At 39.2% G+C, this 210,038-nt stretch overlaps 2 protein-coding genes across 3 annotated transcripts; one reads left to right on the top strand and one right to left on the bottom strand.

Moving 5' to 3' along the window:
• Nucleotides 1-9,026: 9,026 nt before the first annotated feature.
• Nucleotides 9,027-98,264, bottom strand: LOC126203644 (uncharacterized). The gene is made up of 2 exons (XM_049938022.1): nt 98,117-98,264; nt 9,027-9,991 (listed from the first exon to the last, which is right to left on the bottom strand). Exons 1-2 carry the CDS (start codon nt 98,226-98,228, stop codon nt 9,114-9,116), a joined length of 990 nt encoding a protein of 329 aa, XP_049793979.1. The 5' UTR covers nt 98,229-98,264; the 3' UTR covers nt 9,027-9,113.
• Nucleotides 98,265-98,376: 112 nt separating this feature from the next.
• Nucleotides 98,377-181,660, top strand: LOC126203128 (biogenesis of lysosome-related organelles complex 1 subunit 2). Of its 2 annotated transcripts, none has more exons than XM_049937375.1 (5): nt 98,377-98,577; nt 98,654-98,784; nt 98,945-99,056; nt 115,338-115,470; nt 181,602-181,660. In XM_049937375.1, exons 1-5 carry the CDS (start codon nt 98,529-98,531, stop codon nt 181,621-181,623), a joined length of 447 nt encoding a protein of 148 aa, XP_049793332.1. In that variant the 5' UTR covers nt 98,377-98,528; the 3' UTR covers nt 181,624-181,660. The 2 variants fall into 2 exon arrangements, with proteins under 2 accessions (XP_049793332.1, XP_049793333.1); XM_049937376.1 differs by lacking the exon at nt 181,602-181,660 and adding an exon at nt 143,553-145,992 and having other exon boundaries at nt 98,378-98,577.
• Nucleotides 181,661-210,038: the final 28,378 nt, after the last annotated feature.

Here is a 210,038-nt window from a genome sequence, read left to right as displayed (position 1 = left end):
GGCAGGCAGCCAGCATGGTGAAATCAACATTTCATTCACAGTGCGTACTTTAATGCTGTGATGTGATGTCTTGTTCAGTAGCTAAGGTTGGCAACTGGCTGGTGAAAACATTCGGTAGTGGCCTGAAATAATCGGACTTCTGCTGTTCCCAGAAAAGACCCAGGTTAAATTGTGTGTCTAATTGTATCCTTTTAGTCTAACATTTTTCCTGATTCCATCTCTGAAGAGATTCATTGTATGAGTTCATATTTACTTCAGAATGCAACATTGCTGGTTGCTGTCTACTCGTTTCATTCATTACAGAAGTCTCGTTTCATTCATTACAGAAGTATAATAGCTGCTTATTTCATGTTACTTGGACTTTGTTAAATATTCTCTCAAGGATAAAATTAAAATTACACTTTATTGACACATCAGTGCTGACCAGTTTCAGCTCTAGAGGCCATTTTCAGGTCATACTCAGAAGAAATTGTGCATATAGAGCAGTTCTTCAAATGGACGATATTAAAATTTAACCAAAAGCTTTCAAATACAGCAGCTACTATAATCAAATTGATCAACTTAGAATTGTGGAACCTTAAATGTTGTTTCCAAGAACATCAATACTAGGTCCGCTCCTGTTAACCAACATAAGTGGTCATCCAAAGACTTAAAATTATGTTTTCTTTTTCATAAGGGCACTAAGCAAAACTCCAAACTCAAATATATATAAGACAACAGCATGTAATCTGTCTGTCTAAACAATAACCACATTTCAAAATCTTTTAAAATATTAATTGGTCAGTTATAATGTAATTTTTTTTGTTGGCAACTACTCACCTTTAGTAATATCAGCCACAGTTTTCAATCTTTGCAGTTGGTATATAATGCTAATTAAGACAGAAGCAAGTTGAGGGATGGATGGTTACAGTTATTAACTGAGTGAAGCATAACGATTTTTGAGGTAGTACAACAGCACAAGGCACAAATCATAAATTAAAGAGTTCCATTTGGCAGGTCCTAAAACTAATCTTCTGAATTAATACTTTTGCTAAGGTTAAGTGAAGCACAGATGCACCTGAAGGAATTATCTGAATGGGGCGGAAATTGGTAATTGTGATGTACATGTGCAGGTGAACAAATGGTTACAGTTTCAGAAAAAATGGATGATTTATACAAGAAAAACAGCACAAATTGAGCAAGTCAATAACGCATTTATCTTCCTCTGGCTCCTATGCAGGCATTTATTCTGCTTGGTATTGATTGATAGTTGTTAGATATCCAGAGGGGATATTGTGTCAAATTCTAACCAATTGCCATGTTAGATTGCCAAAATCCTTAGCTGGTCGGAGAGCCCTACCCGTAATGCTCCAAACATTCTCAATTGGGGAGAAATGTGGTAACTTTGCTGGCCAAGGTAGGTTTTGGCAAGAATGAATACAAATGGCAGAAACTCCCGCCATGTTCGGGCCAGCACTGTCTTGCTGAAATGTAAGCAAGCCCAGGATGGCTTGTCGTAAAGGGCAACAAAACAGGAGGGAAAGGGGGGGGGGGGGGATAGAATATTGTCACTGTGCTGCAGTGGTGCCGTGGACCAAAGGGGTCCTGCTAGGAAAAGAAATGGTACCGCCAGACCTTCACTCCCGGTATACGATATTGCAGTGCTTGTGTTATTGACGTATGGGAGTTTGGGTCTGGCCATGAGTTGCGCATGGATAGCCAAATGGTAAGGCAACCACTCGCGATATATGGGAAATCTGGGTTTGAGTCCTGGTCCAGAACAAATTTTCATTGTTGTCTCTTCATTCTACAATTGATGGTTGTCCATAATTGTAATAGTGAATGCATTTGATGTCGGGCCATATGGCAGATGACAGTCAGATATGTATCCCACTGTTGTCTGGAGCATCTCCAGATATATCTTCAGCCTGGAATCTTATTCAATGGTGTAGAATGTCTTCAGTGCCAAGTCCTGCTTCAAACTGAGCCGCGATGACCAGAAAAGGGGTGTCTGAAGACGCCCTGGGCAGTAGTGGGATGCCAACCTGACTGTTGCCTGCCATATGGCCCAGCATTAGGGAGTGATGGTTTGGGGAACTGTTTCTTTTCATAGCAGGGTCACTTCAGTTGTCATCTGCAGCACCATTACAGCACAGTGATACATCAACAATATTCTATGCCCGGTTTGTTGCCCTTCATGGCAAGCCATCCTTGGCTTACATTTCAGCAAGATATTGCTCACCTGCACACAGCGAGAGTTTCTACTGCTTCTCTCCATGCTTGCAAAATCCCATCTTGGCTAACAAAGTATTTCTCCCCAGTTAGTACATTATGAGCAGGGTCCTCCAATCAGGTCAGGATTTTGATCATCTGACTCACCAGATGGACAGAATTCGACACCATATTTCTCAAGGTGACATGCAACAACTTTTATCAATCAATGTGAAGCAAAATAACTACTTGCATAAGGGTCAGAGGTTATTGACCTGCTGAATTTTTGAAGCTCATTCTCTTCAGTAAATCGTCCAATTTTTTGAAAGTATGATCATTTGTGTTTGATTTCCGTCCCATTCAGATAATTCCTTCGTGGTGCATCTTTATCCCCCCCTCCCTACCCCCTTTGGAGTGTAACTACGAGGGTGGTTTGAAAAGTTCTCGGAATCACCACAAGAGGTCAGCACTAGAGCAACGAGTTGTTCAAGTGATATTCATTGGACTGTTGCCTGTAAACACATGCCATGTCAGTGCTCTTGGAAGAGAGCTGTAGTGGTGACGTGGCTCTGGGGGGGGGGGGGGGGGGGGAGGGGGGGGGGGACCGAGATTCAAGCAGTGATTAAGTACTTTGTAAAGAAAGGTATGTAAGCATAGGACAGTCATGCCGATTTCCAGAATACACTGGGGAACTCTGCTCCTTCATATTCAACTGTTGCTAAGTGGACAAATAAATTTAAATTTGGTCGGAAGAGCGCAGATTATGATCTGCGTAGTGGTCGGCCAAGATGTGTCACTACTCCAGAAATAGCTGCGAAAGTGCACATGGAGGATTGCCGATTGAAAGCATATGAAATTGCTCATGCTTGCCAGAGGTCATCTGAAAGGGTATATCACGTTTTAACTGGAGAATTAAAAATGATAGTTATCTGCAAGATGGGTGCCGCGACTCTTGACGCTGGATCAAAAACGCGTAAGAATGGACATACCAGAACAATGTTTGGCCCGTCTTAATAGAAATGAACAAGATTTTTTGTGCCGGTTTGTGAGCACAGATGAAAATTGGGTGCACTACTATACCCCAGAGACAAAGCAGTGGAAACATGCTGATTCTCCCCACAAAAGAAAGCAAAGACAGTTCCTTCAGCAGGAAAGGTCATGGATCAGTGTTCTGGGATGCGAAGGGGATTCTGTTTGTAGATTACACTGGGCAAACAATTACTGGAGAATAGTGTACTAACCTCTTGGACAAACTGCAACAAATTACGCGAAAAAAGGTCAGGTTTAGCAAGGAAGAAACATCTTCCATCAAGACAATGTGCATACGTGCCATGGCTATGGCAAAATTACACAAACTAAGGTATGAATTGTTGCCACACCCACCTTGTTCACCTGATATGGCTCCGTCAGACTTCCATTTCTTCCCAAAACTGAAAATTTTTTCTTGGTGGACGAAGATTCACTTCAAACGAAGAATTTATAGCCGGGGTTGACAACTATTTTGCAGGCCTGGAAGAAACTCCTTTTCGAGATGGAATCGAGGCACTGGAGCATCGTTGGACCAAGTGCATTAATCTACAAGGAGACTACATTGAAAAATAAAAAAAGGTTTCAGTGATATAAGTACTTTTTTTTTCTATTCAGTTTTGAGAACTTTTCAAGCCACCCTCATACTACTAAAGGTGTGGACTAGCCCAGTATAGAGAGGGGCCAGAATGTAGTGCTAGTTTTCTTAATCTTTTATTAAGAGAAATGCCAGGAATTCTTACCATCAAAGTATATCAAGGGGATGAAAATTAGCTCACTAAATGGACAAGCTGGGAGTGTCACTCAACATCTACAGAGTTTTTGCACACTGCTAGAACTGGGTGCATCATGACAGCCTACTTCTTTGCCTTCAGAACACCCAACTGATGGCAGGGATGCAGAAGCAGTGTCTCTGGGGTGTTGTGCTGGGTCAAGGGAACATTGGTTCATTTCCCCCCCCCCCCCCCACACTTTTCCCTTTATTCATGTTAAATGCTTAAAGATCAGAAAGGCCTGCTGCTTGCAATCTGCAGTGATTCTGAGAATTGTGCAGCCAGTTGAATGGGGAGGGGGGAGGTTGTTTTTGGAATGTGAGAGTTTTTCAGCTTTGCATTTATTTAGATTCCACATGACAAAGTAGTACATAAACAGTTTCCTATATAAAATTTAACTTATCATTGTAATCCTGTATAAAGTTAAGATTTTGATGCCAAAGTTGCTCTGTTATTTTCTGCAGTTGTAGTGGGACTCTGTAGGAATTTATAATGAAGAGAATAAAGCTGTGGGTCACTGATGACAAAGTATTTTCTCATTCTGTACAGTTCCTAGCTGCATAAATCACTTTGTAAATAGTGTGAGCATCCCAGCACAAACCATTTACAACGAATAAGTCAGAGTGACGATTAGTGGATATTATAGAGTGGCAGGTCTACCCAAGTGCTCACTTGCAATTTCAGTTTTCTGCTCACCCTTCTATTTGTAGGCACTAGCAGAAATGTGTATGGTACAGTCTGAACAGGTGAAACTGTCCCATGACAAACATTTTAGACTTTGAACTCCAAAGACTCATAGCATACAAACAAAAGTAACTTTTTGTTACCAGAGGAAGACATTAATAGCTGTCAACTAAATGAAACAGTGTGCATAAAATCGCTAAAAGTTCTCCTGAGTCAAATTAAAATGGACGAATTATAACTCACAAGCTCAGTTCAGCATGTTTTGCACTTAAAAGTATCTGTTGAGAAGATGGGAACTAGTGTATACAGGGTGAAAAGTATTTAAACCGACAAACTCTGGGAGGTTGTAGGGGACCTCAAAACAAATATTTTTCCCTAATGTCATTTTTTCCTATGAGGAGTATTTAAACCGGTAGAGGAAGATTTCTCTGGTTGCAAATTAATTAAACCAAAAAACACTTTTCCATTTTTTTTTATGACCAAGAGACAACACATTAACACAACCCAATTTCAATTACAGTAGATTTTAAAAAATGCCTCCATTGACACATAAACAAAGGTTACACCTTCGGATCTTGTTCTGTATGACACGGGCAAAAACCCCAGGAGTATTCTGAATTGTTCCTGTTGCAGCTACTATCCGGGCAACCAGATCCTCTTCTGATGCAACAGGAGTTGCGTAAACAAGGTTGCACATCTCTCCCAACACAAGAAAAGTCCAGCGGGGACATATCTGGTGATCGAGCAGGCCACGGTACAGGACGACCTCTGCCACTCCACGTTTCTGGGAACCGTCAGTCCAGGAATCGACGCTTATGATGACTGAAATGTGCTGGCGCCCCGTCATGTTGGAACCACATGCGTTGTCTTGTAGGGAGTGGGACGTCTTACAGAAATTCTGGCAATGCTCTGGCGAGAAAATTGTAATGGTGCCTGCCATTTAATGTCCTAGGTAGCAGATACGGCCCAATTAAACAGTCCCCAACAACACCGACCCACATATTAACGAAGAACCGCACTTGATGAGTGCTAGTAACTGTGGCATGTGGTTTATCCTCAATCCAAACATGCGAATTGTGCATGTTGAAGACTCCATCATGCCCGAACGTTTCTTCATCGGTAAACAACACAGAGGATGGTAATGTAGGATGCATTTCACACTGTTCCAGGTACCACTGCGAAAACTGTGCTCTGGGTGGATAATCAACTGGTTCCAGGTTGTGGACATGCTGTAAGTGAAGTGGACGTAACAATTGCTGTCGAAGGACTGTTCTTACATTTGTCCCCATGTTATGTGCAATTGCACGAGTGCTGATTGAAGGAGCCCGCTCCACATGCTACAAGACAGCTTCCTCAGATTGCAGCGTTCTTACCGTGCGACGGCGTCCCTGCCCAGTTAATTTGCTAAATGACCTGCTCTCACACAGACATTGGTACACAGCAGCAAAGGTCGTATGATGCAGGATACGGTGATTAGAATAGTGTTGATAAACCCGCTGTGCTGCTTGTCCATTGTGGTGCGCTATGTAGTACGCACCAACCGTATCGGCGTACTCACTCCAGGTGTATTGCTCCATTAGTAAATAGAGACAATGCACTACTAAACTGGTGGACAGCAGTTGTCTACAACTGAAGAGTGTAATACGCCCTCTAAAAACTGATGACAGTAATACGGCCTCTAACAACTGAAGAGCGTAATACGGCCTCCACCAGTTTAAATAATCTTCATAGGAAAAAATGACATTAGGGAAAAATATTTGTTTTGGTGTACCCTACAACCTCCCAGAGTTTGTCAGTTTAAATACTTTTCACCCTGTACTACATATTACTCTTTATTGTTACAATCTTCTAAACTATAAGTCAAATAATGCATTTATTCAGGAAAAGCAATCTATTAGAACAGTGATAACAAATAACTGCATTTCTTGCACAAGCAGTTTTACGGATCATGGAACTCTTACCACTCACTTTCCCCTCTTTGTCTGGTTGAAGAACTGCATCATAGTTCAAATATGGTCGACATGCTGCCAGCAGACTTAACACAAGAAATTGTAAATCACTGCAGATTCCAAAGAAAATTAAAATTTAATTTATTGACTACTCTTACAAGATTGCCTACGTCAAGAACTGAAGATTCCTGTTAACTACATGTGTGCCGATGCCCACTGTAAGCAGGCCTCTGCATAATTATCCTGTAGATAATTATTGCCTTTTGGTAATTATTGGAACCTTTGAGTATTCACTCTGCAGTATTCAATAAATGGGAGAAGAGTAGTGTAACAGAGAATGCACCAAAGTAGTAGCTAAGATGGTCATGTTTGAGAGGTTAAGCATTAGCTCAGTTAGGTAAGGATAGGGCAGATAATTGACAGCCTGCTCTCTGCTTGTGTGTGAATGCTTCACAGAAAATCTAATTCAGCCTGAATGGGGCATATATAATATAAGTTAAGACTGTTAAGAGATGCAGTGCATCATTCTATCTGCTCCGCTTGATTGCAGCATTCTTTCTTATATTTTTCCTAAGATGATTTAAGCGGGATTAGTCTTCAAGAACTGACTTCAATTGCTGCTGTCAGTTTCAATAAAAAAATCCAAGTATGTGACTGCATCATCATATTACAACTGTTGGCCTCTGTTGTACTGACTTAAACTTTGGTCACTGTTACAACACGATGGTGCAGCATACCTGAAAACATAGTTATTCTGGAACATCTTTATACATATCTCAACATTTTTTGATTGCTGTGCTCATTATGCGCACATTCACGTGCTTGGTCCTCTTACACTGACTTGTGCCCATCTCCTCTACTGTTTCGCTAGTGAACTCAGTCTTGCATTACCACTAGTACTCTTCCTTGATGTTTCTCCTGGTTAGATTCATCTCAGAATCTTTGTTAGTTGTACATTTCTCTGTTAGAGCTATATCCCTGCTCTCCTTTATTTGTTTTGTTAATTAGCTCTTGAGACACATTGCCTACATACTGGATACTGATTACATACACTTTCCTGGTAGACAAAACTTGGTGCAGGCACATAATATGAGCCTCCCAAATAATATTAGGGAGGTTGTTGAACGTACCACCGACTGATCACCCTCACTCTGTATGATACTGTGGCAGGGCTTTGAACTTAATGTAGGACACTGATGCACAATCTGACAGTCATGTATGAAACTTTCCTGGCAGATTAAAACTGTGTGCCCGACCGAGACTCAAACTCGGGACCTTTGCCTTTCGCGGACAAGTGCTCTACCATCTGAGCTACCGAAGCACGACTCACGCCCGGTCTCACAGCTTTACTTATGCCAGTATCTCGTCTCCTACCTTCCAAACTTTACAGAAGCTCTCCTGCGAACCGGGAGAGCTTCTGTAAAGTTTGGAAGGTAGGAGACGAGATACTGGCAGAAGTAAAGCTGTGAGACCAGGCGTGAGTCGATCGTGCTTCGGTAGCTCAGATGGTAGAGCACTTGCCCATGAAAGGCAAAGGTCCCGAGTTCGAGTCTCGGTCGGGCACACAGTTTTAATCTGCCAGGAAAGTTTCATATCAGCGCACACTCCGCTGCAGAGTGAAAATCTCATTCTGACAGTCATGTACTTTACCACCACTCCCTTTCTTGCCTTCCTGTTGTCAATGGTGAAAATTTATTGCTCATACAAGTTTCATACTAGCTGATGGTCATGTGTGCATGAGGTGTGCTGGATTTTGTGTGAATGAATGATATGCCTTTCTCTTTTTCCGACGAAAGCTTGTGTGTAACTCTCTCTCAATTAGGCCTGCCTGCAACTTAGCATGTCATCTTTACTGTAAGCAGTGACCTTATTGTTTCCTGCATTGTTGATATCTGTAGATGATTATCGCAATCCTACTGTGCATTAGTAACTTTGTCTGTGAATTCAGTTCCTGTGTCGTAGTCACATTGATAAAAACAGACTGTGAGCAACAATAGTTTAGTCCGAAATAAGTCCGCATTGTAAGTACATACAACAGCACCTGAAAGAGACAACTGAGGCAAAATATTGTGCAAAAATGGGAATACAAACTTAACTGAACACACAGTACACCATTAAAAAATTAAACACATCCGTAATAACATGAAATATTTCTGTTGATGAGTACATCATTATGCAATATCTCTCTCCCATTCTACAATAAAAATAAATTAATGCAGAGATAATTTCTTCTGATAAGTGTTTATTAATTTCAGAAACATATGTGCTCAACTCATTAAGTAAAAATTTTCTTTACAGCAAGTCTTCAGCTGTTCATTTGTATTTTCAATTTCTTTCTTTGTAAAAAAATCACTAACCTTCTTAAATTCAGTTTATAGTGTAACAGATTTTATTTTGCAGTTTTTCAGTTTAAGTGAAATATCTAGCAAAAAGGCGAGAGTGCTTTTTAGTAGAATCCTAAAGTTAGCCACAATTTTCCTGCTAATTTTGTTTATGGACTGTCTTCTTCACCGACCCAACTGACATGCCTTGTTGCTTCTGGTTCATCGTTGACTTTTGTTTTGTCCGTTTTGTCTTCTTCTGTTTCAGATGCTCTTGTTTCACTTACTGTCATTTCGATTATCCCTGTCCCACTTATTCTCATTTCACTTATTGCTGTTTCACTTCTTGCTCTTTCAGTTATCCCTGTTTCACTAATTCTTATGTCACTTACTTCTATTTCACTTAATGATTTACATGTACAAACCATTGGTGTAACACGCATTTTTGGTGGTGGCTGTTTCTTTTCTCTGCATTTGCATTTTGTCGGTATTGGCAGCCGTCGAAGCATTTCACGTAAAATTGCATGTGGAGGATACTTTGCAGCACTCTGCATGACAGATTCCATCAATGCACTTAAAGCAGCATCTGGAGCATATGTCGGAATTTTACGTACCAGTTCAAGAATCATTCCCTCTGGAACACTGTCAGAGAGCCAAAGTGTCTTTAGGAGGGAATAAATAATTGATTCTGGAATAGTGTCAATGAGTGGCAGAGACTCCAACAGTGTCCTCAGGACTTCTTCCACTGGAGTCTCTGGTAATGGAAGGGAATTGATGAGATCATACAGAACTGCAACTGCTGGATGACTTTCTGGTGGTAATTCTTCAACTTTTTCCACAGCTAGTGCAGCAGTAATTATTTTTGGATACATCTCTGTCACAGCTTCAACTGCTCTCCTGCATACAGGGTCTTCATCATGTTCACAGTTATATTTTAAAAATGTCTGTCGACATTTGAAGATTATCACTTCATTAACTGTGATTTCAAGTTGGTCCCAGATATCATAAGGATCAAGCCTCACATTGTATCCTAATTCTTCCAGTTTTGCTATATAAGAAAAATGAACAGTTATTAATAGGTGTTTTAGGATTATAAAAAAAATTTGAAATGTTCTACCTAGAAATTTATTATAAATTTGCTCAAGACATTGATTCTCTATGAGGTTCCTTATCTAATCAACTATAACATATCTGACACATTTTCATTGTTGGTATTTGTTGATACAGAAAATATGGGACCATTAAAGTATGGGGATCACAAATACACTCCAATTCAAACCAACATTGATAATGACATCACAATCGGAAGCACCTTCTATGTATACATCTATATGCTGCAAACAACCATGAGGTGCATGGCAGAGGGTACATCACATTGTACCAGTTATTATGGTTTCTTCCCGTTCCATTCATTTATGGACCATGGGAGGAATAATTGTCTGAATGCCTTTGTGTGTGTGCAGTAATTATTCCAATCTTAATCCTCACAATCCCTATGTGAGCAATACATAGGGCATTGTAGTACATTCCTAGAAAGCTGGTTCTTGAAACCTTTTTAACACACATTCCAGATAATTTGCGTATATCTTCAAGGGTCTTCCAGTTCAGTCATGCAGTATATCTGTGATACTATCCTATAGATTAAACAGACCTGTGACCATGCGTGCTGCCCTTCTCTGTATATGTTCAATATCCCCTGTCAGTCCTATTTGGTACGTGTCCCACACACTTGAGCAGTATTCCAAAACCAGTCACACGAGTGATTTATAAGCAATCTCCTTTGCAGACTGATTGCACTTCCCTCTTATTCTACCAATAAATTGAAGTCCACCACCAGCTTTACCCAAGACTGAACCTAAGTGACGATTCCATTTCATATCCCTACAAAGTGATACACCCAGGAATTTGTATGAGTTGGCTGATTCCAACAGTGCCCCATTAATATCATAGTCTCAGGATACTATTTTCTTTGTGCACTTAGCAAATTTTTACATTTTGGAACATTTAAAGCAAGTTGCCAATATTTGCACCACTCTGATATCTTATCAAGATCTGACTGAATACTTATGCAGCTTCTTTCAGGTAGTGCTTCATTGCAGATAACTGCATCATCTGCAAAAAGCTTGATGTTATTATTAATATTGTCTGTGAGATCATTGATATACAACATGAGCGGCAAGGGTTCCAACACACTTCACTGAGGCACACCCGAAGTTACTTCTACATCAGACAATGACACCCCATCCTAGGTAACATGCTGCATTCCACCTACCAAAAAGGCCTCAATCCAGTCACAAATTCCACTTGATACTGCATATTACTGTATTTTTGACAATAAGCATAGGTGTGGTACTGAGTCAAATGCTTTTGGGAAATCAAGAAATACTACATCTATCTGATCACCTTGATCCAAAGCTTTCAGTATGTTATTCGAAAAAAGTGTGAGTTGAGTTTCTCATGCTCGGATGTTTTCACAGTCAGTGCTGATTGGCATTGAGGAGTTCATTCTGTTCAAGATACCTCATTATGTTTGAGCTCAGAATATGTTCTAAGATTCTATGACAAATCAGTGTCAAGGATACTGGACTGCAGTTTTGTGGGTCACTTCTACTACCCTTCTTGTAGACAGCTGTGACCTGTGCTATCCTTTTTTTTTTTTTTTTTTTTTTTTTTTTTTTTTTTTTTTTTTTTTTGCAAAAACTGGATGCAGTTATTTGTTTGAAGGATCTACAATGGATTGTAGCTACAAGGAGGTCTAACTCAGTTCAGTCTGGGATCTGATAGGGATTCCACCGGACCATGGAACTTTATTCAATTTTAATGACAGTAATTTCACTCATCTTTTGAGTAGTACGAGAATTAAATTGGGGAAATTCTCCTGGAGTTTCTGTGGTGTCACCGCCAGACACCACACTTGCTAGGTGGTAGCTTAAATCGGCCGCGGTCCATTAGTACATGTCGGACCCGCGTGTCGCCACTGTCAGGATCGCAAACCGAGCGCCACCACAAGGCAGGTCTCAAGAGACTGACTAGCACTCGCCCCAGTTGTACGGACGACATTGCTAGCGACTACACGTACGAAGCCTTTCTCTCAATTGCCGAGAGACCGTTAGAATAGCCTTCAGCTAAGTCCATGGCTATGACCTAGCAAGGCGCCATTAACCATATCTGGAGAGAGTCTCACTTGTATTATCAAGAGTAATGTACAACAAGAAATTAAAGTTAAGTATACGAGAAGCTCCATTCTTTTCTTTATAGCTTTCATCACGTATCCTGTTTCAGACTTAACGCCAGTCGGCGTGTGTGTACGTGTGCCTTTCGGCTACCCATCACTGTGGACTGGCTGCCTTGTCAGCCCACTATAGTTTCCTTTGTAAAGGAACATTTGAAAACACTTTTGATGTTGCTTATCAACAGTCCTTTTAGTCATATTCTAAACATTGTATTCATAGTGCAATAAACAGTAAGTCATGCTCTCTCTCACCTGCTACAGCTTGCATAAGTAGTTCCCCTTGGTGTACCCAGTAATAATTAGTAAAATTAATTACAAGTACAAAAACTTTGTTTCCAAGAACATTATCTGTTCAGTTTTAATAGCCAAATGTGAAAGTTCCAGCCCACAAATAGAAATTAATTATTTTCTGTACACTTTCTGCAGTATATAAACCTTAACTGTCATAAACCATAGACCTTGGTGAGGTGAGGTGAGGTGAGGTAGCTTGCATGCCTTAACAATACAGATAATCACAATGAAGGTGCAACCACAGTGGAGAGACGAAAATAACCTATGGTTCCTGAAAAGGACAAGCAGCCGTTTTCAGTATTTGTAGAGGCAACCATATGGATGATTGACTATTTTGGTCTTGTAACATTAGCCAGTATGATCTTCCTTTGCTGGTACTGTGAATGACTGAAAGCAATGGGAAACTACGACTCTTATGTTTCCAAGGGCATGCAGACACTGTATAGTTAAATGACTATGGCATCCTCCTGGGTAAGATACCATGGAGATAAAATAACTCCCTTCGGATCTCTGGGCGAGGAGTATTGAGGAGGCCGTTGTTATCAAGAAAAACAAAACTGGCATTCTACTAGTTGGAGTGCGGAATGTTAAATCGCTTAATATAATTTTCTTGATTTTGACTCATGAATAGGGCAACCTTTGCTCTTTCCTCCAGAACCTCACCTACTCCAAAAATCCACTTCATTTGCTCTTCTCAGCTCAATGAGCCAGCTCCTAGATTTCAATCTCCACAAATACATCTGTTTATATAAAATGCACGCACCACCATCTGTACCTACACTTTGATAGTTGTCACCAAGCCCATTTCAATAAGTGTCTTCTGTACAGCCTTGCTACCCTTGGATGCTGCACCTGCAGTGGAAAAAGAGTAGTTGTCGAAATATACTGGTAACCTTACAAGAGTCTTTGACAGCAATATTCTATTCAGCTTATATCCATGTGTGTACTTTTGCTAGAAAAAGAGCAAGAGCTTGAAAGCTAGTGTGAATACTGTTTTCTGTTACATGCTTCTAGGTGCTCCCATCAGTCCACTACAGGTATATAGTTGCTCTGCTACCATTTTTATACAGATCACTTGATTGAGTAGATATACTACATAATTTAAAAAAGTAAGTTAGATATAGTGTGAATTAGTGAAGTGAAGTGGCAGGAAGAGCATGACTTCAGGTCAAGTATATAAGGAAAAAGATAGATTGTTACTTACCATAAAGCTGACACATTAAGATACAAAGACTGGCACAATTAAGACACTTACAGTTTAGTTTTGGCCACAGCCTGTGCAGGAAAAGGCTGAGGCTGAAAGCTAGTGTGGAAGTGCCTTTTAATTGTGCCTGTCTGCAACTTAATGTGCTGGCCGCAGTGGCCGTGCGGTTCAAGGCGCTACAGTCTGGAGCCGAGTGACCGCTACGGTCGCCGGTTCGAATCCTGCCTCGGGCATGGATGTGTGTGATGTCCTTAGGTTAGTTAGGTTTAATTAGTTCTGAGTTCTAGGCGACTGATGACCTCAGAAGTTAAGTCGCATAGTGCTCAGAGCCATTTGACACAACTTAATGTGTCATCTTTACGGTTTCTATGAACAAAATAGTGAAAACGTTATTGTACCAAGACAGACGTGAAGTCAACATCCTCCACAACAGTAAAAGTTCATATACCAACTAGCTCCGCAGATGATGAAGAGACTGAAAGAAAGCATGATGAGATAAAAGAAAAGAAAAAGAAAAAAATTTTGAAATAGTTAAGGGTGATGAAACTTTAATTATGGTGGAGGACCGGAATTTAACAGTAGAAAACGGAAGGAACCTGGACTGGCTGAAAGAAATGAGAGGAAGCCACCTGGTAGAATTTTGCACAGAGGGCAAATTAATCACTGCTAATACTTGGTTTAAAAATAATGAAAGAAGGCTAGTAGAGGATTTCCATTAATTGTGTGAGAGATTTTCTTTAAAATTCCTCCCCCCCCCCCCCCCCACTTGCCCCATGTGATAGTTACCCGAGTCATGTAAAAGTAAATAAAAAGAGAATTTTTTCTTTGTTTTAAACTTGATTTAAACACTTTATTAAAACCATGTTTTATTTAGAAAGCATGTTAAACAGTGTTTTTAACTACTGAAGGCACTATTTGAAACATGCTGACCCTGAACAGACACAAATGGACCATAAGGCTCCACAAAAATCATATGAACCGTTTTGATGGATCCCTAAAAAATTGATCTTCTACTGGTATATTATATACATGAAATGTCACAGAACCTTTATTTATTTTGCTGATAAAACACAACATTCATTGTACCTTTCTTTTAGCCCTACAATTATGTACGATATTGCAGTGCCTGTGTTATTCCAAATTACAATGCAATGTTCCTTCATACAGGCACTGCAGTGACTACAGCCTCAGGAAATACCTGAAATGAATTTGCAATTGCGGATATAGACAACCATCAGCTGCATAGTGGAATGACAACAATGAAATTTGTGAATGGTGGGCTCCATGTGGTTCCCAAGTCGTGCAGCGACTGTAAACCATAAAATTACCAAATATGCAGCAACTGATTGCTGCATATTTGGTAATTTTAATGAAATTTGTGCCGGACTGGGACTGAAACCTGGATTTCCCGCTTTTCATAAGCAGTCACCTTACCATTTGGCTGAGCACGATTCAGACCAAAACGTCCATATGTCATCAACAATGTGTGTACAGTCTGTACTCATACATCCATTATGTATATTCCTGTACAGGTGAGACATTTTACTTGAAATTCGCTTGCCTGGTGCCAGCGGATAAATGCGATATTGCAGTGCCTGTGTTATTCTGAATTACTATGTAATGTTCCATTCGATATGCATGCATTCATGCATAGTTGATAACGTATGAAAGTTTGGGTACTGCTGTGAGTCATGCTCGGATAGCCAAATGCTAAGGAGACTGCTTGCGATAAGCGGAAAAGCCAGGTTTGAGTCCCAGTCAAGCACCAATTTTCATTGTCATCATTCCATTATACAGCTGATGGTTGTCTATATTCACAACTGTGAGTACATTTCATGTAAAATTATGTAGCTTTTCAATTTTTTTATTTATATGATGAATAAGAGAATTCTTGTTGGTGAACTTCAGCTTAGCTTCCTTCCATAAACAATTAGCTTCTTGAAACTTCCTGGTAGTTAAAAACTGTGTGCCAGAGTGAGACTCTAACTTGGGACCTTTGCCTGGAAACATCCCCCAATCTGCAGCTAAGCCATGTCTGCACAATTCCTTTCTTCCATGAGTGGTAGTCAAGTTTCACAGGAGAGCTTCTGCAAAGTTTGGAAGGTAGGAGATGAGGTACTAATAGGAGTAAAGCAGTGAGGGTGGGTTGTGAGTTGTGCTTGGATAGCCCTGTTAGTAGAGCACTTGCTCTAAGAAAAGGTCCTGACTTTGAGTCTCGGTCCAGCACACGATTTTAATCTGCCAGGAAGTTTCATATCAGAGTACACTCTGCTGCAGAGTAAAAATTCATTCTGATTAACTTCTTGCTTGCAAATGTGTTTCAACTTGTTGGCATGACACTTAACTTACGCAATGTAAAAGTCTGATACAAATCGATGTTGAACACAATAACATCGGCTTTATACATATTGCCTGACACACAGTGATTTCAACCAGTACAGCAAACAGTCACAGAGTGAAATCTGACAATTGTGCACCACTTGTTTCAAATTGGGGAATCCCGGCATTCACATGTGTAAAGCATATAGTTCAGTTCAGGGAGGTCATACAGATTGGTGGACACATTAACATTGTCTTTTATAATAATATATATTTTCTGACTTAAAAAGCTGATGCGAGATTTTCGTTAACCCCTCCCCCCCTTCCTATTTAAACGTGGTTTAGTGAAATATTGCCCCCCCCCCCCCCTTGGCCCCGTTTTGAGCTCTCATAACTAATGGATTCCCCCTTATATACCTGGAAGAGACCTGGAGACACAGAAAGGTTTCAAACAGATGACATAATTGCAAGACTGAGAGCCAAAACCAGACTGTGAACTGCAAACCACAGGTTTATGAACTTCAGATTAAAAGTTTGGAAAGGTAGGAAATTAAGGAAATTAAATCTGGGTAAGTTGAAAGAACCAGAAATTGTTGACAGTTTCAAAGGGAGTATTAGGCAATAGACTGAAACAGATTGAAGGAACACAACAGAAGATCAGTTGGTTGCCTTGAAAGATGAAATAGGTTAAGCCCGCAGAGAACCAAATACGGTAAGGAAAAAGACAAAGCCAAATAGAAATCCTTGAATAACACATGGGATATTGAATCTAATTGAAAGAGAGAGAGAGAGAGAGAGAGAGAGAGAGAGAGAGAGAGAGAGAGAGAGAGAGAACACAAACAATGGGAAGTACAGGATGGAATAATAACAATACGGAAAGAATAAATTGCTACTCACCACATACAGGAGGTGTTAAGTTGCAAACAGGCACAACAAAAAATAATAGTAGAAATATTTAAACTTTCAAATAAAGTCACTCAGAAAGACAACTCTCACACATTCAGACACCAATATTACAAAAAGGCTAGATTGCTACTCACTGTAAAGATGACACGTTTAGTTGCAGACAGGTACGATGAAAAGTCTGTCACATACAAGCATTTGGCCAAAGCCTTCTCCAGAAAAGATAAATTCACATGAGCAAACACACCTCACACGCATACATGACCGCTACCAAGCAGCAATCTGGAATGGTATGGAGAAAGGGGAGGGATAGCAGGGTACAGGAGGGGAAGAGGAATTGGTGCTGCATGGTGGAGCATGCAGGTACTAAAGGTGGCAGGACATAGCTGATGGGTGCATTGTTGGGGGGGGGGGGGGGGCTGTGAGGGAGGAGAGGAGGGAGAAAAATAGGGAGCCAAAAGGAGAGGAACAGAGAAGAGGAAGAGATGGATGGATGTGCTGGCAGACAGCAGTGCACGATAATGGTGAAGAGAGGTAAATTGTGAGGTAGTGACAGAGCAAAGGGTATGGAAACTATTGCAACTATTCTGTTATTTGAGATCTTGCGTGAACAACATACTGTTGGAAAGAGCAAACTCTCATGTTTTACATGGTTCCAGCTAGGTAGCAGTAGTGTGCACCCACTTCAGTTCTAGTACAAATGGTGTCGAGACAACAAAAAGTGTTTTGTGCAGTGCGGGTCAGTAATAACTGTTCAGCATGACTTTCGTACTAGGTATGGTGTGGATCCTCCTACAGCACAGAGCATTAGATGGTGGCATAAACAACTCCAATAAACAGATTGTTTGTGTAAAGGCAAATCACCAGGCTGCCCCTGAGTGTCCAACACAGACATCGGTTGCATCTGCCATAGTTCCACAGAAATCTGTTCGCTGTGCAACCCAACTGCTCATCATGCCCCCGATTTCCATTGGGGTGTGTTGCATCGACGTTTACACATGAAGCCATACAAAATTCAGCTACTGCAACCTCTTTGTGAATTTTTAAATCAGAGGATTACTGAATGATGGATTGGTCACACTTGACCAGATGATTCAGCCTAACATTACTGGCCTCCAAGGTCACTAGACTTGACTATATGTGATTATTTATTGTGGGGCATTATAAAAGACTGCCTCCACTACCAACCACAATGAATGAACAGAGACATTGTTCAACACATTTCTGTTGCATTCTGGGCACATTGACCAGAGGTAGCAGTCATGTGTGCATGAGGTGTGTTTGCTTGTGTGAATGTGTGTGTATTTCTCTTTTCTGATGAAGACTTTGGCCAAAAGGTTATACTTAACAATCTCTTCATTGTACCTGTCTGCAACTCAATGTGTCATCTTTACAGTGAGTAGTAGCAATCTATCCTTTTCATAATATTTTGATATTCCAGTATGGACTTTACATTCATGCAACAACTCACACATACGTGGCTACTGTCTCCTGGCACTAAGGACAAAGTGTGGCTACATCTGACATGAACAGCAATCAGCTGTGGTGAGTGGTAAGGATAAGGAGGAGGCACGTGATGTAAAAGGGGAGCAATAGCTGCGTAGTAGTGGGAGATGATGCTAATACTATCTGTGGGAACATGCAGGGCATGTGGACAGGAGCAGTAAAGGGGAAAAAGGGGGGGGGGGGGGGTGAGAAGTAGAGAAGAGAATAGGACTTGAAGGTGCAATGGTGGGACAGGAAGCATGTGTACTATAGTGGGAGGAGGGAAGAGGATGGACAGGTAGAGAATACGGACCAATGAAGGTTGAGGCCAGGGGGGTTATGGGAACGAAGGTTACGTTGTAGGCAGAGTTCCGACGTATGGAGTTCAGAAAACGTGTTGTTGGCTGGGAGAATCCAGATTATGCAGGCTGTGAGGCAATAATTTAAGTGAAGTACATCATGTTAAATGTCACATTCAACAACTGAGTGGCCCAGCTGTCTCTTGGCCACAGTTTGGCAGTGGGCGTTCATGCACACACACAGATTGCTAGTAGTCATGGCCACATAGAATGTGGCAAAGCGGTTGGAGCGAGGTTTGTACATCACGTGGCTACTTTCACTGATGGTTCGGCCTTTGATAGGGTAGGAGACACCAGTGACAGGAATGAAGTAGGTGGTAGTGAGAGGACATATGGGTCAAGTTTGCATCTGTGTCTATCAAACGGATATGAGCCACGAGGCAAGGGGTTGGAAGCAGGGATGCAATAAAGATGAACAAGGATACTGCGTAGGTTGGGTGGGTGACATACTCCCTCACACAGTGGTTGATACCTGGTAGTCAAGGGAAGGCAGGATTCAGTTACGATTGTGGACGGGGCCGTAATCAGTTACAATTGGTTGCCTTTTACAGTTACACACTATTTATTTAAAATCGGTAATTCTAGACTCAACAATAAATAAAAAATACCACACATTATTAGTGAAGGAATAAACAAGTGTAAATAACAGTGTTTTCAGTAAGCTACAATTTAGCAAATCACCATTAAATACAGATACAACAGATAATGTTTTAAGAGCAAGCCACTGTGATCTGGGCAGAAGGCCTTACACACCAGGAATGGCAATAAACTAAGAATTGTTTAAAACTCGCTGCAACTTATAAATTACAGGTATCGAAATATAAGAGGCAAGTCGCCACAAACACAGCAAAAGGCTTCAGATTCCAGGAAGAGCAGTAAATAAGGCTTTAAGGCTTACTGCTATAATACAAATACCAAATTAGAATTTTAAAGCAAATGACCACAATCATGGCTGAAGGCCTTACACGCCAAGAATGGAAAAAATATCAAAAAATTTTTGAAACCCACTGTAAAACAGCAAATACAATAGCAGAAGTTAATTAAACAAAACAAGCAACTGATCCAGACGGTGCTCCAGTAATCGACATCTGAGAAGGTCCGGCAACAAAGACTTTTGCGAGAAATGAGATAGGCAGCTGAGAGTTGCATTCACTTCTCAAAATGGTTACTCAGACTAGTGGCAGTTTAACAAATGACTAATGATAATCTTGCTGAAGCTGCCTGATGTCTGTTAAACCAAATGCAACGATGGAACAATACGCCAAAGCCGGAGCCGGCAGTCTGTACTATGTCCAGAATACTGTGTTTAGCATGCCCAGAACGAGAAAGGAATCAGAGTAGAAGAATCACCAACCGGTCTACAATCAAGAAGGCTGTCGAAACTACATTGTAACAAGTTGAAAACAGTAAATAGTAATAAGAAGTCAAGGAAAGCTAATCAGATTTGCCTTCCTCAAGCATTCCACTCGCTGCTCTTCACCTCGGCGACACTACAAGCAGCAACACGAACCCAAGTCACTGGAGAATCGCGAGATATCAGAATGGTGGAGGTTTTGCTACTTGGATTGAAATGCACTCATCTTAAACTTGCTGGATCCGGTTTATGACAAAGTTGTGCACCCTCATGATCACAACCCTTCCATCTGGCAGTCCATGCGTGCTGCCAGTGGTCCCAACGTGTTCTCACACTGCGCGGACCTGGCTCCTCCTGAGTCCCCAACCGAACTCACACACTCACACGACCTGGCAAAACAATGCAACCCCAAAGATAGGGCCACTGTTACTACATATCGATAACTGCCACTGCTGCCACTAGCAGACAGGCAACGCTTGCAAAACTGAGTGGTGCCAGGCAACATGAGAAGAAGACAAACAACCACAACCATGCCAACTAAACGATACCGTCTGGCCTCCAACAGAGGGCGAAAACCTACAAACAGCACCAACACAAGCCGCAGAACAGCTCAGTGGTATTCTATTTCTCATTTCAGGGCAGAATGAGAAGTAGGCGAAACACTGGCAGAGAATGGGATTCAGCCACTCCTGTCCTGGGTGGTACTGAGGCACAACACGAGTGGTGCTTTTGGCTGGACTGTGGGTATATGGCAGATGGTAGGTGAATGGTGAGATAAGACACTGGAGATCTATTTCCGAATGAGGCTGGGAGGCTAATTTTGGTCTGTGAATGCTCTAGTGAGACCCTTGGCATTTTTTGAGAGATACTTCTTGTTACTACAGATGCAGCGACTATGAATAGCTAGGCTGTATTGAACAGATGACAGCTCTCGAATTTGGAGGTATTGTTGGTGGTTGGTAGATCTGATGTAGATGGATGCACTGATGTAGCCATTCTTGAGTTGGAGGTCAACATCGAGAATGGTGATTTGTTGGACTGAAGATGACCAGTGAAGTGAGTGGGGAAGAAGGTGTTGAGGTTTTGAAGGAATGTGTAGGGTGTCCTCATACCTCAGTCCAGGTCATGAAGATGTCACCAATAAATTTGAACTGGATGAGGGGGTTTGGAATTGTGGATAGTTAGAAAGGATTCCTCTACATGGCCCATTAATATGTTAGCACAGGATGGTGTCATGTGGGCCATCTTGCTCATGCATGACACCATCCTATGCTAAGTTATTCATGGGGAATCTAGAGAAATCATTCTTAACCACCCAGAATTCAAGCCCCTTGCCTGTTTGACATTACTGATGACATCTTCATGAACTGGACCAAAGGTAAGGACTCACTAGCCACATTCCTCCAGAACTTCATCACCCTCTCCTCCATTCGCTTCACCTGGTCTTGCACAACCCAACAAGCCACCTTCCTTGATGTTGATCAGCATCACCCTCTCCTCCATCCACATCAAACCTACAAACCATTAACAATACCACAACTTCACAACTGCCACGCATTACACACCAAGAAGTCCCTTCCATACTGTCTAGCTACCTGTAGTCATTGCATCTGAAATAATGAGCAGTCTCTGAAAATATCATGGACCTCACTGAAGCCAATCAAAATTACCCCATCAACCTTGTCCAGAAACAGATCTTCCATGCCTTATCTCACCAATCACCGGCCAGCCTACCCTGGCCATGAAGGAGCACTCTTATGGTGACTCAGTACCACCCAGGATTGGAGCATCTGAATCACACCCCCCTGCCAGGTTCTCAACTACCTCTCACCCTACTCTACCATTGCTCCCAATACCTTGCCTCATATCTGTGCAATAGATTCAGATGCAGAATCTGCCCCCATAAATCCTTCCACTAACACTTACTTCAGTCCTGTCACTGGCATCTCCAACCCCATCAAAGGCAGATCCATCTGTGAAAGCAGCTATATGACCTAAAACTTAGCTACAACCACAGTGCCACATTCTACATGGGCATGACTACTGACAACCTGTTTGGCCACATGAATGACCACTGCCAAACTGTTGCCAAGAGACATCTGAACCACTCAGTTGTTGAACATGCCAGCTAACATGATGTATTTCACTTTAATTACTGCTTCACAGCCTGTGCCATCTGGATTCTTCTCTCAACACCAGATTTTCTGAACTGCGTAGGTGGGATCTCTCCCTATAACATACTCTTCATTCTAGTAAACCCTTCTTCCCCCATGTCAGCTTCAACCTTCGCTAGCTCCTGTTCTCCGCCTACCTATCCCCTTAGATGTTCCCAACACAGTACACATACATACCTTGTATCCTGACAATGCACCTACAAGTCCTTTTCTCTTCTCTGCTTCTCACTCCTCCCCTGCCCCCTCCTCCCTTTCCCCCTTCCCCGTCCCTCCAGCACACCTCTCCCTGCTGCACGTAGACGCTGTATCCTGTCTCCACCACGTCCCTGAACGCTCCCACGAGGTAGCACTAATATCTTCTCCCACCCCTATCCAGCTAAACCTCTTCCTCCCCACAGCATACCTCATCCTTACCTCCACCACTCACCCCAGCAGAGAGCTACACACATCAGACACAGAAACAGACAGAGTTGCAGTCAGAGTCGGCCTTTAGTGACCGGAGACAGTAGCATATGTGTGCGAGTTGTGAGAATGTGTGAGAATTTTACTTCTGAGGAAGGATTTTGTCTGAAAACTTTAATATTTCTAGTATTTGTTTTCACTGTGCTTGTCTGTGACTCAGCACCTATATGAAAAGCAGCAATCCATCCTTTCCATATTCTTATTATTCAAAAGAGAATACAGACATCTATAAAATGAGATTGATGGGAAGTGCAAAATAGCAAAGCAGGAATGGCTAGAGAATAATACAAGCTTGTAGGAGCATGCATAACTAGGGGTCAGATAGATGCTGCTTTTAAGTAAATTAAAGAGGTCTTTGGAGAAAAGACAAACAGCTTTAAGAATATCAAGAACACAGATTGTGGCAAAGCAAGTAAGGATATTTTTACTTCCCCTCTTGTTTTGCCGTCTGCCTCCTTAAATTCGTTTCTTCAGTTTTAACTGATTGCCATTAACATACAAGAGTATAATCTGCATTTTCATAAAAGAGAAAGGTTGGCCCTCAGTTTTAAATAATATAACACCAGATCTAATTTTGTGATTAGTTTTATGTATGTAATTGATTTTCTAATTTATTTTGACTATTCCTGATTAATACTATTGTTATAGAGTGAAATCAGTAATTGTTCCATAACTTAAATTCTATTTTTGATGTATAAAAAATATAAATTCTGTACTGATTATAAACTTTTGGGAGATGAAACAATAGCATTCTTAAAGTATCTGTTTACCTCTATTTGAAAAATGGAAACCTATAAGTATAGGAGAAATACTAGTCCTCCTGGCTATTGTCAAGTACACCCGATTACAAAACTACTGGAAGAACGACCCGCTGTTTGAAAATAGAGGAATAAAGATGAGTATGGGCAGAGACAGATATTTGCTCATCTTACGTTCACTGCATTTTGCAGAAAATCCAGTCAGGAGACCTGAAACCACATGATCAACTGTATAAGGTACGCCCTATTATTTTAACAGCAGAATGTGTCAGGTGTATTATCCAGGTATGGATCTATCTTTAGATGAATCAACAATTCTTTGGAGGGGATGATTGTCATTTAGACAATTTATAAAGATCAAAAGGAATAAATACGACATCAAATTGTACATGCTAAATAATCCAGACTGTTTCGTAAATAAATGCACTTTGTAGATGGGGATGCGTGGTGATATGGGGGGAAAAGGGCATGCTGAAAAGATAATATTACATTTGTTAGAAGAGCAGCTGCATGTTGGCCATCACGTTTACAATAGCTTTGCTTTAGCTAAAGCCCTGTTGAATGCAAAACCACATTGCATCAGAACATTAAGGGTAAATAGGAGAAATACCCCTAAAGATGTGGTATGTGCAAAACTGGGGAAAGGAGACACTATTGCACGATATTGGGATGGCATAATGACTGGCAAATGGAAGGATAGACATGAGGTCTCCTATATTTCCACAGAATATCCTAATACAATGGGACGTGTGCTGAATGCATGCCAGCAAATAGTCTCGAAACCACTGCCAATTATCAAATATAATAGTTGTATGTCTAGGACCAACAGGCAGGACCAGATGTTGTCGTATTATTTATGTGAACGAAAGACTATCTGCTGGCCAAAAAAACTATTCTTCCACGTAGTTGACATGCTGATGTTCAATTCACATTCCTATATAATAAAATAATGTGTGATTATACAATACAAACAATAAAGGGAGGAGGAGGGGGAGGGGGAGGGGGAGGGGGACAGGGTATAGGAGGAGGAGGAGGAGGAGGAGGAGGAGGAGGAGGAAGCTTTTGGCCATAATTTAAAATGCCATTTCATCATTGGCTAAGTCATGATTAGATTAGATGATTTTTTAGATTAGTTTTTCGTTCCGTAGATCCATGCTGAGGAGATCCTCGTGGATGTGGAAATGTCAATTTTTTTCTTTTCTTTTTTTAAAGCTGAAATAACAATACTAATAGTATGAATATACACAATACATCATTTGTTTCTATTACAAAATTCGTCAATGGAGTAGAAGGAGTTGGCCACTAGTAAGTCTTTCAGGCTCCTTTTAAATTGATCTTTATTTGTAACTAAATTTTTTATGTTTGCTGGCAAATTATTGAAGATGAGTGTTCCTGAGTAGTGGACCCCTTTTTGAACTAAAGTAAGTGCTTTTAAATCTTTGTGCAGATCATTTTTGTTCCTGGTATTGTATGTATGAACTGAGCTGTTTGTTGGAAAAAGAGATATATTATTTAGGTCAAATTTCATTAATGAGTAAATATACTGAGAGGCAGTGGTTAGTATACCCTGTTCTTTGAAGGGGTTTCTACATGACGTCCGTGAATTTACTCCACAAATAACATGTATTACACGCTTTTGGACTCTGAAAACTTTTGTTTGACTTTAAGAGTTACCCCAAAATATTATACCATATGACATTATGGAATGAAAGTAGGCAAAGTATGCAAGCTTTTTCATTTTTATGTCGCCTATGTCTGTTAACATTCGAATTGCAAATACAGATTTGTTAAGGCGTTTCTGCAGTTCTGTGGTGTGCTCCTCCCAACTGAATTTATTATCAAGTTGTAATCCCAGGAATTTAAGACTGTCATCTTCTGCTATCTGCTCTTCTTCATACTTTATGCATATGCTGGGTGGAAACCTCTTACAGGTTCTGAATTGCATGTAGTGAGTCTTTTCAAAGTTTAATGTCAATGAGTTGGCTTTAAACCATTTATTAATATCCATGAAAATATCATTAGCAGCTCCTTCTAGAACTACACTCGACATACTATTTATTGCAATACTTGTGTCATCTGCAAACAAAACGAACTCTGCTTCTGGCAGTGTAACTGATGAGAGATCATTAATGTACACAAGAAAAAGCAATGGCCCTAAGAGAGATCCTTGTGGGACACCACATGTAATTTCTTCCCATTCTGATGATGACTGATGACTTAATTCACTAGTCCCTTGTACTGACACCCTTTGTTTCCTGTTAGCTAAGTATGACTTGAACCATTTTTCAGCACTGCCTGTGGCACCATAGAATTCTAATTTATTTAAAAGGATGTTGTGGTTCACACAATCAAATGCCTTTGACAAATCACAGAAAATACCTGCTGCTTTGTTATTTAATGAATTAAGTACATTTTCACTGTACGTGTAAATAGCCTTCTCGATATCAGAACCCTTCAGAAATCCAAACTGTGTTCTTGATAATATGTTATTTGTGGTCAGATGGTTGAGAAGCTGCCTGTACATTACTTTTTCTAAAATTTTTGAGAATGCTGGCAAAAGTGAAATCGGTCCTTAGTTTGATGGTATCTCTTTATCCCCTTTCTTGAATAGAGGCTTAACATCTGCATATTTTAGCCAGTCAGGAAATGTTCCAGTTATAATTGACTGGTTACACAAGTAACTTAGAATTGTACTAAACTCACAAGAACACGCCTTAATTAACTTTGTTGATATTTCATCGTAACCACTAGAATGCTTTGTTTTCAAAGATTTTATTATGGAACTTATTTCTTTTGGTGAAGTGAGTGACACATTCATGTAGCTGACGCTATTTGTAAAGGCTAGTTTCAGATATTCAAGGGCATTATTTACTGATACTGACAATCCCATTCTATCAGTGACGGATATAAAGTACTTGTTAAATAGATTTGCCAGACATTATATGCGAAACAGTCTTATGGGTTTGGTACTTTGACCTACCTTTAATTAAATTTTATCTTTTTGGAGATTGCAATACAGCTGTTATTGTAGATGCACCATTTTGTGTGCGCAGCAGTTTTTTCATTTTCTTGGTTCGAGTCTGTTGTATGTCGTGAGGTCTTAAAAATTCTGGCACTGAATAGAAGTAGGGATCTAATAAGAATGTCCTGGATCACATAAGCTTCTTTGAATAATGGTCTTTATGATTTGAGCAGAAATTTTTGCTTTGTTAAGGGGTATGGTTCTCTATTTATAAGTGCAAATTTTGGCATCAGTTATTGTTACTTTTTGTGTGGCAACAGCCATCTTCAGAGTAGATTGTTTGACAGCTGTCCGTGAATGACTAAATGAATTCTTTGGGGCTATCTTCCCTTGTATATATTCAGCGCTGTTTTTCTGGGGGAAAGCTGGGGGACGCGTACCCCCTAAACTTTTTCGTGGACAAAGTAATTTTTTTATGATGTTGAAAAATTGGAAGAGTGCCAAAGATTTATTTCACGGACATAAATTTTTTATTTCATTTTTTTGTGTTGGTAACTGCAATATAAACGATACCAGTGCAGTTTTTGGTGGGAAAATCGAAGTCATTGACTATTTCAAGCATTTCGAAGCTGCGGCAACCGTTCTCGACAACTGAATCGCTGGCAGCCAGTTCAACAAGCATGTAGTGCCCTCGCCTGCTAATAGTGGGCGATGGTAGTGCTAAACAGATATGCGTACGCTCAAATTGCATGCTTCATTTGAGGTGATGTAAACTGAAGTGTTCGATACCACATTGGCTTGTATGTTTGTGTGTTTCTCGATATCACCCGCTTAATTTGAGCTGTAGTAAAGTCAACTGAAGAGTCCGATACCATTTTTTGTAGTTCGACATGTCGATGACTTCATGGCTAAAAGCAGATGGGTGGTATCCCATACTTCAGTTATAACTAATTTTTGCTTCACTATATCCCAGGTCATAGTACCCTCAAACTTTTTTTTAGAAAAAAAGCACTGCATATATTCTTTATTTGTGTACATATTAGACATTGTGTAACCTTAATTTCTTAAATTTTGGTTTCTTTGACAAAGAATGGACACAGTTTTTCCACAATGAATGGGATTTTAAACAGCTGACATCTGCAAATTGGACAGCGCATTTGGTACTTAACTTATGTACAGGTAAATTGTATCTTCCATGCAGTTTGATTCTTATAAAACATGGTTAGTGTCCATTACATTGGTACTGGAAGTAAGACATGGGTTTAGACATAAATGATCCAATTCTGAAGCAAAGAAATTCAGCTGCAATATGTATCACAGCAACTGACATACAATGACAACGAATATGACAGTAGTAGTCTTGTCAAGCTCACTATTCGCCCTTTTTATTACATTCCTCACTCCTGTCACTCCGTCATCCTCCACTCTTTGGTTATGACATCTATATTAAAAAACATCCTGGCAGATTAAAACTGTGTGCCGGACCAAGACTCGAACTCCGGACCTTTGCCTTTCATGGGCGAGTGCTCTACCTGGTAGAATTGAAGCTGTGATGACGGGTCCTGAGTTGTGCTTGGGTAGCTCAGTTGGTAGAGCACTTGCTCGTGAAAGGCAAAGGTCCCGAGTTCGAGTCGTGGTCCGGCACACAGTTTTAATCTGCCAAGAAGTTTCTTATCAGCACACACTCCGCTGCAGAGTGAAAAGCTCATTCTGGAGACATCTATATTATCAGCATCTCTTCAGTATGACTGAGGTAGCGTGCATTTCTTTACGTAAGAGAGCTTAGGTACAGAAAGCTCTCCATTACTTGATCTGCTCTAGCTGTCTTGGATAGGAAAGTACCTTTCTGAAATCTCTTTATTGAGGTCAGTGCCTCTGCAGAACCTTCCAAAGCTTCACATATGTAGAAAACTGATTGTTTATCTAAGCTGTATTGGCCTCTTTTACCTTGAGATTCTTACATTTACATGCCAGTGCACAACCACAAAGCATTAGAAGTAAAAAGAATTTCAATTTCATACATTTATAGGACTCAGAATGGAGATTCACATTCTTCTTCAAATATCTGCAACACATTGCTGGTAGGAATGAAGCGGGAAACTGAAAATCCCCAAAAATTCAAAAACAAGGTAAAAGAAAATCTTATTAGTCACTTATTAGAAATTTTAACAGATGTAAATTCCACATAGGGAAGCACAGGACAACTGGGACCAGGGGATAACTAACCTGGTGTCTTCCCCACAGAATGGGTGGATATTTAATTCTTATAGTGTCACCAAAATTTGTAAAACAAATTCACAAGCATTTGTCAGGCAAAGCTAGACTGTAAGACTTTCAACTGTTTTCCTCCACAATAATGTGTTGCACTGGGAGAACTGATTAATTACCACAATAACACAGTAACTGTGTATTTCTTTTTGACTGGTTTTACATAAATACCACAAAGTATATATTTTGCTTAAGTGCTTGTTTCTGGTACTTCAGTTGGTGTTACTTCTAGCATGGGTGACTCAGCTGCCCCTTACAGGCATACGAAATGAGAAACTGGGCCATTTGCTTTGGGTAACTGAGTCATGTGGGGCGAGTTGCTCCACAAAAGGTCCAATTATATCACTTAAAATAAAATTACGGACCTACTACAATTGTTAAATGTGGATTAAAAAATAAATTTAAACATAATCCTTGTAATGAAATTAACATAACTTGTAATTAGTCTAGATCAGGAAGTGACATACAAGACAAAAAATAAAAAGAGGGTTGGATTTATTTACAGTACTGAAGACCTAGAGGGTGTTAAAATCAGAAGTGAGAGTACCTGTGGTGTAGCCATTTTCTACAACATCCCTCACTCCATATTAGAACATTCACAAAAAGTTATCAGTAGTGTTGATGTCACCTTACCTATCTTCAATAGTTGAACAACAAGAACTGGCAAATCTAATGCAAAAAATAGACTTGGCTTGTCATCAAATAATGTGCTGGATATTGTGGAGAACTACATTGAGCAAAACAAACTACAGTCATTATTCAAAATGTTCTAGTGTAAGCTGTTGCCAGCACACCAGAGGTTGCAAGAAGATCAATAACAGGCTCTGAATCAAGTGCACTTATCAGGAGAGAGGCTGAAGACAAACTTGCAAGAAACATGCCGCCAATGCTCTCTTGACTGCCAATAATTAAACTGCCGCCATGGACTGGAGGGCCCAGTCAGCCATCAGACAGTCACAGCCAGTCAGTTGCAACCAAAGTCACAGTTGCAGTCAGTCAGAGTCAGTCTCTAGCACAGTCAGTACAATGTGACCAGATTCAAGTGTATAATGGGATTTGTACTTCACCTGCAGTGAGGCTAACACGTGGACCATTACGGAAGAGCTTGTACCGCAACATGTGGACTAGCTTAAGATAAGAAGCTTCTTGTTCTTATTAATAAAGAACCCTGTTAATACATGTGTGCAGTTGTGTTGTAGAAAGAGGATACCTGCCACCAAACAACATCCTATCCTTGCTTCCCATGGCACAAGACTCTACAGTGTCAATGACAACACAAAACAAAAAACAACAGGGTGTGGAGATGTTTTTTTAAAATTAAGGATAAGGTATTCACTTTTTCATATTATTGATCAGATCAACCCACAGCTAATCTATGATTTTTTTAAACTCCATGCCACTGTGATTTAACTAAATTTATGGGAAACTGGGACAGATATATACCTGTGATAAAAACCCTTCTAAAACTATGGTTTTTGGAGCAGTTGGCATCAAAAGAAAACATAAGAGTAGTTCTTATGAATGAGAAAACACTGCAGTCGATAAAATCTTATTGTGTTTGTCATTTGATTATAAAATGATTGCAAATGCTTTGTGTGTTTAAAGAAAAGTATGTGATGTAAAACTGGATTGACAGAGAAGTGCCTACACAGATTTTTGACTGTCCAAAAGTGAACAAGGTTGAATAGAGACTACAGTATTTTTCAGTTGGTTTAGAGAAATCTTTTTAAAGTACTTTGGGCCATTGATGATGGACATGCAACCCATATCTCAAGCAAATTGATCTGGTTAACTCAGGGACTCAATGTTACTATCATGAAACTGCCACCTCATGCAACCTATATTTTACAACCCCTTGACATCTGTTGCTACAAACACTTTCCTGTAACACACCTACTGTGACATTGATAACAATAAAACCATTGAAGTAAGTGTTACTTTTCTGTGTGATTTTAAATTCTGTCAATAGGCGCAGATAACCCAAATCAAGCTAACACAGTATGTGTGGATTATAGACTGACTGGGTGTAATTACCCCAAAATATTGAGGTAACTAGACTCATGTGAAGAAATTTTTTGTGTTTGAATATTTATTCAACCCAGACATTCAGAGAAATTTTCAAACAGAGCATTCCAATGAGAAAGTTCATTTATAATAAGACCACTATAAAGATTAACTTGAATAAAAGATAAAGAACACCAGGCTTTAAAGTAAAAAGGATTAAATTTATTTGGGAGGAATATTCTGTGATCTTATAAAAGCATTCAACTCTGTAAATCATGCTCTGCTGCTTTTCAAACTCAACCGGTATGGAATAAGGGATATTGCTTTGAAATGGTTTGAATCATATCTCATGGAGAGGAAACAAAGGGCAATAATCACATCAAAAGAAGCAGATTACTTCTCAGTGTAGAAAACTGTCACAAGGTGTTCCTCAAAGCTCAATCCTTCAGCCAATTTTATTCCTGTTCTATATAAATGACTTGAACAAGTAATACTGTAAGTTTCACAAAATTTTTAAATAAGGAAAAAAAGAATCCTGACATGTCTCCTGTACATCAGACTTAAGTTCTGAAATTCTGTATGTTATGAGATGAATAAAATACATTTCACAATTGTGGCCTAGCAACCCAGTGCTTCCTTACCTCTAATATTCTTACTAAACAGATCTTGATATTGCCAGTTTATAGACAATTGAAAGTGTTCTGTGTAATGTTATGTAAATGTTTTTCCTAAAGTACTACATACAACAATTGCTGAGTAGTTTAAGAGAAGAAACATTGATTTCATTCAAAGTAGCTGTTTTTCTATTAATACACATTTACATACATCAAGTATTCTAGAAGTAGTTTCCAAATGGGGGTAGTCTCACAGTTTTGTTTATCACTACAAAATAAAGTTTCATATGTTGTTTGTTTGCAGCTACACATCTGTAGTTATGTTACACACAGAAATCCCCATGCCACAATAACAAAGCACACCACTAGATGAGCCAAAACCTAATGGCGCAGTCCACTGATACATAAAGTGGAGTGTTGTGCAGTAATTGGTCTTCTGTATTTGAAGGGTTATAATGCTGCAACAATCCATGCTAAGTTTATTGTACAGCAAAAATGCACCTGAATGTGATGCAGTGGTTAGGTTGCAAAGATGCTTCCAGTGTGATCAAGTAAGTCTGAATGACAGAGGAAAAAATGTGTTGTCTGTGTCAGAAGAAGGCCTTTCGACTGAAAGCTTACTTGTTCAGCAATCTTTGTTGTGCCTGTCTGCAACTCAATATCTCCACTATAAGGTTGGTAGCAGCATATCATTTTAATAATATTGTCAGTATTCCATCGTAGATTTTCCATTGTTTGGCAAAGAACAAAGTGGCACCATCTCTCTATGAGGAATCGGAATCAGGAGTCACAAGACAAGTGGAGTTTAGTAATCCCGCCGGATGTGCAAGTGGAAGATGTGGACACCTCGATCGTGTAATGTGATCCATGTGCAGCGAGAGACCGTGTGGTGGGAGCATTGATCATACTGCTGCCAGCTGGTCATGTGAATTTCCACAGTGAGCAAATATAAGGCTACTTGGCAGTGGTCTCTTCCTCAGTTACTGTTATTCAACTCATCTCCACCAGTAGAAGCCGACAAACAGGACTGTTTACCAGAATCAATATAAATCTATGTGCCTTATGCTATGACTTAGGAATGTAAGGTTTCCACCACCGCAAGGCTTTATGAACCTTCATTTAATATCAGATTTATTTAGTGCCTGCATAGAATACTGGTGGAGCTTGGACTTTATCAGGATCTACTTCTCTTAATTATTGTTATCGCTATATTAAGTTCCACCAAGAACTATTATTCTCTCGCATTGTTACATTCCATCCTGGATTCTCCATTGTTTGATTTTTACCTGACGACTTTTCTTCGATCCTAACCCTGTGCTATTTTCCTTTGTAACTTCTCTTGCATCGATATACTCAATGTCCATCCTTCTTTCTTTTCTTTTCTGTGTTTCTGTTGTTGCCTTACGAACCGCACTGCACGAACTACTTATGAGCCACACTGCATCAACGGACTCAGCCACGTGCAACAGATGGCGTCAAGAACACGCTGATTGTTGGTGCAGCATCTTATGTCCCACATTACTCCCGCCGATATAATTAAGCCTATACCTTCAAACTGATCACGCTCCCTGTGTTAGTTCCTGTATTTTTGTGTGTTATCTCCCGCACTTCTCCAGTGCCACACGATCTTACATCTCTAACTACGAACCCCTCCCCACCCCCCACACTTTCTCCATCCTATCCCTCTTCGCACCGACTAAATCCACCTCATCCAGTCACATCTGTCTTCCCCCTTCTCTACATTTATCCGCCCTCAAACCTGCTTCCCACAGTAATATACTTATATTTATTAATGATTAGTTTTTCTCTACTTTGACCTTGGTGACTTTTCGCCAATTTTAGTGAGCTTTACCCTTCCACTATCGACATCTTCCTCAGATTTCATCTCTTTTTTCCCATCTGTGCATTCATTTCGTACTTTTCACGCGTATTTTGGTGTATTTTTGCGTAATTTTTTGGACGTAATTCTACTTTTTTACATATTTTTTCGCATTTTTGCACCACCATGGACCCTTGCTCCTTCCAACTGCGTCAGTACAGAAAAGTTTCCTTATTCCTAGCCAGATCCCAGTCCCACATACTGTTCCTGCGTTGTTGCTTGGCTCATGAAATCTCCCCCTAATGGCCTTATCATCAAATTATCCGCCTCTGGTTGCCACCCCTCCTTCCACAATGACCTCCACCTGTTCAGATTCCGCCAATCCTTAGCCCTCACCAACATAGTCCTGCAAAACCATATCAACCAGCCCAATCCTCCTTCCAGTACCTTCTCTCCATTCGCAAAATTCTCCTGCTATGTAAGCCCAAATTCCTGGAACCCATAACACACATTGAAACTCTTGCCCTGCAGGAACTTGAGCAACATGCACAATGCTACCTCAAAAAGCTCTCCATGCTGCTCACTTTCTACTCCCGCCTTGGAGTTCCACTGTCCACCACTTCTACAACAACCTCCAAACCTCCCCTACGCCCTCTCACAGCTGACAAACCTTGTCTCGCAGACCTACTACACTTACCCCACCCTCCGAAACTCCCTCCCACCACCACACAGAACTCAAAACCTAAACAGACCCGCAACATAGTCATGAACCTTTCCTCCGGAAGCCTTAGTCCCACAGAAATATCAGTCCTTTCCAAAGGCCTCAACTTTTTCCCCACTCCCAAATTCAACCATGGAGGACTAGTTAAAGACCTTCTCTCCTTCTCCCGGTCCTTACAGTGGAAACACTTTTTCGCCACCAACCTGACCAATCAGACTCAACCAAAGACCAACATTGAACCTTGCCTAACTCAGTTCACTCCTCCATCCAACCGTGATCCACCCCCACTGCCTCCAAACCACCCTCTGTTAACTTTCCAGAATTTCTTATCCTCGAACCTTGCCTCACCATCATTCCTCAAATCCCTCAACATGCATACTAACCTTACATCTGCAGAAAGAACCGCATTCCACCATCTAAAAACTGATCCCGATCTTATAATCCTACCTGCAGACAAAGGCTCCCCCACCATAGTTTTGAACCGCAAGGATTATGTGGCAGAAGGACTCCGTCAGCTGTCAGATACTTCCACCTACAAACCATGCCACAGTGATCCCATTCCAGAAATCCAGCAGGATCTCCAGTCACTACTCAAATCCTTAGGCCCATCCCAGAACCTCTCCTCAGCATCCATTTCTCTACTTACCCCTACCACTCCCCGGACTCCCACATTCTACATGCTTCCTAAAGTCCATAAACCCAACCACCCAGGATGCCCCATTGTGGCTGGTTATTGTGCCCCCACTGAGAGAATCTATGCTCTCGTAGACCAACACCTTCAACCTATTACCTGGAACCTATCCTCCTATATAAAAGATACCAACCATTTCCTCGACCGACTCTCCACAGTTCCTCTCCCTTTACCACATAGTGCCCTGCTCGTTACTATTGATGCCAACTCCCTGTACACTAACATTCCTAATGCCCATGGCCTTACTGCTACCAAACACTACCTTTCCAGATGCCCTATGGATTCCAGACCAACAACCTCCTTCCTAGTCTCCATGACCAACTATATCCTCACCCACAATTACTTCTCCTTTGAAGGCATTACCTACAAACAAATCCACGGTACAGCTATGGGCACCCACTTGGCACCATCCTATGCTAACCTATTCATGGGCCATCTAGAGGAATCCTTCCTAAAAACCCAGTATCCTAAATCCCTCACCTGGTTCAGATTCATTGATGACATCTTTGCTATCTGGACTGAAGGTGAGGACACCTTATTCACATTCCTCCAGAACCTCAACAACTTCTCCCTCATATGCTTCACCTGGTCCTACTCAACCCAACAAGCCACCATCCTAGATGTTGACCTCCGCCTCAGAGATGGCTACATCAGTACCTCCATCCATATCAAACCTACTAACCACCAGCAATACCTCCACTTCGACAGCTGCCACCAATTTCATATCAAGAAGTCCCTTCCATACAGCCCAGCCACCCATGGTCGTCGCATCTGCAGTGACGAGCAGTCCCTCTCTAAATATACTGAGGGTCTCACTAAAGCCTTCACTGACCGTAGTTATCCTCCCATCCTAGTACAAAAACAAATCTCCCGTGCCTTATCTTTCCAGTCTCCCACCACCTCCCAAAGTCCCACAGTCCAGCCACAGAGGAGCATTCCCCTCGTAGCTCAGTACCATCCGGGACTGGAGCAACTGAATTACATTCTCCGCCAGGGTTTTGATTACCTCTCGTCATGCTCTGAAATGAGAAATGTCCTACCCACTATCCTTCCCACCCCTCCTACTGTGGTATTCTGCCGTCCACCGAACCTACACAATATACTCGTCCATCCTTACACAACCCCTGCTCCCAATCCCTTACCTCATGGCTCATACCCCTGTAATAGACCTAGATGCAAGACCTGTCCCATACATCCTCCTACCACCACTTACTCCAGTCCAGTCACTAACATTACCTATCACATCAAAGGTAGGACTACCTGTGAAACCAGTCATGTGATCTACAAGCTAAGCTGCAACCACTGTGCTGCATTCTATGTAGGCATGACAACCAACAAGCTGTCTGTCCGCATGAATGGCCACCGACAAACTGTGGACCACCCTGTAGCTGAACACGCTGCCAAACATGATACCCCTCATCTCAATGACTGCTTCACAGCCTGTGCCATATGGATCCTTCCCAACAACACCAGCTTTTCTGAATTGCGCAGGTGGGAACTTTCCTTGCAATACATCCTACGTTCCCATAACCCTCCTGGCCTCAACCTTCGTTAGTCACTGTCCTCCCCCATCCAGCCCACTCCCTGTTCCCATTACAGCGCTACACAGCCGTCATTTCACCACCACACCCAGTCTTTCAATTTCTTTTATTTTTATTTTTGTTTCTCTCCTTTCCGCTACTTGCCCTCTCCCCCCTCACCTTCTCTCCTACCCTCCATCTAAACTGCAACACTTCACTTCACTGTCTGCCACTCCCACTATACTATCCCTCCCCCTCCCTGCCGCAGCCTCCTCCTTACTCCCACCCAGTCACCACTCCCATCATGCACTGGTGCTGCTGCTCGCAGTGTAGTTTCAGCTCTCTGAGACTGCAGATGTGTGTGCAAGTTGTGCTTTTTGTGTGTGTGTGTGTGTGTGTGTGTGTGTGTGTGTGTGTGTGTGTACTGCTGACAAAGGCCTTAATGGCCAAAAGATATGACAGTGTGAATCTTTTTATTGTGCCTATCGCAGCTCAGCATCTCCGCTATATGGTGAGTAGCACCATTCCTTCTCTCGTATTGTGACAAGAAGCTTCAGTACACGTGATATTTTGATTGTAATGGGGGGTTCTAACAACACAGACAAACCTCTTGATCTAATGATGAAACATGTGGTAGTACCATTGGAACCAATATTCACTCTAAGTCACAAAATGGATATCATTATACATCCTATACCCAGGAAAGATGATGTTCATAGTTTAAATAGTAAAATTAATTCTGCAAACCTCCACCTGATACAAGCCCTGAATTTAGCAAAACAAGCGTACAAAAAAAGAATAGCTGTGAACTTTGAAATAGAGAGACTAGCCAGAAACCACTTCACAACACATGGTTTCCATCTTAACAAATGTGGCAAGGAGATTATCTGCAATAGACTGGCATTCCTGACAACTATGGGAGACAATAAGAAACCAAAAGTCAGAAACCATAAACAGATGCTTATAAGCAATTGGATCAAGACAAACAAGATGGGAAATAAAAAGAGTAATAGTGGCCATACTGTGCACGCTACGCTAGACTAATAGGTCATGAAGTCACAGAGACGAAACACAAACCCCCTGACCCCTCAAAAAGGTCAGGAACCTGAAAGGAACAATAATTTGATGGTGAACATCATCGAGACAGCCCTCCAAAATGACAATGTGACGCCTCAGCAGTGTGATGTGCATGTGGATAGTTTTCAGGACAACCTAGAACATGAGTCAGCTGCCAAGGACTACCAACAGAACCAGCACAACTGCTCAGAAGTCAACATATCTGGAATACAGCCCCCTGAGTAAACCCAAATAGGAACAGACAAGATCTTTGAATGTGCAGCCACAAAGCTTACAGATCTAAATCTAATTGTAGCTACAATTTACCATCCCCCATCCAGTAGTATTAATGATTTTCTGTTACAAATGGACTTGTTTCTATCCAAAATAAGTCAGTGGAAACAGGATGTAATTATACGTGGTGACTTTAATATAAACTTTCTCACCCACAACAGAAACAGGGAGACATTGATTAACATTAAAAAAACTTAAAATCTGCATGGCCTTGTAAACAAGCCCACTAGAATAACACCCACATCCAAGACAGCTCTAGATCAATTTTTTGCAAATAGAAATAAATTTAACCCAACACTAGAAGTATACAATGTAGGATTCAGCAACCACCAAGCTGTCATTCTAATGGTCGATGTTAGCAAAGATACCTCAAACCCAGTCCCACCTAAAGCTTTATGAAGGTTTTTCACTCAAGATAACTTGAACAAGCTAAATGCCCTCCTTAGTTAAGAAAAGTGGACAGAGATGTACGCAGCCAATGTTATCAAAGCGAAATTCAACATATTTCTTGACAAGATGATCCACCACTTTGAAGAGGCTTTTCCACAAAAACCAGTAAGAATAAATAATAATAAGGAAAACAAGACTTGGATTACACCAGCTAGAAAAATCTCTTTCAAACATAAAAGAATACTCCACATGTTACGTAAACAAAGTAGTGACTCCCCCCAACTAACAGAATACTATAAAAACTATCCATGTATCCTAAGAAGAGTGATAAGACAGGCAAAAAGGGATGCAAAATGATGAGTACATTGACAAATCCAGCAATAAAGTAAAAACAATGTGGAATATTATAAAAAGGGAAAGAGGGGAAATCAAAGCTACACACTTGAACATAGAAATCAAACTCAACAGAGAATCTATATCTAATCCCGAAGTTGGGTTGAACTCTTCCAACAAATTCTTTATGAGCATAGCTGAAAAATTGGTCAAAAATAATTCTAACATCAAATACCAACCAGCAAACCAAAAATATCTCACACGTGTAGAGTCAATTTTCATTATCAAAGTCACTGAAAATGATGTTGCAAAAGCCCTCAGAGAGTTAAAAAATTCATATTCAGCTGGAATTGATGGTATCCCAGCAGCTGTCATAAAAAATGGTGTATACACAATTGCTGAACCATTAACTCACCTGCTCTTTCCAGGCAGGTACTTTTCCTGAAGCTCTGAAACTATCTAAAGTAATTTCTGTCTTCAAAAAAGGTGATAATAAAGATATGAATAACTACAGGCATATCTCGATCTCATCCTGCTTTTCTAAAGTTTTCGAAAAAATTATGTACAAAAAACTAATTGACTTCATCAGAAAAAAAAAGATTTACTAAGTTAAGCTCAACATGGGTTCAGAAGCAACAAATCTACTGAAACTACAGTAAATGATTGCATAAATACACTATTAGATCTGTTAGATAAAAAACAACCCATAACAGGCAATATTTCTCGATCTGTCAAAGACCTTTGACACTGTTGACCACAAAATATTGCTGGAAAAAATTAAACACTGTGGTATCAGAGGAACTGCAAACAATTGGATTGCTTCATTCCTAACCATTTGGATGCAGAGTGTCAACATGAAATACACTAATAGACAAACCAACTCAATGACAGAAATCCTATCGAGTAACAAAACTGAAAAGCAAGGTTTACCACAGGGCTCAGTATTGGGACCTCTACTTTTCCTCCTGTATATTAATGACTTGAGCCTGAACGTAGATGCACACAAAACAATAATATTTGCTGATGACACAACTGTAATCCTCAAAGGGGAGAATACAGAGGCTGTGTAAAAAGCTGTGAACTTTGCCACTGAACAACTCAGCAACTGGGCTAAATCAACAGATTAACTATCAACACCAAAAAGACAGCTTTCATTAACTTTCACACAACACAAAATGCAAAATCCTCTCAGCCACTTGTCACTGTAAATAACCAGCCAATAGATACTGACACCGTTTTCAAATTCATGGGTCTGTGGGTTCAAGATAACCTGAAATGGAATACACATACAGGAAAGGTAAAGAATTAGTACTGGCTGTTATGCGTTGAGTGTACTGAAATCATGTGCTAGCCTGAAAACATTAACCAGCATGTACTATGCTTACAAGCAAGCCCACCTAAAATATGGTGTGATATTCTGGGGAAATTCTCCAACTGCCCTGAGCACATTCAAAATCCAGAAGAGAGCAATGAGGATTATTACTGGGAGCAAACCCAGAGACTCCTGCAAACCTATCTTCAGAAAGTTGGAAATCCTTACACTGCCTTGCCTATAAATTCTTGAGACTCTAAAACTTTTCAGAAACCACATAGTGCCAACTGACTCCAGAGTCGTAAAAAATAATGAAATACATAAACACAAAACCAGGAAAAACTCAAATCTGCATGTTTTACGTACAAACACTCAACTGTGTAAAAAGGGAGTTTTCCACATGGGCCTCCAACTGTTCAAAAATCTCCCCACTAACATTAAGTCCATCAAAGACAACATAAAATTAAGCAAAGCCGTGAAGTCATATTTGCTGTGTCACTGTTTTTACTCTATAAATGAATACCTAGAACAGTAATCTTGCTATTTATGTTAAATTGAAAACATTGAGCAATGGAGTGAAGTAAACTTAACCAATCTTTGCCACATAATGTATTATGATACTGTTGTTGTTGTGGTCTTCAGTCCTGAGACTGGTTTGATGCAGCTCTCCATGCTACTCTATCCTGTGCAAGCTTCTTCATCTCCCAGTACCTACTGCAACCTATATCCTTCTGTATCTGTTTAGTGTATTCATTTCTTGGTCTCCCTCTACGATTTTTAACCTCCACGCTGCCCTCCAATACTAAATTGATGTCTCAGAATATGTCCTACCAACCGATCCCTTCTTCTAGTCTAGTTGTGCCACAAACTTCTCTTCTCCCCAATCCTGTTCAATACCTCCTCATTAGTTATATGATATACCCAGCTAATCTTCAGCATTCTTCTATAGCACCACATTTCGAAAGCTTCTATTCTCTTCTTGTCCAAACTAGTTATCATCCATGTTTCACTTCCATACATGGTTACACTCCATACAAATACTTTCAGAAACGACTTCCTGACACTTAAATCTATATTCGATGTTACCAAATTTCTCTTCTTCAGAAACGCTTTCCTTGCCATTGTCAGTCTACATTTTATATCCTCTCTACTTCGACCATCATCAGTTATTTTGCTCCCCAAATAGCAAAACTCCTTTACTACTTTAAGTGTCTCATTTCCTAATCTAATTCCCTCAGCATCACCCGACTTAATTTGACTACATTCCATTATCCTCATTTTGCTTTTGTTGATGTTCATCTTATATCCTCCTTTCAAGTCACTGTCCATTCCGTTCAACTGCTCTTCCAAGTCCTTTGCTGTCTCTGACAGAATTACAATGTCATCAGTGAACCTCAAAGTTTTTATTTCTTCTCCATGGATTTTAATACCTACTCCGAACTTTTCTTTTGTTTCCTTTATTGCTTGCTCAATATACAGATTGAATAACATCGGGGAGAGGCTACAACTCTGTCTCACTCCCTTCTCAACCACTGTTTCCCTTTCATGTCCCTCGACTCTTATGACTGCCATCTGGTTTCTATACAAATTGTAAATAGCCTTTCACTCCCTGTATTTTACCCCTGCCACCTTCAGAGTTTGAAAGAGAGTATTCCAGTTAACATTGTCAAAAGCTTTCTCTAAGTCTACAAATGCTAGAAACGTAGGTTTGCCTTTCCTTAATCTAGCTTCTAAGATAAGTCGTAGGGTCAGTATTGCCTCACATGTTCCAATATTTCTACGGAATCTTCCCCGAGGTTGGCTTCTATGAGTTTTTCCACTCGTCTGTAAAGAATTCGCGTTAGTATTTTGCATCCGTGACTTATTAAACTGATTGTTCGGTAATTTTCACATCTGTCAGCACGTGCTTTCTTTGGGATTGGAATTATTATATTCTTCTTGAAGTCTGAGGGTATTTCACCTGTCTCATACATCTTGCTCACCAGATGGTAGAGTTTGGTCAGGACTGGCTCTCCCAAGGCCATCAGTAGTTCTAATGGAATGTTGTCTACTCCCGAGGCCTTGTTTCGACTCAGGTCTTTCAGTGCTATGTCAAACTATTTATGCAGCATCGTATCTCCCATTTCATCTTCATCTACATCCTCTTCCTTTTCCATAATATTGTCCTTATGTACATCGCCCTTGTATAGACTCTCTATATACTCCTTCCACCTTTCTGCTATCCCTTCTTTGCTTAGTACTGGGTTTCCATCTGAGCTCTTGATATTCATACAAGTGGTTCTCTTTTCTCCAAAGGCCTCTTTAATTTTCCAGTAGGCAGTATCTATCTTACCCCTAGTGAGATAAGCCTCTACGCCCTTGCATTTGTCCTCTAGCCATCCCTGCTTAGCCATTTTGCACTTCCTGTCGATCTCATTTTTTAGACGTTTGTATTCCTTTTTGCCTGCTTCATTTACTGCATTTTTATATTTTCTCCTTTCATCAATTAAATTCAATATTTCTTTTGTTACCCAAGGATTTCTACTAGCCCCCATCTTTTTACCTACTTGATCCTCTGCTACCTCCACTACTTCACCTTTCAAAGCTATCCATTCTTCTTCTACTGTATTTCTTTCCCCCATTCCTTCAATTGTTCCCTTATGCTCTCCCTGAAACTCTGTTCTTTCAGTTTATCCAGGTCCCATCTCCTTAAATTCCCACCTTTTTGCAGTTTCTTCAGTTTTAATCTACAGTTCATAACCAATAGGTTGTGGTCAGAGTCAGAGTCCACAATATTATGGAAATGGAAGAGGATGTAGATGAAGATGTAATGGGAGATACGATACTGCGTAAAGAGTTTGACATAGCACTGAAAGACCTGAGTCGAAACAAGGCCTCGGGAGTAGACAACATTCCATTAGAACTACTGATGGCCTTGGGAGAGCCAGTCCTGACCAAACTCTACCATCTGGTGAGCAAGATGTATGAGACAGGTGAAATACCCTCAGACTTCAAGAAGAATATAATAATTCCAATCCCAAAGAAAGCACGTGCTGACAGATGTGAAAATTACCGAACAATCAGTTTGATAAGTCACGGATGCAAAATACTAACGCGAATTCTTTACAGACGAATGGAAAAACTCATAGAAGCTGACCTCGGGGAAGATTCTGTAGAAATATTGGAACATGTGAGGCAATACTGACCCTACGACTTATCTTAGAAGCTAGATTAAGGAAAGGCAAACCTACGTTTCTAGCATTTGTAGACTTAGAGAAAGCTTTTGACAATGTTAACTGGAATACTCTCTTTCAAATTCTGAAGGTGGCAGGGGTAAAATACAGGGAGCGAAAGGCTATTTACAATTTGTATAGAAACCAGATGGCAGTTATAAGAGTTGAGGAGCATGAAAGGGAAGCAGTGGTTGGGAAAGGAGTGAGACAGGGTTGTAGCCTCTCCCCGATGTTATTCAATCTGTATATTGAGCAAGCAGTAAAGGAAACAGAAGAAAAATTCGGAGTAGGTATTAAAATTCATGAAGAAGAAGTAAAAACTTTGAGGTTCGCCGATGACATTGTAATTCTGTCAGAGACAGCAAAGGACTTGGAAGAGCAGTTGAACGGAATGGACAGTGTCTTGAAAGGAGGATATAAGATGAACATCAACAAAAGCAAAACGAGGATAATGGAATGTAGTCGAATTAAGTCGGGTGATGCTGAGGGAATTAGATTAGGAAATGAGATACTTAAAGTAGTAAAGGAGTTTTGCTATTTGGGGAGCAAAATAACTGATGATGGTCGAAGTAGAGAGGATATAAAATGTAGACTGGCAATGGCAAGGAAAGCGTTTCTCAAGAAGAGAAATTTGTTAACATCAAGTATAGATTTAAGTGTCAGGAAGTCGTTTCTGAAAGTATTTGTATGGAGTGTAGCCATGTATGGAAGTGGAACATGGACAATAACTACACTGCTGGCCACCGTAAAGGCAACACCCTGAAGGAAGCATCCGAATGAAGTGAAATTTACACCATGGGTTTGCAGCGATAAGATATGCAACTGATTAGAATTTCAGCGCAGACGCACATCACGCGTGCCTGTGGAGCCACCTCATAACGCCATTTAAGGCTTGGCGATTTCGACGAGTGTACGTTCGGCACGTGTGTTTACCTTGTGGTTGTTTCACAAGATGATCAGTTATGCCTCATAGACAACAGCGAACATCTTTTGATCAAGTATCCGAGTTCGACACAGGAAGGATAGTGGGTTACCGAGATTGTGGATTATCATACAGAGAAATCGCTAGTCGTGTTGGACGAAACCAAACAACTGTAATGCGGATATGTGACCGTTGGATGCAGGAGGGTATGACGGACCAACGTGGTCGATCGCATTCACCTCGGTGCACCACTGCACGTGCTGATAGGCAAATTGTGCGCATGGCAGTGAGGGATCGCTCAGTGACATCCCGAACCATAGCACAGCACATTGCGTCTGTAACGCATCATCCAGTGTCTGCGCGTACCATTCGACGCCGTTTACAGCAGAGTGGTCTGTCCGCAAGACGTCCATTGCTTCGTCTACCATTGACGCAGAACCACAGACGTCTCTGTCGCCAATGGTGTGATGACCGACGGATGTGGACGGCAGAATGGAATGACGTTGTCTTTACTGACGACGCACGCTTCTGTCTGCAGCACCACGATGGTCGGATTCGAGTGTGGAGACATCGTGGAGAGAGGATGCTGGACAGCTGCATTATGCACCGCCACACTGGTCTTGCACCGGGTATTATGGTATGGGGCGGTATTGGATATTACTGTCGCACGCCTCTAGTACGCATTACCGGTACTTTAAATAGCCGGCGCTACATATCCGAGGTGCTGGAGCCAGTTGTCCTTCCTTGCCTTCAGGGCTCGGCCACAGCCATATTTCAACAGGATAATGCGTGACCACATGTGGCACGCATTGTCCAAAGGTTCTTCGTCAATAACCAGATTGAATTGCTTCCCTGGCCGGCTCGCTCTCCGGATCTTTCGCCGATAAAAAACATGTGGTCCATGGTTGCTCAACGAGTGACCCAGATTACATCCCCAGCTGCCACACCAGATGATCTTTGGCAACGTGTGGAAGCTGCTTGGGCTGCTGTACCCCAGGAACACATCCAATGTCTCTTTGACTCAATGCCAAGACGTGTGGCAGTGGTGATCTCCAACAATGGCGGCTACTCTGGCTACTGATTCTGGCAGGAACCACATGTCACAGACGTCTGTACACGTAATCATCTGATGCTTGGTCAACATGTTATCTACAAAATAAATCTTGTTGTGCTACCTCTTGTCTTTCTTGGTGTTGCATTTACGGTGGCCAGCAGTGTAGTTTGGACAAGAAGAGAATAGAAGCTTTCGAAATGTGGTGCTACAGAAGAATGCTGAAGATAAGGTGGGTAGATCACGTAACTAATGAGGAGGTATTGAATAGGATTGGGGAGAAGAGAAGTTTGTGGCACAAATTGACTAGAAGAAGGGATCGGTTGGTAGGACATGTCTTGAGGCATCAAGGGATCACAAATTTAGCATTGGAGGGCACCGTGGAGGGTAAAAATCGTAGAGGGAGACCAAGAGATGAAGACACTGAGCAGATTCAGAAGGATGTAGGTTGCAGTAGGTACTGGGAGATGAAGAAGCTTGCACAGGATAGAGTAGCATGGAGAGCTGCATCAAACCAGTCTCAGGACTGAAGACCACAACAACAAACACAGTCAAATGACATTACTTTATTGTATTAGAGTTCTAATTCTAGTTATATATTAACATGAAACATAAATTTCAGTGATTCTGTGATTAAACTTTTGAACAGAGTAGAAGGAGGTGCCAACAAATAGTTCTTTAATTCGGTTATAGACTACTACATTATCTACATGACAGTTAATGTGATCTGGTTGGTTATGGAATACTTGTGTCTGTCTGCTTTCTGTAATAAGAAGGGAAACTCCCTATTGCAACACGTCAGATCTTGTGGTAAGATGGCCCAGTGGATAGCCTATCAAAACCTAAACACACATTAAGCATGAAAACAGGAAGAAGGTGTTCTCAGCTGTGAAAAAAAGAAGCAAAAGAGAAACACTGAATGGTACAAACATAATATGTTAAACATTGAGCTAATTTCAATAGCCATGACACCATGGTTATGTAGTCACAGTGTTGGAATGCTAAACGGGAGATCCTTGTTTTGTGTCTGTGTTATGGTGTAACATCTGTTTGCAACAGCGGCATGTAATGAAGGGACCTCCAGACAATTGTACCTCCTATTTGTTCTACATCTACATCCATACTGATACTCCAAAGCCATCACACAGTGCGTGGCAGAGGTTACCCTGTACCACTACCTGTCATTTCCTTTCCTGTTCCACTCGCAAGTACAGCAAGGGAAAAATGACTATCTATATGCCTCCATATGAGCTCTAATTCCTTTTATCTTATCTTCGTGGTCCTTATGCACAATGTATGTTGGTGGCAGAATTGTTCAGCAGTCAGCTTCAAATGACAGTTCTCTAAAGTTTCTCAATACTGTTTCTCGAAAAGAATGTCGCATTGCCTCCAGGGATTCCCAATTGAATTCCCAAAGCATCTCCGTAACACTTATGTGTTGTTCAAACCTACTGGTCATTAAGCTAGCAGCCTGTCTCTGAATTGCTTCAATGTCTTCCTTCAGTCTGACCTGGTAAGGATCCCAAACAATCTAGCAGTACTCAAAAATAGGTTGCACCCGTGCCCTATATGCAGTCTCCACCACTCTTTCCTAAAATTCTCCCAATAAACTGAAGTCAACCATTCGTCCTCCCTACCACAGTTTTCACATCCTAATTTTACCTCTTATCACTTTGCAACATTACATCCAGATATTTAAATGATGACTGTGCCAAGCAGGACACTAGTAATATTACGTCTGAACACTACAGGTTTGATCTTCCTACTCATCCACATTAACTTACATTTTTCCACATTGAGGGCTAGCTGCCATTGATCAAGCCAACTGGCATTTTTGTCTAAGTCATCCTGCATCTTCCTACAGTCACTCAACTTCAACACCTTACTGTACACCACTGAATCATCAGCAAACAACCGCAGATTACTACCCATCCTGTCCACCAAATCATTTACATATGTAGATAACAACAGCGATCCTGTCACACCTCCCTGGGACACTTCTGACCATACCCTTGTCTCTGATGGAACACTCACTGTCTAGGACAACATACTGAGTTCTATTATTTAAGAAGTCTTCGAGCCACTCACGTATCTGTGAACTTATTCCATATGCTCGTACCTTCATTAACAGCCTGCAAAGGGGCACCATGTCAAATGCTTTATGAGATATGGAATCTGCCTGTTGCCCTTCATCGATAGTTCTTAGTATACCATGTGAGAAAAGGGCAAGCTGAGTTTTTTATGAGCAACGCTTTCGAAAACCATGCTGATTTTTCTAAAACTATGCTGATTCGGTGCTATCACCTCGTTATTCTCAAGAAAGTATATTATATTCCAACTGAGAATATGTTCAACAATTCTCCAGCAAACAGAGGTTATGCATATTGGTCTGTAATTTTGCAGGTCTGTACTTTTACATTTCTTATATACAGGAGTCACCTGCACTTTTTTCCAGCCCCTTGGAACTTTATGTTGGGTGAGAGATTCACGATAAATGCAAGCTAGATAAGGGGTCACTGCCATAGAGCACTCTTTGTGCAATGGAACTGAGATTCCATCCATACATGGTGATTTATTTGCTTTCAAATCTTTCAGTTGTTTCCCTATGCCAGGTATGCTTATTACTATTCCATCCATATAGGAGTCTTTCCGATGGTCAACTGATGGCATGTTTGTATGATTCTCCTGTGTGAACGATTTCTTGAGTGTGGAATTTAAAACTTTGGCATTTGCTTTGCTACCTTATATGCCACACCAGACCAGTCAACAAGGGACTGAATGGAAGCTTTATACCCACTTAGTGATTTTATATACGACCAGAATTTTCTCAGGTACTCTGCCAGATCTTTTGCTAAGATGTGACAGTGGTAGTTGTTGTAAGCTTTGCGCATAGATCTTTTCACCAATGCACGAATCTCTGCTAAGCTTCACTTGTCATTTATGTAATCCCTTTTGAACTGAGAGTGCAATAGCCTCTACTTCCTCAGCATCCACTGAACTTTGTTATTAAACCAGAGTGGGTTTTTTCCATCCCTTATCCACTTACTAGGCACATAACTCTCCAGACCACAATTTACAGTCTGCTTAAACTTTGCCCATAATTCCTCTACATCCATCTTACTGGAACAAAGTGATGCCAATTCATGGTCTAAGTGAGATGTTAATAACTGACTATCTGCTCTGTCTAGTAGAAACACTCTCCTAGTCTTCTTGAGTGATTTATTAACTTTCGTAATCATAGTTGCTATAATGACATCATGAGTGCTAATCCCCATTTCTACACTGACACTGTCGATAGTGTCCATCCTATTTGTAACTACGAGGTCTAAGATATTTCCCTGCGTGTGGACTGCTGAGCTAGCTGCTCCAGACAATTTTCAGAAAATGTGTTCAAAAGTATTTCGCATGACTGTCTGTCTGTACCTCCTTGCAATGAATCCATAGACATCCCAGTCTATACTCAACAGGTTAATGTCACCTCCAACTAGTTTTTCATGATCTGGGTATTTACATGCTATTGACCATAGACTTTCTTTGAATGACTCTAGAACCATCACAGCAGAATTGCGTGGCTGGTAAACACATCCAACAATTAACTTGGTTTCACTTAAGCCTGTTATACATGAGCAGATGACTTCACTATCACACTCAGTGTCAACCTTAATACAGATAAAATTTTTGCAACAACAAAGTGCTCAGATTAAAAAGGACGTAAGACAGGGATGTAGCCTTTCATCCCTACTGTTCAATTTATACATTGAAGAAGCAATGAGGGAAATAAAAGAAAGATTCAAGAGTGGGACAGAAATTCAAGGTGAAAGGATATTCGTTGATACCATTGCTATCGTCGCTGAAAGTGAAGGGCTACAATCTAATGAGTACAGAATATGGACTGAAAGTAAATCAAAGAAAGATGAAAGTAATGAGAAGTACCAGAAACGAGAACAGTGAGAAACTTAACATTGCAATTGGGGATCGCAAAGTAAACGAAGTTAAGGAACTCTGCTACATAGAAAGCAAAATATGGTAACCTCTGAAGGATGGAGCAAGAAGTAAAAAGCAGACTAGCACTGGCGAAAAAGGCATTCCTGGTCACAAGGAGTCTGCCAGTATCAATAATAGGTCTTAACTTGAGGAGAAATTTTTAAGAATATATGTTTGGAGTACAGAATTGTATGGTAGTGAGACATGGACTGTGGGAAAACCAGAACAGAAGAGAATTGAAGCTTCTGAGATGTGGAAGCGGAATGTTGAAAATTAGGTGGATGGATAAGGTAAGATATGAGGAGGTTCTCTGTAGAATCGGCAAGGAGAGGAAAATATGGAGAACACTGACAAGAAGAAGTGACAGAATGATACAACATCTGTTAAGGCATCAGGGAATAATTTCTATGGCACTAGAGAAAGCTGTAGAGGGTAAAAACTGTTGAGGAAGACAGAGATTGGAATATATCCAGCAAATAATTGAGGGTGTAGGTTGTTACTCTGAGATGAAAAGATTGGCACAGGAGAGGAATTCGTGGCAGGCTGCATCAAACCGATTAGAAGACTGCTGACTCAATAAATAAATAAATAAATAAATAAATAAATAAAATAAAGATGATGTGACTTACCAAATGAAAGTGCTGGCAGGTCGACAGACACACAAACAAACACAAACATACACACAAAATTCAAGCTTTCGCAACAAACTGTTGCCTCATCAGGAAAGAGGGAAGGAGAGGGAAAGACGAAAGGATGTGGGTTTTAAGGGAGAGGGTAAGGAGTCATTCCAATCCCGGGAGCAGAAAGACTTACCTTAGGGGGAAAAAAGGATGGGTAACACTCGCACACACACACACACACATATCCATCCACACATATACAGACACCAAGCAGAATGTTTCCCTCTATTATAACAATAAATAAAATAAATAAGAAATGGGCATTACACACTACTACTTTCCAGAGTGAACAGTCACCTCATTCTATGGAGTCCATAACAGACACTGCTTCTGATGTTACTTTAATAACATGATGTTGCAAGCACGATTTCATTGTCCACAATGTAAAATGTTTGAATGAGTCAGTGGTGACCTCTTCGGGTGGCGAGCATCAAACTAGTATAAATTACTCTTGTAGTAACTCAATCTTCTTTAGTCTGGACTACTTTAGTAAATTACTTCTGTAGTAATATACTATTTTAGTAACTGTTGGAGAGCTCAATCTTTATTAACTTCTTTAGTTGTAAATAAAGTGGTAACGCCTTTTCACTAAAGAACTAATCCATTTCTGCACACTGCTGGCAAGTGCATACGTTCTGTCCCAGAAAGTATTGATTGTCAGCAGACATTATTGCATAATTGATGTTCATTGCTATAATTTTAGAAGCTAGAAAGGATTATTAAACTGAATTATTAAAATTGGAAAATCTAAACACTATTGTAAATCACACTGTCTACAGCTACCAGTGCCCATTGTTGATTGGTGACATGTATTAATTTAAGCGCCAGTTTGAGATACGAGCTAGCAGCAACATGGAGGTAGCCAAGAAACATTCAAAAAATGTACCAGAAAATGAAAAAGTACATAACAACTATTGAATCTAAAAAGCATAATGTCAATATACTAAAAAGGAAAAAGGATGCTTGGGAAAAAATGCACATTCATTAAACGCAGAAGCTCTTACACAAAGATCACAAGAGCAGCTTAAAGTAATCTGGAAGGACATGAAAGCGAAAGAAAAGAAAATGAAAGCTAAATGTAATCGAGAACAATTTCAAACTGGCTGTGGAGTAGGTGAGACAAAGATCGACAATATAAGCCAAATGGTTGTTGATATGATCCCACAAGTTTTCGAGGGGGTAGTTTGAGTTAATGACAATGACACATCTGAAGACAATGTGATACATTCAAGCAAATCTTGATGATGATAACTGCTCTGAAGATAGCAATGAAACTGCTGAAAAGTGGAACTTTATCCTATAGTCATGAACCTCTGCCTGCATTCTATGGTGCGAGCTTACCAGAAGATGTTCCCAGCAAAAGAGGGAGAGAACATGCAGTTGTAGTGAAGAACCGAGAGTTGTTGAAAAAAGCAGTACAAGAGGAATACAATGCAAAAATGTTATTAATATAAGGACAAAGAGAAATCATGCAAGAAGAGCATAATCTGAAAATGGAAATTATGAATAAGTTCAAGAACATAATGGAGCAAGCTTCAGGATCCTGTTCTTCAGCAAATGTGCTCAATAAATTTGGGTTTTTGTGAATGAATAAGAAAATATTCATATGTATAAAATATCTTTTATTTCCTTGGTATTTTTTCAAATGGTTAATATGTTCTTGTTTCTTGTATGGCATAATATTTGTGTTTATCATTTCAGCATCAGTACTAATTTTTGTTAATACCACACTAAAAAAAAACTATAAAATTACACGTAAATAAAGTGAGTAACTTTTTCACTGCAGTAGTGACAATCCAGTGGCTTATTGATTCATTTAAGAAGGAAAAGTCTTAACACTAACTTCTAATTTTCCTAGCAAACTAGGTACAATTTTAATTAAAATAATTAAGTAGAATGCCACGAACCTGTTACAGTGTCATAATAGGAGGAGAGGTGTACTTCTACGTTGCACATCCCAGGTGACAGATAGGAGGGTCCTCACCAGCTTGTTGGTGGACTTGAGCAAAATAAAACAGCTCTCATGGACCAAATACACATCCCATCAATCTATTTTTTACCATCCATAATTCATCCATCACCTTTCCAGATCACATCTGGAATTGTAAACCCTGCCCTTGGTCAGACACTTGACCAGTGATCAGACAATCAAGCAAATATGAGGAGTCTTCTACTGAAAGAATCCACCAGTTTGGACAGTCACAACACGATTATCCAAGCGAAGACACCATTTGGATACGGTGGGGTGTCACATAGAGGACAAAGACGAGTCGGAGTGCCTAGTGATGCACTGAATGAACAAACAAACATGCAACATATTCCACATAAGAAGATGCTAAAATTTAACAAACAGGGAAAATTTTCCCGTTTTGCAACAGTAAATATTAATTCTTTAAAGAAAGTTGGTAAATTGAAACATTTAACAGATGTCTTAGATCAACAGAACATAGTTATCATAGCCCTTCAAGAGTTACACAATACTGACCAGGACCCAATCGAAACAGGAGGATATCAACTTTATAAGGGACCACCAGGAGAAAGGGTAATAGAAAATGTTCCCCAATTCAGTGTGGGTTTCTTGGTACATAATACAATATTGGATTCCACTATGGATTTTTCATCCAATTCCTCAAGAATGGCATTGTTAACAATTAAGGTGGAAAACAAAAGATCCACACTGATAAATATTCATGCTCCAACTAATGTTAAAAATAGAATTAACAAGGATGGAACCGAAAAATTCTGGAATGAACTTGATCAACTAGTAAGGACCATACCGGATACTAACATTAAAATTCTGCTTGGAGACTGTAATGCGAAGATAGGACAAGAGAAGAAATTTCGAGGTGTGGTGGGGCGATGGCCAGTGCATAACAAGAATGGGGAACACTTAATTTAATTTTGTACTACAAATGGTGAGATTATTACCTGGAATGCTAATGAAAGAGCATCAATAGATAGTAGAACATTAAAACTACAGCAAGCGCAGAGAACCACATGGCCAACCTACAAAAAATGATCTCTCTCAATTAATGCTTCATTTCAACATTACTCCTCAGTTGTTAAACTGGAAGCAACATATGCAAGTGAAACACTATTCAAATTAAATACTCAAGCAAAAACTGACAAATTGCAGAAAGTTGATAAGTTCTGTAAAGAACATCAAGTTAATGGGCAGTGGAGACTTTTGCCCAATTCAGTAGTGTATAAAGAAAGTGTATCCATTATTGATGTGGAAAAGAAGGATTGCATTTTTTGGCCACACATCTCGCCTACCAAATATTAGAATCCTGAACCAACTTTTTGACTGCTTCTGGACAGTAAAACCAAAAACATCTGGTTTAAAGAACTACAAAGTGAACTGGATGAATTGAACATCACCAAACTCCAAATTCACACCAAATTCAACACAGAGAAGAAAAGCTACTTCTGAAGAACAAATACACATGGCTGACATTGAAACCATCAGAACAGAAGAATTATGTCATATCTGCAGAAGAACAAGCTGCCAGATCACAGCGAATGAAGAAATTTTGGGAAACGAAGAAATTGTTGACTGCTAAGACCTAAACTTAATCATTGAAGACTCTGTTGTATTATGTTTGATTTTAGTGCTCAAATGTAGGCGTAAACTGTGTAAATAAATAAATAAAGTAGAATGGACCTTCTGACAGTGTGGCCTGCAGGATCTGCTTGTGGCTGAAATGCACATTTTTCTATGTCATTCACCTCCACAGCATCAGGGTGGAACACATCTCTAACTTCTATTCCAAGGTCATGTAGAACTGCAGCAGCCGCAATAACATTCCCACACTTGTTTAATTTAAATTGCATTGTTTTAGTGAGAATTTGGAAATGTTTCATCCAAACACAGAACGCTTGCTATATTACACATCTGGTAGCAATATGGGGCTCTATTGTAGCGCCATTCAACTCCGGTGTGGGCTTGGAACATAGGTGTCATAAGATGTTTGGAGGGAGCATATGCACTATCTCCAACAAGCAACCCATCATACTGTCCATTTTCAAATTCTGCAGCAACTCTACTGTTGTTCCAAATGCTTGCATCACCCATAGAACCCGGCCAGAGGCTTACCATGTTTAAAATCTTCATATTGGCATCACAAATGATTTATGTATTGGTAGAAAAGAAATTCCTGCAATTTTTGTATACTTCTGCTTGTGCTCTAAAAGGAACAAAGTATTGGTATATGTACGCAATCTATGGTCACTATGACATTTGGGAATCCACCAGTTTAATAGAATTTGCTTTTATTCTTTGATATATTTTCTTGGTTCTGTGGCATGGACACCCACAGTGGCTTTAAGGCAATTAAACTGTTTATCACACTATTAAAAGCTCTCCCAGTAGCAGTACGATGGATATTAGTGAGATCCCCTGCTATGATTTGATAAGTACCTGTGCGAAAGATTTGCAGTCCACAAAGAAGTTGCAGCCTAGGAGACAAAGCACGGTTACTGTCAGGATTATGCTGCAGTAACGGCTCCAGCATACCAAGCAGTAACTCAAAAGATTACTTACGAAACCCAAACCGCTCTTTGAAATCACTGTCACTATACATCACGAATGGGCCTCTTCTCTCCATTACAACCCTCATTGTTGGGATGTTCACCTCTTCCTCCATCTCCATATATTCTTTTAATCCAGGTAATCAATAGAATTCGACACTTAAAACACAGAACTCAAAGATCTCACCTTACTCTCCTACTTTACTCCTGCTACTGCCCAGAAGTAAATTTTGGCCTTATTTCCCCCTTAAGTTATTAATGTAGTAGCGTACTCTTCAGTGATGCTCTCCACCAGTAATGGAGTAAATAAATTTCCTTTGGAAGTAAATGAAAAATTTACTCCTGGAGTAATTTACTCCTTCAGTTCAGTACTATCGACTGGAAGTCACCGATTTCCTTCTCTCTTAGTAACTTACTACTTTAGTTTCACTTACTCCTGGTTGGTGTTCGCCACCCTTACTCTGGTATTATTTACATCATTATTCTACTGTATCACATAACAAAAAATCCTGCTCATACATGTTGTGTGTCCCATTACCTGTCAGTTGTACTCTAATCAATGTATTCTGTTGTGATCTGAAGACAACTTGTAGATAATATGAAACAGGAAATCAATAATTTTTTTCCAATCTTCACTATAAAGGGTTTTTCTGATTCCACAGCTTTAACACAACTCATTTCTTATTTCCAAATAAGACCACATGAAACAATAAGAGAAAATAGTATAACAGGAGTAGGATTCATTATGAATAGGAAGACAGTGCTGAGAGTGAGTTACTGTGAACACGTCAATAATAGGGCTCTTCTCATCTGAATTGACAATACCTAAGGTATACATGCCAACATTGCAAGCAGAAAGGAATGATAGAGAAGATATTTGAGCATACTGAAACGCTAATTCATTATGTAACAGGACACAAAAATCTAACAGTGCTCCTCCTATGCCTCTAATCTGTCTTCTTGATATATGTTCCATAACTTGCTAAATAACTCAGAGTTTTCCACTTCCGCTTTCAGCCAGCTCTCAGTCCCAAGAACAATTTGAGTGTGAGAACTTTCCTGGAGTGCAGTAAATTCGGGAACTTTATTACAGATATTTTGACAGTTTACTGATAAAATTGTGATAGTCGAAGTGTCTTTATTCAGGATGCCATTTGACTCCTCTTGCTGCAAATTGACTATTGAGTGCTCATCAGAGCACCTCGAACTACAGCCTAGCCTAAAAATCCCTCATGTGCACTCCACAAGTACTCTGCTACAAGAGTTGCTGTTTCCTTTGTGTTTTTCGCCCCTGACCTATAAAGGGATGTCATACAAATCCCCACATTATAACACAGGTCTAAAAATATTTATCAAAGACCATCACAGAGATGATGCAGCCTTTGGCTGAGACCTTCCACTCAGCTCCAAACCAAAGGCCTCTGATCAACTCTGGGAACAATGCTGCAAATTGTGAGCTCTGCTTACACCCTGCATGCAAGACCAGCAGTTTTCATCACCTCTGCCAGCCACCTGTACGAACTGAGGATTGCCTCAGAACCCATGCGACAGGTGTCGCCGGTGCCGACATGAGCCACAACACGCAGACAACTTCACCCTGCACACTTGATAACCACTGGCAAAGCCACCTCCGCATGTCAGATGAAGTTCCCTGGGAGACATACTGAGTGCACATCGGCTTTCTTTCCAGCCTGAACACTATCTTCCTAAGGGGCTCCATAACGTGCCTAACATTTGACTCCCAATAACTAGTAAACCCCTCACCCCGCGTATCACATGTATTGCATTACGTATTGGAAGTTTTGACTCTTGAATTCCTTTGTTGTAACATAGTTCACAACTTTTTATTTGTTGTTTTCATTTCTGAGAGAGATCTATGTGGCATCTTGCCTGCTCTCACTATTCTTCATATTTACTTGCAAGGGTAATATATTTTTGCAATGTGACTCATATTCTATAACCAATGTATAGTATGACTATTGCCAAGACTGTAGGACAACAGGCGTGTCAGTTACCAGATGTTGTTGTTTGTTGTGTGGTCTTCAGTCCTGAGACTGGTTTGATGCAGCTCTCCATGCTACTCTATCCTGTGCAAGCTTCTTCATCTCCCAGTACTTACTGCAGCCTACATCCTCCCTCTACGATTTTTACCCTCCACCCTGCCCTCCAGTACTAAATTGGTGATCACTTGATGCCTCAGAACATGTCCTACCAACTGATCCCTTCTTCTAGTCAAGTTGTGCCACAAACTCCTCTTCTTCCCAATTCTATTCAATACCTCCTCATTAGTTATGTAATCTACCCATCTAATCCTCAGCGTTCTTCTGTAGAACCACATTTCGAAAGCTTCTATTCTCTTCTTGTCCAAACTATTTATCATCCATGTTTCACTTACATACATGGCTACACTCCATACAAATACTTTCAGAAACGACTTCCTGACACTTAAATCTATACTCGATGTTAACAAATTTCTCTTCTTCAGAAACGCTTTCCTTGCCATTGTCAGTCTACATTTTATATCCTCTCTACTTCGACCATCATCAGTTATTTTGCTCCCCAAATAGCAAAACTTCTTTACTACTTTAAGTGTCTCATTTCCTAATCTAATTCCTTCAGCATCACCCGACTCAATTCGACTACATTCCATTATCCTCATTTTGCTTTTGTTGATGTTCATCTTATACCCTCCTTTCAAGACACTGTCCATACCGTTCAACTGCTCTTCCAAGTCCTTTGCTGTCTCTGACAGAATTACAATGTCATCGGTGAACCTCAAAGTTTTTATTTCTTCTCCATGGATTTTAATACCTACTCCATAATTTTTCTTTTGTTTCCTTTACTACTTGCTCAATATACAGATTGAATAACATTGGGGAGTGGCTACAACCCTGTCTCACTCCTTTCCCAACCACTGCTTCCCTTTCATGCCCCTCGACTCTTATAACTGCCATCTGGTTTCTGTACAAATTGTAAATAGCCTTTCGCTCCCTGTATTTTACCCTGCCACCTTCAGAATTAGAAAGAGAGTATTCCAGTCAACATTGTCAAAAGCTTTCTCTAAGTCTACAGATGGTAGAAACATAGGTTTGACTTTCCTTAACCTTTCTTCTAAGATAAGTCGTAGGGTCAGTATTGCGTCACATGTTCCAACATTTCTATGGAATCCAAAGTGATCTTCCCCGAGGTCAGCTTCTACCAGTTTTTCCATTCGTCTGTAAAGAATTTGCGTTAGTATTTTGCATCCGTGACTTATTAAACTGATTGTTCGGTAATTTTTACATCTGTCAGCACGTGCTTTCTTTGGTATTGGAATTATTATATTCTTCTTGAAGTCTGAGGGTATTTCGTCTGTCTCACACATCTTGCTCACCAGATGGTAGAGTTTGGTCAGGACTGGCTCTCCCAAGGCTATCAGTAGTTCTAATGGAAAGTTGTCTACTCCCGAGGCCTTGTCTCGACTTTGGCCTTTCAGTGCTCTGTTGAACTCTTCACGCAGTATCATATCTCCCATTTCATCTTCATCTACATCCTTTTCCATTTCCATAATATTGTCTCCAAGAACATCGCCTCTGTATAGACCCTCTATATACTCCTTCCACCTTTCTGCCTTCCCTTCTTTGCTTAGAACTGGGTTGCCATCTGAGCTCTTGATATTCATACAAGTGGTTCTCTTCTCTCCAAAGGTCTCTTTAATTTTCCTGTAGGCAGTATCTATCTTACCCCTAGTGAGACAAGCCTCTACATCCTTACATTTGTCTTCTAGCCATCCCTGCTTAGCCATTTTGCACTTTCTGTCGATCTCATTTTTGAGACGTTTGTATTCCCTTTTGCCTGCTTCATTTACTGCATTTTTATATTTTCTCCTTTCATCAATTAAATTCAATATTTCTTCTGTTACCCAAAGATTTCTACAAGCCCTCGTCATTTTACCTACTTGATCCTCCACTGCCTTCACTATTTCATCCCTCAAATCTACCCATCCTTCTTCTACTGTATTTTTTCCCCCCATTCCTGTCAATTGTTCCCTTATGCTCTCCCTGAAACTCTCTACAACCTCTGATTCTTTCAGTTTATCCAGGTCCCATCTCCTTAAATTCCCACCTTTTTGCAGTTTCGTCAGTTTCAATCTACAAAAGATTGTGGTCAGAGTCCTCATCTGCCCCTGGAAATGTCTTACAATTTAAAACCTGGTTCCTAAATCTCCGTCTTACCATTATATAATATATCTGAAACCTGTCATTATTTCCAGGCTTCTTCCATGTATACAACCTTCTTTCATGATTCTTGAACCAAGTGTTAGTTATGATTAAGTTATACTCTGTGCAAAATTCTACCAGGCGGCTTCCTCTTTCATTTCTTAGCCCCAATCGATATTCACCTACTACGTTTCCTTCTCTTCCTTTTCCTACTGTCAAATTCCAGCCACACATGACTATTAAATTTTCGTCTCCCTTCACTACCTGAATAATTTCTTTTATCTCATCATACATTTCTTCATCATCTGCAGAGCTAATTGGCATATAAACTTGTACTACTGTTGTAGGCATGGGTTTCGTGTCTATCTTGGCCACAATAATGCATTCACTATGCTGTTTGTAGTAGCTTACCCACACTCCTATTTTCCTATTCATTATTAAAGCTACTCCTGCATTACCCCTATTTGATTTTGTATTTATAACCCTGTATTCACCTGACCAAACGTCTTGTTCCTCCTGCCACCGAACTTCACTAATTCCCACTATATCTAACTTTAACCTATCCATTTCCCTTTTTAAATTTTCTAACCTACCTGCCTGATTAAGGGATCTGACATTCCACGCTCCAATCCGCAGAATGCCAGTTTTCTTCCTCCTGATAACGACGTCCTCTTGAGTAGTCCCCACCCGGAGATCCAAATGGGGGACTGTTTTACCTCCGGAATATTTTACCCAAGAGGACGCCATCATCATTTAATCATACAGTAAAGCTGCATGCCCTCACGAAAAATGACGGCTGTAGTTTCCCCTTGCTTTCAGCCGTTCGCAGTACCACAACAGCAAGGCCGTTTTGGTTAGTGTTACAAGGCCAGATCAGTGAATCATCCAGACTGTTGCCCTGCAACTACTGAAAGGCTGCTGCCCCTCTTCAGGAACCACACGTGTGTCTGGCCTCTCAACAGATACCCCTCTGTTGTAGTTGCACCTACGGTACGGCTATCTGTATCGTTGAGGCACGCAAGCCTCCCCACCAATGGCAAGGTCCGTGGTTCATGGGAGGGGAGGGGGAGATGTACAGTTCATAAATTTATTAAAAAAGGGCCCATGGGAGATTTGGCAACCGCCTTGCCGCAGTGGATACACCGGTTCCCGTGAGATCACCGAAGTTAAGCGCTGTCGGGCGTGGTCGGCACTTGGATGGGTGACCATCCAGCCGCCACGCGCTGTTGCCATTTTTCGGGGTGCACTCAGCCTCGTGATGCCAATTGAGGAGCTACTCGACCGAATAGTAGCGGCTACGGTCAAAGAAAACCATCGTAATTACCGGGAGAGTGGTGTGCTGACCACACACTCCTCCTATCCGCATCCTCAACTGAGGATGATACGGCGGTCGGATGGTCCCGATGGGCCACTTGTGGCCTGAAGACGGAGTGCCATGGGAGATTTGAACACTGATCTCCTGCATGGCAGGCCAACGTCGTGACCACACAATCACAACACCATGGTTCTTACAGTTCGCTCCATGTTCCACATCTTGAGCTTGGACTGGTCACTGTTTCCATTTTGTTTCCTTTTTCACACATCAGTACTCCTCTTCTTGTTTTCATGCTTCATCTGTGTTCAGTTTTTGATGGGCCATCCACTGGGTCATTTTACCACTAAATCTGAGGGGGGTGCAATGGGGAGTTTCCCTTGTAAGTTTAAACTCCTTGAGGTCTTTGTGGAATTGTTTTTGGTCCTACTGTCATATTCATACTTTCCAATTTTTTTTGTGGAAAGAGAAATATTGGTGATAACAAACGACAATTATTAATATGTTAAACAATGAAAAGTCCAGATTGAAATATCAACAATTGTTGTTGTGGTCTTCAGTCCTGAGACTGGTTTGATGCTACTCTATTCTGTGCAAGCTTCTTCATCTCCCAGTACTTACTGCAACCTACATCCTTCTGAATCTGCTTAGTGTATTCATCTCTTTGTCTCCCTCTACGATTTTTACCCTCCACCCTGCCCTCCAGTACTAAATTGGTGATCCCTTGATGCCTCAGAACATGTCCTACCAACCGATCCCTTCTTCTAGTCACGTTGTGCCACAAATTCCTCTTCTCCCCAATTCTATTCAGTACCTCCTTATTAGTTGCACGATCCACCCATCTATTCTTCAGCATTCTTCTGTAGCAACACATTTTGAAAGCTTCTATTCTCTTCTTGCCTAAACTATTTATCGTCCATGTTTCACTTCCACACATGGCTACACTCCATACAAATACTTTCATAAAAAACTTCCTGACACTTAAATCTATACTCAATGTTAACAAATTTTTCTTCTTCAGAAATGCTTTCCTTGCCATTGACAGTCTACATTTTATGTCCTTTCTACTTCGACCATCATTAGTTACTTTGCTCCCCAAATAGCAAAACTCCTTTACTACTTTAAGTGTCTCATTTCGTAATCTAATTCCCTCAGCATCACCTGACTTAATTCGACTACATTCCAATATCCTCGTTTTGCTTTTGTTGATGTTCATCTTATACCCTACTTTCAAGACACTGTCCATTCCGTTCAACTGCTCTTCCAAGTCCTTAGCTGTCTCTGACAGAATTACAATGTCATCGGCGAACCTCAAAGTTTTTATTTCTTCTCCATGGATTTTAATAACTACTCCGAACTTTTGTTTCCTTTACTGCTTGCTCAATATACAGATTGAATAGCATCGGGGAGAGGCTACAACTCTGTCTCACTCCCTTCTCAACCACTGCTTCCCTTTCATGCCCCTCGACTCTTATAACTGCCATCTGGTTTCTGTACAAATTGTAAATAGCCTTTCGCTCCACGTATTTGACCCTTGCTACCCTCAGAATTTGAGAGAGAGTATTCCAGTCGACATTGTCAAAAGCTTTCTCCAAGTCTACAAATGGTAGAAATGTAGGTTTTCCTTTTCTTAATCTATTTTCTAAGATAAGTCATAGGGTCAGTATTGCCTCACATGTTCCAATATTTCTACACAATCCAAACTGATCTTCCCCAAGGTTGGCTTCAACCAGCTTTTGCATTCGTGGATTTTTTCCAGCCATGGCTTATTAAACTGATAGTTCAGTAATTTTCACATCTGTCAACACCTGCTTTCTTTGGGATTGGAATTATTATATTCTTCTTGAAGGCTGAGGGTATCTCGCCTGTCTCACACATCTTGCCTACCAAGTGGTAGAGTTTTGTCAGGACTGGCTCTCCCGAGGCTATCAGTAGTTCTAATGGAATGTTGTCTACTCCCAGAGCCTTGTTTCGACTTAGGTCTTTCATTGCCCTGTCAAATTGTTCACGCAGTATCATATCTCTCATTTCTGTACCAGTTATTAGGAATACTTCCAGATCCATTCACGTTTGGAGTGCACGAAGAATGATTGTATGGACGCCTCTGTGCATGCTGTAATTATTCTAATCTTGTCCACACAGTTTCCTTGTAAGCGATACGTAAGGGGTTGTAGTGTACTCCTAGAGTCATTATTTAAAGCCTATTCTTGAAACTATGTTAGTGGACTTCCTTGGGATAGTTTGCATCTATCTTCAAGAATCTGTCAGGTCAGTTTCTTCAGGATCTCTATGGCATTCTCCCATGGGTTAAACAAACCTGTGACCATTCGTGCTGCCCTTCTCTGTATACATTCAATATACCCTGTTATCCCTATTTAATATGGGACCCACAAAATTAACCAGTATCCGAGAATGAGTCACACGACAGATGTGCATGTCCCCAGTATTCTACCAACAAACCGAAGTCTACCACCCGTTTTATCCATGACTGAACCTATGTGGTCATTCCATTTCATATGCCTGCAATGTATTACCCCAGGTATTTGTGTGAGTTGGCCAATTTCAATTATGACTCATTGGTATTATAAAGTTTTTTGTTTTGTGGAATGCATAATTTTAGATTTCTGAACATTTAAAGCAAGTTTCCAATCTTTGCTCTACTTTGAAGGCTTATCAAGCTCTGATTGAATATTTATGCAGCTTCTTTCAGATAGTACTTCATTATAGATAACCACATCATCTTCAAAATGCACGATTTTACTATTAGTACTGTGTGGAAGGTCATTAATATACAACATGAACAGCAAGGATACCAACACACTTCCCTGGGGCACACCCAAAGTTACTTCTACATCAGAAGATGACTCTCCTTCCAAGGTATCATTCTACGTGCCCCCCTACCAAAAAGTCCACAATCCACTCACAAATTTCACTTGATACCCCATATGACTGTATTTTTGACAATAAACATTGGTGTGACACTGAGTCAAATGCTTTTTGGAAATCAGGATATACTGCACCTTCCTGATTGCCTTGATTCAAAACTTACAGTATGACATGTGAGAAAATTGTGAGCTCAGTGTCACATAATCAATGTTTTCAGAATCAGTGCCAGTTGGCATGGAGAAGGTCATTCTGTTTGAGGTACCTTAGCATTATATTTGAGTTTAGAATATGTTATAAGATTCTACAGCAAATCAGTGTCAACGATATTGGACAGTATTTTTGTGGATCATTTCTACTACCCTTCTTGTAGACAGGTGTGACGTGTGCTTTTTTCCAAGAACTAATCATGGAGTTTCCTTCGAGGGATCTAAGATATAATTATAGTAAGAAGAGGGGCTAACCCAACTGCAAATCAGTATAGAATCTGACAGGGATTCCATCAGGCCCAGGAGCTTTGTTGAATTTTAGCAATTTTGGCTGTTTCTCAAAACCACTGACACTAATACTTATTTCACTCATCTTTTCAATGGCACAAAGATTAAATTGAAACAACTCTCCTTGACTTTCCTTTGTAAAGGAACATTTGAAAACACCTATGGTCATATTCTGAACACTGTATTCACATGGATTCAACAAGCTGTTGGAAGTCCCCTGCAGAAAAACTGTGCCACGCTGACTCTGTAAGCAAAAATGTTGCCAGTGCTGGATTTTGTGCACTAACTGACCTCTCAATTATGTCCCATAATTTTTTGATGGATCCATGTTGGGCGATCTGGGTGGCCAAATCATTCACTCACACTGTCCAGAATATTCTTCAACCCAGTCATGAACAACTGTGGCCCAGTGACATGGCACACTGTCATCCCTAAAAATCGCATTGTTGTTTGGAAACATGAAGTCCATGAATGGCTGCAAATGGTCCCCAAGTAGCTGAACATACCATTTCCAGTCAATGATCAGTTCAGTTTGACCAGAGGACCAAGTCCATTTCTTGTAAATACAGCCCATACCATTATGGAGCCACCACCTGCTTGTGCAATGCGTTGTTGACACTTGGGTCCATGGCTTCATGGGATCTGTGCCAAACTTGAACCCTACCATCAGCTCTTACCAATTGAAACTGGGACTCATCTGACCTGGCAAAAGATTTCCAATCATCTAGGGTCCAACTGATATGGTCACGAGCCCAGTATGGATGCTACAGGCGATGTTATGCTGTTAGCAAATACACTCACATTGATTGTCTGATGCCGTAGCCCATTAATGTCAAATTTTGCTGCACTGTCCAACTGATATCACTGACAACTCTAAGCAAACAAGGCTGCTCTGCCATTAAGTGAAGGCTGTTGGAGACTATGTCGTCCATGGTGAGAGATAATGCATGAAATTTGGTATTCTTGGCACTCTCTTGACACTGTGGTTCTTGGAATACTGAATTCACTAATGATTTCTGAAATGGGATGTTCCACGTGTCTGGCTCCAACTACTATTCCACGTCCAAAGTCTTTTGATTCCCGTCTTGCAGCCATAATCATGTCGGAAATCTTTTCACATGAATCACCTGAGTACAAATGATAGCTCTGCCAATGCATTGCCTTATTATACCTTGTGTATGTGATACTACCGGTCCCGCATATGTGCCTATCACTATTCCATGAGTTTTGTCACTTCAGTGTACATTTTCTGCTTGTTCTAACTGTACTTTGGTAACAATTATTGCCACAACTGTTTCATGGATCACTGATACCAGTTTCAATGTGGACATCCTCAAGGAGGTCAGATCTATTGTTGCTATTAGAAACAATATATTTCCACGGTGAGTGAAGTTCTGAACTACCTGTTCTGAGTAGTTTTCAGAGAAGGCATTTGATAATGTTTGACAGGATGGCTTATCAGGCTCACCACTAGCAAAACTGTAATTACTGATAATCCTAACAGATTGTTGGATGAATAAAAAGTCTCCACCAATGATTACAATATGATTGGGGAACTTACATACAAGTGAAGTGAGGTTTTCTCTAAAGTTTTCTGTTACATCAGGAGATGCTACTCACAGCAAAGATGACATGCTGAGTTGCAGATAGACACAACAAATAGACTGTTACACACTAAGCTTTTGACCAAAGCCTTCTTCAGAAAATAAATGAAGATACACACACATTCACACAAGCAGACACACCTGAAACACAAGTGACTGTTTTCCCTGGCTGCTCTAGCCAGAGTACAACTGTTGCATTGAATGGAAACAGCAATCTGTATTGGGGCAAGGAAGGGGGAGGGATAACATGGTACAGGTGGGAGGAGACAAGCATGCTGTCTGGCAGAGCATGCAGGTACTAGAAGGCAGGAGGACAAAACAGCCAGGGGCAGCTTCGGGGGAGGTTGTGGGAGAGGGGTGAGGGATTGCAAGCAGTAAACAAAAGGAGCAGAAAGGGTGAAGGACTGGTGGGTTCAGTGGCACGGAGCGAGCACAATAAGGGTGAGGGGATGTGAATTAGTAGGAGGTTATAGGACAGGTGCTGGAAACTGTTGGATGGGGTTGTGGGAACAGTAGGTTATTGTTGATTGAGGCTGAGATAATTTCAGGAGCAGAGGATATGTTTTAAGCATAACTCTCACTGCACAGTTCAGGAAAACTGGTGATGGATGGAAGAGCCCAATGGTCCATGTAAAGAAGCAGCCAGTAAAATCAACCTTGCCGTGTTCAGCTGCATGTTGCGCCACAAGGTGGCCCACTTTCCTGTTGGCCACAGTTTGGCAGTGGCCATTCATCCTAATGGACAGCTGGTTGTGGTCATACCTATATAAAAAGCTGAGCAATGATTGAATCAGAGATGGTATATGATGAGGCTGTTCTTATGATGAAATAAGCCTGTTACAGGACTGGAATAGGAAGCACTGGGTGGGTGGATTGGACAGGTCTTGCAAGTAGGTCTTCTACAGGGATATGATCCTTGTGGCAAGGGGCTTGTATCAGGCGTGGTGCACGGATGGACTGGGCAGTGGTGGAGGTTGGGGGGGGGGGGGGGGAGGGAGGGGAGGGGGGCTGACAGAACACCACTTTAGGAAGGGTGGGAAGGCCCTTGGGTAGGATGTCCCTCATTTCAGGGAATGATGATAGATAATCAAAGCCTTGATGAAGGACATGGTTCAGTTGTTTCAGTCTGGAGTGGTATTAGGTGATGAAGGGGATGCTCCTTTCTAACTATTCCATGGGGGCAGTAGGATGATTGGGGGTATGTGGAGATATGGTGCATGGGAAAGCTGTTTGCAAACTACGTCTGGGGGATAGAGCCCGTCTGTGAAGGCCTTGGTAACACCCTCAGCATTCTGGGCAAGGGAGTTTATGTCACTGCAGATACGCTACCCCGGCTGCCCATGTGCTCTGGAACAGATTTTGACCGGTGGAAGGGATTGCTGCTGTCAAAACGCAGGTACTGTTGGTTGTGATGGGTTTAATGTGAACTCAGTTGTGGATGGAACTGCTGGAGAGTAGGCGGTCCATGTCCATGAAGGTGGCACACTGGGTTCAGGAGGACCAGGTGAAGCAGGAGGAGGAGGTGAAGGTGTTGAGTTTGTGAAGAAATAAGGATAGTGTGTCCTGGCCCTGAGTCCAGATCTTGAAGATATCATCAACGGATCTGAACCAGATCAAGGGTTTGGGGTTTTAGGAGGCTATGGTTTCCCCTAGACGGGCCCACAAACAGGTTGGCATAGGAAGGTGCTACGCGGGTGCCTATGACTGTGCTGCAGATTTGTTGGTATACCTCCTCTTCAAAAGAGAACAAGTTAGTAAGTGTATGAGGTAGTGGGTTTAGAGTCTGAAGGATGTTTGGGGAGTTAGTATTCAATAGCAGTAAGACTATGGACACGAGGGATGTCAAACTTTCTTGCTCAAGAACCAATACTGTCATTGTGGGGCAATATGTTGCACTGCATATATACCAGTCTGACTATTAACTGCTAACCTACATAAATCAGTACGACCTTGTTTTTAAATGGTGACACATAAATTAGTATCGTATTAGCCCCCAATAGGTTAGTCATAATAAATGTGTGATAAATAGGCCACTGGCTCCCAAGTTCTGGTCTTTAAAAGTCAGCACCACTTGAAAACCTGTGTGTCGACTGTTCTGTTTCAGAATGTTGCCACCCTCAGTGACCCCAAGGTTGTGACACTGTAATTGTCTAATGAAGTGTTATTGTAGTGTCTCTGTGAGTGTGTGATTAATTGATTAATAAATGCAATTGCATTTATTTTTAAATGCATTATACAACATGAGACTCAATCAGAAATATTTACTAAACGTTTTGAATGTAATTTTCCTCAACTCACTGTGTTGTACTACAATAGCCTTAATTTAATTTCTTATTCCATGCTACAAATAAGTACCACATTTGAAGATGACCGTCTCACTCTAATGCACATTCTGAAATCCATTTGCAATTGATATTATGCTACTTACCCCTCTGCTCCTGGCATAAGCAATCCACTTTACTTGGTTCATGGACGAATTCAAAAATTTCAGTTACATGGTCCAGTCACATGAATGGAACAACCAAAAATCTTCGATGTCAACGAGCTATGTTGTTGCTGTTGTGGTCTTCAGTCCTGAGATTGGTTTGATGCAGCTCTCCAAGCTACTCTATCCTGTGCAAGCTTCTTCATCTCCCAGTACCTATTGCAACCTACATCCCTCTCAATCTGCTTAGTGTATTCATCTCTTGGTCTTCCTCTACAATTTTTACCCTCCACGCTGCCCTCCAATACTAAAGTGGTGGTCCCTTGATGCCTCAGAACATGTCCTACCAACCGATCCCTTCTTCTAGTCAAGTTGTGCCATAAACTCCTCTTCTCCCCAATTCTATTCAATACCTCCTCATTAGTAATCTACCCATCTAATCTTCAGCATTCTTCTGTAGCACCATATTTCAAAAGCTTCTATTCTCTTCTTGTCCAAACTATTTATCGTACATGTTTCACTTCTATACATGGCTGCACTCCATACAAATACTTTCAGAAACGACTTCCTGACACTTAAATCCATATTTGATGTTAACAAATTTCTCTTCTTTAGAGACGTTTCCTTGCCATTGCCAGTCTACATTTTATATCCTATCTACTTCGACCATCCTCAGTTATTTTGCGCCCCAAATAGCAAAACTCCTTTACTACTTTAAGTGTCTCATTCTCTAATCTAATTCCCTCAGCATCACCCGACTTAATTCGACTACATTCCATTATCCTCGTTTTGCTTTTGATGATGTTCATCTTATACCCTACTTTCAAGACACTGTCCATTCCGTTCAACTGCTCTTCCAAGTCCTTTGCTGTCTCTGATAGAATTACAATGTCATCGGTGAACCTCAAAGTGTTTATTTATTCTCCATGGATTTTAATGCCTACTCCAAATTTTTCTTTTGTTACCTTCAGCACTTGCTTAAAATACAGATTGAATAACATTGGGGAGAGGCTAAAACCCTGTCTCACTCCCTTCCCAACCACTGCTTCCCTTTCATCTCCCTTGACTCTTATAACTGCCACCTGGTTTCTGTACAAATTGTAAATAGCCTTTCACTCCCTTTATTTTACCCCTGCCACCTTCAGAATTTGAAAGAGATTATTCCAGTCAACATTGTCAAAAGCTTTCTCTAAGTCTACAAATGCTAGAAACGTAGGTTTGTCTTTCCTTAATCTAGCTTTAAGATAAGTCGTAGGGTCAGTATTGCCTCATGTGTTCCAATATTTCTACGGAATCCAAACTGATCTTCCCCGAGGTCGGCTTTTACTAGTTTTTCCACTCGCCTGTAAAGAATTCGCATTAGTATTTTGCAGCTGTGACTTATTAAACTGATTGTTCGGTAATTTTCACATCTGTCAACACCTGCTTTCTTTGGGATATCCACCCACAAATGACAGCTGGCAACACTATCAGTGGAGGATATATAAAACATGACATGGGGATGTGTAAAAATCTGCACTCATTGTCATAACGTGGAAACAAAGCAATTTACCTGATGTCTGAAATGACACAATTATTGGCTTTCGGGCCGAGGTCGGAAGCTTCTCCCAAATGGCTAAGTTTGTAAACTGTCTGTGCGCCACCATGGTTAAAGTATACTGTGCATGGTAAAAAGTCATTATCCAAAACCAGTGCCGACTGGTGCACCAAGGGCTGTAGATGACAGGGGTGAACAACTGCTGTGGAGGTGTATATGGGTGAACATATGTGCAGCTATTGAGCAACTGTCTGCCCAATGGGCTATCAACAACCATTCAGGAAACATCGCAGTGTATGGGCTTCCACAGCATGCTCCTGGTTCATGCACCCACACTGCCTGCTATTCATTGGTGACGATGCCTTGCATCTGCATGCCAGTACCATAGCTGGACGTCCACCGAGTGTTGATAGGTGGCCTTTTCACATGAATCGCATTTTATGCTCCATCAGACAGATGGCTGTAGGTGTATACAGTGTGAAATGTCTGCAAGCAAACACTATACAATAGTTTTGGTCTGGGTAATGTTTCCATGGCATTTCTTGGATGATCTCATCATTCTAGGAGACACAATGGATCGACACAATTATGAATCTAGCCTGAGGACCACGTCCAACCCTACATGCAGTTTATTTTGTCTTGGCATGATGGCATCTGCCACCAGGAAATGCAATGTGTCACACAGCTTGCAGTGTATATGCATGGTTTGAAAAACACCAGGACAAGTTTATCATACTTACCGTACTACCCTGGCCACCAGACTTACCTCACTTAATGCTAGTCAAGAATTGGTGCAACCGTCTTGATTGGACTGTTCACGCCACAGATCCTAATCCAAGAAACCTTGCCAGCTGGCTACAGCACTGGAGTCAGTACCTTCCAGAAACTCAGTGAATCTCTTCCACTCTTCTCGCAACAGTTTGTGCCGCAAAAGGTGGTTATTCAGACTTTTGACAGGCGGTCACATTTATGTGGCTGGGTAGTGCAAAACTGAGCACATCTTAAAAATATTATTGTCCTTGTAAGTAATTTTGTTTGTTTCTGAGCAGGAAAACTACTCTCTTAACAAGCTCTGAATGTTAGTTGACCTTTTTTGGATTTGGCCATTAGTTGCTAGAGGCATATTATTATATAATAGGGCTGAGAATCACAGGCCGCATGAATACTTCATTTGGACCACATTTTGATGCCCACTGGTGTATAGGGAAGTGGCAGAACAGTGACAAATAAGGATCTAAGAGGAGTGATGGTGAAGAAAGTGAGTGTTACCTTCAATGTGGAAGACTAGATTTTGGGCAATAGGTTGTAGGTGTTGGTCAATGAGGGCCGAAATTCTTTCAGTGGGACACAACATCCATCTATAATGTGCTGTCCAGGATTGTTGGGTTTGAGGATTTTGGGGAGCATGTGAAAGGTGGGTGTGCGGGGTGTCATAGGGCTGAGGAGGCAAATGGATTCAGGGGAGGGGTTCTGGCAGGTCTGAAGGCATTAAATAGGGATTGAAATTTATGTTGAACTCCTGGGATGGGATCAATCTGGCAGAATTTATAGGTGGAACTGGCAAAATACCTTCTGCCAGGTAGTCACTGTGATGTATAGAAACAGTGGTGGAACCTTTGTCTGCAGGTAGGATGAATAGGTGAGGGCTTTTTTTTTTTTTAGGCTGTGTATGGCTGTCCTTCCTTCTGCTGAAAGGAAGGTGTTCTTGGGAAGGGACTTGGGGAAGGATAGTGAGGCCATGTGGGAGGTCAGGAATTCCTTGAAGGTGACCAGGAGGTGATCAGGTCAGGAACTCTTGGTTAGATGGTGATATGGACTGGGAGAAATAAGGTTCAGTGTTGGGATTAGGATGGCAAAGAAGTGTGTCAATTGCAGGGATTGGGAGAAGGATACTAGGTCTTTGACAAGTCTAACATAGTTAAAGTTGGATACAGGGCTGAAGGTGAGGCCTTTGGATAGGACTTAAACTTCTTTCGGAGTGAGGATTTCCATGGTTTCAGGTCTGGATTTGATAGAGTGTTGGTAGGGAGTTTTGGGGTATGTGGCAGGTTAAAAAGGTCAGCTAGGCAGGGACTGGCTGCTATCAGGGATGATGAGAAGGAACACTGGGTATGGCAGGGGTTAGACAGTAGTACACCAAGGCAGCAGCAGGCTGTCAACAGCTTGGATAACTTATAGATGTGGTGTCTGGAGTGCTCTTCCAGGTGCTGGAAACCAAGGGATTCAATTTCACAGGTGTGATGTATGCAGCACCTTCTGTTCCCTCCACTTTTCCTGGTCCTCCTCAACTGTGGGTACCTCTTTCCTTGATGCTGACCCTCCTCCTCTCTGATGGTTCCACCCACACCTCTGCTCACATTAAACCACCAACCACCAACAGTACCTTATTTTGACAGCTGCCACCCCTTCCAAACCAAAGAAATCCCATCCACATAGCCTGGCCAATTGGGGCCAGCATCTCCGCAGTGAGAAGAACTCCCTTGTTCGATATGTTAAAGGTCTCACAGGGGCCACATGAGTTTGTGTATGTGCGCATGTGTATTTATGTGTGTAGTGTTGATGAAGGCCTTAAATGGCCGAAAGCTTTAGGGTCTTTCTGTTGTGCCTATCTGTGAGTCAGCATCTCCACTATATGGTGAGTGGCAACTTTCCTTCTCATAATTGTTACAATATTATAATTATAATTTAAAAAAGACCTTGTTAAAAGAATAACAAAGCTCACAATCATTTAAAAAACTTGAACAGGCTCAGTTCATTAGTAACAATACTTCACAGTTTATGCCATTAAAAGCAGGGTTTGAAACCAGGAGTATACACCCCCCAAATACAAGTAAGAAGTTACACCAACTAGGTGTGGCTTCAAGTGGGTTCGACAAACTGAACTTTAGCAGTAAAATGAATTACAATGACTACTACCAAATGTAGTAAGAGTTCCCAAGCATGGGTGACATGTTACACAAGTGGATAATGCTCATCCAAAATACAAAAAGTATAACATGTCACACCACTGACTGTGGCTGTTGAAAAGCCCCTTAACAACATATAAGCCTTAATAAAAATCCCTTAAGCAATAAAATACACAGTCCCCCACAATATAAGCAAGGCTGGGAAGGCAAACAATTTAAATGTGACTCCCAAGTGCTACATACCACCAGAAACATTGACAATGACCCTTAAATAAATATACAATTGTCCAAAATACAAGATAAGCTGAGAACTACAGCAGGTCAAAAGGGAACAAGCAGGCAAGTTTCACAATGAGTGGGGTTAGCTAATGACTTTGGATAAAAGGATAGGATCAACAGCTCATGTTGATAAGTAAAAGGCCTTAAAACTTAACACGCTCTAGAGGTATCAATAAGGGTACAAGGTTTAAACGAGTAGTTAAAGAGCAGGTATAGTGAAGAGAAACTTTGGGCTTGCAGAACATGTTCTAAACCTCATGAGCTTACTGAATTCACCAAATACAGCAGATTAATAGTTCCCGATTAATTGGCGACACTCCGCTGTGGCACACATCAAATGATCAGTTTTACTTAACACGAGTCACCACAATGCGACTGGTAGAGGCACCAGATTGCGGGCCAACCCAGACGTCATGCGATGACGGAAGTGCCACCACAGCAGAAAGAAAACACATCTCTGCTCTGGGCCCAGGGAATAAGAATGTGTCATGTGCTGCCAAAGCTAACCTGCCAATACACATCAGAAGGTAACTGTAATCTGCACAAATAGGGCTACAGATGAGAATGCCTAAGATGTTGGAAATTTTAACTTATCATGGAAGCAATTACACATAAAAGTTACAAGCTTAACAGTCCTTAAAATTACAAGATAAATATCAGGGCCTGCTAATGCAATGACTAAGGGATACTCATCTACAAAGGGGGCTTTGCCTCTGACACAGATTACAAGTTTAACTTCGTTGAATCAATTTATAACAGAGAATACGCGTGCACTTGCACCAGTTACACTGACCAATGAACATACACACAATCTCTCGGAGGTGCATTAATATAACAGGCCCAATTCCACCTTAACACAGGCGTGGCCTTACAATATGAAGTAAAAAAATTCACTTAACACCAGTCAAGTGTGAAGGAGCTGTGACTTCCTGGATTCCAAGCCTGGTGCTATTGCCTCTGCTCCACACACGCAGTCTTCGAGGTGCTGTAAAATTTAAGCTTGTAGTGTAGGCTGGGTACTTCCCAACCAGTTTGCATGTGATGTCCACTGCTCTTGCCGCAACTTGCCACAACCAATCCTTAAGCAAGCCGGCAAGGCTTGCCTCCGACCAATTTAACCACTTGCAGCCTCTTGAGGCCCGTACTAGACAGCCAGAGTCCCCCCAAAAGCAACAACTTGCAGCCACGTGCCTTCCAGCTAAACTGTCAGTACCAGACCCACCATACCAACAACACACACCTCAAGTAAAGGTTCTAGCTTGCTACATATAATCAGATCGATATCGGCAACCCAAGTAGTTAGCAGTGCCAATGGAGTTCCATGTCAACAAAATTAAAGCTGTCGCGGCTCATTGAGGTGTGCCTGCTCATGTGAACGTACATATGAGTGTGTGTGTTTTCCTTTCTTTTCTGAAGAAGGCTTTTGGCAAAAGCTTAGCGAATAGCCTGTCTCAATCTCAATGAGTCATCTTTATCAACGGAAAATCCCAGGAAGGAATGTAATAATATCAGAGAAGGAAATTTGTCAACACACACACACACACACACACACACACACACACACACACCTGCTTGCTGCAATCTTCTCTTTTCACAATTATTCATTAAAGTAGGTATTGTGAAGTAGTTGTCAAAATACCCAACTTTTGAAGAGGTATCTGGCAGGTGTTCTTGTATAAATGCCAAATATAATTCTTACAATATACATCTGTATTCTGAAAATGCAGTCCCTGTAACTCGAATTTCCCCAGAACATGATTCTTTAGTGAAAGGAAATATGCAGAATAAACAGATTTCTTCATTTTTAAATCACCTATAGTAGTAATCATGGATACTGCAAACATAATGGAACCAAGATGCTTCATTAATTATAGATACTGGGTTTTCCAGTTGAGTTTGCGATCTATTCCTAGTCCCAAAAATTAACACTTCCTACTTCTTGTATTTGACTGTTTGAGAAACTTATTTTTAAAGCTTGTGGGGTACCGAGAGAAATGAGTAACTATGTACTAGTCTTATCAGAATTAAATTATAATCCACTTGCCTTGAAACATGTTTTCCATTAGCTACCTTTTCATTAAGGGGGCTAGTACTATTTTTTATTCCTACATGTTTACCATCTGCAGAAAGTAAAAAATTTTTAAAATCTGAAACTGGAAGACTATTTACGTGCATAAGAAAAGACAGAGGAATCAAAACCAAACCTTGTGGTACACCTTGCCTTACTGGTTTGAATTCTGAGAACTTGTTATTATGTGACTGACATGAAACTGATACACAATGCTTTGACATTTAGATAAGATAAAACTTCTATTAATAAGAAGTTGGAGTCAGAATATGCATTAATTGTACAGGCTGATAAGGGCAATACATCTGTCCTCATTTATAGGAAAGATTATACTTCTAAAACATTGCAATTTTTTGAGGACAACATCCAACAAACAGATTATGATCCCACTGAAATGTAGGCGAAGGAGATCAAAACATGTCCCACTATTTTCTGTACTGACCTTACGTCAAAAATGAAAGTGATGAATCCTAAGACACTGGCACTTTGTTGCCAAATTAACACTCATAAACCTGGTTTCCCAATATGTCTGATTATTAATGCTGTCCGTCCCTGGTAGGTGAGTGACAGTGCGACAGAATGTCATACCCAATTGCCCGGGTTCGATTCCCGGCTCGATCAGAGATTTTCTCCGCTCAGGGACTGGGAGTTGTGTTGTCCTTATCATCATCATTTCATCCCCATCGACACGCAAGTTGTCGAAGTGGCGTCAACTACAAAGACTTGCAGCAGGCGACCGGTCTACCCAATACGAGGCCCTAGTCACACGGCATTTCCATTTTATTATTAATACTATAGGGAACCCAGGTGAACATCCCTCGTACATGTTATAGTTGATAAGGAAAAAATTAGTCTATGAAGATAATTTTGCAATCTCTAATAGAAAAGAGTTCGTTCAGCTATTAGACAGTAACACTTCCCCTTCTGATTGCAGTTTGCTCTCCTTGGATATTACAAATCCGTATACAAATGTACCTTTGGACGAAACGGTCCTCAACATAAAAGAAAATTTCCTCAGACATAGGTGTCTGGGTACAGACAAGATAGTACAATTAATCACCTTACTTAGGCTGCTGATGTCCATCAATTACTTCAATTTCAAAGGTCAGTATCACAAATGATGGTCTGGCCAAGGGCATCTGTTTAGCAGGGTGTCTCACAGATATTTTTGTCAATCATTTACAGTGTAAATATTTTAATCGAACACTGATCTCTCTCAACCGGTACTATTTTATTGCTGGTACATAGATGATATTATTATTGCCTTCACTGACCCTATCTCTGACATTATGTTGCTAGCTGAGGAATTTAATGCCTTGCACAGTAAGATGGTATTCACTCACCAAGCGATGGACCCATAATAGGTTGTTTAATTGCTTATACTTGTAACTTCAGCTTATTGGGGGTATTATTGAGTTTGAAACTATCATAAACCCATGCTTAAGAGATTCTATAATCCATGCCTCCTGTTGCCATCCTTATCAGAAAGCTGAGTTTTTCGAAATCTATGATGGTCCACATTAATGAGATACAGCTCAGCCAGTCCTCCACAGAAAAAGAGTTAGCGAATTTGAAATGCATCACTGTAAATAATGCTTACAGTCCCAAAATTGTTGACAAGCTATATAAAGAAAAAAAAAAAAAACACCAATAGCTGAGCACAGAGGTCTCCCCATCTCACTGTTTTCAAGGTCCAAATTTGTGAATATCCCATTCACGGGGAAATTCTCTTAAAATCTGGCAGAACCAGGATTTGCATGTTGTTTTCACTACTGATAATAAGCCCAACATCTACATCTACGTCTATACTCTGTAAACCACGAGGAGGTGCATAGCAGAACGTATGTCCTATTGTACCAGTTACTGTGAGCCAGGGTGTGAATCAGACGTTCAAAGAAGCTACAATCCCCCTTGAAAATGTCCTCTGCAGATGGGGACAAAACACTGGCTTTTAAGATGAAATCCATTCAACTGCAGCATATAGCCTGGAACATTTTAGTAACTGTTGCTATTTTATGTCGTCATTTACCTATTTATTCTGTTTTATGTAGGGGTACCTTAATGTACTTTTGGGTTCATGTGGTTGCAATGGGTTTCTTACATGTATCTTAATTTATTTTAGATTATGTAGTTTCTGTATTTCATAAATGTGCCTTACACTGGTCTTGCATGCCACCTGGGCAGCACTTGCCACACTATACATGGTGCTTGCATTTTGATCTGTCATAGTAGTACTTGTGTGCACATCAAATAGACATTGTGCTATGTGTGGCTCATAACACGTTTATTTTGTAAGCATGGCCTTATTTTGTACTGCTATGGTGGACTCAGCTGGTGACCTCAAGTTAGTCACTGAAATTTTTCTGCCACCTTTCTATACTTTCTTGATGATTGGCGGTTTTCTCTTCTTTTAACTAGATCCACCTTGTATTTTATATGTTTTTACAATGGATGGGTTACATACCCAGTTACTGTTGCATCCATTTTCCATTTTATATGGCTTTATGATGGATGGGTTTGACATCCAGCAACTTTTACATAATCTTCTATTACTTTCAGTTTATTTTACCTGTGTAGTCATGCAGAATAAGATCAAGTCCATTCCTCTATTTGTTACTCATTGACTGGTTTCTTGTTTTTATAGACAATCTGATGATGCCCCAGAAGCGTGAAATGTGTCAGTGATATTAAACAATTTTGCAACCAAGAATGATTTTATTCAGAGATGAAAACCATGTATTTGCTCTGCCTCCTGTTACATATCATTTTACCTATGCGCTGGGATGTGGTTCTCAGAGTCAAAAGCTTTACCCGGTGCACAAAATACTCCAAATGGTAGTAATTTCTGATGTACTGAGTCTAGTATATCGTACACCAAGGTAAATATAGCCTTTCAGTTGCATACTTTTTGAAATCTAAACTGTTGGATACCATGTATGCACTAAAAGTGTTTCTTTTTGAAAAATGTTTTAAAATATTGGCAGCAATGAGATGGGCCAGTAATTCTTTGCTAACATCTTGTGAAGTGGCTTGATAACAGATATTGCCAATGTGAAAAAGACTCATTGCACACGTAACTGCATTTATTAGCTACTGATCTCAGCTGAACATTTCATTATTTTACTGTTGGTTTGATCATAACCACTTAAAACATTGGATGGTTATAGTAGAGGGAAACATTCCGCATAGGAAAAATATATCTAAAAACAAAGATGATGTGACTTACCAAATGAAAGTCCTGGCAGGTCGACAGACACCTGTCGACCTGCCAGGACTTTCATTTGGTAAGTCACATCATCTTTGTTTTTAGATATATTTTTCCCACTTAAAACATTTATTTTTATGAGAATTGACTACAGTGAAAACTATTTTTTGGAGGTGTTAGATGAAGCTGAATTTTGTCCAAATATTTTTGAAAGGCTTCTCTTTGAAATTTTATGCTGTCTGCTATGGAAATTTTCAAACTGAAAATTATGTGCTACTGGCAGAAAAAATGTATAAAATGTTTCTGCAACTTTTGGGCTTCCTTTGATCAGTTCATTGTCTGCTTTTAATGAAATTTCTTTATTTTATTCATTTGTTCCTCCTGTCTCATTTTACCTTGCTGCCAGAACTGCTTATTTTCTTTTGAAAAGTACATGCTTATTAATGCACTGATGACTTTGCTTAGAATTTTACAGTACAATTTGTGATTCAATGCTGTAATCATCTGTGTCCATTGATATCGAGTAGAGTCTTCTGTTTGTTTTGCACAGTACTATGACCCCACAGATATGTTAAATGTTACAGGATTCAAGTTAGCTTCTTATTTCTGTAGAGAAAATATGGAGAAAGGGAGAGTTGCCATATTTGTCAGAATCTGTTTTGATTTCAAGAATATTGATATTAATAAATTTTGCTCAGAGCTGCACTTAGAAGCTTGTGCAACAGAAGTAAAATTTCGTAATAAGTCCTTTATAATAGTAGGTATATACAGATCACCTTCAGGAAATTGTAACCACTTCTTAAAAAATCGGGAAGCTCTGCTCTCCTACCTCATAGTAAAAAACAAGGAAATACTGTTTGCTGGGGATTTTAATGTGGCTTTATTGAAAAGCACTGTCAGTGAACAATTATTGCAGTCAGTAACACTATCATTCAATTTAGTTCCTACTGTGAACTTTGCTACTAGGATATGTAAATGCTCTGAGACTGCTATTGATAATATCTTTGTAGACAAATCTATGGTAGCATTCATTTCACGCTGGGTGAGGAGAGCCCTACGTCATAGTGACGTAGGTTCGCGTCATCGTGACGTAATTAACCTAAATTGACTACATGAGAGCATGTATCAATCTCTGCAGTTGTATCAATAACATCGAAGGTAAATGTAAATACATGTGTAATGTGTACAATTGAAGTGACAGGAGTTGTGTGATATGCATATCCTAGCTGAATGAATGTCTGAACGAAGGAACCATAACGAAAGTATAAAAATCGTGTGTTCAAAAACGTGTGTGTTTCATGAACATAACAAATGTCTGAAGGAAGGAACCATAACGCAAAAAAAAAAAAAAAAAAAAAAAAAAAAAAAAACTTTTTTTTTAATCCGATGATTCGTGCATAAATTGTTTGGACAGAAACGTGAAATAATTAATTATTAAGCTGCAATCCAAAGAAACTGGAATTTAATTGTATTTCATGAACACAACGAATATCTGTATGAAGGAATCATAACCATAAAGAAAGTTAAGAAAAGTGTCTTCTTCTTCATGTGCCATCTCCTCTAAGAAGGTTGGCTGTCATCATGGCAATTTCTGATCTTGATTTGGCCGATCTAAGGAGTTCTGACGTTGAACAGTTGTACCAATTTTTTAGATTGTCAATCCAGGATGTCCGTCTTCTACCCCTCGTTCTCTTCCCACAAATTTTCCCTTCTAGTATTATTCGCAATATTTTGTAATTTACTCCCCTAATAACATGGCCTAAATATTGTAGCTTCCTTACTTTAATAGTTTTAATTAATTCTTTTTCCTTTCCCATTCTTCTTAGGACATCTTGATTAGTAATCCTCGACACCCAACTAATTCTAAGTATTCTTCTATATGCCCACAGTTCAAAAGCTTCTAAACTGTTCATGTCCTTCTTTTTCAATGTCCACGCTTCCATTCCGTATAATAATTTTGAGAATACATAGCATCTTAGCAACCTCATTTTTGTGTTTAAACAAATGTCTCTCGAACAGAATGCATTTTTCATCTTATTAAAGATACTTCTGGCCTGTCCTATTCTCGATTTAATTTCTTCTGAGCTTTCAATCTCCTCATTTACAATTGTTCCGAGATATTTAAATTTACGTACTTGGTCGACTCTTTCCCTATTGCTTGTAAGATTTTCTTGTTGGTGTGTTTTAGATATCACCATGAACTTAGTCTTGCTTACGTTAAGAGTCAAGCCAAATTCTTCACTTTTTTCTGCGACTTTGTCAAGAAGTAATTGTAGATCTTTGAGGTTTCCAGCTAGTAGTACAGTGTCATCAGCAAACCTAACATTGTTAATGTTTAGCCCATTCACTTTAATGCCAGCTATTTCATCTGATAGAGCTGCCTGGATTATGTCTTCTGAATACATATTAAACAATAAGGGTGAGAGAACGCAACCTTGTCTCACACCCCTCTTTATTTCTATATCATTCGATAATTCATTTTCTACCTTCACGGTTGCGGTTTGATTGTAGTAGAGGTTGTATATAATGCGGATGTCTTTCTTATCAAGTGTTTTCTTTTCTAACAATTCTATGAGATGATCATGACGAACTTTGTCAAATGCTTTATTATAATCCAGAAAGCACACATATAGTGGCTGGTTAACCTCCATACATCGTTGCGCTAATATGTTAAAAGCAAACAATGCTTCTCTTGTACCGAGGGAACTTCTAAAACCGAATTTGTGTTTCACTTATACCTTCTTCTACTTTTTTGTATATTCGTTGGTGTATAACTTTTAGAAATATCTTTAAGGTGTGACTCATTAAGCTTATTGTACGGTGATCATTACAAGTTTTGGCATTAGCCTTTTTGGGTAATGTAACAAAGGTAGATGTCAACCAATCCCTAGGAATAATTCCCGAATTATAAATATCATTAAACAATTGTACAAATATATCTATATGGTCTATTCCTATGAGTTTCAGGATGTCATTTGGTATCTTATCCGGTCCAGGGGCTTTTCCTGTCTTCGATTTGTTGATAACATGTAATATTTCTTCTTTCGATATGCTTGGTCCTCGTTCTCCAATCATGTTATCATAAAATTTTTGATCTTTTCTTGTGTCTTCAAATAGTTCTTTGACATATTCTGTCCACCTGTCCAGTTTACCTTTAACATCAGGAATTATTTTGTCATTTTTATCTAACAATAAACTTGTACTTTTCTTTTTATTAAGTCCAGCTAAATCTTTAACTTTTTTGTGTAAGTTGAAACTATCATGTCTTGTTTCATAACTCTCAATTTCAGAGCATTGTTCCTTGTACCATTCTTCTTTTGCTCGCCGTGTTTCTTTTCGTATTTCTGCATGTAATCTTTTATACTCACTTTCATCTCTATTTTTAAGTATTCTTCTTTGTTTCATCAATTGTAATATCTTCTCTGTCATCCACTTCTTTTTCATGTTGTCGTGTTTGGTCACCATTATGTTTTTACATGCATTATTTAATGTGTCTTTTATAAGTTCCCATTTGCCATCAATATCTTCTGTTTGATTATTCTTTATCCTACCTAATTCCTTATTAATCTCTTCAGAAGTCTTTTGTTTAGTCAAGGGGTCTCTTAGAATAGTTGTATTTATATAGTCCTTCTTTTGTTTCTTTTGTATGGCTTTCAGTTTCACATGGAACTTTGCTACTAAAAGGTTATGATCAGAAAATATATCAGCTCCCGGATATGTTTTCACACCATGAATAGAATTTTTGTACCTCTTGTTTATAAGTATGAAATCAATTTGATTTCTGCAAACTTCTTCATTACAGTCTCTTGGTGATTTCCAAGTATAAAGTCTTCGTTTAGGGAGTTTAAAAAATGTGTTTGTAATAGACAGATTGTTTTCCTGGCAAAATTGTGACAGCAAATCTCCTCTTTCATTTCTTGTTCCTAAACCAAAGGGTCCAATAAGATCACCTTCACTTCCTTCACCTATTTTGGCATTAAAATCTCCCATGATGATAATAATGTCTCTGCTTTTTGAGGTTCCTATTGCTTGTGTTAATTCTTCATAAAATTTTCCTATTTCTTCTTGTTCTTTGTCGGCTGTTGGAGCATAGATTTGGATTAAATTAATATTTGTTTGTTTCGTTTGTAAATGTAGACTGATTACTCTATCTGAGATTGGTAAAATGCTTTTGACAGATTTACTAGCATACTCATCTAAAATTATTCCTACCCCATTCCTGTGCTGGCTATCAGAATTTCCCGAGTAATATACTTTCATGTTGTCAATGGTCATTTCTCCTGAGTCAGGCCATCTTGTTTCACTTACACCCAAAATATTAATTTTTAGACGTTTCATTTCTTGTATAACATTATTTACTTTGCCTGGTTGGTATAATGATCTTACATTCCAAGTTGCTATTGTTGCATTATTTTTGTATTTACTTGTGCATTGTTCAAGGCTCTCCCCCCCGGAGATCCGAGTGGGGGAGTTGAAACTCCGGATAATTTAACATTGAACTCTGCCATGATGAGTTTTCCTGGGGATATCCATTGGATCTTTAATGCTGTGGTTTCCCGTTGCCTTCAGCATCCTATGCCGTTGACCACCCTTGGTGATTCTTCCGTCTTTAGGAGTGATTTCTCGCTCCAAGGACAAGAGGGTGCCCTTGCTCTACCAGCTCATCCGCCCTCTAGAAGGTCGTTGACTTAGTAGAGGGTTCTCCTTATCCCGGGAGAAACTCGGTCGCCAGAGCCTCGTTAGCATAGCAGGGGATACCACGTGCCGGTGAGGTTGACATTTGTGTGGGAGAGGCTATTGGTGATGCATCCCACAAAAGTGTCTAGTCATTTTTAAAAATCAGATTAATCGTAAGTAAATCATGTGGATAAAAACGTGAAATAGGGAGAAAGTAAAGTGTTTTGTATTTTTAGAAAAGCTAATGAATTGTACACAATTCATGTGGGCAGAAACATTAAACTGAAAAATTGTGGTGGTTCCGATGGTGGTGGAAATATTATACCATCTAGTTCCATTTAATTTTGCCTTCATGTTGTAAATCAACTAAGAAAATTTTGCTCTCTAGATATAAATGTTTGCTGCTGATCATAATGTACTGACCTTTTACAACATACGTCATTATTTTTCTTTATAAGCTGTACAGTGTGAAAAACAACGACAAGTAAGTCTCATTTATCAGCATTTTAAGCATCTGATAGCAGTGAGTACTGTGCCATTTTTAGCTACTTTTTGTATGACTTTCACTCAGTATGGAAGTAGCTACAGTAATCATGCCATACACCCACAAAATGTATGCAATGTCTATTGAGAATAAACACAGTATGCCACCATCACATATGAAACATCACATAGTACAAGAATCATTCACAAGTACTCTTTGGTCACAAACTTTCTTTAAAAGGAACTTCTTCCTTTGTGTATTGATAAACAAATGTGCAGTTACTCATAAATTTTCCTATTAGGTGTATGACTGACATTCATATGCTTCTAAGAAAATTCTTAATGCCTCGGCACATTATCACATTCGTCCATATTACAAACAATCGGAAGTTTTTTAATGGGAAAAGTGTGACTGAAGCTGAGAAGGTTCAAGGAAACTTTGGGCGTTGTGCCATTTATTTGGTTAAAGATGCAGTGGGTACCTGGTTCTTCAAGGTGACAGACATCTCAGTATTTGGATCTAGCAAGTGGACCTATCCTCTGGGTGATTCTCAGGCAAATCAACAATGGTACTTTGATACTTTTGTTTTTGGCTTTCAGATACTGTGATAAAAATGGCATTTCAACAGAAACTTAACCTTATCTCTGATTTCCTGGGTAAGTTTGTAATAAAATGATAATATATCTGCTTGCTCTGAGTACTTGGGGAAACGCCATATACCTGTACATCGAACAAACTTCCGTAACAAGTATTGTAAGTGGTGTAGAGCCAGATCTGCCATGATATAGGTATCACAAAGGCAGTACACCGTGTGAATTGCTTTAAATTTTAGTCTGGATTTTATACTTCAGAGAAACATACCGAAAGCAATGGAAAATTTAACAGTGAGTAAGAAAAGTGTGAGTGGCACACTCATAAACATTAATTCAACGCCTCGCCTCCCAGGATGCTATCTCAATAAATTATATCCCATGGTATACCTTTTCAAGCTCACATACATATCATTCTATATTCATGAAGAGGCAAAGTTAGTTCTCTTTGCTGATGATACAAGTATAGTAATCACACCTGACAAACAAGAATTAACTGATGAAATTGTCAATACTGTCTTTCAGAAAATTACTAAGTGGTTCCTTGTAAACGGACTCTCACTGAATTTTGATAAGACACAGTACATACAGTTCCGTACAGTGAATGATATGACGCCATTAATAAATATAGACCTTAATCAGAAGCATATAGCTAAGGTAGAATATTCCAAATTTTTAGGTGTGTCCATTGATGAGAGATTAAATTGGAAGAAACACATTGATGATCTGCTGAAACGTTTGAGTTCAGCTACTTATGCAATAAGGGTCATTGCAAATTTTGGTGATAAACATCTTAGTAAATTAGCTTACTACGCCTATTTTCACTCATTGCTTGCATATGGCATCATATTTTGGGGTAATTCATCACTGAGGAATAAAGTATTTATTACACAAAAGCGTGTAATCAGAATAATAGCTGGAGTCCACCCAAGATCATCCTGCAGACATTTATTTAAGGATCTAGGGATATTCACAGTAGCTTCTCAGTATATATACTCTCTTATGAAATTTGTTATTAACAACGAAACCCAATTCAAAAGTAATAGCAGTGTGCATAACTACAATACTAGGGAAAGGATGATCTTCACTATTCAAGATTAAATCTAACTTTGGCACAGAAAGGGGTGAATTATACTGGCACTAAAGTCTTTGGTCACTTACCAAATAGTATCAAAAGTCTGACAGATAACCAACAAGTATTTAAGAAGAAATTAAAAGAATTTCTGAATGACAACTCCTTCTACTCCATAGAGGAATTTTTAGATATAAATTAAGAAAAAAATATATAAAAAAATAAAAAGAATAAAAATAAAAAAAACCACAAAAAATAAAAAAGTTGCTACATTAACTTAAGTATGTTGTTAAATTAACTTAATTATGTCATGTATTGGAAAATTTGACTCGTTCCACATCATTACGAAATATCGTATTCATGATCCATGGAACTAGTATTAATCTAATCTAATCTAATCACCACTCATAAAACCTATCAAAATTAGCACTAGAATACAGGGAACTTGTTTGGCAAAATCTGTTATGTCAAACATACAAACTCTGACCTCAGCCAATTGGGAAATATGAAAGTCACATAACACGAAAACAGCGCATTTGTTGCAGGAAATACGGAACTGCCAAGACACCTAAGTGAAATTTTCATACTTTATGAGTTATGATTGGCGCTCTTGCACCTCATTTGTGTTTATGAGACAATATTTATACAGTAGACATCCAATATGATATAATGTGTAGGCCTATACAATTACGAAACACAAACTGTTTCACTGTTCCGAAACTTTATATCGTACTGTCTCATTTGTTTCGAAACAGTTGTGTGTTTCAGTTTGCCCACATCTAACACAAACAAATAGCAATGCATATCGAAAAGGCACACAACAGTCGATCGGACATCTCGTGAAACATCATGACGCGTGCCCACGTCACTATGACGTAGGGCTCTCCTCACTTAGCGTGAAATGAATGCTACCCACAAATCTAGGGAAAAGAGCCAGTCACAAAACCAATAGTAAATGGGCTATCTGATCATGACATGCACCATCTTGTGTTAAATGTTGAAACTTCTCAGGATAAAAAAAATCTATTAAATCTGAGTACAGGTAATAAATAAGTCAAAAAAATGAGAAATTCAGGAAATTGCTCAAAGACATGAACTGGATAGATGTTTACAATACATCTGACTCAGATGGAAAATACAAAGCATTCATTAATAAAGTTGCCTCCACTTTTGAAAATTGTTTTCCCCTAAAGGTAATGCAAATCATCACAAGTCAAAAAATAAACTGTGGATTACACAAAGAATAAAGATATCATGTAGGACAAAAAGGAGACTGTATGTACTATCTAGGAACAGTTCTGATGTTACAATTTAATGTATTATAAAGACTACTGCAAAATATTGAAGCAAGTAATCCAGAAATAATAGCAGCTTTATTAAGAGAAAACGATAATTACATCAGGGAACAAAATAAAAACTGTATGGGATATTGTGTAGGCAGAGACAGGTGGGGTCAAAAAGGAAGAGGAACAGATAGCTCTAAAAATAAATGAGACTTTGGTAACAAGTACATGTAATGTTGCAAACCTCTTAAACAAGTACTTCATTTCTGTTACTGAGAGCTTGGGGTTATCAGGTTCGGTGAACAGTGCAATGGAGTATCTGAGACCAGTCTTTAAAAAATTACTTTGGTAAAATGGGAATGGCACTCACGTCTCCCAAATAAGTAGCATCCATCATAAAATCCTTAAAATCTAAGTATTCCATTGGGTATGATAATATATCAACAAAGTTAATCAAAGAGTGCTCATGCGAGTTGAGTTCTATCTTAAGTTATTTGTGTAATCAATCTCTTATCAGCAGAACATTTACACAATGGCTAAAATATGCTGAAGTTAAGCCTCTTTACAAGAAGGGGGATAAAAAGATACCATCAAAATATTGACCAATTTCACTTTTGCTGACTTTCTCAAAACTATTTGAAAAGGTTGTGTTCAAGCATCTCCTTAAGCATCTGACAGCAAATAATATATTGTGCAAGTCACAGTTTGGTGCATTAAACAGGATCTGAGGGTTAATCCTAAGAAGACTGTTGTGGTACCATTTACATTGAGGCATATCCAACGCGCGAGTTGGAATCTAATGCTCTTGGATGAAACTCTACCTGTAAAGGGGATAGTGAAATATCTAGGGGTAACCTTAGATGACAAACTAACATGGACCCCTCACATTAAGAGTATCTGCTCCAAGGCAAAAAGTACTCTAGTGAGTATCAAAAGGGCTTGTGGTAAAAACTGGGGCCTAAGCCCCAGAGAGAGGCTCTGGATAACACCACAATGGCTAGACCTAGGACTTCCTATGGGGCCGTAGTGTGGTGGAAGAACAGCGGGTTGCAGCTAAGGAGCTTGCTAAGGTGCAGAGACTGATCTGCTTAGGCATAACAGGTGGAATTAGCAGCACACCAACTGCTGGGATGGAAGCCATGCTGGACATGCCTCCACTATACCTTTGGTTCAAGATGGTGGCAGCAGCTGGGACATATAGACTTAAAACTGGCAGAAACTGGATCTCATCAGGATATCCAGAATCACACACCAACATAGTGAGTGAGGTAAACATAGGAATGGCTGGGGAAATGCCTGCCGACTATATAATAACTCCCAACTGCTTCAACAAGCCTTACAATATAATAATTGGAAACAGGGAGCAGTGGGAAAAAACAGTCTGACACCGTACGGGGGACATTGTTTGGTTCACCGATGAGTCGAAATCAGACCAAGGCATTGGGGCAGGGGTGTACGGGGTTCAGCCAAGACTGGAGGGCATCATCTCTCTAGGAAAACTGGCCTCTGTATTACAAGCTGAAATTACTGCAATCAGGGAATGTGTGGAGGAGAATATGCATAGGTGCTACAATGACCGTAGCATCTACATCTATTCAGACAGCTAGGCAGCCCTGAAATCACTGGCAGCTCCTGCAGCAAGATCTAAGATTGTTGCAGAATGCCACAGGGCTCTGGTGGAGCTAGGGGGGAAGCAATAGGGTAAACCTAGTGTGGATCCCTGGCCACTAAGGGATCTGTGGCAATGAACATGCTGACAGATTGGCCAGGATGGGGGCAACGACTCCATTTATTTGAGCAGAACCTGTCCTGACAATCACCAAGGCTATGATCAAACTAGAACTATGGAACTGGCTCAGGAAACAATACGCAGAATATTGCACCGAGGTCCATAAACAACAACATGGTAAGGTAATGATGCCCAAGACATGTTTTAAAAGAAGCTCTGTAAACCTGGGATTGAACAGGAAAGAGATTTAACTCATGATTGGACTGATGATGAGCCTTGGGAATTTCAAAAAACACCTACACACAATGGGTATAATGGAAGAAGACCCTAAATGTAGGATCTGTGACGAGGGTGAAGAAACTGCATCACATCTAATATTCGAATGCATGGCACTGGCGAGCAAAAGATACAAAATCTTTGGAACAACTAGACCTGTAGAAATTGTGTATAACAAAAAACTGGTAAAGGGACTCCTTGCACTATTTAAGGACATTGGTTTGCTTTACTAGATATACAGGGAGTGATACCACACAATAAACTCGGTTTTGGTGTGGGCAGTGGCAGGTTAGAGCTAAGCTGTTTTCGCTTCCCTGTTAAAATCAAATCAAATCAAGTCACAGTTTGGCTTTCTTAAGGGTTCTGATATAGAGAAAGCTATTGACACTTACAGTGAGAATGTACTTAATTCAGTAGATAATAAATTAGAGGCTACTGACATTTTCTGTGACCTGTCAAAAGCCTTAGACTGTGTGAACCACAGCATACTCTTAAGTAAACTAGAATATTATGGTGTCATTGGCAATGCTGCGAAATGGTTACAGTCTTATCTGCCTAACAGAAAACAAAGGGTGTCATTGCAAAATACCTGCGCAGTAAGCAATCAATCTTCATCTGACTGGGAATTAATTGCATGTGGCGATCCTCAGGATTCCATCTTGGGTCCATTGCTTTTTCTTGTGTACATTAATGACCTCTCATCTGTTACACTGACAGATTATATGATTGTTTTGTTTGAAAATGATATAAACATTGCAATAAGTAACAAGTCAAGTACAGGTTTAGAAATAGCTGCTAATCAAATTTTCACTGACATTAATAAGTGGTTTAAAGCTAATTCACTGTCATTAAACTTTGAGAAGACCCACTATATGCAGTTCAGAACCTGTAAGAGATTTCCTTCCAGCTTGAGTATAACACATGAAGACATGCAAATCAAAGAGGTTGACAGTGTTAAATTTCTGCGATTACAACTCATTAATAAATTTAGTTGGGAAGGGCATACCACAGAACTGCTTAAATGCCTAAACAAGTCTGTATTTGCTGTGAGAATGATATCAGATGTAGGAGATATAAATACAAAAAAAAATTGCATACTTTGCTTACATTCATTCTAGTATTTCATACGGGATCATATTCTGGGGTAACTCATCAAACCTAGCAAATGTTTTTAGGGTGCAAAAGCATGTGATACGAAAAGCATGTGGTGCAAATTCAAGAACATCAGGTACAAACCTGTTCAAGGAACTTTGCATTCCAACCACTGCTTCTCAGTATATTTATTCCCTAATAAAATTTGTTGCATGTAATATATCTCTATTTCCAACAAATAGCTCAATACATAATATCAATACTAGGAATAAGAACAATCTACATAAAGATCTAAAATCAATTACCTTGGACCAAAAAGGGGTCCAATATTCAGGAACACACATTTTCAATAAATTGCCAGCAATCATTAAAAACTTGGTTTCAGATGAACTACAGTTTAAACAGAGTTTGAAAGACTTTTTGATAGGCAACTCCTATTCCATAGATGAATATCTTAACAGAGATTGCTAAGCCAGCTTAAGTAAAAATATCTGTTAGATTTCAGTTTTGAAAATATTTGGTCACCACAGTCAAGCTTAAGTATTTTGTGAATGATAAATTTATTAATAGTGCACAACAGTGTTTCATTCTGACAGCTTGTTAATTCTGTAAATATTAGCTGTTCTGGTTTACTGCATTGTATTAACCTATTTCAACTATCTTCTGACAAATGATCAGTATGGTAAATATTACATTCAAACATTTTATGTTTTTATGTTATACTTTCTGACATGTTCCACAGCCATGAGAATCATCTCATTTTTTGCGTCTTTGGAACAAAAACTGAATCTAATATAATGTAATATAATCTTTGCAGTCCAGGGTTTAAGTGCACTTAATCAGTGGTGACCAATTAGTTTCCTGGGAAATCAATTTTCAAAATACACACATCAAAAAAAGTTTTGCATCACCTGTACAGACAACTGGAATAGAGATCAACACGAACATCATTTTCACCCTTTTTATTGCTCATGAAAACCACACATTGCAAGTTGTACCATCATACAGCGAGATGGTACAAATTGCTGTACACACCGGGACCTCTAATACTCAGCAGCATGTCCTCTTGCATTGACGCATGCCTGTATTTGTCGTGGCATACTGTCCACAAGTTCATCAAGGCACTGTTGGTCGAGATTGTCCCACTCCTCGACGACGATTCAGCGTAGATCCCTCAGAGTGTTTGGTGGGTCACATAGTCCAGAAACAGCCCTTTTCAATCCATCCCAGGCATGTTCGATAGGGTTCATGTCTGGAGAACATACTGGCCACTGTAGTCAAGTGATGTCGTTATCCTGAAGGAAGTTATTCACAAGATGTGCATGATGGAGGTGTGAATTGTTGTCCATGAAAACGAATGCCTCACCAATAAGCTGCCGATGTGGTTCCATTATTGGCCGGAGGATGGCATTCGTGTATTGTACAGCCATTACGGTGCCTTCCATGACCACCACCAGCATACGTCAGCCCCATGTAATGCCATCCCGAAACAGCAGGGAACCTAAACCTTGCTGCACTTGCTGAACAGTGTGTCTAAGGCATTCAGCCTGACTGGGTTGCCTCCTAACACATCTCTGATGATTGTCAGATTGAAGGCATATGTGACACTCATTGGTGAAGAGAACGTGATGCCAATCCTGAGAGGTCCATTTGGCATGCTGGTGGGCCCATCTGTATCGAACTGCATGGTGTCGTGGTTGCAAAGATGGACCTCGCCATGGACGTCGGGCATGAAGTTTTGCATAATGCAGCCTATTGTGCACAATTTGAGCCGTAACACTATGTCCTGCGGCTGCATGAAAAGTATTATTCAATATACTGTCATGGTTCCTCCGAGCCATAATCCATAGATAGCGGTCATCCACTGCAGTAGTAGCCCTTGGGCAGCCTGAGAGAGGCATGTTATTGATGGTTCCTGTCTCTCTGTATCTCTTCCATGTCCAAACATCGCTTTGGTTCACTCCAAGATGCCTGGACACTTCCCTTGTTGATAGCCCTTCCTGGCACAAAGTACCAATGAGGATGCGATTGAACCGCGGTATTGACTGTCTAGGCATGGTTGAACTACAGACAACATGAGCCATGTACCTCCTTCCTGGTGGAACGGCTGGAACTAATCGGCTGTTGGACCTCCTCCATCAAATAGGCACTGCTCATGTATGGCTGTTTACATATTTGGGCGGGTTTAGTGATATCTCTGAACCATCAAAGGGACTTTGTCTGTGATACAATATCCGCAGTCAATGTCTATCTTCAGGAGTTCTGGGAACCAGGGTGATGCTAAATGTTTTTTGATGTGTGTAGCCTATGACTACGTTACAGGATACATTATATTTTTCATTTATACCAGAGGTGTCATGCACATCTTCCCAGTCTATATCTCACAAATTCTTCTTGAATTCCTCAATTCCATTTCCATTTAATATCCTTGTTGTTTCATACTGTAAGATGCAAACTACAGCATGGCCACAAGGACCCAGAGCTTATACACGCAAACAACAGTGGAGAATGTAGACACAAACAAAGAAACAATCCAGGTACTGATAGAAGCAGTTGCTGACAATAAGAATGAACATGATACGAAGGCGCATATCTGCTGCACTGCACTTATAAAGAGGAGGGCTCCAGTAGACAGCATGGCATCTGCCATGCTGTCTACCGGAGCCCTCTTCTTTATAAGAGCAGTGCAGCAGACACTTGCCCTCATATTGTGTTCATGTGGCCCACTGAAGGTGAACTCTCATGGCCAGCCCAAGGAAATGCCATTAGCGGAACATTCAAATCAAAGTGTAGTGTAATGTGGCATGTATCCAAGTATCACATACAGGATTATAGCACCCCTCCCCCCTCAGGGAAAGGGTGCTCTGCTGATGCGGGTGTTGGGGCAACAGTTGAAATAACCATGGCCTGTGCAGCAGATGCCACAGGTGATTATGGTGGCAGCAGGAGGAGATTCAAGGCTAGAACTGGTGAGTAGGGATGGAATGGTTGTGGACACATCCAATGGCCACTCCCCTGTATAGTACCATGATAGAGGACCAGCGACAAGAGTGCTGGTTGCATCTCTATGTCCAGTTCCTCAACCTGGTGGAACTGTGTCAAAGGGAAGGTGGTGGCTGCCCAGTTTGGGTACTGGTGTTATAGTGCCTGAAGGCACTGGCCCAGGTGTCAGCAGAATCACCAGTGACAACGAAATACCATAAAATGAGGTGAATCCGATCAAATATGGCAGTTTTTTAAAATTTCGTCCATTTACTGTTGTAATATTAGAATAAAAGTTTGTATGTTAATTTCACAACCATGCTAGTGATATATTCATGCATTACATTATTTTTAGTTTATAATTGCAGTTATTATTTTAAGTTAATTGTTGATCGGTTTCACCACCTCAGTTGGGGCGAATCCGATCACCATCGTATTTTGTATGCAGGAACGGAATTGGACCTCCAGTGGAGTGAAACAGATCACTATTCTTATTTTAAAAAAAATATATTGGTGTATTTGCAACAAAATTTTACAATTTCTAGACTAAACAAATTTTTACAAGGACATTAAACTTGACATTTCTGCTATAAAACCATTGCATTTACGAAATTTGACAAACAAATATTAATTTTTAGTTATTTTGTGTGATAATCAATGTGAAAAGTATTTACTCAATGTCATCATCATCTATCCCTTCAAAAATAAATTTACTTCACCTTCTGCATTCTGGAACAACTTTTTTAATAATTTGGGCTCAGTTGTATCATCAATTTTCAGAAAGAGAAAATAAACATTACCATCAAGCACTTTCTTTCTCAGAAATGTCATTAGGGATGCTGTCAACTTTACCAATAAAAAACCTGAAACTTTTTTTTCATAGGAAATTTTACTATGGTGAAATCCTTTTCTTCAAATTCATGCCAATCTTTATCCTTCTCCTTGTTCATTTCTTCACTTTCATTTGACTCATGCTGTTCTGGATAACTGCTACATAGGGACTCCCTGCTTGCAGCCCTGTCACTGTACTTTTCACTGAAGTCATTGATAACAATTCCTTTTCCTGGAGTTAATGCTAAATGCTTTGTTTGGTGCAGCTTTCCTTTTGTTTCATGAGAGAGAATCTGTTCCAACTGCATTTCGAAGGCTGCTTCCTAAGAAACTTCTGATGAGCTTGTGCCATGTGCGTTGTTATCGGTTGCTTCTAGAATCTGCGAAATGACTTTATCGGGGCAGAAAGGAAACATTCCTGCTCTTCTGAACCCAGATATTACTTTGATTTGGACATGATAGGTATATTTTCAAGGGTTTTTTCAACAACCTAGGAAATTCAGATTTTGGCACCACTCCTCTATTCTTCCTTTTCCAATAATTTAGCACATTTCTCCAAGCAAGTTTTAAAGGTCTAAAAAATGTCACATCAACTGGCTGACTCAAATGAGTGGAATTAGGTGGTAGAAGCACAAATTTAATGTCCTGTTCCTGGCACAGTTTAATAACATTATATGACAGATTACTCGAGAAATTGTCACCTATAATCACTTTAGGTCCCTCCAATTGCCAAGCATAAGGAAAGACAATTTGAACAAACCATGATTCAAACATTGTTAGGTCAAACTAACTACTTTGACTCCTATTATAACCTGCACCAGTTATGCCTCCTTCAGTCCAATTATCGTAGAGGTGTTTTGCCCTGTAAACTGTGCACGGTGGGAGGACTGAGCTGCCCGCAGCTGCTGTCTTGTGCCACACTTCATTATTACTTTTACTTATCCAAGATTGTCACAAAAGCTTGTCTCACCACAGTTTATAATTCTGGAGGGAGGGACACCACTCAAGGTCACTTCAAGGTTTTTAAAACAATCGATAACTGTTTCTCATGTAACTGCTGCCTTTGCCCTCTTCACATTTTCACTTACTCTAACAGTTAGTTCATTATTTCTTTTCAGAAAAGATTTTACCCACTCGTGCCCAGGTCGATTGTCACAAAATCCTTTTTCAATTGCCCCTGCTTGATTGAGATATGCCTGTACAATGTCCCTAACATCATTATTTCTCAAAGGAAACCACCACTTCACACAACACAATAATCATTTAACCAGGCTTTTTTCCTCACTACTGGTCAATGCTGGTTGGCTGCCTATTTTGTATTTGTACCTTTCCTTGAGTTTGTCATTTAATGTCATATATGGAACTGTGTATTGCTCTGAAGCTTTCCAGATGCTTAATTTTCCTGATTTGACAGCTTTCCCCACATTTAGAAGAAATTCTGGTTTGTAGTTAAGATTTCCATGTTGGTCCCAGAACCTTTCGGTGAAACTGTATCACTTACGATGTTCATATGCAAGCAATAACATTGTAACTTACCAGTTACACTTAAGAAGTAACAGGCACCAGCAGAAGTTTTCACACTGCTGTGTTGACTACATAGGTGTAGCACAAGAATCACACACCCACTGACAATGTGATTTTCTGGTAGCACACACTCCAATATGCCATTGTTGTTGATAGATTAGCCAAGAATTCACGACAACGGTAAGCTGCAATGTAATTGTTAAAATTCTACGCTCAGTTATCCAAATGTGGGAAAACTGGTAAATGACTGGATTGACACCACCTTGTCGGATTCACCTCATTTTACGGTATTGCGGGAAGGCCTGGCACAGGCGCAGGGGGCTGGACCCTAGAGAAGAGGCATGAGGCGGCCATATCTGTGAGGAGGGTGGGTACACACTTGCAGCAGGGATGCCCCATGAGACTGGGAAAGGCACAGAGGCAGGAGGTGAAGTTGGCGACAGGAGCTCTGCGGCCCTCACCATGGCGTGAGATGCAGCTGGTTGTGGTGCCATGTCGCCAGCCCATCACTGGTGTGCATCATACAAAGGCAGTAGCCTCAGCATCTGTGGACCATGACCAGAATCCATGTCAGTCAGTAGCTGAATACACAAGTTCAGACCGCAGAGCCAGAACGGAACTGCGAAGAGGGGCATTGGTGGGGCGACATAAGCACATTCAGGAGGGTGCGTGGTTGGTGACTATGGAGCATCTTGGCTGGACTCAGCTCCTCCACAAATATGAACCTGTATGAATTCAAGAAGTGTGTCAATGCGTGCTTGGAGGACCCTTGATTTGCAGATGAGATGTTTCACCTCAGATTGGGAATGAAAAGGAGGCATCAACAGGCAAACACCTTGACGGGCACAGAAATTTTGCAAGTTCTGGGTCACAAATTGTGGACCATTATCCATCACAAGCATATATGGCAATCCTTCAATCATCAACAACCAACAGCCAGAAAGAATTTGGGAAGGGTCCCACAAAATCATGGATGCTTTCCCACAGATGCTGCAGTGTGGGCTACAGAGAGATCATCACCCATGACACTGCCTGTTGGATAGCAGATTGTGACAAGATGCACAATGTCACCATCAAAGCAGGGCCAAAACAAATGCTGATGGGTCAATAAGTTAGTACGTGAGACCCCCAATGTCCCTGTTGTAGGAGCTGGAGCACATACTGCTACAAGGTTGCTGGGATCACAACCCTGGATGACAGTTCATTTATGGCTGAGAGACCACCACCACTTATTACTGAAAGGCACTGACAGAGAGCAAAATAGCTCTGCAAAGGACCAGAAATCAGATACCCCGTCTGGGACACCATGCTGAATGAGGTGAACAACTTGGCACAGAAGCAGATCATCAGCAACAGCAGCTGTGACCTGGGAAACCATAGGAAAAAAATCCATCCACCATATGTTGGGCCTCAATCGTGAAAACAAAGGAGTTCATCCTGATCAAAAGTACGATCCAACCGCATCAGAAGTTGGGACAGTGTATCGGTATTTGCATGTTGCACAGTAGACCAAAAATGTATTTCATAGTTGCAGTGAGACAGGAACAAGGCCCAACACTGGAGGCGATGTGTTGATTTGTCAGTCAACGAAGCAGAAGCATTAAAGAATGAAACCAAGGGCTTCAGGTCAGTAATGAGAGGGAACTTAGACCCAAAGAAGAACACAATTTTTGGGGGTGTAGATGATAGCAAGCGCTTTCATTTAACTTTGGAGTATCGCTGCTGAGCAAAGTTGAGCATTTTCGATGTGTAAGCTATTGGCCGTTCAGAACCATCCTTATATCATTGTTGTGGTTGTTGCTGCTGTTGTTGTTTGGCACATCACTGTCCAGCATGGTGTGCTGTGTCTGTATGGCTACTACGTTGTCTGCCCCCTGAGGATTGATCGATATCTGATGACCAGGAACAGGAGCCACCACAGCGATATCACATCAAGCTTCAATCTGATTGCCATCAGCACGAGATACCTTGAAAGATTGAGCATCATTTAACACTTCAGCCAAAGATTCTTTCACTGTAGTGCATGCTGACACACCTCATTGTCAGAGCCAGCTAAATGATGGTGTCACAGACCTTAAAAAGAGTATAGGAATCATATGACTGAGGTCACGGAGTTCAGCTGCCCAAGCCCACTAGTCCTGGTGGTTTTTTTTATGAGAATGATAAATCTCTACATGCACTGCAATGACAATGATAACTGATGACAACTTACACACAATGACGCAGGTTCCTGGAGTGGCGCTCACTGGCACAACAACGGGTTGATCCGAGGAGAAATCAAGAAAGGAACAAAGCCTTGCATATGTTTGTGTCAGTGACACCAGAAGCGAGAAAGTGTTAATGAAGCCACTTTTCATAAGCCTTCCAGTTTGGGGCTGCTTCGTGCTAAGGGAGAATGGGTGGTGGATACACTGACTGTGTGGAAGCCTGTATAGTCAATGTGGCCGACAAGTTCATCATAGCAAATTTAAGAACCTGCTGCTGCTTGAGGAGACATTGGAGCACTGCCTCCATCAAAACTTGGAAAAAAAAGAAAAACCAACTAAAGAGACTGAGCACGTGGAGGTGAACACCACACTCATTACCAGTTGTTTCGTACTGTAAGACACAAATGGCCACAACGAACCACAGTTTATTCTTCTTCCACATAAAAGTAAACAACAGTCGACAAGACAGACACAAACAAAGAAACAATCCAGGTACTTACACAAGCAGTTGCTGACAATAAGTAAGAACACAATACGAGGGTGAGCGACTGCTGCACTGTGCTCCTAAAGAGGAAGACTCCCGTGGACAGCACGGTGGATGCCATGCAATGTGCGCAAGTCATGTGGCCCACTGAAAGCGGTCTCTGGTGGCTGGCCCTTGTAGTTGCAGTTGGGGGAATATTCAAAGTGCTGCATGTGGTGCTGCAGTGCGTATCCAAGTATTATGAGAAGCTTATACCAATTGTAGTTTTCCAATTATTCTTATTTACGTCATAATAATGAACGTCATTAGTTGACCACAGCGCTCTGAGAGGTCATTAACCATAGAAACTACACTATGAGTTTGCAGTCTGATGCATCTATGACAATGCCATCAATAGCAGTGTTGTTGGTTCCCATAACTCTTCTTGCAAATTGTACAAGGGGAGGAACTAGACTATATGAATTAGCAAGGGACTCAAATATAACTTTAGAATAGGTATTTTAAATTAATCTCTTTAGTTAATATAACCCCATTCTGCTTAGAAGTCAACAATTTCATTAAAGCATCAAGATGTTCCATAAAAAATTCAAAATCACCAGATGAAGCCCAGTATATTGTGACTATTATTATTACTATCATTATTATTGTTGACTTCCATGAAAATATTCTACTGTAGCATGTCCTTCAAAAGGCTGATCACTGCAAAATCTATGGGTATCAGTATTTTAGTGTTTACATCCCTTCTCAATGTAAGTGGCAACTCTTCCTTTCTCCATACATTTTAGGCCCAAAATTTTCAGTTGATTTTACCTCTTTTAATAATGATAGCCTGAATTCTATATTTACCCTGAAAAAGATACTGCCTTCATACCAGTTGCTACAGGGATATGCCCATGAGTGTGTTTCCCCTTAATGAATCTGCTGTCAACTCAGTCAGTTTCCCTTTCCCATTCCTGTTGAGACACTGCCCATGTCATGTAAAACCCCACCTCTCAACAACACTGACACAAACCAAATCTTTGTTTGATTCAGCACCTGACATGAGCAGTTGATTTAAATCTATGTTGCCCATGAATACATTATATATCACTGCTTTATTAGGTCACTAAAATTAACACATTTCTTGATGTTAAAAATTACTTTTTATATCTTTCAATGTGTGATGTTTTTAACAAGTATTGGTCACAGGCTTCCTGCATAACTATGTCACAACTTAAGCTGAACCATGTTAACTAGACTCAGAGCTGTTGAACAGGAGCCTAGAAAAGGAACAACCTCAACATTTGTATGGCTTGTAGCTGAAGCTATCTTTATCAGGTCACTCTCAATACTGTAGTCATGGTTCCTGTCCATACTGTTCCCTCCTCCACACACTATTACAACATCGTCCTCCTTTCCAAAATCTTTGCAAAAAGAATTTATATTCTCCATCATTTAGCTAAATCTCGCTGTTGACTTGAAAAAATTGTGACTTGATACCTGTTTCCTAGTTCTTCCTGTAACAACAGGCCTACATCTCTTACATGACTACTACATAACAACAAGAGTTTCCCCCTTTCATGCGTTTTCTGAAATCCTTGGTTTCCTATTGAACGCCTGCTATGCCTTGCCTACATCTACATCAACTGCAGACCATTCCTCACCTAAATGAGAGAGAAGGGAAAACCAGTCTATTTTTCTGGGAGTATTGGGCATTACGTTTGCAGAAATATGTATTTTTCTCTCAAGCTGTTCTTAATTTTGGTCGCTTTTCAGTACATCATGTCACATGCATACAATATTCTCTCTCTCTCTCTCCAAACACGTATTATCATTTATAAGCTACATTCCCCTAAAATGGCTTTCGCAGATGGTATGAAGTTGGGTTTTTCTAAAACATTCGTTCAACCACAGCGTAATATCTCAGAATATTCTAATAACAGTGAACTTCAACATTTTGTAATTGTGCACCCTTTGGCGTGTAATATGGCCGCTCCGCACAATTAGCAACTCCATTGTAAACCTATTGAATCTATGCACAGAACCAGCTCTGCACGTGTCAACTACTTAATAAAAATAAAACGTTCACTGTGACAGATATAAATAACATTCCAGTGTCACCAGAATGAATAATTAGTAATTACTTATTAGGCCGTAGAGACGTTGTATCCGATGTTTCATCGTGCCCCAAGCCCAATAGGGACCAAAATGCAAAGTTACAGGCTTATCAAGTCTGCTTCTCATCCTTTCTTCCATTACGAGTGGTACACGAAGGCTTTTAGACCCCACAAAAATTTCTGTAACAACGTGACATGACAGGGGGATTCCTCAGTCCGTCAGTCGTTTGCAGAGATGTTTTTATGTACATCACAGAGTGTGAAGCAAACGGTGATCTCTGGTAAATAAAAGCACGTTGGCCCTTCCTGACGTCACCTGACGTCACTTTCCAGCTGGGCAATGGTTTGTTTATATCGTATAAAGGTAGAAGTATGTTCGTGAGAGTACGAGGAGTAGTGTTGCAGAAGTAAATAATCGAAAATCTGCGCTATTTTGAATATGACTGACGAAGGTGATAGTGAAGGTGTTACAGACTCACCCAGAAGAGGTACGATACAGTAAATAAACTTTTGCGGTGTGTGACAATAAGGAAGTAAGCCTACCTAATAAATATTGTGTTTCAGGGCCAACTTTGTCAACAAGCACAAGTAGCTTTGAAGCCCTCGACCCACACGATCCGAACTTAAGCCGCCTTGCCACAAACATGTTCCAGAAAACGGCAGATTATTTGTATGGAGAGCTGACAGCCACGTTGGTAGGTAGTGTTCTTATACACTAGGTTGTGATACATGTGACACCGATGTTCTACCGTGGATGTACTCGCCTTTACAACAGTGTTAAATTACGTGCGATGTGTTCATTATATTCCTTATACACTCGCTTAACTTGATGGTTGATTTATGTTATGTTTTTAGGATGATTATCGTTTGCTGGAAGCGATGAATCGTGCTACGATCACAAAATATGCTGACATGAAGCAGATTGCTGGAAGTGTTTCGAAGACTATGGCGGAACTGAATGAAAAACGTAAGCAGATAATGCTGTAATATATTAAGCTGTTATTGCTTGATGTCAGAGACTAATTTGCCAACTTCTCATGTGCAACACAGAAGTTTTACTATTTTTGGGTTTTGACCAGTGGTACAACACCCGTTGTTGCACGTGTTCAACATTAAATCGTTTATTGATTACATATTTTGGCTATAATCTCTCTCTCTCTTGGATGTGATAAAAGTGTAGCTGTTCTACAGTGAGAGGATTATTATGTTAAGTGTGCACTGTCGTTGTCTTGAGTCGGAAGACTCGTATGATGCAGCTCGCCATGCTAGTCTATGCTACACAAGATTCTTCACCTCTACGTAACTACTGCAACCTACATCCATTTCAGTCAGTTTACTGTAGTTGAGCCATGACGTTCATCTAGGCCCTACCATTTTTACCTCACCCTCTTGGGTGTCTGTTTGGTTGTGTTGTGTGAATGTATATATGCTTAAAAGGAAAAGAACAATAGCTTGGAAGCTAGTGTTAGGCCCCCTAATTGTCTTCTATTACTTCTTTCTGAGCACCGTGCAGGGTCATTCCATATCAAATCACCCAATAAAAAATAAATTTTACACCCACCTCGTGAGATTTTCATGAATTTTGGCTCAAATGGTTCTAATACCATCCTGACAACACCTGCAATTTTTTTTGCTGTATCTCATACAGTTTTTTTTTATAAATTTTTAAAGTTTTTATGTTTTGCGTTTTCTGAACCTTCGGAAATGGTCAATTTAATTTGTATTCAAAACTTTAAATTTGCTTATCTTAAAAACTCTTTTAGATAACATCATGAATTTTTGCAGCAAGTTTATTTATTATACATATTTGAAGATAAAAAGGATGCTATTAAAATATATTAATATTTTCTACGAAAAAAAAATATATATGTATTTTTTTCTTTTTTTTTTAACGGATGTTTTGTTTTATAAGAATTGCAATATCTAGAGTCTCAGACCTGATAGAATGCTCAAATTTGTTTTAATTTACTCTTAAACATATAGGCTACTTGATAAAACAAAAATAATGATGGTTTTTTTAACATGTTTATTAATTATAGTAGATTACATTAGAATTAACGACACTTATGTATAACCCAACTGATTGCTTGAAACATTGAATTTTTTGAGTAATTTTGTCTTTTTAATAAACATTAATGCTGATTCAAACTGTTTTTCCACTTCATCCAAGAGCTTTCAGTTCTTTTGATACAGTCTTTTTTGAAGTAATACATTCTCCCAGTGCCGCTTGATTGAGGTGCGTCAACTACACAGACTATGTGCTCCAAAGGCACTATGCAGGAATCTTCTCTTTCAGGCCAATAAAATGATGCAGCAGGTCCTGAAGGATGTAGAAATAGAATTTCTGCATCTTCTTCATCATTGAATATTGTTTTTACCAGTCCAAAGTACCAGTTACCATCATAATTTGCAGCCACATAGCTATTTATGGATGGTTCAACACGAACCCAATCAGAAGATGAATGGAAAGAAAAGACTAAGGAGGGTTTTACACTATCTGTAGTCCTAATTTCAAGGTTGTTTGTTGGAAGTGGTTTGAAGTTATGAAAACTTCTTGTTCCAGGAATGGTTCGGGTTGCTGAAAAACGTTTTTCTAGTTTTAACCATAGCAAATCAGCTTCTTTTTTGTCAATAAAGTGAAAATGAATGTTTTCAATATTTTTTTCACAAAACTTATACACATCGATTGCTGTCATTATTTGTTCTTTGTCTGAAAGCTGTAGACTGGCTTTCCTTAAAATTCTTTTAATAGTTCCTCCTAGGCCATCACAAATTGACTTCCCATGACTTGTTGCAAAAAAAGAGTGTTGGGCCTTCAAATTAGTCTCTCAAGTGTTCAGTCAATTTTTTAAAACTGTTTCTATTTTTGTACTGCCCAGCACAACCATCTGTAAAGTAGTGAACTGAGTCAATGTCAGTATGATGTAATGACAGCGACTTTGTAATTTCTTTTTGTACAAAGTTAACAAAACCAGTGTCATGTTCTTCATCATCACTAATAAAACAGTGGTTGGAAACAAAAACATTGTTTTCCTCATTTCTTAGAAAAACTCCAACTGGGTGTAGAGTACAACCACCTCTATTCCAGTGGTAACTTTGGATCTCATTTTGTATAACAAAGGAATAATTTTCACTGAAATCCATCACAATAATTGCTGTTTTGGGTGGTGGGTCTTCTTTCAATCTTTTAAAGGCTGCTGATTGGGATTTTGCTATAAACGAGTTCGGGGTGAGCTTTTCCAATGACCTAACCAATAAAGAAATGTAGTCTTAAACACTGATAGACTGTTTGATCATTTCTGCCCTGTCTGTGTTAACCCACTGACTGATTACAATTTCTTCTTCTAAATCATAATATTCACTTAGTTTTTCAGTTAAGCACTCTGTTAGTGCAGTATTTGCAGGACAGCTGTTGCAATGATGTAGCATGCAGTTTTGGTTTTCTGTGTTGCACACAAGCATCTTAATTAGGTCTTTATAAGATTCTTAAATTTTCACAGCATCCAGTAATAGTTTAACATTCTGGTGGATACTGCATACACATACAGTGTGTGTGCCTGCAGCACCAGCAAGGATACACCATTTAGGTCTCAAGAAACAAAATTTTGAAAATCCTAATTCTACCTCGGGATTCTCCTATTTGAAATAATAATAGAGTTCTCTCAAGTTACACAAAATTAGTCTTTTTTGCATGTACACATTTTCTTGAACACTTACTTTGTCTTTCGTTCCAGGTAGCACTCTGGAACTTTCATCCTTTTCATAAAAATCTGTTACAAGTCTTACTGTATTTTCAGAAAGAGTTTTACCTTTTTTTGGACCAGGAGTTTCCAAAATACCCTTTTCAGATTTTAGCTTTCTAGCTTGTCGCACCATGTACTCACTTACATTAAATTCTTTCATCACTTTATTTCGACTCCAAGAATCTGGAGCCAAGGTCAGAATCTGGATTTTTCTAGACCTCCCAACAGATGAAATCTTCTCTTTCATAAGAGAAATCATTACATCAAAATCCTTTGCTTTCTCAACCACACTTTTATCTTCTTCGTCATCATCAGAACTTGGTGCATCATATTTTAATGCTTTTGAAACCGCCTTTTTTACAGTCTTTTCAATACTGCTAACCTTCCTTTTAAAATAAGACCCTTTACTTTGTTCTGACAAGCCATGAAGCTTTATCGGTGTTAAACCTAAATAATCAAGAGCAATGTTTGTTTGTACGAGGGATTCATTTCTGGATTCCAGTGATTCTAATTCAACCATGACTTCATCATCTGTTTCACTTTCATTGACTTCAACTCTTAATTTTTCCTCACAAAAGTTACGGCATGTTGAGCAAAGCTTTTGTCCGGGTTTTATGCTAATATTTTTTGTCAGTAATTGTTTGGAAAGACCCAAGCCTACACTTCTCAACGATTTTTTGATGGGCTTTTTGTGTTTTTTTTTAGTGGGTCTACACATGTTGTTTGATACTTTTCAAAAACATTTAAAAAGTAGTAGCTGTGGTGTGAACATATATTCTTAAATTCACACAGATTAATTCCAGATCGTAAGTGGATCAAATCTTTTTCTTCCTCACTCAATTCTGATACTGGTTGTAACTTTTTTGAAGGTGTGTAGGTTGTTTGGAAACAGTCAGATTTTTTAAATAACCCTACACTACAGGTTTGAATATCTGACATACTGATTTCACTTTTGGTCTGATTACTGTTCTCGTTACTTTTATAGGATATTGGAAAAGAATCTCTGTAAACTAAGTAACAGTACTTACTGAGAGTTCGAATAAACTTAATAAAATACTATCCAAGCACTATTTAACACTGTAATAATTTTTTTACTTCAAAACACAGGAGTAACAAAACAAAATCCAAGTGTACATTGCTACTCCAATAAGACAAAAACTTATTTTCGGTGTCTAAGTCACTTGGTATTTTTTGTTTTTAAAATATAATTAATATTATTTTAAAAATTAGATAACTATTAAACAGGTTAAAAAGCCAACATAATTTTTCTTTTATCTAATAGCCTATACAATTAAGAGTATTTTAAAACAAATTTGAGCTTTCTATCAGGTCTGAGACTCTAGATATTGCAGTTTTTGTAAAACTAAACATCCATTAGGTAAAAAAAAAAAAAATAAAAAACTTGTAAATTTTTTTTCATTTGGAAGATTTTAATATATCTTTATGGTAATTTTTTTTAACATTTAGATATAATACACAAACTTATTCCAAAATTTCATACTGATATCTTGAGTATTCTTTAATATACAAATTTTTTTAGTTGTTAGGACACGTTAAGTTACAATTTCCGACTGCTGAAACAACGCCAAATCTAAAAACTTTAAAAATTTATAAAAAAAAAACTATAAGAGATAGAGCAAAAAAAATTACAAGTGCTTTCAGGATGATAAAAGAAGTAATTGTACCAAGTTTCATCAAAATCTGACATGGTTGGTGTCAAGGCCTGGGTGATTTGACATGGAATGACCCTGCACCAATCCTGTATAGGTAGGTAGATGCCTTTCCCTTATTTTACATATTTTCCATTCAGAGATTTCCACTACTGTTATAATTCCTTCTTTTAGTAATTTTGTGGCATAAATTTCTTTTATTTCTAGTTCAAATCTATGCTGCCTCATAAGTTACCCAGTGTGATCATCTAATGTTCAACATTCTCTTGTAGCACAACATTTTAAAAGCTTCTGTTCCCTTCGTGTGTGCATTTTTTATCACCCATGTTTGTTTCATACAAGGCTGGACAGTCTAGACAATTGCCTTCAAAAAGCACATCTTAATGTTTAAATTTATATTTTGTGTTATCAAGTCTTTTTTTTTTTCTTTCTTTTCAGAAATGCTTTTCCCACCATTAAAATATGCTCTGTGTAAATGTGTACCAGGCAGCTTCCCCTTTTGTTGCTTTTCCTCAGTCCATGTTCGTATATTAAAATCATCACATTAAATGTTAGTCACATCCTTAAAAAGAGTGCACAGATCACTTTGGAGCACTGTAGCTGGTGAAGAACTAATACTAGATGCTTATGTAACCATCCACTGCTGACTTAAGTCATTGCCATGAAGTGTTGTGTGTGTAAGCCAGTCAGTTGTATGGAATCAAAACAGTAAGACGGGTTGACATGGCCACGTGACAGAGCAGCAGAAGTGCACTGTCATGTTTGGACAAGCGTATGACCACACTATGACTGAAGTTATCCCCTGTGTTGATGTATCAAACTGGATCCTCCAATGTGTCTAAAAGGAAAGGCATAGCCCTTGCAGCCACATAACACCACATAAGAGTTGTGATAATATTATGTTTGTAACCATCAAGGATCTGAGACAAGTGTTAAACTCTCTGTCAGTGACAACTGGTTTGATACTCAACACGAATTTCTTCTGACAGTGAATCTATCTCAACTGCTTATGAATGAACATTGAGAAGGGAACGGTGTGCAGTGAACATTGTGAGTTGGGTACCTCACAAAAGGCCATTACACACAATGGTAAATAAAGCTGCACATCTTCAAACAGCATAGAAACAGGACAAACACTGACTCATTGGAGGCATGTAGTCATGTAGTGTTGTCTGACTTTACAATTTTGCCTTTTTAAATAATGCAAAATGTTCAGTGCATTGACAGGCCAATGAGATCCTTAAACCACAATGTGTGGAGCATATAGTTCATCCTAGAGGCAGTTCTGTGAGGTTCTCTGAATGTTTTTTACAACATGACTTAGGCCTACTCTTTCAGGTTACAGTGAGCATGAACAAGGATTTGGCATTTCAGAAGCATCCAATTCCGCTTGTCTGCTGTGACCCATGAAGTCATCAGTATGACAGATACAGCTACTTCCAGCTTATACAAAATGATGACAATGACGTCACTACAGACCAATGCCAACAAATGTGAACAAAAACAGAAATGACACAGTAACATTTCACTCCAAAAATAAAATGAAACCAATGGGACAATCATGGAAAATGGGGGGTTTAGGGCAGGACAAGCTAAATATACAACAATAAAAGAAAATCTGTACCATCCCAAAACAAATAATATATTAAAAAAATTAAATTACAGCATTTCGTTACACCAACAAAACCGCAGGAATCGAACATTTCCCTTGACCTATATGGCTCAACTGCAGCCATCGATACAAAAATACCAACATCTACGACTCTGAAAAGTGGAAACAAAACCCCTCACAGTTCAAAAACCCTAGCACCCCTATTAACTAAATCAGTTAAAACACAACCGGCCTACTACCATAAATATATAACACACAAAACTTCACAATTACTATACAGTAAAACCAAAACAAAAATTACTTACCAAAAAGGGCTGAAACTTCGTCAGATCCATACCTAATGAAAAAACAATAAAAAGAAATTCGACTTGTTTCTGCACAACAAACACCAAACAAACTAATCACACCTAACAAAAATACCAAACACATAAACAAAAAGAACCTTAATCACTCACTGAAAACAATTCCACAACTCGCATTACCGTGCCAATTACCTAAACTCAAAACCACTTTAGCATGATGACAACCAAAACTCAAATGAATCCAATACCACAAGTTAAACTCAGCACATCCACTTCCACCACTGGAGGCCACTGTCAAATACAACACATCTACAAACACACACATCTACAAACACAACCAACTCAAAAACTCCATGCCACAATGACGTCACACACCACACCATTACGTCATGGGTAAAAGCAGACTGGTGGAATCGGATGCTTCCATTGACACCCAAGGATTCTTATTTCAACATTTAGGAGGTTCTTATTTCAACATTATTGACAAAGTCCTGCCCTGTCTTCCACATCATCATGATGAATGTGCTGTGGACATTCCTGTCTTCAAAGATGACAAGAGTTGTATTCACAGGGCTGTACACATACACTTCTGGTTTGGCAAAGAATCAGGCACTCTTATCATACCTTGACTAGCTTGCTAAATCACCCAGTCTTAATCCCCATAGAAACTATCTGAGATTATTTGAAACAGCGAGTGAAACACAGTAATCAGCATCGACACAAGTTTTTAGCTCTATGGGATCTATTCATCAATACATATCTTCAGCTGGATACAGCTTAATTGAAGAAACATGTAGACTCCCTTCCTTGCTGAATTGAGGCCATTATTTAGGCGGGAGGTGATACTCTATAGTATTAGTGTGATTTCTCCTGAGGAAGACAAATATTTTGACCACTATCCTTATTTTTCCTTCTCTTCTATTTTGGCTGTCTCTTAACTATCTGTCTGCATCTAATCATAAATTCTTTCAATATCTTTATCATCTGAAGAACTAGGAGGTGTATAATCTTGTAATACTGTTGGGGCTTTTGGTTTCGTATCTGTCTGGGTTACGATAATGTGCCTGCTATCTACATCGACATAGACACTCCACAACCCGCTATAAGGTGCATATTGGAGGCTACCACATATCATTACTAGTCATTTCCTTGCCTGTTTCACTCACAAGTAGACCAGGAAAAAACGGTTGCCTATATGCTTCCATACGAGCCCTAATTTCCATACGAGCCCTAGTTGCTCTCGTCTTATATTTGTGGTCCTTATGCAAAATGTATGTTGGTGGCAGTAGAATAGATCTGCAGTTGGCATCAAATGCTGGTTCTCTAAATTTCTACAGTAGTGCCTCACAAAAAGAATGTTGACTTCTGTCCAGGGATTCTGATTTGAGTTCATAAAGCATTTTCTTAATACTTTCGTGCTGATTGAACCTACTGGTAACAAATCTAGCAGCATGCTTCTGAATTGTTTAGATATCTTCCTTTAATCGTACCTGGTGGGATCACATACTCTCGAGCAGAATTTAAGAATAGGTTGCACTAGCATTCTATAGACCGTCTCACCTATAAATGAGCTACACTTTCCCAAAAGTCTCGCAATAAAACGAAGTCAAGCATTTGCCTTCCTGACCACCAATGTGACATGCTCATTCCATTTCATACCACTTTTGTAGTGTTTCGCCTAGATATTTAATCAGTGTGACTGTGTTAAGCAACACATTGCTAATGCTGTATTCGAGCATTACCGTATACAATTGTTTTTCCTTCTCGTGCACATTAACATAAAATTCTGTCTAGGACATTTTGTATCCTCCTACAGTCATTCAAAGACAGCACGCCCCCCCCCCGCCCCCACCCCCGCTCCCTCACCATCAGCTAGCTGCAAACAGCCTAAGTTGTTGTTCATCTACATATATCATATATATTCTGCAGGCCACCACATGTTGCATGGCAGGGGATATCCTGTACCACTACTAGTCATTTCCTTTCCTGTTCCACTTGCAGATAGATCAAGGGAAAACTAACTGCCATATGCCTCCGAATGAGCCCTAATTTTACATATCTTACCTTTGTGCTTACGTGAAATGTATGTATAATGGCAGCAGTAGGATTTATCTACAGACAGCTTCAAATGCTGGTTCTCTGAATTTTCTCAGTAGTGTTCGTCAAAAAGAACATCGCCTTCCCTCCAGGGATTCCCATTCGAGTTCCTAAAGCATCTCTGTAACACTTGTGTGTTGTTCAGACCTACCAGTAACAAATTGAGCAGCCAGACTCTTTAATTACTTCAAAGTCTGACTTTAATCTGACATGGTGCAGATCCCGCACACTTGAGCAGTACTTAAGAATAGGTCGCATTAGCATCCTGTATGGGTGTTCTTTACCGATGAAGCGCACTTTCCTAAAGTTCTCCCCATAAATCAAAGTTGACTTTTCCTTCCCTGCCACAATGCTCATCTGCTTGTTGCATTTCATATCGCTTTGCCACATTATGCCCAGGTATTTAAATGATGTGACAGTTTCAAGCAGGACACTGCCTATGCTGTATCCGAACATGATGAGTGTGCTTTTCCCACTCATCCATATTAACTTACATTCTTCTACATGTTGAGCCAGCTGCCAGTCATCACACCAACTAGAAATTTTTTTCTAAGTTACCATGTATCGTCCAACAGTCACATATCTTTGACACCTTCCCATACACCACAGCTTCATCAGCATATAACCACAGATTGCTGACCACCCTATCTGCTGTATCGCTGAAGTATATAGAAAATTATAGTGGTTCTGTCTCGTGGAAACAAGTGTCCCTATCACACTTCCCTGGGGCACTCCTGATAATATCTTTGTCTCTGATGAACACTGACCATCAAGAGCTATGTAATGGGTTTTATGGCTTTAAGAAGTCTTCAAGCCACTCACATATGTGGGGAAACTATTGTGTATGCTTGTACCTTCCTAAACAGTCTGTAGTGGGGGACCATCTCAAAAGTTTTTTGGAATCTAGAAATGTGAAATTTGCCTGTTTCCTTTCATCCACATTTTGCAGCATATCATGTGAGAAAAGAACAAACTGTGTTTCACATTAGCAGTGCTTTTAAAACTATGGTAATTTGTTGACATAAACTCTCCAGTCTCTTGGAAATTTGTTATGTTTGAACTCGGAATATGTTCTAGAATTCCTGTACAAACTGATTTTAAGGATATTGGTCTATAATTTTCGAGTCAGTTCTTTTACCCTTCTTATGTACAGAAGTCAACTGTGCTTTTTTCCAGTCTTTTGGGACTTTGCCCTGGGCAAGACATTTGTGATAAATGCAAGCTAACTAAGGGGCCAGTGTCTCAGACTACTCTCTGTAAACCTGAATTGGAATTTCATCTGGACCCGATGACTTACTTGTCTTCAACTTTTTCAGTTGCTTCTCTATGCCAGGTACGCCTGTTTCAATGTCCTCCAAGAGGGAGTCTTAGTGACAGGCAAATGATGGTATGTTTGTGTGATTCCCGTGGATGAATGCTTTGTTAAATGATAAATTTAAAACTTCAGTTTTCCATTTGCTGTCTTCTGTTGCCACACCAGACTGGTTGATGAGTGACTGGTTAGATATTGTCAACCTGCTTAGTGATTCTACATACAACAACATTTTTCTTGTGTTCTCAGCAAGATCTTTTGCTAAGGTATGACAATGGAAGTTGTATGCATTATTATTGATATTGACACAAATTTCTGCTAACTTTTACCTGTCAACATTTGCAAGTTCTTCCTTGAATCAAGAGTGCAACAGTTTCTGTTTCCTCAGCATTTCCCAAATCTGATTATTAAACCATGGAGGGTCTTTTCCATCCTTAATCCTCTTACTTGGCATGTACGTCACCAGGGCAGCATTAAAATTCAATGTAAATTTTGGCCACAATTCCTTGACGTCTGTCCATTCATTGCTTAAGTGGGATGCTAACAACAGCTTAGCCACTTTTTCTAGCATAAATACACTCCTAGCTTATTGATGGACTTATTTAACTTTATTAACTGTCACTGTGGTATCTTGATCTCTAATTCCTGCCTCTACACTGACACTGTTGATCAAGTCAGACATGTTTGTGGATACAAGACCTACAATATTTCCACTGTGTGTGGGCTGTCGAACTAGTTGTTAAGGCAGTTTTTGGAAAACATGTTTAAAAGTACTTCACAAGACTGACTGTCCATACCATATGCAGTGAATCCACAGACGTCCCAGTCTGTGCTCGGGAAATTAGTCATCTACAACTAATACTGCATGCTGTTATAGCAACTTACCCACAGCCTTATTTAATTATTCCTTATTAGTATTACTTCTGCATTACCCTTATTTAACTTTGTGATGATAACCCTGTACTCACAAGACTAGATGTACTGTTCTTCCTGCTACTGCACTTGGCTAGGTCCCACTATATCTGACTTCAAGCTATCCATTTTTCTTTCTAAGTGCTCTCACTTATGTACTGGATTAATAATCTAAAATTTCATACTCTGACCTGCCAGTTTTTATTTTTACTTTTTTCCTTTTTCTCCTGCTGACAACATCCTCTTGGAGATCTGAATAGGGGACTATTTTACCTCTGGAAAATTTTACTCACATGGATGCTCTCATCATTAAGCCATACGGTAGAGCTGCATTTCATTGAGAAATATAATAGCTGTAGTTTCTTCCTAGTTTCAGGCACTGGCAGTACCATTATAATGAGGCCATGCTGGCTAATATGATGAGTCAATAATACAGATTGCTGCTCCAGTAACTACTGAAGAGGTTGCTGTCTCTCTTCAGGGACTCTGTTAGTCTGAGTTCTCCATAGATAACCCTCTGATATGGTGTCACTCATGACATCGCTGTCTGTGTAGCTGAGGCATGTGTCCACCCCACCATGGCAAGGTTCATGGTTTGTAGTATATTTCTCTGCTCTTTATACTATAATGTTCTCTTATTATTCAGTCTTGATTAAGGCAGGATGTTTCCTTTGAAATGAAAGTGGCTGGTTTCCTTACCCATCCGTGGCTCCAATCTTTAATGACCATCATCGATGAGACATAAAATATCCTCATTTTCTGTGTGTGCCGGCCGGAGTGGCCGAGCGGTTCTAGGCGCTAAAGTCTGAAACCGCGCGACCACTACGGTCGCAGGTTCGAATCCTGCCTCGGGCATGGATGTTTGTGATGTCCTTAGGTTAGTTAGGTTTAAGTAGTTCTAAGTTCTAGGGGACTGATGACCTCAGAAGTTAAGTCCCATAGTGCTCAGAGCCGTTTGCACCTTTTGTGTGTGTGTGTGTGTGTGTGTGTGTGTGTGTGTGTGTGTGTGTGTGTGTGTGTGTGTGTGTTCCTGCGTTCAGTTTCATTACACACAGCAAACTTCTGAAGATAGACATTGACTGTGGATATTGTATCACAGACGTAGTCCCTTTGATTGTTCAGAGATGTCACCAAATCGCCGAAAGATGTAAACAACCACAAACCATGCATAAGCAGCGCCTATTAGATGGAGAGGGTTTGACAGCCAATCAGTTCAAGTCATTCCACCAGGAAGGAGAAACCTGGCTCATGTTGTCTGTAGTTCAACCCTGCCTAGACAGTCAATACTGCGGTTTGATCGCATCCGCATTGTTACTTTGTGCCAGGAAGGGCTCGCAACAAGGGAAGAGTCCAGGCATTTTGGAGTGAACCAAAGCGATGTTCTTCGGACATGGAGATATAGAGGGTCAGGAACTGTCGATTACATGCCTCGCTCAGGCCGCCCAAGAGCTACTACTGCAGTGGATGACTGCTATCTACGGATTATGGCTCAGAGGAACACTGACAGAAATGCCACCATGTTGAATAATGCTTTTTGTGCAGCCACAGGGTGTTGTGTTACAACTCAAACTGTGAGCAATAGGCTGCAAGATGCAAAACTTCATTCCCGACGTCCATGGCGAGGTCCATCTTTGCAACGACGACACCATGCAATGCAATACAGATGGGCCCAACAACATGACGAATGGACCACTCAGGATTGGCATCACGTTCTCCTCACCGATGAGTGTTGCATGCGCCTTCAACCAGACAATCATCGGAGACATGTTTGGAGGTAACCCGGTCAGACACAATGTCCAGTGAGTGCAGCAAGGTGGAGGTTCCCTGCTGTGTTGGGGTGCCATTATGTTGGGCTGACATATGCCGCTGGTGGTCATGAAACACTCCATAATGACTGTAAGATACATGAATGCCATCCTCCAACTGACAGTGCAACCATATTGGTGAGGCATTCGTCTTCATGGACAACAATACACGCCCCCATCATGCACGTCTTGTGAATGACTTCCTTCAGGATAACGACATTGCTCAACTAGAGTGGCCAACATGTTCTCCATACATTAACCCTATCAAACATGTCAGGGATACATTGAAAAGGGCTGTTTATGGACGACGTGACCCACCAACCATTCTGAGCGATCTACGCCGAATCGCTGTTGAGGAGTGGGTCAATATGGACCAACAGTGCCTTGATGAACTTGTGGGTAGTATGCCACACAAATACAGGCATGCATCAATGCAAGAGGACCTGCTATTGGGTATTAGAGGTACTGATGTGTACAGCAATGTGGCTCATCACCTCTAAAGATCTCGCTGTATGGTGGTACAACATGCAATGTGTAGTTTTCATGGGCAATAAAAAAGGCGGAAATGATGTTTATGTTGATCTCTATTCCAATTTTCTGTACAGGTTCCGGAACTTTCAGAACTGAGGTGATGCAAAACTTTTTTTTGATGTATGTGTGTGTATAAAAAGTGGAGATGGCTGAAGAGATGCCCTGATTTTTTGTGCTCCTAATGTTTGGGCTGTTAAACGTTTTTATGCTTCATCCATCAGTGAGCTGTAGGCAAGTAGTAGCCCTTCATAATTTTTGTTTGTTGTCTTCATACTGCTAAAGTGTCTTCCCCAGAGTAAAGACATTGACACAGTAAAGAAACGATACAAATAATTTACAATTAATTCTCCCACTAGGAAAGTTACAGTGTTCTGGTAAGTACCAGGCTACAGGGGGCCCAGGAGAACAAGCAGCTTGTTACAGCAGCCAAAGAGGTTTGTGAGGAATACACAGCTCAGAAATGTGCTATTTTGCTACAACCCTAATTTGAATATTGCATAAGAAAGCAATTTATCATAGGAGACAGAAGGTGAGGGAAAACTAGCTGCTGATTGTGGAAGCAGTTTCCCTGCTGAGATATTCCTCTCTTCATCCATAGAGACAGAATAGTGGCATTGACACAGTTTTATTTTTAAATATTGTAGTTCCAGTGTAACACAACAGACTTTCACTCCAGCAGGAAGATACACCTTTTTGTCATGCCTATGGCATATATTTTTTAGTGTTTCTCATTTTAGTGGCAAGAATTTTATATTCTGAGAAGTAGTTAGTTTTAAATTTCTGGAAACTTTACTTCTGTTTTAGTTGAGAATGAGTTGTTTTGAAGTCTTGTCTCTTCTCAATGCTCCAGAATAAAGTTTAGTGGCTGATAGATGGTGCCAGTAAGTTAGTTTGGAAAACCAGACATGGACACCACTGAAAACAGCCGCAAACAAGGCAGAGAAAGCATTTTATGTGTTGAAATTTGCTCAGTGCCAATTGGTAGTGAGTGTGCAAAGAGCTTTCTGTGGTGTGTTTCATAAGACACCACCAGTTTACAACAGCCTAGTGAATGTTGGGGCTGACTGGGCGTGTCAGAACAGATAGTGAACCATGTGAGGGACATGGTGTTGCAAAATCCCACATCTACCTCTCCAGCTAGTGCAGAATTGAACATCCCTCGGCCAACAGTGCAAAAAATAGTTCATAAACAATTAAGAGTGAAGCCATACAAATTGTGGCTCCTGCAAGCTATAAGCCACGATGACCAACTGCGTCATGTGCAGTTCTGCATTGATATGCAGAACCGTCTTGAAAAATATGACTTTGTAAGCAATTTAACATTCAGTGATCAAGCTATTTTTCATCTTTCGGGAAAGGTTAGCCAACACCACAGGTATGTGGTGGACACAGAATCTACATGCAGCTGTTAAACATGTCTGGGAATCTGAGAAAGTTAAAGTGTTCTTTGCCATGTCCAACAGTTCTTCTTTGCTGACACAACTGCTGCAGTTCATGCCACAACTTAAAACTGATAGCAGGGATTTCATCTTTCAACAGGATTTTGTTCCTCCACATACCCATCATTATGTATGAAGATTACCAAAATGAGATGTTGCCACATCGCTGGATAGGTTGTGTTGTGCTACTTGAATGACTACCATGGTCCCTGCGCTTGATGCCTTACAATTTTTTATCATCGAGTTACATCAAGGATAGCATATATGTTGCACCTCTGCCACAGAATCTTGGAGATTTGTGACACCACATTGTTGCTGCTGTGCTTACTGCCACTCTTGATAAGCCGTGTTGGGTATGGACAGAATTGGACTGCTGAATAGAGGTGTTCTATGTGACAGAAGGCGGGCACAGAAACTTCTAGTTTTTTTCTTTTTTCTGGTTTCTTTATTTTTCTCTATTTCTCTGTATGTCTCTCCTTTACAACTACTCCCCCCACCACCACTACCACCACCACCACCACCACCACCACCACCTCTCCCCTGCACGCCGCCCAACCTGCAGTACTTCACTGTCCGCCATCCCTACCATACATCCCTTCCCCTCTCTGCCCCCTTCCTCCTCCTTTCCCCCCACACAGTCGCCACTCCCATCATGCATTGGTGCTGCTGCTCACAGTTTGGTTTCAGTTGCCTGGGACTGCAGTTTGTGTGTGTGTGTGTGTGTGTGTGTGTGTGTGTGTGTGTGTGTGTGTGTATTGTTGACAAAGGCCACTGGCCGAAAGTTTTAAATATGAAAATCTTTTTGTTGTCATCTGTGACTCAGCATCTCCACTATATGGTGAGTGGCATCTTTCCCTATCATAATATTTTTACATCCCAACCTGAATTTTCCATTGTTTGATTTAAACTTCTAATTTTGTGTTTTTATTTTTCCTGCAACTGTTTTTGTAAGTTGACTGTATTTCTCCTTGTTATCTTTTCTGTGTAATTTACATTTGGATATTATTTAAGTTGGTCCGCATCCAAGAATCTCACATGCACAAAAGGATCAACAGAATACGGCAGTAAATAAATTAAAACTATAATTTAAATAAATTAAAAATACGGGAAAAGTGAATCATTAGGAAAATGTTAGGTCCATGGAAAACTGTTGAAGGTTGGAAATTACAAAGTAATGATGAAATTTATCAGAATGTAGAAAATGCACTAGAAATAATGAGAAAAGGAAGACTGGTTTTTTGACATTATATTTATGCAAGACAGTAGAAACAACGGCCAGAGAAGTGTTTAGAGGGTAATTATTGAATATAGGAGGATTCTAAGTCAGGAGAGTGGGGAAAAATTGGTCTGAAATGGTCCAAAAACAATAAGGAAAAAATGTATTGAACGGATGACAGTGCTGGAGAAAAGGAAAGAAATGACTACGGAATTGAAATTGGCTCTTCTTCTGTAGCTGTTCCAAGCAAGAGGGGACTGGGGTGGGAGGGGAAGATAGTTCGCTCGTGCGTGACCCCCCCCCCCCCCCCCCACACACACACACACACAGATATATGGACATGTGTGTGACAAAAAGATATCCTGTATTTAATAGTGAAGTTGCTATTATTTGCCATATATTTTTTGAGTTGTAATTTACTGCTCAGAATTTTTCTTCAGTTAAATTTCCTCTTTTGGTTTTTTGTTATGTATCACTGAAAAAAAAATATTATTCAATATTTCAAATATGTGAAGAAAAGTGAAGTTGCAAGAAATTAAACTTCAATTTGTTGGGAAACTTTCCAGAAAATTCTAGAAGTGTAATATATTTTGTTACCATTGTTTGCAGATAAGAGCCTGCAGCCATACCTTGAGCAGATTGATCAAATAGAAGACAGTGTTACTAAGCTGGAACAGGCTGCCTATAAGTTAGATGCCTACTCTAAGCGACTTGAAGCAAAATTTAAAAATTTGGAAAAGAGGTATATATACATAGTATGAATATTTGTCAGACTCTTTGCTCCTTCTTGTCATTTCCATATCACTAGCAAATTATTCTGATCTGGTAGCTTTTTCTCAACAGCTATTTATTTTATCAATTAAGATTATAGTTTATTCATCAGAAGCAATTTAATACCTACAGTATATTAAAAACATCTACAGCCAGCATGCAAGGAAAAGAAAATTACCATTAAACAAAATTTTTGTCTTAGTACTTGAACTTGGCCGCTTCAAGGGCATCTTTTTGTGTTGCTGTGAGGTGGTTCTTTATTATGTATGAAGCAGTACATGAACAACATTGCAGTATGTGGTCTGCTCCTCTCCATTCTCTAGTGGTGTGAACTCTACATTGAAGCCGTACTTTTTGAACTTGACGCTATCTCGTGTGATGATTGACTGCAGTCTGTCAAGGGAACTTGAGGTCACCCAATGTTGCTTGTACTTGGAAGGAAGCTTGTGCATTGATGCCAGACACTAGTGAGGTTTCTGATCCATAGCAAGCCACTTTTGGTCTCTGTCTTCTCACAAGTGCTTTTGATGATTTTAGGAAACTATTCCTTTTTCTGAAATGTGACAGTGCCGGCTGATATCTGAATGAGGGATGGGTCTGAGTATTTTAACTGCGGCCTTTTCTCTACTGGCCACTATTTCCTTGTAGATTTCAGGTGGTACTACATAGGTAGTCAGTGCAGTTTCTCCAGTGGTGTAGTGGCATAAAACAAAATGAGACAATGTCTTGGAGGGCAACATCCACAGCGTTCACTTTGGGTGTAGCTTGTGCTGAGCATATGCAGGGTGTATCAAAAAGAATCATCCAATTTGTCATGTCTGTATTTCTGGAACTAATACACATATACAAGGGCAGTTCAATAAGTAATGCAACACATTTTTGTTCTCGGCCAATTTTGGTTGAAAAAACCGGAAATTTCTTGTGGAATATTTTCAAACATTCCCGCTTCATCTCGTATAGTTTCATTGACTTCCGACAGGTGGCAGCGCTGTACGGAGCTGTTAAAATGGCGTCTGTAATGGATGTGCGTTGCAAACAACGGGCAGTGATCGAGTTTCTTTTGGCGGAAAACCAGGGCATCTCAGATATTCATAGGCGCTTGCAGAATGTCTACGGTGATCTGGCAGTGGACAAAAGCACGGTGAGTCGTTGGGCAAAGCATATGTCATCATCGCCGCAAGGTCAAGCAAGACTGTCTGATCTCCCGCGTGTGGGCCGGCCGTGCACAGCTGTGACTCCTGCAATGGCGGAGCGTGCGAACACACTCGTTCGAGATGATCGACGGATCACCATCAAACAACTCAGTGCTCAACTTGACATCTCTGTTGGTAGTGCTGTCACAATTGTTCACCAGTTGGGATATTCAAAGGTTTGTTCCCGCTGGGTCCCTCGTTGTCTAACCGAACACCATAAAGAGCAAAGGAGAACCATCTGTGCGGAATTGCTTGCTCGTCATGTGGCTGAGGGTGACAATTTCTTGTCAAAGATTGTTACAGGCGATGAAACATGGGTTCATCACTTCGAACCTGAAACAAAACGGCAATAAATGGAGTGGCGCCACACCCACTCCCCTACCAAGAAAAAGTTTAAAGCCATACCCTCAGCCGGTAAAGTCATGGTTACAGTCTTCTGGGACGCTGAAGGGGTTATTCTGTTCGATGTCCTTCCCCATGGTCAAACGATCAACTCTGAAGTGTATTGTGCTACTCTTCAGAAATTGAAGAAATGACTTCAGCGTGTTCGTAGGCACAAAAATCAGAACGAACTTCTCCTTCTTCATGACAACGCAAGACCTCACACAAGTCTTCGCACCCGAGAGGAGCTCACAAAACTTCAGTGGACTGTTCTTCCTCATGCACCCTACAGCCCCGATCTCGCACCGTCGGATTTCCATGTGTTTGGCCCAATGAAGGACGCAATCCGTGGGACGCACTACGTGGATGATGAAGAAGTTATTGATGCAGTACGACGTTGGCTCCGACATCGACCAGTGGAATGGTACCGTGCAGGCATACAGGCCCTCATTTCAAGGTGGCGTAAGGCCGTAGCATTGAATGGAGATTACATTGAAAAATAGTGTTGTGTAGCTAAAAGATTGGGGAATAACCTGGTGTATTTCAATGCTGAATAAAACAACCCCTGTTTCAGAAAAAAAAAGTGTTGCATTACTTATTGAACTGCCCTCGTACAATGAATTTTGGGTTTTGATGAATGGAAAACTTGAAAGCTTTTTCTTCCATACCTTTTTCATAGGTGTTCAATATGCCTCCTTTGAGATGCATGGCATATACAATGCGGTATTCAAATTGTTCTCACACTGCAGCGAACAGGTCTTGAATAACAGTTTCCACAGCTGCTGTTATGCGATGTCTCAGTTCATTCATAGTTTTTTATAACAGAGGCACATAAACAGAGTCTTTTATAAACCCCTTGCAAGAAATAATCACACACAGTCAGGTCTGGTGACCTTGGAGGCCAGTAATGTAAGGCTGAATCATTTGGTCCAGTGTGACTGATCCATCATTCAGTAATTCTTTGATTTAAAAATTCCTGCACTTCCAGATGCCAGTGTGGTGGTATCCCATACTGTTGGTAAATGAAGTCTCTCAAATCAGTCTCCAACTTTGGGAAAAGAAAGTTCTCAAGCATATCGAGATATGTGCTCCCTATAACAATGTTCTTGGCAAAGAAAAATGTGCCATACACCTTTTCCCGTGAAGCTGCACAAAACACATCAAATTTGTACAACTTCATGTAGTTGTTCCATACCCCATATTCTCACATTGTGACAGTTCACCTTTCTATTTAATTGGAATGTTGCTAAATGGTAAATGTGGAAGAAAATTTTCATCCTCCATCTTGCCAAGTACAAAATTACAGAACTCCAGTAATTTTGTATGGTTTCATGTGTAAACATCGATGCAACACATGCCAGACGGACATCAGGGGCATGTTGAGCTGCATGGCAAACAGATTTCTGCGGACTCCTTCTGAAACTGGTGGATGCGTTCGTCTGTGTCTGACACTTGGGGATGGTCCGGCGATTTGCCTTTACACAAACCTGTTTCTCAGAACTGTTCATGCTATCATCTCCTGTGCTGTAGGAGGATCCACACCATACTTAGTACGAAAGTCACACTAAGCAGTTATTACTGAATTGCACTGCGCAAAACTTAGAATGCGGAACGCTTTCTGTTATCCCAACACCATTTTTATTAGAACTGAAGTGGGCACACACTGCTCTACCTAGTGGGAAACATGTAAAACTTGAGAGTTTGCTATTTCCAACAGTACGTTGTTCATGTATGTATCTTGGATAACGTGATAGTTACGATTTTTTTTTAATTGGATGATTCTTTTTTATACGCCTTGTATATTTGGCTGCAAAAGAATATCAAATGGGGACAGATGTCATCACATTTACTAGTTATGTCTTCTGGACAGTATGTCAGTTATTGTGTGATGTTATTTCAGAGATACAGTTTTTGCTTCTTGAGCTGCGCCCATTGTAAGTCAGCGTGTAGTCCAAAGTAACACCCAGTATTTAGGCATACTTCAGTATTCTGATGAGCCTTAGAGCTCAGAATGCTTTTCTTTCCTGAAGGCAGAAACCACAGATCTGTGTTTTAAATGGATTTGGTGCCAGGTGATTCTTCCTGTATTGAACAGCATTCTTCTCGAATACATCAGAGAGCTACTGTTTGGCAAATGTAATGCTGTTTGAATGGTGATGAAGCAGTTGCAATTGGTTCATATGGCAGAGACTGCTTATTTGCATCAATGTTGAACACAGATAGGATCCACACATCATAAGAGTACCAGTTTTTTGTGGTCGATACCATACAATTTTGCATGCTTACTGCTGTTATTCCCAACTGTCACGGTAATCATAATATTAATACATGAACATGAAAATTGAAGTACCAATTTTTAAACATTAATTATCCAATGAGGCCAATAAAACTTATGTAATTTGAAAGGTAATTTTCCATAGATGTGCACAAAGAAAATAAAAAAAATCTTGTGTAAGTAGCCACTAACAGTGATAAAAAGAAGAAGATGCTTTCATACTCATAACTTTGATGATACCTTCTCTATCACACATTAAAATCTCCAATATGTGAATATTGAAAACTTGAAGTGCTTACCAACTTCTGTCCTGCTTATTGATCAAGTGGTATGATAGAAATTGCACACAAAAGTAACAGCGTTTCATGAAATTGCATTCTATGGATGTTCATGTTTACCTAGTTCATTTACAGTAATACAGGAATTTCATGTGGCTACAATGCAACAACAGCTAGGTCAGAAATGTTGTCAACAGTGAAAATCAAAATATTGTAGTTATATAGTCGGTAAATAATGTTGTATATTGGCATTTTGTGTGTGTGTGTGTGTGTGTGTGTGTAAGAGTAACTTTGTGATTATTTTCCGTTATTACCAGAAAATCTGAAGTAAGTTCCTAATTTTTAATTTCTGCATTTTGAATAACTATAACTTCAGACTTCCCTTATTATATGGAAACTAGGTTTATTTAAGTCTATGTGTAGAAGGAAAATGCTAAGAGGTCGGAGTGAAAGACGAGGAACTAGGAAGACAATTTTTGATTAGAGACAGTAGTAGGAACTTGGCCATTCATAATGAAAATACATCTGTTGTATTCAGTGATCAAAATATTAATACAGGAATACTGAAAACTGAAGTACCAATTTTTAAAATTAATTATACGAGGCCAATGAAGCATATATAATTCAAAAGGTACCTTGCTGTAGAGGTGCTACTAACTTCTACACATTTACTTTTCACAAGCTGTGGTAGAAATGACATAACAAAGAAACAATGTTTCATCAAATTGCATTGTAGGGACATTCATGTTTAAGTGTAGCTGATGATTCATTTGCAGTAACACTCGCATAATGGGCAACTGCAATGCTACAAGTCCTATTTCGTTGATGTTGTCAGCAGTGGAAAATGAAATTTAGTAATGGAGCCATTGAGAGCAAGCAGCAATATTTGTTAGCATCATATTTTGAATAGCTGTGGCTTTCCTTATAATACAGAAACTATATTTGTTGTTGGCTATGCCTCAAAGAAGGACTCTAATGGATGGTACTGAAAGATGAAGAGCTGGAGAGAGAACTTTGTAAAGACAAAGTAATAGGAATAATGTGGATGTTGATAATGGTAATTCTATCATTCTCTTGCAAGATACATTAAATGTGCATTGAACATAATTCCAAATTTGAGACCTATAATCACAGTTTGATGAATTAGCTGTCCAAATTTTTTAATGCAAGTCATTTCACATTTGAGGTTACTTTACTTCATGTTGTCATAAGAAGAAAGTTTATTTGCAACCATTAACACACAATTTGTTTTTCAGCGCACTGTACCAAGGACTCGCTTCAAATGTTAAAACAATTAAAGATAAATCAAAGAATTATTTCAAGAATACTCATAGCTACAATGCAACATCTGCTGTGGGTCAGTTCTGAGGCTAAAGTTTCGGTCACAGTTGTACGTGGAGTGTATTACTTTAAGAGACAGGTTTTTTTAAATCACAGGTTGGGTCCTCTAACTCACTTGGTTGAATTTTGACCACAGGCGATATAGTAAAGCTTATTCTAAGACTAATGGTTCACGTGTTCTTTCCTGTCTTGACTAATTTTAAATAAGAAGACATCAGAGTCATTTACAGTTTTGTATTGTTTATTCACTTTAGTAACAGCAGGCTTATCCCTAATCATGATCACACTTCTTCTTTCCTTTTGTAACATCTTCAGCTCAGAACTGCATTTATACCCAAATTTTTGAATATTTGTTGCATAATCCAATCCCCCCCACGTGCAGTTTTTGCCCTTCGCAGCTTCCTTTAATGCTGAGGAAGTTATTCCCAGATGTTTTAACACATTCTATCCCTTCAGCTGGTCAGTGTTTTCCACATCTGATGTTCTCCCTTATTCCGAGGAGGACCTCCCTCATTTCTTGTGTTACTTAAGTTGTCATCGTCAGCCAGTTCGATTACTTGGTGACATGGTGTCTTTGACTTGGAGTACAACATAGGATCCCTGCAGGTTCTGCCATTTCTACCTATTTTGAGCTTCCTGCTGCCAATTCAGTCCAGCTGCCTTTCGTAAGTCTATGTCCCGCCTGTCCTGTGGTCTCCTCCTTGGTCTGTTTTAGTAATTTGTGGTCCAATCTAGCACTTGTTTTGACCACCTGCCATCTTTTCTTCCAGTGACATGACCAGCCCACTGTGATTTCAAAGTATCCACTCTTTCCATTATCTCACTGATCTTTGTTGTCCGTTTGATATCAGCTACTTTCTTTCTGTCTTTTATTTGTGTAGCTCAAAATTGATGTTTCCATTCCTTTTTGGGTCACTGCTGGTTTTCAGACAGTGAATTCATTTAATGCCATGAGTCACAGCCATAAGCTATTGTTGGCAGTATACGTTGGTCAAAAACTATTTTCTTCAGCTCAGACAACATGTTAGACTTCAAAACTAAAACTGAGGAGTGTGTTTCATAAGCTTGCCAGCTCAATTTAATATGTGAAATATTTCTGGTTTTAAGCCTCCTTTCATATTTACAAGTTGACCCAGATGGACATTTTCTGTGACCCTTTGCAGAAGTGTACTACCAACAGATATATTCCCAGTGTCAATTCTTTATCACGATCTTGGTTTTATCATAGTTCATTTTTAGACCAACTTCAGAGCAGACAAACATGAGTTTACGAACCAGTATAAAGTTCTTCTATACTATTTGCAAATAGAACAATATCAGCAACAAACCTCGGGTTATTTAATTTCTTTACCAGAATTAGTATTCCCTTTGTTATCCAATCCAGCTTAGACATTGCTTTTTCTAGGAATGCTGAAAATAGTTTTGGGATAGAGTCACCTTATTTTATCTAATTAATGTTGACATTATAAACTCCGGAAGAGCCACACTTTTATTTATGTCCAATTACTTTATTTATTTTAATTAATATTTCTAACTCCACTGCTTCTTGTTTGTTTGTTCTCTCATTCACACACATGTCCATTTTGGCAATCCGCAATAGACACTCTAAAATTAGCAGCATACTTTTCCATTATTATACCATATAAAAACTGAAACCCGAAACAGCTAAATAATATAGACATTCTCAAATACTGAAGTTGCACGTTAAAACAGAAACAATAAAGTAAATGGAGAAGACACCCAAATCTCATAAACTAATAATAAATCTAATAAATAAACTGTGTATACTATTAAAAGAAGTACAGAGTGCTTACAACACTTTCATTTGTCAAGCCTTCCTACCTCATTTGCAGTCTGCTTCTTTGTCTTTCAGACTGAACAGAGAAACCGAATTAAAGAAGCAAGTAACACAGTAGTTGACTGAAATAATATCTTGCTCCAAGAGGAGGTAATGATATAGTTTCGTAAGTTACTGGAAGGTCAAAGAAAATGATTCCATTGATGCCTTTGAAAGCCACTGTGTGTATGGCAAGTTATAGTGTTAGTGAAGCATAACTTTCTCTGTTCCAAATCCATTTTGCTGTGGAATCATAAATGTCTGTTTTGTCCTTGATCCTGCGCCAGATAAGGACTTTAAAAATGTCACTTCAAGGTGGTTTCATTCATTCATGTATGTATGTGTCATGTTACATAAATCACATTGTGAAGGAAAGATTTCAGCAATGTGAAATGAGTCACACTCTTACATTAAGAGACAGGAGTGGCCAATTGTGGCTACTTCTGTAAAGTTTACCAGAAAGTTATGACTAGTGATTATCTACTGATAATTGTGGGATATACTTCTAGATTGCTTTACTAAGTATATTAGTAGAAAAACAGCTGCTTTGGGGAAAACAATTGTCCCTTCTCTTATATTACTCAGCTGTTTTTTTGGTGTAATACTTCAGACAAAGCATTTATTTTACACTGAGCACTACAAACTACCTACATATGCTGCCAAAATCAAGATCTAACAACTGTTGTGATTGGGCAAGCTTTTGGAGCCAGTGGCTCCTTCAGGTAGAAGGGTTGAAGGGGAAGGAAGAAGGGTGAAGGAAAAAGAATGGAGAAGTCTAGGAAAAGGGGTAGATTTTAGGAAAGTCACCCAGAACAGTGGGTCAGGGGAGACTTACCGTACGGGATGAGAAGGAAAGACTGATTGTCTTGCTAATCACAGCAGACTGTGTGTGTGTGTGTGTGGGGGGGGGGGGGTTCAGCTGCCAAAATAAAGATCTGTTTAATATAAACATTTTACTTATTCAGCATTTACTTTCCTGGAAAATTATTTTTACTTCTAGTATTGTGGTTGTGAAATGCAGAATTAATCCTAATTCTTTTATTATTATTATAAATCACAAATACCATTAGGGAGCATGAGCATATACATATATTTGCATGCAAACAACCACCAATGTATTAAAAGTAGTCATTCCGCATGTATGTGGAATGACTGTTGTTCAAGAATTATGTTAAGGAAGTGGACCCAGTCTGCATCAGAATTCTGGAACCACCAACTTGCTCAAGGAGAAAAGGGTCTTAATTTTCTCCAAGTGATGACTGTTGAGGACAGGTTCTTACCTGTTTTTGCTGGTCTTCGGGCCAGGTTGACTTCATTCAAGTTTAGATAAATGGTTGTGTTAATTGTCCTCTGGTTATCTGATTATTGATTTAATCTTTACTGTGGTAGTAATCACAGAATTTTCACTTGTTGAAAGTGATTTGCTATTTAATCTGACTTTATTAGTGTGTGATAATTTGGCTTTGTAAATTGGTATTTGTCATTTACCTTATAGTAACACTCCAATGAGGAGCCATTCAGAGATAATACCCTGTCAGTAATATATACTGTAACATCTTATGTAGCATCTCATGAACAAGTTTTTCACTAAATCTTTAAAAATAGAAAATAAAAGAAGTTTTGCTCATCAAAAATAAGAACAACTGTAATAATCTTGTTACCCATCATAGAAAAGAACATAGAACAATCTGATTTTGTGAACTGGATGCTTCATCTGAAATTGACTTCCTGTGACTGCATCATTGGAAAAGGAGACAGTTTGCCAGCCAATGATGTCTGTATGGTAGTGGTGCTCCTCTGATTTGTAACATTGGTGCACAAAACCATTACAAATATGATATTTGGATTGAATTGTCTTTGTTATCTACTGCTGGTGTAAGAGAGCACAAGAGTTGTGAATTAGGGTCACTTAATGGCTGCCATGTTTCTTTATCTTTGCACAGAAGTGCCCTGTGAAGCTGTTTATGTACTCTAATGATGTGAAGTGTGCATTTGTTCACTTCTTCTTCTTTGAACTTGTGGTGCTGTCTCTTATTCCATTTCTCTTTCTACCCTTCTTCTCATTCCTTCCACTTTTCCCTCTGTGTATTTTTGTTGCAGACAATTCATATGTGGTATGTGTCCCAGCCAGGACAGTTGCCACTTTCTGATCTTTTCCAATAATCTTCTTTCCTCCCCTATTTCCTTTTCCTTCATTACTTCTTCATTTTTAAGTCTGTCAGTCCACTTCACCTTAACCATTCTTCTCCATAGCAATATTTCAAAACTTTCTCAATGACAAAAGGGTCTTAATTTTCTCCAAGTGATGATTGTTGAGGAAAGCTGCTTACCTGTTTTTGCTGGTCTGAGGGCCAGGTTGACTTCACTTGGGTTCAGATAAATGGTTGTGTTAATTGTCTGCTGGTTATCTGATCATTGATTTAATCTTTACTTTGGTGGTAGGCATAGAATTTTCACTTCTCTCTTTTTAATCACTGCTATGTAACACTACACTCCAAACATAACACTTACTGAATATTTTCCTCAGTTGCATTGGAATTCTTGTAGCTGATAGAAACTACTTCATCTTTTCAAAAGTTCTCTTTCCTGTAGATACCCTCCTCCTTATTTCTTGTACAGCTTCCATTCCAAGTCACCAAACAACACAGGTGCAGAAAAGATTTTACTTGTTCTATCTTTTCTCCATACGTTAATTGGCACCTTCTTCTTGCTCATTCTCATCATTTTTGTCTTTTCTATATTTATCTTCATTGCACACTCCTTGCTCTTTCTGGTAACACTCTTGAAAATCTACTTCAGTGCCTCTTCTGATTCTGCCAGCACTACTTGAGATCATCCATGTATTTTATAGTCTTTATCCTGTCTCCTCCAATTACAATGCCCCTTGCATCCTCTATGCCTCACTTATTGTTTCTTCCCCACATATGTTGAATAGCTGTGGTGACATTGAGCATTCTTGTCTTACAGCCCTTCCAATGCTCATCTCTTCCATCTGCTTATTCTCCACTCTGTCAGTTCCTGCTTTTTGTACATATTCTTTATTAACCTTGTATCTTTCCAGTATCTACCAACGTATTTTAAAATTCTCACCAGTATACTCAAGTTGACTCTATTGAACACTTTTTCTCAGTCGCAAAACAAATACTTTCTCCTTGTTCATTTCTTTCATTCTTTTATTAATCGCTCTCAGATAACCTATAGCATCTCTTGTTCCTTTACCATTTCTGAACCCAATATGGTCTTCCTCAGCATTTCCCCCTCCCCCCCCCCCCCCCCTCAGCATGACCCTCATTACACCCTTTAAAACATGACTGATAAAACTAAATGTGTACAGACTTTGCATTCTTTTGCATTACACTTTTTAGGTAAAAGTACTAGAATGGTCTCTAGTAGATCTTGGGGCCAAATTCCTGTGTCATAAATTTTCAGTCAATCTAGCAGCTGAATTTGGACATAAGACTTTCAGTGCCTCAGATGGTATTCCATCACAGCCTCATGCGTCCTTTCCCTAGAGCCAGTCCTAGTGGAAGAAACATTAATTTGGCTGACCAGGATCAGCATCCTACATCCTGTAGTCGTGAAAATGATTTTAGTGTTGAGGAGGAGGAGAGTAGTGTAGTGTTTAATGTCCCATAGATGACAAGGTCAGTGGAGACAGAGCACAAGCTCGGATTAGGGAAGGATGGAGGAGGAGAGTGGCCATCCCCTTTTGAAGAAATCATCATAGCATTTGCTGTAAGCAGTTTAGGGAGATCACGGAAAACTTAAACCAGGATGGCTGAATGCAGGTGTGAACCATAGTCCTCCCAAATGCATGTCCAGAGCACTAATGACTGTGATAGCCCGCTCAGTAATTTTTTACTAAGATTTCTGGCTCGAAACTAGAACAGGGCTATGACATGAGAGGATACTTTTAGGTAACCAGTGCAAGGCAATCTATTTTTAGTGCCAAAATAAAAACCTTTGATTTTATTCATGGTGGTGGTGATCATGAAACATTGCTTTAACTGTCATTGTCATTTGATGTGATTTGATTTAATGAGGGAGACAAAACAACAGTGGCCCTAGCCTTGAATTTGTTGTGCGGTATCTTCCCTGTCATTTTAGAAAAGCCAACCAGTGCCGTTAAAGAGTATTAGTAATACCTTTGTTAGGTCTCTGTTAACCACAGTTTCTTCAGGAGTTAAGGACTCAAATATTTTGGTCTCTAGTGCTTTGCATTTTTATTTTTATTTATTATTTGTTTATTTTATTTATTTATTCAATTTTTTTATTTTTTTGTTTTTTTTTCCCTCCATTAACTCCTGGGTGACCAGGGACCCACAGCACATTTACCCCCTTGCTTTCCCATAAACTCACAAGAGTTTCAGCTTTCTCCAATGTTCTTTGATATCACTTGGCTGTCTGGATGAATGTAGACACTACAATCCTCGTAATACATACTTAGATTCTCCTCTTTGTATACTCTGGTAGTAAAAATCTCCACCTGGGATACTGTATCCAGCTTTCGTAGAGAGATTACTCTCTCCCTTTGATACTGCACCCTGTATATTCTGGATCCAGCACCTTCGTCTGTTTTCAAAACGTCATTAAACCAAACTATGCCACCTGAATGGTATCATCATCCTTCCTTCCATTGCTTCCTACCTCCTACAGTTAATAGAAAGGTTTTCTCCCTCCCTCCCACTCCCACTCCTACTCACCTATTTTCTTTTAGGTTTTGACAGACAGCTCTGTAGTTTAACTCGAGATCTAAGTTAGGTGATAATTTGGTTGTGAGTTGGCAACTTACCTGACTTGACAAGCAAGTTCCGTGAAATGGAAGTTGTGGTTACAGACTGATCTGTAGAACAGCATTGCACATTCCATGGTTATATTTACACCAGTATTAGGTACAGTTCCTTCAGTTTATTGCTGTGGATCACATCATCAGTCTGCTGTGCTCTTATCGGGTACTTACAAACAGCTGTTGGATGTCCCCTTGCATTTCTGTCCCACCTTGTGGCAAGTGCTGCCACATTGTGCCTGCTCTAGACTCTTGACAGATTTTTCAACCTTCTTTGACCTATAATATTTAATTAAGTTGTTAAAAACTCACCTCCCGCAATATTAACCCTATAATTCTCTGACTGCTGCTCTGAAGATATCATAACTGGCTAGAAAGATGAAACACTACACGTGGTCTCCACTTGACTGTGTACTGGTACTCCACAAAGAGCCTGAAGCTGAGTAAAGAAAAGCCTGGGTAACAATCAAAAGACATGAGAGTCAAATCATCATAGACTGAAGGGCCAAAGAAACTGGTACACCTGCCTAATATCACGTAGGGCCCCCACAAGCACACACAAGTGCTGCAACACAGGGTCTGAAGTGGTGCTGGAGGGTACTGACACCATGAAACCTGTAGGGCTGTCCATAAATCTGTAAGAGTATGAGGGGGTGGAGATCTCTTCTGAACAGCAAGTTGAAAGGCATCCCAGGTATGCTCAATAATGTTCATATCTGGGGAGCTTGATGGCCAGCAAAAGTGTTTAAACTCAGAAGAGTGTTCCTGGAGCCACTCTGTAGCAATTCAGGATGTGTGGGGTGTTGCATTGTCCTGCTGGAATTGCCCAAGTCTGTCAGAATGCAAAGTAGACATGAATGGCTGCAGGTGATCAGACAGAATGCTTACATACATGTCAGCTGTCAGTCATATCTAGACATATCAGGGGTCCCATATCACTCCAGTTGTACATGCCCCACATCATTACACAGCCTTGACCAGCTTGAACAGCCCTATGCTGACATACAAGGTCCATGTTGTTGTCTCCATACCCATACATGTCCATCTGCTTGATGAAATTTGAAATGAGACTCATCCGACCAGTCCACATGTTTCCAGTCATCAACAGTCCAATGTTGGTGTTGACGAGCCCAAGTGAAGCATAAAGCTTTGTGTCGTGCAGTCATCAAGAGTACATGAGTGGGCCTTTGGCTCCAAAAGCCCATATCGATGATGTTTCATTGAATGGTTTGCACGCTGACACTTGTTGATGGCCCAGCATTTGAATCTGCAGCAATTTGTGGAAGGGTTCATATGTCATGTTGAACGATTCTCTTCAGTTGTTGTTGGGCCCTTCTTGCAAGATCATTTTCCAGCAACAGCGATGTCGGAGATTTGATGTTTTACTGGATTTCCTGATGTCCACGGTACACTCATGAAATGGTCATATGGGAAAATCCCCACTTCATCGCTATCTCAGAGATGCTGTGTCCCATCGCTCATGCGTTGACATTCAGACTCGCTTGAATCTTGATAACCAGCCATTGTAGCTGCAGCCTTTCAAAATTAACTACGCTCCCTGCGACTCAAGAGTTGAAATATTAAAAGTTTTGGCTGATTTTGTTGTTTAGGGGCTGGGATACGTAGTTGCCGCATTACAGGCAAAATACTGCTGAGTCTACAGTATACAATATGAATATACACATGAATCGAATGGTTGAAGGTTCCTATCACTCAGCAATTGTGAATTATGAGTGTAACATATAACTTTATAAATGAAAGATTGCAATTAAATAAAATCAGCAGGTACTATCTTAATAACTTTAAATGATGAGTATGATAGTAGAAGTGCTTTTGAGAATGTGGTATATTTCTGCAAAACACTTATTGGCGTCGATGGTCCAGCAATTAAATAAAATATAAGTTGAATAACAGGGAAACAATAGATTCCTAAAGCATGTAATTAGTTATGAACAACAGCATAGCTAGTGAGACATTCACTTCTAAACACACACTACGTCTTCTCTGCAGAAGCCATGGAAACCACACAGGAGCACAGGTCGGCACTCCGAAATGTTCCTATCCTCTGTGACGATGTGCAAACTGTTCCACTGTCCAAGTTCTTACGCCAACCGCCCATCTCTCGCGCCGTACCTCCTTGGCACTTAGCGTGACCTGAGCCATCCCTCCAGAACTGCCCTCGTGTCCTCTCTTGAAATGCTTCCATCCATTCACGAGCACTGTGATTAGCTAGAGCACATGCGCCATCTCTTCAATCCAATGTACATTCACAAACATATTTAAACACATACGAAATATTGGAGTTACATTTAAATAACTGAAATTAAATAAATATTCCTACAGCTGGGCCATAAACATGCTCTAACACACATTATTAAATACATAAACAATGAAATAAACATATATCAAAAGAAAAGAAGCAAAAGGTAGGCCAGGAGCCCAATGTCTCCATGCTTTCTAAAACACAGTGAATAATTGACCAGTTTCTTCGTGAATAGCATATATCAGATATTAACAAAGACATAGATGAATCAATATATTTAGAAGCATGCTGCTACCGTTTTTTAATGTAACTGTGGAGTACTTATGGCCTGATGCGATCGATAGTAATCGGGCACTTTGACCTCCAATAACTCATGTACTATTTAAGTTACATGCCTGTAATTCATACCAATTTAGGTTTACGCTAATAGCCTTCTAAAGACATGACGATCGACAAAATTGGATGAAGCATTTATATTTTGGAAATTCGTTGCTGGGTGTTACTTGTAGAATTTACCATTAGATACTAAACTTTAAACTGACAAAGATATTGAAAATCTGATTGCACCATCAGAATTGTCGTGCAAATAATAGTAATGTACATGTTTCTTTTTGAGGTATCGTGATTCATCTGGCTACTATTAATTTCTATACGAACTGCGAAATGTCTGCTATTATGATTTCACAAAGCCCGCCATCTTTGGCACTCCTTGGCATAGACATCTCCTTCATTGAAACAAAGCACCGTCCTCGTCACAGTGTCAACATGGAATTGATGAACCATGTGCTCCGGCCATTGTGAGGCACCACGTGGTTTGCTGCCGTTCCCTGGCTGGCCCTAGTGGCCCGTGCGGCCACGCCAACTTAGAATATTTTCAGGATGCCACAATTCGCCTTTTACCTCACACAGGCAGCAGTAAGCAGTCTAAAAGCTGTAACAGCCACTTGTCTTGTATAGGTGTTGCCAACCGCAGCACCATGTGCTGCCTGTTAGCATCAGTCTGTATTTGAATACACATGCCTGTACCATTTTCTTTGGTGCTTCAGTGTATGAAATAAAACACTTTTTTTTTTTCACTGAAACAAAACAACTTTTTCAGTGTAATTCAAACAAGCCCATTGTTTTTTACCATGGCATAGTGCAGCTGGTTATTAACATTCTACGACAAAACAGATCAGCCACTGAAACGTCTGAGCCCTTAGACTAAACACAACAAAATCTTTCCATATGCACCTCCGACATCAGCCATACACGGGAAGAATCATAACCGCATCTTCAGTGTACTTCCAAGTAAACAGACCATAATGTGGCTGCGTGAAATGTATTCACATTTGTGGATGTGAATTTCCTCCATCTGTATAATGGAACGACAGTAATGAAAATTTGTGATGGACCAGGACTCGAACCCAGATTTCCCACTTTGTGGGATCAGTTGCCTTAACATGAATGCATGTATGAGGGAACATTGCATCATACTTCTTCACAACACAGACATTGCAATTTTTATGATTTGGCTAGTCCCTCCGGACAATGACTACAATATTCTTAAACAACAGAATTGTGTATGTAGTGAGATAATTGCTCTTCACCACACAAGATGCCCCATATACAACTTTGTTGTTCAGAATCCGGAAAAACCCCTCCCCTCCTCCCACACCAATGCCACACTGCTTTCTCCACTACCCATATCTAGACATGAGCAATTCCAGGAAACTGTTGAAAGTTCTGTGTTTTCAGCCAGTCAGTGGCGACCTCCTGTAGGGTTTCATCTCCTGCCAGTATTTCTCATACTGTTATTTACAACTCTAATTTTCAGTTTTTGTGACGACAGGAAAATCATCAAAGCAGCCAACCCAGGAACTCCTGCCAAGGGAGCATACCAACTAGATGTAATGCAGGCATACCTTCTGGAAATTAAGTCACTCCTTCATCCGCCTCAATAACATGGAAATTCTATTCAAACTCGGCAGTATTTTGTGTCACTCTTGATGTATGCTAATTGTCAAAAGGGTCATAAATATATATTAAAAGTAAAGTTGTTATAAATGCAAAGGCTGGTTTCAACCCCACAGTGCATGGTCCAGTTGGGGTTGACATGCTGTTGACTTCCTGTGACTTCTGAACTGACTCATCCAGCTGGTTATAGGGAAACATACAGTTTAATGTGGACTCTAAACCACGGTGCAGCTGTGCATTTTTCATGATAACAAACATTGTCAGAGATGAAGAAATGAGAAGAGACAGATAAAAATTCCAGGACCAGAGTCCTTTGGGTTTAGTCTGGCTCTTTACCACTGAACCACCAAACTACACCCCACAGGATTACAAATCCAAATGTTCAGAGTTCGATACTCATTGGTTAAATGATTTTTAATGCTGTAAGTGTCTCAGTTGTCATGTGAAAAATGCATGTTGCAGTGGTTTTTGGAGTCCACATGAAGTTGCAGTCCCAATGTAACCCTCTGGATATGTTTACAGGTTGAAGGAAACCAAATGTAGTCGCACCTCCAATAATACTGTGCATAGTGAAAAATTGTTCTTCAAAACAATTTTTAGGTTAAGAACCTCTGCAAGGTATCAGATATATTCTTCACCATCAGATAGATTCTGTTATTTCTTTGATTGTAATGAACTCTGCTGACTTACGTACTGGTTGTTACCTATCTCGTTTCTTCACAACCGAATAATTGTGGAATCTTACGCGGTATATTGTGGTAGGACCACACTCTCACCATGTGTCTTTGAATGAGAATAATACGAGTAGTTCCAGCACAGTTTCAGCAAGACGTATTTATTAGTAGCTGCTGAAAGATTACACACTGCACATCTCGTTTGTCTAGGGGTTTTAGAAAGTTTTGTCTGAAAAATAATTACTCCAACAAGCATGGCCTGGGTTTTCTTCTTGTTTGAAATAAACACTACCGGATCCGAAATACTTTCAGCTAAAAATTATATTTATTCGTACTTTCTGTTTAGTAACTACAACATTTTCACTATGAACATTGATACTCTAAATGCATTATACTGTACTGGTCACATAAACATGTCCATCTCCCTCCAATACCGACAAAGAAGTGGCGGGAAAGCCAACATGCGCCCGGAAGTTGCAGACATTCCTGCATTCCAGATTCTTTGGTCTACTGACCTTAATAAAGTCCAAAGATACATATAAATAAATACTTATAAATATACAACATTTAACATCTCAAAAGAATCTATTATTTAACATAAACAAAAATATTCATAATTAAATAAATTAAACGCATTTTCTGGCAACATAATGAAATTACCTCAACTCTTTACTGTAGGCATCGTACTTTTCGCATGAGAAACTTTATCTCCGACAATTAATTACATTACAATAGCCCACCAGGACTTACAAGTGTACCCTGGTCCACTTGTCAGTCCGATACAGAAATTGCATCATTGTCTTGGCTTGTATAAAACTTTTTATCACAACTGTAGTAAACTGTTTATTCTTTCATCAACCATTGACTTCCTCCTTTGTCTCACAACATAAATTACATAAACACATATATCGATTTGTTGCCCAGAAATTTACTATAAAATAATACTAAAGTTAAAACATTTTCTCATATTAGAACAAACGTAGTACTAACTCCTATACATCAGTGAGGTTGCAAAAGTATTTCAATTCAACAACACTATTCTCTCATGAGCCTTGTAAATTATGTGATATCAAAATTAAGAGGCAAAATAAGCCAACATAAACAATCTGTGTTGTGTTATAAACACAGCTGAATAAAAACAGTTATCATGGTGAGCATGATGTAAAGTAAAAGCACACTTGCATATACAAGAAAATATAGTCTATTAACTATATAACATTTTTTTTATAAGCATCATGGTCTGTTTAAGTGAATGAACAAGATTTAAAAAATTATGATATTTGCTATTCTCAAACTGTGGGGGGTGGGTGACATGCCTTGTCTCCTAGCATCATCAGTAAAATAAAATCCCTCATTTATCAAGTTGACATATTTTGCAATTCATTAAATACTGTACAATTACTTAAACAAGCACATAGAAATCATGAAATCTAATCTTATAATAGAATTAAGTGACAATCAGTCTAGCTACAACATCCTTTTGCATGAGATATGTTACATGGCATAGTATGGTGACTACAATTTATTTATTTATTTTTTTCTTCTTCCAGTAAAATTCTTTCCAGATAAAGGCATGTTTGTAGGCTCAATTTGTTCTTTTCTCAATACACGGCTTCAAAGAAACAACATTCCTAAGGCCAAACAGCTTTCTAGACTTGGGATATACTAATCGGTACGCATTTGGGTGGGGGTTCTCAATAATCTCAAATGACCCAATGTAAATATCAAAGAACTTCTTGAGTTCTGCTGTTAGTAACTTCGATCATTCGTGGGATTTCACTAAGACATGGTCACCTACTCTGAATGTAGTAGCCTTTATTTTCCTATCATGTCTGTTTTTCCTAGCTTCACCTAGTTTCTTCATGGTTTTCTTTACAATCTCTTCACATTCTTTCATTGATATTAAGCTACATTGTGGAAAGTCTATTAATTCAGAAATAAGATTCGCTGGTCTCAGATGAAACATAATTTCATACGGTGAAAAACCAGTAGAGCTATGCTGCAAGCTATTCATGATGTCCTCAAAGTTGTTTACATGGTCGGACCAACTAGGGGGTTTGTGACTACAATACGTCCTACGAAGTCTCCCTATTTCTCTCATGTACCTTTCTGCTGGGTTTGAAGATGGGTTGTACACAGATATGAAGATGTGTTTTGTGTTAGTTTTTTTCCATGAATGCTTTCCAGTTTTTTGAAACAAATTGTGAACCCTTATCAGATAGTATAGCTTTAGGTTTACCTACACTCTTGAAGTAATCTCTCTCAATCTTTATAATGATCTCCTTACTTGTAGCTTTTCGAACAGAATAAAGTTTAATTAGTTTGGAAAATACATCAACCGTGATGAATATAAAACAATGGCCACCTTTACCTTTAGGTAAAGGACCATAAAAGTCTACAGCTACTAAATCTAATGGCTTATCTGGAATGATGTTCTGCATTTCTCCCTGACATGTTCTGTTGCTTACTTTTACTCTTTGACTCTTGTTGCATGTTGATATTTCGTTCCTCACCTTCTTTACCATGTTATAAAATTAGACATTTTCTTGTAACTTTTTTACACATTTCTGTATTCCACAGTGACCATAACTCTAATGGGTGTACTTTATTAACTTGTCTGCCTCACACTCTGGCCAACATAGCTTCCAATTGTCAGAGTCCACATCTGTTCTTCTAAAGAGTGTTCCCTTAAAGACCTTATAGCATTTGTCAAGTTTATCATACCCCTTTTTACCTAAACAGTCCTTAACCAATTTCCAATTAGGATTGTTATTCTGTCCCCTCCTGATGTTATTGCAAAGTGTCTTTATGAGCTTTTCATCTTGGATTCCCTTCATGTATCTTATTTTAAATTCCTTTTCTTCCTCTTGATCAAACATTTCCTGATCTTCTCCTACTGGTAACCTGGATAAAGCATCAGCTGAAACTTCCTGGCAGATTAAAACTGTGTACCCGACCGAGACTCGAACTCGGGACCTTTGCCTATTCGCGGGCAAGAGCTTCTGTAAAGTTATGAAGGTAGGAGACGAGATACTGGCAGAAGTAAAGCTGTGAGTACCAGGCGTGAGTCGTGCTTCGGTAGCTCAGATGGTAGAGCACTTGCCCGCGAAAGGCAAAGGTCCCGAGTTAAGAGTCTCGGTCAGGCACAAAGTTTTAATCTGCCAGGAAGTTTCATATCAGCGCACACTCCGCTGCAGAGTGAAAATCTATTTCTGGAAAGCATCAGCTACTACATTTTCTGACCCCTTAATATACACAATTTCGTAGTCAAACTGTTGCATGAACATTGCCCACCTGGTTAATCTACTGTGATATAGTCTACACTCCTGCAAGTAACTTAAGGTTTTGTGGTCTGAATACACTTTTATCTTGTCTCCTAACAGGTATGTTTTAAATTTTGTAAACGCCCAGTGTACTGCGAGTAATTCTTTTTCTGTGGCAGTGTAAGTTCTCTCATGTTTAAGTAACATTCTGCTGGCAAATGCAATGGTACAATGAAGATTTTTTTCCATTCACAACTTCATTCTTAATTTTATCAAATGCTTTCTGACACTCTTCAGACCAATTCCATGTAGCATTTTTTCTAAGTAAGTTGCTTAAACATGTTACATTAAGGCATTGTCCATTTATATATTTTCGATAGAATCAACAGAGTCTGTAGAAAGATTTTAATTGTTTTCGGTTTCTAGGAGATGGAAAGTTTACGATACATTTTATTTTCTCAGGATCTGCACTTATCCCTTCCTTAGTAATGACATGACCTAAAAATTTGAGTTCTGGCACGCCAAATTTACATTTTTCCAGTTTTAATGTCATACCACCTCTTCTGAGTTTCTCACACACCTTTTTCAATAACTTCAAATGATCCTCCCAACTTTGCTTTGACACTAATATATCGTCTACATAAATTGTTAATTCTGACACAACGTCTTGGCCAAGTACATAGTCTAGTGCCCTTATAAATTCGGCAACTGATGAGTTTAGTCTGAAAGGCACTACACAATACTGGTAACATCTCCCATTTTATAAGAAAGCAGTGTACTTTCTAGAACTAATTGCAAGAGGTATTTGATGAAAACCTGAAGTTAGGTCAAGGCTTGACATAATTTGGATATTTTTAAATTTGTATAACAACTCATCGATGTTCTCTGGGTGGTCAGTTTCTCTGTATAAACATTTAACTGTCTGGAATCTAGTATTAATCTGACTTGCCCATTAGGTTTATTTACAATAACTAAGGGATTATTATAAGGGCTTATACTCCTCTCAGTGATTTCACACACTTCCATATTTTGCAATTCTTTCTCCACTGCTACCCTTTTCGAGATTGGAATACTGTACGGTTTTGTAAAGAAAGGTTCATGTGGCTTCAACTGTAAAGTACATTGGTATCCAATTACTTTACCTGGTATGTTGCTAAGTACATCACTATATTCCCACAAAAATAATTTCAAATCTTGTTTTTGGTTCTCAGTTAGTTCTCTAGCTTCGGCTACTTTTTCATTTACCAACTTTTCAAACTCTATCTCATCTGTATCAAAATCTGTGACATGGCTTTCAATGTATTTACCTTCTTTTGTAAATTCAATACTGTTCACAGTCTTATTCATACAAAACACATTTGATGTAAGAAGTTTCGTAGTGATGACTTCACCATTTGGTAGAGTCATCATTAATTTCTGTCCTGCCCAATCAAATGCTGCACTTACTTTTGTTATACAAGACATTCCTAGGATAAGATCCTCTGTGAAATCAGGAATGACGAGACACCCATGTGGCCATGATACTCCTTCAATTTCAAAAGTAATAAAAGCCTGACTCCTTATTGATTTACTGTGCTTCCCAGTAGCCCCTCTTATTTTAATTCCTACCACAGGTAACTTGACATAATCCTTATTAGTTTTCAGTTTTTTACTTAATGATTCTGATATCCCAGATACTTGACTTCCTGTGTCCACTAAACACTTTCCTTTCCATGATCCTATCTGTACATCAATAAACGGACTGCTTACATCAAAGTCAAATTTTTTGTTAATATTCTCATGTAATAAGTCATCTTCAATTTCACTAAATCCATATCCCTTTCCAGTGTCCTTACCTGTATCATTACTACCAGAGTTATATGCTGTTATTACCCTAATCACATTTTCTTTGGCCTGATTACTATTCCTGAATATTTCATTAATCCAATTACATTCATTTGTGCTGTTGTGTGTCTCCTCTTTATATTTATCTCTTAACATTTGTGCAATGTGATACTTAATTCTATGCCAACATTCTGGATACAAAGTTTCACAGATATCAAGTGTTACCTTTCTGAAATTTTCACCATCCTTAATGGCACTACTGTTAACCCATAAGTTAAACAAAAATTGCTCACTATCAGACATTTCATCATCTACTGTGCTAATGCTGTTAAGATTACCTGCTGTCAATTCCTTCTCGTTTTTCTTACATATATCAAGATCAAATAACTCACTGACTAAAATTCTGGCATCCTTATCATTCAAATTGTCAACTGTGTTCATGTGTACCTCGCTAATTTCATTACTATCCTCTTTTATATTAGTAATCCCTAAAGCTTCTAACTCCTCACTTACACCAATAAAACATCTTTTTTCACTACTATCCTCAATCTTCTTTTCTTCCCAATCAACATCACAAAAATTATCCTCTGCACCCTTACCTTCAGTATGCAGATACATGTTTAAATCATCTTTACTAGGTGCTATTTTCATTCCTAGCCCACCAGACTCTTCCATAAGTTCTCTAATTCCTATTACACTTTGATCATTTGAACAACTATTTTCCAGCAAGGTGCCCCTCTCAGCCCACTCATAGAATGAATCTAAGTTTAGTTCTTCACAGTTTTCTAAGCAATCAGTGCCTTTAAATAACTTATGTTTTGTTTCTGGTTTATTTGTATGACATATATTATTTGTAACAGATACTACATTAATGGGATAACAATTCTCTTTAAAATAATTACTCATTATGTCACTGGTATCTTTCTGTTTAGTTTGACAGTTTGGGTTGGCCCTTTCCATTTGTGTATAAGTAGCTCCTACCTTGCGGACTGCCAGTGGAGCCCTATTCAGTTTTTTAACTCCTGTTCAGTTCTCCCCATACCATTATGACTATTCCACTCCTTTGGTTTATTTCCAAAGTGCCTGTTACCAAACTGATTATGACTATTTCCATATTGACCCTTGTAATGGAAATTGTGTCCTTGTGATCCCTTGAAGTTGTACTGGTGATTTCTCTGATGAGAATCACTACTTCCAAAACTGTGTGGTTCCTTTTTATCATGTTGTGTTTTTCCCCATTTTGTATGCCCTGTCTTTTGAAAATGGTTTAGACTATGGTGTGGTGGTTTACCCGTTTTCTCAATAATTCTGTCTGGTTTGTCAACATATTTCAAAAACTGATCAATTGTGTCAACTGGACCATAAGCTGACTCCCACTGTAGTTCACACGGTAGCCTCCTTTTAAGTGCATCAATTTTAGTGAGTTTATCAAAAGGTTTGCTTAGGTGAGTGAGTTTCCTTAACTGATTTCTGCAAAATTGCTTCATGCTACCAAACTCATGTTTATAAACAGGTCCATTCAAGAATTCACTTTTTATTCTTGCTTTTTCTGTCTCTGACCAGAATTTACTTAAGAACCTCTCCTCAAACTCTGCAAAAGCCATTCCCTCAATACAATAATGATTAGTCCATGACAATGCTTCACCTTCTAGAAATATTTTCACAAATTTAATTTGTGAATTATCATTCATATTTGGAAAAACGTTATCTTTGCAATGCTGCAGGAAATCTACCGGATGCATACTGCTCTCATCTGAAAAGTTTTTTACTTGAATGTTGCACCACAAAGTGCCAATATTGTTCGGCAAACTATTCGTGACCATATTGCTACTAACACTTTCAAGTTTCTTAGTGATGTCATTAAAACTACTTTCTAAACTCTTGACTTCATTTTTGTTTATCTGATTATTTACATCTATTTTTTCAGTAATAATTCCTATCTTTTGTTCAAATTTGCTTTCTACTTTAACAATTTTATCGTCTACAAGAGAAATATGATCAGATACTGTTTCTTCTACATGTTTGATATCTGAATGCACAACTTCAAACACATTACGGATTTTCTCTCTACCTGTACTAACTTCAGTTTTCAGATTTTTTACTTTTGCATGTACATTTTTAACTTTTCTCCTGACATAATTGACCTTACCTGTGATCTTAACCATATTACGACTCAAACTGGAAATTTTTGCTTCTACTTTTTGAAAGTGATCGTCATTTTTCTTTTCATACTCTTTGAACTGTTTTTCAAATCTATCACTCATGAGCTTAAGAGTCTGGTCTAACTGAGCAGCATTGTTTTGCTCCATTTGATCCAAACGAATCTCATTAGCATCGAGTCTGTCTTTAATATTTCCTAACCACTGTCCGTTTTGTCTGTTAGTGTCATCAATTGCCTTAAATTTTCCCTCCATATAATTCATTATTGTTGATAACATGTCTTTAACTTCATCCTGTCTTTCCGTACGACTTTCAACTTTGTCTACAGGATTCGGACTATTACTGTTGCATTCACTTTCGTATGATAAATTTACATCTGTACTAGCGTTGGCGACACCGTCATCAATACTTTCCTCTTTTACAATAGTCATCTTTTTACGCAGGAATAAACAAAATACAATAAATTTATCTTTTCTAAGGGATACTAAATTATCTTACTCACAGTTTACTGATTTTCTTATCTTAAAACATCTTTGTTGATTGGTGCGTGATGGAATTCACAACACTGAAACACTACACTTTTTGTTGCACAACACTTTACACTTTTTTTTCCTTCTTTCTTGACTTATTGCACCGTTATTCTTGCTCCAGTAACTGCATTCCGTTGTCTTGAAGCTATCAGCATACGACTTCCTTTGTCTTGAAGGTATCAGCAAACGACTTCCTTGAACATTTTCATCTAGGATGTACGAATTCTGTCGTTTTCTTCGCAATCTCGGTGGTGGTTTATTTCGGTAACATTTTCAATAATCCTGGATGACGCCACTATATTGTACTGGTTGTTACCTATCTCGTTTCTTCACAACCGAACAATTGTGGAATCTTACGCGGTATATTGTGGTAGGACCACACTCTCACCACGTGTCTTTGAATGAGAATAATACGAGTAGTTCCAGCACAATTTCAGCAAGACGTATTTATTAGTAGCTGCTGCTGAAAGATTACACACTGCACATCTCGTTTGTCTAGGGGTTTTCGAAGTTTTGTCTGCAAAATAATTACTCCGACAAGCATGGCCTGGGTTTTCTTCATGTTTGAAATAAACACTACCGGATCCGAAATACTTTCAGCTAAAAATTATATTTATTCGTACTTTCTGTTTAGTAACTACAACATTTTCACTATGAACATTGATACTCTAAATGCATTATACTGTACTGGTCACATAAACATGTCCATCTCCCTCCAATACCGACAAAGAAGTGGCGGGAAAGCCAACATGCCCCCGGAAGTTGCAGACATTCCTGCATTCCAGATTCTTTGGTCTACTGACCTTAATAAAGTCCAAAGATACATGTAAATAAATACTTATAAATATACAACATTTAACATCTCAAAAGAATCTATTATTTAACATAAACAAAAATATTCATAATTAAATAAATTAAACACATTTTCTGGCAACATAATGAAATTACCTCAACTCTTTACTGTGGGCATCGTACTTTTTGCATGAGAAACTTTATCTCCGACAGTTAATTACATTACACCTAGAAACCTGATTTATATAATCACTGCACTTCGATACCATGCATGTGAACTTTCAGTGGCTAAAATCTTTATTTCAACTTTGTCTTTGATTTTGATTCTTTTGGAAAAACAGCAGACTACGTTTCTCACTTCAACACGTTCTATAAAACAAGTATTCTTTGATTTTCAATATTTATTTATTTAGATTACTCTCATGATTTATGCTAAACTATCTCTCTCTCTCTGGTTGTATAATAAACAGCTGTAAGCCTCACTTCTGAGATGACAGTTATTTTGGAGAGGTAATAGTCTGTTATGCAAGAGATGCTAGGAGTTTTTTAATATCAGTCAAAATATATTCTATTGCAAGGTCTCTTGTGCCTTCCGGATTATTGCTGATGTGTCATAATTGGAATTCTCTTTAAATGCTGAAATTGAGTTTCTACATATATCCAGTTGTGATCTGAATTTTATAAATGTACATTTTTCCGGTACACAAATAGTTCTTGGTGTATGACACTTTCCAACACATCATCTCCAACAACTGAATTGGTGTAGGGAAAAAAAGAAATTTATAATAATTTTTAATGTCTCAAGAAATGGATTCAAAGAAATTCTTATTTAGTTATCTTTTACAAATATCTTCTGGCAAAATTTATCATTCTCTTGACAAGATCACAGCTGCTTTCCCCGTTCCTGAACTGATGGAGCTATTTAACGTATCTAGTGTTCTAACTGGTAATGGCACATTCAGTGATAATGGGTGGAATTATAGCAGAGAAAGTTTTGCCTCATAATGAGTTAAGAAAACTGAGAATAACAATCAGTTTGGTTTTAAGGAAGATACAGGCACCAGAGAGACAGTTCTGACATTGTACTTGATAATGAAAGCAAGAGTTAAGAAAAATAAAGATATGTTCATAGGACTTGCCAGTCTAGAAACAGTATTTGACAATGTAAAATGATGCAGGATGTTCAAAATTCTCAGGAAAATAAGAATTAACTGTTATGTATCAGAACCAAACGCGAAAAATAAGAATGGAAGACCACAAGTGAAGTGTTCGTATTAGAAAGGTTATAAGGAAGAGATGTAGTCTTCACCCCTACTATTCAAATAATACATCAAATAAGCAATGGTGAAAATAAAAGAAACGTTCTGTAGTTGGATTAAAACCAGGGCAAAAGGATATCAATTAGAAGAGTCGTTGATGACATTGCTGCTCTCAGTGCAAGTGAGGAAGAATCGTAGTACCTGTTGAATGGAATGAATAGTATAATGAGAATGCTCTATGTATTGTAAGTAAATTAGAGAAAGACAAAAGTAATAAAAAGTAGTAGAAATGAGATTAACGGTAAACTTAACTTTGTAATTGGGAACGATAAAGTGAAGGAATTCTGCCGCCTTGGAAGCAGAATAACAATGACTGATGAAGCAAGCAGGACATAAAAAAGTAGACTAGCACAGAGAGGGCACTCCTTGCCAAAAGAAGTCTAATTGTGTTTGGAGCACAGCATTGTACTGTATGGAAGTGAATCATGAACTGTGGGGGAACAGAAGAGAATCGAGGAATTTGAGATGCAGTACTGTAGAAGGATGTTCAGAAATAGATGGCTTGATAAAGAAATTCTCTTCAGTATATATGAAGAGAGCAACATGGGCGAGTACGATAGCATATCTGTTCAAGATGTCAAGGAATAATGGCAGTGTTACCTGAGGGAGCTGTGGGTGGCAGAGGATGGGGTCAGAAGGGTAAGGAAAAACAGGTTAATTGAGGGCAGTGGGTGTAAGTGCTACTCTGCAAGGAAGAGATTGGTGGAGGACAGGAATTCGTAGCAGACCACATTTAACCAGTCAGATGACTGCCCCCCCCCCTCCTCCACCCCCACAAAAAAAAGAAAAGAAAAGAAGAGAGAGAACAGCTACTGAGATCTTAAATCAATGCCTTAATATGTAATTTTTAATAGTAATATTTGAATGAACCTGTAGTAACTTATATATTTTGGTACTAAAGAAAAGACACTTTCGTTAACTTGAATGTATGTATACCATATAAAGGGGAACATTACATATTAAAATTGTTTCATTTGTAATGGAGTGATGTATCATTGATAACTGTTGTATGTGGAATTTTTAGTGTAATATTTGTTGCATGTGGTAATCTTGTGTTTCATAAGTTATCAGAATCACTGTAGATTGTGTTTGTTGGTTTCTTTTCTTCCTTGCATTTGAAAAATGTATCCTCACTAATTCTTACTTTGGGGCAAAGGTTTTGATATTTAATGTTTTTTCAGGTAATGTGGCATAACTCAAATGAATAGTGCAGCAGAGAAGTAGAAACAGCAGTGAACATTACTTGTCAGAATAACAGTTCTTGATACTTGTGCTGTTCTATTACCTACCATGATATATGGTATAATATTAATTCTGCAGTGACTGTATGGAATTATGAGTTGTGTAGAACTAATGAAGTTTGAAATTATGATTGCCCCTGTAGTAACCTTATTTGTGTGTTCTGTGTAGAATGGGGCTATCTGTTGTTGTGATGCATAAAGTACGCAAAGACATTTAGCACTGATATTCAGTATTTGTATTTATTGGAAGGAAGTTGAGATAAGTCTAATTTCTGCGGTAGATGAATATTTCTAGTCACTTTTCCCAAGTGGGCCGTTACATTTACTCACAGTAGAACACAGAAGTGAACTACAGAAAAAGGAAGAAGTGAAAAGTGAACTTTATCGACTAGCATTCCTTGCTTCTTCCCCCCTCCCCCGCGCGCGCGCGCGCGCGCGCGCGCGCACACACACACACACACACACACACACACACACACTCTCTCTCTCTCTCTCTCTCTCTCTCTCTCTCACACACTTTTTTCCTCCGAATATATGCCATTATTAAATTACTTGCATGTCTGTTTTGATTATTTCAGTTAACGGGTTTCTAGTAAGTCTTTTGTTCTGTTGCTAAGTGTTTTGTAGTAATTATCCTGTACTCTTGTTTTAATATGTCATGTGATGAGATTTTTACCTTTCCAATTTTTTTTTTAAGTAGATGTGTCATCTGAAAGAATATGCATACCTGTTGCAACTATAAAAACCACATTCTGCTTTTATTGCACATATTAAATTTTTGTTAAAAATTTTGTGATGAATTAAAGGTATGATAATGTTGCAACAAATGAGAACAATCTTATGTTACATTGTGTGATTTGTTTGTATTGTAGTATTTACCCTTCATATTTTGTATGTTTGTAACTGTCCCAATCAGTTGTTACTGACTTGGTTCCTTCTTTCTGTACATTTTATGTTTAAGTTTGAAATACGTCAGTAACATAAGAAATGAAATTAGCCTTCTCTACCATCTGTATAGCTCTTTTAAGATAGTTTCATTTTATGACAATATGCTGTTTACATGCATGGCTTAAAAACTGCTGATTTTTTGAGATAACTGAGATTTTTAATTCATTCTTACATTGATTCATCAGTTTTGTAGATACTATTACAAAGGAAAGCCATTAGAGATTTGGGGCAATTGAATATATAGTGAGTAGTATTAATCAGAAACTAATGGCAAAGGCTGTATTAAGATTGGCTGTTTTTGAACCATAATTTTGTTTCTGCTTATGCAAGCTGTTAATGGTATAATAATTGCCGAATCTTGCAAATTATCAGTTTCAGTATTTCAAATGTAAAATTTCATATACTTTTGTGAAAGTGAAGTTCATATATTTTTTTTTTTTGAAAGTGATATTTATCTTCATTGGACGTACTGGCATTACAACTATTGATTCATGACTGCCTATTAAAATTTTGTAGTGAGGTGCAGGATGTTCTTTTTCTTCAAATTGACTATTTTATATCACATAAATTTTACAGGCCTTTGTTGGTAGTGCAGGATATTTGGAACAGAGCGTGACAGATCGGCATTGTCATAGATGATGCTCTCTTAAAGATGAGTTTGATGATGAAAGCTTTGTAATAATATTGTTGCAAGTGTAAACTATTGTTAATCATACTATTTATTATTGTTTTAACATTACATATAATCATTTGGCTTTAATTATGGATTTCTTCTAAATAGACTATCAGCTTGCCTGTGATCATAAAATTGATTATTTCTTATATGAGCATAATATTTCTTAAATAGTAGCAAACATTATTTTCTTAGCTTACTAAATATATTTCAAACTTATGTTTCATTTATGTGCTGATTCTAAATTAACATTAATATCCTTACAAATGTAAATAATATATTGGCTTGTTGTGCCTGCTGAATGGTAATGGCCCCGTTAAATGGTAGCGTTCGCCTGTGTGGACCAAATAATGAAGAGTTTCTGTTGCCCTGAAAGAAAGGTTTCTCAAATAGTAAATATTTTTACTAAATAATAAAATTTCTCTTCATTTTTTTAAACAATGTGGAATCATCAGAAGTATTTCTGTTTCACATTTTATCTTGTGTACAAAATTACATGTTTACAGTAAACAAAGATATGTTAAATTATTGAAGTAATGTAAAAATCTTAAGAAATTTAATCATGTTATTCTTATGTTCAGTGAATCTGAACATCCACTGAAATTATCTACTCCTGTCATTCATTATTAAACTGTTTTCTCACCAGGTTATTTAGAATAACAGTTTTTATATTTCAATTTATCCTAAAAGTTACTCTGTTCAATTGTACTTTTGTATATGAAAGTTATAGTGAAGCAATTCATCAATTATAAACAGTTGCAAAAATAGATGAAAACACAAACAGAAAATCAATCTTTTGAATTATTTCGTGAGAAGCTGAAAAATACCAAGAGTGATTCTTCAAATTTTCATGGCATAAAGAGTATTCCATGAAGTTTCAGGATTGCATCCAGATTACATCAACTTCTTGCCAAGATATTTCATCTGAATGTCATTCACCCATCTTTAGGTGAGTGTATTGCTCCGGAGATTGCTAGTTAACATTGCTAACTTTATACCAAAAACTGGCATGGAGATGCATGCCCGAAGGCAGCCACTACATGAGCAACCTCTATTGAGTTACGTGCCGTATTCGAATACTGCTCCATTCGCGGGTCCTAAAAGACATGGTATGGATCACGAGGTGCATGCACAGCAACAAGCTGCGATGCTGATGTCAGAGTGAAACCAACCAGCACTCAGTAGTCCACAATTGCCACAGCATATTGTTAGATTTGATTTGGTTAGATTCTGTTTTCGTTCCATAGACCCAAAAAAATGAAATGATTCTCGTGGGTGTGGACATGGCAGAATGTATAAAATAAAACATTTGAATATAATATTTACTACCCTGATCATTTGTCAGGAGATTTTCGAAATAGGTGAATACAATGTGGTAAATTGGAACAGCTAATATTTACAGAATTAACACACTGTCAGAATGAAACATTGGTATGCACTATTAATAAATTTATCATACACAAAATACCTGATCTTGACTATTGTGACCAAGTGCTGTCAAAACTGAAGTCTAACAGACATTTTTACTTAAGCTGGCTTAACAGTCTGTTAAGTAGAGTAGGAGGAGTAGCGTATCAAAAGTTTTTTATCTGAAACCAAGATTTTAATGGTTGCTGGCAATTTATTGAAAATGTGTGTTCCTGACTATTGGACTTGTTTTTGGATCAAGGTAAGTGATTTTAGGTTTTTATGTAGATTGTTTTTATTCCTAGTATTGATGCTATGTATTGGTTAGAAATAGAGATATCTTACAGGCAACAAATTTCATTAAGAAATAAATATACCGAGAAGCAGTGGTTAGAATACAAAATTCTTTGAACAGGTTTCTACATGATGTTCTTGAATTTACACCACAAGCTTTCCGTATCACATACTTTTTCACCCTAAAAACATTTGCTAGGTTTGATGAATTACCCAAGAATATGATGCAGTATGACATAATAGAATGAAAATAAGCAAAGTATGCAAGTTTTTTTAATATTTATATCTCTTACTTCTGACACCGTTCTCACTGCAAATACACACTTGTTTAGGCACTTACGCAATTCTGTGGTATGCCCTTCTCAACTGAATTTATTATTGAGTTGTAATCGCAGAAATTTAACACTGTCAACCTCTTCCATCTGCATGTCTCCATATGTTAAACACATAAAAAAAACCTAAACTCCTCCCAAACAGACCATGAAGGCCAATGGTACCGATGCGCCATGTCATGCTGAGCCCAGTGGCATCACTGAATGCGGATATGGAGGGGCATGTGTCAGCACACCGCTCTCCTGGCCACATGTCAGTTTCCGAGACCAGAGCTGCTACTTCTCAATCAAGTAGCTCTTCAAGTAGCTCAAGGGCTGAGTGCACCACGGTTGCCAACAGCGCTCAGCAGACCAGCCCGACAGCATTTGACTTTGGTGATCTGACGGGAACTGGTGTTACCACTGCGGCAAGGCCATTGGCATGTTATACACGCGCTGGAAGGAAAACTCTTACAATTTCTGAACTGCATATAGTGGGTCTTTTCAAAGTTTAATGACAGTGAATTAGCTTTGAAGCATTTATTAATGTTGGTGGAAATTTGATTAGCAGCTATTTCTAAACTTGTACTTGACTTACTACTTATTGCAATGTTTGTAACATCTGCAAACAAGACAAACTTAGCATCTGGCAATGTAACAGACAAGAGGTCATATTAATGTACATGAGACAAAGCAATGGACACAAGATGGAACCTTGAGAAACACAGCATGTAATTAAATTCCAGCCGGCCGGTCAGATTGACTGCTTACTACATAGATATTCTGCAATGAAACCCTTGGTTTCCTGTTAGATAGATAAGACTCCAACCATTTCGCAGCATTGCCAGTGACACCATAATATTCTAGTTTACTGTAGTATGCTGTGATTCACACAATCAAAGGCTTTTTGACAGGTCACCGAAAATGCCAGTAGCCTCTAATTTATTATCAAATAAATTAAGTACATTCTCACTCCAAGGGTAAATAGAACCCTTAATAAATCCAAACTGTTACTTGGACAATATATTATTTGCAGTCAGATGCTTAAGGAGACACTTGAACACAACCTTTACAAATAATATTGAGAAAGCCAGCAAAAGCGAAATTGGCCTATAGTTTGATGGTATCTCTTTATCCCCCTTGTTGTAAAGAGGCTTAACTTCAGCATAATTTAGCCAGTCTGGAATTGTTCTGCTGATAAGAGATTGATTACACAAATAACTTCAGATAGAACTCAACTCGCATGAGCACTCTCTGATTAACTTCGTTGATATGTTATCATAGCCACTCAAATACTTAGATTTTAAGGATTTTATAATGGATGCTACTTCTCTGGGAGACGTGAGTGTCATTTGCATTTTACTCAGTCTATTTTTAAAGACTGGTCTCAGATACTCCGTTGCACTGTTCACTGAACCTGATAACCCCAAGCTCTCAGTAACAGAAATGAAGTACTTGTTCAAGAGGTTTGCAACATTACATGTACTTGTTACCAAAGTCTCATTTATTTTTAGAGCTATCTGTTCCTCTTCCTTTTTGGCTCCACCTATCTCTGTCTTCACCATATCCCATACAGTTTTTATTTGGTTGCATACTAAAGCTGCTTTGATTTCTATATTAATTGCTTCAATATTTTGCAGTATTCATTGTAATGCATTACAATTTTACATCAGAGCTGTTCCTAGATACTAGGCAGTCTCCTTTTTGTCCCCCATGATATCTTTATTTCTTGTGTAATCCACAGTTTATTTTTTTTTTTTACTTCTGTGTAATCTCAGTTACCTTTAGGGGAAAACACATTTAAAAAGTGGAGGTAACCTTATTAATGAATACTTTGTGTTTTCCATTTGAGTCAGAAGTATGGTAAACATCTATCCAGTTCATGTCTTTGAGCAATTTCCTGAATTTCTAATTTTTTGACTTATTTATTACCCTCCTGTACTCAGATTTAATAGTTTTTTTAATCCTGGCGAGTTTCAACATTTAACTCAAGATGCTGCATGTCATGATCAGATAGCCCATTTACTATTGGTTTTGTGATATGGCTCTTTTCCCTAGATTTGTCTACAAAGATATTATCAATAGCAGTCTCAGAGCATTTACATATCCTAGTAGCAAAGTTCAAAGTAGGAACTAAATTGAGTGAGAGTGTTACTGGCTGCAATAATTGTTCACTGACAGTGCTTTTCAATAAATCCACATTAAAATCCCCAGCAACCACTATTTCCTTGATTTTTACTATGAGATGGGACAGCAGAGCTTCCAAATTTTTTTATGAAGAAGTTAAAATTTCCTGACGGTGATCTGTATATACCTACTATTATAAAGGACTTATTATGAAACACTTCTTCTGTTGCACAAGCTTCTAAGTACTGCTCTGAGCAAAATTTATTAATATCAATATTCTTGAAATCAGAACAGTTTCTGACAAATGTGACCACTCCTCCTTCCTCCAGATTTTCTCTACAGAAGTAAGAAGCAAACTTGAATCCTGTAACCTTTAACATACGAGGGGCGTTTGAAAAGTCTGTGCAAAGTCCGAGAGATGGCACCACCAGTGCGTATCTAGGTCATTTTTAGTTATTAGCATCTTTGGAAAGAACCACACCTTTGTGTTTGGCATTCGTGCGAATCAAGGAAGTTTAGTGATAGTCAAAAAATGGATGAAAAAGAATTTCATGTGGCGATTAAACATTACTTTGAGAAAGGCAAAACGCCTCAGGAGACTAAAGAGAAGCTTGATAAACATTACGGTGACTCTGCACGTTTGATTAGAACAGTTTATAAGTGGTTTCAAAATTTTCGGAGTGGCCATATGGGCACAAGTGATGCTGAACATTCTGGACGCCCTGTGGAGGTTACGACTCCAGAAATCATTGATAAAATCCATTATATAGTGATGGATGACAGAAGAGTTAAGGTGCGTGAGATTGCTAGTGCTGTGGGCATCTCGAACGAATGCGTACATAATATTTTACATAAACATTTGGACATGAGAAAGCTATCCGCAAGATGGGTTCTGCGATTGTTGACACTTGACCAAAAGTGGAATGGTTTGAAGTGTTGCAAGGATGGTTTGCAGCTGTTCAGGAAGAATCCCCAGCACTTTAAGTGTTGTTTTGTCACTGTGGATGGAACATGGCTGGTGGGACAAAGATTTTATTCAAACAAGGAGGTGATTGCAGCAACTAATAGCTATTTTGCAGACTTGGACAATTCCTATTATTCGGAAGGGATCAACAAATTAGAACAGTGTTGACAAAGTGTATAAGTCTAAAAGGAGACTATGTTGAAAAATAAAAAAAAAGGTTTACCCCAAACACTATGTAGTTTTTATTTTTGCATGGACTTTTCAAACACCCATCGTATCTATACCAATAGTCACATGATGTTCAGGGCATTAGATTATATCAACTGGTTTGCTCAACTCTAATTCTTCAACACAAATAAGCAATTGTTAAGCTTACCCTGTGGTTATCAGATATTCTGATGCAATTAAGGATAGCCAGTTTTGTGCACTGGCTGAATTACAACTGGATGAACCTAATTTTTCTGTCAATTTTTGAGTGTGTCTAGTTTCAATCCGAGGCTGTCTGCATGAATTGTGAACATTAATATTTGCTTTCTGGCTGCTTGTTTTATCAATGTGAATCTCATTTTCACCCTGTCTCGGAACATCTTTTGTTTCTGGCCCTCCCTACCCCCCCCCCCCCCCCCAAAAAAAAAAAAAAAAAAAAAAAACTGCAGAACTGTCACTTGTAACCACTGGTACTTTACCACTTGTGACAGTGCCCCTCCCTTAGATATTTGCTATTAGCCCAGACAGTTTTCCCTTCCCTTTTCCTGTTGAGGTGAAGGCCATGTCTAGTATAGTCCCACCTGCTGATAGTCAACAGGAACCATACTGATATGAGACCCCATACCTGATCCAAGCAGCCGTTCCACCTCTAAATTAACTCGCCTAACAGAAGAGGTTAAATGAGGCCAGTCATGGCGCCACAGAACAGACAGAAGCCCAACACCAGTATGTCTTGTTGCTGAAGTTACCTTTACCAGGTCAGTCTCAATTGAATAATGTGTTGTAATCGTGTTTATGAGCACAAACAACGTTGTTTATGGCAGCATGAATTTTTATTGGTGACTTTCGATTGAGTACAGAGGTACACCATAATTATCAATGTGTTTAGAGATTTTTCAGAGTAACTTTTTTAAGTGAAAAATAATGGTTTCTTACGCAATTTCCAGTTGCACTAACCACAGCAGAGAAGTAAGTTAGGAATTAAATTTCATATATTTCCTAAAGCAATGAGACAAAATGGAAATAGGTAAATGCTTGTAAACGTGTAGATTTGTTTTCAGTTGAAAATGCTTGTGCACTCAACACATTCTACTGACTTGGGTTATGTAAGGGATTTGAAAAATAAACTGTTGAATATTCCTTCAAAACACAAGCTGAAGACTGATAATGTTCAAACTCTAAATCTACCATCCTCCAGTGCTGATTATGGTGCAGTGGACATTCTAATAATGAAAGAAATGTTTTACATAAAAATGAAGCTGCTGTAAAGATGTAAAAGACATTTTACAGGTAAATATATTACAGATTAATAAAGAGATTACTACTAGACAAAGTGCTCATCTTGAAAACAAACAAAGCTGTGAATGTGACAATGCTTGCTTAAGCCAACAATTAGAAACTATGGAAACAGAAATAAAATCTTGTACAACAGAATGCAGGTTTACAGGATTGTCTCTCTGGATGTAGACCTGAGGTACTGAAATTAAAACATGTTCGAAATGTGTTTCAAGGGTCTCTTCTGACTCGACTTACTCCAAAATCTACGATTCTGCATTGTTTATCTTATAAAGTGTTATCTTTTGTTAGGGACCTATTGAAATATCCTCTTCCTAGTGAAGTCATTATTAAAATAGGACTTGGTTTCAGATAAAGCATGACTGCCACACTTGTTCCACCAGGTTTTGTTGATTTAAGGCTTAGTGTTCTGGAAATACAATCAAAGTTATCAACAAAATTTGAAAAAGACATAGTTGTTAGCTTTGATGAAATGAAAGTAAGAATTGGTTTATGTTTTGACCAGAGGTGGTAATTTAGAGGACACACAATAATACTCAAGTAATGTTAATCAGAAGTTTGGTACAAAAATGGAAGTATCCCATTTATTATAACTTTGATACAGTTTATTCTAAAAATCTGTTGGCTGAAACAATTCATGTAATAGAAAATGTTGAATATAAAGTGAGAGTGTGTATGTGTGTGATTAGGGACCATCAAACAGAAAACTTACAGGGAGTCCAAAGGCTACATTTGATAACGAAGGATTTGAAAATCCATCAAGTCAAAGCAGTAAAGTATGGGTTATTTGTGATGTGTCTCATGCCTTAAAGTAATCTGCTTGCTGAATGTTGTCAACTAAAAACTGGTAGTTTGCTCAGAAAAGAACCATTCATTGATGTCCTTCAGAGGCTTTACAATAGCCTTTCACCATCCACAGAAAAAATAGTATAACTGATTTCATACCTGCATATGAGTTAAACATATGTGTGGCATGTGTCTACAGGCTTCAATGCAGTGTGACATGGTTCACAGTGATGTCACAGCCCACCTGCATGTGACACCTACCGTGATCTGTGACTCCATTTGTGGTCAGCAGGAACATGCGTAATGGTGGTACTATGTGCATGCACACTCAAGGAGTTAAAATTCAGATGTCAAAATTATAAAGTAACAGTGCTGGACATGTCACTGGTCATATTTTTTCTGAAGAAATTAAAGAAATCACACAATCCCATGCCTTATCCTGTTGGAAACCATCACCACAATTGGTAAGTTCTCCTTCTAGAATGCATTTCCATGAATTCCTTAATTATTGAATCCCAGAAGCACCACATCAAGGCCAAGCTTTCCATGGCAGAATAATCCATGGAACAGCCTCTGGAGGAACAATGTTCAGCTATGGCTGACTTTCAGGGCAAAAGGCAAGTGTGGTGATCATGTCCGATGTATCTAAAATGCACTGTGCATGTTGTTGGACCAATGTAAGCTTTGCCACACTGACAAGGCATTCTGTAGATTCCAGCCATTCTCAATCCCAAGTCACCTTTTGCCGAACTGAGAAGAGCGTAAGTCTTTGTAGGTAGGCAGAATATTTCTTTAACATAACACATCCTTATGATTCTGTCTAATTTTGATGAAATATTGCAAATGTATGGAAGGAATGCCCTGGATTTGCACTGTCCTTTCTCTTCTTGGTATTGTGGGTGGTTATGTCTCTTTTTCCTTAAAGCTGTGCTGATCTGATGTGATGAGTATCCATTATCTTTGAAAACTGATTCAGGTGATTCAGCTCCTTTGTAAGGCCTTCTCTATCAGACCCAAAATGTGCAAGGCTCACCAACGTTTGAAGGACACCCATAGCTTATGGTGGCTGGTGGCAGCCAGATGCCTGAAAATGCAAGTCTGTATGTGTGGGCTTACAGAAACTGGGACACCTCAATGATCCATCCACTTTCTGACTGACCAAGATATCCAGAAGTGGCAGACAGCTGCCTTTCTCCATTTGTACCTAAAAAGACTGGTGCTCCTCTCTATTCTACAAAGGATGGGGTTGCAGAGGGCTGGAACCTACAGAATACCTCGCCAGTGTATTAAAGCCTACATTAATCAAACAATGCTCATAGTGCATGAAAGATGCATTGAGCATGATTGCCACACTTGTCTTTTGCAGCCCAGTAAGTTAGCCGTAGCCGAGCATTGTATCTCTCAGGGCATTCCACGGATTATTCTGCCATGGAATCTTGGCCTTGACAAGATCCTTCTGGAAGTCAATTATTAAGGAATCAATGGGGACACATTTAGCAGAAGATCTTATTAATTGTGATGACAGCTTTCAACTGTATCCGGTGTGGGATCTGGTGATTTCTTTAATTTATTCAGAAAGAAAACATTTTATGACCAATGACATGTCCAGCACTGTTAACTTTATTAATTTTGACATCTGAATTTTAAGTCCATGTGTGTGCATTCCAACAGAGCACACGCATGTAGTATTAGCAGTACTCATGTGTCTGCGCACCACAAATGGAGCAAGAGCAGGGAGGGTGCGTAATTTGACGGGTCACTCAAGTAACGGATGCCTTTGAGCGTGCATCTCCAAGCCAGTTTTTGGTATAAAGTTAGCGATGTGAATTAGTAATCTCCAGTGCAGCACATTCACCTGTAGATGGCTATATGGTTGTCAAGTCAACGTAATACGGCTGCAATCCCAAAGCTTCATGGAATACAGAGAGTGCTTCTTTTTGTAATTTTTTAAAACCATCTACATTTGAAAAGATTTGTGTGTGAGATGAAATATAACTGATTAAGTTGTTAAATGTTTGTAGATCTAAGAGTCTTTGTGGTGATATAGCTTTGATTAAATGTTACTGTGGTTAACAAAGAAAGCCAAAAAATTGTTTTTGCATGTTACTGAAGGTCAAATTGTTTGAATGTTTTCTTTATACAAGGATCTACACCCTCATTTTCTGCTCTGGGCTGCAAATTTCTTTATCTTATTTTCCAGTTTCGATCTTTATGTCATTCCTAAGCAAAACACTGTTCATGCATTACAGGCAACCATTCGGTACAACTTTAGATGCCTCCAAGTACAAGAGGCAATGACTTAAAGCATGCTACATTAGGTATTCATCCAATAATATTAAAATTTGGGGAAATGGTTCTCAAATGTGAAATACCTGTTCATATCAATGGAGAAACTGTCATCAGGAGATAAGAAATACTGGTATGTCAATTGGTTTCAGGTTCATGGTGGTGTAATCATAGATTGCAACCAGTCAAGTGGAGATAAGAAAAAAGTAATTTCATTTCATGGTGTGTTTAGGTGTTTTATTAGACCTTTTGTTCTTTATTTTACCTAATTAAAATTTTTATGTTATACTGAAAAAATAAATATACATATCATTCACATTAAATTTGAAGCACTTGATACACACAGATGGGACTGAAAACAACTGATAGTACACACACACACACACACACACACACACACACACACACACACACACACACACACACACACACACACACAAATACTCTTAGGCACATAAAAATCTGACCTCTATCAGTTGTGTCTGATTCTCCTTACTTTCCTCCTCACTACTCCCACAGTGGTAGTCCACCACTGCTTACCCAATCTTTACCCAATTTATGCAATATGTCTGTCCCTATTGTACCCCAGCTTCTTACCCCTTACCCCATGGATCATATTCCTGTACACAAACTAGATGGAAGACCTCTCTCATACATCCTCCTGGTATCACCTACTCTATTCCTGTCACAAGCATTTCCTACATCGGAGGCAGGGCCATCTGTGAAAGCAATCATATAGTCTACTGGCCACTGTGAACATTCTGCATGATCATGACCACTAACAAGCTGCCTGTCCACACAAGTAACCAATGCTTAACTGTAGCCAAAAGACAGCTGGACAGCTCAGTTTTCGAGTTCGCTGCTCGTCGTGGTGTCTTTAACTTGGCTACTTCACAGCCTCTGTCATCTGGATTCTTCCCAACACCACCAGCTTTTCTGAACTGTGCATATGAGAACTTTCCCTGTGGCATATCCTTTGTTCCTGTAAGCCCTCTGTTTTCAATGTATGCTAGTCCCTGTCCTCCACCTGCCTCTGTGTCCTTCCCTGATCCAACTCCAGCCTCACACATGCTCTCTCTCTCTCTCTCTCTCTCTCTCTCTCTCTCTCTCTCTCTCTCTCTCTCTCTCTCTCCCCCCCCCCTCCCTCCCCCCACCCCTCTGACACACCAGCAAGCTTCTCACCTTGCCTCCCTCTCTCCTACCCCCTCCCTCCCCCAGCACAGTTCTCCCAATGCTGTGACTATCCCTGCCATAACCCTGATCCCTGCACACAACCACAGGCAACACTACAGCCTCTTGTCCCCCACCCCCACTCCTACTCTGCCTCCTCATGTATCTTCTGTACCCCCACTTGAGACTGCTACTCACTTCAGTCAGGCATGATTCTGAGTGAACAGAACAAGCATGTATCAAAACAAGATAGACAGCACATAATGTTGGAATTTAAAATGTTATGCAGACATTTTCAGTGCATTTTAAGATAAAAGTCGGGTAAGAAGCCAAACAAAATACAGTTACTGCTTAATGAGCCACCTGAGACCATAAGTCCCTTGTACAAAAATACTCAGAAAATAATGCTGAACAAACTTTGAAATTTTCTCCATGGAGTTTGGGTTCACCTTGTATACACACCACTTGTTTCGGGTGTGTATAATTCAAAGAAGTGCAGCTCACTTTTTACTATCACAAAATAGGGGAGAGAGTATCACAGATATGATAAGTAACTTAGGATGGCAGTCATTAAAATAAAGGTGTTTTTTGTTGTGGTAAGACTTTTGTTTGAAATTTCAATCACCAACTTTCTCCTCTGAATGCTTGTATATTTTGTTGCTGCCAAACTACTTGTACATAGGGAGAAATGACCATCAAACTGTGAATAGGAGAGAAATGAAGGTAATGGAGGAAGCATTCCGAGCCACCCAAGATCCAAAACCACTGGTGTGGTTTAGGTCCATTAAAGATACCCTTATGATCGGGTCTCAGGACCAAGATACTGATTCTCATTCCTCGACAGCCTCAACCTTCTTTCCTATTTACTTCATCTGGTCCTCCTCAACCCAAAGCCTGGACAATGGCCTCCATGTGAAGCCCACCAAATGTCAACAGAACTCCGTTTGATAGCTCCCATCGCTTCAAAAGTAAAAAGTTTGACCTCCAAAGAATGCTCAATATGAACTGATTAGCTATCATTTGCCCAGTAAGCTGAAGATGTTACAAAGGCCATCACAGATGGGCACTATCCAACAAATCAGGTCTGCAAACAGAGCCCCAGTGCCATAGTCACACATGCCCTGAATTCTCCAACCTTCCCCACCAATCAGCTGCAAAGGAGCACTGTTTCCAACAATTTTTTTGCTTTCTTTGCCAGGAGGTCATCTACTGTCATGTCCAAAAGTGTTGAACATCCTTCCCATAATCCTTCAGTCCTTTCACTGCTCTCAGAGAGTAGTGTTCCACTGCCCACCTAACCTACAAAATATCTTCATCCAGCACGCTCATTCAACTCGAGGCAGCAGCACGTTACGCACAGCCATGCCGTACAGGAGGAGGATTTACAGAAGATGATCTGCTGAAACGTTTGAGTTCAGCTACTTATGCAATAAGGGTCATTGCAAATTTTGGTGATAAACATCTTAGTAAATTAGCTTACTACACCTATTTTCACTCATTGCTTGCATATGGCATCATATTTTGGGGTAATTCATCACCGGGAATAAAGTATTTATTGCACAAAAGCATGTAATCAGAATAATAGCTGGAGTCCACCCAAGATCATCCTGCAGACATTTATTTAAGGATCTAGGGATACTCACGGTAGCTTCTCAGTATATATACTCTCTTATGAAATTTGTTATTAACAACCAAATCCAATTCAAAAGTAATAGCAGTGTGCATAACTACAATACTAGGAGAAAGGATGATCTTCACTATTCAAGATTAAATCTAACTTTGGCACAGAAAGGGGTGAATTATACTGCCACTAAAGTCTTTGGTCACTTACCAAATAGTATCAAAAGTCTGACAGATAACCAAAAAGTATTTAAGAAGAAATTAAAAGAATTTCTGAATGACAACTCCTTCTACTCCATAGAGGAATTTTGAGATATAAATTAAGGAAAGAAAAAAAAATTAACTTAATTATGTCATGTATTGGAAAATTTGACTCGTTCCACATCATTACGAAATATCGTATTCATGATCCATGGAACTTGTATTAATCTAATCTAATCCAAACCTACTCCCAATCCTTTACAACACGGGTCATTTACCCTTGGAAAACCCAGGTGCAATCTGTCTTATGCAACCTCTCAGTACATTGGACTTTGTCAGCAGCAGGGCTACCTGTGAAAGCTGTCATGGTGCATAACGGTGCTGTTGTTTTGACAGCCATTTATATGGGCATAACAACCTGCACAAAGTTCACATGAATTAAAGGCCACCATCAAACTATGGCCTAGAGCAAAGTAGGCAACCTCGTGTTACTGATCACAACATACTCGATTTCAATGAGAGCTTCACAAAACATGCCATCTGGACCAGTCACCCATACCAGCATCTCAGGAGTACATAGATGGAAATCATCTTGCAATACATTCTTCAGTTGTGCAGTCATTCCCTCGTTCCACAACTATCCCCACCTCTGTCGCCATGCCTGCCACTTTAGCCCACAACAGACATTGATATTTTCATTTCTGCAGTATTCTCTTCCTATTTTCTATCTCACTGTCTAACTTACTTCTCCATTTCCTGTGCCACATGCTACTCCCCCTGCCTGTTCCCTACTGTTCCCATGCAGCCTCTCCTTTACAACCCCCCCCTCCTCCTCCTCTTCCCCCTCTCCACCTCCTTTCTCACCTCACCCACTCTGCTCAGCACAACCCCTAACTATAATCATGCTGCAGCACCAGGTCAGTGTAGTCAGAGAGGAAAATGTAACCTTCCTTTTTTTATATTAAAAAATCTACTCACTAAGCAGTGGCAGGGGAACACACACACAAAAGGATATAACTATTACAAGCTTTCGGAGCCAGTGGCTACTTCTTCTGGCAGATGAGATGAAGAGGAAGGAAGAGGGGTGAAGGAAAAGGACAGGAGAGGTTTGGATGGGATGAGAAGGAAAGACATTGCTGGGGACTGCACTGTATGAGATTTGAAAACCGAGAGCTTAAAGGTGGAAGACAGGGTAATATGCAAGACAGAGATTACTGCTAAAACATTGTGCACTAGTTAATATGAGTAAAAAGCTAAGTGCATTGTATGTAACAGAGAGGAGAGGGGGGGGGTGAAAAATAGACTAGTCAGAAAATGAAAGCTGTAGGAAATTAAAATGGAAAGAAGAAAGGAGTAGTTACTGTGATAAAATGCTGAGACGGAAGGGATTAATGTAAATTAAGGCCAGAAGGGTGGCGAGAACCAAGGACATGTTGTAGTGCTAGTTCCCACCTGCAGAGTTCTGAGAAACTGGTGTCTGGGGTAGGAATCCAGATGGCGCATGTGGTGAAAGGAGCACTGAGGTCATGACTGTCATGTTACACAGTGTGCTCTGCAACAGAATGTGTGTTGTCTGTATACACCCTCTGCCTATGACCATTCATCCTGACTGATTACTAGGTCATAGTCATGTTGATGTAAAAGGCCGAACAGTGTTTACATAACAGGTGGCATACAACGTGTAGTTTCACAGGTGGCTCTCGTTTTGATAGTATATGTTTTGCCAGTTACAGAGCTGGAATAGGTGGTGGTAGGAGGAGGCATAGGGCAAGTCTTGCAGTGGGGACAGTCACAGGGGTAGGAACCATAGGGTAGGGAGATGGGTGCAGAAGGAGCATAGTGTCTGAGGGTCTGACAAGTGTGTTGCAGAGACTGGGGTGGGATGGGGGCTTGACGAAAAGCTGGCCTAGGTGTGGTGGGCAAAATCACAGACAGAATGGATCTCATTTTAGGAAGTCATGGCCTTGTTGAAATAACTGATTGATTCATTCAAGACCAGGATAATACTGGGTGACAAGTGGTGTGCTCCAAAGTTGTTTTTTGGAGGGATCAGCAGTACCAGGATTGGATGTGATGGCCCGGGAAATCTGCTTTTGAACTAGACTGTTGGGATAATTACACGCAGTGTATTGCTATAAAGAGTCTGCATCTGAACAAATTCGTTTGCCTCGAATGCCAAGGCTGTATGGGGGAGAATGTTTGACATGGAAAGGATGACAACCGTCAAAATGTAAGTACTGTTGTTTGTTAGTAGATTTGATGTGGGCAGAAGTGTGTAGCTAGTGTTTGGTTAGGATGAGATCAACATTGAGGTAAGTGGCATGAGATTCGGAATAGGACCATGTGAAATTTAATTGCGAGAAGATATTTTGAGATTTGTTTGACCAAGAAGCCACGGTGAGAACTATGTATGGAACAACGAAATGGATAAAGATTCAGAAAGGGGTCCGGCAAGGCTGCATACTGTCACCATACTTATTCAATCTGTATGCAGAACATGTTATGAGGAATGCAAGGCTAGATGAAGGAGAAACAGGAATTAAAATAGCTGGAATAAATGTAAACAACCTCAGGTATGTGGATGATACGATCCTGTTGGCAGAAAGTGAAGAAGAATTGAGAACACTCTTACTGAAGGTGAAAGACGAAAGTGAAAAGGCCGGTCTTATGCTGAATGTGAAGAAAACGAAAATTATGGCAACTACACCTACCAATTCGTGGGATATAGCAGGAGAAACCATGGAGGTAGTGACCACATTCAGTTACCTCGGTTCCCAGATCTCTGCTGATGGCGACTGCAGCCATGAAATCCGGAGATGCCTGTTGCTCGGTAGACAGGCGATTTCAAACCTTGACAAGGTTATAAAGTCCAGAGATATAACACTAGCAACAAAGATCCGTATTTTGAGGGCTATGGTCTTTCCAGTTGTGATGTATGGATGTGAGACTTGGACCATTAGAAAGGCTGAACGGCGAAGAATTGACTCCTTCGAATTGTGGTGTTGAAGGAAACTTCTTAGAGTTCCATGGACTGCAAAGAGAACCAACAGATCAATATTGGAGCAAATAAAACCAGATTTCTCCCTGGAAGGTCTAATGTTAAAACAAAAGCTGACGTACTTTGGACACAGAATGTGAAGGCATGCCTCGCTGGAAAAAACATTAATGCTGGGGAAGATTGAAGGAACTAGAAGAAGAGGATGTCAGAGGATGAGATGGATCGATGGCATCACAGAAGCAATGTGTTCCAACCTGGAAGGTCTACAGGAGAAAGTGCAAGACAGGAAAAAGTGGCGTGATTTGGTTCATGGGGTCACGAAGAGTCGGAACCGACTAAACGAATAGAGAGAGAGAGAGATTTTGAAATTCCAGGAATTTTAACAGGTCAGCCTCACCAAGAGTCCATTCGGCAAAGATGTTATCAATGTATCCAAACCAAACAAGGGGCTGAAGATTTATGGATCCCAGGAAAGCCCCCTCCCAGTGACCCATGAAAATGTTGGCATAGGAAGGAGCCATCCTGGTTCCCATGGCCGTACCCCTAATCTGTTTGTATGTATGCTCCTCAAAGGCAAAGTAATTGTTGGTAAGTATAAAGTTGATGAAGGTGAACAGGAAGGATGTCGTAGGCTTGGAATCAGCTGGGTGTTGACTGAGGAAAAGTTTAGCAGCAGATAGACCATGTACTTGGGGAATGTTAGTATAGAGGGAGATGGCATCAATGGTGACAAGCAAGGTGTGTGGTGGGAGTGGGATGCATGGATTTCAGATGATCAAGGATATGGTTGGTATTTTTAATATAGGAGGGAAGTCTTTGTACTATGGGTTGAAGTTGTTGATCAACTGAGGCAGATATATGTTCGGTTGGTGCTTTGAAGCCAGCAACTGTAGGATGGCCAGGATGATACGTTTTGTGGACCTTAGGATGAAGGTAAAGGTGGGTGGGGGTAAGATGTTCTGTGGATTGAGGTGTAAGTCCTTGTGAGGGGCTGGATGTGAGGAATTCTTGGAAGGCTTGTAAGGGATGATTCTGAGATAGTGGTGGTGGATGAAGTCGGGATCATGGTCAGAACTATTCAAGGCATGGTTCAGTGTCAGGTTTGCTGTTGGAAAGGTTTTGGGATTGGGTTGCAAAGTGATATTTCCAGTTGACATTACATGTAAAGGAAAGGAGGTCCTTCACCAAAGCAGCATGGTTAAATGCAGGTTTACTGCTGAAAATGAGACCCATGGATAATACAGATAATTCAGGGGGGGGGGGGGGTGGCGGCTTTGGATGAGAGATTGAGAACACTGTACTGTTGTGACTGGTTTTTTGTGATTATGAGCTGGGAGGCAGTGGTGAAGGCTGTGTGATGTTAAGGATGTTGGCCAAGCTCGGTTTTGTAGGAGAGGAGTGGTGGTTTATGGTGTGGCTGTTTGGGGAGCTGCAGAGGGACAGGAAGGGAAACACCACTCTTGAGGTAGTTTAGGAGAAGGCAGGATAGCTTTTAGAGGTGAAGTTTGCCATGTTGTTGCATCCAAGGAAACACGGGGGGGGGGGGGGGGGGGGGCAGATAACTATGAATTTGTAGGAGGAGAGAAGTCTGTTGGAGTGAAAACTGGCAGATGAGGCATGTAGGTCACAGGTTAGTCGGACAAGTGTAGGAGATTGCTGTATTTGAAACCATAAAAGAAGCTGGTGTAGAGTAGGATTACATCCAGAAACAGGGATTTTCAATGTTATGCCTTTGTGAGTAACTCCAAGGGACAAGCAGGTTTCAAGAAACATAATGTGGGCATAATTATCCCAAGAGCCTAGTTCAAAAGCAGATTTCCCGGGCCATCACATCCAATCCTGGTACTGCTGATCCATCCAAAAAAACAACTTTGGAGCACACCACTTGTCACCCAGTATTATCCCGATCCTGAATGTATCAATCAGCTGTTTCATGACCTGAAATGAGATCCATTCTGTCTGAGATTTTGCCCACCACACCTAGACTAGCTTTTCATCACCCACCCAAACTCTGCAACAGCCTTGTCAGACCCTATGCTCCTTCTGCACCCATCTCCCTACCCTATGGCTCCTACCCCTGTGACCATACCCGCTGTAAGACTTGCGCTATGCGTCCTCCTACCACCACCTATTCCTGCCCTGTAACTGCAAAACATATACTATCAAAGAGAGAGCTAGCCACCTGTGAAACGACACATGTTATATACCAGCTGTTATGTAAACACTGTTTGGCCTTCTACATCAGCATGACTACACCCAGTGATCAGTTAGGATGGATGGTCATAGGCAGATGGTGTATACAGGCAACACACATCGTGTTGGAGAACACACTGTACAACATGACAGTCATGACCTCAGTGCCCATTTCACCACATGCACCATCTGGATTCTTCCAGTTTCTCACAATTCTGCAGGTACAAACTAACACTACAACATTTTCTTGGTTCTCGCCACCCACCTGGTCTTAATTTACATTAATTCTTTCTGTCACAGCATTTTTTCACAGCAACTACTCCTTTCTTCATTCCATTTTATTCCATTTTAATTTCCTACATCTTTCATTTTCTGATTAGTCTATTTTTAGATGCCCCCCCCCCCCCCCTCCCCGGCGGAAGTATATGAAGATAAGATGGGAGATATGAGTCTTTGAGAAAAGAATTTGACAGAGCAATGAAAAAGTAAGTTGAAACAATGTCCCTGGAGTACACAATATTCCCTCATCATCATTGAGATCCTTGGGAAAACCAGCCATGACAAAACTATTTCGCCTGATTTCCAGCATATATGAGACAGGTGAAAGAAATACCCTCAGACTTCAAGAAGAATGTAATAATTCCAATTTCAAAGAAGGCAGGTGCTGACAGATGTTAATATTGCTGAATTATCAGTTTAATAAGTCATACTTCCAAAATACTAGCACAAAATATTTACTGAACAGTGGGAAAACTGGTAGTAGCTGACCTTGAGGAAGATTAATTTGGGTTCTGGAGAAATGTAGCAATACACAAGGCAATATTGACACTATGACTTAGCTTAGAAGATAGGTCAAGGAAAGGCAAACCTACATTTGTAGCATTCGAAAAGTTGAGAAAGCTATTGAGAATGTTGACTGGAGTACACTCGAATTTCTGAAGGTAGCAGGAATAAAATACTGGGAATGAAAGGTTCATTACAACTTTTACAGAAACCAGACTGTAGTTACGATAGGGAAACACTAGTCGAGAAGGCCATGCGACAAAGTTGTAGCCTATCCCTGATATTATTCGGTCTCTACACTGAGCAATGGGTGAAGGAAACCAGGAAGAAATTTATAAATGGGGTTACAATTCAGGGAGAAGAAATAAAAATATGAAGCTTGTTGATGACATTGTAATTCTATCAAAGAACTTTGAATAGCATAATGATTCATTAGAATATAGTAACAGAGGAAACAGCACTGGGTTAGAATTGAAGAAAAGCCGTCAGGCAAAAATCAGACAATGGGAAATCCAGGATGGAATGTAACAATGTTATCAGAAGGAAACTTGCTACTCAGCAACTCTGTTGTACGGTGAGTAGCAACTTTCCTTCTTATAATACTGTTACATTCCATCCCTGATTTTGCATTTTTTAACTTTGAAGAGCAGTTGGATAGAAGGGTTAGTGTCTTGTAAAATGATTATAAGATGAACATCAACAGAAGTAAAACAAGGGCAACAGAATGCAGTCGAATTAAATCAGATGTGCTGAGGGAACTAGATTAGGAAATGAGATACTAAAAATTGTAGATGAGTTTTGCTGCAGCAAAATAACTGAACATGGGCAAAGTGAAGAAGATATTGAATGCGGATTGGTAGTAGCAAGAAAAGCATTTCTGCAAATGAAGAATTTGTTAAAATATAATATAAATTTAAGTGTTAGAACCTTTTTTTTTTTCTTTTAGATACTTGTTTGGAGTGTAGCCTTATAAGGCAGTGAAATGTGGACGAGTGGACGATAAGCAGTTCAGAGTAGAGAATAGAAGCTTTTGATACGCGATACTGCAGAAAATTGCTGATGATTAAATGGTTAGCTCAGCTAATTAATGAGGAGATACTTAACTGAACTGGGGAAAAAATATTTTTGTGGCACAACTTGATGAAAAGAAGGGATAGCCTCATAGGACACATTACGTGGCATCAAACAGTAGTCAGTCTGGTAATGGAGGGAAGTGTAGGAACAAAAAGTGTAGAGGTAGATAAGATAAGATAAGATAAAATGCTTTATTGTCACATAACATGTTTTTATACAATCATTCGATTGAGAACATTGGTGACTCGTCAGTCTTTAACCTAAGTTGTTACAGTATTTTATATACTACAGGAAATACGTCATACATACATTGCTTATTATAATAAAAATACAACATTATATTTTAAATCTTTTTGTAACTCATTGAATCATTACTATAGCCTTCACACACCTATATGAAGTATGGATGTACTGAACAGGATACAAACTGCCCTATAATTCTATATATAAACATGGTTATAATAGAGGGAAACATTCCACGTAGGAAAAATATATCTAAAAACAAAGATGATGTGACTTACCAAATGAAAGTGCTGGTGGGTCGACAGACACACAAACAAACACAAACATACACACAAAATTCAAGCTTTCGCAACAAACTGTTGCCTCATCAGGAAAGAGGGAAGGAGAGGGAAAGACGAAAGGATGTGGGTTTTAAGGGAGAGGATAAGGAGTCATTCCAATCCCGGGAGTGGAAAGACTTACCTTAGGGGGAAAAAAGGACGGGTATACACTCGCACACACACACATATCCATCCACACATATACAGACACAAGCTTGTGTCTGTATATGTGTGGATGGATATGTGTGTGTGTGTGCGAGTGTATACCCATCCTTTTTTCCCCCTAAGGTAAGTCTTTCCACTCCCGGGATTGGAATGACTCCTTACTCTCTCCCTTAAAACCCACATCCTTTCGTCTTTCCCTCTCCTTCCCTCTTTCCTGATGAGGCAACAGTTTGTTGCGAAAGCTTGAATTTTGTGTGTATGTTTGTGTTTGTTTGTGTGTCTGTCGACCTGCCAGCACTTTCATTTGGTAAGTCACATCATCTTTATTTTTAGATATATATATAAACATGAATATACAGTGAACGTGTATACTTTGTATCTATATGGTTTCGAAAGTATACCATTTGTACTTTCATCTTTACTCCCTATTCCTATTTATAAATTCTTCTAAACTATAACATTGCTTTTTATTCATTTAGAAATTCTGCTAGACTATAATAACATATTCCCCAAATACTGATCTTATCTTATTTCTGATCTTCAGAGCCATGTAATATGGAGTATTTTCATATACTGTGAGTCGGTGACAAGGTAGCATGTATTTCAATTTATGTCTCGTTTCATAGGCATGTGTGAATGTATTTCCTTCAAACAGATGTGAGTTTTTCTGTTCAAAGAGAAGTATTTCAAATATGAAGATGGAAGGGATTGTCAAGAAGTCCAGGTTTTTGAATAGTGGTTTGCATGAATGTCTACTATTGGTTCCTGTCATTGCTCTGATTTTTTTTTTTTTTTTTTTTTTTTTTTTTTTTTTTTTTTTTTTTTTTTTTTTTTTGAAGATTCGAAGGAGGTTTGTCTTTTCAGCACCCCAAAATATTATTCCATGTCTTATAAGTGTTATGAAATACACATGGTATACAGTTTTCTTCACTGTTAAATCCGTTACTTTGTGTAGTACCCTCATTGCATAAACTGAACTATTTAATCTCTGCAGTAAACTGTCCACATGGTAGGTATTTAAAGTTATCCCAAGAAATTTTACAGAATCAACTGTGGTCAGTTCTTTACCTGAATATTCTATTTGTGATATACATTCAGTAGTTTGTTTGGTCCTGAAGTGTATGATTTGGGTTTTTTCAAGATTTAATTTCATAGCATTATTTTTTATCCATTGTTCAAGTTCTTGTAGAGTTTGTTTCGTGGTCCTTACTAATTCATAAGTGTTTTTGCAGCAGACTACAGCAGTTGAGTCATCTGCGTAAAGTATTGTATCTGTATTTACTTTGCTAGGCATGTCATTTATGTAATATAAGAACAGAAGTGGTCCTAATATCGAGCCCTGGGGCACGCCTGCTTGAATTTCTTTCCAGCTAGAACAAGTTTTCTCTCCCTTTTGATGTATCACCACCCTTTGGTATCTGTTTTTGAGATAAGATGAAAACCATCTTATAGATTTTCCATGGAAGCCATAGGTACCCAATTTTTGGAGCAGTAGCTTATGGTTTACTGTGTCAAATGCCTTTGAGAGGTCACAGAAAATACCAGATACACTTTGTTTGTTGTCAAGGCATTTACTTACTTTGGAGATTAGTTCATTTACAGCTTGTAAAGTGTTTCATCCCTTCCTAAACCCATATTGGTTATTGAGAATAATATTACCTTCCTTATTGTACTTGTCTAATTGATTACATACTATTCGTTCAACTATTTTAGAGAAAACTGGGAGTATAGACACTGGGCGGAAATTTACTAAATCATCTTGTTTTCCCTTTTTGTAGACTGGACAGACTTCAGCATATTTCAGTCTGTCTGGAAAGCAGCCCTCATCAAATGATTGGTTTATTATTTTACACAGTTGAGGTGCAATGCTGTCACTTCCTGCCTTTATGATATTTGTTGGAATTTCATCCCAGCCCACAGATTTAAGATTTTTTAGGGATTGTATGATGTTAGCTACTTCATGACATGATACTGCAGTAAATTTAAACTCTCTTGATTCCTGCAGTACTGCATCAGGTCTTATTTGTTGAAGTAAGAAGTTATGAATTTTGTTTGTGGTTATGAAGTACTTATTAAATTCTTCACAGATGTGCTGAGTGTTAGTAACAGTATTCCCACCAATTTCTAGTTTGTAATTAAAATGTTTTGTTTCTTCAGTACCTGTTTCTTTCTTGACAACCTGCCATACTGCTTTTGATTTATTTGAGGCATTAGCTATATATTTACTGTTTGCCAATTGTTTTGCTTGTTTAACTACCTGATCAAATATTTTTTTGTATTTGATTTTGTACCTAATAAATTCAGCATCACGGTTGGTTTTCGCTTCCTTATGCATTTCCCTCTTTCTAATACTAGAGATCCTGATACCTTCCGTAATCCATGTCTTACTTTTATTGTATTTATCATTTGTTGATATGAGGGGAAAGCATTCATTGAAAATGTTCTTGAATTCAGATATGAAAGTGTTGTAATTATTGTTTACTGAACACTGGTTGCTGAAGGTCCAATGGGTTTCCTTTAATTTCAAGATAAATTTGTTTATATTTGGCTGGCTGAAATTTCTGACAAATTTCACTGTGGGCCTATATGTTTTGTCTATGTATGGCAATGACATAAAAAGTGCTGAGTGATAAGATATTCCTAAGTCTAATAAATGTTTTTGTGTATTCCCATAATTTTTGCTGCTCACTATATTATCAATGCTTGTGGCAGAAGTGGCTGTTACCCTGGTGTACTCAGCCGCAACATTCGGGAACTTTTGACAAACAGTGTAAATAACGATGTTCAAATCTCAGGCATTATAAAGCCTGGTGCCAGTTTTGACAATGTGGTTAAAAGTGTTAACAAAGATTGCTCAGAACTCACAAAAAAAGACAGTGTGGTGATAATAGGAGGTGCAAACAATGTTTACAGAAATGAAGCCACAGCCTTTGTTAAGAAGCTGATCACAGTGCTGCGGCTCCTGCATTTTACAAACGTAATTGTAACAACACTCCCACAAAGGTATGATCTTCCGGACTGGTCGTGTGTTAACAAAGAAATTCGATGAACGAATTATAAGTTAAAAAGTTTTTGTGCCAAATTTGTAAATGTAAAGCTCATAGATATTGATACTTACGAAAGAAACTGTTTTACACGCCATGGAATGCATCACAACAAACATGGTAGGGAAAGATTAGCTGCGAATATTAACGATGTACTTGAACTGATATCTCATGGTAATGAAAACAGACCTGTTATTGCAATGGAAGCTCCTTCATGGGGAAACTAATACGGCGGACCAATTCCTATGGAATTAGGTCCAAAAGAACTAACAAAGCAAGGGACCATAAATTTGCAGTAAAAACTCACATCGGTGTAAACTTTGCCGACAGTTTAATAGATACTGTAAATTCTTTAGTCGGTAAAAATAGCTTCATAATGCACTTAAACATTGGTGGTGTGTCGGGAGAAATGATGAACAAACTATATGACTTAGAAATACTCTTAGAGCAAATTAACTCTGTAAAAGTCATATGTTTGAATGAACATTGGCTTAAATGGGACAATGTCAAGCTACTAAATTCACTCTCAGGATACAAGTTAGCATCGAGTTTTTGCAGAAAAAAGGGGTATGGGGGATCATGTATATTAGTTGAACAGACACAAAACTTTGAAGCCAAAACGACATTCGATTGTTTAAATGAGGAACAGGTATTTGAAAGCTGTTGCATTGAGCTGTCTGAATACGGTTTACTAATCATACTTAGGTATGAATGTAGTAAGCAAGTTCAAATGGATGTAAATTGCAATAATTATTCAGATATGAAAAGGCTTGTTCAGGATAAAATATAATGGAGAGCTCTATTAAACTTGTGTTTGGAATGACAACCTCAGTATCAACAACAAAAACATCATGGAACAGGAAACAGCCTGGTAAGTCAAACTAAAATAATGTGACAAAAATAGAAGATCTCAAGTCAGGTAGCCCTTCAACTAAACACTGCTGACAATTTTTTTTAATAAAAGCATGGCACAATCTCTTAAACTTTCTCCTAATTGGTTATGCCTCTTATTTACCAACACTTAACTGTATTGGGAAAAGAACCACTCACTATCTGTATTTTAATGTAGTTGCCAAATAGCCTTTACTGTCCTAACATCCAACTGAGGCTTAATTAGTTTCATTATATGCAGACATTTGACAAAATCAATATTAATTGTAGCATAAAAACATAATTGTCCTGAATTCTGAAAAGTGAAACTGGCCTGACTTAAAATAAGTTCAGGTGGAGAGGGAGGATCCTGTAACCATTAAACACTACTTGAGGCCAACATCAACATAAATTCTTACTTTTAGCATGCATAATGCTTAATGTTGGATCTCAGTTCAGCTGGTGGTAATACCAACTGCTGCCATTTAAAGTACAGATGAGAATGTTTAATGTTGATATTATGCTGAGTGTAAACCAAGAGAGAGATATGGCAGAACTATGGTGGCTCTTTGCGAGTAAAGAATTATACTGACTCTATATAAGTGCCAATGTTTTCAAAACGAGAGTAGTAAATAATCACTTGTTTCTTTTCCCACTTGTGTTATGTCTCACCCATTGAAATTCACTGCCACATGTGTGAGACTGTTGTCATGGTGTTAAGAATGTGGGTTTGATAGTTCAAAGAAGTTTGAATGTTGTGTGACAGTGAATCAAAATTATTTTGGCCTCACGCCAGCCAGTCTCACAACGTGGTCATACAACAGATGACAGTTGTTTAGGGATCACCAACTGAATGTGAAAGATATTGACTCCAAGACTAGCATTTCTGTCAGACCTGGGCACAAAAAACTGCGTAATGGACTGAAAATATGAAAAGTGTGCTCCAGGTGGGTACCACGAATGCCAGGTGACGTTGACATGTGATAGTGGCATGAATGTACTTCCTCTTCAAAAATTGTGACAATTGATGAAATATGATTGCCTTTTTTCAATCCTGGAATGAATCCTTGGTTAGCTCAATGGAGGCATGCATTCTCAACCCCATAAAAAATTCCAGCCAATGGCCAATGCTGTTACAATGATGGTAGCCATGTTTTAGCACAGCATTGTTATACACCTTATTCATTGTGTTCGGAAGGGCGCTAAGGTAACTGGTGCAAGCTACCAACATGTGTTGGAAAGCAATCTCCTTCCAGCAATGTGAGGAAAATGGCTGGAAAGAGCTACACACGTGCTCTTTCACCAAGTCAATGTACCAATACATTAGAGCAAAAACAAACCAGGTGCTTCTTTGTGAAAATAAATTTGATTGGGTTTTCCATGCTCCTTATTCATCTGTCCTTGCTCCTAGTGATTTTTGGCTTTGTCCAACAATTAAAAACAGGTTCCATATTCATACATTCTCTAGTCAAGCTACTGTTGTATCTGCAATTTTTCGTTGTTCAAACCAGACTCTTAAAGAAGCATCAATGGCGGCCATGGAATCATAACACTGACATTCTAAAACATCTGTATGGCTTCAAGGAAATTACAGTGAGAAATGACACAAGCTGAATTTTTTCACTCCGAAAATCAGTACCATGTGGCTAACTGCAATCCTAAGAAACTACTTTGTGAAAAAGAAAATCTGAGACCTTACTATCTGAACACATGTTTTAGGTCACAGTTGACTTCAGCAATGAATAAATGATTGTATTTTTTGAATGAAATGCTTTGCCCTGATTATTGGCATCTTGCACGTATAACAATTAGAAACAGCCACTTAGGGAACCAAGCCGTGAGGAGCACCAGGGGCTCCTAAGTGCTAAATTCACATACAATATGCTCCTTTGTGAGAGATATGGTCAGCAGCCAGAAGTCAAGAATGCAGCTAGGAAGGAGGTTTCCATGTACAGTTGTTAATGATAACTCACTTCACCCTTCAACTCTCTGATAAATTGACATCACCTGTTAACATTTTGTGAACTTCCCAGAGCTTCGTGGAGAAGCACCACCAATAGAGAAGCAGTGCAGTGCATGTGGGAGAGCAGCTCTTCAAAAGGGAGATGTCTTATGTAGGCTCTTACAGATGTTTTTGCAAGATTGGGTTAATGGTTGATTTATATGAAGAAGCAGTTTAGATGGGAGTGTCTTTGCAAGGTTATATTGTATTATCAGTAATGTTCCAAAATACCATCTGTAAACATTATTATTGCAGGATAGTGATTTTCTGTGTACATCTGTCATGGAGGTAGAGATAAGCAGTCACACTGAGAGTAGTTGCAAGAAATTGGTTTCAAAGCTTGAAACTTTATTTAAAACTTTTATCTGTTGCATTGTTTCCATAAGTTCCAAAACTCATGCTTCCAGGAAATTTAATTTTTTTCAGTTTACTTTGTTTATGTGCAGCTATTTTCATACCTGTAGCCATGGCTGCCTGCAGTATAGTGTGTCACCCTAAGAGTCCCTGGTGGGTCCTCATACCCAAACTGGCCTTCAACAATACCTGTTGGCCAACGATGTTCCTCTCTATAAGAAAAGCCTGTAAAACACAAAAATGTATGTTACATTTGGTGCTGGGCAAACCACAGCTTAACATTTCATGTGATTTAAAACAAGTGAGTAAGATGAAGTCGAAATGTGTTTAATTACTCCATCTTTAAATATAGCCCTGACTGCAATGGAAAAGTAAATTGACTCGAGTTCACTTACGATGATACAGTAATCATGAAATTTAATATCATTGCTCTAAGTTTGTAGTTACATAGGTTTCCAGAGGTCCTCTTTAATGTCTATAAAACATGTTAATTTTTTTTTCAATAGCCTAAGAAAGACCTGTCTCCATTCTTAATTATGTCTGTACTACTGTTGTGGAAATCTGTGTGACTTATGTAATTTTTAACCTCCAGTGTTATCAGTATTTTTTTGTGTAACAGTTATTTCTGTTATGCTTAAGAATCTGTTGATGTTTTCTAGTAATTGACTCCTACAATTTTTTGTGACAATTTAACAGCTCATGTGTTCTAACATCATGAAGGTGGACAAGTGCTTTATTTTTTCCAATTTAAAATTAAAAAAAGAAAAAAAAGAAAATTGTTTCATTCTGCCCTGTGGCTATTTTACATTGATACAATTTTTATTAGTTACTTTGTACAGTTCATCTAGTAACTAGGCCAGTAACAGACGGGATCGATTGAAATGAAACAGCTGATTGGGAAATAGAGACTGTATGTTGTCTCTTACTTATATTCTTCTATGTTCTAGTTATTAATTAGCTCCTGATTAAAATTTTATGTAGCTAAGTGTAAAGCATAAAGAAACATGCAGGGGATATTTTCTTACATTAAAAGTCCCCATAACATTTACACAGAAAATCTGTAGAAATTGTCGATGGCTGAGTGATTTATGACCCTTTAATCCTTGGTGCATGTTCTGTCAGTTTCTTTTTGTGTAAAATTACACACATTCACATTTATTTTGTTCTTATTACATAATAGATTAGAAGAAACTAGAAACAGGAAATGAGAAAATGTAACAATAGAATTATAGTGCAGCAAAAAATAGGTTCAGTATTTAATTAATATTACCTAACATTGGCGGTATGAAATACTACGTTACACAGTCTATGCATCAATGAACTACACATTCTAGTGTGCTATAGTTTCAACAACTGAATGGAAAACTTTTGGAGCAGTATCAAATAGTTTTATTTTAATCATTGGAGTCTGGATGGCTCTTCTCTGCAGGAAAGTAGTGTGGGATTTGGAAGTCCAGTTTGATTCAAGCACTTGTCATTACACCAGTTTTATCAGTATTTTTGTCACCAGTGAGTTTTCACTTAAAAACATGATATATAGACCAGTCCACAGTGAATTTAAGTCCATGTTAAATAGTACTGTAATTAGTCACATGCTGATGTGTTTCAACCCAATACCTTTCCTCGTTTCATACTATTAATGTAACAACATTATCAACACATATTTTCTCATACAAATTGACATCTGCTACAAGAGAACCTGTTATGATTTTATGTGGCCTTAAATAACTTTTAGATTAAGAAACTCCAAAATTATAACTATAATATCATGTTAAGGTAAACATTAAGACAGCATAAAATAGTATTGATTTGCTTGTGACTGCTTTGAAAACTTTGTTGTCTACATAAAAATCTGTAGTTATGTGAGTACATCACTGTTGTCCATCATTTTCCAATAATCATAATGAGAAAATTCTGTGACAAAACTGTGGTCACTATGAGTGGTAATGGCTAATTTGAGTAACACATGCTGTCCCCATTATTCTTAAATGACTTAAATGAAGCTTTCGTTTTATCAAGTGCAGCAGTAACCAGCTGCTTAGGCTGTAGAATTCCCTCTGTAAAAATGTTTTGTTGCAGTAATGAGAGTGAGGGCAGGTGCTTTTAAAATCCTGTTGTGGCTTTTGACGCCTGCATACTTGAGAGACTTATGAATCCTCCAAGCTATTTAATATAAAATTGTGGATTACACAAAAAAACTTAGCAGAAACATGTCTGTCAGAGAATCATGAGGTTATCATATGTAATAGTCTGTGTACCAATTCAGTGAGACATTTGAACCATGCTTGGAAATCCTGTATACAGAGAGTAAAACAGAAATGTTATTGACCTATTCCAAATATCTTCATTGGGGATTCCAGGGCAGCACTTAGTTTTTTACTTCATTAGTCTGCAGCAATCCTTTTTACTCAGATGATAGTAGCAGCAGATCATGGCATACACTCCAGGAGACAGCAAAAGTGTTCAGGAGACTTCTTGTTCCACAACTGTTGAACTACCACCAACTGCTCTGAGAGATGGTCAGAACTGGGGCCAACGAGATGGTGCATCTCTCAAAGATGTACTGAACCATTGAAAAGAATGGTATTCATGTAACCTGATGAGCCATACAAGTACTAAGAGATCTATTGATTGTTCCTTAAAACATTCTGACACAACTTGTGAGTGACAACTCCTCAATTACCTTGCTGAAGGTACAGTTTGCCTTCAGGATGATTTAGATAAACAGATGGATGCACGTGTTTGAACAGTAAGTTTGAGTATTGTTTAGCAAGAGATATATGACAGGCTTTACATACAGTGCTTCACATTTTGATTGACCATTACTGTGTACTTTGGTACTAATTGGTTACATTTGCTTGCTGGAAATGGCATAATAAGAGTATTTATGGGAATAAGGCTTAAATTGTATTCTGTGATCCAGTTGCAGGCTTCTTCAGCTATCATCTGGGCCATGTCTAGTAAGGTTGAGTTTGGACCCTTGATTAGAATGCTTGAAGATCTTATGCAGTTATAGAACTAACAATCCTTGTGGGATCCCACATGTTATGTTCCCCAATTCTGAAGTTTGTTTCATTTCTGTGACAGGCTACCAAGTGAGGCAGTGTGATGGTAAGAAAGTGTAATCACATTTGGGAGAATAATGGTTCAAATCCTCTTTCTGCTTTCCAGATTTAGGTTTTTTATGGTTTTTCAGAATAATGCAAGAGTGCTGGTGTCATTTTTTTGAAAACGTTAAGCCTTAATCTTCCTTCCATTTTCTCTGATAGAGTCCAAAAATGTGATTCTCTACTTTCTGTTATAAAGAAAGAGAGATGATATGCGGTACTCTGAACTGTCCCGTTATCTCTTCCTCTCTTTGACACTGCAAATATCTGTCATTCAGTTGCTCATAGGTGTGTAAACACAGGAAACAATCACTGTTATGTACAAAGAGCTGCTGTGTACAGTAAGAATGTGCCACAGCACTATCTTTACTGAAACTACCATCTTTGTAACTTTGTGAACAAATGTACCAGCTCCAGTGATAGTGATATGATGTATCTATGCAGTCTATAAATAGTGACTGCACTTGTGTGGCTTCCTGGTTTGCTCTTGACTATCTTGTGGATTCAGTTTTAGTGACCTTGAATGCTTTTATCATTTATTTTACAGCCTTTGAAACAGAGGTCTGGACAAATACCACATGACTGCACGTAAATCCTTAACACAGACTAGCTCATCTCAATGCTCCCTTATGGATAATGTGAACTGCAGTCTAAGTGTATACTTACCTTACAGATTATAGCTTTTAACTAAATGATTTTCATGCAGTACAACTCCAACAGAAAGGCATGAGGTACTGTAATACACCCATTACTAAATCCCATGTTGTCATATGCTGCCTCTGGGAGGTTGCCAGAAACACTAATCACCAGATCACAGAAGAAGTCTAGTTTAACTGTCTCTGCCATGGATGCATTCAAGATATCACATTGCAATACAGATTCCCATTATACACATCTGCTCTAAGATTAGCTGACAGTTTCTGACTTCATGACTTCTGTTAACCTGGGAGGAGCAATGGGGACTGACAATGGCAATAAGAACAGCTGAGTGCCAGTCACCATAGAGCATTTTGTAAACTCTGCTACTGATCCGATTGCACAAGCAACTGTAGAAATGATGTATACTATTCATCATACAGCTATGAATTTAATGTGTAGCAAGCAGCTCAAATGGTATTAGAATAGTAGCCATTCACCTGGCTTTATCCTTTAGGCTATCATTTATTTCCCTTCTTTTAGGTCTTCACAAAACTGAGGGAATCTTGCTTTTTACCCAAAAAAAGGAGGGTCATAACTTGGCCTGTTGTAATATGCTGATTTACTGAAAGTTAGGTTTTAATGGGTGACTACAACAGACAAATTCTTCAATTTTGCACTTTCTGTTTAAAATTTGTGTTTCAGCTCCATAAAGACTCTTTGATTTGAAAACTGTGTTGTAGTGTTCATTTTCATGTATTTTAAGAAGCATCTTGTGCTGTACATTTCTTTTATAACACACATGGCTGTTTCCATTTTTGTGGCAATGAATTTCATAATCAATCTTTTCTAGTCCAGTCTCTGTACAGTTACACTGTACCAGCTGAATACATTGTAGATTCATTGGCAAATATTGTGGTGGAGACAACAGCAAATACATTTATTTAAGAAACAAGATGTCAGAAAGATATACTGAGTGAGGACTAAGGATTTGTACATGTGCCCAGGCTGGAAGGAGATAAAAAAAAAAAAAAAAACCCTCCTTCAAATATCATCAAACCACAATTTATTTGAGGTATTTAATGTTGTGACATCCAGATATTTGTATTGAGCCAGTAAACAGAATTTAGTGCTGTAGTGCCTATGTGACAGTTCTCCATGGAGAGAAGGGCAAGACATGCACTTTGCTTATGGTGTAGCTAAAAGCAGTGGTTGCAGAGCCCAGCAAATGTATCACAAATGTTTCTCTGCACAAAAATGTCCACATTATTGCACATTTACTGTAATCCATAGTCAACTGGGCAATACTGCCACATTGATGGTACACAGGCCCAATGAGGGCAAACCACAGATGGTGCCTACAGCAGCCTTTTAGGAAGACTTGCTGCTACACTTTGAAAACAGGCAAAAGACAAGTACATGAGCAATTGACACTAAGTTCAGTGTTCACCATTGTTAAGTTTGGTATGGAATGTGTTGCATAAGCAGCTGTTCCATTCTTTCTGTCCTACCAGATGATTATCTAACTTGGCTTCAGTGTGTACGCTGGTGTCCATAACTGACTATCAAAGACCCTCAATTTCCTTAAGTTGTTCCACAGATGAGGCTCGGTTTGACAGGAAATCATGTACAATTTTATAACTTGCATGTATGGGTGGAAGAAAACCCATGTAAATTTATGGCAGTTATGCAGGATTGTCAGAGGCAATTTGCAGTAAAAATGTTGGCCATTATTGTAGGTGAATACTTGCTTAGGCCCTACATGTTGCCACCTTGATTCAGGTGGCCAATGTACAGACTGTTTCTGCAAGAGCAAATGTTGATGTTATTGGAGGTGGTACCCCTATGTATCAAAGGGAGGATGTGGTTCCAGCAAGCTGGGATCCCAGTGCACCTTGCAGCTCCAATATGTGCAGCATTAATCCACACTTTCAGCAATCAGTGGATTTGCTGGAGAAGACATGTACATGGCACTGGAAGATATCTGAACCTCACTCCATTAGACTTCTTTTTGAGGGGCTATATGAAAACTAAAGGGTGTTCTACCTCTGTGGATGAGGAGGAAGTATTACTTGCAAAAATTCTTGTAGCAGTCACACTCACAGAGACCATGCCACACATTTTCCATAAAACATAGGATGGCCTGTTATGCAGATACTGGCTGTATGCTGAAGTTAATGTTGTTAATTTTCAGCATTTATTGTAACACTAAACAGAAAAATAAAGGGATGAAACACATTTAATGTTGTTTTATTCTCAGTTTCGACAGGGACCTCCAGGGTATCCCATAATCAACCAATATGCATTTGCTACAACTGGTTGCTTAATTACATATATTTGTTGTTTTCTTCATCATATCTATCATTTTGGACATTGAATTTGTAAACATTCTGTATATAAATGCATGTATGTGTGTGTTTTGTACACTGTTTCAACTAAGGAAATGAGGCACTACAGTACATTAGGTTTACTTTACCAAGGAACTGTCAGAGGAAAGAAATGCACTAACAGAAAGGCATGCAGCCAACAATGCTGCTTCGAATATTTTCCAGTTTCAAGGTAAGGAATTCAACAATGATGTCAACTAAACAACAGTGTATATTTCATTGCTGGCTTTATAGTAATATCTTTTAGTAATACAACAATGTTGGCACTATTTGTATGTATGTGTAAGAAGTGCCAGGTGAATTAGAAATGGACAATACACAGTTCACAATTTACACATTGGGTTACATACTGAAAACTTGAAGTCTGCTGTGTAATATGCCAGGTGTGATCCCCACAATTATTATTATTATTGTTGTTGTTGTTGCTGTTGTTGTTGTGCTCATATATTGTACCTCAATCTTGAAGAATAGAAGGTGGGGTACTATTTCATAGTTAGAAAAGCAGTATTAATAATCATGTATGACAGTAAGAATTCAAATTATCAATTAGTTATACTACAGTACTCTTCAAATCATAGCTATGGAGAGGTTGAGTACATAAAAATAGTTGTGATACTAGTAGTAGTAGTAGTAGTAGTAGAAGTAATGGGATAACTTGCATGATCATTATCCACTAACAAACAAAGATGTCTTCTGGAGTTCCATCACTTTCGTCTGGCTAGGATATCCCTAATGAACAGCATGACTGGCTGTAATGGCCTTGGGAATATGCCTTTCTGTTTAAGTATGTTAATAACTAAAGTAGGAGAGTGTTAGTATAAATAAATAGCTAGGACTGTAATGACTAGAATAGTTCCCTGTAAAGAATTCGGTAACAATGGTGACATAATACCAGTAAGTGAGGATAACTGGAAGTAGTGAAGTTACTGGAATTTGAATAACAGTATTTATAAACACCACTAATGGTACATTAAAGGCAGAGGATTCAGTGTGGAATGTCTGTGGAAGTTGAATGCATGAGGTATACTTGTGTAGATACAGTTCTTACTTTTAACTAAGTGAGCATGAAGTTGGTTGGTTAGTTAGTTTGTGTGTGTGTGTGGGGGGGGGGGGGGGGGGGGGCGCTTATTAAGGACTTCTAGGTGTTGCATGACGAATTTACTAGATGAAGTTTTAATAAGGACCTGATGTCCAGGAATGTGCCATTTGGATTCAAAATAAGTTTGGAGATCAGATCACTTTCAAATCTCACACTTGACTGTACAGTACATAATGGTAGAGCTGCAAAACACATATATTGAGAACGATTTCTGGTACATTTCAGCCCATTAAATACTATTTTTGTCTGGTTGCGACAATGGCTGTGAGAAACTGATAAGTTGACTATGGTGCTCCACAGATGTGCACCAGAATTGTTGACGTGTGTGAAAGTATGCATCACAGGTACACCTTGTGGAATGAACAGCAGTGTTACCATAGGGAGCAGCTTCTGTAAAGCACAGAGGTCAGAGCTTATTGTCTCCGCTGTGTGCGTGCTGTGAAGTGGGAGCTTCAAAAGTGATCTGATCTTCAAACTTGTTTTACATCCAAACTGTATGTTTCTGGATATAGGTGCCTTATCAAAACTTTGTCAACTATGTTCCCTCTACTAAGCCTTTTTTAAAGAGGGGTGTCTTGAGCGCAATCTGTTCATCTCCAGGGCAGGAACATCCTTATGGATTGGCAGTTTCTTGTTGTTCAGCACTTTTCGATACTCGCGTAAGAGAGCGTTCTCTCTGCGCAGGTCCGGTGGGGGAATGTTGCTCAGTATAGGTAGCCAGTGTAAAGGCGTTGGCTTTATTGTTCCTGATATCATCCTCATTGTGTAGTTTAGTTGAGCATCGATCAAGCCTGTGTGTTTACTGTTAGCCATACCGGTGCAGCATATTCTGCTGTTGTGTAGACAAGTCCCAGAGCCGAAGATCTCAGTACAGCCGCGGAAGAGCCCCACGTGGTCCCACATAGCTTCTGTATGATATTATTTCGAGTTTTAAGTTTTGCGGCTGTATTACGTAGGTGTTCCTTGAATGTTAGGGTTCTGTCAAAGGTGACGCCTAGATATCTGGGGTAATTATTATGGTTTAGCTGCCTGTTTTCGAAATGAACGTTGAGCTTTCTTTTTGCTTGAGCATTGTCGAGGTGAAAGCATGTCACCTCCGTTTTTGTCGCGTTTGGCCGTAATCTCCATCTTCGGAAGTAATCTCCCAGCTTTGTTATCCGCAGTTAATGTGTTTTCCGTTGCCTCCATTGATCTGCCTCTTGCAGCTATTGCCCAGTCGTCAGCATATCCGAATTTTTGAGAAGTGGTTTCAGGTAAGTCAGATATGTAGAGGTTAAACATCAATGGCGCCAGAACGGAGCCTTGTGGTAAACCATTGTTGAGCTTCATTTGGTCACTTTTTAAGTCGCCCATTATGACTCTGAAACTTCTATCTGTGAGCATGTTATCAATGAGGTTGGCCAGCTTATTACATGGTATGACCTGCAGCAACTTAAATATCAGGCCTTGTCGCCAAACGGTATAATAAGCGGCTGATAGGTCAATAAAGGCTACTGATGTTTTGAGTTTTTTCTGAAAGCTCGCCTCTATATGAGTTGCTAGGGAGAGGATCTGGTCGGTGCAACTGCGGTTGGGTCGAAAACCTGCCTGTTCAATCGGTACCACTTCAAGAATTTTTCCGCTTATTCTATTGTAGATGATACGTTCCAACAGCTTATAGACCCAGTTCAGCAGAGCGATAGGGCGGTAGTTTTGGGGCATGTCATTAGGTTTGCCTGCCTTTAGTATTGCTATAATCTTTGCTCGTTTAAGCTGGTGTGGGATATTACCCAATTCTAAAATATCTGTTAAGAAGTTTGCGAGCCATGTTCTAGTATATTTTCCACAGTGAAGTAGGAATTCCGGGTGGATGCCATCGAAGCCGGGAGCCTTGCCACTTTTGATTTTTGACAAGGCTGCTGCAACTTCTTCCGCTGTGATAGGCTGGGAAAATTCGGAGGTAGGCGATGCCCTTTGTTTTAAGGATCTTAGTTCACGTTTGACGGTCGTGGTGTGTGTTCTGTCCCTTGGTGCTGTTGAGGTTCTAACTATGTGTGTGGCCACATTGTTAGGGGTTATCGGGTGGGTGTCTTTTATTTTACGTTTACTGCCTCCCAGGTTACGGAGTAGGGTCCATGCTTTCCTACTAGATTTAGTGAAATCTAGATTCTCCACGGTGTCCATCCATATCTATATCTATATCTACAACTATATGTTACACACTGTGACTACTCTTTATTTCTGTGTCTTATGATTTTTATGTCTTTTCTATATGATGTGTTATATGCCATAAGCTAAATAAATAAATCTACAACGCCTAGAAGCCTGTACTAGAAATTGTGAAATACTCTGTATTTGTTAATCAAGGAATACGAAGGAAAAAGAACATGATGCTGCTACTTAGTATGTACAAATAATATTAAATTGCATAAATTCTGTTGCCAGTGATAATGAAGATGCGGATTGAAGATACCAACAGTCACAACAAAGGAGATGCACATTACCATAAAGTAAAGAAGCTATAACAAATGACTGCAATAGAAGTGTTATACTATTACATAAAACTCTAAGATGTCTGTCTATGAGATTTACATGTACAATCATCTGTACTGGAATCATGTATTACCAAATAAAAATAAGTGATGCTTCCTACACAAATCAAATACTTTTCACCAGAGCCATAATTCATCTTTTTATTCTAACCATAATTTTTAATGCCAGCTGAGTGAGTTTGAAAGGGGTCAAATTGTGGCCTTCTGAGTGGCGGAATGGTCCTTTCAGAGAATACCATCCAAGTTGGACATGTTGTGTCAGTTGTCCAAAAAAGCTAGTATCAGTGGCCACAAGAACATACTCACACATGTAGATGAGGTACTGGATGTCCATGCTGCACAGACACCCACTAGTATTGTCATATCGTAAGGGCAGCAGTGGCAGATCATACAGCTACCACAACACAGATAAGAGGGCTTGTGAGCCTAGACATGTCATCATGACATCATGAACCAGTTTTTAGCATTGGGACTATGGGCATGCACACCTCTAATTCCAACAGGATGGCACATGCCTACACAATGCCCACAGAACTCAACATGCTCTGCAAGACATGCAGCAAATTCTCTGGCCAGCATTATCTCCTGACTTGTCTCCAATTGAGAATGTGTGGGATATTATGGGATAAGAAGTGACTCCCGTAATTCATCAACCAACAAATCTTACAGGACTACATGAACACATTGAGCAGGCATGGCATAACATGTCCCAGGGCAGAATTCCCTACCTGTATGATCAACTGGATACCAGAGCCTGCATTGCCACCTGTGGAGGACACATCATGTACTAATATGGGTGTTTCAGCATGCATTGGTACCTGGTACCTCAGAATCAGTTGTGCTATTGATCTGCAAACGTAATCATTTCATGTACTCCACAGTCACTGTTGCATCAATAAATCCTGTGTATTGGAAACCTCTAAAAGGATGTACTAATTTCTTTTCTGGCTGTGTATTATGCATCTGTCTTTCTTCAACATGAGAACCAACACACACAGCCAGATATCACCTGCTTACAAGAGACATTGGTCTCTTTGGAACACTGTAGATGGAACAGAACTGGCACCAGGCAGCCATGTGACCCTCCACCACTGAAGTAAGTAAAGTAAGTAATGGCAGTGAAGAGGTGTCAGTCAGCTGTATGGAATCAGTGAAATAAGATAGGTCAATGTGAAGATGTGACAGAATGGCAGAAAGGAGCATCGTGTTTGTATGTACACAATGAATGAGGTTGCCCAATTCGTTGGTGTTTCAGTGTAGACTCTCCAATGTTTTTACAAGAGTGGTGTACTACTCACTACTATCTAACATGGTATAGGAACAGTGGTTGTAAATAGATCCTAACCAACATGGACAGGAGACAAGTGCTTTGCCTTAAAATTGACAATTGGTTGCTGCTGTCAGCAAATTCTGGTCCATTTTACCTAGTTTCTGAGCGAACACTGTGAAGGAAACAGTATATAATGGACATTTGGAGCCAGATACTCTGCAAAAGGCCATTGCTCAAGCAGCAGATAATATTACACATCTTAAGTGGGCCAAACAACATATAAAGTGGACATCAACTGACTGGAGGCATAGAGTGGTCCAAAGAATAGGAATTTGGCTCTCTGTAAAATATGTAAGATGTCGAGTGCTCTGATTATAGAACCACTCACTCATGCTATTGTGAATGTGCAAGGATGTTTATCTGTTGTGATGACCAAGTGTTGCCATTTCTTCTACATCTTTGTTATGAGTAAGCTGGGGACACTCTCATCTTCTAAGATGATGAAACCTGCATTCTCAGAGCTGCATACACACATCCCTGATTTGTCAAACATTCAGTAATCCTTTTGCACATCAACTACTTTGTTAAATCATATAATCTTAATTCCATAGAAAATGTGTGGCACTTCTTCAAACAGCAGGTGAAACACAGCAATCGACATCCATGCAGTTTGGTAGCTCTAGGAAATATTTGCATTTGAGTGGTGTCAGTTGGATAACTTGATGAGAAACCTGTGGATCCTCTGCCACACCTTGTTGAGGCCCCTATTATGGCTAGAGATGGGGGTATACAGTATTAGCAAGATGTCTCCTGGGGGTTCCTAATGTATACTCCAGTGTTTTATTTTATACAACTAAAGCCACAATGAATGTGTGTTTTTTATATGCATAAAGCATCATTATAGATGTAAGTCATCTTAAATCAGAGAAATTGTAGATGCAATCCAGATTTATGGTTGTCTAATCTGGGTAAATGGCAGGGAACCAAGTTACGTAATCACTCGTTACGGAAAATCAAATCGTCCCACTCACGCTGATTTACTCAGTGACATTTATATAGCAACTAACTGGGTCTGTTGCCCGTGTGTGTTTATTCCAGTCTTATATTTGTGGGAATTTAAGGAGATGGGACCTGGATAAACTGAAAGAACCAGAGGTTGTACAGAGTTTCAGGAAGAGCATAAGGGAACAATTGACAGGAATGGGGGAAAGAAATACAGTAGAAGAAGAATGGGTAGCTTTGATGGAGAAAATAGTGAAGGCAGCAGAGGATCAAATAGGTACAAAGACGAGGGCTAGTAGAAACCCTTGGGTAACAGAAGAAATATTGAATTTAATTGATGAAAGAAGAAAATATAAAAATGCAGTAAATGAAGCAGGCAAAAAGGAATACAAACGTCTCAAAAATGATATCGACAGGAAGTGCAAAATGGCTAAGCAGGGATGGCTAGAGGACCAATGTAAGGATGTAGAGGCTTATCTCACTAGGGCTAAGATAGATACTGCCTACAGGAAAAGTAAAGGGACCTTTGGAGAAAGGAGAACCACTTGCATGAATATCAAGAGCTTTGATGGAAACCCAGTTCTAAGCAAAGAAGGGAAAGCAGAAAGGTGGAAGGAGTATATAGAGGGTCTATACAAGGGCAATATACTTGAGGACAATATTATGGAAATAGAAGAGGATGTAGACGAAGATGAAATGGGAGATATGATACTGCGTGAAGAGTTTGACAGAGCACTGAAAGACCTGAGTCGAAACAAGGTCCGCGGAGTAGACAACATTCCATTAGAACTACTGACAGCCTTGGGAGAGCCAGTCCTGACAAAACTCTACCATCTGGTGAGCAAGATGTATGAGACAGGCGAAATACCCACAGACTTCAAGAAGAATATAATAATTCCAATCCCAAAGAAAGCAGGTGTTGACAGATGTGAAAATTACCGAACTATCAGTTTAATAAGTCACAGCTGCAAAATACTAACGCGAATTCTTTACAGACGAATGGAAAAACTGGTAGAAGCCGACCTTGGGGAAGATCAGTTTGGATTCTGTAGAAATGTTGGAACACGTGAGGCAATACTGACCTTACGACTTATCTTAGAAGAAAGATTAAGGAAAGGCAAACCTACGTTTCTAGCATTTGTAGACTTAGAGAAAGCTTTTGACACTGTTGATTGGAATACTCTCTTTCAAATTCTAAAGGTGGCTGGGGTAAACTACAGGGAGCAAAAGGCTATTTACAATTTGTACAGAAAGCAGATGGCAGTTATAAGAATCGAGGGGTATGAAAGGGAAGCAGTTGTTGGGAAGGGAGTGAGACAGGGTTGTAGCCTATCCCTGATGTTATTCAATCTCTATATTGAGCAAGCAATAAAGGAAACAAAAGAAAAGTTTGGAGTAGGTATTAAAATCGATGGAGAAGAAAAAAAAAATTGAGGTTCGCCGATGACATTGTAATTCTGTCAGAGACAGCAAAGGACTTGGAAGAGCAGTTGAACAGAATGGACAGTGTCTTGAAAGGAGGATATAAGATGAGCACCAACAAAAACAAAGTGACGATAGTGGAATGAAGTCAAATTAAGTTGGGTGATGCTGAGGGAATTAGAGTAGGAAATGAGACACTTAAAGTAGTAAAGGAGGTTTTGCTATTTGTGGAGCAAAATAACTGATGATGGTCGAAGTAGAGAGGATATAAAATGTAGACTGGCAATGGCAAGGAAAGTGTTTCTGAAGAAGAAAAATTTGTTAACATTGAGTATAGATTTAAATGTCAGGAAGTCGTTTCTGAAAGTATTTGTATGGAGTGTAGCCATGTATGGAAGTAAAACGTGGATGACAAATAGCTTTTTACCTGTAGCTTTGCCCATGTATGCACATGTCATATATATTTAATATATATTTAAAATATTTCACAAGGTTTTGTACACATCTTTCACCTGTATATTTAGTGAATTTTGCTGTGCAATTTCATTTTCATGCAGCTCAATGTCTGATTTCGTATCATTCAATGATATAATTTTGCAGGTACATCCAGCGATATATGTGTCTACTGCCAGAGAAATGTGTTGTGAATAGATTTAGTGATAAAGAAGTAATAAATTTAAAGGTCATGAATAATGTGGCTGTTTTTCATGGATCTCAATGTTTATGATGTCATATCTGCTCAGCTATGTGTTGTACAATGATATTTAGTTGGTATATTGAGTGGCATAGGGGAAGACTTTCTGCAAAAATGTGTCACAAATGCAGTTAGTAGTAAAGAAGTACCAAATTGAAATGTCATACTTCCTGCAGCAGTTTTACTTCAGAAACAGTGAAAATTTAGTTAGTGATAAACATTTTTTCGTTGATCATTTTGCAGGGGTTGTAAGCAAGAAAAAGTTTCATAAAGATGTGAAAGTATGTCTTAAGTTTGTTGAAAGTCACAAAGTAATTACATTTTCCAATCATGGATGAATAAAATATGGATATTCAAATGTCGTGGGCTATACTACTTTTTCACTTCCACCCATGCAGATAGTAAGTGATATGTGTAACAAGCTTCATTGAAATCAATCCAGTGGTTTAGGAGGAGATGCGGAATACCCATCCATCCATGCATCCATACATACACACATGTGTACATCCATTTTTATAATAGGTATGGATTCTGATATACCAAGCAGATAAGCTGATCTGTAACATGAAAATAAGAAAATCAAACGATGGAAAATCCAGGACTGAATGTAACAATATTCTAAAAGGAAAGTTACTACTCAGCATATAGCAGATATGCTGAGTCGCAGTTGCCTGAGACTGCAGTCGTGTGTGTGTGTGTGTGTGTGTGTGTGTGTGTGTGTGTGTGTGTGTGTGTGTGTGACATATTAAAAGTGGGTTTTGTCTTGCTTATTCCAACTCTTAAGAGGCTGAGAAGGTAATTACAATTACTGTAACCAATTAAAACAACCACTCAGTTATGGTTGAGTTGTAATGAATTAAACCAACCATTCAGTAATGGATTAAGTTCTTGGCACCAGCGAGAGATTTAGAGTTATTTCTTAAATATGTCATAGCTTTAGATGTGTGGCAGATTTTAACTGAATGCTTCATATTACCATCCAAGTGGTAGACTTTGGCCTGGCTAGTAATCACACTGAGTGAGATGGCATAGTATTAAGACTTTGAACTCGCATTTTAGAGGATGAAGATTCAAATTCCCAGCCAGCCATCCAGACTTAGTTTTATTGTGATTTCCCAAAGTCAGTCTGTTTCTAACAGTGGCAGAGGGGTGATTCAAGACTGACAAGTCAGATTTGAAGATAATGCACATGGAATTTGATTTTGTGCATTTTAAGACAGAAACTGTCCTTTTCTTGAACTGCAAATGCCCTTTATTCACAAGAAAGAAAATGTAAGGCTCAGGAGAGGTTTTACATATTAAATTAAAGTGTTTAGCTCAGAAGGCTATTTCCTAAAGAAAGAAAGATCTGTATTAAATTAAAATCTACTGTGAGACACAAGTGATTTTAGACATAGACAGTTTCTTCCATCAATTTTCCCTAGTCATGTACACTTTTGAATCCTTTGCAAGTACTATAATACAAGCTAATTGCTATGGTTAACATAAAAAAATAGAGGAAGATCACAGCTAGAGTACAGAGATTAAATTATGAAGTATGTTGGCAACACAGTCACAAAAACTGACACCATCCAGGAGAGCAGTGTGATGAACATAAACCCCTCCATATCCACATCCAGTGATGCCTTTTGGCTGAGGATGTTACAGTTGCTGGTCAGTACTGTTGGGCCTTCTGAGGCATGTTCATATGGAGTTTAAGTTTATAGTTTAGTTGGCAACAACTCAAAAAAAAAGGTAGAAGGAAACATATGGACACTGGACATCTGCTGCCAGCTAGACTGCTGCCAACCAATCCTTGAATTAAGCACCTGAGGAGAGATTATGCTGCACATGTTAAAGGTTGTTCCATTTCATTTCCTTAATGTGCTTGTTTTCAGGCTCAATCTGTACATGTTAGTATTCTTATTGTTTCCTATGAATCTACAGTTAAATCACTGGTGGTTTTTGAAGTATGAATTAAAGTACCATTGTGTTGTCTTTGTTGACTAGAACATCAGAAATCTGTATTTTCCAATATGATTGATCTTTTATTTATAATTAAGTGGAATACATGCTTCAGGTGCATGTTATGTACTCCCAATAACATATTTCATATTAATTTACTGAGGTAAATACTAACCTGTGTCATAGCCAAAATGATAAGAACCATCTTTCTTCAGCAGCATGAAATGCACTGGAAATGTGGCTAGGTTGCTTAGACGTCTGTGATAGAGGTTTGTTTCCTGACAGGATATTTCTGACACTACCTGTATATGGAATTATGGATGATTAGTTTCATTGTTTCTTACAGAAATGTACATACTAAATAACCTAATGTACAATTATTACCTTAATGTATTAATTTCAGTTTACTGTTTTTTATAATTTAATGAAAGGACAGCATGTATGACATTTATAGTTCCAAAGAGATATTGATAACCCTATTAAAATAGTCTTGCTTCACAGCTCACAGTTCAAGCAGTAATGGTGACTGAGTTTTGTGTAATTTGTGGAGGCGCATGTACATAAAATCATACAAATTTTACAGTTATTACAAATGATGTGCAAGCCTAGTGAAATTTTTAAAATTTGCTTACTTTTTGTCATTGCATAAATGAAGAATGCAAGATATTACTTCAACTACTGAATTACAGTTATTATAATAAGATGCAATATAAATACAAAGCTAAAACCAATGTTATGAAATGTACACAGGATGTGGAACATTTATCAATGGTGGAAAATGTTAATGGACCCCTGTTCCATAATGAAACAATCAATTTCTTTTGCCCTCTGTCTTAACACTCAAGTGGTGCTGTAGAGTGTAACACACCAGAGACTGGCAATAATGTTATATATGAAGTGATCATCACAGTGCACTGCACTTAGCATAGGTTTTTTCATGATTTAGTCTAAATCTGTGTGTGAAGCTGCAAATTTCTTCACTTTTTGTTTAATAGAGCTAGGTTCATGCATATTTGAATTCTTAGCATAGTTGAATGCCATCATAAGTGCCACTGTTGCCTGAACTGTGATCAATAAATAACACACTAAACTGCCCTTTGTTTAGTTCTATGTATCGTTGAAGGAGTCTGCCTGTAGCTTCTTAGTTAGTCTCCGAATTCTTTCATGTTGCTATACAAGGTGGTCCATTGATAGTGACCGGGCCAAATATCTCACGAAATAAGCATCAAATGAACAAAATACAAAGAAGGAAACTCATCTAGCTTGAAGGGGGAAACCAGATGGCGCTATGGTTGGCCTGCTAGATGGCACTGCCATAGGTCAAACAGATATGAACTGCGTTTTTTAAAAATAGGAACCCCCATTTTTTATTACATATTCATGTAGTATGTAAAGGAATATGAAAGTTTTAGTTGGAACACTTTTTTCGCTTTGTGATAGATGGCGCTGTAATAGTCACAAACATATAAGTACGTGGTATAATGTAACACTCTGCCAGTGCGGATGGTATTTGCTTTGTGATACATTACCCATGTTAAAATGGACCATTTACCAATTGTGGAAAAGGTCGATATCATGTTGATGAATGGCTATTGTGATCAAAATGCCCAATGGACATGTGCTATGTATGCTGCTTGGTATCCTGGACGACATCATCCAAGTGTCCGGACGGTTTGCCACATAGTTACATTATTTAAGGAAACAGGAAGTGATCAGCCACATGTGAAATATCAACCATGACCTGCAACAAACGATGATGCCCAAGTAGGTGTTTTAGCTGCTGTCGCTACTCCGCACATAAGTAGCAGACAAACTGCACGAGAATCGGGAATCTCAAAAACGTCGGTGTTGAGATTGATACATCAACATCAATTGCACCCGTACCATATTTCTATGCATCAGGAATTGCATGGCGATGACTTTGAACATTGTGTACAGTTCTGCCACTGGGCACAATAGAAATTACAGGATGATGACAGATTTTTTGCTTGCGTTCTATTTAGCGATGAAGCATCATTTACTAGCAGCGGTAACGTAAACCAGCATAATATGCACTATTGGGCAACGGAATATCCATGATGGCTGTGACAAGTGGAACATCAGCGACCTTGGCAGGTTAATGTATGGTGCGGCATTATGGGAGGAAGCATAATTGGCCCCCATTTTATCGATGGCAATATAAATGGTGCAATGTATGCTGATTTCCTACGTAATGTTCTACCAATGTTACTACAAGATGTTTCACTGCATGACAGAATGGCGATGTACTTCCAACATGATGGATGTCCAGCACATAGCTCACATTCAGTTGAAGTGGTATTGAATAGCACATTTCATGACAGGTGGATTGGTTGTCGAAGCGCCATACAATGGCCCGCATGTTTACCGGATCTGACGTCCCTAGATTTCTTTCTGTGGGGAAAGTTGAAGGATATTTGCTATCGTAATCCACCGACAACACCTGACAACATGTGTCAGCGCATTGTCAAAGCGTGTACAAACATTGAGAAGAATGTTGTTACACGTATTGCCAAATAAATTGAGGTTGATGGACATCATTTTGACCATTTATTGCATTAATGTGGTATTTACAGGTAATCACGCTGAAACCGCATGCATTCTCAGAAATGATAAGTTCACAAAGGTACATGTATCACATTGGAACAACCAAAATAAAATGTTCAAACATACCTACGTTCTGTATTTCAATTTAAAAAACCTACCTGTTACCAACTGTTCATCTAAAATTGTGAGCCATATGTTTGTGACTATTACAGCACCACCTATCACAAAGCAAAAAAAGTGGTCCAACTAAAACATTCATATATCCTTACGTACTACATGAATATGTAATAAAAAATGGGGGGTCCTATTTAAAAAAACACAGTTGATATCTGTTCGAACTATGGCAGCGCCATTTAGCGGGCCAACCATAGCACCATCTGGTTTCCCCCTTCAAGCTAGACAAGTTTCGTTCTTTGTAGTTTTTTTGTTTGATGCTTATATCATGAGATATTTGGCCTGGTCATGATCAATTGACCACCCTGTATAGTTGCACATAGTAGGAAATGGTTGGTGAGTGTACCTGCCATGTGCAAACATAACGAGAATTGGCAGCTGTCTGGAAACAGCTAGAAGCTGCACTGGCCACCATCTTAAGGGTTCAATCTGCAGCATTATTGGCATACTGGTGGTAAAAGCTGAGGCACCTCCAGTGCCTCTGGAATTGCCCAAAAACTCCATCAGTGTGCCTTCTGGAGTGCTTGATGAGATAAGTTTATTCTCGTCCTAGAGGGGAATGTCAGACAATGGTGGGTGTGAGTACCTCTGGATGGAAGGTGAATGTCAGTATTGGACACACATCTGTCACCTTATGGCTTATCAACATATGTGCCATGCTGCCCACTGTTAATAGTGGTAACATTTCCTGTTCTTAAACAGGTCATGGAAGTAATAAAACCAAACATATTCATTTTATTGACTGTGTGTGCCTCAGGTTATCAACAAAGCATATTTGCAGTAAATAACACTAATTATCAGAACAGGTAACACTACATTTTACTGCCAAAGACTTGTCCTTTGTGAGAGGACTGTTACAGGGTGCACTTGGCTTTAAGGTGCCAATTGAGGAGCTACTTAACAGAGTAGTAGTGGCTAGATGGCCTGGAAAGTCTGCAAAATATCCAAGAGAGATGTATGCTGACCATATGCCCCTCCATACTGCATCCGCATGACGCTGCAAGGGGTAGACTTTCCATGGCCCTTTGTAGCCTGGATGTTAATGTTACATTTACAGTTTTACTTGGCTGGTGCAATTAATAATTGAAAATTGACATTCTCAGTTTCTGGTCTTAGCAAGCAGTCTTCAACTTCTACCGTAAATACAACTGCCAATAACTCTCACTGTGCCAGAAAGTAACTGCCATGTGGTCGCAACTGCTGTTACATGTATAACATTATAACAATGTCAGCAGGCTCAGGCATTATTAGAAACAATATTTTAATTAACTTGCAGTCATGAAATATGTGCATAAAATTGGTTGAGCATAATGTTGGACACAGCAGAAAACATAATCATATTTTTTATGCTGTTATTTATTTGTTTACATGTCAAGTTCCGTAGGACCAAATTGAGGAGCAAATCTCCAAGGTCATGGAACGTGTCAGTACATGAACTTACAATATAAAAGTAATAACGGATAAAAATAAATGTTCATGAACCTGAAAGAAAATCAGTCCATAAGTTTAAGCAAACGCTATCAGCAATACAATGAGAATCAGCTTAATTTTTCAAGGAACTCCTCAACAGAATAGAAGGAGTGACCCATGAGGAAACTCTTCAGTTTAGATTTGAAAGCGCGTGGATTACTGCTAAGATTTTTGAATTCGAGTGGCAGCTTATTGAAAATGGATGCAGCAGTATACTGCACACCTTTTTGCACAAGAGTTAAGGAAGTTCGATCCAAATGGAGGTTTGATTTCTGTCGAGTATTAACTGAGTGAAAGCTGCTTATTGTTGGAAATAAACTAATATTGGTAACAAGAAATGACAATAAGGAATATACATATTGAGAGGCCAATGTCAAAATACCCAGACTCGTGAACAGAGGTCGACAAGAGGTTCGTGAACTCTTACCACTTATTGCCCAAACCGCCCGTTTCTGAGCCAAAAATATCCTTCTAGAATGGGAAGAGTTACCCCAAAACATAATACCATACGACATAAGTGATTGAAAATAAGCAAAGTAGACTAATTTACGTGTCAACGTATCACTCACTTTCGATATCGTTCGAAAAATGAAAATAGCAGTATTAAGTCTTTGAACAAGATCCTGAATGTGGGCTTTCCATGACAGCTTACTATATATCTGAACACCTAGGAATTTGAACTATTCAGTTTCACTAATCATATGCCCGTTCTGTGAGATTAAAACGTAAGGTTTTGTTGAATTGTGTGTCAGAAACTGTAAAAACTGAGTCTTAGTGTGATTTAACGTTAGTTTATTTTCTACAAACCATGATCTGAGGTCATGTACTGCACTACTTGAAACCGAGTCAGTTGCACACAACATCCTTTACCACCAAGCTAGTGTCATCAGCAAACAGAAATATTTTAGAGTTACCAATAATACTAGAGGGCATATCATTTATATAAATAAGGAACAGGAGCGGCCCCAACACTGATCCCTGGGGCACCCCCCACTTGACAGTACCCCACTCAGATCCCACATCACAGCTGTTATCAACATTGTGAATAATGACATTTGCTGCCTGTTGCTAAAGTAAGAGGTGAACCAATTGTGAGCGACTCCCCTTATTTCATAATGGTCCAACTTCTGGAGCAATATTGTGAGATCAACACAGTCAAATGCCTTCGTTAAATCAAAAAATACGCCAAGCGCTCGAAACTTTTTGTTTAGCCCATCCAGTACCTCACAGAGAAAAGAGAATATAGCATTTTCAGTTGTCAAACGACTTCTAAAGCCTATTCAATTCAATTCAATTCAATTTTTATGATCACATAACATGCCTTATACAATCAAAGATTGTGACATAGGTGACTAACTGTACATTTGATAGCAAATCGTGTGATATAAAATGATCAATTAACCTTACATACACAGCCTTTTCGATAACTTTTGCAAACACTGATGGCATAGAAATAGGTCTAAAATTATCTACATTATCCCTTTCTCCCTTTTTATAAAGCGGCTTTACTACAGAGTACTTTAATCGCTCGGGAAACTGACCATTCCTAAAGGAAAAATTACAAATAGGGCTAAATACAGGGCTAACATGTGCAGCACAGTACTTTAATATTCTACTAGACACTCCATCATAACCATGAGAGTCCTTAGTCTTCAGTGATTTAATTATTGACTCAATTTCCCTCTTGTCCGTATCACAGAGGAGTATTTCAGACGTCAATCTCGGAAAGGCATTTCCTAAGAAATTTATATGATTTCCTGTTGAAACTAAATTTTTATTTAATTCACCAGCAATGCTCAGAAAATGGTTGTTAAATACTGTACATATATCTGATTTATCAGTAACAGAAATATTATTACTGCGAACTGACTTTATATCATCAACCTTGTGCTGCTGACCAGACACTTCCTCCACAACTGACCATATGGCTTTAATTTTATCCAGTGAATTAGCTATTCTATTTGCATACCACATACTTTTTGCCTTGCTAATAACATTTTTAAGCACCTTACAATACTGTTTGTAATGGGCTACTGTAGCTTGATTGTGACTACTTCTAACATTTTGATATAATTCCCGCTTTGTTCTACATGATATCCATATCCCACTAGTCAGCCAACCAGGCTGTCCATTACTGCTAGTACCCCGTTTAGAATGTTCTAATGGAAAGCAACTCTCAAAGACCATGAGAAATGTATTATGGAAAGCATTGTATTTATCATCTATATTATCGGCACTATAAACATCTTTCCACTCTTGTTCCTTGACAAGTTTTGAAAAACTCTCTATTGCTGTTGGATTAACTTTCCTATGTAGTTTGTAATTAAATACGACATTGGTTTGAGTAAAAAAACCTTTTAGTGTTAAAATTTGTGCATCATGGTCTGAAAGGCCATTCACCCTTTTACTAACACAATGCCCATCTAGTAATGAAGAATGAATAAAAATATTGTCTATGACTGTGCTACTGTTCCCCTGCACCCTAGTTGGAAAAAGCACAGTTTGCATCAGATCATATGAATTTAGGTGATCTACCAACATCCTTTTTCTTGCACAATCATGTACACAATTAATATTGAAGTCACCACATATAACTACTTTCTGGTACTTCCTACAAAGTGAATCAAGAACCGTCTCTAGCTTAAGCAAAAATGCTCTGAAGTTGGAGTTAGGGGACCTATAAACAACAGCAATTAGAAGTTTAGTTTCACTAAATTCAACTGATGCTGCACAACTTTCAAATATCTGTTCAGTGCAGTGTCGTGATACATCTATGGACTCAAATGAAATACTGTTTTTTATGTACAGAGCCACTCCCCCACCCCGCAAGGAACTCCTTGAGAAACAGCCAGCTAATCTGTAGCCTGGTAAAGGAAGCCTCTGAATTATCAAATTATTTAAGTGGTGCTCTGATATACCAATAATTTTAGAGTTAACGTCTATTAGCAGTTCACTAACTTTATCTCTAATACCTCTTATATTTTGATGAAATATGCTAATTCCTTCTCTACTTGGAAACATTACATCCTCTGGAGGTGAGCCCTTAGTTAGAGGCACTTCCTTTAAGCAGGTATACCTATCAGCTAACTTCAATCTAAAAAAGGTGCAGCTCTAACGCCAACTACTACAGGAATTTTTCCATGAGTGATACCACTACCACCACCACCACCACCCACTACACCGTCACCTATAAGCTTAGCCAGCCTCCCCTTCCCATACCTATTGAGGTGCAGGCCATGCCTAGTGAAACACCATCTACTGATAGACCCAACTGGCACCACTGAGATGTGATCCATGCCCTCCGCCATCAGTGCCCTCCCCAGCCCCACATTAACGCACCTAACAGCCGCATTAAGGTGAGTCCGATCATGATGCTGAAAAGTGTTGCATGAAAAGCACATTAGTGCCACCAGTTTGAGTAGCTATCTCAACCAAGTCACCACTGACATCATATTCCCCATCCCTATTGAGACTGTTCCCTGTTCCACCCACTATCACTACCTGATCCTCTTTCGTAAAATTCTTACATAACTCCCCTATGCTTTCAGTCACCTGAGCCAACCCTGTACTGTTGTTGTTGTTGTGGTCTTCAGTCCTGAGACTGGTTTGATGCAGCTCTCCATGCTACTCTATCCTGTGCAAGCTTCTTCATCTCCTTGTACTAGGCTTCACAATGCTGGTGAGCTGGTACTCACTCCCCAACACTTCCTGCAACTGCTGGCCCACACCTCTACCGTGGGAACTACCTAGCAGCAGAACCTTCTTTCTGCTAGACTTTGCAATTAACCTAGGCCTCCTAATTGCTGAGGACTGCTGCAAGTTACCTACATCTACGGCTACACGAGGCTCCTCTCCACTCAACTCTGACAGTTGGTCATATCTATTGCATGTGTGCAAAGTAAAACTGTCTGAATACCTCCTCTTCCTAGCTACCTTCTTGCCAACTGCCAGTTCCCATTCCCCACCACCCTTCACCCTCCTCAACCTATCTAGTTCCTCCTTTGCGCATTGTAACTGCACCTGAAGGGCACAGACCTTACGCTCCTGCTCCTCTATTAACTTGTTTCTACTACAGATTCTACATTCCCAGGAGAGGATCTCACTAAAATGACCACTGGCTTCCCCACTGCATTCCCCCCAATGAAAATACTTTGAACAAATCCCACACCGTAATCCACTACTCACAAACCTACAACAGAGCCCACACTTTTCACTCATGGTAAAATTTTACAGTTACTGAAAAAAACTATACGTCTACGTTACCAAAATTCAGTTACACCAGTAGAACTGTTTAAGAACTAACAATAATGGTCTCGAAATTCTCTGCCTACTAAGAAAGCAGCTACTTGTATTAATACTACTGCAACACAGCCGATACCAACACCAGCAAAACTTCACAAAATTATTAGCTAAAACCAAAAAATTAAAACTACCACTGTAACACTAAGCGAAGTTAAAACACTAAATGAAAATTTCACTGAAATATTTCACTAGAAAGAATAATAAACGTCAGTTGAAAACTAAAGCATGAAGTTTACTAAACGACTTCAACACACTGAAAACTCTATAAAACACCTTGAGCGAACAATTACAAAAGTTTATTAAGTCGTTATTTCGCCACAAACGGCACGCAACACCGCTGAAATCTATTAAATTTAATAACTGTATTACAGAGTACAAATAAGTTGCATATATCATAACTTGAATGTTTTTACACTTAATATTACAAAAGTTAATTTTGGACAGAAATAAATTGGTCTTTTGCTTTTGTTGTTGTTGTTGTTGTTCTGATCTTCAGTCCAGAGACTAGTTTGATTCAGCTCTCCATGCTAGTTCTTTTATTTAATACAAATTACTAAATTCCAATTTTATTGAAGGTTATAAATGTGACATCTGTTTACATTACAAACAATTATATTTACAATATGTGAGTGTCAATCTGTTACATTACACATCACATATGAGCTGGCATGGAATGTCCCATTTGTTGGAACTTGATTCCCATGCAAAGTCCAGACAAAGCACATAGAGTGGGTATGTTGGTCACTGGCACACCCACTGAGGGCCTCATGATAAATGAAGTTAAGGAATTCTGTTACCTCTGAAGCAAAAAACACAAGACTCATGAAGCAAGGAGGACATAAGAAACAAACTAGGACAGTCAAATAGAACATTTCTCATCGAAAGTGAGCCTACTAGTACCGAACATTGACCTTAATTTGAAAACTAAATTTCTGAGCATGTTATGTCTGAAAGTGAATCATGAGAAACAGAAGAAAATAAAATAAAAGTGTTAGCAATGTGGTGTTACTGGAGGATCTCAAAAATTAAATGGAGTATTTAGATGGAGGAATGGGAAGGTTCCCTGCAAAAATGGTGAGGAAAGGAATTTTGTGATGTTGCATCGCTGAATAATAATTTTCATTCACGTGCAGGTTCAGCTTTCTGTAGCATTCATTAAATTCCCTCTGTGTGGCACAAAACTTCTGTTATGATTAAAAGATAATAAACCAGATTCCTCTCTCATGTAAAATATAGCTAAACACATCCAAAAACCATCACTTTCCGTTTAAAATATTCTATAACTGCTTCCTCTATCTTCTCAGTGGTGACATGCAAACTACACGTTCTTTCCAATTTCCTTTGTGTCTTCCATTTTCCTTTTCTATCTCGAACAGCAAAGAAACCAATGGTAGTTAGGGCGGTAGAGGAGCCCTCTGGGATGACTTAAGATGCAAAAGAGTTATCTTCAATGCAACCTCAAATCACAGCTGTCTTGCAGATAGGCATTGTTCCTCAAAGGTTATAAGAGGAAAACCTTGAACAAAAAATGGAAAATCCAGGATGGAATGTAACAATATTATGTACCTGCTACTCACCGTGTAGCGGCGAAGTTGAGTTGCAGATAGGCACAATGAAAAGACTGTCGGAAAGTGAGCATTCGGCCAACAAGGCCTTAAAATTATACAATGGGTGGGCGCACGTTTGCGCGCGCCCACACACACACACACACACACACACACACACACACACGTGCGCGCAACCACAGCTGCCAGAGACTGTGGTCATGTGTGTGTGTGTGTGTGTGTGTGTGTGTGTGTGTGTGTGTATGGGGATGAGCAAGCCACTGGCGGTTGTAGTATATCTCTAGAGTCGTCAGTTAAAACTGGTTCTTGAAACTTTCATAGCAGACTTTCTTAGGATGCTTTATGTTTATCTTCAAGAATCTGCAGTTCAGTTTCTTCAGTGTCTCTGTGACATTCTCCCATGGACCAGATAAACCTGTGATAATTCATGCTGCCCTTCTCTGTACATGTTAAATATCCCTGGTCAGTCCTATTTGGTGGGTCCCACACACTTTATCAATATTCTATAACTGGTCGCATGAATGTTTTGTAAGCAATCTCATTTGTAGTCTGATTGCACTTCACCAGTATTCTACCAATAAACAGAGGTCTACAACCTGCTTTCCCCTCAACAGAGCCTATGTGATCGTACCATTTCATATCCATTTATATGAGTTTGCTGATTCCAACAGTGACTCACTGATATTGTGGTCATGGGATACTACATTTTTTCATTTTGTGAAGTGTACAATTTTATGTTTTTGAACATTTGAAGCAAGCTGCACTTTGTTGCAAACCATTAGGATTTTAATACTCTCACCTGCGGGAAGCATTTTTTGATCTTACATTGGTACTTATGGTTTCTTACCACTGTTGTTGTGTGTATTGGATGGAGAGTCACCTAATCTAAAATACCCTTCTGTGTACCCCACACACAGTCAGCTACCTGAATAGCAGCCTCTGATGTATAGTCCACACCTGACCCATTTAGGGGACCCCTACAGTTCTCAACCCTGTTGCACAAGTCCAGGATGTTGCAGCCTAGCTTGTCACACAACCTTTGAAATCCCTCTTTCAGTTCTTCCACTTGACTGAGAACTAAAGGGCCACAATCAGTTCTGGGGACAACACTGCACATTGTGAGCTTCACTGAAACTCCATGCACAAGGCTGGTCTTCTCAATCTTCCCTGCCAGTTGCTGCAATGACCCAAATAGGGCCTCGGAGCCCAGATGACAGGCATCATTTGTTCCAATGTGCACCATAATCTGCAGTTGTTTGCATCTTGTTCCCTCAATGGCTGCTGGAGCAGCCTCTTCAACATGTTGAATGAGCCCCACAGGCATACAAACTGAGTGCACCTGGTGTCCTTTCCTGTCCCTTGCTGCCTTTTCCCTAAGGGGAACCATCATTCGCCATACATTCGAACTGTTGACAATTACTAGACTCCTAACCCTTTTGCATTTGCCTCCTCTTGACACTGGACAAAACAGGTGTCTCCAAACCAGGTGAAGTGAGTCCCTCTGACTCAGTTTCAGTGAAAGACAGCACCTCAAACTTGTTGGTTAGGGGGATCAGTAAAACACAGATTATGAATTCATGATAAAAGTCTCATGGATGACACATGGGCAATATGTGATCCTTGGTCTGAGGAATGATGGCCTCTGGCATGTTATGACTTGTGATGAGCCATTACGCAAAAAGAGAAAAATATAGTTTCTGCAGTCACATGAGATACACACATTAATAATAATAAAAAAAACATAATAAAAAATTGAATAAAATGTGTCAGGCATATATTAGGTTAGTGGTTGTGAAAAGCAAGTGCCACAGATTTATTTGTGACTTAAAAAATTTGTGGAAAATACTAACTAGAAGAAGTGGCATGATGATAATACGTGAGCAAAGACATCAGGAAATAACCATGACACTAGATGGAGCCACAGAGAGCAAAAAATGTATGAGCAGACAGAGGTGGGACTATATACAACAAATAATTGAGGGCATTGGGTGTAAGTGTTGCTCTGAGATGTATAGATTGGCACAGGTGAGGAAATCTAGGTGGGCCACACCAAACCATCCTTAAGACTAATTACCTCCCCTTGCCTCCCATAACAGGGCTGGAGGAGTTCCGAAGTTAGATGGATGATCAAGGCTCTCAATGCAAATAGCATGCAGATCAGGAAAAAAGGCCAATGTGTACTCAATACAATCCCTGGGAGATATCGCCTGAGATTTGGTAGGTGATCTGCTGGTGACTATATAGAATGTACTGGATGCGGTGCCTGCCACTTGTGTTCCAAAACAATCCAGATTCTTTTAGACAGCTGATTGTATCCTTGCATGTAGTATTTAAGCACCTCTCACTATTTGGTAGAACATACCTAGAACCAGTTGCAGTCCTCTGGATTGAAGCCGAGTGGAAGGTTTAAACCAGAGGCTTCTCTCAGTAGATCAGGACTGCACTACAGAAAAGAAGGGTTAACTAGGTTATCAGAGCACGTGAAACATGCATGTGGTGTTTCTTTTGGGTTATAGGAACCTCTACATAGGCTCATGATTAATTATATCGTATAATAGGACAGATGAGTTGATGAAGTGTAGAAAGAGTTAATGTTAGTAAGATATTTAATTAACTGTATGAGCATCCCTGAAATAATCTCATTTATTGAAACTAATTATGCCCACTTAGAACTAGGAATGTAAGCTGGTAAAAACAATAAGGGAAAAAAATGAAATATTAAACTTGTAATGAAATATGTGCCTTAAGGATTATCCAGAAGCCAATGTTGGCAACAAATTTTTATTCTGTGAAGAGCTCAACATCTAGAGGGATTATTGCGGATTCTGGACGTTGAACTAATCTGGCTGAAGGTAAGCACCAAAGGCAGACCAATAACAGCAATGGGATATTCTTATAGACCACATGCCTAAGGAGCATAGTGGTTGAAAGCTTCAGGGAAAACTTTGTAAATGTCACAGGTAAATTTCCTTACCATTGTATTGCAATAAGGAGAGATTTCAACATATTTCTGTAGAATGGTATGTTCATTCAACTGTAACAGGGGCAGGAATTGGAATGAAATTTTTTGAAATGTGTTTTTTGAACATACTTTGAGCAATTAGTTATAGAAAAGACTTGCAAGGCTAACTTCTTAAATCTCCTTGTAACAAAGAGACCTAAACTTAATGGTTTAGTTAATATATGGGAGTGAAATGATTACTACGAGGTTGTTACAACAATGACTTCTTCTTTTCCTTCTGGCTTTCCCAGTTTAGGCTCAGATAAGCCTGGTCCTTGGTCTATGCACTGATATTCTCCCTAAAGATTTATAATGTAACACTCGCTTTTGGATCTTGTTCTCTGACATACAAAACGCCCAGCATCCATTTTTATTGGTGTTAATACGAATGTTAAGAAAAAGTGGAAAATTTATTTGCTTAGAAAATGTGACAGACAAATGCTGGGGGTTATTTGAGTAGTCTACTGCAAACATTCATCTCTGTTTATGAATATGTTGAATATCAGTGAATACAATTCAAAAGTATTAAACAAAATACTTCATACATGTATGTGCTGAACATGGTTGTGAGGGGTAGGAAGGACTCGCTATGGCTCAGTATCTGTGTTACAAGGTTGCTATGAAATTAAAAGAGCTTCATCATAGATTTAAGTGAAATCAGAAACTTGTTGGCAAACAGAAGCTGAACAAAACCAAAATGAGTGAAGATAGAGTAACATGAGAAGCATTCAATGAATTTAAAAATAAAATCCCCTAACAGAAATGGAAATGCCATGTGGCTAGGACCTCCCGTCGGGTAGACCGTTCGCCTGGTGCAAGTCTTTCGAGTTGACGCCACTTCGGTGACCTGCGTGTCGATGGGGATGAAATGATGATAAGGACAACACAACACCCAGTCCCTGAGCGGAGAAAATCCCCGACCCAGCCGGGAATCGAACCCGGGCCGTTAGGTTGACATTCCGTTGCGCTGACCACTCAGCTACCAGCCCCTAACAGAAAGAGGCAAAAGGCTTATGGACATAATGGGATCTGCAGATTATGTGAAGAAGTGGTTCCAAGTATTTTGAAAGAAAGTGCACTCATTCACATTTTCAAGAAAGGTCATTGGACAGATGCACATACAGGGTGGTCCATTGATAGTGACTGGGCCAAATATCTCAAGAAATAAGCATCAAACAAAAAAACTACAAAGAACAAAACTTGTCTAGCTTGAAGGGGGAAACCAGATGGCACTACGGTTGGCCCACTAGATGGCGCTGCCATAGGTCAAACGGATATCAACTGCATTTTTTTGAAAATAGGAACCCCCATTTTTTATTACATATTCGTGCAGTACATAAGGAAATATGAATGTTTTAGTTGGACCACTTTTTTCGCTTTGTGATAGATGGTGCTGTAATAGTCACGAATGTATAAGGGAGTGGTATCATGTAACATTCCGCCAGTGTAGATGGTATTTGCTTCATGATACATTATCCATGTTAAAATGGACCGTTTACCAATTTCAGGAAAGGTCAATATCGTGTTGATGTGTGCAGAAAAATTACGTGAGAATCAGGAATCTCAAAAACATTGGTGTTGAGAATGCTACATCAACATCAACTGCACCCGTACCATATTTCTATGCACCAGCAATTGCATGGCGACGACTTTGAACATCATGTACAGTTCTGCCACTGGGAACAGGAGAAATTATGGGACGATGACAGATTTTTTGCACGCGTTCTATTTAGTGACGAAGCGTCATTCACCAACAGCGGTAACATAAACCGGCATAATATGCACTATTGTGCAATGGAAAATTCATGATGGCTGTGACAAGTGGAACATCAGTGACCTTGGCGGGTTAATGTATGGTGCAGCATTATGGGAGGAAGGATAATTGGCCCCCATTTTATCGATGGCAATTTAAATGGTGCAATGTACGCTGATTTCCTACGTAATGTTCTAGTGATGTTACTACAAGATATTTCACCGCATGACAGAATGGTGATGTACCTCCAACATGATGGATGTCCGGCACATAGCTCACATGCAGTTGAAGCGGTATTGAAGAGCATATTTCATGATGGGTGGATTGGTCGTCGAAGCACCATACCATGGCCCGCACGTTCACCGGATCTGACGTCCCTGGATTTCTTTCTGTGGGGAAAGTTGAAGGATATTTGCTATCATGATCCACTGACAACACCTGACAACATGCGTCAGCACATTGTCAATGCATGTGCGACCATTACGGAGGGCAAACTACTTGCTATTGAGAGGAATGTCATTACACGTATTGCCAAATGCATTGAGGTTGAAGGACATCATTTTGTGCGTTTATTGCATTAATGTGGTATTTACAGGTAATCACACTGTAACAGCATGTGTCCTCAGAAATGATAAGTTCACAAAGGTACATGTATCACATTGGAACAACCAAAATAAAATGTTCAAACGTACCTATGTTCTGTATTTTAATTTAAAAAACTTACCTGTTACCAACTGTTCATCTAAAATTGTGAGCCATATGTTTGTGACTATTACAGCACCACCTATCACAAAGCGAAAAAAGTGGTCCAACTAAAACATTCATATATCCTTACGTACTACATGAATATGTAATAAAAAATGGGGGTTCCTATTTAAGAAAACGCAGTTGATATCCGTTTGACCTATGGCAGAGCCATCTAGCAAGCCAACCATAGCGTCATCTGGTTTCCCCCTTCAAGCTAGACAAGTTTCGTTATTTGTAGTTTTTTCATTTGATGCTTATTTCGTGAGATATTTGGCCTGGTCATGATCAATGGATCACCCTGTATATTGCTGGTCATTAAAATTGCAACAGCATGAAAGCAGCATGCAACAAATGTCAGATTGTCATAAAGTGCTACACATGCTTGGATATGTAAAGGATTAGCATATCAGCACAACCACAAAAAGTAGGTGGGAGTAATGCCATCTGTTTTGTGTATGTAAGGAAAATGATACTGCGTGAAGAGTTTGTCAGAGCACTTAAAGTCCTGAGTTGAAACAAGGCCCCGGGAGTAGACAACATTCCATTAGAGCTGCTGATGGCCTTGGGAGAGCCAGCCCTGACTAAACTCTACCATCTGGTGAGCAAGATGTATGAGACAGCCGAAATACCCTCATACTTCGAAAAGAATATAATAATTCCAATCCCAAAGAAAGCAGGTGTTGACAGGTGTGAAAATTACCGAACTATCAGTTTAATAGGTCATGGCTACAAAATACCAATGCGAATTTTTTACAGATGAATGGAAAAACTGGTAGAAGCAGACCTCGGGGAAGATCACTTTGGATTCCGTAGAAATGTTGGAACACGTGAGGTAATGCTGACTCTAAGACTTATCTTAGAAGATAGGTTAAGGAAAGGCAAACCAATGTTTATAGCATTTTTAGACTTAGAGAAATCTTTTGACAATGTTGACTGGAATACTCTCTTTCAAATTCTGAAGGTGACAGGGGTCAAATACAGGGAGCGAAAGACTATTTACAATTTGTACAGAAACCAGATAGCAGTTATAAGAGTCGAGGGGCATGAAAGGAAAGCAGTGGTTGGGAAGGGAGTGAGACAGGGTTGTAACCTCTCCCCGATGTTATTCAATCTATGTATTGCACAAACAGTAAAGGAAATAAAAGAAAAATTCAGAGTAGGAATTAAAATCCATGGAGAAGAAATAAATACAGAGGTTTGCTGATGACATTGTAGTTCTGTCAGAGATGGCAAAGGACCTGGAAAACCAGTTGAACAGAATGGGCAATGTCTTGAAAGGACGATATAAGATGAACATCAGCAAAAGTAAAATGAGGATAAAGGAATATAGTCGAATTAAATCAGGCAATGCTGAGGGGATTGGATTAGGAAATGAGACACTTATAGTAGTAAATGAGTTTTGCTATTTGGGAAGCAAAATAACTGATGGTGGCCAAAGTAGAGAGGATATAAAATGTAGACTGTCAATGGAAAGGAAAGCGTTTCTGAAGAAGTGAAATTTGTTAATTTCTAGTATAGATTTAAGTGTCAGGAAGTCTTTTCTGGAAGTATTTGTTTGGGGTGTAGCCATATGTGAAAGTGAAACATGTATGATGAGGAGGCACTGAATAAAACTGGGGTGAAGAGAAATTTGTGGCACAGCTTGACTAGAAGAAGGGATCGGTTGGTAGAACATGTTCTGAGGCATCAAGGGATCACCAATTTAGTATTGGAGGGCAGTGTGGAGGGTAAAAATTGTAGTGGGAGACCAAGAGATGGATACACCAAGCAGATTCAGAAGGATGTAGGATGCAGTAGGTACTTGGAGATGAAGAAAGTTTGCACAGGATGGAGTAGCATGGAGAGCTGCATCAAACCAGTCTCTGGACTGAAGATCACCACAACAACAACAACAACAACAAGGAAAAATTGTGCTGAGGGGTTCCTCATAAAGAAATCACATTTTTGTGAGAAGATCATGTTATGCTACTTATTAGAAGGCTGAAACTCTAGCAGCAGCTGTTTGAATTTGGCAGCAGCAGGACGAGGGTCCATTGAGACTGTGGTTTATCATTCTGCAATATTTCTTCTCATGATTGTCAAGACACCCCATCTGTATGGATTCAGGAGGGCTATACTGAACATTATGCGGGATCTCAACAGCCCCACGTGACTAGTGCCCCAGAGGACAGATATATTGTTCACACATCTGTGTAGGATTGTTGGCCATGTGACACACCTTGAGTTAAGATAAAGGCTTGTCTGCAGCAAGATGATAATTCACACAGACAGTGCAACAATGTGTGTAACACCATGGGTGTTCACTGCGAGAGCACTGCAACCACATGGCAATGCCCAGTGAGTGTCACTTGCTTTCCATCCAACAGAATATTAACCTGGGGGGGGGGGGCAGTGGGGGTATGGCAGTGTTATTGTGCCCTCCCTCCCACTTCAGAGTCGAGGGGCAGAGTTAGGGTGTGGGTTGGCATGAGATACGGTTTCTATCTCCACAAATTTATTTAGCAGTGTACATGATCTACATGCAGAGCCAGTAATAAAAATTATGCTGCACCTCAGCAAATATGCAGTTAGTATTTTGGCTGATGACAATTTTTTCTTCTGGCTGAATCAAACTGTTGTGTACTGTCAGATAATATTAAACATCTTATAACTAACTTCATCTGTCCTATCCTGTTATAAGTTACTGTGGATGAATGGAAGACCTCATAAATTGGAATTTTTCATGACTTATCCAAGGACAGTGTTCTCTCCTGTGTCCGTGTCAGGCCTATCCACTTAGTGAGACATGGGAAGACTGCAGAAAAAACAGATTTCCTCAAAGAATGTTTCTGTAATTGGAAAAAAAACTACAGAAAAGAAAAAAAACCAATGAGAAAAGTCGTTTTCAGCAAGAGGCTACCACAGTTATTCAGCAAAGTGAAAATAGCACACCTGCGGCTTTTAATAGAACGAACTTTTTCTCGTCGTAGAAAAACATAGTACTGACTGCCGAACACACCCTCCTGCAATATGGGTATTCACGTATACTTAATGGATTCGCTGAAAGATATCTTTCTAATTCATGTTAGATGAAACCAGTGACTAGGCATGCTTACTGGGTAGTATTCAATGAACTGTGGATTAAGCCCGACCAACAGGCATTACATGCATTGATCAAAAATGATAGTGCATTGAGAATGGCTAGTTTCTAGCTGAAATCTAGATCTGCCAATAAAATTTAAAAAGGACAACTGATAGCTGACATTTATTGTTTACAAGTCAATATAACAGTCGCTCAGTGCAACAGCCTTCTGAATGGAAGGTAACCTGATGGGTAGTAGAGATAGCTTAATGACATCACACAGAAAATATTTTTATATCGAACTAAGGCTACATACAAATTTTCATCTTTCTGAATCTATTATCTAGAGTCTTCAATTTTTCATAAAAATGATGATTCTGACCAAAATATTGCACTGATCAAGTTGAGACTTGTAGCTTTTGATTGTGACATACATTTGCACGTTCTGAGCAATTTTTGGCTTTCTAGCATTATTATTTAGTGCCACTTATTTTTTTCTTAAAATAATACATTTAGCAAACCTTATTCATCTGATCAGTCTGAGATTTAACAATGTTGACAGTAATATACTGAAGCATATACTAACAAAGTTTGGAAAAGCTACTTAAGTTTTTAATTTCACTCTTAGATTATGGTGCAATACTTTGTATGCTATGCACAGGCGCTTTGTGATGACATGGTGCTAGGAGCAATGAACTGGAGTAGGTCCCCGCACACTCGCTCGCCCCTGTTTCTCTTATACAATGTTATAGCGCTTGCTTCGCCACAAAATGAAACTAGTTACAGGAAAACCAGATGTCGGGCTAAATTTCATTGAAAGAATGTAAGAGAAAGGTGATTAATTGGTGGCTTACAGAACCCTGGTTTAGCCGAGTCTTCAGCTCATCTGTATTACCAGTTAGGGTTAACAGAGGAAATTTGCAATATCCAAGCAAAAGCGGCACATCAAGAGAGTTTTATGGAGATACCCATCAAATCCAGGGGCAGCTGCTCCAGACACGTTGCAAGTCACAGAGAGATTTACTGTTAAAAATCTGATAGCAAAGAAATTAAAGTTCATACAGAGGCCTACGAACAGTTATTCCACCGGAACTCTGTTTGCGAATGGAACAAGAAAGGTGGGACAAACACCAGAAGTACCCTCCAATGTATACCAAAATATTCCTTACAGACTATCAATGTAGATACAAAAGTAAACTTTTCTTCGGCTATACCCTGGACTTCATTGTATGTGACAGAGATTAGATTTTCCAGTTTCATCTACTAAAGTTTGTTCCCATTCGATTCAGGGATGGAAGGCATACAAGATGGCTTTCGACTCGCGGTTAATCTGATTTTATTTTCACATTCCCAACAGAAGTGATATATTCATAGCTGTAGAGTATTCGTAAATTATCCACTGAAAACAGATTCTTGGAATTTTCTAACTACCTTTTTCCAAGGTAGTGAGGTTGTATTAAGTGTATCCCAGTTTACACTTCATAACAAATCTGCTACACTCCACTGTAGGGCAAATAAGCTTGTGATCATTCGATGCTTCACGCCCCTTTGTTAATTCAGCAGGGTATGGATGCCATGTATTTGAGGAATATTCCAGTACAGATTCTACAAGTGTTTCACAGGCGAATGCTTTTGTAACTTCCCGCAGTTTCCCAAAGTTCTGCTAATGAATCAAAGGCTTACAAATGAGTCTGTTTGATCTTTCGACTCCGTATCCAACATATTATTAGTTCCAACTATTTACATTCACTAATTAATTAATACACTCTTCGTGTTCCGTAAATCGTATCACGAAGCAGAGCCTGCAGGGATTTTGGAAGAAGTCAGATTTTACATTATCAAGCAGAAGCTGTCATTGCAAACTACTTGAGTAAAGTATGCTACGGGGAATAGCGCACTAGTGAATTAATTTTTAAGCTGCAATCCCAACAATTTGGGATGGTATTGTGTGATTCACGAACATAATGAATGTCTGAACAAAGGAACCATAATGAAAGTAAAAAAAAAGCTTTTAGTCAATTTTTTAAAAAAAATCCGATGAATCGTGCATAAATCGGACGTCCACAGCAGAAAATCTTTCAGTGATGTGCGTATCCCCACAGAATAGGTCAAAGTGCATAAAGTAAAAATATTTTCAACTGCAGAAACTAATAGTGAAAATAGTATTTTATCTGTCGTACTCGTAACAATAAGCAATATAAAGTTAATTAAAATATTATGCAGTATAAACTGCATATAAAATAAAAAGGGTGCGCGTGGGGATTACGCGACATTACAAAGTAATCGGCAAAAACGTTTCTGTAGTGTGAACTGGATGCACGTCTACGTATTCGTTGTGGAATATCCTCATGAAGGACATGCATACAGTGTATTTAAATATTGAACACCACCACTCTTTTGTACATAGTTGTGTAAAACACAACATGCCTTAACAATGTCTATGGCGAAATCGACGTCCACATTCAGGGGTCTATGAAAGATCCTACACTTATTTGCCATTATCCAGAACGTGCACTCGACGAAACGTCTTTCTTGAGAATGCGGTAGTTTAATACTTTTTTTTGTATCTTTTTTTGTATCAAGTGGCAGACCTACGTATGGACACATAATTCTGTGTGATAGCGAAAATGCGTCGTCAGCAACAAATACACAAGACACTGGCGTTTTGTTTATGTCTGAAATGTGTTTGTCTTCCGGAATGTCCAAGTTATTAGACAGTATTCGCTTATAGAACACTGATTATTGAAATACCGTTGAGTCAGCACATTTACTATACGACCCACATCTACAGCGACAAATTTGTAGTTTGCATCACAAACAGCCATTAATACAATAGAAAAATATGTCTTATAGTTGAAGAACATTGATGCACTGTCACCTGAGAATGCTGAGAATCAGGCCACAGCAGAAAGTGAATTTCCATGTCTACCATACCAGGCTAGGGTGCTCGGTAAGAAAAGGAAAGCAGAAGACGAAATTGGAAGATAACTAATAGATGTTCTGCAACTGGACACACAAATGATGACAGATGAGGACAGGCTTTTTTTCTTGTCTTTGGTGAGTGACTTAAAAAAAAAAACCCTCAGCATCTGAAGTTGTCATTAAAACGACGAACCTTAAGTGTTATTGAAGAAGTTCAACCGCCTCATAACTGTCAAAACACATCTTCCTACGAATATTATCCATCGTACATTTTTCAGCGTCCACAATCATCAGCCGGATATTTCTCAGAACACCAGCCTAAATCTACGTCGTTATCTTGGTTATCTTGTGATGGAACAGGATATCATCAGGAAACCTATCCCACGCAGTCTAATTCTTCTTTTTCACAAAATAATAATTCATCACAGTGTTCACCAG

Source organism: Schistocerca nitens, chromosome 9 (assembly GCF_023898315.1).
Source record: "Schistocerca nitens isolate TAMUIC-IGC-003100 chromosome 9, iqSchNite1.1, whole genome shotgun sequence".
In the NCBI taxonomy this organism is placed as follows: domain Eukaryota; kingdom Metazoa; phylum Arthropoda; class Insecta; order Orthoptera; family Acrididae; genus Schistocerca; species Schistocerca nitens.
Note: the sequence above shows the minus strand (reverse complement) of the source record. Positions and strands in the feature narration are given on the sequence as shown.

Excerpts from the sequence above, each read along its gene's own strand:
- LOC126203644 (XM_049938022.1), bottom strand. The coding sequence starts at position 98,228 with ATGGAAGAAAGGATGAGAAGCAGACTTGATAAGCCTGTAACTTTGCAT. Across the intron at positions 9,992-98,116 it reads ACGTCTCTACGGCCTAATAA|CAAAACTGGAAGAATTAGGA; the intron begins GTAATTACTAAT and ends TTTCTTATATAG.
- LOC126203128 (XM_049937375.1), top strand. The coding sequence starts at position 98,529 with ATGACTGACGAAGGTGATAGTGAAGGTGTTACAGACTCACCCAGAAGA. Across the intron at positions 98,578-98,653 it reads TACAGACTCACCCAGAAGAG|GGCCAACTTTGTCAACAAGC; the intron begins GTACGATACAGT and ends ATTGTGTTTCAG. Across the intron at positions 115,471-181,601 it reads TTTAAAAATTTGGAAAAGAG|TGATAATGAAGATGCGGATT; the intron begins GTATATATACAT and ends TTCTGTTGCCAG.